A 243,925-nucleotide genomic window follows, 5' to 3' on the forward strand; every position below is an offset into this window, starting at 1 on the left:
GTTGAAGAAGACATAGTAAACCTCACTCCTAAATCCTTCTTGCTACAGATGTGATGTGAGATTTTAAATTTTCTAAATAGTTTTATTCCTTTTAGATTTTATTTTTGGTTGAACACTTACCCAGGAGGTGTTTATATTTCTTTTGGTTGGGTTTTAAAAACTAACATATTGTTAGATCTATTTTTGTTATGTTTGGCCAGAGAATGCAGCCTGGACTATATACACCTCTGGAGTGTCGAGTGATCCGCTTCTGCGGATTCTAGGCAAGGGGCAGCCAGCCTGTCCTGGGCGTGCCAGTGTTGTGGGCACCAGTGGAGGCCCGTACACTTGTGATGTCTGGCATTCCTTTTGCTCCTGCTATCTAAAAAACCCTTTGGGGACATTCGTTCCTGTCCAAAGTGTCCATGGAGACATTTGGTGTATGCCAAAAGATCCTTGAAATTTGGTGCAGTCAAACACGTCCATGAGCATATTTGGTCCATACCAAACAGTCAGGGACCAAATGTCTCCATGGGTGGGTTAGTACCAAATGTCCGCTAAACCTAAGAACTCCCTGAAAGGGACTCAGCATTGCTCTATTAATTACCAACCCCAGAAGGTATACAGGTGTACATTAAGACAACAATCCAAATGCTAAACTCAACAGGGTTCAGCTCCATTCATTGTATCCAATATGCTATATGTTGAAAAACACCAATTGGAATTCTACAAATAAGGCAGAATATTCTTTAGATGAATTTACTTTTTTTTTTTTTTACTAATAAAAATCCTCAAAAGTAGGTGAAGCAGGGAAATATTTTTTCTAAAATGATGCCAAATGCTCCATCAGAGCTGAAATGACTCTACTCTATGTAATAGGTTTTAATTTTGATCAAGATGAAAGTTAGGCAATTAGAATACTAGGCCAATTGATCGTTTGATTATTTGACTCCAGGTGAATTAACCAAGACGTGAAAGACTGAAAATTAAGCACGAGGAAGAATGCCTAGGTAGCCCCTCCCAGGTACAGTAGCTACAGTGGTGCCGTTCTGCCAGCTTGTGCTTCTGCTGCTTGCACTTAGCGAGGAGTCACTGGTGAATTATGAAACTTTGTCTTTCTGCAGATTGCGCCTCACGTCAGGAGAAATGGACAGCAGCAGTTTTATTCAGTTTGACGTGCCCGAGTACAGCAGCACCGTTCTGAGCCAGCTCAACGAGCTCCGCCTGCAAGGGAAACTATGTGACATCATTGTCCACATTCAGGGTCAGCCATTCCGAGCCCACAAAGCAGTCCTTGCTGCCAGCTCCCCATATTTCCGGGACCATTCAGCATTAAGTACCATGAGTGGCTTGTCAATATCAGTGATTAAAAATCCCAATGTGTTTGAACAGTTGCTTTCATTTTGTTACACTGGAAGAATGTCCTTGCAGCTGAAGGATGTGGTCAGTTTTCTGACGGCAGCTAGCTTTCTTCAGATGCAATGTGTCATCGACAAGTGCACGCAGATCCTAGAGAGCATCCATTCCAAAATCAGTGTTGGAGATGTTGACTCTGTTACCGTCGGTGCTGAGGAGACTCCAGAGAGTCAGAATGGAGTTAAAGACGGCAGCTTCTTCGCCAACCCAGTTGAGATCTCCCCTCCCTATTGCTCTCAGGTACGGCAGCCCACCACGAGCGGCGATCTTCGGGTGGAGGCGATGCCCAGCAAAGCTTTGCGCAGCCGCCTGCAGGAGGAAGGGCACTCGGACCGAGGGAGCAGCGGGAGCGTTTCTGAGTACGAGATTCAGATCGAGGCGGACCATGAGCAAGGGGACCTGCTGGTGAGGGAGAGCCAGATCACGGAGGTGAAGGTGAAGATGGAGAAGTCCGACCGGCCCAGCTGTTCCGACAGCTCCTCCCTGGGAGACGATGGCTACCACACGGAGATGGTGGACGGGGAACAGGTTGTGGCGGTGAATGTGGGTTCCTACGGGTCTGTGCTCCAGCACGCGTATTCCTATTCCCAGGCAGCCTCGCAGCCAACCAGCGTATCAGAAGCTTTTGGAAATTTGAGTAATTCCAGCCCGTCCAGGTCCATGCTGAGCTGTTTCCGAGGAGGGCGTGCCCGCCAAAAGCGGGCTTTGTCTGTCCACCTGCACAGTGATCTACAGGGCTTGGTGCAGGGTTCAGACAGCGAAGCTGTGATGAGTAACCCCGGGTATGAAAGCAGTCCCCGGGAGAGGAGTGCAAGAGGTCACTGGTACCCGTACAACGAGAGGTTGATCTGTATTTACTGTGGAAAGTCCTTCAACCAGAAAGGAAGCCTTGACAGGCATATGCGACTCCATATGGGAATCACCCCCTTTGTGTGCAAGTTCTGCGGGAAGAAGTACACACGGAAGGACCAACTGGAGTACCACATCCGGGGCCATACTGATGATAAACCATTCCGCTGTGAGATCTGCGGGAAGTGCTTTCCATTCCAAGGCACCCTCAACCAGCACCTGCGGAAAAACCACCCGGGTGTAGCTGAAGTCAGGAGTCGCCTTGAGTCCCCTGAGAGAACAGATGTGTATGTAGAACAGAAACTAGAAAATGACGCATCGGCCTCCGAGATGGCCCTAGATTCCCGGATGGAAATTCACACAGTGTCCGATGCTCCTGATTAAGATGGTAAAGATGTGCACCCAGACAAAGCACATAAGTCAATGCATATTTGTGATTTGCTTTGTTGTAATCTTTAGTTTTCCCAACCATCTGGAAATCTCTTGGTCTCTTGGCAGTTTTTCTAAGGTTTCTGGAAGGAACACTTCATTGTGTTTATCCTTTCCCCCACCTTCCCTCCCCCAAAGGAGCTCAAAGCATGAAGGGCATCATATCCAGGGAAAACACAGGCTGACAGTATTCCTCTTTGGCTGAACTCTTAATCCAAAATCTGCCAGTGACTTAGCTATGCCAAGTGGTTGACCCTCTCTATTCTCTGCCAAGAGGCGTAACTCTCGCTGGGGCCACCACGCACTGGCACCAGTGCATTTCTATGGAGAGGGACTGGGATGCCGTCAGCTGGTATAAATGGGTAACCTTTTCTAATTTAAAATTACTTTTACGGAGTAGCTAGACAATTTATATATATATAATAAAGTGATTATTATATATATAGTATATATACATTCTCAAATTTGGTTTTATTCTGGTTGAGGTGAATGTAAGAAGAATATATAATTTAATACAATGTGAACAGAGCTTTTGACTCTGTCTCATCCCTACCTAATGTGTTAGGGTTTTGCCCCTTTATTCCCCTTATGAAAGAATGTTAATAGGTTTTCATATATATTAATCATTGTGTCCAAAAGCAAGCAAAGCAAATCACAGTGTTCATAGCTCTGCTTCGTAACAAATACATAAACCAAATGCCATAAAATGTATTCAACTCTAGTTGGAAACCATTTGGAATTTTTGTTAGTTGTCCAGTGGGTAAGCTGGATGACCCGTGGTGCTGACCTTTTTACATATTGTAGTGTTTTATTAGCCAACCCCAAAGGAGCAGTGGTTTTCAATGTTTTTACTGGCCTCCGAATCTACCTTCATTCCGTACTGTAGCAACATACATACCAGGTAACTAAATCGAATCACTCTACCATGAGTTACTATTCGCACTAAAGGAAAGGGATTTGTAGTTCTGTCTACAATATTTTTCCAAGCAGTGTTGTGAGTTTTTTGTTTTGTTTTTTTCCCTTTTTTCAAACAGCCAGTTCAGGTGCACAGCAACTTTTTCTACATGCAGTTCCCAGGGAAACTGCAGAACTTGGAATTTGTACTTTTGTAAAGATATACTCTATGGGAATTGCAAGCAATATATCTCTCTTAGTATTGTGTGTGCTAACGAGAGCTTCCGAGGCTCCCCCACTCTCAGTGTTTCCTGCTTAAAGAAACCAACAGTTAAAAGCCCTCTAAGATACTCTGTGTGTCACCAAATCTGTGTGTGTCACCTTTTTTTGGTCACGTGGTGCTATCTTTATGTTATATATCTTTTAGGTCAGTATAGTTGTAGAAAATGTGAAATTAAGTGGTAATAGTGAATTACAGTTTTTTTCCTCTCGAGCTTATAGCTTGAAAAGAGACCTCAAAAGCATGTGCTGGCAAACATATTACTGTATAAAAGCATAGTCCTATTTGAATAATGTTTTATTAGTGCTTTAGGAAACGTTTTCAGTTCTATATTTTGTTCTCCCGTGTGCTTCTGGTAAACAAAACGGGCTTTACAAGATTGCTTTGGTACTGTATACTCTGACAGAGAGTAATTTTCTGAGCAATTTGGTGGCAGTGTGTGCTGTAGGGAGGTCAGCACTCCAGACTCTGCTAAAGACCTGGGCTCTGAAGCTCACAACCAGTGCGTGTCTGCAGAGTACGGCACAAACCACCTAAAAGAAAACAAGTGAAAAGATCAACCTCAGAGGCTAGGAGTTAAAGGAACTCAAAAATAGACGTTTGCTGGTTTTCCATGCTTTTTTGGCTCTTAAAATGCCAAGAATCGGGGGGAGGAGTGGGGGGTTATTTTTTGTTTTGTGGGGGGTTATTTTGAGGAAAAACGAGTCATTCAGGCCCTTGTGTGTGATAGTCCCCGGGAGCAGTAACTGTGCAGTGGCATCTCTAGCACACAGGTTGTGTCCACGTGTGAACTGCTGCGCCACACGTCAGTGTTACTGTGTACAGACTACACTCGAATCCTGCTGCTCCCGGGGAGCGGCTCCTGCTAAATCGGGTATACGTATGCCTTCTCCTGTCAGACTGCCTAATGGGGGGCTTGCTCTCTCCTTGAAGCACCTGTTCAACTCCTGTCCCAGCCACGTGCCTCAAGGGGAGGCTGGACCCCAAGTGTTTACCCACTTAAATATGTTCTGGGGTTTCAGGTAAATGTTTGTGATTTTTTTTTTTCCTTACACGAATAAGTTTGGTTTTGATTTTTTTATTTTTAAAGAATCAAATACAAAAATTTGTGTTGTGGTACAAAATTAAGTTTGTGATGAGAAATGCCCAAATTAAGGACATGGGAGGTGAAGCTCCAGGAAGGAACCTCCTTTTCTCTCAGGCTTGGGGCCCTCTGAGAGGTCTTCAGAGCATTCTGTGATACATCAGACAAGGGAGGAGGCGAGAGCACTCGGGGCAGGCCCCTCACATGTCTTGGTTCGTGTCGCCGTGTCTGTCTTAACCTTATTTACATGGAATTTTTTGTATTTGTAAATTTGTTTAACTGGTTTGAGTTTACCAAAGAGTGACTTATCCAAAATTGTCTTTGACAAAAATATACATTGCTTTGATTGTACAGTTCAGGTTCAAACATTGTAATGGGACTGTTAAGGGGCAGAAAATTGATTGAGTTTCTCTCGAGTAACGATTCCACATTTTGCAAGTTCCACTTGCTCCCATTCGTGTTGCTAACTAACACTTGACCCTTTCCACTGCTAGCAGTGTTAAGAAAGAATTCTCAAGCCATAACACAGTACTGTAAGGTTCCACAGGGCTTTGAGGGGGCGCGCGGAGGCCGGCGCACAGCTGCGTAACCTCCCGGGCGGGGGGCGACCCGTCGTGCTTCGCGGTTGCAGGGCGGGTGGGAGATCGCTTCATTCAGATCGGGCAGCAGCAATTACTTGTGCCTTGTCACATGAGGACGTGCCGGGAGGATTAACGTGACCACAGAAACATTCTCTCCCCCAAGTTCACTGCACGTCTCCGCAGACAAAGTACGCTGTGTAACTCCTTAGAACAACTCTTTTTGAAAAGCAAAGTCCCTATTTCTGTACAGTTTTAGATTAGATGTTTCATTTATAACAAATGCAAAAATCAATTAAGATAAAGTGATATGTGAAGAAATCTTTTACAGTAAAATATATCCTGAATTCATATAGGTTTGTTCATAATTGAGTCTCTTCTTGAGCTACCTTCTCCGTACACAGACAATGTGAAGACAGTGACAGCGTCCTTTTCTATAGGGGTTTTACCTGTTATTACAAACTGTGAAAACAAAGAGTTTTATACTTTGCTGTTTGTGGTTCTAAACAGTTATTTTCATTCTAATCAGTTCTCTACCCTCTAATTTCTACTAAAGCTGTAAATACATTTAGAAACTATATTTGTAAATACAGTATATGAAGACAGGTAAATTTTTTGGTCAGTGGAAAACCTCCCAGTTGGCTCTGCCTTGGCAGTTTTTTGTGGGTTTTTCTTTTTTTTTTTCAATAACAGAAAGGATACTGTCAGTTCACTGTTAAGCAGAATATACTGTAGAACTAAATTGATCATTTAAAAATCTTCCAGAGCATGAGTAAATGTCTTTACAAATGACAGCAGTTATAACCAAGTCTTTGTTTTCCCTTAGCCCAGACCATAGGCCTGCATATTTTAGTGTGTGGTTTTGTTTTTACTTTTGTTTTTACAGCCTAGACTCTAGGAAGAATTTGCAGGAACACAAAACAAGGGCTGAGAGGGAGAAATCATTCATGTGAACGAGCTTTACTTTACAGAAATCAGTGTATTTTATTTTAACAACTTTTTCTGTTAGTTACTGTGATTTTTGTTGTTGTCCTCGTTGTTATTGTTAAATTCTGTAATGGTTTCCTGTGAAGCCTCCACTGAAAGGGACTCAAATATGCAACACCTAAACTATTTTCCAAGGGCACAAGCCCCTTGAATGGTGCTTCTAGACTGGTCAGGGTTATTTATTAAATTTTATATATGAAAGTATTGGGGAATTGTGTAAATTCTTTATATGAAACTATCTAGTTCATAAATCATAGATTTCATATTACTCAGTGCAACTGAACTAAAAGTTCAGAAGAGTCATTCACATTGTTCTAAATTTGTAATGGTTGTCACACGCCACATACGTCTTTTTTCAGTAAGTGCCAGAGTGTTTCCACTGTTTCTGCCCAGTGCTTGACTTCTCGGCCTGGAAGAGAAGCTGTTTTCTCTGGGTCTGCACAGACAGGGCTGTTGTAGTTCTTGATCAAGTCCTGGAGTGAACCTTGCAGCAGATTCAGTAAACGGACTTCTCGCTGCCCCTCAGTGACAAGTATGCTGTGAATTCAACCTTTGGGCTTGCTGCCTAAGCCTTTGGTTGCTGCCCTGATATAGTAAGAGATAAACTTACCTGCTTTCTTTGAGAATGACCATTTTCCTAATGTGAAAACCATCTCTCTCACCACTTTTATTAGTAGGGCTAACCTTTTTTTCCGTTATAAATGGTTGAGCAATTTGAATGACTTGACAGTGTCATTATCTTGCAATATAAACTGGTAACCTCACAACTCCACACTTCATCGCCATGTGAAGTAAATGAAGCTAGCTAAGCGGATGCTGTATCAACTAGTAACTTGCCATTAAGGATTATTTTATAGCATGACTTTAAGACTATTTATTCAAATGATATTTTACTCTTGTATTCATTTTGTTTTCGATTTGTGACATGACTATTTCAGTGCTGCTTAATTTTGTTCTGAATTCTTGTTTCTTGCTTGTAAATGGCTTTTTTATGGTATAAATAAAGTCAATGGAAATTGCTGTTTGTAAATAAAAATGCTGCTAGAGCAAACGTGTCTCCTTCTGTGTTTGCCCGTTGGGGCCTCTGCGAGTTTCACTGGCTCTAACAAACATCCGCAGTGTCGGTTTCTGTAACCACTGTTTTTGTAAGGTTAGAATTTCATAAAAGCACTTGTGCCACTGTGGTACTGGGAAGAGGAGAAAGAAGCAGGTCTGTTTTTGACCTTATGTGTGGCAAAGACTGGATTTTCAGGACCCCGGTGTGCTCCTAGGCTTCCCGGGACGACCCCCTGGTGAATCCTTTCCCTGCCAGCCTGCAGACCTACCCCTCTAGCGCCCTGGAAGGTGCCTTTTTCTCCTGCCAGAGGCTTTGGAGCTGTGGACGCTTGTTCTGCTGTCTCCAGCTTCTCCCTCTTAGATTTCAGCTCAGTGAGGGAGCCCTGCCCTACCGAAGGCCTTCTAGGTCAGGCCCTTTTAACGGAGACTTTTATTGCTGTGTTCCTGCCCTACAGAGCACTTACTTCAATTGGTAATGGTACTAGTGAGGTTATTCAATTAATGTTTCTCCCTCTAGCCTGTAAGTCCCATGACAAAAGGGATCCTGGACCAGCTCCCTCACCTGTATATCCTTAGCACAGGGCCTGTCCCGGTGGCAGGTACACATTAGGGACTGAATAAATGAGCAAATGCATGTGTTCTGGGACGGTCCAGCAGGGCGGGTGGCTGGGAAGTGGGTGGGGATTAAACCTGGCCCCTACGCTGCTAGAGCCCTCTTGCTCCTTGGTGTAAAACAAGATCTCTTCCTTCTCACGAGGGCTTTTTACAGGCGAGCGGGCAGTGACCTGGTGCACAGTGCAAGAGGTAATGTAGGAACCAGCTTCACTTGCCAGCTGGAGACCTGGGGACTCCTGAGGTATCGAAAGGCATGATGGAGAAAGTGCATTGACTTGCGAGGTCTGGTGTCTAACCATGCCTTTGCCTGGCCGTGACCTTAAGTAGGTTACTCACCCTCTTTAGCCCCAGTTTGTCTAAAAGGATGGAGCTGAACTCCTGTGGCTCAAGTAACTTGTGAGGCAGCGGCATTTTCCTTAAAGCTGAAGAAGCAGCCCAGAGTCAGGGATAAGCGGTGAGCCTCTCCATGAGGGTTTGAGGGACATCCCCAGGGAGTGTGGTTCTGGAAATGGGAGCACCACCCGAAGCGGACCCTGAGCAGATGTGCAGACATATTGAACTGTGTTGCTGGCAAAGGCCATTGGCAGCAGCTGGCCCCTTCCATTTGTCCTGAAGTCGTGACCTGTCTTCACTTTTGTTTCTCCCGATTATAACGCATACAACTGGCCAAGCCCGCCTGGCTTTAGGGATGTGTATGATACCTTTATAATGTCGGAGGACCACCACCAGTCCCTTGGTGCTTGCTGGTCTTCACCTCTGTTTCCTGGACCATTTCCTCATGCCTCAGTGACTTAAACATCTTGTGTGGTGTTTTCCTTTTGTTTTTCACAACAGGCTTAACTTGCATACCTTTTCAGGGCACAAATGGCAAAAAGAGGCCACCTCCAAGGAAACAAAGGTTGCAGAACACATCAGCCTGAGGGAGTGCCGTGGCCCTGTGCGGTGCTGGGCGAACCCTGTGCAATAAAGCTTGTTGATACAGCTTTCATTGGTCTATGTACTGTTACTCTAAATGTGGGCGTGTATACCTGAACAGTGGATTATAATGCAGTCTTCTCCAGGGTAACCTGCCCAAGACGGTAGGTACAGGACTGCCTCCCTTTCCTCTCCAACTCAAACAGCAAGTAGGTCCCCTGCCCCTCATCTTTGAAAGAGGTTGCTTACTCTTCTTTGTGTCTCAACACAAGATCCGCCCCTCTTGTACCCTGGGCCTCACTAGTAGCTGTGCATGGCCCAAGCCTCAGCTAAAATGGGTCCTGCAAGTTTGTACCTTGTTCAGGTGCTGCGTGAGTGTGTGTGCTCTTTAAAATGTGCAAATTGGAAGAAAAGGCATTTTGAATTCTGCCTCCTTCCCCAGAGTGCTCAAGGTGGAAGGGAAAGGCTTACCCTCTCGTAAGAGTAGGAAGGGACCACCCAGGCTCTCTGCCCCCTGACTCCCAGTACTGGGACTGCTAGAGTAGTCTGTGGAAGTAATATCGAGTTTCTACTTGCTTGTGGAAACTGGCTGCCTCCTAAGGGACTCTGTGTTGTTGACAGCTTCCCATGATAGAAAGTCCTTCCTTATCCTTAGCCCCAAATCCGCTTCCCTGGAGTTAGGCCCTTGGTTCTCTGTTCTCCTCCACAGGACCACACCGCGCTTTAACTATTCAATGACAGCAGACCTGTCTCCTTCCAGCCCTGTCTTGGTGCTTTTCTAGGCTAAATGTGACTCTGGGCTATTTTATCTAGAGGCTAAGCCATGGGGACATTCTTCCCCTTTCTGTCTGCCCAGCTGCTTCCACTGCAGGGCTTTAACAAACATGATTAGAGACATGTTTCTGACAGAATTTTGTTGGAATTTGAGGTGGTGGAATCCATAACTTGGAAGAACACTTCTTTGGCAAACAAATTACTTTTGTGTGACTGTTATTTTAACTCGCCTGTTTCTGCCAGATGTTCTATTCATCGCAGGTCCGTCTCCCTGGAGCTGTTTTCACGTTTTTTATTATTTAACTCCTCGGCTTCTTCACTCTCTCCCCTTACATCCCCAAATATTAATGTGCGAATTGAAAGGCACCTTTAATTTGGGAGATCTGGGCTCTGAGAATGGCACTGGCATCTGGATTTCCTCCGAGGCCTCACACATTCCTTCTCCCCATATGAATGATTCACCAGCTCTGCAGGGCCCTCTGCCTGCGCTAACCTCACAGGAACTCAGCTGGGCAAAGAAATTCCTGTCTTGCTGCGTTTCAGCTTTGCAGAGGGCAGGCCCGCGGGTCATTAGCTGGCTTCATATCACTTTCTCTTCCCCCTTTCAACACAACTACCTCCCCACACTCTGGCCTCACCCACCACTTCTTGCCTGCTGGACCCTGGCCAGGCTTCTGGTGAAATGAGAATGCTGTTAGGTGTTCAATAACTAAACTATTAGTTGCCTTCTTTCCCTCCACTGCATGGGCTTCCTTTCCCCAGAATGGGCCTCCAGGGACCTCCTGCCCCCACGCTCTGTTGAAAGGCCCCACTTCCGCCTGTGGTCAGGGATGCCCTGCTGTAGGCACTGAGTGCTGGAGATCTCCCCTCTCAAGGCGGATCCAGCACCTCTCTGCCTACAGTTTTCCTTGTGGAAATGTTTGCCTTCCTAAAGTGCCAGGTGCTGTCTGGATATACATAATGGTCTAAGCCTAGACAGAAAGAATTGGGTGGTTTCTTTGTGGGGGCTCTGATGCTGTCTCTGGGTGGATAGTGTCAGAATTTGATATTAGGATACCCAGCTGGTATGGGGAAAACTATGCCCCTTTTACACACAGTGGAATCAATGATCAGAACCTCTATTTTCCTTTGTCCCTTCAGCCCTTGGAGCAGGAGCTGCTTCCTTCTTTCATTACATGATTCCTCGGGGTATTAAGGTCCTTACGCTACATGTGAAATGATACTATTTGAAGATAAACTAATTAAAGATGTACATTGTGAACCTTAGGCCAACCATTAACATTTTTGAAGCATTTAAGTGGTTTAACATACCGCACTGGATTGTCAGCAGTTTAGCATCATTCCTTCTTCTGTGGTCTCCCATGTATCCCAGGGTCTGGATGCTTAGGAGAACTACATTTCCCAGCATTCCTTGCCAAGAAAGTTTACTAGTTAGAGTCTACCAATGAAAAGTACACTTGCCTCTTTTTATCTGCAGTAGTTATGCCCAATCAAGTCATTGTGAACTCTAATTAAATCAGTGACTACTGAACCATTGTTCCTAGGGGTCATACAAGATTAGGTTCCTGTGAGCCTCCGCACAATATTTTTGTGACCCCATCAAAACATAACATTGTTTTATATGTGGTTCTGTTTAAAGACACGTTAATATATAGTGTTAATTCCTTAACATTGAACTTATGACCAACACCTCTCTAACTCATGCCTGAACCAAGTTTATCTAACACATGAGCTTCCTCTGTAAGACACTTCACAGTCTTCCTGTGCTTAGGAACACTAGTACTTAAGCGCTGTGCCTGGGGATCATTTTAAACAGAAATCACTAACATAAAGCTCAAAAAAAAAAAAAAAGTGGCACTAAATAGGTTTCAAAAAGGACACATTAACAGTACGAGAGTATGAACAAGAAAGCAGAATGTCACCTTGTTTGACCTCTGCTGGGAATGTGTGCATCGGGCCACTCAAATTATTTTTTGCTTGTCTGTGAATGACCTTGAAAGTGCTGTGAGTATTAATTTTTGGATTACAAATAAATCTTAGCAGTAGGCTAATTTGCAAATATGGAAACCATGAATAATGAGGGTCAATTTTATGTCCATTTCAACATGTCCACTTCTTTTAACATCTACCAGGGCAATTCAGGTATTTCTATTTCACTGAGAACTGGCCACTGTTTCTTCCAGGCTTCTAAGAGCTATTGCAGTAGCTGGGGTTCCTTGCTGGGGTGTTAAATCCCATATCCTGAGGAAGTGTCCCCAAGTCAATGAGCTCTTGCTTATTTAGTCTTATGTCCCACTTCCTTGATTAGGTACCCACAAATTTCAGTCCCAGAGTTACTGCCCTGGCCTTTGCTGGTACATGTTAATTCTTGCATTCTTCGGGCATATAGTCCACTTTTTCCATGTCGGTCCCAGAGGTACCCAGCTGGGTTACATTGAGATTTAACACAGATACCACCCTAGCAGCCTGGAGGGAGAGGGGGTGCAGCACTGAAGGCAGGGGTACCTATTGTCGGTGAGAAAGGGCTTCTGTAGCACCTGCCAGCACAGTAGTGGCTCCAGTTCTTAAGAAGGAAAGGTATGCCAGCTTGGCAAGCCTCGAGGGGCCTGGGATGCATGTCACAGAGCCACCAGCCTCAGGAAGACCCATCTAGATAGCTTCATCCCATGTTTTAGGATCCTAGGTTTTTCTCACCAAGGCTCTGTCCTTCACCCCAACAGAATTACCTTGGCGGGGCATTCAGATATCTGGAGCTCTAGATTCTAATAATTAGGTCTTCAGCCTACCACTCAGTGTGTCTGTTCTTCCACTATCATGGGTGCTGAGGCCCTCTCTGCAAGCTACCACCACAGGTCTCTGGCTCTCACACTTAGCCATTAACTGCTCCTCAACAACACGCAGCCTCTCATTATCCTTCTGCAGTACCACTTCGCTGAAACCAACCAGCTAGCTTCCTCTCTCTTTAACAACATTGATTTCCCCATTTGTCCAGACTCTGGCATCAGAGCACATACCACAGTAATCTCCACAGGGGTATTTTAGCAGGTCACCACCAGTAAAACCTTTAGCATTTGAGCCACACCTGTTCCAGGAAGTGTGTTCCACCAGGAGAGTAGCCAGTCTGACTGCTGGGCAGTTGGCGAGCCAGTCCTAATTTCCCTGGCCACTCCTGGTACTTCTGGTGCCAGTTCAGGTTCACTGAGAAGTAGGTGCCAACACAGGATTCAACATTAAGGGAAATAGGCAGGGAACTGAGGAGGGTGGAGAGAGCCACCAGACTGTGATGCAAGTCTGACCCCAAGTGAAGGAGAGAGGGAAGGCAGTGCGTGGAAGCAGCTTATACCACTGTGCCTTATAAGGGAGTTCAGAGGGTTGCTGGGCAGCTTTTGAACTGAAGTTCATTCTCAGAAGAGTCCCATTGTCACCCAGGGACAGGTCCGCCTTAGAATCCCTGCCATTGGGTGCCTCAGTGCAAATGCATTACAGTGGTACATTGGAACTCATTGTTAATTCGTTTTGGAACTCGTGACAGATGTCAAAACTGATGAGCACTGAATGAACGGTGAAGCATTTTCTCTCGCGGGACTGCTTCGTGACTCATACAAGTTCTAGCAAGTGCGATGAGTCCAGAGCAAGCGCTGAGTGCCGAAACGTTTAAAGCAACAAGTACAGGGTTTGACAAGTTCTGAAGCTGATGAGCACTGAGGCGTGACTATTTGGTTTCAAAGATCAGCAGCTGGCCCTTGGTCAAATGAGCTCCCAACAACTGGAGGTCTGCAAGGTGCATTCCCATGGCCACTAGAGGACTAACTCACTTTTCTCAGGAGAACCCTACAAAGCAGGCACTCCGAATGTGACCTTCTTATACCTGAGAAAACTGAGGCTTAGAGAGGTTTGGACACCTGTCTAAGTAAGGCCACGTGGCTGGGAAGTGGCAAAGCCAGCATTATTTCCATGAAGTGACCAAATTGAAAATTTCATTCTCAACTCCTGTTCTTCTCATCTCTACCAGCTGCCCATGTTGATGGTTCGCTTTGGGGACACATCACCATTGCCACTGTTATCTGTGCCCCAGTGACAGTGTCCTTTTGTACATCCTCTCTTCTGTCTCTTGATGCCCCCAGGATCCGGATAGTAAGTTTGCAACTTACTATCTCTTCTCCTTGGGCACTGGGGCAGGGTGGGTTGTGCCTCTGTATTATTCATCTATTGCTCTGTAACAATTCTATCACAAATTTAGCAGATTAAAAGAACACACATTTATTATCTCAGTTTCTGTGGGTCAAGAACCTGGCACAGCTCAGCTGGGCCCTCTGCCTCAGGATCTCACCAGGCTATAATCCAGGTATTGGCCAGGGATGCAGTCTCATCTGAGACTTGATGGGAAACACCCGGGTCTGTGCTCATGGGGTTGTTGGCATCACTCAGATGCTGCAGGCTGCTGCACTGAGGGCCCCAGTTTCCTGCTGGCTGTTGGCCAGAGACTCCTTTCTGAGCGACCTTCTCCGTAGGGCAGCTTGCTTCTTCAAAGCCAATGGGAGAGAGTTTCCTATCAAGATGGGTTACAATCTTATGTAACATACATTCCTAAAACCTTCCACACTCAGGGAAGGGGATCACACAAGGCCACAAGACACCAGGAGGCAGGGATTACGGGGACCAACCTAGAATCCATATACCACAGCTTCCTTGTTGATCAGCATCTCTAATGAAAATAGCTCCTTGAACTGTTCCAAAGCTTGGCTCTCCATGAAATACAAATCTATGTAGAGGCAGCTGACTTGGAGGATCCTTCCTTGGTGACTTTTCCAATTCTCCTCTCCTCCTGTGGTTCAAAAGACCCTTCCCCTCATTGTGAGCGACTCAGACACTTGAAATGCTGAGAGCTGGCCCTCTCCACCGGTATATCACGCTTTAACAGTGTAAGTAATTTCTTTGATGGTTATTCTTTTTTTTAATGTGAAATGGCAGAAATTTCCCTCAGAGATCCCTGAAGACTGAGAAATGGCTTAATTTCCACTGACTATTTCTTTACTTTGTTTCTCTCCCTTCGCCATCCGCTTTGGGAAGCACAGTAACCAAATCTTTCTACATTCAAATGTTATTGCAAAATGAATTTGAAAATCGTCGAAATGACAATTTCTACTTGGCTATGTGTCCAAGAGTCACTCAGAGTATGGCAGGACATAGGGCCTCCCTTCAGTGGGATGCAGAACAGAGACTTTTGTTTGTTTTCGGTTCCTGATTTCCAAGGCTTCACAGACCTGGCTTCGACTGTTTGCAGCTGCCTGTCTCTGCGACTTCAGCTCTCTGTTCGCCTCATTGCACCTGGCACAGAGTAAAGGATCGGGCAGCAGGGGGACGAGGGACAGGCTCATTTCCCAGCTTCGTACCCGTGTTGTCTTGGGTAAGACCCTTCACCTCCTGGGGCCTAATTTTGCCCGGCTGTGAAATAAATGGGTTGGAGTGGAGGCTCTTTGAGGTTTCGTATGATTCTGTATTCCGTGCCTACGTCCCAGTTGTAAAGAATGGGCTAATTAAGGTGATGTCTCTCACAAAACCATTTTTTGGTGAAAATGGTAAATCCTAGGTAGAAATTTTAGGGGAAATTGCATGAGGGCTGGAAGGATAATGAGGAACGAGATGCGATGCTATTTCTAGGAAGGGGATGGGCGTGGCGGGGCGCTGACGGGGTGTGCGGGCGGCTGAGCATCCTTGCAGGCTGACAGCGTCCACCGGCAGGAGCAGCAGAGGCCGAATCCTGGGAGGACCGCGGCCGCAGCGGCTGCGCACTGGCGCGGCCAGCCGGCCGACTGGCGTGTCTCCGCCTTTGCGACAAGCTGATTGGGGAGGCTGGTGGAGAGCTGCGCGCCGATTGGCTGGACGGCCCGCCGCTCAGGCCCAGGAGCGGACGATTTCTACTGCGGCTGGGCATCGGCTCCGCTCCAGCGTCGGCCTGCGCTCCAGCTGCGCCCGGCCCGGCCCCGGCCCGGCTCGGCCCGGCCCTGGCCTCCGAGCGACGGCGCCGCTGCCGCCTGGGTCGCTCCCAGGGCCATGAGGAGGCGGCGGCAGCCACTGCGGCCCGCGTCAAGGTGACCGGCCGGGACTGCGGCGGCAGCGGCGGCGGGAGCGTGCGGTGAGAAAAGCGGCCCGCGGGGCGGGGCGGGGCCCTGAGGGCCGGGCTGGAGGGAGCTGCAGGTGCAGGAGGCGGGACCTGGAGGGGCCGCTGGGCCGGGGAGGGGCCTCGGGGCGGGAGGCGGGCCTGGGTGGGGGGGGGTTCTGTCGTCGGCTTTACGGGCGTAGGGGCTAGACCGGGATCGGGGGCCTTCGTTTTGCTGGTTCGGTGGGGACGTGGAATGAAGGGCAGCGGGTGTTGGGGGTGGAGATGGGGCAAGGCCGCAGATGCGGGCGGCGGGGCTGGCAAGGCAGTTGGGTGGGGCCGAGGGCTGCAGGTGCGTGGGGCGGGGCCAGGTGGGACCACAGGTTTGCCAGTGGGAGGGGTTTGCGAGGTGAGGCCAAAGCGGTCGGAGAGCTTGAGTCTAAGGAAGCCACAGGTGCAAGGGGCGGGGCTCGGTAGCCCGGCAGGCACGAGGGGTGGGGCCCCGACTGGTTGCAGGTCCGGAAGCGGGCTCCAGGTGAGGCGCAAGCAGAGGTGAGTGGGCGCGGGAGAAGGGAATGCTGCCCTCTCTGCTGTCCAGGGGTTTTGGGTGGAAGCAGGAGTTTGGGGTTCTCTCAAGATTCTGGAGCTTTCAGGATTACCACTGGGCCAGAAGTGCCGGCCAGGCCTGCCTGTCTTCTCCTGGGTCGGACTTAGGTCTCAGCTGTCCTGGTTACTAGGCTGGCAACTTCCCCTGTGCCAGGCACTAGGACGTACCATTTTTCACGTCTCAGGGACTTTTCCTGTTGCTGCTGCTGCAGGGACCATGCCTGGATTGGGGGGCGCTTGGCTTTCATTCGATGATCAGCTGGTGAGAAATGTGTGTGTTTGAAGAGTAGCTAGTGTGGAGCTCGAAGGGTCCTGGCTTGCTCGCTCCTGATACAGAAGCTGCTGCAAATCCTAACTGTGATGGTCTCCAAAAGCCCGAAATGGTAGCCTGGTTAGGAGAGGAACAAGAATGAGGGTTCAGAAGCTTTTGCCTCTGCGTTATCTTGGAGACTCTTTCTCCTTCACAAAATGAGCATCATGGTTCCTGCCTGTGTGCCTCTCAGGGGCCTTGTGAGGATAGGATGGGACTATGCTTACTGAGCACATCCTTGTACTGTCTCCCTTGTCTGCATTGATGGGTAGGTTGGATTCGGGAATTGGGGGTCTAAAGAGGAGGGGATTTCTAGACTATTTTCTTGTTTGAGTTTGGGATGAGGCTTGTGGCAAGGAGTTCCCAAAAGACTCATTCCTGTCTCTGCTGGTGACGTCTCCCCACTGTGAGACTCTGAGGGAGCTGTGGCAGGGAGCAGTGGGAGAAGGAAAGCAGAGGAGCATTTAATTGTTTGCTGACCTTTAGAACCCAATCCCAGTAAGGACTCTGACCTGAAGTATGAGGCATAGGTTTGAGCCTTATGGAATTACTCTTCGGGTTCAAGTACAAACCCTGAGCTCACCACACTAAACAGAGGAGAATGCCAGAACTTCATTAAGTTCCTACAGGGCAGAGAGAAGAAAGCAAGATGATGAGTCTCCCTCCTGTTGAGAAAAGTGTCCCATACTTATGTGTGTGACCTTTCACTGTGCAGTGCCTTTACTCCCTCCCTAGTAGACCAACCGGAACTGTAATTCCTCCTGTGTTGCATGGACAGAAGAGAAGACAGGAGAAGGTTTCGCGTGTACTGGTCAGCATTTTCTTCACTTTAGAAGATATGGGACTTTTGGAGACCAACTACCTTGTTGCTGGCCTCTCTCACTATCACCAGTTTTGTGCCGGTGACCCAGTGGCATCATGGGGATGGCATCTCAGGGCTGTGCTCGTATGGCAGGTACCCATAGGGTCTAGAAGCAGCATATGTGAGTTGTCCTATTCTGTCCCAGTAGAAACTGTGTACATGGCTATCAGAGATTGCTGCCCTCGGGATAACCATCACACCCTTGGTTAAAAGCAAAGCCCAAACTTGGTGGCATGCAAGAGCTGGAACATGCATTGGATAATGAGGGGGTAGGCTTTTTGATTGTTGTTATTGCTGTAACAATATCCAGGGTTGAGAGAGAAACTTCATTAATGGAAAATATTGTGTCCGAGCCTCTCTGTGACATAGCCCAGTCTATCTTTTAAAATTGATTTTCCTTTTCAATATGGAGGGTAAGGTCTCTGGCTTGGAAGTCAGGTCTGCATTTGAAATCTCATGCATCAGTTTCATAGCTTCTCACAGCTTTGGTTTCCTATTTTGTAAAACACGGATAATTACGCCCACCCTGAGAGCTCATTATGAAAAACAAATGAAAAAAGATATGTGAAAGTACTCAATATATATTAGGGTCAATTTCTGTCCCTCCCTACCTCCCCTCCTTTCAACACACCAGAGTAGCATGTAGCATATAAGGAGAGCAGAACTGGTGATTCTGAGGCTTTCACTTATGTAACTTGGGTCGCACCCCTTCCCCTCCCAGGCCTCGGTTTTCTTAGCTGACTGAGAATGGCGTTAGACCATGTGAACATCAAGAGTCGTCCTGGCTCTGGCACTGTGATTGGCATGCCCTCATATCTTCTTGCAAGACAGGAGGGAGGACACCAATAACCTCTTCTTTAGTTCTTTTTAAAAATATATCTGTCTCACACTTTGGCACAGAAAAACTATTGCAACATCAGTGAAATTAGCGAACTTCAACTTGAACTACAAAAGGTGTTTAATAGTCCTATTTCATCCCAAATTCAGTTCATCCAATATATGTTCATAAACATACATAGTTTTTCATGTTGACAGTCATATATATGTGTTTATTTGGGAAAGACCTGGCAGTAAGTGGTTTCTTTAAATTACGTTTTTATCTTTTTAAAAATTAAAAAAAAAATCACACATGGAATTTTTTAAAGGCAAGTAGTTCAAAGGGGAACAAATTGTAAAGTACCCCTCTTTCGTCGTGTCGAGCTTCCAGTTCCTAGTCCTTCTCCCTAGAGGCAAGCACTGTTACCATTTCTTATTTATTATATACTCTTACACAAGATAATAACATTCTATACATACTCTTGCTCCTTTATTTATTAACTTGATGTATTTTGGAATTGCCCCAACATTGGAACATGTTCCAGTTGGTACATAGCGTTCCTCCTTAATAAATGTTTTTGGCTGATTTGTAAGCATAATTTTGATCTCCACTCCAGCCGATCCCCCACCCCCACGATGTTTACTCAGTAATGGTTAGCAGTCATTGTTTAGAAGAATAACAGGAGACAGCCTTGTTCTTCTCTAGGAAAGAAATGGCTTTGATCCCTAGACTCGAGGGCAATCCATGTATTTGCATTCAATGCAGAGGACAGAGAAAGGGAAAGGAATGTTTTTCACTGGTAATTGAAAACTGATTTTTCATTCACATATGCTTCCAAGTTCTGCTCTGTCACTTACTGTATTGCTGGGGACAATTTACCTCATCTTTTTGTGTTTTAGTTTTCTTATCTGTAAAATGGAGGATCATAATAGGATCTGCCTTTTGGGGATTTTGTGTAGAGAAATGAGACCATGCAGGCAAAGTACTTGCATCAATAGCAGGTAGAGTAGATTCTCAGGAAGGGGTAGCTGGTGTGTTATTAATAATCTAAAGTTAACTCTTTTATTCTCTGTCAGCAGATATTTACTTGAAGTTGAGAGTGAGCCATGGAGAATGCCCAGGGTCCTTGTCCATGAGATGCTCACATTCTGTGCAGGGATACAAGCATACCAGTCACTGACTACAAAGCAAGACGGTGGGCCTGATGGTGGGGAGGTGAACAGTGTGGGGGCTACGGAGGCAGGAAACACTGACTTCTCTCTGGGTGATGTGAGAATGGCTTCCCAGCTCAAATTCCTCCTCCTCTGGGAGACCTCCTCAATTCTAGGCACAAGTGACTGCTCCCATTGGTGCTTCCTTGACTTCCATTGTGTATACACCTTGATGGGAACATTGTTGCACGCATGACTTTCTGCTTGTTGTCTCCCACCTGCACAGGGAGTCTCCTACTTTCATTGCTGCTGAGTCTCCAGGGCAGGCTTTTCGTGGATATTGTGATGGGCCTCTGCTCAGACAAGTCATGCCACCAAATATTGGCAGGCTCTTATCAATAAGTCATCAGGTCTCTGGTGAAACCCGGACTCTGGACTCTATTACTTCACTCCCCAAGTATTTGAGTGCCAGCTCTGAGACAGGCATGTGCTGTGCCATGTACCAGCTGTAGCCTTTGTGTGTGGCTGATAATGCTTATCCTACTCAGTCTTAGGGATGGGAAGAGGAAAGAAGTATTTGCTTCAGCTGCTCCAGGATAAGATGGGGAAGCAGAAAAAAGGAAAAATCTAAAAATGAACTACTTAGCTTGCTGAATCCCATCACTCCTTGCCTCAGAAGTATGGCTACTCATCCTTCCCTTGGGGTGAGGTTGTGGAGGAGCGGGCCTGAGGGAGACAAGTAGGTGGTTTGTAGATTTTGACCAGGGGTAGGGGATAGTTGGTTGGGTTGGCTTCTGTGAGGGTCATGCTGGTGCATTCCTGGGGCCGCTTTCTTAGAGAGGAGGCATCACTTCCTTCGCATGGACGTTCATTCAGCAGCCTTGCTGGGCTCCTGCTTTGGGCTAAACCCTTTGCGGGATGCCGGGCATATGGAGATGAAGGTGCTCCATCCTGTCTCTGTGGGGCTGACAGTTGGTGGGTGGAGGAGTCACACGCAGACAGAAGGCGATCGGCTGTGATGGAGGACCTCAAGTGGAATGGCCCAGCAGATTGAGACTCTGGAGCCAGGCAGACCTGGATTCAAATCCTAGCTCTTCCATCCATGGCCTCTGTGACCCGGGGCAAGTGTGCTCCCTACTGAGCCGCAGTTTACTGCTATGGAAAACGGGGATGGCAGTGTTACCTAACCTGGGGCTGTTGTTGAAGATCCAGTGAAATAGCGCAGTGGGATGTTTAGCACAGTGCCCGACAGGAAGCTGATGCGTACAGAGAGCTCATTGTCATTTTAATTATCCCCAGTACTATGGGGACACTGGCTGTTTTCTCTGGGTTCTAAGTATAGGGGTGATGTTGCTGTTTGGATGGTGAAAGGGAAGGTGATGGTTAAGGTATCTGAGAAACCAGCTCTGAAGTCACAAAATGCTTGGGAGTCTGTGAAGCATTCCTCAGGGGCCCTGTTGACCAGGGCTATGGGTTTGTCTCCAAGTGTCCCCTCCACCCCGCCTTTTGTACAAGCTCTTCTCAAAGGCGATGCCCACCACCATCGCAAGCAGTCACCCACCCCAGTCAGCGCCAGCACTTTGCCCTGTGGGAGGCGCAAACCAGGCCTGTCTCACCTGCACCTACCGAGGGGCGCAGGGACCATGAAGGCCCAGAACAGCAAGACTGTCCATGGTTTTTCTGCAGACCTTTCAAATCCATTGCACTCTTTTCGGGAGATTTATCTCCTGAGCATCAGAGAGGCAGATGGGCCAGCACTGAAAGCATAGACTCCGGAGTCAGGATGGCGTGGGTTCGCGTCCTGGCTCCTCCACTCCCAAGCCCTGTGCCTGCAGGCAAGTGACTGTTCTGTGTCCTCAAGGGTACAGGGAGTATGATAGTACTTCCCTCTTCATGGTTCTTACAAGGCTTCAAAAAGGTCCTGTGGAACAGGACTTAGCATAGTGCCTGCACAGCATGAGCACCTGGTAAATATGAGCTAGAGTAACGTTCCTTTAACCATCATTGGAGCGCTTACGGGGTGCCCTGTGAAGGGTGGCAGGCAGAGTCAGCCTGCGTTGGGAGTGCAGGTGCAAGCCTACGACAGCGGTAGGGTACCAGTGAGGAAGAAGACCGAGGAACCTGGAGGGCCCTCTTTCAGTCCAGTTCAGGAGCTGAAGGCTGGTGTGCCCAGTTCTTTCTTTTTTATTTTTCTGTGATTCCACATAAATAATGTGTCTTAACTTTTTAAAAGATTTTATTTATTTATTTTTAGAAAGTGGGGAAGGGAGGGAGAAGGAGAGGGAGAGAAACATCAACATGTGGTTGCCTCTCATGTGCCCCCAACTGAGGAACTGGTCCGCAACCCAGGCAAGTGTCCTGACCAGGAATTGAACCAGCAACCCTTTGGTTCACAGGCGGGTACTCAATCCACTGAGCCACAGCAGACAGGGCTAAATAATGGGTCTTTAATACTTTTATTTTTAAAAATGTTTTATTTATTATTTTTTAGAGGGTGAAGTGAGGGAGAAAGAGGGAGAGAAACATCAGTGTGAGATAGAAACATTGATCGGTTGCCCCTTGCACGCCCCCAACTGGTAACTCAGGCCAGCTCAATCCACTGAGCCACATCAGCCAGGGCAAATAATGGGTCTTTAATATGAACTAATGCAACATTATACTTTCCCTCTTTAGGATTTAAATATCTTTTTCATAAGGTTTTATTTTAAGTTTAAGGTGGCTACTTGAGTAATTATAAGAAAAATTAAATGCTTTGCTTCAACAGTCAAAGGTTTTTTTGAAGATCATCTGATTGGAGACAAAAGAAAGAATAATGAACGTAATTAAGTTCATGTTTATTGGATACAATAATTCTCATTCTTGTATAAGCTTGATAACTAGGTCAAGGGAAATCTGTGCTTTTGGTACATTTCTGAGTAATTAAATATTTATGAAAAACAAGTTAATAAATCCAGGAGAATTTGCTCTGCCTCTTTTTGTGGCAGTAAGGTCAATTACATGGAATTAGTGAACTTCACTACTTTAAGTTACTTCTTTGTGTCCTTTTGGCGGCTGTGTTTTGTTGGTTCTTCCTTCTAGGCACCATATCTCCAGCACTTCGTCCACCAGCATTTGCAGATTGTTTCCCTGTTAGGCTCCCACGGCACCTGGCCGTCACATGTACATGATAATGCTGTGTGACCAGCAGTGGCATCCTTGCGACTCCCCTACAAGGCTCTGCAGAGGAATCTGCATTGGTTCCTCCAACCCTGATGCGTACAGCATTTCCTCTGCTTAAGACCCTTCTGTGGCCCCATTGGTGTGGTTCAGTCGGTTGGGCATTGTCTCGCAAACTGAGAGGTGGCCGGTTCTATTACTGGTCAGGCACATGCCTGGCTTGCGGGTTTGGTCCCAGGTTGGGGAGCATATGGAACGCAACAAGGCAACGGATCGATGTTTCTGTGTCATGTTGATGTTTCTCTTCCTGTCTTTCTCCCTCCCTTCTCTTCTCTATAAATAAAACACACAAAAGAAACCCGTCTGTGGTTTCTAATTTCTCTTAGAAAAAAAAGATCAAATTGTTAGCATGGCCTGCAGGGTGGAACTGCTGGCTGTCTGTGTCCTCCGGTGCAGTGTGATGCAGCCCCATCAGGTCAGGGGCTGCGGCTGCTTTCCTCTCCATCGGCTCCTCAGGGCTTGGCAGAGAGCGTCTGGCTCCTCGTAGGTGCTCCAGAGATGTTTGTTGAATGAAAAAATGAAGTGAGTGCCCAGGGACTGATTTGAATCTATAAAATGAGGGGGTTGTTGGATCTGAGGTCCCTTCATTATAAAATATCCTAACACATTATGAAGTCTCTTGACACCCGATTTTCAGCCTCACGTTGATTCCACAGGGTAGGTGGGAGCAGGCTTTGGGGTGCAGAGGAGAAAATAGAAGCTCAGAGAGATCAAACAAACTGTCCAGGGTGTAGCTATGGGAGGAGTCGAGGGCTCCCCATCCTGGGCTGCCTGGAGGTGTGGTTTCTGACACGCAATGGGGGAGTCACAGGTGAGGTAAGGAAACAGGGACTTATGGAGAAAAGGTATTTCACTTGGTTTTAGTTAGCTTAAATTCTTGATCATTGAGTTTGGGGAGTTGAGTTCAATTTGGAGTGATGGGTTTAAGGTCCGGTTTCATTCTGGAGACCAGGAAACCCTGATCTTCCTTATAAGTCACTCAAGTATAGTAATCATTGATGCTGATGCGCTGATAGCTAAGATTAGAATTCGTTCTTGTTGGGAAACTTTTTGAAAAAGTTAGAAGTTACTTTCTGATTGAGATGTAGCATTCTTTTGCTGTTTTTAAAAGATGCTGATTGCTTCAGTTAGCTTATTTCTCCACTTTATCTCTGGGTATACCTGCTACCGGGTTCTTTTGCAGTGAGCACTGCTGTGGCCTTTGTGCTCATCAGATACAGTGGCAGTCCATCCCGAAGGTTAGAGATCACTGAGTCCACTCTCCCTGCTTTCCGGTGAGCGTGGGGACTTGACCTGGATTGTATGCTCAGGCGCCCCGGTTCCCCACCCAGCGAAACCTGTGGGCTGCAGCCAGCACATCCATTAGGATATTGCAGTTTCTCAAGAACTACCTGCTGCTCACGGAACGTGGCTTGTACACCATGTCTGTGAAGAGGCATTTCCCTCTGATGAAACCTCTGCTTCCTGGCACTTTGTTGAATCTGCAGTGGGACCTCACTGGAAGAAGGACAAAGACTTGGCTTAGTGCAGAGCTCCAGTGTTCAGTGATGGTGGCTGGTTGAAAAAAGGCAACGCTTCTGGTGCTGTGTTAGCAACACGTGTACTAATCCTCAGGGGCTGCTGAAGGGCTGAGAGATTCCTGGAGCTCAGTTTGATCAACATAGCCAGTATACTTGTGGGAGAGAGAGGGCAGCCTGGCGTTACAGAGATCGCTGAATATGAAGCCAGGATGCCGGGGTGTCAGTCTGCGCTGACACCTGCTTTCCAAGTCAACAGGAATATCCCCCGCGTGTGTACATCCTTTCTTCAGCTCATAGCCACGGTTTTAAGATGTGAGATTGCTTTGTGAGGGTGGAGTCAGAGTAAAAAGAGCAGGATGATATTAAAGTATTGCACCCATAATCAAAGGCAGCCTTATTTGTTGTTCCTGTCTTCCAGGCCTACCTGCCTGCTGATCCATCTGTCCATCATTCTGTCCATCCTCCCATCCATCCAGTTCTTGTTCAGGGCCAGCTGAGTGCCAGCACTATGCTGACTCTGGGACCACAGTACAGGAAAAAGACAAGTCTGGTCCTTGCTGTCTTTTAGCATACAGTCTGATAGCAAAGTTAAATAACTATAAAAATAATAAGATATAAAAAATTAATTACAGGTCTGACGATGATGGCTACAAAAGAGGAGTACAAGGTGATTAGAGGCGGTGAACAGGATGGTTGTAGCTGGCTAGGAGGGTCAGAGACAGCCTTTCAGAGGAAAGATGGGTTGGACTTGACCAGGTGAAGAGGTGGCAACTGCGTCTGTCCTGATCCCAGCTGGGGCAGAGGTCTGGTGAATTAGAGAAGTGGCAGCGAGCCAGTATGGCTGGGGCACAGTGCGGGGGAGACTATGGCGTTCCCGCCTGGAGGTCACGGCGCTGTTTCCCTGACCTGTGCTGGAGAGGCCGACAAACTCCACAGTTGCTGACTCTTCTTTTTCAGAATCCCATCTATTGCCAAAGCATCATTACTGAAAGATTACCTGCCATGGATTCCAGGAAAGCAGTTGGGCTTATTTTTATTGCTTTAAAGATTGGTTGCTTCCCAGGCTTCTCCAGGGGATGGAAGAACACCGTGATTGCATCAGTGGCTCTCATTCACGAAGTAACCATTTACTGCGCATGTAACCGGGTTGACTCCTTGGCCTCCGGAGCCCACAGATGCGGCAGATCTGAGTCAGTAAATGATGATGATGCTGTGTCAGGGGTGGTAGGTGATGGAAATGGAAGCTGACGGGACCGAATCAGAAGCACAGGGTGTTAAAGGCAGATTTGCAGTTTCCCAGGGGAAGGGGGCACAGGCAGAGGAAACGGACTGTGAGAGACCCCGCAGGAGAGAGCATGCTGTGTCTCAGGAAGGGAGGGGGGCAGGGTTGGAAACGTGCTTTGGGGTCAGTCCTCAGAGGGACTCGTGTGCAGTGAGTGCTTAGGAGTTTGGAAGTTACCCTGTGGGGAGTGGAGAAGGGTCCTGGAATTACAGCAGGTGAGAGACACCGTCAGTCATAATCCTGGTGGGGGTGCATGAGGTGGGGGGGGCCTGGTATTGGGAGACGAGTGAGGGGCCGTGGCACCTGAACCTGGCCAAGGGGCGGAGAGGAGCAGGCAGGTTTGGGGGCAGCCGAGGCAGATGCCTCCCTCCTCGGAGGTTTAGTGAAGGGACGGGAGTGAGGGCACCGGCAGTGCGCCTCTCTGTAGTGAGGGGAGGGGCCGGGCCAGCCACGGAGATAAGGAACGGCGAAGGTGTATGGGATTGGGAGGGGGCTGTTCTGAGTTTGGGGTGCCCGTGGGGCAGCGCTCAGCTGGCCTGCTCGTCTGGACTTCAGAGAGAGGGCTCGCCTAGCGCAGCGTCCTCACCCTTTGGGGCATCAGACCCTCTGTGGTGTTTGGGGGAGAGCGGCCAGCCATCGGTATGGTGACGTTTTCACGGGTGGTTCTGATACCCGCCACGATCTAGACCCCCACTGGTCTAGAGAGAGACTTGGGTAACCCCTGGACAGCTGGCCCCCAAAGTGGTAGGAGGGATATTGGGTTACTCAGGGAGGTCACGTGTAGTGAGCGGAGGGTCCAGCCCCAGCAGAAGCGGGGGATCCAGTGCAAGTCAGAGAAGGAGCAAGAGGAGTGTCCGTGAGGAAGGAGGAAGATGATGGTGTGGATTCTGGGGTATGTGGGGGCCTCCAGCTCTCCGGCACTCCGGCACTTGTATTTTCACGGATGTCAGCCAGTCTCACGTTAGGGGGGTCGTTTTAGTGACCTTTGCTGCTGTGTGTAAAAGCCTCAGAGTGGGGCTCTAAAGCCTTCACCCCCCTTAGAGCCTTCTCAGGCAATCCGCTCATATGTTGGTCATCCTTCGGGCTGGAGTCTCTGGTGCCTGAGGAAGGAAAGGGGGGCCCCATTAACATTCTGGGTCTGCCGCCTTGGTGGGAAGTATGCATGTCTCGATCCTAGGAAAGGCAGGATTGTTGGGGGAAGTTCTGGGCAGATGATGCAACCATTCTGCCTGGACTAATGTAGTGTGGGAGCCCTGTGACTCGGGAGTGCATCCTCGGTCCCCTCGGGATCCTGGGCTTGGGTAGCAGGGAAGGGCCTGCTGTAGAATTTCCGGAACTTACAGGTGCGGTCTCACAGGGATCCACCTAGACTGACAGCGGAAGGCAGATCCTAAGTTAGTAAAAGTGGAAGTCCCCCTGGTAGGTCGGAATGCCTGACTGAGGTCATCTTACAGGGCCTGCGAAGAGCCTTTAAGCTTAGAAAGCCAACGGGGAGCTGGTCTGTGCTCCAGTGTGTTGTGCATCACCCTGAACCCAGAGACCGAGGAGTATAGGGCGGAGGCAGAGACCATGTTGTCACTGACCCTGGTGCTGAAAGCCACAGAGGAGGAGTGCTAGGAAAGAGTCAGGGATAACTCGAGGGAAGTAGCTGTCCTTAATACCAGGGCCAGCCGCCCTGGTGTGTAGCCGTTTGCTCCTCAGGAAAGCAAAAAGAAAAGGGGATTACTGCTTGTGGAGTTGGGAAACTGCAGTGTTTAGGCAAAGAGAAGGGAACAGATGGATAGACAGGAGTGGATGTTCCAGGACAGAATGTAAAATGCTGTTGAGCGCTTGTGGGATGGAACATAAAGAAACGGTTCAGAATGGGGTGCAGACTTAGTTGGGTTCAAGTGCTGCCTTTGCTGAAGGAGTCACTCCCCAAATGGCCTGGGGTAAGGTGGTCAGGACCCTTCATTCTTGGCATACCCAGTAAAACATGTTGGGGAGCCAGAGCCCACAGAGGACTGAGTCTCCTAGCAGGTGGCTGGCAGAATTCAGTGCGATAACGTGTGTAGAGTGCGTGCCACAGTGTGTGCCAATATGGCGCTCCTGTTGACTGTGTCCTCGGATAAGTTATCTAACCTCTTTGGGCCCCAGTTTTCTCACTTTACTGCCCCCCTTAGAGGGTCACTATAAGCACTCTGGTACGTCACTAAGGGTAAGGTGCTGAGCAAAGGGTCTGTCACAGAGTCATGGGTCAGTGGGTGATAGAAATGATGACGATGATGATACCGTCATCGTCTGAGCACCTTTGCAGATGTCACCACTGGACTAAACGCCACTGATATAGCGAAGATGTGAAATAAAGAGGAACTTCAACAGTAGCAGATTCTGCTCTGTGAACATCGACATATGGGAGGGAGCACCGGATCCCCTGGTGAAAAGATTTGAACACCTAGAGGGTGTGTGACAATGGGGACACAGAAAACATTACCTGATAGGAAACGAAGAAGCACCGGGCCCAGGAGCCTCGATCAGAGGGGTTTTATTTGGCTGTGAAGAAAAGAGGCAAGAGGATTCTGAGTCAAAACTGGAGGTGATAAGGACAAAGTAGCACGTTAGCCTCAGCCTTTAGTGACGACATTTCCATCACCTCGTCTATCTCCTGAGTATTTTGGTGGGCACTGGGGGAGGTGGCGCTAGAGATTAGTTATCTAATGTTTGTTTATTAACTCCAACGTCTGGTTATTATGACTAAGCTTGTTACAGAGTAGCCTCTTATTAAATTATGTTTTGAATGGATTGGATGAAAATCAGTCAGTCAATCAAGCACTCCATTTCTGGCTCTTTCCAGGGAAATCTAAACGTAGTAATAGTGACAATACTGTTTCTCCAAATGTTAGTAAAAATTTAATGCAATTTTAATGAGATAATCTATAAAACTTGATAAAGTAAGTGATGTGCATCTGGAAGAATAAATTGGTAAAAAAAATTAAGTTTTTTTTTAAAGTAATGAAATGGTCTTCACTTTTTCCAGATTCCTATTCATTTCAACAAATGTTTGCATTTCCTGCTGTGTGTAGAAACAGTGCTAGACCCTTTGTTGGGGGAAAATAAAAATTGCTCTCTGTTGTGAAAGGTATTCTTCTTTAACCCTTACCACTACCCTTCTGCAGGAGCCATTCCTATAGGTCAGGGTATGGGTGAGAGAAAACTCAAATAAGAAGGAATTAGGGTAGAAGTCTCTCTCTTATGTGTGAGAAGTCAGGAGGTAATCTGCTCAGAGTAGGCACGGAGCCTCCATGGCCAGAGACCTTCCATTTTGTTGTTCCATCGTGAGGTGATCTTGGGAAGGGCCCAGAAATCTGAGCTCATTTCATGGCTAGAAATGGCCGTTGGAGCTCTAGCCTTTGCCCCTGCCTTCTCGCCTTTGCGGGCCACTTTCAGGAAATTGCATGTAACACTTTCCGCATCCCATTGGCCTGATCTTAGTCATATGGCCATACCTAGTGATAAGGGAAGCTGGGAAGTGTAATCTGCATGCAGGGAAGCCATGTGTCTCCCTAAAAACTAGAAGTTCTTTTACTAAAGAAGAAGGGGAGGATGGCTCTTGGAGTCCAGCCTCACCATTACTGGCCCATTTAACAGATGTGGAGCCTCAGAGTACTTGAAATTAGTCCAGGGCTCCATGGCCTTAAAATGGCTGGACCCTCAGAACTTTTTAGAAAGCAGTAATTTATTAATCTCATGTGGCACTTGGGTAAAAGCAGGAACATAGATGAATGGAAAGAAGTGACTCCATTGCCAACTTACAGAGGAGCTTAATGCATGAGACACGACTTATACAGCAGCAAGGGAAGGGATGATCATTACATTGTTGGGGCATTTGGATTTCAACGCTGGAAAGAATTGATATGCTTAACCACATACTACAATGGATTCCAGATGAGTTTGAGTTAAAGGACAAAGAAACGGAGTCAGCTCTGGCTGGTGTGGCTCAGTGGATTGAGCGCCGACCTGTGAACCAAAGGGTCACCGGTTTGATTCCCAGTCAGGGCACATGCCTGGGTTGTGGGCCAGGTCCCCAGTTGGGGGTGCGTGAGAGGCAATCACACCTTGATGTTTCTCTCCCTCTCGTTCTCTCTCCCTTCCTCTCTCTCTGAAAATAAATAAATAAAATCTTTAAAAAAAAAGCAGATCTAAAATAGCAAGATGTACACTGACTTGCTAGCGGGACCTAGGAGGAGTGGGTTACAGGACTGAAGTGTGTGTGTTGGGGGGGGGGGTCCGGAGGGCGAGCTTTCCCTGTCTACTTCATAGCTTTCTGTATGCGTAACTCCCAAGTCAGAGACAAAGGACTTCATCACTAGTATAAGCATTAGCCTGCGTGTCGGTTCCCCTTTCCCCGGGTCCCATGGGGTGACACCATGGCCCAGGTGGATGCTGTGCTTTTGTGTCACAGCTGAGAAACACCGAGCTTGTGGAGCCTGCAGCTTTATAGCAGGCAGTAAGCAAGCCCGCTCCTTGTCCCCCAGGAAGACATTGTCTCCTCCCTCGAGGCTGCTCACTGCCAGCAGAGACCTGACAAATGGCCTGGTTAGGAAAGGTGGTCAGGACCCTGCTTCCTTCCTTCCTTCCTTCCTTCCTTCCTTCCTTCCTTCCTTCCTTCCTTCCTTCCTTCCTTCCTTCCTTCCTTCCTTCCTTCCTTCCTTCCTTTTCTTTCTTTCTTAGTTCCATTTAGTTATTTATTTTTAGAGAGAGGGGAAGGAAGGGCGAGAAACATCGGTCCGTTGCCTCTCACACGCCCCCAGCTAGGGTCCTGGCCCGCAATTCAGGCATGTGCCTTGACCGGGACTCAAACCAGTGACCCCTCAGTTTGCAGGACAACACCCAACCCACTGAGCCACACCAGTTGGGTCAGAACCCTGCAGTCTTGGCATACCCAATAAGACATGATAGGGAGCCAGAGATGATGGAGAACTGAGTCTTCTTTGAGCACGTGGTTGGCAGAATTCAGTAGGGTAACGCATGTAGTGGATGTGCCACAGTGCCAATGGGAAGCTCTCGATCAGTGTTGTCCCTTTGAATGTCTGTGGGCTGTGGAAAGAGTGGCCGTGACGTGGTCAGTTTTTGCACCCTTTCTGCCTGGTTTTCAGTGCTAGGCAAAACTGGATGTCCTGGGTTGACAGGACTCTGGGGAGACTGACAGGGAGAGAAAGCTAATTCTCAGTAGCTTGTGTATAGCTTTCACTTTCTTGCACAGATTTCATACCCCGTATATCCTTGGGGCATGTACTCTGCTAGCTCTTGATAAATTATTTATAATTCTTTTCTTATATATAATGAAATGAAGTTATTTCTTGAGCTTAATATTTGTGGTTCACTTAACTTGAAATAAAATATAGTAAGCCTTAAGAAATAGGGTATTGCTTATTTATACAAATATTTAACACAATTCTTGGTAACTAGTTTCAGACTAGCGAAACTTTAAATCTGTATGATGTATAAGAGTATCATAAAAATGTAGAGCTATAGGATGTGTAGAGATTAGCTCAACTTTCCAGTTCTACACAGAAGAGGAAATTGAGGCCAGAGAAGTGAAGATGTTGATTAAGAGTGGTCACAGTTGGTGAGTGACACATGCAGCACTGGGCCTTAGCCTGGCACCCACCAGTACTCCTGAGCGCCAGCTGGGGCTGTTGGTTAATGCTCGCACGAGGTGAGTCCAGTCCCATATCCCTCTTTACAGGCGGAGAAATTGAAGCTCTGAGGCTCTTGCCAGCTGTCTATAGATGGTGGATGGCAGTGACAGGATTCAAACCCAGAACTGTTGGACTTGCACGTCCCATCTCTGAGGGCGAATGAGGTAGGGGTGACCCTGGTTTAGCAGGGACATGCCCAGAGAAAGCAGTTGTGTGTCATAGTGACAGATGCTGCAGGAGCCTGAATGGAGGGTGCCCAGAGGAAGGCATTTGACCCATATCCAAAGGATGGAGGCGAAGAGAAGTATTGCAGGCAGAGTCCTCGGTGCCATCAGCGTTGCTTCCCTCTCACGTGTGGGGTACGCCTCAGGCTCCCCTGGGCTCTGGCAGGGAGGCACTGGTTCAGTGGTCTGTGCACATGCTCCGGTAGTGATTAATGATTTGAGGGCAAGGGTGTGGCTCCCCATCCCAGCCAGACTCCTAGGACCTGGTCCCCCAGGCACCCTCCTCTTCCAAGCACTCGGTGACAGCACTGAGGTCCTGCCACTCTGCTTTAGGAATGCCCCAGCCTTCTCGGGGACCCGTGCACGTGGCCTGGGTGGCGTCTGTGCTGCACAGCTCTCCCGTCCCTCCGGCGAGCACATGCGGCCGTCCCACAGGACCGCTCCATTGCCTTTACACATGAAGGAATGAAGCGTCATTGTAAGACCGGGAACGACTATCTAAGCTAAATAAACCCCACCATTGCCTGCCACCCCCACAAATCAAACGGTGTTTGCCCGTTTCCCTTCCAGTCCCCGTCCACAGGGCAGGCGGGCTTTCCATACAGTTGTGCGTCTTGCCTCTCGCTTCCCTGTCTGTCGCATTTGGGAACGCGATGTCTCAGGAAATGGCCACCAGGTGGCGCCACAGCACCGGGCATCCAACTCCAGCCCCTCGGTCCGTAATCCCTGGTGGTGAGCCACGTGTTGAAGCGCTGGTCTGTGGAAGTTCATTTTCAATTTTCTCTTTAAATGCTGTGCTACTCATAGATGTCTTTCATAATAATTTTAAAAGAAATTGAACAGAAGTGTACAAACAGTAGAAAGTAAGTGTTATGCAATGACACCTTTATGATGCCACAATATAAACAGTTGAATGGATAGCCTTCTGTACTTTGATGTGTGTTCACGTGTGCATAAATATTTAAAAACATGTCCAAATGTCACTCTCAGTGAGGCCTTTTCAGACTTCCCCCAGTCCTTCAAAACTGTCGCCCTGTCCCCTCCCCACTCTGCCTACCCCCTATTCCTGCTTTGTTTTTGTCTCTACCCCCTACCACCAGCTGACCTACCACGTATTTTCCTGAATGCATTATTTTTATTTATAGTCTGTTTACTCCAGACTGTCCTGGGGGACTTTTGGCTTTTTCTTCACTGCTCTATGCCCAGCACCTAAGCAGTGCTAGACTCAGTAAATACTTGTTGAATGAATGTTAATATGACATGAATTTGTGGACATTTTTCCATCTGTAAATATTGGTATATCCCATTCTTTTAAAGCACTGTTCAGTGTCCCTTGAATGGACATACTCCAACTGCCTATACTGAAACTCATCGGTGTGGTTTTCCAGTGTTTCCTTGCCTTTTGTCGGTGGTATTTCCGTCAGTGACCTTCCAAGATGCTCTCTGGTTGCCTGTCTGATGATTCCCTTGCTTTGCTCAGACTCTGAGCTGAGGGCTTTAAACTCAACATGCATGTAGTCCTCATACCATGCACCTCACACCCGTGAAAGGTGCTTCTCTTAGCTTCTCTCTTTGTTGAGGACAAGCCTCTGCCCAAGGCCACACGTCTGTCCAGGTTGAGCCACAGCTCTCGTGTGTGTGTGTGTGTGGGGGGGTGAATATTCTTTTTATATTAAGGATATTACTTCATCATCTTTCATGTGACATCACAAACACCCTTTCCCTAGTTTGTTGATTGCCTTTCATCTTTTTCATAGTGTCTTTTCCTAATCAGAAGTTTAAATTTTTAATATAGTTAAATATACCAATAGTTTCTTTCCTCTGTTTTCTCACTTTTGTATCACCCCAGAGAGGACCGATTCACCCCAAAATTATGAAAAAATGATTTGTGTTTTTACTAGTATTTTTATGGGAATATTGTTTAAATCTTCAGTCTTTAATCTTTAATTATTCTTCTTCTGACTGGTTTGGCTCAGTGGGTAGGGCATCGTCCCATAGACTGAAAGGTAGCTGGTTTGGTTCCTGGTCAGGGCACAGACCTGAGTTGTGGGCCAGGTCCCTGGTTGGGGGCAGGCAAGAGTTAGCCAGTTGGTGTTTTTCTTGCATATCAGTGTTTCTCCCTCCTTTCTCCCTCTGTTCCCCTCTTTCTAAAAGTAAAATAAATAAAATCTTTTACCAAAAAGTTAGACAAATGTTTCAACATTTTATTCTTTTATATAATATTGGGTAAGTTTTTAAATTAATTCCTCCTCAAGTGAATAGAAAATTGTTTCATGGACATTTGTTGAATAATCCATTTTTTGCCACTTTTTGAAATGCCATCTTGGTCAGCTATTAATTCTCATGTATACCTGATTCCCTTTCCTGGACTGTGTTCTGCCCTGCTGATACACTCATCTCTTCCATGTGGCTTCCTGGCAGGACAGGTTCCTTCTCATTGTATTTCTTTTTTGAAAACATCTTAGCTACTTTTAATTATTCTTCCAGATGAAATTTTAACTCAGTTTGTTGAATTCTAAAATGAATTCCCTTAGGATTTAGAATGAGCTTACATTTTTTATATAGATCAGTTGGGGAGAATTGATGTCTTTACAATATTGTCTCCATTAAGAGAAGTAAAGTCTCTCTCCTTTGATTTTAAACCCTCTTTTTGTCTTTCAGTAAAATTTCATCATCTGCTTCAAATGAATTTTGTACTTTTTTTAAAGCTTATTTCTAGATATAAATGTTTTTGTTGGGAAGCTCTTGTGCCAGTACATTTTCTAGCCACTTTTTGTTTGGATAGAGGGAACAGTGGGTTTTGTGGCTGAATGTCTTAACACTAGGAGAGAGGGATCCCCTGCTCCTTAGGGGAAACTGTCTCCTGCCCCCATCCTCTGCCTGCCACAGACAGTGCGTGTTTGGCCCACACGGCACTGGCATAGAATACCCGAACCTGAACACCCTGAGCTGTAGCTCTGAAATAATGGCAAGCCCCTAGTCACAGGCCTGCTTGTGGAGACTGCCTGTATGTTTGGGGGTGGGGTGGGATGTAAGGGTATAGAATCCCCTTTTAAGTTTTCAAACTTTTTATTTTGAAATAACGTTAGATTTACAGAAAAGTTGCAAAGGAATATGTTATAGAACATTCACGTATACCCTGTACCCAGCTTACATGGTAATAGCTTACATAACATAGATGCACCACTAGGAACCAACTACCGGCCTTCCCTAGATGTCACTGGTGTCCCCTAATGTTCTGTTTCTGATCCAGGATTCAGTCCAGGATTCCTTCCTGCATTTAGTTGTTGGGTCTGGTTAGTCTCCTCCAATCTGTGACAGTTCCCTAGTCTGTTCAGAAGGTCACATCAGATCCCCATTGGATGAAATTTATGGTCTGGTTAGGTGCTTCTGTTTCACATATGTATTGAGTAAAAGCATCTCATACGAGGAACTTCACTGAGCCAGGTATTGTTCTAGGTGCCTGGCTGGCTGGTACTCTTGTGAAAATGAGCCTCTTCTGCCTGCCTGGGCTGCCCTCCTCCAGGGCAGGTCTGAGTGGTGCCGGTTCTTCCTCCAGGGGCAAGGAAGCAGCTCACAGAGCGTGCTGAGCTGCAGGCTGCTGTGCCCCCACCCCTCGCCCCCACCGCCCCCAGGTGTGCTCTGGGTGTGTCCACAGACTGAAGAATAGGCGCTGCAGCCATGCCCTGCTCCCTTCCACATGGGCACAGATACCGCTGTGGTTGTTAAACCACAGATTCACGTAAAAGGTTGGTAATTTATCATAGGTCTTTGTTATCAGGGGTTTCTCTTAACAAGTGTCAAAAAGAGACCTAAATTACTTTCAGTGTTGAAAAGGAAGGTCTCTAAACTGTTTTTCCTGTATACTTATTTATCTGTATACTATTTACATCCATACATATGTGGATGGTGCTTAAATGCTGCCCTGCACTGTGTGAACGGGGTAGCCTTGGGCACAGGGACCAGGGGCTGTGGGGGGAGGAGACGTTCCTATTTTGTACCTTTTTGCAGTTTAAATAATTTTAACTTGTACATGTATCACTTTTATATAAAAAGTTCAGAAAGTCCCCTTACATGAAAAGGTTGGGCACCCCAGGCAGAACTGAGGGTCCCGAGGATGAGATGGGCCCGCTCACCCCCGCTTCTCGGGCTTCAGCACACACTGTGAGGCTGTGGGGCTCGGTCCGCGCCCGCCCGTGGGTGTGCGGCTCGCTGCCTGATTGCGCCAGCGCTGCCTCGGCTCCATGAGTGCAGGTGCCCCCCTGCCCGAGAAGAAACCCATGCCGGCCCTTTCCTCCAGGTTTGCTCAGCTTCACGTTGTAGCCCCTCTTCGCGGTGCCTGCACACAGACCCCCAGTCTCTAAGCCCGGCTCCCCCTCTCCTTCGCGCTGCTGCTTCTCTGCTCCACGGAGGAATGGCGGCCTGTGGGCCTCCCCAGCCCCGCCCCCCCCAGAGAGGCGGTGAGGTGTCGGGTGTTCTGAAGGAGTCGGGGAGGGTGCGGGCGAGCCCCGCCGTGAGTGGCGACATCGCAGGTCCCACGTGCTTACCTGGCCAGGCCTCTCTGAAAGCCACCAGGCGCTGCTGCGGGCCAGGAGAAGAGGTTTGGCCAGTTTGGGGAGGGCCAGGAGGAGGCCGAGAACAGCAGCGCCAGCCGGCTCTGGCCGGCCTTCCTGAGCTCCCGGCCAGTGGTCCAGCCTCAGAGTGATGGGTGCCCTGGGGGAAACCTTTGGGCAGTACAGAGCTCGGTCCTGTGTCTGTGGCTCAGCGTGTGTGCGTGCACGTGTCTGTGTGTGTGTGGTTCAGGGTGCATGCATGCGTGTGTGCGTGCTGGTGTGTGTGTGTGTGTATGCGCACTCACTGCCCCTGAAGTGGACCAAAAGTTGGTGGGGGGGTTGTGGGCAGAAACCCTTTGTCACAGCTTCTGTTGGACACAAGAAGCGGGAAGCTCCGACCACGTTTGTGGAGCGCAGCACGCCCCACGCCAGGGACGCGGGCTCTGAACCGGGCGTGGCATCCATTTCCATACTTGTCTGAGCATTTGGAAGAGATCACGCTCTTATAATTGAATACTCCTGGATGTGTGTATTTTCTTTGAAATAACCTCCATAAGCTTAGGAAAAAGTGGTTATTCTGCCTTCTCAACAGTGGTGTGCACCAGACTGTCTCATGTTATTTTCTTGGTTTCCTGAACCTGAAACACTGAAGCAGAATTCTGAGTTTGGAAGCAAACCAACCACTGCATATGGGATTTTCCTTCCCCTCCTCAGGAGCCCACACACACCAGACCAGACTCTGTCATACAGAAACAAGAGACGTGGGATTGTTCTGCGGTCCTTATACGACTGCCACGTGCTTGCAAAGTTACATCATGAGAATTGCTTTTCCTCCTGCAGTGTTTTGGTTTCCAAGGAGGCGTTAGCAGCCCAGAGAGAGAGAGAGAGGGAGGGGGAGAGAGAGAGAGGGAGAGGGAGAAAGAGGTGGGAGAGGCAGAGGCAGGGTGGAAAGATAGGGTTTGGTGTGCGCAGATGAATATGACCAAACTGAAAAAGCTGGTGCCCTTAGGCTTAGGCTAGACTGCGTCTGGGGTAGCCGGGAATACAGTCAATGTGGTCACGTGAAAATGTATCCCCGAGTTACAGTGTGGTTCCCCTCTGAGCGCCAGTTTGCTGATTTGTTAAGAAATAAATTTAATGCATATAAACCCTTAGCCAGAGCCTGCAACAAAGTGTCTGCTAACTTGTCAGGATGACTGTGATGATCAGGCCACATGTGACCCTTCGGGGCCAGGGGCCGGCCTGTCTCCTCTGCACAGCTCAGGGCTTAGGGAAAGTTCTGCCATGTTTACCGAGCAGGTGAGGGAGTCACCCGGAGGCAGGGCGTCGCCGTGATTGTGGTGTCAGGGCCGTCTGTGAAACCTGCCTCTCTGCCTGGCTTCTCTGCTGCTGTGTCCCTGGTGCCCGTTTAGTCTGAGATGGACAGAGGCTGGGGTAAGGCGAGAAGGGGAAGTCCACTCCCCTGTGCTCCCGGCACACTGGCGTCTCAGGTGTCTTTTCACACCTCCGCGCTCCCGCTCATGCTCAGACTGCCCTCCCCGTTCTCTTCCCTTTCCGTGAAACTCATCCTTGAAGACCCAGCTCGACAGCTCTTCTCAGTGATGTCTTCTTTGACCCCGCTTCCCCCCAAGGAGAACCTGTGATTTGCGACAGCACATGTCCTTACTGGACTTGCTTCCCCACCGCACTGCAGGACCCTGGAGGGCAGGGCGGCCTTGGACTCCGGATCCCCAGAACTGGTCTGCCAGCTGTCTCGGAGGATGGGTGCTGCGCGAACGAATGGATGAACTGCTCGGCAGCATGTGGCTGTCAGGTCAACACCTACCCAGTCCTCACAGCCTCAGGTCACCCTGTTTTCCTTTCCCCTCCCAAGCAGTCCATCAGCAAGTCTCCTCTGTCTCACCCGCTGCCCCTCCCAGACCACCCCTCTTCCCCATGGCCAGCAGTGCAGCTCATGCCCACCCCTGGCTCCCCCCTCCTGTTTTTGTGGCCCTGCAACCTGGTTCTCCGCACGGTAGCCACAGTGATCTTCAAAAACAGATCGGATCGTGTCACTCCCGTGCTCAGAACCCTCTAGTGCACTCCAGAGAAAACCCAACTCCCCACCGTGGCCTGCACAGCCCTTCCTGCCCTGGCCCCAGCCTGTCTGTCCGTCGCCTCCCGCTTCCTAAGCTCCAGCCATGAGCGTCTGCCCCCGTCACAAAGCTCCTGGGCCCGCGTGCACCTCAGGACCCTTGTTCCTGCGCTGCCCTTCCTCTGTGGTTCACTCCTTCCTCAGGCTCAGTTCAGATAGCACATCTGCGGAGTCCTCCTGTGACCACCCTGGCAAATATTGCACTGCACTCTTATTTTATTTCTTCAAGACATTTCTCATCCCCTGAAGTTATCCTCTTGGTTCACGTGTATTTTCTGACTCCCGCTCTGGAACGTCAATGCTGTGGGACCAGGGCCTGCTCACTGCTTGTCCTCAGTGCCTGGGGAGGGGGCTCTTGACCAGGCATCTCTGGATCTGAATGGGAAAAAAATGACATCTTTATTTTCGCAAACTTCTAACTGAAATACAGCATTTCTCTCAGTTACTAATACAGACAATGCACCACAGTAATAGTAACAGTATCTGGGACTTCGTCACCAGTAAAAATCACAGATATTTCATATCACATCATAGCGATGCGCCTCTCCGAATGTCTCTGCACATAACTGCTTTGGAATCGTGGTATGTAGTTTTCAGACCCACCAACAGATCTTGTTATTTAATGCAATAATAAATATATATATTCCCTTGCATGAAGTACATATAGTACTGCATTACAAATTGTTTTAAAAATAATTTAATGACTGTACTTTAATATATTTGGTTTCCTGAGTAATCCTGTGTAATTTTATTTTATGTATTTGAAAACATTCTGTGAGGAAGGGCCCAGAGGCTTCACCAGGTTGCCAAATGGGTCCAAGGCACCAAATGGTTGAGAACCGGCTGGAACGTGCCGACATGATGTGGGAGCTCAATGGATGACGGATGGGTGGATGGATGGATGGAGGATGGCACACATCTTCCCCCATTCAGATGAGCCCCTGTATTTTCAGGGTCAGGTTTCTGGTGGCTTGGCACGAACTTGGTGTTTAGGAACTAGCCTTGGTCAGGGTCTTCTGGAAATCTAACTCTCTGACACCAAAAGAGAGGCATTTAACACAAAGTAGTGGGAACCAGGCCCCGTCTTTCCTTCTCTTTCAGACCCGGCTCTCCCTTCGGCTTCTCTCTGCATCGCCTTCTGACCTGTGCCCTTGTGCCCAGCAGCACCTGGCCGGCCTCTCCTCCTGAGGGTGCAGCGCCTCCGTTTGGTTAACCAGCAGAGATTGGTATCTCAGGGTCCGGAGTTCCCAGGAGGGTGAGGTGGTCACTGTGGTCCAATCAGTCCAGCCTGGGAGGCTTGGTTCCCGTCTTCAGGGGCCCTCCCGTGGCGTTGGGAAGGGCTTCGTACGAGGAGCTGGGGCTTGGCCAGGCCTCAGGGACTGAAGGTGCTTGGGTGGGGCTTTCTCTGGGCCCTGGAAGGGAGCTCCCATCCCGCTTGGGTCTGCCTCTTCTAAGCATGTGAAATATCACTTGTCTGAGAATTGCTGCCCATAAATTAGACTGTTTTCGTCAGTGGCGAGACAGGCAGGATTCAGATCGGAAACAAGCACTCTATTTGTCTTTCTAGCCCAGGCTGCCCATAGGAAGCATAGTGGGTATACAGACAGAGTCAAGGTCAGACTGAGACTTTCTTCCCTTTCATCTACCTCCAGACCATCTTTCCCAGTGACCTTTGGGCTTACCTTGCTCTCCAGGGTCGACTTTCTCATGAGCACCATACACAGACCCAGCATGTCCCACTTTCAATTCATCATCTTTCCCTACCCCTGCTACAGCCTCTCTGTCCCTCGCCATCGTTCTGGTGCCTCCAGCCAGAAGCCATTCATCCTCAGCTTGTCCTTCCTCGGCTCTCATCCATCGCTAGTGGATTTCCGTCCTTATTGTCTTCCAGTCTGTCTCTTTTCTCTCTGACTTAACTGCTGTCGCCTTAGCCCCGAGGGCCCGCCTCATCTATGGCCTGGATTACTGCAGCTGGCTTCCGACTGGGACCTTTGCCTTCCCGTTGCCTTCCCCCGTTACATTCTGCCTACTCCCCCATCGCATTCCTGCTGCAGAGTCGGCGTGGCTGCCGTTCTGTGATGCTCAGCAATGTGATAAGTGCTCTGCTAGAATTGTGTACCCACGGGCATGAGAGCAACTGGTCTTGCTTTGGGTGGTCCAGGCATGCTAGCCAGAGGAAATGACATTCGAGCAGGGTCTTGAATGATGATGGGATGGTGGGACTGCATGAGCAAAGGCACCAGAGCATGAGCTACCTTGACTCTCTGTCCTTCAGCTTCCTGGTGTGTGCAATGCGGGTGTAGCACTAGGACCTGCCTGAGGCCTGCTGTGGGGGTTCAGTGAGCTGAGGTGTGTAAAATGCACAGCATGGGGCGAGTACTGTACAAATATTAGCTGTTATCCACATTTTTAAAAAAGATTTATTTATTTTTAGAGAGAAGGGAAGGGATGGAGAAATAGAGGGAGAGAATCATCAATGTGTGGTTGCCTCTCACGAGGCCCCCAACTGGGGACCTGGCCCACAACCCAGTCATGTGCCCTGACTGGGAATCGAACCAATGACCTTTTGGTTCGCAGGCTGGCACTCAATCCACTGAGTCACACCAGCCAGGGCTATCCATATTGTTATTGATTAAATGGTCTGGTGCACAGGGAGACACAGTAGAATTGGTTTGTCTTCTTCACCTGCCTTCATTTTAAAGCAAAGGTCACAAAGTCTAGTGCCTGCTCGGGCCAGGCGCATAGTAAAATGGTCGCCCAGGACAGGTGGGGAGCTCTGCTCAGCCCCGCCGGTGGTCGCCATGCAGACACGTGGGCCCAGTCCTGCCAGGGACTCCTATTTTCAGCAAGTCAGAGATCCAGAATTCTGTGTGATACCTTTTCATTTTTAAACACTGGTGACTAATTTAAAAAAAAAAATTAAAACCTGTACATGTCCAACAAACGACACCCGTGGGCCATATTTGGCCCAAAGGTTACCAGCTTATCACCTTTCATGAAAGGTCTCCCCTAGGGTCATCTGCTCAAGGCTCGCACAACTTTTCCCAGGGGTGGGATCTAGTTGGCACTCAGGGCTGGTTTTGATGACCTCCTTTGCCTTGCAGGGCTTCTTCAGACAGGTTATGTCACCGACGGAGGCTGCCCTGAAGCTCGCTGTGGCCTGGAGACTATGTACAAGAGGAATGGTCTGATGGCTAGCGTGTTGGTCACCTCTGCCACTCCACAGGTACAGAGATGCGAGGGTCTGGGCAGTGGCGGCAGGCGGGGGGAGCGGTTCTTCTCAGTGGGGCCGGGCTCCAGCGGTCATGGACAGCAAGCCTGCAGGGTTCTATGAATACCACCATTCTTAGCGCTCCCGAGGCCCCTGGCCGCGCCAGGCGTGAGATTTGGGAGGCCGGCAGTCCTGAGGATCAGCATGTTTTCTGAAGTCGTTCTCTTCAAAGAAAAACAAATACCTGCCCAGTCCAGTCTTAGCAAGTGCCACATTCCATTTTGGTCGCAAGAAGAGATCAGACCTTTCCCAAGAAAAGCCGCTGCTGATTATAAATAAGTCACACATTCCGGAATGAAGTCAGACAGAAGTGATTCCAACTGGCCCTGTGTTCCTATTTACCTTGCTCAGTAGGAAATGGCTGTAAGGACTGGTGGTCGGAGAGTGGCCTGGGCTACGGCCTTTTCCCTGGGGCTTTGGGAGTTTGTTTTCCAAGTTGGGTCACGGAACAGAGGCATGCGGCGGGAGTGGGTGTCATCTGACGCCCAGGGATGCCACCATGTCCTGTGTGTACTGTCTGGTCCTGTGTCAGACTGGCAGCGCTCAGTGTTCCGAGCTCACAGGGCCCTCCCAGCTGAGCTGAGCTTTTGAAATGACCCTGTGTCATCAGCTAGAAATTCACAGGAACTAATTCATTTCATATAAATCTTTCAAAAGTCTCCTCATTTTGATCTCTGGTTCTGAAAAGCTGACTGTGGGTACCTTTTAAAATTCCCTGATGACGCCAATATAGGTTACTGCATCACGCCCCCACCCCGGCCCTCCCTGCTACCACCACCACCAATAAATGTATTTGGGGCAATTTTTGATTAAACAAGGACCCTTGTATGAATGTGTGTTTGAGGCAGATGCAATGGGCATTACAGCAAAGTTATAAAACCTGAAATCCCAGGACCGGACTCTGGTAACTAGAGGAATCAGGTGTCTGTTTCTGTTTACAATTTATGCTCCATCTAGAGTAGAAGTTTTTTCTTCTCCACTCTCTGTGTATAGATACACATGCATATGCATACACACACATACCTGAATATGCAAATCTGGAACATGGTAAGTACTTGATAAATATGTATTGAGTGAGTGAATGAATACTTGTCTAATTGAAATGCTCAATAAATTGTGATGATTGGATGACACGTTTACACACAGGTACACACCCATGACTAGTGCTGACTGCACACCGGGCACCTTTTTTAGCACGCTCACAGGCATTATCTCACTTAGTCCTCACAATAACCCTATGCAGGACGGATTGTTGCTCTACCTCCAGTTTATAGATGAGAAAACTAAGGCAGGGAGAGTTGGATAAACTGGCTTCCAGTCATGTAGCCGGTCAAGGCCAGGCCTCTGTGACTCTTGAGCAGTTTGCTCCTGACTATGAGGACACCGCACCGTGCTGAAGAGACTCTGCCCTGTCACCTGGTTCAGCCTGCTTCCTGGGGGGTGGGTGCGGAAGGGCAGCTGCTGGTCTGCCCAGGGTGTGCGTGAGGCTAAGGGGCAAGAGAGAGGGCCAGTTCCAGAGGCGTCTGGGTTAGTCGATAGAACTTTTCAGAAGTTTGACACAGATTTCCCTCAGGGAAGATGGTCTCATTACCCATACAACTTTTAAAGTCGCTTCACCTGAGCCCACCCAGGCCCGGAGGACCCGAGAACCAGAACCTCCCAGTGGGGAGGGAGAGGCTTCTGCCAGTTGCTGTGGGAACTTCATTTTGTAGAACCCACACTGCAGCCCCGGGGGGTAGGTTCCCACAGAGCCCGTGTCCAGATGACAACTGAGGCTCAGTGAGATGAAGTCACTCGCCTGAGGCCAGACAGCAGCTAGTGTGGGCTGGCATTTTAACCAGGCCTGTCTGGCTTCCGCGCTCTTAACCACCACGCTACGCTGTTTCTTAAGATCATCTTAGAGTTTTGGTAGCGTAGACTCATTTGTAAAACCTTTAAATGACACAGTCCTATTAAAATCTACAGGTTTAAGTGTCTGCTCCTCCTTCTAACCTCACGTTTTCAGTTGTTGACTGTTGGTTTCCCTCATGACCCAAACACACTAGTTTCCAGTAAGACTGCAAAGTTTTTCCAGATATAGCCATTTTGGAAAGAGTGAAATAAAGAGGAATTAATAAAAGCATATTCTCTAAATCCCAATCCAAGCTGTTGAGGGTAATGGAAACCACAAAATCCCTCTTCATGGATCAAGACGAATAAAACCAAGTATGAACGGGGCAAAGTTTTTGGGTGGTAAGTGGGATTGGTTCCCCAAAGTAGAATTTGATGACATTAAATAAAATCGAAGAGAAGGTATGTTCACAGTCCGGGATCCCTGCAGTGCTGGGTTTCGTGCACCTGGCCACGTTCGGGAGCTTTAACTCGCTCTTTCACGGGAGACCCTTTCTGCACTTGCAGGACTCGCAGTGTTCTCCATAAAAAGGGGCTCTTACGGAATACAGCCCTCACGCCCACCTCCAGTGCCAGCTGGTTACCTCTCACCTCCTCAGCTAACGGGCTTTGAAGTCCGCATGGCCCATGTATGCAGTAACCCTCGCAAGCCAGTGTAACGTTTGTGGGACGATTTCCTGCAGTGGCTTCAAGGAGGAAAAAAAAGGTGAAACTAGGTAATGGTTGGAAGATGTAACAAAACAGGCGGTCTCAGGCCTCCTCAGATGGGAAGGCGTGTCCTCTCTCAAGACGGAGGGGGCTGTACTCCCGACCTCCCACCACGCAGCCGGTCGGAGCAGGTGGGGTAACTGTTCCCGTGGTTCACTTTCCTGGCTGAGATGTCTTGGGGAAGTAACAGTGCCTCTACTTCCTTAGCTGTAGAGTGGGAGGAGTGGCAGTGTGTTCGCAGAGCTGTTAGGAGAATTAAATGAGATTATGCATATGAAGTGCCTGGCACCGTGCCGGGAACAGAGGAGAGCCCTGAACGAGAGGCTTTGATCATGATACAGTCCTGTCGCTCTCGCTGCCTCAGTTCTGAAGGGTGGCAGGCAGTGGCTCTGGAGTCAGCCAGGCTGCTCAGGTGGCATGTCTCTCCCCGTCCCCCACAGGGCAGCAGCAGCTCAGACTCTCTGGAGGGCCAGAGCTGCGACTATGCCAGCAAGAGCTACGACGCCGTGGTCTTCGATGTCTTGAAAGTGACTCCCGAGGAGTTTGCTGTAAGTAAGAGGACTGACGTGGGAGCCGGGCGCACAGCTGGGCGCTGGGCCGGGCCACTGCTCGGGGCCTTCTGCTCGGCTTGGAGGCAAGCCGTGTCCCCAGCAACAGGGGATCGTTGAACGAGGTGTTCTTGTTGAAACGCCACACAGTGTCATGCAGGATGCTCTCAGGCTAGAAATGAACCACCGTGGGAGGTGTGCACAGTCCATATGAATAGTGACAGGAGCCCGTTACAGCACAATTTATAGAGAATACTGCCATTTTCAAAAAGCATGTATAATACATATTTGCATAAGAAAAGATTTAGATTTGCTGTTTATATAGTTTAAATATTGGGGTATATATTGCCAAACTTGTGATTTACTTTACTTTCTAGTTATAGGATTCTAGGTAATTGGAATTTAATTTTTCTTATTTTTACTTATCTGTACATTTTTATAATGACCATTTTTTAAAATTGTTTTTCTATTACAGTTGTCCCACTTTTTCCCTCATTGCTCCCCCTTTATAATGACCTTTTTTTTTTTTTTACAGTGATAGACAATATTATTTGGGCAATTTTTGTAATGATAAATTTTTAAAAATTTGTTTTCTCTTCAACCAGTGTGTTACGGCTGGTCTGACCAGGGAGAGTTCTTGTGGTGGAGGGGCAGAGTCGGTTCCTTGCTTTGCTATGACTTGGCTTCTTCCTTTTGCACTTAATGGGTAGAGAGAGCATCTTGGCTCTGGGGACCTTGGGCCTGATGGGGAGTACTGTCCCAGGGCTGCATTTCTCTGCAGAACCACGGAGTGTTTCCCACCAGGCCCACTTCTTCCCTGTCCGCCAGGCTCTAACAGGTGTCATGCCCTGCGGGGCATTGTGGGAGCTCAGTGGGCCCCCTCTCATTGCCCTGCCACCATTGACTCCCATATTTACTCTGCTCAGGCCACCCTGAGCCTGGCACATGCATCTGCTCCTTCACTGTGCCTGACAGATCCGTTTAAAACCTGTGTAAAACTCTTTAGTGGGTCCCTCGTCCTAGAATGAGACCCAGAGTTGCTGCCAGGCCTCCAGTGCCCATTGTGGTCTGGCCAAGCCGACTCTCCTGCCCCGATCTGCTTGCTCTCCAGCTGTGCGGTGGCCGCCTTTCTCCCCCAGACTAGCCCGGTATCCCTTTGCCTCCGGGGCCTGTGCTTATTCTTCCCTCAGCCCTCACGGCTCTCCTCCACATGTGTCAGCCTCCGTTCCAATGTCAGTCCTTGGAGAGGGCTTGCACGGGCTACATCAGTGGCATCTTTCCATTATGCTCTCTTCCTTGGCCCTGCTTTATTTTCTTCATGTCTCTGATTACCAGCCAACATTACATTATTTAATAATATTTTATGGTATATATTTTTTCTGCTGGAATATACACTCTTAAGGACAGACTTTATCTGGCTTGTTCGTTGCTCTATCCCTAGTGCCCAGAATGGTGCCTGGCTCAGAGTACATGCTCCATAGACCCATGCTGACTGATAGAATTTAGTCCTCAGAACAACTGATGAGGCAGATTATAGCTCCCGATTTTCTAATAAAGAACCTAAGGATCTAGGAGATTAATTTTTTTGCCTGGGTCAGGTGTGGACAGAAAGTCTGGAACCTTCATCTACTCATTAGGCACTTAATGCTGGATGGAAATATAAGGACAGCTCCCATTTTTGAATTATGTCTAGGTCTTATGCTAAACGTTTTACATGCATTTTCTAATTTACTTTTCACAACAGCCTTATAAATCAGGTATATCCATTATTCTCAATATACTAATGAGCAAGTCAGTTCTTAGGAAAGTCACCTCTTCAAACAGTAAGCGTCACTGTCTATCTGGGCTCTAAAGCCAGGGCTGTCTGACATTCTGGACCAGCATAATCCAACAGATGTATAATCTGGGCCACATGTGTGATTTTAAATTTTCTAGTAGTCACATAAAAAAGAGGTGAAATTACTTTAAAAAATATATTTTATTTAACTTAGTATATTTAAAATATCATTTCAACATGTACGCAACATAAAATTATTGAAATACTTTGTACTCTTTTTTTTCAAAGTAAATCTTCCAAACTCAATGTGTATTTTAAACTTAAAGTGCTAGTGACATTTCAAAGAGCCACATGGGGCTAGGGGCCACCATTTCGGGCATTGCGATGTCAGTCTGTGCTCTTAGCCACAAAGCTGTCCTGCCTCTCCTTTAGAAGACTTCGCGGACCTTGCTGGCTGATGGCTGAGCTTCTATATTCTATTTGCTTTTGCTTGCTTGTTGTATTTTTCAGTTGTATTTTTTACCTTCATGAAAGGAACGAAGCAATAATGAGGCTTAAAATCCCTTTCCAGTTGTTCCTTGTGAGGACGGGCAGAGAATTAGGCTGCACCTAGAAGAGCGTTGTCCAGCAGGACTCTTTGGTGCGACTTTGGGCCCCATTTTCTAGTCTGAGCCCCGAGTGTTGCTCGGCCGGTCCCTGGCCAGTTGGCTGAGGCTGGAGAACTGCAGGGAGGGTGGTGAATACTTGGACCTTGCAGTGCTAACACTCGGGCTGCCCCTGCCGGAGCCAGTGTGTCTTTAGCTTAGATGTGAAGCCAGGTCCCCTGGAGCCTTTGGTCTCTGGGGAAGCATTGGAGTTGCCAGGTGTTGGAACTGAACCAGACCACCTGGTATTTTTGAAAGAAAAAAGCGAGATACAAAAGTCCATTAAAAACCATGTAAGTGATTTTGGGAAGGTGGTGTTGACAAGAGCATAGATTTTTATTTTTTCTCAACCCCCACATAGCAAACTCTGAAACCCATTAACACTGTTTACAATAAAACTAGGTGAAAAGTTATCCCTATCAGACTCCAAGCACAAGTGGCCGGGGTACACCATCTACAAAACCTGCAGAGTATCAGCATCTGTACAGGAGAGAGCAGAAGTAAGCGTGGGGGCACCTGGCTAACCTGGGAACAGGAGATCTCCAGAGTTTTCAACAGGAGTTCACTGGAAAGTTTGGCAGGTTAATGCGAGAACAGCAGCTGAAATTGAGGAGGATTTTGTGCACTTAGTTAATGGGTGAAGGAGATCTGTGGCCTGGTCCCTCGACGCTCTTGAAACCGACCCACCAGGGCTTAGTTCCAGGGCAAGGCTCCGTGCCAGAGAGGAATTCAGTGTGGGGGCGGGGTCAGAATGATCAGAACAGGGGAAGTTATGGTTAAGGAAAAATAAATAAAATGAATAAATAAATAAAATATGTGTGTGTGTGTGTGAGAGAGAGAGAGGGAGAGAAATCTCAAAAAGCAACCGCATGTTTTTGAACACTACATGAAAGCAACCAAAAGGAGAGCTATATGAAGTTTGAAGAGCTACCCTGAGCCATGTTGTTCTCTAAAGAGTTCAGGAAAACTAATTTACATAAAAATAAAAAAGCAGAAATTATTTTTGTCAAATCTTTAAGTTATCATTTAAAGAAAGAGTAAGGAGAGGATCCCTTTAGATAGTGAAAGAATGCCAGAAAGACATGTCACAAAGCAAATGAAAATGGAAATCCTCTATTTCAAAATGAGCTCAGAGACATTAAGATTATGCTGTAAGCCTTAAACAGCGTAAATCTGAAGTAGAAAAATTTCAGGAATGAGATGACACAATTTAGGAAAGAAGTGAAAATAAAGAAATGATTTTGGAAATGGAAGTTGAACTAGAAGGAACACAAGAATACATAAACATAACAGAAATGCTTTAAGGCAGGAAAAGTATTAATATCAAAATAAATGAAGAAAGAAATAATAAGACTGGGAAGAGCAACAAACATTGATGATAGGCAAAGAAGATCAAACACACAGATAATAGAAATAAATACCTGAAAGGGGAGAATAAAAAGGCAGTGGAACTGAACAGATACTTAACCTATAATTTAAAAAAACTTCTACGAAATAAAAATAAGATTTGAAATTACATATTGAAAGAGCACATGATAAAGCTGTCAATGTTGACAGAGGATGGTCAATACCATGGACATATTCTTGGTAAACTACTGGATAGTAAAATGAAAGAAAACCCTTTGGGCATCTAGACAAAACAGCAAATGGCTTATAAGAGAAATAAAATTAGATTACCATTAGTCTTTTTGACAGAAACACTTTTTTGCCAAAAGAAAGTAGAATAACAAATAAATCAAAGAAAGAAAAAATAAGTGAGCCAAAGATTTTATATCCAGCAACACCTTCAAGTATAAAGGACCCTGATAAACTATGATGAACAAGCAAGGCCTCAGAGAATATTATTCCTGTGAGCCCTTCCTGAAGAATCTTCTAGGGAACAAGCTTCAGACAGTGAAAATGGTGAGAGAAACATCACTCTAAAGACTGGTGGAGAGCAATAAACATTTACTTACAAGAGAGTTAAGGCTAAATGAGAGTTAAAGGGAGAGGGTATAGTATGTAATGGCTGTATGCCCATGTGATAGACATGCATGACTGTTATATTTAGTATAAACTATAAAAATGGAAGAGAATGGAGAGAACATATGCAAAATTTTGTAACTTTTCTCAGTAATTATACTGATAGTGTTAGCCTTAGTACTGTTATTCTGATACCATTGTGTGTATAATATAGGATAAAGTAAGTGAGTAGTTATGGGATACTGGAATCCTATATGCCCTGTGTCCTTGAGACTGAGATTTTTGATATGGAAGAAAGGAGCTACAGATGTAATACAGAAGAAGTAAGATAGCAGGGAAAAAAGTGTTCTGAATTTGATTTTGAAATATCAGTATGAATTCCAGATTGTGGTCTCGAAATATTATTTGTCACTCAAAGACTCCATGGCTTCCCAGATAACTGGTTGATTCCAAGTCTGGGACAGCAAATGTTCAAGATAACCTGGTATGTCTTTCCAGTACCAGCAAGGAAGCTATTAAGGACAACTAGGGCCATGTCAGAAGGACTCAGGAGCTAGCTAGAGGAAGCTTCCACTGCCCAGGGATGGGACAATGTGAGCTTGAAAAGGATAATAATTGCAGTTGATTGAAACCCATTGAACAATAGGTCATCATCATTGGATGATGATAGAGAGACAATTTATTTGCTTAGAAACTGAGAAATATAAGGAAAGGACCCAGTATTTGTCCTGCCTTTTACTTTTCAACTATACTGGGTAACCAAATAGATGAGAGAAAGTTTCTCTATTATTTCAGTTAATAAATGGGAGAGAAATGATAGAATTGGAATATCATCACTTTATGACCTCAGTGTATGAATAGATCTAAGCATTGAACATCAACAGCTGGGAACATCACAAAAAGAGAGGAATTACATGCCTCTCAATGAAACAACGCAGCACCGCTCCAGTCCTGCCGAGGGGTCAAACCTGTGTCTGATGAAGTCTCTGGCCCCAGCTGCCAACTTTTGGGAAATACCAAGGACAGGAATGCGTTGACCTGCGCCATGAGTGTGGAGAACTGTGTAGGTCAAATGGCTTGGATTCATCAGCAGATACGTTGTAAGGAAAAAAAAAAGTGGAGAGAATACCTATAGATTAAAAGAAACTTAAAAATATACATGAAATTAAAAAAAAACAAAACAGGCAAGATGACACTGTGATGCTTTGGTTTACACACTTGGCTGATAAAATTATAGAGACTTGAGGAAAGAAAGTCAGGATGGTGGTTACTTTTGACAGGAGGAAGGGACTTGTGACTGGGACCGAGCACTTAGAGGAACACTGAGGTGACTTATGTTACATGTAACATAAAATTTACCATCCTAACTATATATTTTTAAATCCTTACCTGAGGATATGTTTATTGATTTGAGGGAGGGAGGGAGGGAGAAAGGGGGAGAGAGAGAGAGAGAGAGAGAGAGAGAGAGAGAGAGAGAGAGAGAGAGAAACATCAATGTGAGAGAGAAATATAGATCAGTTGCCTCCCATACGCACCGTGACCATGGATCGAACTTTAAACCTAGGTATGTGCCCTGACTGGGAATCAAACCTTCAGCCTTTTGGTGTACAAGATGATGTTCCAATCAACTGAACCACCCAGCCCAGGCTACCATTTTAACTATTTTTAAATGTACAGATCAGTAGTGTTAAGTATGTTCACATTATTGTGCAGCCAATCTCTAGAACTGTGTTCGTCTTGCAAACCCAGAGCTCTGTACCCATGGAACAAGTCTCCAATTCCCCACTACCCTCAGCATCATTCTACTTTCTGTCTCTATGCATTTGACTACTCTGGGTACTTCATATGAGTAGAATCACACAGTATCTGTCTTTTTGTGAGTGGCCTATTTCACTTAGTTCAATGTCCTTGAGGTTCATTCATCCTGGGGCAGGTATCAGGATTTCCTTCCTTTTTAAGGCTGAATAATACCCCATTGTGCATGTATATCACACTTTTTTTTTGCCCATTCATCTATTGATTGGGGCGGCTATTTCTGGACCTGGGTGGTGGTTACAAGGTGTTCATCCATAATACTATAATAAGTCATCAAACCATGCATTCGTTTAATGTGGTTATCTATAAATATGTGTTACTGCATAATAAAAAGGGTTAAAATTATTTAAAAGGTTCTCATTTTTTACTGGGGGTGCTCTACAAATTGATCTCAGTCCTTTTATCCCCCAGTGGCTGAAGGCAGAGCAAAAAGCATTGCTGGAATCTGTCTTCCTCATCAGTTGATCCTGGACATCTTTCTGGGTCAACCTATATAGACCTAATTCTCTATTTTTAATAGTTGCATGATATTTCAGAATCTGGATATACCATGATTTCTTTTTTTCACCAAGTCCCTTTTGATGACCTTTTAGATTGTTTCCAGATTTTTGCTACTAAAAATAATGGCGCAGTAAACATCTATATTTATATCTGTATCTAAATGTAGACTTCTATATAAAATCTGTTTCTATATTAGTGCTTTTTTGTCTATAGGTATAGGGATTATTATGTCAACAAGTATGCTAATTTCACTTTTTAAGAGATAATATCTAAATGCAGTGAATGGTTCTGGTTCAAGACAAAATTACTGTGCAAAACGGTATTGAGATAATTAGCAGATTTTGAATGTGGACTGTTTATTAGGTAATACTGTTGTACTAATGATAAATTTCCTGACTGTAATAGTTTAACATTATGTAAGATGGTCGTCTTATTCTTGGGAAATACCACGATGAAGGATTTACGGGTGAAGAGTCATAGTATTTGCACTTTACTCTCAAATGGTTCAGAAAAATGTGCATGTATAGTTATATACACAGACATAAAGCAGACGAGGGAAAATGTTAATAATTAGTTAAGCTATGTGAAAGGTGGTAGGAGTACATCATATTATTCTGGCAACTTTATTTTAAGTTTGAAATTAAAAAAAAAACTAAAAAGTTACAAACTTTATGAGTTACTGCCAGATTACTTTCCAAAAAGAACAAACAGAGCAGTTCATGGTCCAGGCAGATCTGATGTCACCGATGGATGACAGATAGTATCTTCCTGTTTAATTTGCATTTACTTGACTCCAGTTCTAAAATGGCCAGACACGTGCTTCCTGTGGCTCTGGGAGTAGAAGCAGGAATGTGTCTTTGGAGCTGATTACTTTTTGTTCTGTGAACCCTCTGGGTTATGCACTGACAGAGTGATCTAAATGCACACTTGAAGAGATAGTCCAGAGGTCTTCTGGTCAAGATGGAGGCTAGGTAGACACACTTTGCCTCCTTATGCAGCCATAGAAAGAATTACAACCAGATCTCAAAACAAATGATACCCAGAACCATCAGAAAACCAAGCAGTATAAAAGTCCAGCAACCATAGATTTAAAGAAGCCACATTTATCTGGACAGGTAGGAGGGGAGGAGTCATGGAGATGGGTGGAGAGGAGGTGGAGCGCGGAGGCAGCAGTGGTGGGGGCAGAAAGGACGGTTCCACCTTTCTTCACGTGTGGCAGGTAAAAATCAGGAGGGCTGGACACGAGCAATCCCAGCCCCAGGCCAGACTGCACAGCCCAGGGTTCCAGCACTGGGAAGCTAAATCCCCATTACCTCTGGCTGTAAAAACCAGTGGGGGATGGGGCTGTGGAAGAAACTGCCAGATTTTCATTGCTTAAAGGGTCCACACAGACTTAGAACATATGCAAACCCACCCAATCTGGGTTTTACCACCAGGGAAGCAGCTGGCAGGGTGCAAGTTGCATATGGGAAGTGGGTGAAGTGACTGGAAATTGGGCGAGTGCCAGGCAAACCTCCAGAAACCAGGCAGCAGCATTGTCCCCTCTTTGAGCCCTCTCCCTACACAGAGCCACACAGCAGTGAAGCAGGTTGCCCTGCCCTGGCAATTTCCTGAGGCTCCACCCCACACAATTTACAGGTGGCTTTTCTACAAAGGCCATGCTACAAAGACAGGGAGTAAAAGCAGCTCTACCTCATACACAGAAACAAACACAGGGAGGCTGCCAAATTGAGGAGGCAAAGAAATATGGCCCAAGTGAAAGAACAGAACAAAACCCCAGAAAAAAAACTAAAGGAAACGGAGATAGCCAACCTCTCAGATACAGAGTTCAAAACACTGGTGATCAGGTTGCTCAGAGAACTCACTGAGTACGGCAACAACAAAAAGGAAGAAATGAAGGTTACACCAAGTGAAATAAAGAAAAAGCCACAGGAAACCAAGAGAGAAGGGAAGGAAGCCAGATTCAAATCAATGGTTTGGAACATAAGAAAGAAATAAACATTCAACCAGAACAGAAAGGAGAAAAAAGAATTAAAAAAAAACGAGGATAGGCTTAGGAACCTCTGGGACAACTTTAAATGTACCAGCATCTGAATCATAGGGGTGCCAGAAGGAGAAGAGGAAGAGCAAGAAATGGAAAACTTATTTGAAAAAAGAATGAAAGAAAACTTTCCTAATTTGGTGAAGGAAATAGACATGTAAGTCCAGGAAGCACAGAGCATATCAAACAAGTTGGATCCAAAGAGGACCACACCAAAACACATCATAATTCACATGCAAAAGGTGAAAGATAAAGAGAGAATCATAAAAGCACCAAGAGAGATACCTACAAAGGGGTGCCTATAAGACTCTCAGCTGATTTCTCAAGAGAAACTGTGCAGGCAAGTAGGGATTGGCAAGAAGTATTCAATGTGATGAAAAGCAAGGACCTATAACCTAGATTACTCTATCCAGCAAAGCTATCATTTAGAATGGAAGGGCAGATGAAGTGTTTCCCAGACAGGGTAAAGCTGAAGGAGTTCATCATCACCAGGCCCTTATTATATGAAATGTTAAAGGGACACATTTAAGAAAAAGATTAAAACCATGAATATTAAAAAGGCAACAAATTCACAACTATCAACAACTGAATCTAAAAGACAAAACAACAACAAAAACTAAGCAAACACCCAGAACAGGAACAGAATCATACATATGGAGGCCAAATGAAGGGTTATCAACTGGGAGAGGGAAGAGGGAAAATGGGGGAAATGGTGCAGGAACTAAGAAGCGTAACTGGTAGGTACAAAATAGATGGGTAGGTTAAGAATATTATAGGAAATGGAGGAGCCAAAGAACTTACACGCATGACCCATGGACATTGAACTAATGGAGGGGCATTGCAGGTGGAGGGTGGCAAAGAGGGGGAAATCGGGGTCCCTATAATAGCATAAGCAATAAAATACACTTTAAAAAAGAGGTCTGCCATTATAAGGCATACCGCTGATCTGCCAAGACTTTTTGTTCTTTTTATTAGTTTATTGGGGGGCTGGCAGGGCCTTAAACTAAGGTTGTAGCTGGGAGGGGAGGACTCAGCCAGCCACTGTTGGAGGGAAGAACTCTATATTTAACATACGCGAGATGTTTTATCCCTTCCGGCTCATTGCTCTCGTTCACCCACATAATACCGTCTTTCTCTTTAGGGCCACATCGTGAAGTGGCCCTGTAGATCTCTTCGTTCTGAAGGCTTCACATCTACAGAAATGTTTTGAGATATGTGGAGACTGGCCATCTCCCTAAAAGGCTGGACTTTTAGGAGGAAGGAGGAGATGGAAGAAGGGGTCAGGATTAAAGAAAGCATTGCCAGTGACTAGCTTAATTGAACATCCTGTGTTGAGGCTTTATTTCCAAAAATAAGGAGAAGCCATTAAGATGCTTGTCCGTGAGTGTGCGCATCAGTCCAGGCATGTGCTTCCCTCTGTTTCGGGTTTGCACTTGGACGTGGGAGTCTCGTTGTCTTGTGTTCTGTGGAGGCTGAGCCGCACCCCTAGGGGATGCCGTTACTCTCCAGGAAGCTGGGGCCTCTCCCAGGGGGTGCTGAGAGCTTGCTGTGGAGAGGGACAGGACTTGACCTCCCCCCCCTGAAGCTCCCACCCCTACCCACACCCTCCCTTTTTGGTAAAACTGCCTGCCTTGGGGTTCCCTGACTTCCCGGGAAGGACATCTCGCCAGCAACCTTTTCCACAGGTGTTTGGCTTTGTAGTAAAGTGATACGAGATTTGTAAATGGATGACTTTACCTGTGTGGTGATGTATCCGTGCTCTGGACACTGCATCTTTTCTGGCTGGAGTTGAGAGGATAGAATGGAATCTTCTGAAAACCCTCAGATGATTTGTTTGGGACCAGCCAGTCTATTTTAAGCCTGGTGACCTCTGTTGATCTTGTTTGTTTAGAATAAAATACTTGAACACATTTTCTGATTTACAGTTAGCAGGGATATGAATATTCGAAACTTGGACCGTCCAAAAAATATATGAAACATAAAGTCACTATTTTAATAAATCACTTGGAAATTCAGTAGCAAACCCTAGAACTGACGGCAGGATGGAAAGGAAGTTTTCTCATTTTCACATTAGCAGACTTTTGGTTCTTTTCCTAAATGACATTGCAAACATCCTGCTGCTCTCCCGGATAGGGAGTTAACGCGTACTGTGGGAGAGACTTCCAAGGCCCTCTGAGCTCTCAGCTCAGCTCTGTTTTCACAAGGCCTTTCTGTTCCTAGGATGGCAGAATTAATCCAGAAGTCAGAGCACTTGGCCAGTGTCTCCATGGGCCTGGCAGGAGCAATGTCAGCCCATTTGTACCGCCTCGGCCAGACACACAGGCCTGTCGACCTCAGGGCTTAGTAGTCACCTGACACCCAGATTATGAGGCCAGATCCGCATGTGCTGATGTCCAGTGCCCCCTTGCCACTGGTGGGTGGACCAGGAGGTGGAAGAGGGCGGATTCCCAAGTGCTGCAGTCCCGGTGCTGTCCGCTGTCTCTGCCGAGCTCCCGTAGGCAGCAGCATCTCGCCTCTGTGTCCAGGAAGTGCCCTAGCCTTTTGGAGGAGACAGAGAGGCTCTCCACTGAAGCTACCTGCCTATTTGCCTCTCCTGCTCAGAGATGCGCTCTCTCTCTCTCTCTCTCTCTCTCTCTCTCTCTCTCTCTCTCTCTCTCCCTCTCTTTCTCTCTCTCTCTCCCCTATACATGTAGATTCTCTATGCACACACACATGCACACACATACCCACTTTCCCACACATATGTATATAGAGAGCATCTGTCAGGTGCCAGACATTCTGCACCTTTTGTCTTGAACATTCACAAAGATCCTATAAGAGAGAGATTATTGTTTTCTAGATGTGGCACCTGAGACTGGGAGAATTGTCAGATGCCAAATAGAATATTGCTGTTAAGCTGTGGTGTCCAGACACATACCCCGGCCCTGCTGATTGCAGAGCCCGTGTTCGTTCCTCGGTGCCACGTCCTCCCAGATGACTTGTGTTTGGTGGACAGGGTGTCTTCTTGCATTAGGAGGCATCCGAAGGCCATCAGCTCCCCTTTCCCTGGGCTGTCACAGAGGCGTCTGTTATCTGACACCTGGCATCCCATGTGACATATGGAGCTAGGTAGGTCATGTGAAGTCAGCTCCGGCCATGCCTTGGCCTGAAAAATTGTTGGCAGCAGTGACTCTTAACTGTTGCTCAATAAGCTTCTAATGATGGGAATAGCCTTTTAACCAGATGCGTGTGTTCTGTATCGACAGCATTAGTGCTTCTCAAGTTCGTTGTGGTGAAGGGTGAAGGATCAATTTTTTTTTTCATTTCCAATCTATAGGAGACCAATACTTAAAAAGAAAATAGAATAAGTGGCCCTGGCTGGTGTGGCTCAGTGGGTTGAGTCCTGGCCTGCAAACCAAATGGTCGCTGGTTGGATTCCCAGTCAGGGCACATGCCTGGGTTGTGAGCTAGGTCCCCAGTTGGGGGTGGGCGAGAGGCAACCGATCCAGGTATCTCTCACACATGGATGTTTCTCTCCCTCTTTTCTCCTTCCCTTCCCTTCTCTCTAAATAGTAAATAAATAAAATCTTTAAAAATATATAATAAGAGAATCATGGCAAATTGGTATAAAAGCTTCCAAATGCTTGCTCTCAAATTCTGTACTTACCTCATGTACTGCGGCTGTGGAATAACCAGTTTGTGGTCCGACACTGGTCTGCAGAGGCATCTTGAATGCTACTCTACCATGTAATTTTGAGGAGGCTTGGACTTCAGAAGAAATGGACAGTTTCCATAAGCCACAATTTTAAAAAATTATACATGTAGAGTAATAGTATCTCTGTTTAGCTTTATAATTTGTAACATTGTCAACTTTTTAAAATTACAAAAGTAATTCATGCTTGAAAAAAGACTTAATTTGTACAAAAATATCCAAACTACAAAACATTCCCCTTCTTAGTCCCACACTCCAAACTACCAATTCTAAGTTGGACGTTCGTCTCACATTCAAGAAAGAGGGTGTGGATCAAGATTTATGATGAGGGAAGGGGTGGGAGAGGCATTTTAGAAATTTGCCTGTTTTTTCCTCTATTCTATCTTGATTTTTAGTCAAGGGGGAAAGTATAGCTTTTACGAATGTGTTGTTACTCTCTAGAGTCAAACCGACACAGCAGCTGCCTTTGTGGTCCCTAACCCCTCTCCTCTCTCGTTGCAGAGCCAGATCACACTGATGGACATCCCCGTGTTCAAAGCCATCCAGCCGGAGGTCTGTACCTTGTCCTTTATGCTGAGCCCACAGCCACATTAGTGTGACTTGGTTTCTCGGTTTCTCTCTGGAAGTCTCTGAAAATGCACGTGGTCGATTTAAGCCCCGTTAAAGAGGGCACCCAGGAGCTCTCCATTCTCGACGCTGCTCATGCTTTGAGCCGGGCGTTTGGATTCTCCAGGGAATGTCACAACCGCTGGTCCACTCTGGCGGGGCTGTGGCATTTGGTGCCCACAGCCTCCATGCCTGAGTCAGGTTCTGCCACACTAATTACTGTCCCAAGCTCCTCCTGCTGAACACGGTCACTGTCAGGAAGGGGGTGTGAGGGAACGTTTTTCTAGATGGCTTTTTTTGTTGATTCCAAATTCTCGTGATTGCCTTGTGTCTGATTTTGAAACCAGTTGCTAAAGCAAAACACGTCCATATTTACGTTAAATTCTAATGTACATTTGTAGAAATAGCATATTCAATAAAGAAGAAAATGTTGACTTAAAAAAGTTCATTTGAAAATTTCTGGAAATGCTTAGCAGTTGATAACAAGGCTTTATAGTTATTTCAGTCAGGGTTGTTTTTGTTGTTGTTTTAATTAGCAAGTGATAGAAATACATTTCAAAGTAGCTCTGATAGACAGAAGAGGAATGGATTACAGGAGTAAGAGGGGCATTTTACAGAACCCATGAGCATGGAGTTCAGGCAGCCTGGAGAACCAAACAGAGATACGCCGTCTCTGCTTCTCGCCTCTGCTTTTCCCTCTCTCCTTCTCTCTTCTGCCTTCACTCCTGTCTGTCTACATGGTTAGCATGACCTCCCGACAGGACCCACACCTACATGACCCCCATTTAAGCCCTGTGTACACTGAGACCGGCGACTCTCAGCCCAGCCCAGCTGAGTCACGTGTCTAGTGTGGGTTCAGTGACTGAGGTCAGGAGTACCTGGCCAGGACGAGCACGCACAGCTGAGGGACCCGGCCTGGTGAGTGGGTGCGGATTTTGGAGAGGAGGCGTATAGAGATATGTCAGAGGGGTCTGCTGTGAGTTCCGGAACACGCTTTACATGCCCTTCTTACAGTATGGTAGCTGTTAAGGCCAAGAAACGCAGCACTTAGACCAAGTCAGACAAAGGATCCAGGCCTTCTGGGAGCTGGCATCTAGTCTCTGTGAGGTTGGGAGGGAGCTCGTGCTGTTGGCTGCAACCAGCATTTACGCGAGGACGCGGCAATGATTTGTGTTACTTGTGTGTGCGCGTGTGTGCACGCGTGTGCACGTGCATGTTGTGTTCGGTTTGGGGAGCAGAGCGATGTTTGCTTTTTTGAATTGGCTGACTTCCAGTCTTTTTCTGTTTTATCTTACCTGGAGTTATCTATTCTTTCTCATTTAAAAAAACAAACAAACTGGAACAACTCACTACTTCTCGGAGCCTTTTGGGGGAGTAGTTGTTTGATGGACCTTTAGTTCTCAGCTGAAGCTATTGCTGATCATGTTCCCTGCTTAGCTCTGACCTGGAGTTGTTTAGACACGTGGGTCTGTATTCTCGGACCTGAGCGTCGAGGAGGGCAGCCCAGCCTGCTGTGGGCCCCGAGCCCTGACCCCGGTGTGCCCAGGAGGAATGGGATCGATGTCAGGCTGATTGTAGGAGGGAAGGGGCGGGGAGTCCTTCAGAGCCACAAGTAGGGGCAAACCAATACTGTCCCCCAGGGCACTGCAGTTTGGAAGGCACCTCATCCAAAGCATATCTGGTTTCAAGTTGTGACAAGACATTAAGGTGGAGATGCTTCGCTTTCAAGACTGTATTAGCTTGGAGCTGTGCTTCTCAACTGTGGCCGCGCATCAGAGTCACCTGGGCAGCCTCTGAAACCTGGGGTGCCAGACCCCACCCAGGCCACTGAGTCTGTGTCTCTGGGTCGGAGTGCAGAACCCAGTCAACCCTGTTTTGTAAACGCTCACCAGATAATTCTGGTGCAGAGTAGAGATTAGAACTAATTGCTTTGAGGTATCTGGAGAAACCCCAGACTTCAATGTCTTGGATCTCTGATGTATTAGCTAAAAATAAAAGCGTTTGTTCCTCATTGTCACTGTCAACATTGTCGTTAAAAGGAGTCCTCTAGGAGCTACCCCAGCTTTTTGCTGTTTTTATTTTTGTTAGCAGACTGGAAACTAGACTTTTTTTCCCTTGAAGATGCCTGCCACATTGTGGCTGGACCACCCCAGAGCTGGAAGCACACGAATAGGGGGCAGATCTAAGGTTGCTGTAGGCAAGACTTCCAGGAAGCGGAGGCCAGCATCTGAGAGCAAGGTGGGCCCTGAGAGTAGCCTGGCCTCCCAGTGGCTGCGCGTCCGAATCAGCTGGGGACCTCTGTCAAAGCATGCAGATGCCTAGGCTCCGTCCCTGGGGATCCTGATTCCTTAGGGTTCGAGTGTGCTGGGAACCTGCGTTTCAGTCAGCGACGGTCACTATTCCCTTTGGTGCCTGAATGTCCTGTCTTTAACTAACGGGAGCCCTTGCACATCGTCTCCTGTGTCAACACGAGCCCAACGTTTTGATAACTTCCGTGCTCTCGGCGCAGCGAGGTAGACCAGTGCGGTGCCGTACCGTCCCTACTGGAGACCCGAGCGCAGGCGTTCGCTCCTTCAGCGGTGCTGGCTTCTTTTAGTGGAGAGTGATATTCAGAAACCACGTGTGGGTGAGAGGATACTCATTGCTACTGAGCTGCTAGGTCCTTTCTGTGGACAGAGCTAGGAAATGCCTATTTTTTGAAAGGAAAACTCATGAGGTTATAATTGGCGCAGGTGGTGTTACTTCTCCACAGTTCTTACCTCCTCATCCGGGTCATAATTCCCCGTGGGTGGTGTCTGTTTCCCCCTCGTGCAGATTTTGGGCTGGGCCCTGTGACTTGGGCACAGGTGGTCGTATGCAGGTGGTGAGCTGAGGCGGTAAGAGGCATGACACGCTCTCACCCATCTTCTTGGAGTTCCCACCCTCCGGGTGTACCAGCAGCTGTTGCTCGTTTAGCCTGAACCCCAAACCCAAAGCCTGAATTGCAGCCCAACGTGGCCCAGCCCAAGGGAGCCCAGCAGAGGCCCGCTGAACCGCAGTCAGCACAGGTCTGCAAGCGCAGAGTGAATGTTGCTGCTGTGAGCCTCTGAGGGTTGAGGGTTGGGTGCTGTGCCACACTGTCATGTAGAAACCTGGCCGGTGCAGTGTTGGCCTTTCCAGTCCCAGCCTAACATTGCAGGGCTGTTAGCTTACTTCCCTTGATTTTTTTAAAAAAGATTTTATTTATTTTCAGAGAGGGGGAAAGAGAGAGATATCAATGTGGTTGCCTCTCGCACGCCCCCAACTGGGGGCCTAGCCCATTCCAGGCATGTGCCCTGACTGGGAATCGAACCAGTGATCTTTCAGTTCGCAGGCCGGTGCTCAAGCCACTGAGCCACACCAGCCAGGGCACTTCCCTTGATTTTTACGTGTTGTCTTCTACATTGACAATTTTGGTTCCTAACAACATTAAATAATTCCTTTTTTGTATTACCCCATCGTATATAAAAATAGTTTTAAAATAACAATATCAATGTTACTATTAGCCAGCAGACTACTTTTAAAGCTTAACATTTCTTTGCGATTCTGTTTGTCTTTAGTTACTTTTCTTCTTCTTTTCTCTCCCTCCATTCCCAGCACTGCCACATCCAGGGGGGGCTCCCTCCTTCACTTCCCCCAAAGGCCTTTGGAAGCACCAGGGCAGAAAAGGCAGCACTCGCTTGGTTCTGGAGATCTGCTTCCTGAGAGACCTGTTGTAATCCCAGTGCCTGGAGCATAGTAGACACTTGGTACCTATTTGTTGAGTGAGTGGGGAATGAATGATTGATTGAACGAGAGAAGTGCCCCAGCAGAGCACTCTCTCGCTGCGTGTAGGCACACTGCCAGAGGGAGGTGTACCAATCAAGGGGACACTATTACCAGGGTGCCTGTTTCGCAGTGTCACCACTTTCCCTGAAGCAAGGGTTTTGCCTGGTGAGCTCAGCCTTTGAAGACTCTGATTTCCAAATGCTGTTGATAACAGGGTAGAACTGTGGCTCGTGTTCCCTTCTGCGAGGGGGGCTGTAGGAGCATCATCCCGGGGCTGAGAGGAAGCCAGGCAGACGGTGAGTTAAGGACTGGCAGGGAGCAAGGAAAATGGAAGTTAGCAAGTACGGAACCATGACTGCCCTGTTCCCCGGTGACTCTAACAAGTGAAAATTTTTATCAAAAATTGGCGTGTTAATGCAGATACAGCTCTGCAGTATAATGGCTCACAGCTGTGTTTAACTTACGAGCGGTGGCCTGGAACCCTGTCACCACGCTGGTGGATCCCGCCCCGCCAGGGCCGGGGTGAGAGCCGCATTGTAAAGGACGTCTTTCTGAGGGGTCGCGGGGGCTGCAGACTTGAGAGAAGGGACATTTTCGGGGTGGCGTTTTGTTTCCACCGGCGTTCCCAACCGAATAAATCTGTCATGATGCCCAGTTCTCAGTCTATGGACTTGAAGGTCCAAGAGTTTCTCAGAAGCCAGTTTAAATGTCAGCACTGTTTTTGTCATTAGTTTCCATGTGGAGCAGCATCACGGGGGAACTGCTGTTCTTAGAATGTGCTGAAAACGAGCCCCGTGTGTGTGTTCCTCAGCCCGGGGTCCCGGCCCAGCCAGGCTGCCGGGTCCGCTCCCCCTGCACAGGGCGCTGCTGAAGAGCATGGGCTCGAGCTGGCGAAGCTGGGGTCTGCTCCCCGCTCCACCCTTCCCAGCTCGGACTCTGTACAAGGTCCCGCTCCCACTTTGTGCCTCCGTAGCCTCGTGTGTAAGGTGGGGGAGGTCACAGTGTTACCTTACAGGGTGCGTAGGAGCTGAGCTCAGTGCCTGCGTGCAGGAACCTGTGGCTGCCCTTTCTCAGCAGCACAGATGCAAGTAGGCTCTGTGTGTCATGGCATCAGGTCGTGTGCAACAGAATGTCCAGCGCTGCCTGTGTGGGAGCCGGCGGCCCAGCGGGTGAGGGCACTGTGCCGGGTTCACGTGCCACTCGGCCCCCCCACCCCCCACGCAGGCTTGCACCGCGGGGCGCCGGGGGCCCTGCGGACACTGACGGTGGAGACTTGCTCTGCCCTGGGGCTGGGGCGTTGGCATGGAGCCTCGAAGGCTGAGAGGGATTCCATCTTGTGGGTGGTCTGGGGAGTGGCATGGGAGGTGGGAAGGGCATTTCGGGAAGAACGAATGACGCACTGGAAAGGCAGACAATCTACTGAGCAAAACTAAACACTACCTTTGGGGCTGGTGCCTAGGGAGAAGGAAGGCGGAGCCTGCCGTTCTCTTGATTCTCTGATGCCGGGATGTCGGCATGTCCAAGGCTTGCCTGAAGTCAGTGTGTCATTCTCTTCCAACTAGCACCGGCACGGGGGCACACAGGGTCACAGGGACACGCGGGGGGGGGTGTCTAGTGGGCCCGAGTGTGATGCAGGTGAACCGCAGTGGGTAGCAAATTCAGTAAGGTGGGAAGTTTTTCTACGTGCCTTCATCTTCTCCAGTCTCCTTGCTGCCCCTGCCTGCACTGCTCCGTCCCTGCTGCCCGATATCCCAGTGGTTGGACCGACCTTCACGCCTTTACTTGTTCATCAGTCTGCTGTGCTACCTGCCGGAGGGACAAAGACAAGGGGGACACTGGTGCAATCCAGCGAGGGCAGGATGGAAACAAGCAGTAGACAAGACATGTTTGGGCATCAAGGATGGGTGGGGGCAGAGCTTTATCTTGTTGGCTTTGGGGATTCACTGAAGGACTTCAAAAGGGGACTGATAGGACAGATTTGTATTTTAGGACGTTCATTCTAACCACCTGAGGCAGAACCGACTGGAGTCAGGGAGACTGCTTAGCAGGCTTTGCCATAGCCCATGTGAAGCAAGGTTGGTAGTAACAGGAGGGGAGGAGGGCCTGGTGCCAGATGGTTGTGAGGCTGCCGTGAGAGCCGGGACCAGGAGAGATGGGAGGGAGGGCAGTGGACTGTGTATTTGGGGAGCAGAAGAGCAGAGATCAAGAAAGAGGCAGAGAACATGGCCCTAGGGATAGGAGGCGGCCCAGGGAAGTGTCCTGGAGGTCTCGCTGGGTGGTCCGCAATGTTTTGTCCAGAGGGGAGGGAGGCCAGAAGGGCTGGAGAGTGCTGATGGTCTGGAAGAGTCATAAAGGGTCGAGGGACCAAAAGTCAAACAGCAGACAAAGCAGAGGTTTGGTTAGGAGCAGGGGAATGAGAGGGAGGCCAGGAGGCCATGGTGGGAGGAGGAGCTCAGAGTTCGCGGTCTTAGGGTCTTGGAGGCGGGGTCTTGGTGACTGTGCTTGAAGGAATAGTGGCTGTGCCTTTTTGGTGGCTGAAGTGGAGGGGAGAGAAGAGAAGGTCTTTCTGGGAGGAGGTTGAGGTACTCTGTGCCCCAGGGGTGAGAAGTCACACCACCCAGTTTAGTGACACCCCTGGAGACGACAGCAGAAGGGGAGAAGAGAAGACCGTGAGCCAGAGCTAAAGGCATAAGGACGTCCTAGGGGGAGAGCGGGCGGCGACATGGGGGAGATGGAGGTGCCAGGACCTGGTTTGAGCTCCCCCGGAAGAAAGCTGTGGGCCAGGACGGGGGGCCTCATGAAGGGAGGAGCCAGAGCATCCCCAGTGCCTGCCATTTGGGCTGAGGCACAGGCCGGGCACTCAGTGTTAGCAGAAGGCCGGCGAGGGGTGGTCTGGGTGGGCGTGCCGTCCTCAGCTCTCCTCCTGCTGTGGCCCTGGAGGGGGCCTGGTAGTTAAAAGAAAAGGCAGAACCTAGAATGCAGCAGTAGGAGCAGCAGTAACAAATGTCTTGGGACATTATCCAGAAAGAACTTGATATCCCTGTGGGGCACTGGCTCTAGAGACATTTGGTCGCACACTTCCCCTCATCGGAACTGGCCCCGGAGTGTGACTTGACCAGCATCTGCTGGTTAGCGGCAGGGCTGGCCTGCGGGGTGAAGCCTCCCCGCCGAGGTACACAGTTTCTTCTGGGCCACGTGACATGGTGCAGTTCAGGAAAACACTGCCTGTGGGGTCAGGAACCTGACCCTGTGGCCTTTTGTCTGGATGCTGTGTGCCTGCTCTGAAGAGGCGGGCATTCCAGAAGGCCGAGGTCAGTGTTGGATGTTGGACAAACCCTGTGTGTCTTTACTGCTCCTTGGAATCACAGCCCTGGGCCCTGGGAGAAGGGAAGAGCTTTGTCAGCAGGCAGTTATTTGTAAAGAGGAGATCGGTTTCACTGACATCATTAAAACCCCTCTCTCAGGTCACATGCTGGGCCGTTTTCTTAGGCCATTTCCCTCCACTGCCCCAGCCTGGCCAGAGTTACTGCCACCTCTTCAATCACGTCTTCCCACGGGCAGGTCTGCCCCCGGCCTCCTCTGCATCCAGAGACATCTTTCTAAAGCCAGAGTCTAACCACTTCCCGGCCCCGTCTAGCACCCTCTGAGGCTCCCACTGCTCTGAGTATGCAGACCCCCCCGCCAGACACCCGGTGGGCCGGCGACAGCCCTCCTGGCCTCCAGCGCCCAAGCTGCCCACGCCTCCTGGTTTCCTCCCACCATGGAGCCTTCCCCCAGGCTGCGTGTGCCCTGGGCCTGGGCGCTCCTCGCTCCCCTCTCCCAGCCCATGGGCTCTTGGACTCGTCCTCTCCTCCCCAGTCTCCCGGTCTCCTGGGGCGAGTGAGCAGCTCAGAGCCGCAGCGGAGTGCGGGTCCCCCTCGTGTCCGCTCCCAGCACACGAGCCGCCGCCTCTCCCGTTCAGCGCTTTTCAGCGCTTTTCACCATTGTGCTGGAATGTCCTGACTTTTAAAATTTTGAGTAATTACTTTGTGTCAAGTCTGTCTCCCCACTCGATTATAAACTCCATCTACACAGGGATCATGACAGTTCCGTTCCTCCCGTGTCCTGTGACCCCGCACAGTGCCCGATGTCGCTGCTTCAGCACAGTTAGGATGTAGCTGCGGTAGTGCTAACAGTCACCGTCATACTGAGTCCTCCTGACTTCTGTGCTGGGCGGCTCCCCTCTGTTCCCAACACTGAAGTGGGCAGGAAGGGCACAGCCCCGGCGCCCCCCACGGCAGGGCCGTGGCCGGGGTGGGTGCTGGCTCCCAGCCTGACGCTCCTCAGCGCTGAGGTTAGCGCCGGAAGGCCGAGCAGCTGTCTCTTTCATCTGTTGTTTTTCTGAGTTTGCGTTTGTTATTTGCTGCTCATTTCCTAGTAACTGCTGTATCCATTATGACAATTTCTTGTGACAATGGAGGCAAAGTGGGAAAGGGCTTCCCCTAGCTCCATCTGTGCTGGAGACGGAGGTTGGAGTCCCTCTCTGGGCAGAGGGTGGGGAGAGCCGGCCGGGGCTGCAGACAGAGGCCAGCAGCGTGTTCCATCCAATGGAACCAACTTTGCAACTTCCAGACTCATTTTTCCTCCCTTCTTGAGTGGATATGACATTAGTTCTGGTTTGAAACCAGATTTCCTTTTAAATGAATTAATAACATAAAACAGAACTTTTGGTAAACAGCTTTTTATCCACGAGGACTTGGCACCTGGTTGTGATTTTTCTCTGCAAGGAAAACAGGAGCAACTGCATGATTCCAGGCAGTTTGGAGCGAAGGGAGGGTCCTGGGCTTCGGAGGCAGGAAGGTCTGCATCGGCAGCCTGGCTCTGCTGCTCTCCAGCCCTGTGATCCTGGCAAGGGCCTTCCCCTCGCAGGGCCTCCCTTTCCTTGTCTGTCAGATGGACATGATACCCATCTCATGTGCTACGATGCTCGAGGGAGATGGCGCAGGCAGATGGCCTGGCCCCCGGCAGAAACTCACATGTTTCTTCTCTTTCGAGAGAAGTCAGGGATGTAATAGGAGGAAGGCAAGGACAGTGCTATTAAGTCAAGCGTAGAAGGGCCCTGGGGAAGACGTATCCTGTCACTACTGCATCTCTTACTCCAGTCACAGAGTCTGGCACATTATAAGGTCAATACTTGTTGAAGGAATGAGAGGCAGATAGAAAGCATTTCTTTCTGTAGGGCCTCAAACGTGAGAGCTTGGACTCTGGAGTGAGAAGGCCCTACGTTTGTATCTATGTGATCATGCTTGAGTTTCTCACTCTCTCAAGGCCTCAGTTTCCATATATGTCCAAGGGAGATGATAATGTGACTGCTTCCAAAAATGGGACATGAGGACCGAGTGGGGTTTTTTTTCCAGCTTTTTTTGAGGTATAATTGACATGTAATGAACCACATGTGAATAAAGCCAACCATTTGGTGAGTCTGGCTGTATGTATATACCCATGAAACCATCATCAGATCAAGATACTAAACACACTGGTCACTCAGAAAATATTCTTATGCTCTTTGCAGTCCCTCCTCTCTACGTCCTGAAATCAGGTAGTCCGTTAAATGTGTTCTTCTAGTTCCATATTGTTTGGGCCGTTCCTTCACATTTCCATATGAATTTTAAAATCAGCTTGTTAAGTTTATGAAAAACCTGATAGGCTGTTGATTGTAATTGCATTGAATCTGTAGATCAGTTTGGGGAGAATTGCCCTCTTGACAATATTGAGTCACTTCAGCCATGAACACAGTATGTATCTTCATGTATTTAGGTCTCCTTTACCTTGTTTCAATAATGTTATAGTTTTCAGTGAATAGGTCTTACTCATCTTTTGTCAGATTTATTCCTAAGTATTTTATTTTCTATGCTGTTACAAATGTTGCTTTATTTAAGTTAAATTCCAGTTTCTCATCACTAGTTAATAGAAGTATGACCTATATTTTTAATTGACCTTGTGTTTTACAACTTTGCTAAACTCACTCTAGTAGATTTATTGTAGATTCTATAGGATTTTCTACACAGATGTGAATAATAACAGTCTTCTTTCTTTCTTTTTTTCCTGATCAGTCTGGCTAACTTTATTGATTTTATTTATCTCAAAAAATGTTTTTGGTTTCATTAATTTTTTCCTATTGATTTTCTGTCTTCTAATCCTTTGATTTCTGTTCATATTTTTAATATTATTCTTTCTCCTGCTCACTTTGAGTTTAATTTGCTCTTCTTGTTTTTTAAAGTAGAAGCTGGGTTCAATAATTTGAGACCTTTCTTCATTTCCCACGTAGGCATCTAGTGCTACAAATTGCCTTCCAAGCATTGCTTTAGTTTTTCCCCATACGTTTGATGTTTTTGGAATTTCATTTCCTTTCAGTTCAAATGCTTCCTAACTTTCCATTTGATTTCTTTTTTACCCATGAATTATGTAGAAATGTGTCATTTAGTTTCCAAATATTTGGAGACTTTCTAGGTATTTTATGCTATTGATTTAGTTTCTTTCTTTCTTTTTTACTGTATTGCTTTCTAATTCTGTAATGGTTAGAGAACATTTATAATTTGAATTATTTTAAATTTATTGAGATTTATATTATAGCACAGAACATGGTTGATCTTGGTTAAGTTCTGAGTGAACCTGAAAAAACTGTGTATTCTGCTGTTTTTCACAGTGTTCTATAAATGTAATTGAGGCCAAGCTGGTTAACAGTGTTATCAAAGTCATCTATATCTTAACCGATTTTCTCTTATTTGTTCTATTTACTGTTGAGAGAAGAGTATTGAAATCTCTCGCTATAATTGTAGATTTGTTGATTTTTCCTTTAAGTTCTATCAGTTTTTGCTTCATGAATTCTGAAATCCTATTATTAGCTGCATAGACATTTATAATTGTTATGTCCTCCTATTGAATTTACCCTTCATCATTATGAAATGACCTGCCTTATCCCTGCTAATATTCTTCGCTCTGAAATTTACTTTACTGGAGAATATAGCCATCTTTCTTTTCATCAGTGTTAGCATGTGCTATGATCCGAGTGTTTGTGTCCCTCCTACATTCATATGTTGAAATCCTAATTCCCACGACAATGGCATTAAGACATGGGGCCTTCAGGTGGTTAGGACATGTGGCTTCTGGGCAGAGCCCTCGTGATTGGGATTAGAGACCTTAGAAAAGAGACCCCAGAACACTGGCTCATTCCTTTCACCGTGTGAGGACACAATGAAAAGATACTGTCGACAAACCAGGAATTTGACCCTTAGCAGCCGCTGAATCTACCAGCATCTTGATCTTGGACTTCCCAGCCTCTGGGGCTGTGAGAAGTAAATTTCTGTTCTTTATAAATCACTGCTTTCATGGAATTTTGGTTACAGCATCTGAATGGCCTAAGATAGAATGATACATATTTTTCATCCTTTTACTTTCAGCCTATTTGTATCTTTATATTTAAAGCGTGTTTGTTGTAGGCAGAATATAGTTGATTCCTGAATTTTTATCCAGTCTACCAATTTCTGCCTTTTAATTGGGGTGCTTAGACTATATTTAATGTGATTATTGATCTGGTTGGGTTTAAATCTATTCTTTGTTTCCCTTTTTCTCTTCTTCTGACTTCTTTTAAAGTAAATGAGCACATTTCATGATTTTATTTTATCTCTTTTATTGGCTAACTAGTTGTATTTATTTTAATGGTTGGTTTAGGGTTTACAGTATACATCTGTAATATATCACAGGCTACTTTCAAGTGGTAATACAGCATTTTCAGGTATCAGAACGTTACAACAGTGTATTCCTGTTTAACCTCTCTCCTGTTCGTTGTAGTACCGTGTTCCCTCACTTACCGCGGATGTTACGTTCTAGACCACCCACGCGATAGGTAAAAGTCTGCGAAGTAGGAACCTTACGTTTATTTTAGTATTTGTAAATATTTTAAGGCTTTATAAACCCTTCCCACATGCTTATAAACCGTTCCACTCCCTTATTAACCTTTTCCACACTTTTATAAACACCACTTATGTTCTTAAACATATTCTACGCTCTTAAACCTACATAACTTTAACAACATACGTGTATAGAACCACAAAATCCCGCGATATAGCGAAAAATCCGCGATAAATAATTAAATATAATATTTTTTTTAATTGCGCAATACAGTGAGGCCACGATAAGTGAGCCGTGATATAGAGAGGGACTATTGTATTATTATTATACATTTCACTTCCACAAGACATTGTTTATTGCAATTGCACAAAATAATTATCTGTTAAAGTCAATGATCTTTTTAAGAGATTTTTTAAAGTACATATAACAGTAAAGTACACAAACCTTAAGGGTACAACTCAATGCCTTTTTACAAAGTAAACCAACCCTGTAACTACCCCTGGATCAGGATGCAGAATATACCAACACCCCGGAAACCTGCTACATGTCCCCTCCAAGTCATTAACTGCCCACAAGCACAGTCACTATTCTAACTTCTGTCACTAACGGTAGTTTTGTCTGTTTTTGAACTTTATATAAATGGAATCATGTTATGTATACTTTTTGTCTGTTTTTAAATTTTTTAAATTAAACTTACTGGGGTGACATCAGTTAATAATTGTCTGACTATTTTCACTTAACATTATAGGCATGAGGTTTATAATGTTTCTGTGTGTAGCAGGAGTTTTATCCTTTTTCATTTTGGCACAGCATTCCACTCCTTGTATGAGTAGACCATATTTTATTTATCTTTTCCAATGCTCATGGATATTTTGGTTGTTTCCAGTTTAATGCTAATATGAATAATGCTGCTACAGACATCCTTGGACATTTTCTTGGATATAAACACTCATTTCTCTTGAGTATAATATCCAGCAATGAAATTGCTTGGTCGTAAAGAATGTGTATGTTCAGCTTAATAGATACTACCAAACTGTTTTCAAAAGTGGTTGTGCCAATTTACATCCTTATCAGCAGTGTGTGAGAGTTTCAGTTGTTCCTCGTCTTTGTCAACACTTGGTATTGTCAGAGGACAAAACAGTGGTGACCATAAAGCTCACCTAGTGCATTTCCTATCTTTCTGGGGTCTTGGGGCCTCAAATCCTGCTGCTTTGGTTGCTCTCTGATATCATCAAAGAGCCAGGTTTTTGTTGTTGTTACTTTATCAGTTTTTATAGTTAATTTGATACTAGTTACTTTGTCATAGACAGAATCCAAAGCCTCTTTCTTTCTTTTGAAAACTGTCTTCTGTGGAAAAAATCTGTTTTTCTCTAATTATATTAAGGCTCCATTGTACTCTGAAAGTGTGCAGGATGGCACCAGATGCTAGCACATGCATCTGGGTAATGCCAGTGTCGTCGTCACTGTGTTCTGTTGTCTAATACTTTCCCTTTGAAAGGAATTTATGAAAGTGTGCCTTGGCTTTGTCCTTATGTGCGTCTGTTTGTGTTTACCCTGGTCCTAGCTTAAGTCGGGAAGTGTCAACGAAAAGAGTGCAATGAAGCTTACATAATCTTTGGTCTTCCTGTTGTTTTTGTTTCTGTTTCTTATTTTTTAATTACCACATGTTTTATATCCATCTTTCTTCTTTTTTTAAAATTAAGTTTATTGGGATAACATTACTTAATAAAATTATATAGGCTTCATGGTCCAGTGATAGGACCCTTAGTCAATGACCCCATGACACCTGAGAGGGGGAGGGACACGTAGCTCCCGAAGATTCGTAGGGGAGAAGAGAACTTACTGGGAAGGAGAAGGCTACACTTGGAAATGCTGGAGATTTTCCAAAATATGGACTTACCGCAACACAAAAGCCTTATTTTGAAATCCCCTTCAAAACTGCTTAGTGCAATGCTTTGTAAAAGAAGTCTCTCTGGCAGGAGAGAACTCGGTGAAGCCACATAACTTGGACCTGACTGAGCCAAGCTGTGGCTTGGAGCAGAGGAAGGAGATGAAAATCAGTTCCCGTGTCAAATGATGTCATTTCTAGAACAGGTGACTCATCTTCTGTGTCTTGAAGTAGGTCATGGAAAGAATGGGCAGCTGGGCCAATGCTTTTGAGGTTCACTGCACAAGCTGCTCGCGGTGGCCCCAGTGCTCGCAGCTCCTGGTGGTATCTGCTGCCGGCATGCTGTCGGTGTTCAAGAACAAGGCTCATATTTCAGCCCCCTTTGGGACACTTTCAAGTCTTCAAAATGGCAAACAGCTTCTTTGCCAAGCTAAATTTTGACTGAAAGGAATGTCAAGGCTATCTGGGTACAGATGAAACATCTGCTTTGTCTGGCAACACATCTGGTTTGGGTGAAGCAAGAGGACCTGCCTGCCACTTGGGCTGGGCTTCTCTGTGCCAGTGTGCATTGCCGTCAAATACTGCAGTGGTCCCCAAAGCTTGCAGCTTCACTGGGGCTGGGCCCTCGATGACCGCCTTCTCCAGAGGCTTTGCTAGGAAATGGAGCAGAACATGAAGCTGCTTCAACTATCCAAGAGTTCACTGGCTTTCCGAAGAAGTCTTGAAGTACCTGCCTAAACTTCATACTGAAGTTCTACTTTTTTTCTTTGAAAGTAAAGCAAAACATGCAGAACAGAAAGAGGAATTCATTCATGACCTGGCTCACTTACAAGACATTTTTGGCCACTTAAATGAGGTAAATCTTTCAATTCACCATTATAGATGGTTCTGAAAAATGGGATGTTTTGGCCATACTGCCTCCTAAGAGGAGACTGCATTGGATGAGGCTGTAAACTTTGTACTGCTGGAAGAAATGTTTGTACAGCCTGGGAGCGACAGAGTCGTGCGAAGTCTCAGCAACAGGAATCTGGAGATACCTAGAAGCACTGCCCTTCTCTTTGGAAGGCTGCTTCCGCTCAGCGAAGCATGCAGAGGGAGCCTGGATTCAGTCTTTCTGTGGGGAAAACCCACCAGTGATGGAGACCTTGGCGTTGCTTTCCTGATTGGCTTGTGAGAAAAGAAGATGGCGTGGAGTGGAAGATGCTGCTGGTCCCTGACATCTAACACTCATTGACTCTCAAGAGTGGGCTTTCGGAGTGATGATCTGGTGGGCCACTTCCTTCCTTTGGGAGTCAGTGTTTTCAGCGTCCGTTGGTAAACCACAAAGTCAAGTTGACTGGGTGTCAAGGTGTTATGTGTCAAGGAGCATCAGCATGTTGGATGTCAGGAGTGTTTCAGATTCAACTTTATATTCAACAACAATAATGATTATAACTGTGTTTATTGAATGCTTTTGTGTCGGTCACTGTTCTAATAATTTTACATGAACCGAAACATTGGATATTCATAACAGTCATATAAGGAAGGCATTTTTATTATCCTTATTTTCAAATGAGAGACTGAGGCCAGAGAGGTTAATCAGTCCGCTCAGGGCTGGTCAGTGGCAGAGCCAGATTTGAACTCTGGTTGTCTGGCTTGAGGGTCCTCGTCAGGCCCTGGTACCTGCCTCTCACGTCGTACGGCAGCGGGACCCTCACTACAGCTCATGTGTGCTTTGATCGGCACAGTTTGGATTTCTTTTGATTCTTTTCAGGAAGTTGGAATTAATGTTTTTTTGCTTAAAAAAATAGGAGAGAGAGCAGTAATCTCTGAAAAGATTTTTTAATTTAAGTTTAATGTTAAGATAAATTGTGTACAAAATTTCACATAATTTTTAACACACTTTACTGGGAAGGGAGCCTATAGTTTCCATTAGATTCTAAAGGACCCTGAAACTTAAGGGCAGCGATCACATCTGGTGTGAAGTCTCAAATGCTTGGTGTGGTGCTGGGCACATGGTATTTGCTCAGTAAATTTTCATTGACTCGCTGAATAAAAAGTTACTGTGCTTAAAGAATTGAACTTCCACTATCTGGTAAACTCACTTTTTCAAATTGCTTTACTTCCTGCTAATTAATATAGGTTGCCACTCATTCATCAAGAGTTAGTTATTCAACATGAGCTATAGCCAGGTACTTAGGAGCTGGTCATACACAGGCAAACAGATTAGATTCTTAGGTACTATTCTGTAGTCTAGAGAGTGAAGACAGACAATTCAACAAGCACTGCAGTAAAGAGTAGCAAGGGGAGTTACACAGCATAGAAACATCCGTGTGGCGGGGTTCGGGAGAGCTTGTCTGGTGTGTAAGCCAAGACCTGAGGACAGAGGTAGCGTTGGTCAGGTGAAGGGGAAGAGAAGGAATATTTCTAGCAGGGGGAATAACACGTACTAAGGCCTTAGGTGACGGCACAAGACAGGTAGGACAAAGGAATGACCGAAACGTTCCACATGGCTGGGTCACGCACGAAGAGGCCAGGCAGCTGGGTGGCTGGTGGAGGAACGCAGATGACGTAGAGTGGGGTGTGGCCCTTGGAGAACCTGGTTTTGTGTGGATTGAACTTGAGGTGCCTGCGAGACATACACATGAGATGCCCCGTGCCACAAGCATGGCTGCAAATCGAGTAGTTCTTTCTCAGATGCTGTGGGCATTACCTGTGTGTCCTGCAGCAGAGCGCTAGGTTCTTAGGAGCTGCTGATGCCGGCTCTGTCTATAGGGGGACCCCTGGGCTTACAAAGGGATCCTGGGGACAGATTTGCCACTGGAGACTCATTAGTGGCCAAAGTGTTGGGATATTAATGGGATCGGGGCGGGAGGGAATAACTGAAGGGGCAGTCTTATGAGAAATGACCTCAGTGAAAACCAGAGCAGCCAGAGTGAGGTGACATTGAGAGGAGAGGAGCATCTTGGGTAGGGTCCTGGTTGTCTAGAACCCTCCAGAAAGGAAGCGTCAGGGCTCAAACACCTAACCTTTGGGGAGATTGTGTGGCCTATCGGTTAGTACGTGAGTTTGGACAGAGCTGAGTTTGAGACCCTGCTCCGCACAAAGTAGCTGAGTGAATTTGGGCAGGTCCCTTAACATCCCTATATCTTTGTTATCTCATCTGTGACGTAGTGATGACACCAGTACCTGCTTCCTAGGGCTACTGGGAAGATTCGTGTGATAATGCATTTAAATCCCCACCGAACATTCTGGCTGGAACACCACATAGGTGGTCGCTTCTGCCATTCCTTCCCTTTCTCTTTTCTCCTTCCCTTAGTTGTTGCTGTTCGCACCACCCAGAAGTCTCTCTGAGGTGGATGTAACCGAGTCTTGAGTCTTGAATCCCAGTCCGTATGCAGTTAGGAAGGGCAGGGCTTTCGCTCCAGACCTGCTATCACGAATACGCAGACCATGGGACATGGCAGCACCCTTGCAGGATCCTCCTAAAGACTCCATCATACTCAGTGCAAGGAAGCCAGAGACTTCGTGGAAAGGAAACCTTGGGAACCACGTTAACAGCTCTTTAAAAGATAAAAACCTCACCCAAGGATATGTTTATTGATTTTTTTTTTTTTAGAGGAAGTGAAAGGGAGAGAAAGAAACATTGATCGGTTGCCTCCTATACACACTCCGACCGGGGATCAAACCCGCAACTCTTTGATGTATGGGACAATGCTCCAACCAGCTGAGCTACCCAGCCAGGACCACATTAAGTAGCTTTGATAGGCACTGTAGGCCTCCCTGTTTCTAAAATGCCCGTTAGCTACACCATCAGTGTGGGCTCCTTAGCGGATCCCAGCCCCTTTAGCTTTCCCAGCTCTTCGTTCCCCTCTCAGGGCCACCCACCTCCCTGCTCCGGGCAGAACAGTTCATATCCCCTGGCGCCTGCAGCCTAACGTGCGTCTCAAATCCGTGAAGGTACCAGAGGGACGGAGCACCCCCCACCCAACAGGACCTCCTGTGGTTGTAAATAGCCCCTTTGGTGGTGGAGTGGCGGAGAGGTTTGATTTCATTATTATTTTTATTGATGGTCACAAGTACTTCTTTGCTCTAGGACCCAGGGAAAGAAGAGTCGGCAGGTGAACTCTACTGAAAGGGTTGGGAAGAGAGCACGGATGTTGGTGCGTGGCCAGAGTCTGCCTGGGTCGGAACCTTGGCCTGGCCCCTTGTTGCCCTGTGGCCTCCTGCAGTCCGCGTCACTTCTCTGAGTCTCTGTGCCTCGGAGTCCGGCTGGCTTTCCCGTCCTGAAAGCTCCATGCCCTGGAACAACTGTCTGAATCTTTCCCCACTCCCCCCACTTCCTGGAAGGATTAGCGCCCCCAGCCTTGATTTTGTTGAAATTAAATCGCTAGCCCCTCTGAGGGAAGCAGGAAAACAAAGCTGCACATTGGGAATGTCAACAGATTCTAGAATCTCTCAGAGTTGGAAGCCATGTCCCTGGTCTCTCGTTCCTGGCTCCTGACTTCCGAGGAGGCTCTGGGTTCCTGTTTGATTGGTTTCGCTGAGAGAGGTGCTTTCCAAACTCGGCCTGCACCAGATGGTGCCTTCCCTTCCCTTTGCCTGGTACTTTCCTTCACTGAGGCCACCCAGGCTGGCCTGCTGTGAGAACAGAATGCGGGAAACCAGGTGAGTCAGGATGCTTTTAGTTTCAAGTAACAGAAACAGCTCAAGTCAGCTTGATAAGAGGGGAATCTGCCAACAGAAAGGGGAATTCACGCTACCCTCAAGGGGTGTCTCATGGAAGCGAGCAGTGGAGAGAAGCTGGAATCCCAGGCCCGGAAGCCTGGCCAGACACTAGTCTTTCATCTCTGTCCTCTGATCTTCCTCACGTCTCCTTCCCGGGCTTCCACGCCAGCCTCCTCGGACTCCCTGGGAGGCAAGAAGGCCACGACCCCGCTGCCTGGAGGCTGAGTCTCTTTCCCTCCATCTAGATTCCAGCCTTGCACACAAGGAATCATTAATGGCCCAGTGGGGGTCAGGTTCACGTGGTTCAAGGTGACTTCCCCTGTGATGAGGTTTAGGGAAAGGTGTAACTCCCAGAGAGGCCGAATGGTCCAAAGCTGGGCAGACACTCTCAAAATGCCAGTGATGGAGAGCCAGTGTCCTCAGTGTTCCCTTGTCCTAACATGTCATTTGCCTCTTGGGGACCTCTGACTCTGAGACCCCGGTCTGCTCCAGCCAGTGCCTTTCGTGTTCATACTGTGCAGGCTCCTGAGCAGAGCCCACGAAGGTGTGTGTCGGGGCTGCCTGGGAGGGCCTGGCTGAATGAGTGATGCTGCCTAAAAATTAGCGCACAGCTTAGGTCAGATGTGGGCCCCCTTGGGCATTGGACAGTGGGCTTTAAGTATTTGTTTAGGATGAAGAAAGATTCCCTTAGGTAGGGGCTCATTCTGCACATTAGAAACTCTCCCTGCAGTCTCTGATGTGCAACTTCTTGAGGGATGCGAGTCGGCCTCTGGAGGGCCGCAGACAGCCGGTGGCCGTCTGGGTTCCTGCAGAACTCCTCTGGGGTGGAAGGCGTCCCAGGGCCACCTCGATTCCATCCCCTGGCAGCATGGCCAGGAAGAGGCTCTGCCTTGGCTGGGCAAGGAGGGGGTCTGCCCCGGTAGCTGGTGATATGTGTGGAAGTTCCCTTCCTCTAGACACTTAGAATTCAAGTGGGTGAATTAGACAAACTGTCTTTAATTGGAAAAGAAATCCAACTTCATTTAAAACCTTTTATTTATAGCTGGCTGATACTTCAGAAGCCATTTTGATTAGGTTTGTACCTGTCTGCAGTTGAGGCAGTTAAGTTGACTCTCCCTCCTACCCCAAGATGTCAAAAAAAATAAATACTGTTTAACATGACTTTGCCTGCCAAGATTTAGTCTGAATGTCAGAGCGTAAGAATGGGTTTGTATGCAATGGAAGATCAGCAGGCAGTCCCGCCACCCCGGGCCTCCTTCACAGAGTGGTCCTGGCAGCCCCTTCTTGCCTGTAAATACTTGGGGTTGCCTCATTGGCATGTTAGCAAAAGGGAGGAGAAGCCAGAGGATTTTATGACCCATAAATGCAAGCACCAGACGTGCTCCGAAATTCATTAGTGTTTGCTTGTCATTACAAATAGCCTGTGCTGTTTGCCTTCCGACTAGACTGGCGGACAGGCAGGCCCGGCCAGGGCGCACACGGCTCCGACGCCCTGACGCTCTTGGCAAACGAGAGTTTAAAGCAAACTTTTAATTTATGTCTGAGGATTGTTTCTTTCTCTCAAGTGTAGGTCTTCAAAGTTCAAATCTTTAGGTGTAGGTCAGCTTTTCCTTCAGTGAAAAATAGGAGGTTCTTGGAGAAAACCTACTCAGAAAAAGGGTTGTGATCCCCCCCCCACCCCCCTGCATTGTGGATGAACTTTTTGGAGAGGGCAAGCCTCCCAGAATGTCGTTCGCAGACACTGCCCTGTGCAGCCTGACCCTACTTTGCAGAGCTCGGCCCCACTCCTCGCCCTGGAGCTCTCAGGGCTGACCCTGCGGCCAGCGCCTGCCTGCATCCCCACATGGCCCATCTCGGACGCCAGATGACCCTGCGAGGTGAGGGTGAGGCTGTGGGTGGCTCGGAGCCACTGCCCTCTGATGTGGGGGCGGTCAGAGTGGGGCTAAGCAGCCTCAGCTGCGTGTGTGCTGAGGTCAGGGTTCAGGTAGCCCTTGAAGTCTGAGTGGCACCTGGAGGGAGATTGGTGAGTGGGGGCCAGATGGCTGCGGTCTCTTGAGTAGTGGGGTTACAGATTGGGGTGTAATTAGAGGGGTTATTCTTCCCAGTGGTCTTCATATGCCTTGCTTAAGCATCCCTGGGCCTGCTTGGGATGGTGGCTTTTGTGCTTAATATTCAGGTGTCTCAGACATATTGACTATGTGAGAGGCTCCCTGTCTGGTGTTCCAGGGACTCAAGGGTGAATGAGAAATCCCTGGTCTAATGGGAAAGGTAAGAAATTTATGTGAATAATTACAAGGGCCACACTGAAGAGGACAGACTAAGTACTGTACAGGAGGGAGGGAAGCCAGTACTTCTAGCCAGGGGCAATGGGCAAAGTGTCCTGTTTGCTTGTGGCCTGGAAAGATTGGTATGATTTGGGCACAAGAAAGGGTATTCCAGGTAGAAGGAACAGCTTGAGCACAGGCAAGGCAGTTGGGAAGAACATGGCCATGTACAGGGACCAGTGAGCAGAGTAGTTTGGCTAGAGCAAAGGAGGGGTGAAGGGCACTGTGGAGAATTAGACAAGAAAACAGAATGTCCCGTCGCAGAGGTCTAGAATGCCATGCCCATTACGCACGGGACTTGGTTCTCTGGGCGCTGGCAGAGCTGTGCTTCATTCAGGAAGCTGAACAGGCAGCAGCCAAAGTCCCGCAGGCCCCACGGCCACAGCAGGCCCCAAACTAAATGGTGATTCTTTCCCCAGAGCCCTGCTGTGTCTCCCCCCTGGAGTGGCACCTCTGCCCACCCAGTCGGGGGAAAAACTAGGCCTGCCATGAGTGACTCCTCCCTTCCCCGCATTCTCGACTCCTCGTTGGCCCCTGCACCCTGTCTCTCCTTCTTCCATTTCTCTGTGTCTCCAGTGCCACCTCCCCGCTCAGGCTGCCCTCGTACGTCCTGCTCAGCGCATATGCTTATCTCCCAGCAGCCACCGCTGCAGCCACTTCTGCCCGATCCTACTCTGTCGCCCGCCCTGCAGTTTTCAAATCCCTGTCCACATCCCCGAGCTTCAGCGTGCCCACTGGCTTCTCCCGTGCCCATAGGGTCAGTTCCAAGTCTTTTAAGATGGGCAAGCAGGTCTCATGCGACCTGGCGCCTCCCTTCTTCTGGCCCTCCCCACTCTCTGCTCTGCTTCACCTACTCGGCTTCCTCGTGGGTCCTTGGGTCAGCCTCCAGGCCGTCTGGCATGTTTGCCCTCTGGGCCTCTCCTCTCTGCCTTATCTGGCCCCCCTCTATCCCCCTGATCCTTAGCTAAACCAGCCCCCGTTACACTCTCTCTTTGCACTCTGAACTTGGCCTTAGGCACTTAGTAACATGTTCTTATTTCACGTGTTCTTCCTCCACTGGAAGGCAAATGCCCTTTCACTGCTCCGTTCCCCAGGCCTTGCACAGTGCCCGGCACAGAGGTCGCGCTGGCACAGGCTGGCTGGGGGTTACTGATTAGATGGGCTGGCGGCAGTGCGCAGGAGCTGGCTGGGCCTGAGGCTGGGCTCGAAGCCATGGTCTCACAAGGTGGTTTCACACCATCAAAGGCTAGTGGCTCCAGTGTCTGAAAGGTTTCCTCACACTTTTAATTTAAATAAGTATCCCTATATAGATCAAACATTTGAAAGGTTGGTTTTTCCTTTTAGCCTTTCAGGAGAGGAAACACCTTTTCAGAGAGAGTCATTCCTCCTGGTCTGCTTGTGCACCAGCCGTCTGTGGTCACCATCAGGCACTTCAAATGTCAAAACAGCCAGCACTCCTGTAACATGTCCCGCTGTGCAGCCGTTACTGGAATTTAGCAGAAGTTTGGCTTTTTTTCTGGACCTCTCGCTCTTTCCAGGGCTTCAAGCTGCTTGTGATCAAAAACCAAGTTACTGGGGATGGGGGAGGACTCTTTCAGGGTGATCCGTTGAATGAAACTATGATTTGATGAATAAAGACTTACCCTGTGGCTCCCTCCTGCAGCTCGGCCGTGCTCCATACTACGGTCAGGCCTGACTGCAGGGAGGGGCCGGGATGTCCTTAGGGCCGGGGCATCCTTGAGACCTCGTGCAACCTCCAGGCTCATCAGTTTCACCAGACCCCACCTCCCATCACGCCTCTAGCCTTTTGTGAGTGAAGGCTGTCTACATCTGGTCCCCTGTGTGGTTTCCATATGTAGTACCGCAGTTGCCCTCTGGGATCTTTTATATTAAAATCTCAGGCTCTGCTGTCTGCCACTTAGTACGTAGATGAACTTGCATAAATCATTTCATCTCAGCGAGCCTCCATTTTGCCATCTGTAACACAGGATAGTATAATCTATTTCATGGTCTGGCTTTGAGCTTAAGCAAAGTAGATAACAGCACATTGTATGGTACTTAGAATGTGGGAAACATGCAAGAACTTGTAGTTCTCTTCCTTCCCTGTCTTTTTGTTCATTTAGCAACCCCTATAGCACCATCTGCTTTGTAGCTACTGAATCAACATTATTCAAAATGTTGGTGGAAAACTGTGGTAATAATGCTTGGCCAGGCTGAGAGCACAGTGGTTAAAAGCCTGGCTTTTGCAGTTATGGAAACCTGGATCTGCATCCCAGTTTTGTCACTTACTTGCTCTGTGACCTTGAGCGAGTTACTTATCCTCTCTGAAACTCAGTTTTACTTAATGTATAAACTGGAGGCAATAATAGCCCTTCGTGATAGATGTCATCCTTAAAAGATTACGTGGCATAATGTAAGAAAAGTATTTAGCCTAGTGCCTGGCACATAGTAAGCATGCTGTTAGCTGCTGCTGCTGTTTGTTATTATTATTATTGTTATTACTATTTTATTATCATCGTCATCCTCATCATCCTCCTCAGCCTGGACACAGGACTGAGCTTGTTTGAAGGCCGCTGCTCACCTCTCAGTGAGAAGGAACACAGGCCAAGGGCTTGGTTATCCCACTGTGTTCTTCTCTTCCTGTCTGGGGATATTTGGGGCCACGTGTTTTGGGTCTCAGCCTCCCTAGATGGGTCCCAGGTTTCAGGTGACTAATGCTGCCTCTTGGGTGTCCGTCCAGCCTTTTGTGCCTGCTCCTGCTGTGCCTTTTGTTGGGATAGCAGTTGTCCTGTGTGCTGCCCGTTTGTTCCTCTCTCCCAGTCCTCCTGCCCTGGGCCGCTTGCTGTCCACAGCGGGGCCCTCAAGCCCGTCCCTCCCGCCCTCCTCCGCCTGGAGGTGCCTCTCTGCGGCATTCACACCTCAGAAGACAGGCTGATCCCCCCTGGAATGTGACCCTTCCGCCCTCGAGCACCTTTCTCTTTCACCCTCTCTCTCGCTTTTCTTTGCTTCCCCCTCTCCTCCCTCCCCGCCCTTCCTCCTGTCCCCTTTCTCCTGCTCCCTCCCCTTCTCCCTTTCGGAACCTGAGTTTTCAATAGTCATGGCCATCTGTGTTGCTCCGTTTACCAGACCCTGTGTGACTCCTGCCTCACCAGATCGTCACGTCCCCTCCATCCCTGTGGAGCGACACAGTGCCCCGAAGCCCCAGCCCTTCCTGCCTGTCGCTCAGCCTCAGCCTCTCCGTGCCTCCTCAGAACACGCGGAGAAAGAAAATGACTTCCGTCTCCAGGGACAGGACTTACTTACTAGTGTTTCTATAAAAAGCCAGACACGTGACCTCTGCTTCTCTTTGGCTCATAGAATGATAGAACTGGGGTGATCTTAAAGACCATTCAGTGCCGCTGTATTTTACAGACAGGGAAGCTGAACCCCCAAAGTGGGAAAGACTGACCCAAAGTTCAAAGGGGGTTTAGGGCACAGCTGAGATTAAAGCCCAGGGCTTCTGACGTAGGTTGTCCCCCGTAAAAGTATAACATTGCCCATGTGAGTTGCATGTGTTTTTCTCGATCTTTTCAAAATCTTTTCATTCCATCTGTAACCTAAGTCCTTCTAACAGCTTCAGCTGGATCTACCTAACCCATCGGTGACCAGCTGTACCTCTCTTGGAGGGGGCAGGGGAGTGGAGGTTGGGGCAGACCTTAAGTGATAAAGAACCCAGGTCAGTCACATGCGGGTCATCCCCAGTTTAGTCTTCCTGCATGTCCTGGGCAGACCATCCTCTCTGGTTCTTAGCTGTCTGCCACCTCCCCCTGGCCCTGCTCATGGGGCTTCTTGACTTGTCTTTGGTTCTACCTGATCCCTCCTTTTCAATAAGTATATCTTATATTTCAGTAAATCACAGAAGAGAAAGTGATATAATCCCTCAAAGTCATGCTTTGTACATTGGGTAGAGCTGTGTTTTCCAATTTGGTGGCCACATGTGGCTGTGGGCACTCGAAATGTGGCTGTCCCAAACTGAGATGCTCTTTAAGGGTCAAAGACAGATCGGATTCCAATGGCTTAGTACAAAATAGAATGTAAACTATTTAAAAGATAGTATTTTGGGTATATTGAGTTAAATAAATTGTTAAATTAATTTTCTCTTTTAAAAAATTTTAATCTAGCTATTAGAAAATTTAAAATACGTGTCTTGCATTATATTTCTGGGTTATAACGTCTAGGTCAACACTGGGTTATAGCTTCTAGGCCTTTCTCCACCATGGATTCCTGAGAAAATTAAGCCTAATGCGCAAAGGGCCATTGTGTGTAACGAATGAACGTACCACTCTCAGGAGAGCTGGGGAAGTGCGTCATTTTCTGCTCTGGGGCTCAGATAAGGAACCTAGCTGAAAATGGATGTGCATCCTGTTGCTTCTAATTTTAATCCAAATTCCTGTAGTGTTTCTCTTTGTTGTATAATGATGGCTGTTGGTTTGAGATAGACGTTACTTCTAAGTTCTTTTTTCTTTTTAAAATCTAAATGAATGTTGCATTTTACTGATTGCCTTCTAAGCGAGAGGATTGTATCACTTTTCTGTAATTTACGGATGTGCTGCTATTATGTTAAAATTTTCATAATATTATCTTATTCTCATATTTCTTTGCCAGACCTGCGAGGTCATGTAGGGTGATTGTGTGATTGTGTGTGTGTGTGTATGTGTAGGAAGTTACTGGAGACTGATCAATAGCTGTGAATGAGCAAAGGAAGCAGGACAGAGCTGAATGAGCAGTTGAATCGTGAGGCGGTTGTACTACAGGGCTCATCCACGTACGATGATTCTTTCCCCCGTGTTCTGCATTTGTTAGGTGTTAGGGTTTGGGGCTTTTTCCATCACTTTTTGTGCTCTGGAATAAATTATTTAGTGTAAGAAGTAGGTGTTCTTTCAACGTGTGAGAGGACTCACTGGTAAAATCATATGGCCCTGGAACCTTTGAGTTAACTTTTCCGTTTTCTGGTGTGGTGTTTAGCATACTCACCAGACATAGGAAAGTTTATTTGGCCAAAAAATGGAAAGCGGTATGAAGAGTAGGTCGGTGCCTGCATCTTCAAGCAGGTACTTCCAGAAATTTCATTTTGTGTTCTCAGCAGTGTTCAGGGTGACCCTGTAACATGTAAAGATCAAGATTAAGAAGGGTTGAATTGTGCTGGAAAATGTGATTTCCAAATTTCAACGGCAGTGGAAGCAGGGAGCTGCAGATGAGAGACTGCAAAACCAAAGTAGAGTTAAAAGACAAGCTAAAATTTTCTCCTAGGACTCAGAGGCAAAACAACAGGACACAGGCAGGATGAATTACTTCTAGGAGATGTCATGTGTATATCATAGGAATTCTACAAAAGGGGGGGGCAGATGTGAGAAGATGTTGGAAACAGGAAGGACAGCAGCAGGTTCTAAAGCCACAGCTACAGAATGAGCTCAGTTCTGAGAGAGTGAGTGTGGATGCACACGCGTGCATGCCCTTCCCGTGGGAGTGGGGAGTGGCCACTGTCCTGGACACAGAGGTGCTCTGTGGCCAAGGGCCCAGGCTCCTGACTCCGACGGGCTTGCCTAAGTTTGGATCTTGGCTCTCATATTGACCCTATCTGAGGATTTGAGCACATTGTGTAACTTTTCCAACTAAGCTTTCATTTCTTCATCTGTAATATGGGGCAATAATTGTACCTATCGGGTAGGGTTGTGAAAATCCATTGAACAATGGATAAATGTATGTAAAACTGATGACTTTGTGCCTGGCACTTAGTAAGTACTCAGTAAATTTAGCTATTGTTGTTACTGACCAAAATGTAAGCTCTGGTTTTCTCTGGGTATTGGGCTAATGGCGATTTAAATTTTATTCTGTGGGTTTTCTGTATTACCCAAGTTGTCTGTAATGAACATGTACTAGGGCCTTAATTTTTAAAAAAAATTTTTTTTAAAGAGAACATCTGAATGATGTTATTTGGAGAGGAAAAAACGAGGACATTTCCCAATAATATGGAGAAAGGGAATTGAGCTGTGTCCCCGGTGTAAGCGTGGAAAAGGAAGGGGCGGCCCTGCGGGACTTGCTTGGGCTTGGGAATCCGGGCAGGCCGGTGTGCTGACGGCGGCTCTCCGTCCCGCTCCCGGGCCCTTTCTCCATCACATGGCCAGGAGGCTGTGCACCCGGACGCACTTGGCTGCTGCCCTGCGCTGACAGCTGGTTCTCATTGTGCAGGGCTGCACAGCACTGGGGCTGGAAAGGGAATGTTTGGGGAAATTTGTATCATCTTCATGATCCCAAATCAGTGTGTTTTCTGAGCAGACAGTAGTTTGGGGATTTGATGAAACAGTAGTGGCTGTAATCAAGTTGCTTTTCTGTAGACACTATGACTGAAAGCGGAGAGAGATGAATTACTTCTGTTCATTCAGTGATCTCCCCCTGACTCCACAGAAGGTGCCTGCTTGTCCCCTCTGGTGGTTTGTCTAGTCAGGGGCGCTGAGGCCCGACGGAGGCCCTCAGGTTCATGCCTCCCTGGGCCCTGCCTCCTTTCTTTCTCCACGCACACAGCCCCTAGCAGGTGTTTCTTTCAAATTACGAAAGTGAATTGCTCTCACATGAGAAAATTATAATGCCCCACACATGAGATTCTAGTACAGACTAGACCATGGCACAGCAGAGGCGCACTTCATGGGTTTGGGCCTGTCTGCCACTTGCTTCTCATGTTATCAGGGCAGTAAAACATGCACAGTGATGCTTTGGGGCTTCCTCTTCTCAGTCCCTTCCTGTCCTTCTCAGAATAAAATCCAGTCCTTACCCACCCTCAAGGCCTGGCTATGACCTGCTTCCCCTCCCCCACTCCTCCCTCCCAGTCTCCCTGCACTGTCCCCGAGGCTCATTCAGCTTTAACCACACTGGCCACCTTGCTGTGCTCAGAGATTCCATGGCAGCCCGGCTCAGGGTCTTTGCGCTGTGCGTCCTTCTGCCCGGAAGCCCCCCCGCTGGCACTTGCAGAACCTGCTGCCTCCCCTCGCTGATGGCCCCACTCCAGCGTCAGCTCATCCGCGGGGCCTCCAAACATTCCATCCCTCCCTCCTGGCTAATATTTTTTCATAGGATTTTTCATCATCTGAGTTATTAAACATTCATCATCTCTCTCCCCTCCTGTAGAACACAAGCTCCGTGAAAGCAACAGCGTGTTTGTCTCGTTCATGGCCGTGTTTCCTAAAACACGTTAACTCCTGTAAAGAAATGAGTGTAGGCATGCTTTATAAACTCAATTACTGCTGTTCCTTCCTCATCATCATCCGAGAAAGAGCTAAAGACACCTCTGTCCACTGGCAGCCACTCAGAAGGCTTGGCCCTAGGAGATGTCTTCTAGGACTCTGGCCTTGGGAAACAAAGCAGGAAAGTGCAGCTGTCCTCTGCTGCCCTGAGTCATGCCCGTCTCCCCCACTGGACGGACACCGATCCCCCACGGCCTCGTCTGATTGTCCTGGAACTGCTCCAGCACAGTGCGGGCACTCAGCTGGCCCTGCCTTCCCTCACTTCTTTTCTCCCCTCCTCCCCGCCTCCCTTTCTGCTTTTCACTTTTCCTCCTTCCCTTCTCCTCCTTCCCTTCCCTTTTCCTTCCATTTTTTTATTACAGCTGGTTTCGTTCCAGGGAGGGTTTAGGTAGCTGCTGCCATGAGCCCTCCAGGAAGCTGTCCCGACTCCCTAGTCAGCTGCTGCCTCCTTTGCACATCACTTGATTAAAGCCCTAACGTCTCTCTGTAGGACAGGCATGTTTCCCGAAGGTCCAGCTGTCGTGATTTTCACATGAGTACTCCATCGAAAGGTACAGAAGCATCTAGTGGTCATGTGAAAACTATCTGTTATTTACAACTGTTGACACTGCAGGTTATAAGCTGGTTATAATTTTATAAAACTTTGTATATTTCTGAGTACTTACTCAACTGTTAGGATTTAATTTTAGAAGGGTTACAGTATGTAATATATTACATTGATCAATGTGTCATCTATTAAAATTTGTTCAAAGTTATCCTGTACATGCAAATCAAATAGTACAGAAGAACTTATAAAAAAAAGGCTTGATCCCTTTCCCTGGACCTCACCCCCACCCCCGCAGAAGCGCACTCTTTAAACTGCTTTTTCTTCTGTTGGTGACTTTTGGAACTTCATTTGGTACACTGAAACCTCAGTTTCTAATTTCATCAGCTTTATATAGTGTTTCTTGACTGCTCACTTCCTATGCTTTCTTCCCCTCTCCACCTGCCACCTTCTGCCAGCTGTACTATTTCATTGTCAAATTAATTTAATTAACATTTGACATTCTGCAGCTACAACCAAGCCCATCACACTTTTCCTTACATCGACTCTAAAAGTTGAAAACCAACAAACAGCATTCATTACTATTGCGGCTATGTAAATATTATTCAGTACCACGCTAAGTAGTGTGCCAGGATTGTATTTCATTCTCCAGTGACCCTGGCCATTCAAGGGAGAGTGTGCCTCGCATCAGGGACCCACAGAGTCACTCTTCTTTCAGTCCACCAAGTCCCTACTGTTGGGATGTACATACATATATAACATTTAAATGACTACAACTATTAAAACATATTAAATATATTACTATTTAAATGTACATATATCTAAATACATACATAACATTTAAATTCCTATAAATAGGAATTTTTGTTTTTTGTTATTCTTAGAGATTATAATTGCTTTTTTTCTATTATCATTTGCCTTCATCATGTCCTCAAACCTTTTCAAACTGTCTATTATATTTCCATTTTTACCCTATTTTTAATCTCATTAATTTCCCCTCAGAGCCCTCCCTTCAGGGCCCTTTGTTCTTCAGTCTTTTTGCACAGCTGTTACTAAGGAATGTCCCTTCACAGCCCTGTATGGTTGGACTATTTCCCTCTCATTTTTTTGAAGTTATATTCATTGAGGTTTAATTTCATCCAGTAAAATTCACCCATTTTAGTGAGCAGTTTGGTGGGTTTTGATAAGTGTATACTCTCATGTAACCACCATGATCCAGAGAGAGAACACCTGTCGCAGGAAAACTTCTCCGCGCCCCATTGCAGGCAAAGTGCCTCCTGTCTCCGAGTCCCTGGCAGCCAGTGATCTCATTTCTGTCCCTGTAGTTTTTACTCTTCCCAGAATGTTAGATGGATAGAATCATATAATGCTTTTGTGTCTGGTTTCTTTCACTTAACATAAAGCTTCTGACATTCATCTGTGCTGAGGCAGCTCATTCCTTCTTTATTACTGAGTAGCATTTGATTATATGGCTCCATTATGGTTTGTTTATCTCCGCATTGACTGATGGAAATCTGCGTTGTTTTTAGTTTGGAGAAATTGAAAACGAAGCTGCCAGAAACATGCATATATGTTTTTTTGTGTGTAGACAAGTGTTTGCATTAGTGAGATTGCTGGTCATTTGTTAAGTGTGTGTTTAATGTTATGAGAAACTGCCAAACTCCTTTCCCAGATTGTTGTGCCATTTTGTGTGCACAGCAATGAGGTAAGAGAGCCCTGAGGTGCCTAACTCCTCAGTCAGACCCCACCCCAACCCCGAAACTGTCATGGTCTCCCCCACTGCCTCGGTGGGTCACCCCTTCCCTGGGGTGTTTTTAGAGCTCCTATGACTAAGTGTGTGATTGTTCCACCAGTTCTGAAGATTGTTCCAGAGGATAGATGGGAGGCATGGGGAGAACACAGAGCCAGGAGGAAGAACAAAACTTGTCATTGAGCAAAGTGGTAATGTAGTGTTGCTGGCTGCCAGCCTGGTGGTTGTCCCTGAGGTCGACTTGGTGACCTCGCCTTGGGCTGGTGCATTTTCCACATGGCCATGTCTTAGGAATGTGATTTGGAGAAGGCTGTGGTCAGAACTAAGCACGTGGATGGAAGCGCTATGTGTGGGCACCAGCCTCCTGTGGCCCGGCAGCCTAGATCCTGTGGGGGTCTTTAGGGAGGACTTGTCCTGCTCCCCAGGTCTCCTCTTCCAGGGTGTCGCCTCCCTGACCCCAGATGTGGTCTGGGGCAGGCCTTTCTTGGGCCACTTCAGGACATCCGACTCCCAGACACCTAGGCACAAAGCTGGCAGCTAGAGGGGATGCCCCTGGCAGTGTGGTCCAGGGAGCTTTGCAGGGTGAGGTAAAGCCGCTGTTGACTCTTGCTGTCACCCAGGAATGCTTGCAGATGGGTATTAAAACAAAGTTGTTTTTACATCAGTTAGGGATTTTTTTCCATGGACGGTTTCTTTGTAATAAACATTCTCCCTTGATGTCAGAACAGATGTCTAAATGAGTCTCACATTGTTGTGTTTTTTATGTAAGGCAGCTGGTCAGATACCCTTTCGGTCTGGGCCTGCTGATTTTGAGGTGCCTGTGGGATGCCAAGGAAGGGGTGGCCAGGAGGGAGCTGAACACCCTTGTCTGGTGCTCAGCAGAGAAACTTGGGCAGAACAGAGACATGTGGTTGAAGCCAAGCAGTACATGTGACCCTCTGCGGGGAACACAGACACAGAGGAATAGAGAAGGTGACCCTGGACAGATTTAGGTGGCGTGGGAGGCATGTGTCAGAAAAGAGAAAAGCAACTGGAAAATAAGACTCAGAATGGGGCCTGAGAGGTGAGCAGACAATTAGAAGAACACAGGACTGAAGGGCAAGGACCCAGTGAAAACTATGGCAGAGGGGTTGCCTAGCCAGGACGACATCGCTGGTAGAGAAAAGGGCCGTTTTGGTGGGACCGGCAGCAGAGAGGGTGGAGGGGGAAGCCGGGCTGAAACTGTGAGAACTGAAGACCCTTTCAGGAAATTCATCGGTAAGGAAAAGAAAGAGTGAGCAGGAGCTGGAGGAGGTGGAAGGTCTAGAAAACATGTCTTATTATTCCTATCATTGTTATTATTAGGATCATCACCATTATTATTATTAGTGGAAGGGCTCATGCACATTAAAATGCTAGTGGGAAGAAGAAATTGGACAAGAAGAGGGTGAAGGTACAGGAACGGAAGAGGACGTCAGATCCTCTGAGCCGGGGAGGGGCGGGGGGCCCAGAGTCAAGGAGGAGACTGCGTCCCATTGAAGCCAGAGGGGAGGGACACTTGTATGTTTAGTGGCAGGAAGTTTTCTTCTGACATCTTTTTACTCCCTGACGAACCCAGGGAACATGCACACAGAGGAGGAGAGGTCCCAGAAGAAGCTGGCAAAGGCCTCTGTGTACAGGCCCTGCTCTCCTTTCCCATCCCGTTGACCTCAGCAGAGAACTCAGAGTCAGAGTCAAGGCCAGCCTGGGGAGATCAGCTGCCCTCATCCCCTGCAGCCCAGGGGCAGCTGAGTGGCTCCTCAGTGACGCAGGGTGACCAGGGCCTTAGCAGCTTCAGCCCAGACCCTGTCTCCCTTCTAGAACCAGCCCTGTCTCCTCTGGTCAATTTTAACTTAATTCCACTCAAAGCAATTCCATAGCATGGACCTTTTTTAGGCATTAGTGACTGGAAGAGTTTTGTTCTATTACCTCACATTTTCCAAACCCACTTCACACAGATGGAATCTCTTGTAATCCTATAAGGCCAAACACAGAAGAGGAGCAGTGCCAAGGAGGCTGGGCTGAGGGCTTGTTCTAGTGGATAGAGTGGCCTGATTTCTTTTGACATCTTGATACATTTCTGCACTGGACTTGGGAGATTTCAGCACCGAGGGAGGCTCGTACTCCATTCATTCAGCAGACACCGCCTGGCCTCTGCTTCGAGCCAGGCCCCCGCCCTGCATGGCACCTCTCTGGTCAGGCTCCCTCTTGGCCTCTGCCGTGACTCTGCGGGGTTAGTGTCAGCATCCCTGTTTTCATCAGCGATGAAGCTGATGCCGAGAGGGGTTCACTTACCTGAGCTTGCCCAGGAAATACGTGACGGGGCTGGGACATGGAGCGGGCTCTTTGGCTCTGAGTCCTTGCCTCCTTGTATTTTGTCAAGCAACCTCTTCAGCAACGTCTTATACTCGGCTGGGGTTTTAAATTTTAAATGTTACGTGTCTTCCAGTTCAAAAGGTTCCTTAGAGAGTTGTCAAAACCCAAGGCCTGCACATACGGTTTTTGAGTCAGGGTCTTAGAAACGTTCAAATCAAATAAATTCAGGGCAGATGTATTAACTATACGCTTTGATTTCTGCCTGCATGATATCAGCAAAATGAAAGAGAAATAATAACAGACTTTTAAATAATTCAAGACAGCAACGAGGACAGTGGGAGAAAGCAGGGGTGTTTGGAGTCAGAGCTGATCCTGATGGCAGCATGACCCTGGGAAGGGTGGGAGATAACGTTGCTCACGTACTGTCACGCACCTGTCATATGCTGGGCTCTCTGTGTGTTTGAATCACATTTCGTTGTCATGATGAAGAAACTGAGGCTCTGAAAAGATACGCCCCATGCAGGCGGTGTGTGTGTGGGGGGGCCAGAGTCTCACCCGGCTCTGTCTAACTGGAAGGCCCACGCCGCTCCGTTTCAGGACGCCTTCCTAAGTTACTTAAGATGTGGAATGAGGTTTCAGACTCAAGGAAATGTACACCCCTCCCCCCCTACACATGCACACAGACATATATATGTATATAATTTTGGCTGTTTATTAAAGAATTCAGGGGTGGAAAAAAACAAAGGGAACAACCATCAGCCAGAAATTAGGCCACAACCAGGCCTCAGTCCTTGAAAGTCAATTTTACGAATTCTCTTTTATATCTAATTATGACCTATACCTGTCTGGGACTGGCTGTGGGATTTACAGGGGAGAAAGGCTCTGTCCTCACAATTAAACTATGAAAGGGCAATAATATACATTTACAAAACGGTTAAAATAGGTGAAAAGGTGGAGCAGGGTGGGAGAAGTAGATGTAACTCTGGTAAGTCAAATATATATTTGAAAAGAGATTCAAATGTACATTTTCAGAACAAGGAGAATCCTCGTGCCCAGGTAAATTCTACATCTCAAAGAAATTCACGTGTCCTTTTGAAAAAGAGTAGAGTCAAAGTATTGATTCCAGAGGAGGAATGGTCGTGAGCGCTTTTCCTCTGTGAAAACGGACTTGCTGAGAGGTAGATGGGGTAACACGGGGAGTGCCTTGTTCAGCGCTGGCACGGGGGGATTCTTGATAAGTGGTACACTAGTTAATATCCTTGCCATTCCTATTACTTGAGGGTGTGAAGGACGTGACAGGGTCAAGGATGGCTGTTTCCTCACGTGGGTGACTGGGAGGGCAGGAACGCCATTTACAGAAATGCATGGCCAGGAAGAGGAGCTGGGTTTCTTAGCTCTTGGTTGCTTCTAAGCCGTTCTCAAGGCCAGGCAGGCCATTTACCTTTTATCCACAGCCGTCCATTGCCTTCCGCCAGGCTTCCCAGAAGTGCCCGTAGTTTATAGTTGGGTCCTGAGATGCATTTGAAGGGCACAGCACTTTAGGCGTAACTGCTCAGCCAACAGGTTTTATCTTGGGTCATCCCTCCTGGCCCTCCCTGACCTCCTACTAGACCCTGATCTGCATCTGCTCCAGCTGGTGGGCAGCTGGCTCTCACGCAAGGTCTTATAAAAATTTCAGTTGTGTGGCAAAAGAATGTTATTAATAATACTGAGGCCTGATACGAATTAAAGGAGGTCTTGTAGTTTAGGGTGGAGAACTTTAGAATCTACCCTTGTCCTCCGTTCTCTGCCAGGGCTCCCCAGGCACAAGCTGAGAACGCTAGGCATTTGGATCGTGGCTTTTCCTTGATCCTTTTTGTGTAATCCCTAAGTAATCCCATTAGATTGCTCCTGTTATCTCCCCTGGATAGGAGCCAGCCTCACTGATAGGTAAAATTTAGGTAATTTGATTAAATTATCATGCTAAACCTGCTGGAAAAGAAGAGACATGGCCCTTGCAGGAGATTAAAGGGAGCCTCTCCTCTGTCCCCTGGTGGTTATATGAGAGATGGGAGGGTCCAGCTTCAGAAAGGAGTCTGAGATCATCCCCAAAGCTTCTCTGATTGCAGTGGGCTTGGATCAGGCTTTCCTTGACTATAGGAATGCAGGATGTCATGTAGCTGTTGAAATCTGAGATTCTCCAGGTGGATCTTAATTTTAATTTTGCCTGTGGGGGATGAGTCCTACTAGTTAAAATATTACCTCCTCATCCTGGCTGATGTGCCCCAGTTGGTTGGAGTGTTGTCCTGTAGCCAAAAGGTTGCGGGTTTGATTCCGGTCAGGGCATGTGCCTGGGTTACAGGTTTGGTCCCTGGTCTGGGCATGTATGATCCCCAGCCCGGATGCATACAATCCCCTCTTTGGGCACATGCGATTCCTGGTTTGGGTATGCAAGGGAAGCCATTGATTGATGCTTCTCTCTTGCATTGATGTTTCTCTCTCTTCCTTCCTCTCTCTCTAAAAGCAATGAAAAAATGTCCTCAAGTGAGGGTAATAAATAAATAAATAAATACTACATCCTCTGTCAGACAATTTGTATCAAGAAGGGATTTCTGGTTCCAGAGAAACTAACAGAGTGGCAGTGGTGAATTCCGACTATTTTGGCACAGAATCCCTGGGAAATGTGGCTGGCCACTGCTCATCTCTGGGGGGGTCCCAGGAAACTCCTCTACCTAGCCTTCCTCTCCAGAGGATCTTCTCACCCTGGGGAAGATATGAATGGCCAAGGCTTAGCTCTTTCCCACCTTCATGTCCATGTTCCAATTAGATGCCCCTGATGTGTTTGCATCCTGGTTAGAATCACTATTGAAATTGACTCTTTGCTTCCTAGGAACTAGCCAGCTGTGGATGGAGTAAGAAGGAGAAACACAGTCTTGCCCCAAACGTCGTGGCCTTTACCCGGAGGTTTAACCAGGTAAGCAACCCCTTGCATGTGCCTGTCCAGGTAGCAAGGTTGTGCCCTGTAGGCTGGGAGCCCCGCCAGGGTTCAATCCCAGGCACCTGGCCCCAGGTCCAGACCCCTCTTCCTGAACCCCGCCCCCCACCTTCATCCATTCTTGGGCCATCACAAGCCTTTATTAGCCACAGCAGATGGAATTGTACACATCTTTCCTGTGTTTAAATTGCTTCAGTGGCTTCCAGTTCCACATAAGCTAAGGTTCAAGCACCTTAATGGCCCTGTAAGGTCCTGCATGGTGGGTCTGGCCTCTATCTACCCTCCAGCTCTGCAGGCTACGGCTGCCTTGGCCTGCCTTCTCTTTCCGGATGCACCGTATCTCTGTCTGTCAGGCTTCCAAGCGTGCTGTCTTCTCAGCTCAGAAGTCTTCCTCCCTGTTCAGTCCTCAGACACATCTCAGCCTGAGTGGCATTTCCTCGGGGAGTCTTCTGTGAGTCCCCGTCTGTATCAGATCGCCCCATCACGCAGCCCTTTGCTTCACCAGTGCTTCTCTGTGTAGCCCTTTACTTATCCGTCCTCATTTTGGGTGACTCTAGTCTCCATCTTCCTTGCCATCCTGTGGGCTCCGTGAGGGCAGGAACCATGCCTACCTTGCTCGTCATTGCATCCCCCACCACTTCACCAGTGTCAGGCATATAGTAGACCCTCAGTAAATATATGTGGAATGAATGAATGAGCTGCTTAGGAAATATTCCTTGAATTGAATTTCTTTGGATTCCTAATAGCCTGGTCACTGGCCTCATACGTACTACTACAAACTGACTTGGTCCAAGCAAAACCTTTGTTCCATGTACGAAGATCTGCATCCCTACTTAGGGAGTGATGATGGAGACTTGGGCTAGCTAAAGGGGGTGGACTTCTGATTGCTCAGTCAGATCTCCCAGAACATGATCTTCAGTGGAAAGCACCCTGCAAGACTCCATTTGGGTAGATCAAACCCCGAAATGGTGCTGTTGACACTTTTATTCTTTTCTGCTGCTTTTCTGGTTTCAGTGAGGGCAGTGGCCTAGAGGTTGCATAGTGTGCATGACTGGACCTCTGGGTGAGTGGCCTGGGTCTCTCCTTTGGTCCTTCCCTCCAGCGGGGAGTTTCCTCTCCGCAGTGCCGGGCCCTGTGCATCGCCATTACGCAGTCCTCTCCAGCCTCAGCTACCACCCCACCCCCACCCCCGCGAGTACAGCAGGAGCCTCAGGGAGGCACCAGCCTATAGTCCTAAGATCAAGGCTGGAGTTAACATTAGTGTTGTTTTATAAGATATAATAGGAACTAAGAAAGGCCTGGATACATCTGCGGTAGGGATTGCACACATTTGTTTTGAGAAGGGAAGTTCTAAAGCCTTTTGTTGCTTTTTTCTGTTTTCTAAATCTTTTCCTTTTCAACTGAGCTTAGTCTTAAAAAACAAAACAAAACAGATGTGCACATACTATCAGGGGATTCATAGTTTCCTTAGCCAGCCCCGTCCCACCTCTGACCGGCCGCGAGCTCCCGGAGGGGGCCCCTGGGGGCTTATGATGTAATCTGCTGCGCATGCAGAGGCCAAGTCAGCTTGGCAGAGGGCAGTGTGGCTCGTTCCGCGAACAACTGCATCGTGTCCAGCTCAGACCAATAAAAAGGGCCACAGTAAAGTCGCGTTTTCCCAAACGGTGCCCTGAGAAATGGTCTTCGACCTGCCTGTCAGCCACTCAGAGTGAGCAGCTCTTGGACATAGTCCTGGCACCTCCGGTTTGAACACTGGCTAGCGGCCCGGTCTGGTCAGCCCGCAGGGCTGCTTTCTCTGAGATAAACTGATTGGCATCCCTTCCTGGCAGACTTCCATATGTGAGAACAAGCCTCGCCATCAGACTCCAGATAAAGGAAGGCAGGTCACTCGCTGTTCTGAGCCTCAGTTTCCTTATCTAGGAATGAGCATAGTAACAGTACTTGCCTTGCCCAGTTGTTAGAAACATGAAATGAAAAAGCCCCTCCAGGGGAAAGGAGAGGGCTGACGATGGAAATATAGAAAGACTCTTGGGCAGAGACGATAGTGCAGATGGAGAGATTGTGACTGAAAACAGCCACAGTGCATGGAGGTAGACGGCTTTCTGTAGTCGCAGTTCGCAGCCTGGGAGTAAGGACATAGGAAGGGCAAATGCTTGGGTCCACCCACAGCTGGAGGTTTGCTGAGCTGACGTTTTTGAAGGACCAAGGGGCTAGGGGACTTAAAGTGCAGAGAAGAAGGGGAGAAAGACTGCTGGGGCCTCCGGGGCGTGGTGAGAAGGAAGGACGGGTGCAGTCGGGGCTCAGGGAGGAGGCCAGGACTCGGAGGTGGGAAGGTTGTGGCCCAAGAGTGGGATTTAGAGTTTCTGGTGCAGCGTGGTTCTGGGCAATTACAAGGAGGAGGTGACTGAAGTGGTAAGTGGGTGATCGTTGCTGAAGTAGCCAAGTGACCTTTAGGCCATGGTCATTCACAGGAATACTGAAGTCGCCCAAGGAAGAAGGCAGGGTTTGGTATGGGGAGGAAGACAGTGGACCAGATCCTGAGCTGTTTCCCATTCCATATCCTCGCCCTTTTCAGATCTCAGAAAAGGGGGGAGGGGTCACATGTGAAGAGCCTTCTCAGACCGGCTCTCTCACTTAGCAATCTGTGTTTGCGATTCATCCATGTCTTTCTATGGCTTGAAATCTTTTTTTAATGAATACTGTTCCATTGTATGGATATACCAGTTTGTCTGTCTATTCACCTATTGAAGGATATCTTATTTACTTCCAGCTTTTGATGATTCTGAATAAAACTGCTGTAAACAAATGGATGCTTTGTGTGTGTGTGTGTGTGTGTGTGTGTGTGTGTGAGATTTCAGATGAGCTGGGTAAACACCTAGGAGTACAGTTACTGGATTGCGTCAGTACTATTTTCGCATTACTACCAGCAATGAATGAGAGTTTGTGTCGTTTCCAGTCTTTACCAACAACTAGTATTGTCGGAGTTTTAAATTTCTATTTATTTATTTATGTAATCCATTCTAATGGTGTGTGGGAATCCCACTTTCCTTTGCTTTATCCAGCCACTCCCGGGTACCTCACATGAGGAGCAGGGGGGACTGTCACACAGGAGTGGCATGTCAGTGTCACAGTGGCCTGTGGGTAAAGGGAAAGAAGGCATGCTATAGAAGGATCAGGTGAAGGCTCGAGGACTGAGAACACTCAGGGATGAGATAATCAAGGTTTTTCAAGTAACTGAGGGGATCTTATGGGGAAGCTGAGTAAGCATGAGCTATGGGGCCTAAACAGTAAGCATGAGGACCAGGGAATCGGAGCGGGAGGCAGTTTCTTCATCCGAGTACAGGGTCGCTCCCTACCCACGGCAGCTCAGGCAGAGCCGAGCAGGGCTTTATCACAGTGACTGTAGAACATCACGGCGGGTGGGGTTGGGGAACAGGGTAGGGCCTTAATGTCCCTTCTAAGTCCGGGTTTCTAAGGAAACTGTGAATGGATTTATGAGAAATTTATGGCGAAGTAGATTTCTCATAGGAAAAGACAGTTTTTTTAACCTGAATTTTTCTTTACTTTATGCTTTGTTTTATATGTGGTTGATTAAAATTCTTTCTGTTCATAACTAGTCTGCTTTATTCACCTATAATAGTGTTGTGAAATTTCCCAGGGGATACCTTAGTCTTTAGTGGCGAAACTCTAGTTCTAATTATACCACTGGAATAATAATAAAGCTTATGTGTTTTAAAGCTTATTAGTGTCATGACCAAGTGGCATTTATTCTAGGTATGCATGACTGGTTCAACAGTTGAAAATCAACTAATGTAACCCATTGTATTCATAAGCTAAAGAAGAAACGTCATGTTATCATACCAATTGATTTAAAAAAGCATTTGACAAAATTCAATATCCATTCATGACTAAAAGAAAATCTCAGCAAATTAGGAATTGAGGGGAACTTTTCAACCTGATAAAGGGAATCTACAAAAATTTTGCAGCCAACATCATACTGAATGGTGAGACACTGGATGCTCTCCCCCAAAGATTGGGAACAAGACAAGGATGTGCTCTGTTACCACTTCCTTTCCTTTTTATATTTTTAAATAATTTATTTATTTATTTTTAGAGAGGGGAAAGGGAGGGAGAAAGACAGGGAGAGAAACATCAATGTGTGGTTGCCTCTCACACGCCCCCAACTGGGGACCTGGCCTGCAACCCAGTCCTGTGCCCTGATTGGGAATCAAACTGGAGACCCTTTGGTTCACAGGCCAGTGCTCAATCCACTGAGCCACACCAGCCAGGGCCTATTACCCCTTTCATTCAATATCATATTAGAAGTCCTGACCAGTGCAGTAAGACAAGAAAAAAAAAAGATATACTGATTGAAAAGAAAGAAATAAAACTGTCTTTATTCACAGATGACATGATAGTCTGTGTAGAAAATCTCAAAGAAATCTATTAAAAAACAAAACAAAAAACTCCTGGAACTAAAAAGTGAGTATAGTATAGCAAGATTGCAGTTTACAAGATAAATATACAAAAGCTTTCTTATACCAGCAATGAAGAATTGGAATTAGAAATTTTAAAACATTTGTAATAGCACACACGCACATACACACAAAGCAATACTTAGGTATAAAACTAACAAGTATGTACAGGTTCTACACACATGCAGAAAACTTCAAAACAGTGATGCGAAAAGTCATAGTAGATGGAAATAGAGTTATATTCTGTCTTAATGGAATAGAAGATTCATTTTTAAGATGTCAGCTAATCTCAGCAGGCTATTTTATAAATATCAATAAACTGACTAAAGTTTATATGGATAGGCTGAAGACTTAGAATAACCAAAATAATACTGAAAAAGAACAAAGTCGGAGGACTTACTCTACTCGCTTTTAGACTGACAGTAAAGCTACAGTAACCAAGACAGCATGATATTGACCAGGCATCTAGAATGATGGAACAGAATAGACCCACACAAATTTGGTCACCTGTTGTTTTTTTAAGATTTATTTATTTTTAGAGAGAGGGGAAGGGAGGGAGGGAGAGAGGGAGAGAAACATTGATGTGAGAGAAACGTCCATCAGTTGCCTCTCTCATGCCCCAAGCCGGGGACCTGGCCTGCAACCCAGGCATGTGCCCTGACTAGGAATCAAACTGGCAACCTGTCGCTTTGCAGAATGATGCTGAACCCACTAAGACATGCTAATCATGGCTAGTCACCTGATCTTTGACAAATGCATGAGGATATTCAATGGAGAAAGGGCAATTTCTCAACAAATGGTGCTGGAATTATTAATCGGAAATTTTTGCATATATAAAAAATTAACCTAGACACAGACTTTAGACCTTTCATAAAAATTAACTCAAAGTGGATCATAGACATAAATGTAGAAGTCAAAGCTATAAAACTTTTAGGAACAAAACACGGAAGAAAATCTACATGACTTTTGGCGATGAGTTATTAGATATCACACTGTAAGTACAATCAATGAAAGAAAAACTCGAAAACTTGGATTTTATTAAAATTAAAATTTTCCACTCTACAAAAGACATTGCTAAGAGAATAAAAAGACTAAGCATAGACTGTGAAAAGTATTTGCAAAACACATATCTGATAAAAGACCTGTATCCAAAATATACTCTGAAAACTCAACAATAAGAAAACAGGTAATTCACAAGGCGAATTGTATAAGTGGCCTATAAATATTTGTAACACAAAAACTGAGGAAAAAGTGCAAAAAATGTTAAGTGAGTAGTCATGAAAGAAATGCAAAGAAGAAACAATAAGACATTATTCTGTGCAATAGTTTAGTAAAGAATAAAAGAGTAGTAGTAACTGGTATATTTGTGTGTGGGAACATGGATCTGCTCAAACTTGTTGATAGGTAAACAAATAGACCTATGAAAGGCCAAGTTTTTTATATATACTTTTGAAAAAAAGGTACACATACTTTTATTTACTCTGTCTTACAGGAATTTATACTAAGACCTTAAGTAAAACTATGTGAAGATACACATATAAATATTTTCACCACAGCAACAAAATAAATAGTAACCCAACAATATGGGGTTACTCAATGATGATATATCCCTAAGATGAAATACTCTGCAACCGCTAAAAATTATAGAATACTTATTCACTTATAAAAATTCTTGTGACAATATGATTAATATGTACCAATTTATCGCTGGTTCGATCTTCCAGTCAGGGCACATCAGAGAAGGAAAACTCTGACTCCAAAAAACCTCCGCTGCCTTGCGGCATACCTCTTCAGGGGAAAGGCTAAGGGAGTAAACCCCGACAGAAAATCCGGAGCCGGAGTCCCTAAGGCGGTTTGACGTTGTAGTCAACACCGGCAACTCCTGCGGCGCACCTGAAGCCAAGCTGTATTGACTCCGTCTTTCCCTTGGGCCCTTCAGCTGCGAAGAGAGGGGGGTTCTGCTGCATGGGCAACAGCAGACCCTCCATATCACCCTGCCCAGGCTCTGTAGCTTCAGCTTCACTGGAGAGGACACTCCAGCGTCATCGCAAGATGTCGATTCAACACGGGAGGAGACAGATACCGTGTCACTCCCGAGTCGGACTGCACGGCCATTCTCGGCGGTGCAGATAGACTCTTAAGAAGCTACACCATCGTCTCTCGAGTTGAAAAATACAAACGTATGCTCTCTGTATGGAAAAAAGACTGGAAGGACACGGGGCACAGTGTTTACCACGGTGGTCTGCGTGTGAGAGTGAGGGTGCAAATAGTCATTTGTGCTTATCTGTTTCCCTTGTTTTCTGGATTAAGCTTCTCTTAACTTTTTTTATTTACTTTTTTAAAAGATTTTATTTATTTATTTTTAGAGGGAAGGGAAAGGAGGGAGAAAGAGAGAGAGAGAAACATCAATGTGTGAGAGAAACATCGATTGGCTGCCTCTTGCGCACCCCCAGCTGGGGAGACCTGGCCCACACCCCAGGCAGGTGCCCTGACAGGGAATTGAACCAGCAACCTTTCGGTTCATAGGCTGGCGCTCAATCCACTGAGCCACTCCAGCCGAGGCAGCTTCTCTTCAATTTTATAGTTAGAAAAGAGAATAAAAATGCCTAAAACTCCTCATCCTATCTTTGCAGCGTCTTTCTTACCTGCCGCTTCTCTCCATCTGCTTCAGCATGGCCCTAGTTCAGCCCTCCCACCTCTCATTTAGCTTTCTGTTGGATGTCCCTTGTCCCTTACAAAGGGATTTAGCTCGTCTTTTGCCTCAGAAGCCGCAGACTCTCCCCGTGTATATTTGTCTTAGGTCTTTCTTAGCACTTGGCTGCCCCAGGCCCCTGCAGTCTGGCTCTCACTTCCCTTTTTAGTGGCAGTCCCCTTCACTGTCCCCACCGCACCGAGTACCTACCACAGCAGTCCTGTCGGCCCATTCAGCTCTCCCTGTTCCTGTGCAGACAGCCACCTCAGTGCTATCTTTACCTGCTCCAAGTCTACTCGTCTTTCAAGGCCTGCCTCCTCTAAGAAGCCCTCCTCTGTCATGACCTCCCTCATACTCCAGTTCAGGCCACAGTCACCAGCTGCCTTTTAATACAGTAATTTCTGGAGGGTCCTGCCTCCTCCTTTGGTCACCTCCATATCAGGCAAGCACTGAGAAGGTCTGGACTTGCAGGGCCTACAGCCTGCACACAGTAAGAGCTTTGTGAAAGTCTGTTGGATTGAACTGACCCAGAGTTGCCTCTGCATACCGTGTGCTATTGATCAGAGTCAGCTCTGCCGTGTTCCATAATTATGCCTTTAATATGTGTGATTTTTTGGCATGCGGGAATCTATTAAATTATATACCACACATAAATGATCACACTTGAGATTATGTGGCATAAAAATGTGTGTGTATTAAAATATAAGGTTTATGGGCATATCACTGGGTATCCAGAATATCTTTCTTCCATAACTACCCATTAAATATTTGAGTCTGAAAATTTAATTTTAGGCAGTTCCTTGGAAAAAATGATTCTGTGGAAACTGGGGCATATCCTGGAGGCAACCACAGATAATTATGCAGAGAAAACTTTTCTGTAATATTCCTGCTTCATATGAAAAGCAGTTTTGATTCTTGGTTACTCTTTCCTTGTTTCGTCATTGAAAAGTGACGGTACTTGAGCGAAGAGAATACATCTGGTTACAGCAGTAAACGTGCTTTGTAAACTCTAGAATACCCTTCACTATTTTCTCCTTTGTAGCATTCAGAGGTTTTCCACACCTCGCCTCCCTTTTAATCCCGCATCACCTCCCTGCTGGGCCCGCTCTCCAGCCTTGCCTGCAGCGGGGTCATGGCACCTGTGAGGTGTCAGCGAGAAGGCTGACCCCTCGCCAGCATTTCTTGGCGTGAAGCCCCATCTGTGTCCATTGAGGTGTCATGCGAGTCAACCACACACTGGTCGATGACTTTCTTGGTCCCACCCAAGGACTCAGGGACTTGACGGTGTTGACTTATGTGAGAAGTTCTGAACCAAAAGTACCACTGTGTTCTTTTGGCATCTGCGGTCTCCAGAAGGACATGCCCTTAACCTGCATTGCTTTCTGGAACTTTGAAGCAATTAAATTTAAGATTTTCTTTATTTATTTTAGAGAGAGGGGAAGGGAGGAGGAGAGAGAGGGAGGGAAACATCGATGTGTGGTTGCCTCTTGCGTGCCCCCAACTGGGGACCTGGCTGGCATCCCAGGCATGTGCCCTGGCTAGGAATCGAACCGGCGACACTTTGGTTTGCAAGCCAGCGTTCAATCCACTGATCCACACCAGCCAGGGCATGAAGCAATTAAATTAAAATTAGTATTTGGGTGACCCTATCCTAGAAAATTAAACATGTTATAATTGTGCGAACATTGGTAAATTCATGTCTGGTGTCTGGCTTGGGATATGGATATCGTGGGTGGTACTGCCACTCTGCATATCTCTGTGGCCACTTGTCCATCTGTCTATCCATCCATCCACCCATCCACCCATGGACTCCACAACTGGAATCCTTCTGAGTAGGAATTCTGTCTGATTCATCTCAAAATTCCCTGCAGTACTTTTAGAGAGGATCATATGACATGGGGGTGCAGTAACTCCCCTGGAGGGTGATAAAAGCACTTATTTCTCTCAGCGCCACTGTGGGGGGTGGGAGGAGAGGTGGTGCTGAGCATATGGGACACACTGGCCAGGCCGATGTCATAACCCCACACAGCCCAAGACTGTGCGCTCCCAGCTTCCCAGCCTCTTGGAAATCCCATTAACAGCGGTGGGCAGTGTTGACATGGGATGCCTGGCATTTAACAACTTTTCTGGTGTGTGTGTGTCTCTGTGTGTATTTGACTCCACAGGTCAGTTTTTGGGTTGTACGAGAAATTCTAACAGCACAGACTTTAAAAATAAGGGCAGAAATCCTGAGCCATTTTGTGAAAATAGCCAAGGTAAGCTGTTTTTTTTTTCTTTTTTCTTTCTACCCTCTCCTTCCTTTCTTTGTTTCAAAAATGTGTTTCCTCAATAATTTGGGAGCTGCTTTGCTCTGGGCCTGCTGGGCAGGGTTCAGACAGGGGGCTGTGACCTTGATTTGCATAGACGGAGGCAGCCATAAGACTAGCCCGGCTGTCCACTTGGGCTCGCAGCCCCACGCAGGCATTGGCGGCAAGCCCCTCCACCTCAAGGTGTAACCCAGCTATGCCCTTTGTCCTTTCACACTCTCCGTGAGGCCTCAGGGGCTCTCCATGGGGCCCACCCATCCCCTTCAGATTTAGCCACTGTGGGGGTTGATGGGTTTTAGTTAGCATTGATGTTTGTGGTGCCGTCACATCCTGCACAGTTTTGTCCCCACTTGGCAAAGCTCACCCTACCCATTCTGCACTGAAGGCGTGGGCCAGATGACCCTGTGGCCCCCACTCCCAGCTTCCGCCCCCTGGCTGGGTGGGTTCTGTCCTCGTCAGTTGTTGGGTACCAGGCTCATGTCCGCATCCCGCCTTCGCCCTCCTCGTCCCTCCTCTCTGCCAGCCCCGGCTGTGATCCCAGGGGCCTTCCCGGACCACTCTCCTCGGTTCCACGGCCCTGCCAACTCCTCCCACTTGCTGCTCCCATCCCCCAGGCCCCCTGACTCGGCAGAGCACTGCTCTGTCTGGTTCATGCCTTGCTGCATGTGCGCACCTTGTCTTCCCGCCCAGAGCCTAGGCCAGCTAACCTTTGCTGAGGCCCCCACGAGCCAGGCACAATAGCAGGCGCTTTGCTATAATGATCGTCCCCGATGCTTGCATTGATGCAATCCCATTTCCAGAGGATGGCAAGGAGGCTCAGAGAGGTGAGTGTCCGTGCCCAGGGCCCCCCTGAGTAAGTGGGAGCATGCCTCTCCGCCTTCAGGGGAGCTGCCCTTCTGCCCCTTGTGGGACAGTTAAGTGCATTTCTCTATACAGTATGTGTGTTACGGGCAACAGACACTTTTATGTCCCGTGCCTTCTGAAGTCCTGGGCTTAATGATACTTGTTGCTGTTAGTGAGTTTGTGCTGGGCCACATACAAATTGGGATTATGTCACAGCCCACCTGGTGCCTTCAGTTTGGAAACGAGTTCATGGTCCCCACCCACAGGATCTAAAATGATCCCTTTCTAACCTCTGCCATCTTCCGACGGTGGATTACCACACTGCACTGTGCCCTAAAATGTCCTTGTGCAAGCCCCTCCTTTTTCTGGGCCTTCGTTTCCCATGTATCCAACAAAAGGACTGGATTAGGTCATTTCCCAGCGGACCTTCAGCTCTGAAGAAATTCTGTGACAGGTATAGCAACTCGGATACATGGGGTGAAACTCCGTTCACGCCGGGAAGTCTGTTATTGCGTGGCAGGAAACAATTAGAGAGCGTTCTGAGATGTGTGAAGTGAAGCATGAACTGTGTGGTAAGGGAGAAATGTCCAAATAGGAACAGAGCCACGAAGACCCGGCATAAGGGCTTTTCATTTATCCGTTCATTTTACTGGGCCCTACTGTGTGCTGTAGGAGGTTCTGGGGCACACAATGGCAGACACCACTTTGTTCCTGCTCTCAGGGAACACACAGTCCAGGGTGATTGAGAGGCAGGTAAAAGCAAGTACAGTCCAGCGTTTTAAGGAGATGTGCAGACTGCTGTGGGATCAGATGGGGGGCGGTCCCCAGCCGGCCTAGACTTGGGAACATGGTCAGAAAAGATGTAGTAGAGGGAGTAGCGTCTGAGCTTGGAAGTACCCAAGATGAGTGGTGGGGGGTCATGGGGGACAAATCTTCCCAACAAGGAATGAGCAACCCACATCCCCTTGAGTGCCCACCTTAGTGCCAGGCATGGGTCTAGGTAGCTTATGTGGGCTGTGCTAGGTAGCAGAGGGACCGTGATCACCTTCCTCATTTTACGTATGGAGATGCCAAGGCTCAGAAGTAGTGCTCGGAAGCAGTGGCCTGTGCCAAAGGACACGCAAGTCCTGGGAGCCAGGGCTGGAACCAGGCCTCTTGGTCCCATAGAGCCTGCTGGCTTACCTGCCCAGACTGCACTGACTCCCAGGAGTGAGAAATGGACCCCCAGTCCAGTTAGCAGGTTTCCTTCGGCATGAAACCAAGAACAGAGCAGTTACATTTTTCTGCACTCACTCCCGACTGAGTCTCCTTCTGTTGCCCTCCATGGCAAGGAGCTCGTCTGAGACTGAATTGAATCCAAATGTTCTCACTAATTCGGGGTCTGGTTCAACTGAGCGTGGTCAAGCGATTAGGAAGCCAGAGCCCTGTCCTCCCAGCTGGGGGGTTACAGAGATTGATAACATCTTTCTTAGCCCCTCTCATTCCGGTGTTAAGCTAATCACAGAAGATCCTCGTCGGAATCGTTGATGCAGCTGAGGTTTCAGTTTACAAAAGCCTGTCGGGACAGTTCAGATTTGTCTGAAACAAGAACATAAAGGACATTAGCAAACCTTACCCTGAGCCACATTTCTGTCCAGCAACCAGACTAGTCAGCCTATGAAATTTTGCAAATGTAGATGCAGACTCACCTTCTGACAATCTGAAAGACAGAGAACATATGGTTTCTATGAACTTCCTAGAACTATATTTTCTACATGAGATATTTTAAGTGTAATTGAATTTCATAAATATGACAACATTTGGTAACACTTGAGTGTGTTTTTGTTCTGTTGTTTATAGCAGCAAAGTAATCTATTCCATATCTTTTTTCAGAAACTTCTAGAACTCAACAACCTTCACTCTCTCATGTCTGTGGTGTCAGCATTACAAAGTGCACCCATCTTCAGGCTGACAAAAACCTGGGCTGTAAGTTAATCTTCCTAAGTCTGTCCCTTTGATTTTGGCTTTCATTCCACGGGTGAAGTTCTTCATTCCTTCAGCCCCACGAGGCTTTCTCTGACTGCCTGCCCCTTGGACGCCTGCGGGTGACGACATGCAGCTCTCTCCTTCGGTGACCTCGGCCCCGTTTTGGGATACGGAAGTTGTGAGGACATGGATGTGGAGAGGCTTGGAAGCCCCCTAGAGTGGACTTTCCCGTACCCTCCAGCATCCTGTGCGACATGGTTTCTGCCCTCCACTTGGCTGCTCATCTTCCCCGGCCGGCTCTAAGCTGCTCTCAGGAAGGGCTCTGGGCCGATGGTTTGCAGCTGCCCTGCATTGCCAGCCACAGCTAGGAGTTTCTCTGGAGAAACCTGTGACCCTCAATGTAGAGGAAAATGATTTTTTTTCTGAAGGCCATGGGTGTTTTCAGCCCAGAGGTGGAGTCTGATAGTTACATAAATGAGCCTCTAGGAAAGTGTTCTGCTGTAAAAATACTTGAAAACTATCTCAGACCTCTTTATCCTCCTTAGCCTGGGACAGCGCCTGCCGCGGGGAAAGCAATTGCTCTCTCCATGGCGCATGAGCGTTCATCCCCTGGCCTGCCTGGACAAGGGTCTCTCACAGCCGCACGGCCCACGCCTCTCGGGACCTGTTTATGTCCCCCGGAGCTGAGGGGGCTGTATGGAATTGTCAGCTGTGCTTCTGCAGCTCGTTTCCAAGCTTCTTTCTGCCAGTCTGTGGCTCTGGGCTCTGTTTCATACTTGGCAGGTTCAGGAGCTTTTAAACTTCTTGGGGATTATGCTGTAGGTGATCAGATTTGGGCCTTGTCTCTTCAAAGGGCAATTTCCCATAGATCTAGCTCTAGCAAAGTCGAGTGAGAAGTGTTAGCTTGGACTCAGAAAACGGGGTGTGCGTTCAGGTGCAGTTCCGGGCGTGACTTCTGTAGGACCCGTTTCCCACATCTACTCAGAGAGGTTGGCCTAGATCAGCAGTTTTCCATCAGCGCGTTTGGAGCTGCTCTGGGGGCCACGAGGGCTGGGGGAGAAGAGGGAGGTGCCGAGCAGGCAGCTTGGGCGCTGTTTCCGCCGGAGCGGCTCTGTTCATAGCAGTTTCATGTACCAGGCTTCTGGGTGAGCTGCAGCTGAGCAGTGACTTCGGAGGGAGAAAGCAAGTTCGGAAGCCACCGGTCTCTGCAGTCGCTGCCAGCCCTGTGATTCCCCGACTCTATCTGAGCTGTGAGGCTTTTTTCAAAAGTTGCTTGGAGATTCTTTTTCAAATGAATTTTCTATCATTTAGATGCTGTTGTTATTTCTTGGACTGCTGGGGGCTATGTGTGGGCCCAGAGGAATAATTCAGAATCTCATGGTGCACAGTGAATGGTATTGTGACTCTTAACGACCCCCATAAGTGTATAGTTGGTGAGGGGCCATAGGGGCCCCCTCTCACCCGCCTGTCCTGCTAGTCCAAGGGTACTGGTCTGCACAGAGCATTTGGGAAATGGAGGGGGCTAAACACATCAGCTTTTCCCTTCATCCTAATCACCCCAGCCCAGTGGGACCGATGGCTGCATCGTATCCCTGACGCTTTCTGCACACCTGTCCACATGCAGCACATCAGCTTTGCGGTTGTGCTTACAGGTCTGCCGCCCCCTTCTGACTGCTTTTCTTTGTGATGAGGTCTGATTTTCCCCTGTATTCCTGGTGCCCAGCTGAGTATACACTTGTTCAAATTGTATATGTTTATTGTGCTAAATTGAATCCTTCTCTTGCTATTGATTTCTGCTAATAAGACTAGGTATAGAAATGTTGCCAAAAAAGAGCTCTTTCTCCTCTCCCTACGAGTCCCTTGATCTGGTTCTGGTGAGAGTTCCCGGGCCCACAGAGCAGGGAGGAGAGGAACGCTGGGGGCACTGCTGTAACCTTTATGGCTGTCATTTATCCGAAAATGAAACTGAGGTGCCAAGAGGTACAGAGAGTGACCTGTGCAAGCTCACAGAGCTAGTGGGTGCCAGAGCCGACGTGATGCAGCCCTGCCTTGTGGACCCCACGGTCCATGTTCTCGGCCAGTGCGCCGGATGACTGGCCAATGATGCAGCCTGGTGTTGGGACCAGGCTGAGCACAGGGCATGGAGAAGCAGGCACACGTGCTGCTTGGGCAGTGGGTCTGGAGGAGTGAGGCTGGTATATGGCCCTGCAACAGGGCAGGACTGGCTCCGTGGGGTGGTCCTGAAACCCTGGATATCTGGGAAACTTGGACAGCACCGAGTTACAGGTGTGGGAGGAGACCTGCCACTGGGTTGCACCATGGGTGACCCGTACTGAGGGCCAGTTGGTCATTAGCTGTAGGACAGGGTCCCTGGCTGGCTGCTGAGTGCCAGCAACGGAGTGAGCTGGGACAGAACCGAGACTGGCACCAAGCATAGGCCCGCACGTAGCAGGCCCTTAGTGAATACTGGCTAGGTGCACAGACAGGAAGGGAACCACCTTCTGCTAGCCTGGAAAAATATAGGCAGGGTCTGATGTGTCGCAGCACCAGGGCCACTTTGGAATATTGGCTGCCTCAAAGCCATGAGACCTTAGGCGCTGTATCAGCCAATTCTGATTTCCTGAGTATACACATTATCGTGTGTACTTATTCATTCTGCAAATCAAATATTTATTGAATGCCTCTTCCATGCCAGGCCCTAAGGCTATGCTGAAGGCCCCTGTCTTCATGAGCTTTTTAATGTTATTCAGAGGAGACAGACATGTTATTGAGGGAGAATAAACATATGCCGAGTCTGCTGGCACAAGAAGTAATTGATGTTTGTTGAATGCATGAAGTAATGGACAAAGAACTGTCAGATGGGAACAAAATGATGCAGAAGAGTGAAACAAGAGGATGTGCTAGAAATGACGGGATGTTCAGGCAAGGCCTGTGTGACCCCTGAGTAACAAAAGGAGCCCGCTGTGCCAAGACGAGGGCGCCAGCATTCCAGGCAGAGGGCACAGCCAGGTTAAAGGCCAGTGGGGTGGGAACACCGTGGGCCAGGAGGAGGAGGGGGGTACCAGGTGCTGTGGGTGGGAAGCGGAACCAATCGTGAAGGGCTCGTGGCCTGGGAGAAGAGCTGGGTTCTATTCTAAGTGCAGGAAGGGGGTTTAACCAGGAGACCAACGTGATCTGCTTTACAGCTGGTTTTGTTTTTTTTTAATTACTGTTGCTACTGTGTGGAAATCAAATTGAGTGGGGGATTCTGGAAGGGGCCAGCAGTGGGCACGGCGCCTAGTTAGGAGGTTAGGGCCGAATCCAGAAGAGGGGCGACGCTGACTGGGATGGAGGAAGTGGCGGTGGACAAGGGGGAAGTTGCACCGATAGGGAAGGCATTCTGAAGATGGAGTCGGCAGGGTTTGCGATGCCTGAGGTGTTGGAGATGAGGAAAAGAAAGGAAGGAAGGATAATTCCTAGGTTTTGTGCCCGAGCAACTGGGAAATGGTGAAACCTGGTCCCAAGAGGAGGCTGACTTATTCCTGAGTGACCCCGGGGGTATGGAATTGCTGGAGAGTGGGTGAGTCACTCATTATGGTAATTACAGCCATGTGCTGCACATCATACACACGCACGCATGCACACCCATGCGCACACATGCACTCACACACGCATAGCTCGCTCTGTGCGCGTTCCTGTTGTGATTCACTCTTTCCTACTGAATTGATCCAGAGATTTTGACTCATCTGCAGCAAAGCGAAAACTGAAGTTTCTGGCTGGGAGGACATCTCAGCCGAGGGGCCAGGAGGCCTGGCCTGGAAGGGGCGCTTTCTGCGCTGGGGGCTCTCACTCCCAGACCCCTGGGGGCACAGGGTCCGCGCGCTGCAGGCCTGAGAATGGCTGCTTCGCAGACACCCGAAGCAGGCAGCTGTGTTCGCATTTTGGATTTTAGCATCTTTCGTCCAAGGAAGGGTCCCAGTGAGGCCCCTCTGGTGTTGGTGGTGACAGGCGCGGGTTGCCTGTTTCGGGCCTCCCTGGGCCTTGGGTGGGGGGATGAGGAGATGGGAGGCAGAGGGCACCAGCGTTTGCACCCCCCAGTTACTGCTTCCCCAGACGCCCCTCCCAGGTTCCCATCCGCGAATGCTGCTGGCATTGGCGCCCTCGTGGTCCTTGACGCCGTCCCAGCGTCGGACACTGTTCCTCACCCTCTCCCTGCAACAGCTCCTTCCCTGGTTCCCTTCGCCTGACTGCTGCCGTTCGCCCCGCCCCGTGGGCGTCAGTGTTCTGGAGGCTCTGACCCCGGTTCCCACCCTCCCAGTCCCCTTCTGTCCCTGGGGGGTGTCACGGGCTTGGAGGGCTTCGGCCGTCACCTCTGCGCCCCAGTGGTGCCTGCCTCCTCGGCTCTCACCCCGGCCTCTCTCCGGAGCCCGGGACCCGCGCTCCCACGCCTGCCCCAGGGCCCTCTGCTCACGTGTGCCTCTGACAGCTCACAGCTTGGCATGTCTGAAATCCAACTGGGGTTTCCAGGAAGTGACAGCCAGTGCCAGAAGCCTCTCAGCAGACTGTGTTTTGGACTTGGAGGCAATATGGCAGACCGAGCTGATGAGGAAAAGCCCTGCCCTCCCCACTGCTCGCTCCAAACACAGAAACACAAATAAATGCTGGATAAAATATGACCAAATTAAAAACCGAGGAACAAACTGAGCCAGAAGCTCAGGAGTCACTGTGTGCTGGAAATAAAGAATGCTCTCAGAGCCAGCGCAGGGAGCAGCGTTACGGGAACCTGCTAAGGCCTCTGCGGCCGGGGGCTTGGCTTCTCCTGTGTGCGTGGGGGGCAAGGGGGAGTCCAGGCTGCAGACCCCATGTCCCTGGGGGGCTGGAGGGCAGCTCCCCACAGAAATCAGATAGCCACCAGGTGACACTGAGCGTAGGTGAAAGAGAGGGTCAGCGTGTCTCGATGGGTGTTTTGAGTGAAACTTCTGTGGGGCAATGTGGCGCTGGCTGACAGCTTGCAGGTAGTGAGCATCTTGTAGAGTCAGAGGACATAGTAGAGGCATTTTGGCAATGGCAGCAGATACCAAAAGGTTTCATACCTATTTCACACCTACTTCCTGATCCTAAAAAGTGAACCACAAATCTCTCAGCTGTGACCGGGAGAGCAGCTGCTACTGCCAGCAACACAGCCACCCAGGGCCTCCAGTCACGTGTGGAAGGAACGCAGGACTTGGCCAGAGGAAGTCCCTCTTCCATCATGGCCACAGTCCCCTCATTCTTTCCCCTTTGATGAGTATCTGCTGGTCATGCTTAGCTGCTTGTGATGGGCACCCTGTTTGCAAGTGGAGTTGACATGTCCGGAAAAGTAGAATAAGCACATGTCCCCAGTATCCAAATGGCCACCTCCAAAACATACTTTGCCAAGTGATGAATGTCCATCTCTCTTACCTTTCCAGTCTTGTCCAAAGCAACACTTGCCTACACTTCTGCTCAGCTGCTGCTCCCGTGAGCAACTCTGTGGTCCTGCCTCCAGGCCACTGCTTGTGCAGCCTTCGGCCTCTAGCTCCTCTCCAGCCCCACCTGTGCTGGTTGAAACCCTTCAAGACTCGTTTCCAGGACTGCCCCGTCCTGAGGTTCCTTCTTCCCAAGATGGAGCATGATGGAGTATTTCTCTCCTTCTAGCGCCATCTTCCAGTGCTTGGTGCTTGACTCCTCACCCCCTTGGACCAGCTCTGAGCTCGCGATGGGCCTTTGGCAAACTGCTTCCCAGCGACCAGCCTCAACCTCCTGGCTCTGCTCTTGGGACTTTGAGGGAATGTCTCCCAGGGTTGACATGAGTGGAGTTTTTAAAAATTACCAATTTTTGTTGGAAACACCTGATAACTGTCATATAGGAGTATAAATTCTGTATGTATGTATGTATGCATTTGCATATATGTGTATGTGCATATAATCGTTAAAGGGTACTTTTAAAAGGTAAAAATTATGATTCATACAAATATAAAATGAATAGTTGTCAAAGATTTTATTTAACTCATTAATTAGAGAGAGAACCAGTAAGATATTAGAACCGTATGGAAAGAGAACCCAGAGTACTTATAGTCAGGTAAGGAATACTGAAATAATTTTTTAAATGGATACAAAACTTGTCAGTATTCGCAGGGTGATAATCAGTGGCATTCTGTGTGGCATAATTTGCCTTTCTATGGACAGGAATTATTTGCATTATAATATTTTCTACAAGTTAACTTCTGCAAGTACAGAATTTAGAACAACCTTAGGCAAAGACAAATATAGACAGCTAGACAGGATACTGACTAAATTGCAAAGTCACAATTTTTTCTAATGTTATTTATGACAACCCCCATTGCATCTAATATTTTACATTAGACATATGACTTTGCAACTTATTTTTCAGAAACTGATCATTTGTATCTAAAGAAGTGGAAATTACTTTTTTAAGTGCCCTCGTTTCATTCCTTACTCCTTCCACACTCAGTCTGTTGAATCCATTGGTCCATAGATCAGCCACAGCACTAAAAATTCTTTCCATACCAACAGTAGACACTGGAATTAAAGTAGGATTTTGAGCCAGTTTTACATATTTGAAGCAGCAGGCTCTTTGTTGAAAAACATTTCCACGTATCAGGAAATGTTACTCTCTCAAGGCAGTGGGACAAGATATCAGAGTCCTCATAAAGAGGATTTGGAGAGACTTTTTTTTCCCCTCCGTGCAGACAGATTTGAACTGTTTACCAGAAAGGGGCAGGACAGGGGGGTGGCGTTCATTGTTAGTCACATGCAAGGGCCACATATGAGCTCTCAGGGTGTGATAAGGGGAGTTTCCAAAAGCAGCACGCTTCCTCCAGTATTTGACCAAGATTTGTGGGCTTCCTGGCTGTCGGCCCTATGGTTTATGAGTCCCATTTATCCCTCGCAGCTGAAATTTGGCGGCGTAAAAGTTACTTAAAATCAATGTTCAAGTATTGATTATTTTCCTTGTAATTTTAGTTCACTTTGCATATGTGGTCATGGCCTCTTTCTCAATCCTAATATTGTCTATTTTTGCTTGACTTATAGAGGTTTTACCTGTTCTATTGATATTTTATAAAAACTAGTTCTTGGGTTTAGTTATCATTTCTGTAGGTTTGGAATTTAGTTTTTTAACATACCAATTTCCAATCTTACCTGTTAATAAATTTCTTACTGCTCCCCCCTCCATTTTTCTAGCTCCTTGAGTTGAATGGTTAGTTGATTTTTGTTCTTAGTTGTTTAATTATAAAAGAGTTTACAACCGTGTACAGTTTTGGCCTCATCACATAGTTTAACATATAGTGTTTTTATCATTTGTGGTTTGTAAATAGTTCATAATCTTAGCTTTTCCCCCTTTTACCTAAAAATTATATGAGTGTTCAAAATTTTCCATGGAATTGGATTTTTAAGTTATCATTGTTAGTTTTGTCATTCTTTTATCCAACAATTATCCAGACAGTGCTTCCTCTGTCAGGAACCATAGCAGATGCAGGGGGGAGTGGGGTGAGGACAGCCACAGGGCCACTGCCTGCCTGGGGGGTCGTCAGCTGAGTGAGACACAGAGGGAACCACACAGCTGTCCCTGTCGGAGTAAATCCTGTGGAAGAGCACCGCAGGTGCCCTCGGACTGCGCAGCTTGGCTGCAGGTGGGGTTGCTTGTTGTATTTAGGAACTTCTCAGTCTTACTTCCTTACCCCTTTCCCTGAGCATGAATGCTGCCAGTACCTGTTTGCCTCAGGGAGGCAAATAATTTATACTCTTAGATGTATAGTATTTTTAATGGTTTCTTCCTGTAAACTCTATAATCTAAAGGACCCTCAGCTCATAGGAGGTTTTTAAGTTTATGGCTCTACTTGTGATAAAACTTTAAAACATGTATAAGTAAATGCTGTTATTTTCTTTTTTTGAATAAACACACTCTATATTTGAAAATTAACTCTTAAAAGCATTTTTCAGTATAATACACGCACATTAATTTTAAAAATCACTACGTGCTGAAAGGCGTAGTGAAACAAGAAGCACTCATCTCTCCAAACCCCGTTCTTCCCCAGAGGCAACCACTCACCCGTTAATGAGCTCACTCTGCTGGCAATTCCTGCCACATTCCCACCGGTGTGCGTTTGCTAACATTTCTTGATCCGTTTACTTTAGACAGTATCTGGTGACTTCTTTGTATGATGTTGGTTTAGTTTTCTTCAGCTTCCCTCCTTCTTCAAACACACTCATGTTACTGTGGTTAAATCATTTGTTAAGTGAGTATTTAGCGTTTTAATTATTAGGAATGTGTAAATATGGTTTTCTATAGTCAAGTAGTAAACTCTGAATGACGTGTCCTTTACTGAACACGTTTTTGTCTCCCTGGAATTTCTAAGGCCCTTTAAAAAAATTCTTACTCTGCCTTCCATCTACTAGGTATTAACACACATACACACACACAGCTGACTCTTGAACAAAGCAGGTTTGAATTGTGCAGGCCTACTGATACACAGATTTTTAAAAATTGACTCACAGTTTAATTGACCTGCGAAGTTCAAACCTGCATTGTCCAAGGGTCAACTGTGTGTGTGTGTGTGTGTGTGTGTATACATATAAAATATTTTATATATTATATACTATATTATTTTACATTATACATTTTAATATGTTTTAAAATTGTATGTTTTATTAGATTTTTATATTATATATAAGCTCTTAAAGTAATTTATTTTTAAATGGTATATATAATAAATATATCTCCTTCCAAGAAATGTGTGGTCCTGTCAGGTTTTCTGTGGTGACTTCTCTTTCTCTGGACACATCTTCTGGGATGTGGAACAGTCATTCTCCAGGCCTGCTGTTCATCTGCCATCCCAGAAACTCCCTTTACTGCTCCTGGACTCGATCCTGTGTTCCCTGTACCCTGTATCTCCCTGTATTTGGTTTATTCCTTTATTTTACTAGAGGAAGTTCTTAAGGAGTTTGCAAATACATGATTGGGAAATAGATGTCCTGAGTTCCCATGTCGTCTATCATCCTATGTATTATTATTAAGAAAGCTGATGCGACCCTGAAGTTCATTTGTGGGCACAGAATGGAGCAGATGAGTGAAGTTAACCAGACCCAGCCCTTCTGAGTGTGTGTGTGAGTGTGTGTAGGGCATGGGAGGTTGGTTGGGAATGTGTGTACAGAGGCACGTTTCCCAGAGGTGCATGTGAACCGGAAGACCTTGGTTTTCAACTTAGGGAGCATGCAAATGTGACTGCCTTTGATTGTCCCTCTCTGCCAGAGAGCCCCAGTTATTGATTTGAGGTCAAATCTGCAGAGCGATTTTCAGGAACATCCTCAAGGACTCCAGCCTCATATTGGCCTGGTCATATCTGTGTCAGGACACAGATGACATGGTGCCATGCTTAGAGGCACTTGCCAAGCTAGGCGGATAGGCTGAATGTGGATGGGGACATGGGCAGCTTCCCAGCTGGGTCCAGAGAGCCAGTGGTGCGAACGTGGAGCGCCAGCATGGCTCAGCTGCGGCGAGCGGGAGGATAGCACAGAGGTTGGCGTGGCTGCCGGATGAATGTGGGTGACTGCAGAGAATTCAGTGGGGTTCTACCTTGCATTCATGAAGAGGTGACCTCCCTCGCAGCCAAGGGCATGAGGGGCTTGCTCAGCTTTACAGTGGGGCAGTTCATAAGTAGAGCGTTTCATTCCGATCTAGTGTATATTGGTCATCGAGTGACTTCCTCATCCTTTGTTCGTTTCAGTTGTCTCTCTCTATAGCTTCCCGTGACGCTTCCCTCCCCTATAATTTACTTACTATTTGTCGGGGCTCTTGGTCTCTATTTACTTACCATTTGGCTGTAACAGACACCTCTCTCCTCTGTGAACTGAGTTCCCCAAGGACACTCACACAAGTGATTATGAACTTGAAATAGAGGCAGGAGTGCTGGCTCCATTTTTGTCACTGGGCTTCGTAAAGAGCAGATGAGTTGTGATATTATGGTGCTTTAGGAACAGCAAATAGGGACAGTGTTATTTCTTGTCCACTTGTTAATGTGATGAATAACAGCCTCAAATTAGCAAGCCAGTGAAGCAGCCGTTGTCACTGTCGTCCCTAGCCTCTGTGTGGCATTCCCACCTTGATATGTCTTTAACTTCTAAATTGGAAAAAAAAAGCTTGCTATTTACTCTCTTAACTTCTTCAGGACTGCGACCTTCCTTTTAGCTTAGTCTTTTCCCTCTTCTCCTGGAAGTAACTGTCACGGCTCAGCTGGGCAGTCACGCAGCTGAATCCTCTGGGGCTCCAGAGACTGAGGAACCAGGAATTGGGCAGGGCCTGCCCATGGCAACCCAGGCTCCCTGATGCACCGTACATGGCCTGAGTCTGGGACATGCAGACCCAGGTCTCGGGAACTGCACTGCATTTGCACTAAAGTCACCTAAAGGGGTTACTTCAGGGCGGAAAGCCTGCTTCCTCTGGTGCTAGACTTCCCCTGGCACTGTTCCACTTCTCTCTGCTGTTTGGTGGCGGCTGTTGAACACCGGCCTCCCTTAGTCTGACGAATGTGCCAGCTCTTCTGGTCCAGGTCCTTGCACAGACCACTGGGGTCTCAATACCAGACTTGACCAAGGGCGCTCCAGGGCTAAGGTCTGTCTCCATTTATACTCCTCGGCTCAGCCATTGATCTAAAATCCCAGAGGCACTGGGTCCTGGAAGCTCAACTGGGGGGAGCCATGTGCTGGGCCAAAGCCACTCCTCTCCGAGAGACCCACCCCCCCAATGCTCTTTTTAAGCCCCTTCTCCCAGCGTAGACTCCTCTCCTCAAAACCATTTTATTCAAGGAGACTTACTGCCATTTCCTGGCACTGGGCCTTGACCTGGGACACGCAGGATGACCACAACATTCAGGTTTCTATTCCTGCCTTTCAAAAAGCCTCCGATGCACAATGAGCCCTCTTTTCCTGGCGACCGCCTTTACGCCCCAGAAATCTCAGTCATGAAGGATCTTGCTACTCCAATCTCTGGGCTGTGGATACCCGCTCCTCCTGTATTTTCTTACCCAAATCCTCACTTAGGTGACTGCCTATGGATAAAAGCTCGGCTTCTTTTGATGAAAATACCATAGCCGGGAATCTGGAGGGGGTAATCTAGGCTGGAGAGACAACCCGGCCCTGTGCACAGCGCACACACTGAACCGTGTGGCATTTCCGGCAGCTCCCAGCCGTGGCAGAGGCGTTGAGGAGCAAGCGAGTAGCCGCGGGTGCAGGGAAAGAGGCTGCTGTGGCTGTGAATTCCTCTGGGACTCTGCACCACCGGCTCTGTTTGCTCTCTGAGCTCCTTGCTGCTGTGGCGTCTGTGCGTCATGGAGGCAGGCGCCATGCAGAGGGACTCTGGCGTCGTTTAGAGCAGTGGACAAGGCGGCTTGAGAGGATATCTTCCAAGTGTGAGCCTCTGTGAGAAATGACACATCGAGGCCATGAAACCTCCCATCTCTGCATGAAACTGCCTCTTGAGCTCTTCAGCCGTACTCGGGGTTTGGTGCGTTGTAGACTCACCATTTGGGTGTTTCCCTTTAGTCTTCGCCCACGGGTGTTATCCTTCCTCTAGCTCCTCTGATTTATTTCTCTTCTTCCTCATACTCCATGTGTTCTTCTCACCCCAGCTTTTGAATCGGAAAGACAAGACCACCTTTGAGAAATTGGACTACCTGATGTCTAAAGAAGATAATTACAAGCGGACTCGAGAATATATCCGAAGCCTGAAGATGGTTCCCAGTATTCCTTATCTAGGTAGGAGTCTGAATTGACTTATTATTTTTAAGAAAACTGCTCAGTGCCAAATCAGATGTTTTTATAGTTTCTAGTTGAGAGATTCCCAGGAAGCAGCATGGGCCAAGGATAAAGAGGTAATTAATTGGTTGGCTCCTTGAATTGAAACAGGCTGTTGATACTTCCCAAGGACGGGAACCTTGATGAGGGCCCTGAAAGAGAGGGTATTCTGCTTCTCACACAAGGGACCTGTGAATCCCGAGCCCCCCAACCTGCAGCCGAGAAGGGTCACAAGACTCTTGCTCAATCACATCCTCCCAGACTGAGGGAACTCAGGCCCAAACCCCTCTGTTCTGGTTCTCTGGGCATTATCAACATATTTTAGAAGATTTGTGCCAACAAAATTATAATAATGATTACTGATTCTTCTGATTAGAAAATAATACACACTTACTGTAAATAATTAGGAAGGAAACAAAGTTAATATAATTTGTTATCTCACCTAGAGATAATCCTATTTTGCGTCATATCTTTTCATTCATTTAGGTGCACTTAAAATATATATGTTTATTCTGTCATGAACATTTAGGGTTATTACTTACATTTCTATACTATGACTCATTCCCAGCGAACTTGAACTGCTCTCTTATATTGACATATAAGTTATTTCTATATTTTTGCTATTAAAATTTTGCACTGAACATCCTTGTTGCAAAACCTTCCTGCACATAGTTATGATTATTACCGTACAATAAATTCCTAGAATTGTTATTATTGGGTCAAAATGTAAGCAAAATTTTATGCCTTTTCATGTATATTTTTAAAACACTCTCTATAGAGGTGGTAACAGCTTATACTTTTATTGGAAGGGGATGAAATTAACTATTTTTTCCTACTTGCACAAATACTTTGGATTTTCATGTGCTTTTTCCCCCTCTTTTCCTTTCTCTTTTTTAAATCTTTGCCAATTTGCTAGGTGAAAAATGCTTCTTGTAGTTTGGGTTTCAGGGTTATGCTAATTTTATGAAAATATACTTCTGTCTTTTTATGATCTAAAATAGTATTCATAGCAAAGGAAATTAAAGTCTTATAGAAGTGACCTCTAATCTTTTCAGGAATCTAGGGTAATTTATTGAGACACTTTTTTGACAACTTTGAAATTTCTTCCACGAGCACTGTTTATTTTGATTTTCTAATTCTCTTAAAGCCAATTTGGAAATTTTATTTTTAGTAGAAAATTGTTCATTTGATTCAAGTTTTAAAAATGATTAGCATAGATATTTTCCTCATTCAGTTTTTTGACCATAGAGTTTTATATGATAATCCCCTTATAACTTTTAAACTGTATGTGGTCCTATTTGTTTTGCTCCCCTAATAGTTTCATTCCCCTTCTCTCCTTCTTGAATTTGCTTTGCCAGAGGTGTGCCGCTTGGTCCTTCCAGAGAATTAGACTTTGCGTTTCTTTGTCGGTCACGTTGTCTGTCTGCTGTCTGATTCTGTGTTCCGCCAGCCTCGCATGTGCTTCTTCGCTCCACGTTTTAACACCTCTGAAATCAGGACGCGTCTTTTAATTGATGGTGACAAAGCATTGTGGCATTGCTCAGTTGACAGCAGTTTTTCTCAGTGACACATAAAATAATAGTGCATCTTATAACAGATGGCATCCTAAATTTGATGAAAGTTCCACTTTTGCCTTATAATTCATTTCTCCTGCTTTCCTTAAATTGTTTTGTTTTTTTCTATTACTTACTCAGTTGAATTATTGGTTCATTTGTGTACATATTATTTTTCCACTTTAGTTTGAAAAACATTGGGTATACATTGTCCTCTAATTGGTGCTTTTGTTATATCCTACATGTTTTAATGTATAGTGTTCTCACTGATAGTCTTTAATTGTTCTGTAATTATGGTTTCAATTTTTCTTTTATCCAAGTATTATTTAAAGTAGTGGTTTTTTAAAAAAAATTTCCAAGGGCGTGGTTTTTTTCAAGTGGCCTTACTGAGATATAATTCATATATTGTCCATGTAGAATGTACTAGTCAGTGGTTTTTAGTATTTTCCTGTCTCCACAGATTTGCCTATTCTGGACATTTCATATAAATCAGATCTACAGTATGTGGTAATTTAGGACTGGCTTTATTCCTTTAGCGTCATCATCTTTTAAATGTTCATCCATATTGAAGCATGATCGGTGCTTCGTTCCGTCTTATTGCCAAATAATATTCCGTTGTACGAGTATGCCACATTTTATTTATCCATTCGTCATTTGACAGGCATACGGGTGCTTTCACTTTTTGGCTATTATGCATGACACCGCTATGAACAACTTTGATTTTTAAAAGCATAATCTTTTCTCTTAACCTTTTTACATTGACTTAGAATATGTGACATATGCTTTCGGGGTTTTTTAAAATGAGATTTGTCTTGCAGGTTAATATAAGATCTATTTTTGTAAATGTTTCCTGGGTGCTAGAAATAGAAGGTATAACTTTTTTCAAATTACTCATATAATTATTAAATTATAATATTCAAATTATTAATTTTTGACAACTTCATCTGACAGGAATATATTTTGGACTCTCCTTGCCTTATATTATTTAGTATATGGAAGTTTATAAAATTGTTGATTCATTTCAAAGTATCCCCTACAAAATGATCTTGCTTATATTTATTATTTTCGTTTCCTTCTTTGAAATGTTTAAGTCTGTGAAGTGTTTTATTTTTCCTTTACATTCATCTTGTAAATTTTGGCTCTGTTTTGGATTTTAATATTTTACACTGATTTGTCTATGAGTGATCCTTGAAAACAGAGTTTAGTTGCACCCAGCATGAGAGAGCTTGCCTTTTAGTAGAGGAGTAAAAGCCTCACATTTGTTTAGTCTTAAGCCGTATTATTGGATTGAATATCATCCTGTGCTTTCTCTTCTCATGCTTTCCCACCCTTTCCTCATCTCATCTTATGGCTGGCATACACTGACCAGTCTTGCACCTGGTGACTGGCAAGTCCCCTTCTCCGATCCACAGACGGAGGGCGGGCGTACTGATGTGCAGAGCTCCCACACCCGTCCCCACTTTGCCTGAGCATAATCAGTTGAGGGATGAGACTGATGGCATTAGGGTGAGGGCAACCTAATATAGCCCCCTGGTGCCATTAGCAGGTGCTCCAGGATCATAAAGGACAGCCTCTCCTCTCTCATAAAAATGATCACGAGCGCTGCCATGTCCGGGCTGCTTTCTCTGTGCCTGGCCCTTCCCTAGGCATTTAGTGCGTTTCAGTGAATACTCGCGGTAGCCTAGTGAATAAGCAGGTGCTGAGAGGTTGCCTAGGGTCACATAACTGAAAAGCGGCAGAGCCAGGGCTCAGCCCAGATGGTCTGGCTTTAAGCCCTAAGCTTTGGACGTTGTCCTCTCCTGACTCCCCACCTCCAGTGTCCAGGTCATTGTCTCCCTGCTCCTCCCTTGCAGTTGCCACCTGTGCGTCCTCTGCCATCTATGACTTGTGGATGGCCTGCTTCGGGCTCTGTGTGAGGTGGGAAGAACAGTGATACTCTATTCTTGGACCGCAAAGCAGTGCTGTCCTGGGTGTCTGAGGGCATTAGTCCATGGATCTCAGCCAAGGGCAGACTGGACCAATACCGTCTCCCCGTTCTGACCCATGTCCCTGGTCATCTGACCAAGCATGTGCACCCGAAGTCCTCCCACTACAGTTAAGTCCTGCCCTGAGGCCACTGGCCAGGGGCCTCTTGTACATCACCACAGAAGCTCCTGTCAGACGTGCTGTGGACAGGCAGCCTGTGCCGCCTGAGGCCCTTTGCCACTGAGTACTGGGACAATCTCAGTCCTCCTTGTCCTTGATCACCTCATCTCACCTGCCTCTTCCTGGCATCTGCTTCCCAAGAGACTCTGTGTAGGCCTTATTCTCCTGCAAGGCCCTCTTGCTTCTGCCTCTCAGCCAGCCCAGCTGAACTGTCCTCTGCTGTCCCTTGAGCCTCACAGCGATTTCCCTGTCCCCTCAGGCCAGCTGGACTGCATTTCTCATACATCAGAATGGATCCTGACGTAGGAGTTGTAGCTGCCAAAACTTCATTAAAAAGAATGAAGCCCAGTCCCATTCGGAGTCTCAGGGGAGCCAGCCATCCCGGGGGCAGCTCAGGGCCCTGCCTGCACAGACACTGCCCACGTCCACGCTGTGGTTTCAGTACTGGGGTCCTCCAGAAGACCCGGCCTGTCCCGGGGACGAATTTGTTTATCCAACGGGGATTGTTACGTAATTCCCGGGAAGGACAAAAGAGGGGAAAGATGTCTGAAACCATTACTTCCCCGGGCAGAGTCCTCACTGAAGGCCTCTCCCTGGGACTGAGGGGGTTCTTCTGGAGCAGCTTGAGTCCAGTCCCTGGTGTTTCCCGGTGTGAGTGAGGACCTTGAAGGCTGCCCTAGCTGTCATCTGCCTCTAGTAGCAAGGGTGGGCTTTACTTTGTGATGGTTCTTCTCAACTGCTGTGAGCAGCTCTGTGCTAACGGGTGTCCTGGGACTCTTCCCAGTGTGTCTCTTTGTGTGTCCAGGTCCTTCCCGTGCAAATTTTGTGCACTGAAAGCTTTGGTACTCTGACTTTCTCTTGAAATACAATTTAAAAAACACTGAGGGGAAAGACTATATTTTAAACATAAGACCTTCTTTTCAGTTACTTCAAAGTGTAAAAATGGTGGTGGGGAAATAGTCATGTCAGTTATTTGAAGCTTAATTTTATCTGATGGCGACTTGTAAATGCCTAGTTCAGATTGAAATGATAACAAAAGCCGGCAAAGAGCTGTGAAGAGTGGCTACCTCATTTATTTCTAAGTAGCTTTATTGACTTTAGAGAGTGCTCAGTTTTCACTGCCTATAATTCCCTCCAGGAAATAGCTAAATAAAATTAGGAAGGTAATGGATTTTAAAAGGTTTAGAGCTGATTCTAAAAGTAACTATAGGCGGTGTGGAAAATTGTGATCTGTCAAGGAACAAAAATTAGGCATTCTGACAGTTCTGAGTAGTAAGAGAACATTTAGACATTCTTGGTAAATTTACTCAGATGTCTAATATGTGAAGTAAATTTCTAGAACCTAAGCTGTTTCTTCAAATAAGCAAACCCTTCCTTTCAAAGATGAACTCTGAAGTTTAAAACGAAGGCAAGTCATTTCTGAGTATAAAATAAACAGACCTAAACTGTTGCATTTCTAAAAGGACTTTAATAAAGAAGTGTCATTGGTCACAAAGAAGTGTTTACATGGATGCCTCTAAGCCCTCAGAGCAGCAAGGTGAGTGAGGGGCTCCTACTCTGAGCCTGAGTGCAGCAGGCCCGCTGCAAGGTGGTGGGGGGTGGTCTTCACGGCTGATCAGGAGGCACTTCTGTCTGGTGACAGACCCCCCAGACACCATTTTTACTCTGGTAGAGCTCAGATGCCAGGTCCGATCACAGGCAGTGAACAAGAAACCAAAAGTGAGCTGAGCACTCTGAAGGGAAAGGCAAAGGAGTAAATAAGGGGGGACCCGACCCAGTCTTGGGGACCAAGGAAGGCTTTCTGGAGGGAAGCCCTAAAAGATGAACAAGCAGGGTGAAGGGTAGGAGGTCAGCATGCCAGACAAAGAGAGCAGCTGTGCAAGAACAAGAACCCTCAAGTGGGGAAAACATGTTTGTTGGGAAAACTGGCTGGAGAATGAGAGTGAGGGGGAGAGCGTCATGGGAAGCAGCTGGAATGGGAGGGCGGGGTGAGGTCACCTGGGGCCTAGACAGAGCTCAGGCTCCGACTCCCCTGCCAAGAGCAATTGGGAACCACGGAGCAAGGGCAGTACCAGAGTGGATTTGCATTTAAACAAGTCACTTTGCCTGCAGTGAATGGTTTTGAGGACGTCAGGCTGGAGGAGGGAAGACCAGGTGGGGGGCCATGCAGAGGCCTGTGGTACGTCAGTGTACTTCAGAAATGGTTAGCAGGGGAAGGAAAGCCCTTTAAAAACAGTTCGTTTTAAGCAGAGCCTTGGGAAGACATAAAACAGCTGTCAGAGAGCAGGTAGGTCCCTTATGCCTGATGGAGACACATGACATTTCCATGTATTTGGCTTTGAGAATCAATGTGTGCATTTGAGCGGTGGGTCCCCTGAAAGCAGAGATGAAAGGGCCTGCACAGGTGCTCCTGACCTGCCCCCAGAAGGCCAGAGGGACTGGGCACTTCCGCTTCCCAGAACGCGGGTCAGAGTGGCTGTTGCCTCTTTGGCGGGGGCCGCAAGTACCCAAGACCCAGTCCAACGGCTCCCATGTCAGGGCTCGCACATATTATCCAGCTGTCCCCAAGTTTGCCAGCATTAAGGATAATCCTTTCCTTTAATACCCAACTGAAAAAATTCCATTCTACATGCCGTAAATCCAGCCCCTTCCCCCGTTCCGTTCCCTACTCCACCTGTTTCCAAGGGTCCCCAAGGAATACTGACTTGTTCCGCAGATCCATCCTGGTCAATGCCTGTGCCTCAGCCAGCTGCCTGGCCCCGAACCTCCGGTCCCTCCCCCTCCTGTCATCTCCTGCCTCTCCTAACCAGTGTCTCCAGGTGGGCCTCACACAGCCGGGGGGGTAGGGGGGGCACAGCCTTGGGATGGATGAGGGGCCATCAGTGCCACAGAGGAAAGCCGGAGCCTGCATTCTGCGATGCCTGCTCTGGAGTCATGGGCCATGCATACCCTTCCTTCTCTCTGCCCAGTGGCCACCTGCTGCAGGGGCCCACCTGTTGCCCGCGCCCCCAGCCCAGGGGAACCTTTGATCATGTTTCTCCTTCTCCACAACGAGGCATCCTCCCTCTCTGGGGCCCAGCAAGTGGGGAGAAACTGCCCTCTGCCTCATGTCAAACATGCTTCCCAATCAACGGAATCATCACAAAAAGACACCCCCCCCACACACACAGCAAATGAAGGAAAGCTTTTCCATTATTCTGTAGAGTGGTCAGCTGTGTATTATCTTACATTTCTCCCTTCCAGACGCAAACTTTGTCTTTACTTCTACAATCTCAGGATTTGTTACCTTAAAAATTTACATTTCTCCGTCTTGCTTCTGAGACTGGGATTTCACAGTCCTGCTCATTTTTTTTTTTAAAGCCAGTAGATTTTACTAAAATCCTCATTTTGTGAATGAAAAAAACCCACAATTTGACTTACGACTTGCCTGATGTCATATACCAGGCGGATACCAAGTTTAACTCAAGATCTCATGCTCTGGCTGGGCTCCCACCCAGCCTTAACTTAGGCATCCTTCGTTGGATATCTCTGTCTCCATGGAGAGAAACAGTGTGGGAGGAAAACAGCGGGGAAGGGTTTGTTTCCTGCGTGCTCTGCTGCCCAGAGCTGAGTACCTTGTCACATTTGTCCCTTCTGGGGAGGTGAGAGCGCAAGCCCCTTTTGTGCAAGAGAGAGAGAAAGTGCGTTTTCCTAGAAGGAACCTGTACTCCCGTCAGGATGACTGCTCTCTCTGACCTTTGGCCTTTGGACTTCTAGGTAGGAGCCAACAGCACTAGCAATGGCAGCAGCAGGCCTTTAGCTTTCACCCCGTGGAAGCTGAGCACTACTCTCGCGGTCTCCTTTAATCCTCCGAACACCCCTTATTTGAGGGAGGCACTATTTGTTAACTTATTTCACAGCTGCCGAAGCTAAACAAGACTCGCGCTCCGACCCAGGTCTGACTGCAGCGCCCGCTGTTCCCTCTGGCACGTCTTTCCCCTCTGGGGCAATCAGGAAGAGTGGGCTGAGAAGAGAAATGTCGCTAGGGACTCTCCTGTGTGGAGCAGGGGCCCTGCCAGGGTCAGCCAGCCCTAGAGAAGAAAAGGGTTGGGGCGGAGGAAGAGCTAGTGAGTTTCTTCATTGTCACGACTCACCGGGGGCCGTCGGGACACTTCCTTGCACTTCCGGACAGGGAGAGGTGAGACAGTGCCCTGAAAAGCTGAAAGCTTTTGTGTGGTAGGTAGCTTGTAAGATGGCCCTTGATGGCCCCTGCCCCCCGGTCCTCATGTCCTCGTGTAATCCCTTCCCCTCGAGTGTGGGCAGAACATATTGACTTGCTTCCAACAAATAAAAAGACAGAAGGGCACATCACTTCTGAGATTGGGCTATAAAAAGACTGTGCCTTCTATGTTGGCTGCTTGCTCTCTCTTGGATCCCACAACCTGGGAGAATCCAGCTGCCAGGCACTTGGCAGTGCTGTGAAGAGGCCCACGAGGCTGGGGACTGAGACCTGCCAACAGCCCCATGAGCGAGCTTAGAAGCAGACCCTGCCTAAGTGGGGCCTTTACCCCACCCGACAGCTTAACCACATCACTGAGACACCTTGAACCAGAGACATCTGGCTGAGATACATGCAAATTCCTGACCCAGAGGAACTACAAGATAATCAATGTTTATTGTTGGAAGCTGCTCAAGGTCGGGGGGAGTCTGTGTCACAGCATTGGAGAGTGAGGACACTGCATAGTCTGCATCACTGCCCCTCATTTATTACTCTGTTGCCCCAACTGCACTGGGACAAACTCAGGTGTAAAACTCAATCCATAAAAGACTATAAGATTGACCTCTAGGGCAGCAGGAAGTGCTAGGTTCCTCTGAGGTGCTAACTTTTTAAAATTATATTTCATTGATTATGCTATTACAGTTGTCCTGATTCTCCCCCCCCCCCCTTTGTCTCCTTCCACCCAGCACACCCAACTCCCTCAGGCCATCCCCACACCATTGTTCACATCCATGGGTCATGCCTATATGTTCTTTGGCTTCTCCGTTTCCTACACTGTACCGTACATCCCCATGGCTGTTCTGTAACTACCTATTTGTGCTTCTTAATCCCCTCCCCTCTTCACCCATCCCCCACACCCCCTCTCATCTGGCACCCATTGAAACGTTCTCTGTATCCATGATTCTCTCTGTTCTTCTTGTTTGCTTAGTTTGTTTTTTAGATTCAATTGTTAACAGATTTGTATTTTTTGCCATTTTATTGTTCATAGTTTTTATCTTTTTCTTAAATAAATCTCTTTAAATTTCATATAATAAGGGCTTAGTGATGATGAACTCCTCTAGTTTTTTCTTGTTTGGGAAGCTCTTTATGTGCCCTTTGATTCTAAATGATTGCTTTGCTGGGTAGAGCGATCTTGGCTGTAGGTCCCTACTTTTCATGACTTTGAATATTTCTAGCCAATCCTTTCTAGCCTGCAAAGTTTCTTTTGAGAAATCAACTCACAGTCTTATGGGAACGCCCCTGTAGGTAACTAACTTCTTCTCTCTTGCTGCTTTTAAGATTCTCTCTTTATCTTTAACCTTTGGCATTTGAATTATTATGTGTCTTGGAGTGGGCCTCTTTGCATCCATCTTGTTTGGGACTCTCTGTGCTTCCTAGATTTGCTTGTCTATTTCCTTCACCAGATTAGGGAAGTTTTCTTTCATTATTTTTTCAGATAGATTTCCAATTTCTTGCTCTTCCTCTTCTCCTTCTGGCACCCCTATGATGTGAATGTTGGACCTCTTGAAGTTGTCCAAGAGGCTGCTTATACTATCTTCAATTTTTTTTATTCTTTTTTCTTCTTCTTGTTCTGATTGGTTGTTTTTTGCTTCCTTATGTTCCAAGTCATTGATTTGATTCTCAGCTTCATCCACTCTACTATTGTGTGGTTGCACTTGGAGAGGTGATGAATTCTTGCTACACTCTGAGGAGGAAAGGTGCCCAAGAAGGGCCTGGAAGTTACCCCAAGAAGGGCTGCAGTTCCCTAGTCAAGTGTATGTTGGCCTCAGAGTGCATCGTGTGCTGACCTGCAGCGGTCCAGCAGCGCCTGTGCCCGGAATGGATTCAGAACCCACTCATTCTCTTAAAAGCGTGTTGAGTTAGAAAGGTAACATTGTTTGTTGTAAAACTCATTCACACTAAAAAGCCTATAAAGTAAAAAGCAAAAATCCCCTTCTCGCTCTCCTACTGCTCAGACGCAATCACTGTACAGAGTTGGCGTGTAGTTTTCCATACGTACGAGGGCTGTGAGAATAATACCGTGCTTTTTAATCTGAATGGGGACATTTTATAGGTGCTGTTTTGCATCTTTTTGTTCCACTCACAGTGTCATTGATACTTAGTGGCAGTAAATACAGAACTTTATTCTTGCCGAGGGCCCTGGCGCGCCCGCAGGTGCACGGTGCTGTGCTGGGCTGTGCCGGGATGCGCTCGTTTGCTTAGCCGTGCCCCACCTGTGGACAGTCTGTCCTTGCTCTTTCGGACAAGCTGTGCAGTGGGGGACATCCTCACACGCCTGTCAGGGTGTTTCTGAATCCTTGAAGGTGGGGAGTGGGATTGCGGGGACCACTGCTTGAATGCCCTCTGTAAGGGTCAGTGTCGTTCCCAGCAACAAGTGTGGGCGAGCCTGTGCTTCACACCCTCTCCAACCCTAGATACTACCAACCATTGTTATTTTACGATAAAATGATAGGTGCAAGAGGACATCTTGTTTTAACACACACTTCTCTCCCCACCAGTTCTTTGTGCTCTTGGACGAGAAGCTGCTTTTTTACTTCAAACGCATGTTTCCTGGGCCTTTCTGGGCCCAGGGTTAGGCAGCCAGGCCTGCAGGCCTCCCACCCAGCTGCTCAGCCGCCCTCTGCTCTTCCTTCTGCATCCTGAGTATCTGTCCTTAACCCCTCTCCCTGCGCCCTGGCATAGCTCGGTGCTGCTCTGATCAATGAGGACAGGCTGCCTGGCTGGTGGTTCCCTCTGAGAGGGGGCTGACAGAAATCCAGTTCCCGCACACACTTGCCTGGGGCTCGGTCAGCATGCTGGGCTCCAAGGAGGCTCCATGCTTCTCCTAATTTTCTCCCCAATTTGAGATGACTGGGGCGTTGGCTTCTGTCATCACAGAGCCTCAGGAGGGAATTCTTATTCTACCCCCTCCACACTAGCTACCCTTCCAGGCTCTGGGCCACTCCCAGCTCTGCTAAGGATTAGGGCAAACTTGGCCTGTCCACCCTTCCCCAAGGGGCTCTCCTCTTTTTTAAGATTTTACTTGTTTTTTAGAGAGGGGGGAAGGGAGGGAGAAAGAGAGGAAGGGAAATATCAATCGGCTCCCTTTCACATGCCCCCTACCAGGGGCCTGGCCTGCAACCCAGGCGTGTGTCCTGACTGGGAATCAAACCCGTATCCTTTCGGTTTGCGGGATGACGCCCAACCCACTGAGCCACACTACTCAGGGCAAGTTCTCTTCTTCTATTGTGAGAGGCCATTCAGCTTCAGGAGGGTTCGTGTGCTGAAGGAGGGGCGAAGGGAGCACCCCTTGACCAGTCTGTTGACTAGCAGGGGATGTAACAGCTAGACGGCCCGCCCACCCCGAGGTGCCCAATGTGGAAGTGCTTTGGGAAGGCTGCGCAGGTGGGAGGGATTATCTCTGTCTGCGTGCCCATGTGTGGGCTGAGCTGGCCCAGGAGGCCCCAGGTCAGGAAAGACGGGACACTTGAATGCCTTGGCGATGGTTGGTATTGTGTCCGTGAGTGGCGAATACCAGGCTGGGGCTGGCCGAGGCCTGACTCTGGGACTTGAGAGGTAAGCAAGTCCCCAGGCCTGAAAGCATGGAGATGGGAGATGAGCCACTACATCAGGGACCCAGTTGCAAGAGCATGTGGACCAGGGCTCGCACCAGGTAGAATTGGTGCACGAGGTAACAGCCAGACCAGCCACCAGTGGGACATTGTGAGTGCCAAAGGGTGGAGCTGGGTGTGTAGGTTGTAGGATAAGTGGCTCTCTTGTTCTGCAGGAGGAAGGGAGAAAGGCAGGGCCCAGCAGCTTCAGTCCTGGCCAAAGACTGGGAGCCCCAAGAAGCTGTGCAATATTCTCCGTCATTGCCCTCTAAACTCTGTGCCCTGCCCACTGCTCTGATATAAACTGGGCCAATAGCCCCGAACTGGCTTTCTGACTGCTGGGGACTACTGTCCATCGCGCTGCTTCTGCACAGCCGGACTGGCCTGCCACCTCTCATACCCACTCCTGTGGGCAGGAGGCTCCATGCCGCTATGATTCCTGCACCTATTGGGGAGTGATAATGGTGACAGGGGAGCCTTAGCTGCTTCATTTTCTCCTTGGGCAGAGTGATCTAGTGCTGCAGAGGCAGAAGCTCAACTCCTGAGTGTCCCAGGCAGCATGTTCTTGGTCAGGTCACTAATACCTCTCAGCCTCAATTTCTGTTCTGTTGAAAGGAGGGTAATTATAGACCCCACGTCACAGGGTTGTTGTGAGACTTTAAAGAGACACACATGGTGTGCCTTAACTGGTAGATGATATGAGTATTATCCAGAGCAAAATGCTTCCAGGAAGACCCCCTCAGTGGGGACCTTTGAGACTAATCCACAGAGGCTGCTGAGAAACAGCGTATCCAGGAAGGGCAGGAAGAGCTCCATCTGGGCACAACCGGTTGTTGGTTAGTGCCCCAGCTGGGTCTAGAAGGGCTGGATGTGCTTTCTGGTGAGGGCTGGGGTCAGCAGCGGAGGGGCTGGGGAATAGGGCAGAGTTTCACCAGTAGTGGGACGAAATTCATCTAACTGGTAAAATATGGTCCCTGGAGAGGTTGGGGACCAACAAGAGCTGGAGTGTAGTCTAGACACTCTTTGGATATAGACCCAGCCCGTGACCCCTCCGCTTCTGGGAACCTGGGAACTCCCCCACCTTTCCCACAGCACTGAACTCCGGCAGCTGTGATCGTTCCGCCCACTCTGCGCTGAGGCAGAGTTGATAGGACCGAGGAGGATACCCAGCCCTGAGGGGCCCGTCACATCGTCTGGCCCGGAGTGTGCGTTGGAATGGAGAGGTGATGGTAAGTCTTTGCTGGCACTCAGACCAGGAGGACATGTGAGCTCAGGAATTCCGTGCTGGGAAAAGCAGATGGGTGCACAGTGAGAGACGGAGAAAGAGGCCTTCAAGCAAGGAAGAGGAAAGGGAAAGGGAGAGAAGGAGGAAGCTGTTGCCTTGCCTCTTGAAGTCCTTCCAGGCAGTTTCTGGTTCCTGGCCCTGGTGAGGCCCAGATGCGTCCCTGCTCATGGACTCTAGGAGATACCTCGTGGCCTTATGTAACCGACTTATTAAATGAGCTGGCCTCAGTCAGGTGTAAGAAGAAACCAACTTTATTTTCTCCCCGGTATCCTTTCCAGCCTACTAGTTTTATTCCCAATCGATGCTGAAAACCTAGCAAGCTCCTCATCTTCCTGCTCGTAGGCATGAAAAACCCTTGTTGCCTCTTGTGTGTGCAGAGGATACAATCTAACAGTCATGTCCTAACAGTCACGCCATTCCAGTCAGCACAGTGTCACCACCGGAGTCTGGGCTCCTAAAGCCACACCAGACTCGGAGGCCTGGGGTGGGGAAGGGCACAGGGCATTGTCCTCACTGGTCCCGCAGTCCTGCTTCCCCCACGCGCTGGCCGGCTGAGTGGGGTGGCCCGTGGGGTTGAGGGACAAGTGAGCAGTAAGGGGCCATCTTTTCTGGCCAGTTGGGTCGTCGTCCAGAACTTGTGCCCATGCTCTTTGTCCCTCTTTGCTGTCTTTGTCCCTTGTTGCTACTGCTCCTTCAGACGTTCCCTTCTGGGCACCACTGACTCAGCAGCTCTGAGGGAATAAAGCTTGTCTCCAACTGGCTACTTACAACTCCCTGGTGGGCTCCTGGGCCCTGCATGGTCCCCAGCGCCCATCCAGGCTGTCCTCTGTGTCCCTGCCTCCACCAGTGGGCTTGCTGTTTGCTTCCAGTGCGGTCAGCTTCTCATTGCCCTCTGCCTGAGGCCTGTAGCCTCGAGGTGTGAGCCAGATGGTAGTGCTCACGCTTGCACACGCTGGCTCTTGGAGTGGTCCCTCCAAGTCCCCCTCACCTGACTTAGGGCGAGGGGGACACCCACCCTCCCTGTGGTGGTGGGTGACAGCTCATTCCCCCTACCCCAGGTTAGTTTTTCTGCACTTCTTTCACAGGCTGCAGGTGGGCAGTGTGCTGATGCTGTAGGGCCAGTCTGGGGCCACCCCCTGCAGAGATGGTTTTGCACCTGCTCTAGAATGGGGGATACCAGCGTTAGGAGTCTAGATAAAACCGAGGCAGAAGGAGAGACCAGTGTTTACACTGAGGCAGAGAAGAGGGCTAGAGTGGAGGGATGGGCTGACCTTGGGGACAGGGAGAGAGAGGTCCTTATTTTTGACCTGAGCAATTGAGTAGATGGTGCAATTTGGTGAAATGGAACCAGATCTGGAGGAAGGGGTTTTTGGTGTTGACACACTGCGTACAAAATGAGGTGTCTCAGGGACGTGCAAGACATGATAGGAATGGAAGGAGGTGGAGCTCCAAAGGACCATCTTGGCCTGAGGTACTATCATGGCACTCCTGGGGCAGAAGGGGAAGCCAAAGACAGGAAGAGTGTGATTTCAATGATTTTGGTGTATGTCCCTGGTGCTGAATCTCCTCCTGGTTTTGCTGAAAGAAGCTCTGATATAAGAGGTCCCAGAAAGGCATTCTAAAACAATAACACCCTGTGTAGATACATCCAAATAGCACTGATGGCTTTTATTGCAGATTTGTGCCATTACAAGGATAATCTGGGAATATATTAAAAAAAACCCTCCCTTTTATATACACAAAACATGCTACATGGTACATTTGTGAGAATGCTGAGGTAATAGGCACACACCCAGACACGGAGAGTTCCAAATGTTCCGACATCTTGCACACCCCGACCCACTCGTCCATTGGGAGGGTCTCCCCTTGACTCCCTGCTTGGCAATAGTTCCCGTAGTACTGAGTCTGACGCTTTGTGGCCAACAGGACTAGGAAAGCTACCTTGCTGTAATGCAATAAACAAGGGGCCCAGTGGCCCCTGGATATTCAGTAACTCACACGAAGTGGCCAGTTCTCATTTTTGTGGCACCTGCATTCTCTGGGGAAGTGTAGTTTGGGGGACGCGATGTAGACTCTAGTCGGCCTGAGAGCATAGGACCTTTGGTCTGTAGCCAGTTAGGGCCCCCCCAGATGATGACTTCTCTTCGATTGAATGTCTCCTGGGCAAGGCAGGTTATGATTTCTGTGAAGGTTAAAATGACATGTAGGCTGAAGCATGAATGGAAAGTACCAAACTGCCAGTACATTATCTATGTGGCTGGTAGTTAGCTGTGGGCCTGGCGCTGCCTTTCTGGCCAGAAACCTGGAGCCCAGGCTGTCTCCTACTCAGAGGCTAAGTATCTTGCCTAGAAAGAAAGGACGGTGTGACAGCAAAGGCAAGGAGTAGGTAGGCACGGAGAAGGGATGAGCCTGGAAGCATAGCGAGTGGCCAAGGACTGACGCACACAAGGCACTTAGTGAGCGGTGTTGAACAAATGAATGAGCGGATGGATGGATGGATGGAGGAAGAGTAGGGAGAGAGCAGGGAAATGGAGATGGAGGGGGATTTTGAAATTTGAGTAGGTGCCCAAAGGGGTTCTTATGTGAGGAAGTTGGAAACCCCTATGTGAGAGAGAGAGTTGCATTGTAGACATTCCTGGAAGAATTCAGGCACATGGACCCCAAGGATTAATCTTCGAATCAGAGCTACGCAGGCTGTGATCTGCTCTTAGACTCAGGTAACACAGCATAATGAAGTGCTTTTCTCCTAAGGGCATTGCTGCTGGTAAGAGCTTGAATATATGTGTCTTTAGGTATATAAGGAAAACCTGCATATGTATCTAGATATATGTGCCATATATCTAAATGCATATATATGTAGTATACACATAAGTGTGCAAGGTCGGCTCATACACATGTATATTATGAGGGTATTTGGAAGTTGTGTTTGTACTGTAGGGGCTTAATTTATTTAAAGAAGGACTGGTCTGCAGTCCTGTCCTGTCTGGAAACATGAGGGGCTGTCTGGTGTGAGGAAAAGTAGTAGGGACAGAGAATACTGTACGATTCAGTTCTGTTATCTGCCGCAGTGACTTGGGAAAACAGAATCCAGCACCCCAGTCCTCCTGGCCCCCCGGTGAAGTGGCGAGGAGCTGCTTTTTGTTCTGGAGCCAACATGGCATGGAGCAGGCTCCTGGCAAGGCCACGAGAGGTCAGGAGGGGCACTGGCTTAGTGGAAGGTGTTGGGATTGGGTCGGATCATCATAACCACTTTCTTGAGTGAGTAGGAGCCTCCTCGGAACTCAGCCCAGTAGACTCCATCCTGGTAGCGGCTCCGGTAATGGCCTCCGCGGTACCAGACCCCGTTGAGGTTGGAGTGGGCGCAAGCGTTATACCACCAGCCTCCCTTCTGGTAATGGGCACAGTTTCCTGCAGGAGAGAAGGGAGTGGGAAGGTCTTAGGAGGTGGTTTTACCCGTGTGCACTGTTTGCTTGGGGACTTCAGCGGGACCCTCTCTGGGAGAGAGGGGCCTTGGGAGCAAGAACAGCTGAGAGGCGGACTGCACTTCAGACCTGTTCAGACCTGTGTTTGAGGCTCGGCCTTCTGACTGATAAGCTGTGTGATCTTGGGCAAGCGGCTTAACCTCGCTGAGCCACCAAGTTCTCATTGTGAAATGCGGATAAACATAATGCCTCCCACCAGGCCTTAGCCCAGGGCTCCGTGCGGAGGAAGCGCTGGGGAGGACTGCGCTCCAGGGGTTTGAACAGAAAATGGGGATGACCTGAGGTGGCTGGGGAGGCCCAAGGCTTTCCTTGGGTTTTTTTTTTTTTTTTTTTTTTTTTTTTTTTTTTGAGTTGAAACTGCTGGATTAGGAGTCTTTATAGAATGACAAAGGAGTGTGTCAAGGAAAATCCTCTTCTCTTCCTCCCCAGCCAGTATTCTGGCCAAATATGTTATTTTTATTTCATAAAAGAAAGATATTTTTATGACACTTTTGGCACTATCCTATCATTCTGGGTTTTTCTGCCAAGGCCAAGCTGCTTGGAAGAGCAGTAAAAGTGTGGGCAAGAGGCAAGTGGTGTGCAGGGGCCCTGCCCTTAACAGGAAGGCGGGGAGAGGAGCCACTGTCTGCTTGGGCTGCTCTTAGTTAGAAGCGGGGGTCCCCAGTTTCCTGATCAGGCCTGGGGAGCAAGCGGCCACTCAGGGGAAGGGCTGCCCCAGTCATGTTTGCAGGCTGGGGGCCTGATGGGACTGGTGACCACGGCCTCGGGATGAGGTGGGGATGGCACAGGCCGGCTGGAGCCGCGGTGGCCCAGGTTTCCCCAGCATGTTTCCCGGGTTCCTCTGGGCCTTAAGTCAAGGCCACAGGGACCAAGGGGCAGTGTTGGGTTCAGAGAGCAGGGAGCCCTTGTCAAACAGCCAGCCTGCCATCTGCCAGCAGAGGCCCCTGCTCAGCCCGCTGCACGCGCCCCCAGGGACCGGGAGCTCGCCTCACCGGCCACTGGCCGTGCTGCTGGACGGGCCTGCCGGCCGGGGCCCACTAACATCTCCTCCACGTGCCTCACTGCCACACGTGGGGACTGAGGCCCAGGCAGACTAAGTGGGTGCCCGAGGACACGTGACTGCTGGGGAGTGGGGCCGGTACTGGGTTCCAGGGCATGTGGCCCCGTGCCCCAGGGCATGTGGGGCCCGGCGCTCGGTGCCTCGGGCAGAGAGGGGACGTGGGTGCGCCCGGGCTGGCCATCGGTGTGTCATTGGTGCGCCTCTTCCCCTTCCCTTTCTGTAAGTGTCACGGACCCAGCCTCGCAAAGGGGATCCACGGGCGGTGGGTGGGGGAGAGGACCTCGGGGCGGGGCCGGGGCCACACAGCCGGCCCGGCTCTGGCCGACCTCCTTTCCTGGCCCCCGCCGGGGCGGGAGCCCGCGGGCCCTACCTGTGTAGACGTCGTGGTCCCGGTCCAGCGTGGTGAACTGCTTGCCGTTGTGCCAGGTGAGGGAGTCGCCCGCGTTGCCGTGGTAGCGCCCCAGCCGCAGCTTGTAGAACTCGCTCTCTGGCTCCAGGCGGAAGCTGGCGTACTCCGCAAAGACCTTGCGGCCAGACCAGTCCTCCATGGTCACCAGCAGCTTGTAGTTGCCTTGGTTCGTCAGCCAGTGAATGTTCTCCAGGCCCAGCCAGTACTCGCCGTCGATGTTCCCGAACCCTTGCTGGGGGGAGCGCGGGAAAGCATCAGTGAGGACCACGCAGCGCCCTCGGCCCCGGACCGAGGGGCCCAGAAACCGGCGGCGCGTGAGCACTCGCAGGGGGCCTGGCTGTCCACGGCCTCCCCTAGAGGGATGGCCAAGCGCTGGCGGCCCTTTGTACTACGAGGGTGAGTACTCGAGCCCCCGTGAGTTGGGGTCCCAGAGAATGGGCTCTGAAACTAGGGCCTGACTGTTCCCGCGGTTCCCTGTGACATGCCCTTGGGAGCCTCGGGACTGGGCCCTTCCGGGCTGTGTGAACGCGTCTCTCTCCAGCGAAGCCCCAGCTGGGAGGGAGCTGCTCCCCACCCCTAGGCTGGAGTGAGGGGGCCACCGCACACCAGGATTTCTAAATCCCCACTCATCTGGGGGGTTTTGTAGCCTGGACTCTGGACACTTGTCTCGCAGCAATTGTGACTGGCAGCCAGGTCCTCGCCTTCCCTGGGGGGTGCAGAATTGGCCCTCTCAGCGACCTTCTGGCCTTAGCTGTTTACAGTTTGGGGTGGCACAGGCCCTACCAGGTCCACACGCACCTCCCCCCCGAGTGGCCCTTTCACTAGTCAGCCGGGCTCTCAGGGACAGCCAGTCGTTTCGTGGGCAGCACAGAGAGGTCCTGTGGTCCTCACCTTGTACGTCTCCCAGTTCCTGAAGAAGTTGACAGAGCCGTCCAGGCGCCTCTGGATGACGGTCCAGCCCCCGGGGTCGTGGCGCTGGTCGCACCACACCTGCATGAGGCGGTTGGCGTTATCCGGCCTCACCAGGTAGATGGAGCTGGTGTCGTGGCCATCCTCCAGGGCCTGCAGGCAGTCTCTCCACGGGCCTGGGGACACAGATGTGCACATGTCACAGCCCTCCCTGTTGCTTGTCACTAGGACACTGAGTCACATTCGCGCACACACACACACACACACACGCGTGCGCGTGCACACACCCAGCTGCACCCTAAGCAGGCGCAACCTCTGTGGCAGCAGTGTCCCTCATCCACGGATTCACTTTCTACAGTTCCAGTTACCCACGGTCAGCCATGTCTGAAAATATTAGATGGAAAATTCTAGAAATAAACAATTCACGTGTTTTAAATTACACGCCATTCTGAGCAGCATGATGAAATCCCACACTCTTCCACGCTCTCCCGCCTGGGGTGTGCGCCATCCCTTTGTCCAGAGGGTCCACGCTGTGCACGCTCCCTGCCCATCAGTCCCTAGTAGCTGGCCCAGTGATCAGATCAACAGTCAGGGTCACAGCGCTTGTGGTTAAGTATCTCTTACACTACTCAGTAATGGCTCCAAAGCACAAGAATAGTGACGCTGGCAATTCGGACATGCCAAAGAGAAGCTGTCCAGCGCTTCCTTGAAGTGAAAAGGTGAAAGCTCTCAACTAATTAAGGAAAGGAAAAAAAATGTATGCTGAGCTGCTAAGATCTATGATAATGAATATTCTCTGTGAAACTGTAAAAAATGGAAAAGAAATTTGTGCCGCTTTGCTGAGAAAGAGAGAGAGCACTCACACAGCTTATAGTATGCTGTTACGGCTTTTATTTTTCGTTATTGTTAATCTCTTACGTGTCTGACTTATAAATTAAACTTTTATCGTAGGTAGGTATATATAGGAAAAAGTATTATATATATATATATATGGGTTGGTACTATCTGTGGTTTCAGGTATCCACTGGGGGTCTTGGAAAGTACCCCCAAGAATAAGGGGGGCCACTGTGATGTGATACAAAGACAGCAGCTCAGGGCTAGGGGTCAGGATGCCTGGACTCCAAGCCCGCTTCCCCCACGCACAACCCCCACGGTGTGATTTGGGCAAGCTCCCTTACCTCTGCAAGCCCTCTGTTGCCCTTGTTTCTAGAAGGGGGATCATCTCTCCCTCATTCAAGGTTGTAAGGATGACGAGATCGTCTGTGTGGGGTTCCTGGGGTGGTTTTTCCTTTAATGTTGGCTGTCGTGGCAAAGCGAGACGCGCGCTGCTGAAGGGCACAGGCTCACGAGCCAGGGCGGCGGGCTCCCGCTGCTCCTGAGCTCTGCGGGCTGAGGCTGGCTGGCGGCACCTCGGTTCTGAATCCGCGGTCGCCTTCTCGCTGACAGTGCTCGGTGGACATTTTGCTGCCGTTTTCAGTAAGTGAATTTCTATGTAGTCACAGGGGCCCAAGCAGTGCCCCAAATTTGGCCACACAGCCAGGATTTCAGGATACTTCTGGGATCAGACACTGGTCCAAACATGTTTTGGGGGACCAAGTTCCCATCTAGCTCAGCCTGTTTATTTTCCACGCAAAGCTCACTCAGCACCAAATGCTTGGAGTCTCCACGCTCTGAGGTTGTTCCACAGGCAGGTCTCTGAGCGTAAGGGATGGTGTCCAGGACACACCCCAGTCCATGGCTCTCTTCTGACACTGAGACCAGACACGTGACGAGGCTTTCTGTGATGTCACTAAGCTTGAGCGGCTCCGTCGGAAGGTCTTTCCCTGTTCCTACTCCCATCTCCCCCAGCGGTTTCTGGTGTCTGGTCGTCCGTCTTACCAGCCAGGAGGTACAAACTTGAGTGGCCAACGTCCAGATAAGCTGGGTTCTTCCTTATTCATCGGAAGAACCTTGAGAAGATTTTCAGGACCTAGCCATTAAACTACATATTTATTTTATTAATTGTATACTTTAAAATAAAATCACCACACTTTGCTTCAGCTTCTCTTCCAAATAGTCCCCAAACCGAGATACTTAACACATTGTGTACGGGTGGCGAGAATTCTCGTCATTTCTAAAAGGCATTTAAATTCCCTGGTACACAACGTGTTAAGATCAAAACTGCTAGGAAAATTCCATCTTGTTCTTTCTATTAATGTGCATAGTTATTCAACAACTATTTATCGAGTCGCAGGCCTGGCGGTTACTGTGCTGGCAGTGGAAGCCCGGAGCAGTGTGGGGCCACCCTCATGTCCTCCCCTTGATGTCAGTCCCTGGAAAACCTTGTCCTTCCCTCTCTGAGCATGTGGATGAGAGGTGACTCCGGTGGCAGGTGTGCTCGGCTTCACCAGGTAGATCCTTGCAGCTGTGTTTGAGCAGCCTGCCTGCACCTGATGGACGGCAGGGGCTGGCCTGCCTCGCCACTCCATTCGCAGGGCCCGATACAGTACTGAGAAGCAAGGTTAGTGCAGATGCTGACCACTGACAGTGAACCCGGTGCGCCGCCCTTCGTCCTTCAGGCCACGCTTCGCCCCCATTTACCTGCTCTCCAGCCTCCTGTTCCCTCCAAAGGGCAGGCAGTACTCCACGCACTGCCTGGCAGCGGGTGTGGCACAGGCGGCTGCTTCCTTCTTCCCCCTCTGCCTTCCTGGGAAGGGGAGGCCAGCCCCCAACAGGAGCATTCATGAAGGAGAAAAAGGTTTTGGTTGTGTTCGGCCCACAGCCCCAGGGGCCAGGGCAGAGAATGGGAGTCTGTCCGTGACAGATGGAGCAGAGCGTGCAGCGGGCGCAGGAGGCCTCCCAGCCTGTGCCGTGTCAGAAGCACGGGAGAGACCGCTGGAGCGAGGGCCGGTGCCAGAGCCCCACAGACGCCCGTGGAACAGCGGCCCCCGGAAACGGGCCGCCCGGCCTCTCACTGCAGGGCTCAGTGGGGTTCTCGGAGGAGAGGCGGCTTTGAAGAAGGTGCCATGTGGGGCGAGGCCTCGGTGTCCCCCGGAGAGGGCAGGCCGGCCTCAGGACCCCCAGCCCAGGCAACGTTTGTGGGCGCCATCGGGGGTTTTAGCTTACTTCTGGCATTTCTGCAAAGAGCTGTCGTGAAGAGGCAAAGGTTTTCACATGTTTGGGGGTCCCTAGTCCCTTTAAGAAGTTGGGAAAAGCTCTAGACCCTCTATTCAGAAGAATACAAGCTCACACAATTTTTCTCATAATCTCAGAAGGTAAATGGACCTCCGAGCCCCAGGTTATGCACCCCGAGCTTGGAGGTCCTGCCCGGATTTGTACCAATAACACGATACTCCACCCAGCCGGCACGCAGTGAGCATTTACCGTGAGCCCCGTCCACGTATTTACACCCCCATCCTCCCAACACACCTGTGAGGGAGGTGGTAGTCTCCCCATTCTGCAGAGGGGGAAGTGGGAGCATGGGGGCGCTAGGTGACACCCCTGAGGTCACCTGGCCAGTGAGGGGCATATCCAGTCCCTGACCCCACGTGGCCTGCGTGGCCCAGAGCCCACACTCTAGCTCTTCTTCTCCGACCAGAGTGACCACCAGCGGGGGGTGGGGGAGTGCAGGCTGGCTTGTCTCTGTGTCCCTGAGACTGTGTTTAATCTTCGCTAGTCAGCCAGGTAAAAAAAATTTACACTTCTTCTTGGTCAAGGTGTTATGCCCTTAAAAATAGTCTTAACCGATGACTTGTTTTTCTTCTGCGCTTACCTTTTGGTGTTCTTTGTCCATTTTTAAACTATTTTCGTATCTTTTTATGATGTAGAAGAAGTTTTCTCTTCCTTATATACATATATATTTTTTTTTTAAGGCAAATCTGGCAATTCTTCCCTTTAAGGCTTTTAGGCATGGCATGCCTTCTGAAATCATGGAGTAGGTATGAAACAAGCAAACAAAAAAGGCCTCCATGTGTCCCTGCACCCGGCACCTCCCATCACACTCGGGACCCGTTAGCTTCCATCAGGGACCACATTTCCAAACCCATGCAGAGCTCTAGCAGATCGCCTACATTCAAACAGATTCCCTTTTCCTTCAGCAAAGGTCAGAAAATTAAGTGACGGGTTAAAATTAGTCAGGAAAAAATTGGCAAACGATCAAGTAGCAGAAAATGGCCGCAGTAAGGTTGTCATGTGGCTCCATTAAAATAATGGCTGATTCAGAACATCCTACTTCGGTGAGAAATCTGTACCTGTTGCATATACACAGTGTCACTGTGGAGGGCGAGACACAGTGTCCAATATAAACTGAGGACACCGTGGAGGAAGTGTGGGGCTGGCTCACAGTGGGACTCTGGACAGGCCCTCAAGCCTCAGTTTCTTGTTCTGCAAACGGGGGAAGGACTCTCCCTCTTCTCACGCGCGAGCGCAGGAGCACCCGGCACAAGGCCAGGCACAAGGCCAGCCAGGGCAGGAGCCAGGGAGGGTTCTCTCTTCCTTTCCTTTGACAGATGAAAGCTGATAGTTTGGGAGTGGTTCACTCCCCTCCACCCCCTACCCCCACACAAACAAGTCACTGTATCTGCTTTTGAATTTCCAAGACTAAATGTAGGATTATTTACTGAGAGATGTTTTCCACAAAGGCATATTTTAAAAGCCAGGGCTTGGGCGGAGAGGGCCACAAAGATACATTGAAACGAGGAATGGAAATCTTTTTTGTCAATGAAGCTGCGTTTGCAGCGCGCACGGGCAGGGCGCTCCCTGTGGAACAGCGCAGAAGGCCCGGGCGGTATTTCCCTTGGCTCCCCTTCTGAAAGGGCAGCTGTGCCCGAAGCGCCAGGCCAACACTAACTCAGCAGCACCAGGGCCCCGAGTGGAGAGAGCGCCCCGACCGCGTCTCTATAAAGGCCATATTTAAACGCTCGGTGGAGCTGCAGCCGGCACGCTCCAAGTGAGGGGAGTGCAGCCGCCATGGCCACCCTGCGTCTGCGTGGTCCCTTAGAGGAGCGCCACAGGGTGTGGAAAGCGCAAGGACTCGGAGTCAGGGGGCCTCGGGGAGAAGGACAGTGGCAATGGGAACACAAGGCATACAGGTCCTGGGCCCCCAAATCCCAGTGTCAAACCTGGGAAGTGTGGAGGTGATCAGGTTTGGGTGCCAAAGTCCCCTCCCTGCTTTCTTCCTCCTGTCTGGGGTTCTGGACAGAAGAGAGGGATCAGGCGCACAAGGGACACAGCCTCCGAGGAAGCCAGGCAGCACCTGCGGATGGCTGACCCCGGGCACGCTGTTCCCAGCGCGGGGCCTTGCTGGCAGAGCAGAGTTGGAGCCTGCAGCCAGGCCAGACCTACGTGTTCCTTCATAGTCCCACTTGCCTCCCTGGCTCTGGGCAGACCTACGTCAGCCCAACTTGCCCACCCAGGCCCCAGTGGAGAAGCGGAGTCTCCAACCGCATCCACTTTCCAGTGCAGCCACCCCTCCTACTGCGGACCCGTGGCCCCATGACTCTCTGACCAGGTTGACTAGAAGCACCCCCTGGGGCTGGCAGCTAAGAAGTGGGCAGATAGTGGATATACACCAGGTGGGAAGGGACACCTCTTCTCCCTGGCTGTGCCTAGGGCAAGGGGGGAGGGGCAGAGTCCTTTCCAGACCTCCTGGCTGGCTGGCAGCTTGACAGGCTTCTTTACCCCCTGTGCCCAACCAAGTCTCTGGACTTGACCGAATGAGGCAGTGCAGAGGCTCCCGTGGCCTGTGGGAAACATTCTAGGGGCATGTTAGTTCCTGTGTGGGCACAGGGAGAGGCTGCTGTGATGTCACCGAGACGCACAGCTTTTGCATGAGAACTGGATGCTGTTTTCAGTTATTGCCAGTGATGGTCTCTCTCCAGAAAGGCTTTTCGCCGCTCCCTGAAATGGTTCTCTTAACAGGAGAAGCGACTGCTGAAATTAGATCTGGAATTTTTTAGCCAAATTACCCTATCTGAGAGCTGGGGCATGTGGAACGCTTAGGTGTGAGTCCCGGGCTGGCCCGTGACAGGGGTCCTGGGCGTCGCATGCGAGGGCAGGAGAGCAGACACCTGGGAAGGGGTGGACAGGATCAGATATAGGTACTGCTCGTGTCTCATTCATCCAGCAGGCTTAGGGAAATAGTATTTTGGTTATGAAAGGCACATTCTGTGTCAATCACCACTTTTCAGTGAACCAGAGCACAGAACAATAACCTCAACACTGGGATAGCCAGTGCGTTCCCTGAGGCATCTCAGTTCCTGCAGGGCCTCAGCATTGACTTTAAGATATTGTTCCTGGTCCTTCTGGGGAAAGGGTCCACCCGCTGGTACCTGCTGTCCAGGCCACTTACATGCCCTCAGGCCATGTGCCTGGGGCCGACAAGCTTTTCAGGAGTTTATGAAAGTATTCAGGGCCTGAGGAAATGTTTTGGCTCTAAAATATGAAAAGAGAACTACAAAATGAAAACGTATAAGCATGTAATTAAACTTCCACAAAGTATAACATCTTGTCAAATGCGTTGTTAAATTTAGTTTTCATTAAAATGTTACTACTTTTGAAAACAATTTGTAGGTAGGTTTTTCTCACCAATAATTCCTGAACATGCCTGAGAAATCAGAGCCATCCATAAAATAATTGTGCTACTCTTGGCCAAATAATTTCAAAAGCAAAATTATCATAATCCTTTTTGAATTCTTACAGTAAAAGTTATAGCAGATGTGTGAGGTGGGTGTATTTCAGTGCATTTGCTACACTCTGCGACCTCCTGACTAAGAACTCCAGGGGCCCATGCAGAGCTTACAGCGATCCTGTTCCTGCCTCTTTGACCTGAGGATAAAGAGACATTTCAGTATTGTTTCCCAGAGGACACTTCGGAGAACCTTGTGCTCACTCCTTGGTCTCGGTTAATACCTTGGGCAGGAGGGAAAACATGGACTTTAAAGCAATTTTAAAAAGAAGAGGTTAGACTAGGAGGGGCTGTGGTGGGCTCCTGTGTGCGGAGGTGAGCAAACCACTGTGCCTCCCCAGGGCTGGTGGGAGCCGAGCCCCGAGGCTCCCCGGGTGCAGGGCCCAGCAGTGCCGGGGGCTGCTTGGGGAGGGCGGTCACCGCCTGGGTGTAGTGATGAGGGTGACCAAGGTTCTCTCGGCCTGGACAGGCGTGGTGCTGTTCTGCAGGCACATCTTAAAAGCCTACCAGGCCCGTGATTACAGCTCACCGTACTGGACAGGCGGCGGTCCTGCGGTCTGCCAGCCCCTCAGCCTTTTCCAAGAAAGGGAATCAGCCTAGGGCCTTGTTCTTAGGAAACTCACGTTGGCTTTCATCGATCACTTTTTAATTTTCCAAATGCTCACAAGCCCCTCTTTATAATCTTTTCCATATTTTTTCTGGAGCTTGACCACCAGCCAATTGGTATATATTTCTAGTAATTTGTCCTTGCCCAGCACAAAGCCTGGTCTTCGTGATTTCTTGGTGATTGCTGGCAGCAGTTCTGAGACTATATCTGCAAGGCCCTTAGCCCTCCTCATCCCCTCCTCCAAGGAGTCTTCCCCAACCCCAGAGGAGCTACGTATCTTCCTTGGGGCTCCCATAGCACCTTACATATTTACCTCTACTGAAATACAGTAAGGACGGTGATTACCATGTATCTGGAGCCTTTACACGCTCTTTCATCTCATCTCACGAGTCCCTGCAACAGTGATGAAAGTCGGGCTCAGAGAGATCACACAGCCGCAAAGTGGACGGCCTGGGATTTGAACTCAGCTCTGCGCCTGGAGCCCTGGGGCCTGTGGCTATCACACCACATTAGGATTTCTGCGGGTCTGTCTCCCTGCCAGCCTGTGGGCTCCTTCGGGGTAAGAGCCTTCTCAGGGCAGTGATTCTGTGTTGGCCTTCCCAGTCTAGCCTCCTACGTGCCTTCCTCTGTCTCCCGTCTCCTCACCACCATCAGCTGCAATCGCTTTGCCATCTTCATTCTGTTCTTCTCAGTTTGAGAACCAATAATAATGAACCCATCTGGAAACAGGGACCGCACAATAGGGGATGATCAGAATGCAGACCAAACCGTGGGAAAGGAAACCCGTGCTATGGGGAAGTCTGGACAGCGGCAGCAGAAAGTGGGCACGCTATGAATTTGCTGTTCCTTTGAATGCACCTCTAGCCTGCCACTTAATTTCAACAGTTGGAAATTTAATAAACTATTATATTTGTCACTTAAACTAAAAATTTTTAGTGAAATTATTCTCTCTATATAAAGTAATTGTAACTTAAATTATTGTATCCAAAAACAAATCTATTAAGGGAAAATCATTTATTCATTACAAAAAAAGCATGCTACAGAACTACTCTGGGCCCTGTAGCTGCATTGGCTTATCTTGAGGGCCAGGACCAGAATCATCAGGCTTATTCACACACTCCGCCTCCAGAGTCATCACAGGGAGCTGAAGCCGAGGCATCTCTGCTGCAGGGATCGTAGGAGGGACTGTCTCCAGGGTCCCTGTAAGCAGCCTCTGCTGCCTGCGTCCTTCCTTGGTCCTGACAGAGGCCACTGGGGCGTACACAGCGTTACTTTTACAGCAGTGCTCTGCCCATTGCACTCAACAAACCTGACCAGCTCTGCCTGGACACCGTAGTAGGATGCTAACTCAGTTCTGCTTTCTTTATCGTTTTTCCTGGGGGAGCATCTCAGGCTTACGATACGGCCACGGCAGTGCCTTTGTGCGACTAGTGAGCAGCTGCAGATGCCTGAGCTCCAGGGTTTTCCAGATAGCTTCCAGTTAGCCAAGCGCCAAACTGTTGGGGCTTCCCGGCCACAGGATGCCAGGTCACCAACTTTTAACCATAACAAGTTGGTAGCTTATCTCCTGGGGCTGTAAATAGCCTGAGCATTCAGCTGGATAGCTTCCTTAGAAAATGCCTGCGTCATAGAGGAAGAGCCTGCCGTTGCCCTACAAGTTTCTCTGCCACCTGGTCCCAGTGGGTACCCCACGAGGGGAAGAGAGAAAGCAAAGCCAGAAGGAAAATGACCCAGCTCCAACTGGAGCGACTTTTGTTTGGGAAGAAGCTAGCAAAGAATGCTCTTTGAAACATCACTGGATTACGTAGTTCGTAATGAATCTGGGAATCTTATTTTGTTCAACAATAACATTTTAGAAACAAGACAAGCACAGTGCAATGAACAGCACAAGCTCTGGAAGCAAGAGAGCTGGGTTGGGTTTTCCCTGAGCCCCTGGGACGTGAAAGGCCCTGTCAGCAGTGGCCAGTGTCACCCTCACCATCCTCGCGGTTCCCAGATGCTTCCCCAGCCCCCCACCGCCGCTCAGGCTTAGAAGCCCAGTTGGCTGGAGCTGGTCTGCCCCTCTGACCAATGTCTGTTCTCCTGGATTGACAATCGCTTGACTACCAGAAGGAATGGAAGCCGCAGCTTGATATGTCTCCTTCTCTATTTAAAACGCACCACTGTGCCAGGGAACCACACCCTAATGTACATATTTCCCACCGCACGGGAGGAAGTAAAGTCACAGGAAAATCCATGTAGGAAAACAGTCGTTCAGGTCGCCCATGCCTCCTCGGCCTTAGGCTGTCTGCTGTGAGGATGGGCTGTTCCTGTGTTATCACTGGGGCAACATGGTTGCCACCTAATGTGGCCCCACAAGCAGAGCAGAGCTACTGATTTTTATGGATTTAGAGTTAATATATTTAAAGAAATGAGGACTTCAGACTTAGCCACTTGTTGAAATGCTAAGAAGTAAACCTAGGGAATTTGTCCAGATTTGACACAAATTAAAAATCAGATTTATCTACAGCCTCAGTTGGGTCCATTTACTAGAAGTCGGGTGCATATTAGGTTTTCTGTGGGAGAGCTCAATTGGTTTAGACGCTCTGCAGTATGATGCTAACTTAATCCTGCTTTCTTTCTTTTTCTTTTTTTTTTTTTTTTTTTTTTGCAGCATCTCAGGGTTATGATACAGTCTACTATATAAATTTGCCATGACAGTTCCTTTGCGTGACTAGCAAGGGGCCACAGAGGGTTGGTTCAGTTGGTTCCCCACAGGCCCGAGCGAGGAGGCAGCGTTGTGTCAGTGGGTTTGCAGTGACAGTGTCCTGTGTTGTTAGAAACATGAAGGTTCCAACAGCAGGTCCTCCAACTCTGTTTCCAGAGCTCTTTTACGAGGAGTTGCTTGGAACCTGGTACATGAAATAGTGATAGAGGGTCAGGTCCCAGGCAGCTGGCACCTGGGGCCAAGTCAAGCATTTATAGAGTGATTTTCACAGCAGTTCCCCTCCAGCCTTTCCACGGAAATGTGCAGTATCCCAGAGTGCTCAAGGCAGACTTGGTTTGGAGCCTTGGCTGAGCTCCTTAACTGGCTGTGTAATCTTGGCTAAGTTACTTAACCTCTGAACCTCAATATCCTAGATGTTAGAAGTCCGCGGACTGATCTTGGCTCTGCCACTGACAGGCTCTGGGACGGGCAGGCTGTGCCAGGGGACCGGAGAGGCCCTTAACAAGCTCTAATAACTTAGGATTTTACGGCTCCTTCTGATTCCATTGAGAAACAAACTGAGCTGGTTATGTTCTCTTTTTCAAGAGAGAAAAACAGTTAGAAATGGCTACTCCTTTTGGTTTCTAAAAGATTTGTTTCAGGCAAGGCCTCACTGTGACAGCTAGTGGTCATACTGCCTTTCCTTTCCTATCAGTGCCTAGGGTGGGTGCTGTGGCAGGAGGGCTGGCAAGTACCTGGTCAAGGAAAGGTGTCTCAGGTTTCCCAGAACCATCTGGAGAGAAGGCCAGAGCTGAGGCTCCTTCCTATCCTTTCCTTCGCTCTCAGAGAGTGAGCCCTGCAGCTTTCCTCCCTAACAGAGGACAGAGGAGGTGTGAGTATGGGAAGACTGAAGAGGAAGAAAGGAAGGAAGGGCAGTAGCAGCAGGACCCAAGGAGAGAGGGCCACTGGCAGGGCCTCTGGGCCCAAGGCCTTATCACAAGCATCATCCTAACCAGAATGCCCCCAGGTCTGGCCACACCTGAGAGCAACAGGACAAAACGCAAGTGAGATGCCAGGGGAGCTGGAAGCTGCCTGGGTCTCCCTCGCTCAGGCTCAGAGGCCTGGGCCTGGCCTGCGGCCAGCCTGTCACTGTCTGGCTGGGAACAAGCTGGTGAGTGCCGCTTTCAGATAAGCGGCCGTGGCCCCCTCAGTCCCCTGGGGGAGGGCGTGCCGTGGGCTGAGCAGCCTATTCAATGAGGAAGAGAGTGGATGGCTCTGAGATTGCGGAATGAAAGATTTAGAAGCTGCCAAAGCTCGAGTGCTAAAGTGTTTAATTGCAAAGGTGTTTCTGGCAGAGCGATGTCTTCGGGAACAAAGAATCTGTTGGGCAAGAGCATAGAAGAGGTTTTGTTTTCCAGGACCAGAACCTGCCCCGAGCTCTCAGAACAGGCCTGATAAGAGCTCTTTGCTCTTTGGCTGAGAGAGACCATCTGTGTTTTCCTCTCAGTTAAGTCCAACTCCAGGAGAGGGAAGGGCCCCCAGGCACGCTCTTATGGCTCTGTCTGCCCCTTCAACTTCCACAGCCAGGTGCTCAGTCTCAGCTGGTAACGCCTGGTGTGGGAGCTCAGTTGGCAGATGGGTCATAAGGAATCTGTTACTAACGATCGGTACCAACATTTGGGAGGGCTTTGCTTTAAAAAAAGTTACATTATAGTGCATTTGAGTTATCACCATAATAAAACCACTGCCTTTCCCACTCATGCAGGTATGCTCTCTGAAGCAGGAGAGAAAAGGGTTGGGTGAAGGCGGCTGTGAACGTGCAGTAGCTGGGGATCCGGCCACCTGAGGTGTCAGGAGCAGGGCCATGCCCCTGGGTCTTTGCACGGACTCTTCTGCATCAGGGACCCACTAGTAATTCAGCTTCCCAGTGCCCAAGTCCACCTGGTAAACTCTTACACAAATCCTCAAAAATGCAACACTGAAGTCCCTACCTCTGTCCAACTTTCCCTTTCTGTTCCAGGCCCTCAGTCATGCCACCTACAATCCGGTAGCACTCGTGTGCCCCACTAAAGGACACGCAGCACACTGTGGTATGATCACAGGGACCACCCAGCCCACGATTTTCACTGTTGCTGATTTCAGGTGCTTTGTTATGTTGGTCCCATAAATTCTCACAGTGTTCTGGAAATTGTGACCGTGACAGATGCTTCCTCTCAGAGAGATCCTTGGTTGGACCTGATGTGCTGATTGCACAGCATTCCTGCGTCCACCACCTCCCCCAGACTGAGTTTCCGGAGGTCAGGGACCGTAGTTTTCACCTGCTCCCCTAGTCTAGCTCTGTGACCAGCGCAGAGGAGGGGCTCTGCCGTTGTTGGCCGCCCCATATGACATGATATGATATGCCTGACTGCACTGAGTTTCCACAACAAGCCTGACTCTTGTCCCCATTTTACAGAGGAGAAAATTGAGGCTCAGAGTTAAGTAACTTTCTCGTGAGCAACAGCTAACTGGTGGACGTAAACCTAGGTCTTTATTCCTACACTGTATCTGTCAGCTCAGTTCAAGCTCAGTAATGTCCTGAAATTGTTGAGTCAGAAACCAGAGATGCTTAGACGAGAGGAGATCTATGTGTTAGCTATGAAGTTGACCTGACTCCCATCAGGATTATATTTGGAGCCCACAGGGCATGTTTTACCCCCTGGGTATTCTATAAAGATGTAGTAGCACACTCTGCCCTCTCTTTTGGAGCTTCTGACGTAAAATAGACCCATGCACAGTGGAACATGTGTCTGTAGACTGTACATCAGCTATAGAACGCCATAGCTAAAGAGGGAACATTTATTTATTTCAATCTCCTTGTTATAAGATGAAGAGACCAAGACCAAAGAGACTCATAGCTACTGTGTACTGAGGCTTAACCATGGGCCCAGGACTGTGCTAGACACTTTTTTTTTTCTTTTTTCTTTTGGCAGTGTTTCATTTAATCCTTAGGTAGGCCCTATTTTAATCTACCCCCATTGACAGATTAAGGAACTGAGGCTCTGTGGGTGAAGTGAATTGCTTACTGTCCCAGAGCTAATCAGTGTGGGGACCAGCGTTTGAATCCAGGTCAGTCTGCTCCAAAGCATATGCTCACCCTGGAGAGGGCTTTCCTGCGAGGTGCTGCGGGCATATGCTCTGCCCTGCACCCCCGTAGAGCTGCAAACAATGCCACCCTTATTTTTGGCATAGGCCACCCTCTTGGACTCAGGTTCAGCCCCTCTCTGGAATTAGCAAGAAGCTGCTTTTCCCAGTCGTGGTGGTTATTTTCAGAAGTGTGAAATAAGTGCAAATAGGATAGTTTTAGTAAAAATAGCTTCCTACTTAGTGAAAGTGATACCACGGTCACTGACTTTGCAAAGGTATGCGGTTAGTTTTTGCAAAGGTGAATCTAGTTCTCACATGACAGCCATTTGGAAGGTTTGCAGGCCCCTGTATGAATGAGAGACTGAGCTTCAGGGGGCTAGGCTTATGTCCCCACCTCCGCCCCTCCAGAGGGAGGGTTCCTAGAATCCTAGAGCACAGAGGAGTCAGCCCTAGATTTAAAGTGAAAAGGCCAGAAATCAAATCCAGTCTGCGGGTCCTAACCCTATGAGCAGGTTACTTATCCTCTCAGTTAATCTTCCCTCAGGGGCTGCAGGGGTTAATCGTGTAATATACATGAAAGTGCCCAGCGCCAAGATCTTGGTCAACCTTCAAAACTTACCAACAACGCCATTCCTCCCCCATAATGATAGCCTGAGAATTACCATATTTCAAGATGGAATGTGTGTTTAAGAGGCTCTGGAACCATCATTGAGAACTGTAGACAGCAGCAGACTCTCGGAAACGTGCGGACTTTAGAAAGTAATCCTTCCTTCCCCTCAGCGCCTACAATGTATTTCTCATACTTTCAGCATGAACGTGCTTTTTCCTATGGCCTGCGTTTCTTCAGTGGATGTTTACCAAATGCCCATTCTGTGCCAAGCACAGTACAAGAGCTTGCAGGCGAGACATCCTACTTGCCAACACAGGGCATCTAATGTAGAGCCCAGAAAACTGCGGGTCTGGGATTCCTTCCTACCAGAAGCCAGAAAGCCCTTGCTCTCTTCTGAGACTCCCCATGTCTTCTGGTTCTACCTTGGAGCTCCCACCGGCTCCAGCAGCTTGACCCAAGGGATTGCCTGGGGACTGTGCAAGTCTTTTGGCCCAGGCTCAAGTTGTGTGGCTTTTCCCCAACTTGTGGCCGCGGCCAAGGGGAGCCTCGCACCCAGCTCTGAGGCCCAGATGGAGCAGGCTCCTGGAAGGAACTTACCCGAAGGCTTGTCTGTGGAGGACGGGAGGTTGGTGAGGGTGGGCATGGTGGGCAGAGGCGGCGGCAGCACCTTCAGGTTCTGGTCACTCTGGATCTCGTTGGTGGAGAACTGATTGGTGATGCGGTTGTAGGGGGACGGCTGGTAGACCTGGGGCGGGGTGGCGGGGGGCGGCTGGGGCATGGGTCTGGCCGCGGGCACCCGCTGGCAGTGCTCCTCCAGCTGCGCGATGATCTCCGACTGGTTGTGGGCCAGCGTGGCCAGGTGCTGGTACTTGTGCTCCAGGTCCTTGTACTTGCTGGCCAGCTGCAGCATGTCGGCCGTCTGGTTCAGGATCCGGTTCTCCAGCTGGGAGAGCTCCAGCGCGTTGTCCCGCTTGCGGATGATCTCGTGCAGCAGCTGCATGTAGAGCTGCGTGACGCGCGAGTTCATGTTGCGGCTCTCCTTGCGCAGCAGCTTCACCTCGCTCACGATGCCGCCGTCCACCTCCACCAGCTGCTGCAGCGTCTCGATCTGCCGCTTCTGCTTGAGCAGCTCGCTGTTGAGCAGCTCCAGCTCCTGCCTGTGCACGCGGTTCTCCAGGAGCACCTCAGGCTCCTTGGAGTTGACGCAGATGGCGCCCGTGACCCGCTGCTGGGGCACAATGAAGGTGTAGGTGCACTTGTCCGGGGACTCACCAGCCCGCTTGTACCTGTTCAGGTAAATGAACTCGCTTGGCGAGCCTTCCTCAGTGCCTTCTAAACCGTCCTTCTGGCTGGCAGCAGCTCCCAGGGCAGCCAGCAGTCCCAGCCACCAGCACGTCACACACAGTGGCCTCATGGTCCTTGCAAAAGGGTGGTGTGTCTTTGCAAACAGAGCCTATAACAACCTGAAAGTAAACAGAAGGGGAGACTCAGTAACGATCCTATCACTGCCAGCGGCCTGTGCCATGAATGAGCTCAGCCCTCTCACCAGGCAGATCTTTCCAAACACGCAACTTCAGGAGGCAGCCCTTCTGGAAGCAACAGGAGGAGACAGGCAGGCCCCAGCAGAGACAGAGAGGGAAAGGGAGGAGAACGGGGCCTCAGCTCCAGGGCCACGGCCCGAGAGCCTCAGGAGGGCGGCTTGAAGCTCGGAGGGGAGGCAGAGCAGGGGTCGTCCAGTCTGCCTCCTCCTCAGCCTCACGCTCCTCAGACCACTCGGTCTCCCCATTCTACATGTTCACAACCCCCTGGACTTTCCCTTTGTAACAGCCGTCACGTTTCGATGGGTCAGAATTCTTTGTGATTCCTTCTGCTGGACTCCGCGTTCCATGAGGGCAGGCATTGAGTCTGATGCTATTCTGTAGCCCAAGGGTGCTGCACTAGGCAAGCTTTCAGCAAATATTGGTTAAATGAACTAACTGTATGGGACGTGTTCAGTTTCTAGCGGGCAGTGTCAGTGAAAAGATGTGTCCAGTCCCGTGGCTTTGGTCCGTGTGTTAGCCAAGTTGCGGAACCCAAAGAAGAACAGCTGAGCTCTTAGAAATCAGAATATTTGCCACAGCCACAAACGTCACAGTTCCAAACATTGCAACGTGATCGAACCAGGCGGGAGCAGAAAACAGACACGTGTCTTTGGAGTCGTTTGAGGTCTGTTCTTGGACCATTCATACCTTCCCTAGATGTTCCTCGAGCATCTGCCGTGTGCCGGGCCGTGTGCCGGCGGCGCTGCTGCGAACAGGACAGAGCCCTGCCCCCGCCGTCACGGGGCTTACCCGTCGTTACACAGTCGCCGAGTGTCGTGAAGGGGAAGCAGCACATGCAGTGACAGAGTGTAACAGCGAACTGACCTTATCGGAGAGGTCAGGAAAGCTTCCCTGAGAAAATGACCTGTCCCCTGACCCCTGAAGGGTGACCTAGGAGTTAGGCCAAGAGGAAGGGACGGACGTGCCCAGATCCCTCCTCTCACCTACTTAAGGACGTTGCCCCGGCAGTCCTCCCCCATCTCTCCCATGTGATCATGTCTCCCTATGATCACGCTGTTATTCCTCTCAACTTAAAGATTACCCTCTCTTGACCTCACATCCCCTTTCCAGCTACTGCTCCATTTCCCTGCCCCCCTTTTTAGCAGAACCCTTCATAGAGTTTCCTCTACTTGGTCTTTCCAGAAAGCCCCTCTCTTCCTGTTCTCTCTTGAACTCGCTCCCACCAGGCCTGCTCCCTCCCCTTCACTCCTCATGCTCTAGACAGGCTCGCCAACGGCCTCGTTTGCCAGACCGGATGTCCCGTTCTTGGTCCTCATTCATACTTTGCCTCTCAGCACAATGGGACATGACCCACACTCCCTCCTTGGACTGCCTTCCCTAAGCAGCACCCTCTCCCCCGTCTCGCTGGCTGCTGCTTCTCAGTCTTCTCTGCTGGTTCGTTCTCCTGTCTCTGTCCTGGGGGCCCAGAGCTCAGTCCCCCTTTCTGCCTTGGCGATCTCATCCAGTCCTGTGGCTTTGCTTACCTTCAAGCATTGATGACTTTTATTTCTCTAACCTAGACCTCGCCCTTTGACTCCAGACTCTGACATTTAGCTCCCTCTTTGACATTTCCATTCAGCTGTCTGCTGGGCACCTGCAACTTAACTTATCCAGAAATGAGCTCCTGGCTGGCCCCCTGCCTACAGCTCACCCTGTCCCTCCCAGTTTTTCCTATGTCAGTCAGTGGCAACTTCTTTCTTCTGGTTGCTCAGACCAGCAACCTTGAAATCCTCCTTTCTTTCTTTCGTACCCACATCTAATTCACCACCAAATGACAACAGCAACATCCTAGAGATGTTCCCAGAATCCTACTGCTTCTCCCTCCTCCCCTACACCCTGGTACAACCCACCCTCCTCACCTCTTGCCGGGACCTAACTGGTCTCCCTGCCCTTGCGCGGGCCCACAGCAGTCTGTTCTCATCCCAGCAGCCAGAGAGATCCTTTTTTAAAAAGTCAAATTGGGTCACTTTTGACTCAAAAGCCTCTCGTGGCTGCTCATCTTGGAGAAGAAGCTAACTGGTCTGTAAGGCCCCCTGATCTGGCCCTGCGTCCTCCCTGGCCTCACCTCTGACTCAGGCCTTTGCACCTGCTATTTTCTGTCTACAGCACTTTCTTCATTGCTCACTGCCTTGCTTCGTTCAGGTCTTTGCTGAGATACCGCCTTCCCAGTGAGGCCCTCTCTGCTTACTTAAAATTATGATCTCACCACCCTGCCCCTCCAGTGTCTTCATCACCATTAGACACAGTGTCTCCCTACCCTACCCTACTCCTGTGATTGTGAGCTCCATGAGAGTGGAGGGGTGCAGGTGTCTGTTTTGATCACTGCTCTGTTCACAGTGCCAAGCATGTGGCCTGGAATACTAGGAGCTCAGTGAGTATTTGTGGACTGAAAGAAAGACATGCTCACCAACAGCTGCAGGCGGTGGGGGTGCTATAGGGACAGAGCAGGCAGGCAGGGAAGCGACTGCCAGGGGTGGGGGTTGCACAGGAGGCCATTTATTATATTTATTCATAACTTTCATAACATCCATTTACCGAGTGTCCTCTAGGTATCTGACCGCACTAGATATTTGCACGTGTTTTCCACTTTATTGAATTTTCGCAATGTATTTTTAAGGTAGATATTGTGACATTCATTTTACAGATGAGGAAACAGACTCAGAGAGGCTCAGTAATTTGCCGAAGATCACACAGTCCTGGCAGGACCAGGACTCAGCCCTGGTCTGATGTACTCAAAACTGTTGACATAAGAAACATCCAAACCTGTAGAGAATTTTTATAAGTTGCCAAACTGACGACAATTGCTGGAAAACAAAATCTTAGCAGATTGAGAAAATACTCTGGAGAGTAGTATTTTTGTAGCTTATTTTATACGTTAGAATAAAAGGAGGAGATATAAGGAGAGTTACATGAAATGCGTGGGTGAGAGATTAAGGGGGAGGGGGAAAGAAAGGGGGGATATCTAGGATGGGATAAAAAAGGCAAAATAGAGAGACACCTACTGGTTTTATACTGGTGGAGACAGGATACTTAATAAACATTTACAGCAATAGAGACGGTGTGTGGGGAACGGGATAACAACCGGGAGTTCGGTGGTGTTGCCCGGGCTTGTGCTTTGGGGGTCTAGAAGGGAAGAGTACTCTGACATTTCAAAGGTATGTTATCCTCGATGCAAAAAGACAATAGACAGGCTCACTTAAGGTAAAGACTGACCCTAGTCAAGGAAGCTACAGGCCTGGGACACGCCTACCTGCCATCACTGGCTTTTAGTTAGGAGTTTTTGTGTTCAGACCATCCTGTGTGGTTCCTTTGGTCTCTGAGTGTGTAAGGCGGCCATGCAGGCCTCTCCTGAGCTTGTCAGGTTTACTCTGTGGCCCCTTTTTCATCCACACACCTTCAAATGCCTAATGACTACACAGAAATGTACTTCATCTGGCTTTTAGTAGTAAAACAAACATTAACATCATTCCTCTCTGATTGCACATTAATTTACGCTAAAATAACCACAGCATAAGACCTGAAGGTTCTATCTTCCCGGGGCCCCTTTGGGGGCTTCTCCGGCGAGCAGCCTGGGTCCAGGCTCCACCTGTGACAGCCAGTGGCAGCTGCAGACAGACCCCGTGCTCTCCAGGGCGCACTGAGCTGCTCTGCACTGGGATGACAGAGCCCGAGCACAGTTCCAATGGCTAGCTCAGGCCTTCCAGGCCAGGCAGAGAAAGGTGCCTGGGAGCCTCTGATTTGGGTTGGGCTACGAGGTAGGGCTGCAGTGACGTTAGTGGAAACCGGGCTGAGTTTGTGAGTGTTTGCCTGGTTTCCAACACGTTTTGGCTGGTCTCGTGCCAGCAGCCACGCCTGGCCCAGAACAATGGGGAGGAGCCGCCCTCCCATCTAGGGCGGGCCTGCCCTGCCTTCCAGGGCCGCTCACCTGCCGCAGCGGGTGACAAACACCTCTCTGTACCGGTGCCCATGGCAGCAGGGGCCTCTGCCATGGCCAAGAAACTGCCAGAGGCCCAGGGAAGCAACCTGACTCCAGGAAAGAGTTGACTTCCAAACCTTCCCAGGCTGGCCTCAAGACCAGGCAGAGACGCACTGTTTATTATTGACTTCTGTTCCCTCCCAGGTGTGGGCTCCCATGGCCGCCTGGGACCCGACATCCTGAAGGCTGAGCCTCTTCTGTGAGATGAGGTGTTCCAGCCCACCTCGTACACTGGGTCGGGGACGTGGAAGGGCTTCTGAGCTAGAGACGGAATAACGTGATTGCGGTGTTGTAACAGGGAGTACAAAACCGGGCTCCCAGTGTGAAGGGCTGGCCCCGCGCAGGCAGTGGGTCCAGCGCTTTTACCATCTCTTTGAACCTGTCCCCTCGCTCCCTGAGGAGAGACCAGAGTTCATTACCCCATCGCACAGAGGAGGACCTGGTTCCATCAGCTGGCTCAGACCTGGCGGTCTGTGCGGCCTCACCTCCCAGCCCTGAAGCAGCCCGCCGGATGGACCGAGTCCTGGCTCTCTCGGTGTCCCCAGCATGTCACACAGCACTGGGCACAGGGTCGGGGGGGAATGCCGTCAAGCTGTCCATAAAGAGCTCTTCCTGAGATTGTCCAAGTCAAAAGGGAGCCGAATTTGACACTTAACACTTGTACAGGTTTTCTGGTTCACATGGCCCTTTGCATACACATTTATCTCATTTAATCATGACAACGTTCAGGGCTAGATAGTAGTAGTGTGCCGTTTTGAGGGCAAGGAAACAGAAGCTCAGAAAGGTATCTCCCTGCTCAAAGTCACATTGGGAGTGGTGGGACCAGCCGAGAGACTGCCGGTTCTGGGCCTTCCCGTTACATTTCCATGGAGTCTGGGTTTGGCGGGAGTGAGCTGGAGCCACTTGGGTTATAAGAAGGAAGGGAAGGCGCAGGGCACTGGGCTGGGTGCCTGACATGTATTGTTTCAGGTAATCCAGTGGGTTATGAATGGGGACACAGAAACTCAGACAGGCTAAGGGACAGTCCCAGGGGCACATGGCAAATAAGCGCCAGCGCGGAGCCAGCCCAGAGCTTCGGTCAGCCCGACACCGAGGGCTGTGCTCTCTGCGCTGCCCTTGGCTTCAGAGTTCTTTATTTTTCATAAAGATTCCAATACCACCGCCCCCTCAGCTTCTTGCTAGTTTGGCAGTTTTTAATGGGAAGTAATGAGTTTGTGTCCTTTTTCTCTCTTGATATTTACTCGACTAATTGCATCCCAAGAGAAATAACTCCCCAGCATTCCAGCCATCTTAGACCTGGGGAAGAACTCAATTCTAATCAAAGCCGCGCTCCTCCATTCCTTCCTATGACCAACAAAGAAAAGCAAATCCAGCTATTTTCCTTGGCTTCGATATGAAAATAAAAACGATTCTTGAAATGGCTTTTCCACATTGTATTGTGAGGAGTTTCCATTATGCACGGGTTTCCCTCCCCACAAGTGGGGCTGATGTGACCAAGCCATGTGACGGCCTCTGCACACCAGGAGGTGGCCTCCCCGGTCTCTGGTGCATGGCCCGGTGTGGTGGGGACACACGCCACGCACACATGTCCTTCTGTACTGCACGGCAGCCCTGGCGAGGGCCTCTTTGTGGGAAGAATTGTCTTGGTAAGACAGAGCTGTGTGTCCTGCTCTGTGACAGAAGCTGCTGGCCTGGGGCACTCTGGAGAGCTCTCACCCCAAAGGTTAGGAATGAGAGAAGGGCAAATACTAGAAATAGTAACACAGCCAATTATCATCCAAGCTCTTGCAAACAGGGGTGGGCAAACGTAGGCTTACAGCAGTTCATATGGAGAAAGGCGTGCAGGTCATGGTTACTGCAGTAGCTTCACTAACTCTGTCTTTCATGTACTCACAGCTGGAGACCTACTTTTGCCCGCGTGCCCAGGGCCTTGATCCCCCAGGGCCCGGAGGGAAGCCCCCTTCGTTCAGGGTTGCCGCGCGTGGTGACCCACGTTGTGCACTAGGCAGCTCTAGGGCGCACAGCTCACAGTCATCACCTTTGTAGGTGTGTGTATTTATATTACAGCAGTGTTCTAATTCGCACAAAAATGCAGGTGAGTAAACTATTGAGGTTCAAAGACCATGAGTCACTTTGCCCAGTCATCAAGCAAAGTGCTACCAAGTGGCAGAGCCGGTAACAGACCCCCCTCCCTCCCCAGTGTTCTGTGATCGCAGGAAGGCCGGGATGAGCCCGGGCCCAGGCACTGCAGGAGGCCTGAGAGTAGGGCTGTGCCAGGGCAGAGAGGGCATCTGCAGCTGGTCCCTGGCCCCTGACATCTGGGTTCTGGGCAGCCGGGAACCTGAGCTGTGAGTCAGCCTGACAGATCTGAGCACCAAGCAGGATTGTTGACCCAACGTCAGGACAGACAAGAGAAAATCACAACTTCAAAGTTGACTGTTTTTCCTACTAAAGCTAGTTGAGATGATGGCAAGCCCGTGGGGTGGTACCCAAACCAATCGGTCATCCAGGATGTGGGAGGGGTCCAGACAAAGGAAAACTGCAGAAGCTAAGGCTCTGGAGGGCCCAGCTGACCGCCGGTATAGATAATAACAGCAGTCGGTCACTTGTTTGTTGTAAACTTGCTGTGTGCCTGGCTGCACTCTTATCTCACTGGCGCTTACAACCATACGAATAGGGGATCATGCAGCCTGGTGGGCCTGGCTGAGGTGTGCTGTCTTATGTGGTTATTAATAGCACCCCCATTACTTTCAGAAGCACCCTGATTGGGTAACAAATTATATGGTCTCCTTACCTGGGAGAAAGGTATTTTCTGCATTTTATAGTAGAGGAAACCCACAGCCAGAAAGGTTAGGTCACTTGCCTGAGGTCACTTGAGTAAACATCAGGACTGGGGTTCAGCTGTCAACTGCAAGGTCCATGCCCTCACTTCCATTGACATTATCTCCCTCATCAGCATGTCTGTTTGTCTATGGCCAGGCTGCAGATTGCTTCTTGGTCACTGTTGACTGAGTGGAAATGGCGTTCAGGTCAGCACAAGGGTGAGTTTTGTTAGATATTAGAAAGAGCTTCTTGATCATCCAAGTGGTGAGACCCCAAAATGGGCATCCTGGATGAGCAGCGGTGTCCTTACCTTAGAAAACCCGGAGCAGGGACTGTGCATCATTGTCCTAGGTGATTCACTGCCAGCCTGGAGGCCAGGGCGGGAGCAGCCACATCTCCAGCTGCCATCCCTCCCTGCCTGGGCTCCCTGTGAATCATTCGCCACCAACAGACACAGACCATGTGGGCACCCAGGGCGTCTGGAGCCAATTCCCAGACCCCGCCAGCTCAGATCTCATAGACCCTCAGCAAACCACATGTCCGTCCACCCAGCCTTCCATTGCCCATCCATGTAGCTCCCCCAGCCATTGTGCAAGGCTGCAGCCTGGGGCCAGCCCTGTCACAGGGGATGGGAACACAGGCATGAGCCCCAGAAGCAGGTAGTGTAGGAGCAGGCTGATTGGCCTAGAAGAGGGGCTCTGGAGGAGTGACTCTGCCTGATGCCCTGGGCTCTAGTGCTCCTGCCACTGGGGAGCTGCTAGCCCTAGGCAAGGGCTGAGTTCACGGAGGAGGCGGGTTGTGGTCACGCTGTGAGATCACAGGGTAAGAGGGGATGTGGTCAGGCAGTGGGGGAGCTGGTTTCTTCTGCCAGGGGACAAGGATGCTGCTGTTACTTTTTTGTGGTACATTATTTGGGAACCATTTTGAGATTCCCCCAAAGCCGGTACAACGTGCGCTCGGTGCCAGGAGCCTCAGCCAGCAGAGCAGAGGCGGGGAGTCTGCAGAAGCCATTTCAGATGCCGGCTTCTGAGTTGGCTGCTACATTTCCGGCAGGACCTGATGTGCGCCGGAGCTCTGGCACTGGGGAGCCTTAGATGAGAGGGAAAAGCCTGGGACTGGATGGACGGTACCACCCCCCGTGGCCTCCCAGGAAAACCGGACCTGGCCTGGAGCTGTTCTTCTGGGCCAGGCCGGGAGGTTGGCACCAGGGCCACCCCAGCCTGTTGGCATGAGCTTATCCTTTGAGCACTGGGACAAGCGCGTCATGTGCCTGCTTCACTGATCCCAGCAGCTCTGTAAGGCAAGGGCTATGCTTGTCCCCGTTTCCCAGCTCAGGAAACAGGTAATGAATGATTCCCTTGCCCAGGGCCACAGTTCTTCCAAGCGGTGGAGCTGGGCTTGGAACCAGGTTTGTTTACTCCCGAGCCAGGCTGCCTCTGCATGCAGTCCGAACAGGCCTCCCTGCCTTTGGGACGACACAGCGCCTGGCCTGTCCTTCTAAAACTTAAAGCTGGTCTCATCAGGGTCCTCCTTAAAACCTGTGTTGTCACACCTCCCTGCCTCTGCACACGCACACGGCTCCTTTGGCCTCAGCACCGCCCCCATGCCCTGCCTGCCCGCTGCCTCTCTAAGTTGACCTCACACATCCACTTCTCTGTGAAGCCACCCATTCGTCCATTCCATTCGCAGGGAGGGCCCCTCCCTCCTCCAGCTCCCAGGAGCCTCGGCGGCTCCTTCCATCACAGCACGCGGGACACAGCTGGTCGCATCTGGCCATCTACCCCCAGACTGTGAACTTCTTAAAAGCAAGGTCAGGATGGTACCCCTTCTGACTACCCAACAGCCAGGATGGTACCTGGGTTACTAAATAGGAATTCACAAATTTTCTTCACTGAACATATTTCCTGAGCATTTTCCCTGTGCCAGCCACAGCGCTGGGGGCTGGAGAGAGCAAGAACAAGGAAGGCCCCTGCCCTCCAGAGACCCCCAGCAGCCGGGGAAACAGAGAGCAGATGTTTGTAATGCAGAGGGATCAGTGTCCTGGCAGGACGGCTCAGGGGGCTGTTGTGGCACTGAATCTCACTGGGGTGGGGGGTGGGGGAGCACAAGGTGGGAGAGGAGGCACCCTAAAATGGACGTTCCCTGGACAACAGAGAATGGAATGGGGCAGCTCCCAGGCTTGAGAGGTTTGTTTGCCTGGGGCTGAGGCTTGCTTCCTTCATTCACTCACTCATTCATTCACTCACTCACTCATTCCGTAGATACCTGTCTCTGCCTGGCCCTGGGCCGTATTGGAGGTTCAGCAGTAACTAAGAGATACTATCTTTCCTTCGAGAAGGTTGGAGTGGGACCACCTCCGGCAGGGGTTTGGGCATTCCTGGGGCTGGGCGAGTACTCAGGCTTCTCTCAGAGATAAGACAGTGTTCATTCCAGTCTTTTCGGAGGTGATTTGGGCCTGTGTTCCCGGAGGGATGAGGCAGCAGGGGAAGGCCAGGGCTCTGGGGCTGCTGGCCCCCAGACAGGCTGGCTTCACCAGAGAATAGACCTAACACAATAGCTCGATTGTAAGAGGCCCGCCGCCTGAGCCCTTTCTCCCGCGATCCCCACACACATGTGAACATTTCTGTGATCAGAATGTCTTACAATGATGTATACATGTAACGGGACATGGTAATGTTTTACAATGTTTACCATTTTATAATGTTTTACAACATTACAATGTAATGTTTACAGTGCCCCCCGCCCCCAAGCTGGAAAGCTGTTATTAAATTAGTCATATGGCTTACAGTCAGAGTGAGAGAATTAGGGTTTTGTCATAGAAACTACCATCAGAATGAGGTTCTGATGTGACCTATCCCACAAGCTCCAAGCTGCCAGTGGCTGAATAACCCTTCTATTTGGGGCGTTTTATATAAATTTACAGAAAAGAAATACTATTCAATGAATTGATTCATTCTTGAGATTTCCACAGTGTGTTTGTCCAGGATGGCAGCGGATGGGGTAGAATGTGCCCAGAGCTGGGTTTGGATCCCCGCTGTTTGGCCCACTAGTGGCGTGGCCTGGGCAGAGGTGCTGCATGCACACCCTGAGCCTCAGTTGCCTCTTCTGTAAAGTGGGGACTGCACCACCCATCCCGCCGGACCCTCTTAGCGCCACGGGTCTTTATAAGTGTCCTGCTGTTTTGTGTTTGTGTGATTATCAGCTTCACCTCCCACTTCCTCCCGCTGGGCTGTGGGCGCAAGAAGCAGAGCCCGCCCCCCGTCTGATTGCTGCCCGCTGAGACCGTGTCAGACGGGAGGAGTGTGATTAAGAGGCCAGAGCCGAGTGTACCTGCCTAGGGCGGGGCTGCGTCTGTCCTGTTTGTTCTACTGTAGCTACCAGTGCCTCCTCTCCTGGCTTCCAAGGACCCGCTCAGGTGTGGCCCCGTGCAGACCAGGAGGACCCACGCTCCAAGTCAGCAGCCCACGGAGTCTCCAAGTGGGAGTGCAGGAAGCACCAGGAGGCTCTGCTCCCCTGAGCTGGGGGCCAGAGTCCCGTGGTGCTGACGGGGGTGGGGGTGGGGGGACAGCAGCACAGAGCACCAGGTGCGTGGGTTTCTGAAGTCAGACAGCAGGGCTGGGAATCCAGTTCCATCTCCCTCTGACCGCGTGACCACAGGCACGCTGTGTGGCGCTGCTGAGGCTCATCTGTAAGAGGGGTGGCAATAATGCCTGTTCTGTCTCAGAGGCAGGCTTCTGTGACAAGCAAGTCATGCGTCCCAGTCGGGTAAGCATGTGGTTTTCAGATGGGGCTGTGCAGCATTCTGCAGGACAGCAACCGAAACCGATGTGGCTGCTGGGAGCCTTGGGCAGGGACCCAGTGACAAGGTCAGGGAAAAAGAAGTCGGGATGCCTTGGGCAGGGCAGAAGAGTGGGGAGAGGTATGAACTTTGAAGCGAGACTGAGCAAGGATCAAGTTCTACATAATCATCATCTGTGTGACCTTGGGCAAGTTACTTACCCTTTCTAAGCCTTAGTTTTCTCATCTGTAAAATGGGACGCTGAAACTAGAGCCTGCCTCCTAGGGCTCTGGTGACGATGGGATTAGATACTGCCTGTGCCTTTCTTAGCCTAGCGGGTACCTGATAAGTCCTTGTGATGGAGTGCTGGCTTAGTTCTGCTCGTGAGTTTGTGGTAATACCATGCGATATGCCCCTCTCCTCAGGCCATGTGCCTCACACATTTTTGTCTGTTCCACCACATTATTGAGTAATAATTCTATTTTTGTTTGCCATCCCTGTGAAGTCAGTCAGAGCCTCTGCTTAGCCTGGGCTGCCCAGAGAGCAGAGTGAGCCACCCTGGTTCCAGGCTGGAGCTTCTGCAGCCCCAGAGCCCTTGTGCTAGAGAAGCAAATATTTAACCTCAGCTTTTCAAAATGCCTCCAGGAGTTCAGGGACCCGCCGAGACCTCTGGGGTCATGGGAGAGAAGCTGCTGTCTTGGGCTAAGATGTGTCAGTGTTGGCTGGTGTCAGAGCCACCAGACTTGGCCACCATGTGACCAGACTTGATGATAGATAGGAGTGGGGTTTGGGGCAGAGGTCTTTGCCCCTCCTTACGCAGCCCCAGGACAGGCCTGGCACTGGGCCTCCTGTTCTGTGGGCCTCCTGCGGCACGGAGCTAGCTCACTTTCCTCGCCCACGACAGCTCCGGCGGGGAGGCCAGCAGGCAGACAGGTAGTGCCCATGTGGGTATGGGATGCCATGCTTAGGGCTAGTGTCGGGTACGCTGAGCTTCTGTCATTGCACCTGCACTCACCGTTAGTGTGGACATCTAGGACCCGGACATGCTGTAGGTCACCCCAGACATAAAGCCCCCTCAGGCCTTGTGGATTTTCTGACACCCTAGCAGTATGTGTCAGGACAGAGAGAGAATGTGGGTCTCTGCTCTTTCCCCTCTGGGATTCTGATTGTTATGGTTCATAACATGCAGTGACTAACATTTTCTGAGGGTTTGCCGCATACCAGGCACTGGTCCTGAGGCCTTCCTTAGCGTGGCCACGGGTGGCCCTCCTAGAAAGCAGTAGAATGTGGTTCAGAATGCTGGGTTCAAGTCCTGGGGCTGCCACTTACTAAACATGTACCCTCTGTGCCTCAGTTTCCTACCTGTAAAATGGCGATGACTAGCAGGACTTAGGTTACAGGGTGGCTGTGAGGGTTCTTTCTGCAAGTTGGTGAGTGCGGGGGTCAGGGTAAGTGCAATGTGCGTGTCAGCTGTTACTGAGAGATGGGCGCCATTATCATCCCATTTTACGGAAAAGAAAACTGAGGCTTAGGGAGAAGAACTAGGATTTGAACCTAGCTGGTGAGCACTACCTTTCTGTGCCTCAGTTTGGAAAAGCACATGTGGGGAGCACTGGGTCAGCTTCGGAAGTGGTGTTCTCAGCTTTCCTCAGAGCCGTGATGAAAGGGGATCCTTTTCTGAGTAACCGAGCTGGCCTCTGGGAGCTCTCAGAATCCCCCGGCGGAGCAGTAGCTGACCCGTGACATGCATATCACAGAAGGAGAAGGGAGGGGTCAGGGAAGAATTTGTTTCGAAATGTTATCTAACGCTGCGCGCTTTCAAGGGACTCAGACTGTGGAGCCTGTGCCGTCCCCCTGCCGGGGCCAGTCCTCCCCGGTTTCCCAGCCACGTCCAGCCTGCCGAGCGCAGGGCACCTGGGACGCTGCCCAGTGTGAGGAGGCATCGCGCATCCTTGGGCGTGCGGAGAAAGCCACGCAGCGCTTTGCCCCGAGTCCCAGATCTCTGGGCGGACACGTCCCTCCCGCACCGCAGCCCCGCGCCTTCTGCTCCCCGGCTGAGGGTGTGGGCACTGGCTGCTCGGCTCCAGGGAACTTTCTGAACAAGGGCTCCGCTCCCGCAGGGCAGCGTTTGCTTTTGCTTTTCTGCCTGGGTAGCGCCCCTAGCCAGGGTGCAGAGGACCCTCAAACTTAAAACCAGCTTCCCGGGTGCTCAGCTGCCCTGATGCCCGCGACTCCTCCGGTCTGGTGGCCCCTTGGGCACACACCTACGCAGAGCACACGCGTGCACATGCCTCAGAGCTCAGGGGCCACCGCCGTCGCCCAAAGGCTCTTTGTCTGTGGAGGAGAGTGGGCTGACGGATGAAGCCTCGGAACCCCAGCCCGCGACCGCACGCCCAGAACACCACCCTCTGCCCCGGCATCCACTGGTCCTGCCCCTGCACGTGCCTTGTTTGGCTCCAAGTGAAAGCAGGAGTGACCCCCCTCTGGGATCCAGCTGCAGACGCACCCCAACCGGAGAGGTTAGGGTCTAGAGCCCCAAGACACAAAGCCAGCTGCTGCCTCTCGCCTCCTGTCCCTCAGTGCCACTGAGCCAGCCTCTTACCTCTTCCCTCCTGCTGGGCGCCCGGGCAGCTCCTCACATGCTTCCCTCTGGCCGTCAGCGGGGCAGCCTGTCCATGGCCGCCAGCAGCGGTTCTCAGGTCGCAGGCTTGCCTGGCCACCCAGCAGCCCTGCCTCACTAGCCTCTGCTGGCTCTGCTCCGCCTGCACAGTGGCGCTCGGCCGGCCAGGGGTCCTGCGGGGCTGCTCACACCCTGCCTCTTCTTGTGGTGGGAGCCGGCGGCTGCCTGCGGGCCATGCTCTGCAGGGCTGGGCTCAGGCAGCACCGCTCAGGGCTCAGTCCGTCCTCTGGCTGGCTGCTGCAGCCTCATTTGAACTCCCAACTCCTTTGTGGAGCCTTTACATGCCGCCCGGAGGAAACTGTGAGCACAGCCTGACCCTGGTTGGCTGCAGGCACTTCTCTCCACCCACCAATGCAAGAGGATCCCCCAGGCCCCAGAAAGGCTCCGGGCCTCCCCTCAGCCCCAGACAGAGGCGGGCCGCCCGGTGATGTCACACTAGCTCCAGCCCCAGCTGGCTTGGCCCCTCCCGCCCCAGCCCGCTTTGGCGGCTTCCGCGGCCCCCTCCTTCCTTGGCACGAGGAGCCTGACCAGCTCTGCTCCCTGGCCTGCCCACTCCCAAAAGCCCAGGCAGCTCCTGGTTCGCTCTGCAAGGCAAAAAGCTTCCCCTCTGACTCAGGTAATGGGTTGAGATCTGCTCCAGCTGTGCAGGCACCAGTGTGCAAGCTGCAGGGAGCAGGGTCCTTCCCCAGCACTGCCCCATAGAGCCAGGTGGGCAGGCAGGGCAGCCCCGTGCAGATGGCTTTCCTAGAGGCCTCATTCCCGTCTCTGAACCCTGGGGAAGGGAGCTTGAGGCTGTCTGCACAGAAGCCAGGGGCATCTGTGCTGTGACAGAGCAGGAGGCAGGATCCTAGGACAGTGGAAATACCACAGCTGGGGGGCTGAGGGCAGCACTGGAGAGACACTGTCACTTCCCACTGGTGGTTTTGATGAAGTCACCTCTCTGGGCATCCCATTCATGCACCAGCAAATGAGCAAATACTAGTAGTCTGCCTCCAAGGACCACGGCGAGGATTCTGGGAAGTCACTCAGGAAAGGGCTTGGCATGGGACTCGGATGCCTCAGTGGGCTGAACTCAGACACTGGAGTCAGGTGGGCCAAGGGTTGCTCTGACCCCAGCCCTCCTCGGGTTCTTCAAGGAAGAAATGATGGGTGACCCTCAGAGTCCTCAGCACAGTCTGTCATCAAGGGGGAACTTGAGAATGCTTAAGAGTCAAAGCAAGAGGGGAGAAGACGGCACTGAACCCCCAAAGTAAGTGATCCCACATGCGGCAGGAGGGCAAGTTCTGGGAAGGGAGCGACCAGGCACTATGTGTCCCTCTGCCTGGACAACAGCCACGTGACATAGTGGTGGTGACTCTTCTTTCCTTTAAAATATATTTTTTAAAAAATGCTGCTGGTGGCAGTGGTGCTATGTTTGGGTACAAACTGAGAGAGGAATTTTAATGGGGGTTCGCCCCACCCCCAGCACAGTTATCACGTTCTTCGTCCCTGGGCAAGTGGGCCCATCATGGCCCTCACCTCCTAAGGGCTGCCACTTCTATCTTCACAGGGAGCACATTTTTCTTCTTGCCTCACCTTCTCCCAGTGTGCGGAGACCTCCTATTTCCCTGTGTCAGTCTCATCCCTTTTTAGAAGGTGTGTCCGCCAAAAGACCCCGGTATGTATAGGTCCCATCAGCCAGGCAGCTGGATTGGACAGGAGCCCTCCCTGCATCCACCACGGGGGTGAAGATGCCCAGGCATCCTGTGGACTCTCTAAAAGGCCTGGAGGGGCCATTGGGGGTGGAGCCATGGCAGGCTGGGGGCTCAGGATAGGCAGAGGCACAGGGCATGGGGCTGGATTCTCTCCGATCTATACCTTTGATAGCCTGGAGGCTGGCATATACCCTCCTCTTTCTCCTCATCTCCAGGATGTAGGGACCTGCTCTGAGCCAACACCAGGAAGCCAAAGTCCCTGTCCTTGCAGAGCTCACCGTCAGGAGGGGAGGTAGGCAGACAGACTGGGGTGCATGAGAGGTTTTGGGTGCTAAGGGAGTATCTAAGCCTGAGGCCTGATGAAGCCTGGGCAGGGCAGTCAAGGCAGGCTCCCCGACAAAGTAGTGCTTCAGCTAAAACCTGAACTCTGAGAATTAGCAGGTGCTGAGGTTGGAGAGAAGATGGTGGCCTGAGCAGAGAAAATAGTACGTAAAGACCACGTGATGGATTGCCTTTTCGAAGAGATGGCCCCAACAATATCTCCTGGTCCACAGAGCGACCTCAACCCTCCTCCCATTGAAGGGTGGAGCCTCTGCCCCCTGCCCTTGAATCCAGGTGGGTTGGTGACTTGCTTGTAACCAACAGAATGCAGTGGAAGCGGCATTACCGGAGTTCCAGGGCTGGGTGAGATCAGGCAGTGCAGCTTCCGCCTCGTGGGCTGATACACTGTCTTTTGAAGCTCTGAGGCAGGCCAGAGCCTGAGACGTCCAGCTACCCAGGGGCCGCCATGCAGAGGCCATCTGACACATAGGTCCCGGCTGACAGCCAGCATCAACCCCAGACATGTGGGGAATGATGCCTCTCCATGATTCCCGCCCCTAGCCATGGAGTTACCCCCAGCTAGAGAGTCTGCCTGCTGAGACCTCAGGCATTGGGAGCAAAGATAAGCCATTCCACTGTTCCACATCTGAATTCCCGACCACAGAATCCTTGAGGACAAGGAAATGGTGGTTTTAGGCCTCTGAGTTTGGGCGATAATTCGTTGCACAGCATTAGTAACTGGAGCAGACCCCGAGGCAAGAGCAGGTGCAGGGAGATCTTTTGAGGAGCTGAGAAGCGCATTTGGCTGAGGCCTTGGGAGAGGTGGGGCTTTATCCCAAGGATGGTTGGAAGCCACTGAAAGGTCTCAGGCATGGCAGTGTTCCAACTTGCTTTTACTTTGAAAGCCCCCATTAATTGTTGCATGCGGCCTGATTGATGGGAGCTTCAGACAAGTGATCCCGAGCTTGTGGGAGATGGTTGCGGCCATCCTGGTAAGAGAGGCAGTTGGACTAGGTCAGTGGGGAAGGGGGCGTTCCTTGGACTTCCCCTTCCTCTGGAACAGCTACGGCCCAAGTCCCTTGAAAACAGATTTCTTTTCACTATTCAAACTTCCTAGGACCTCATTAAGTCGGGGGTGGGGGAAGCACAGGAGGCCTTGCTCTGCCCATCTTTGTATAACCCTTGCCCCTTTGGTGGCCTTGGACAGTTGAGTATGCTGCTGGGGACCTTGGGCCATAGAGTCAAGTTCTAGCTCTAGCTCTGAGCCTCACTTTGCTCACCTGTAAAATGGAGATGATACAAGGATTTACCTCACAGAGCTGTTGTGAAAATTAATTAAGATGTGACACATTAAGTGCGACACGCAGTGGCTAGTACATAGTAAGTGCTCAGTGAACTCTGGCTATCGTCATTCGTAGTACCTCCTTGGCTGTGCGTCCCTGAGCTCCGGGGCACATGTGGGCGCGGCCACGCGTGGGTGCAGCCACGCAGAGCCCTTGTTTGGGCCCGCCCCGTGCAGTGGCTACTGGGGAAGGGTGAAGAGCTGTGGCTTAGAGTCTGACTGAGCTGAACTCAAGTCCCAAAGCTGTCACTAGCCTGGGCCATTTTCTGATTCTTTTTCAAACTTAGTTTTCTCATTTTTAGAAAATGACTGATAATATTCCTCAGGGTTAGTATGAGGATTAAGATAATGCCCCTGAAGCGCTCAGCACAATGCCTGGCGTTCAACATTCCGCAATTGCCCAGACGCATGTGCTGCTGCCGCTCTCCCCTGGCCCCACGCTGTTCCCCGCTCTTACCCAGAACATCTTTGTCACGTTTCTACCTTGACTGCTAATGGATCTTGGAATCCCCCTTGACCTTCTGTAGGAGCACCGTTCCCACATTTCCACCAGCCTGTGGGACCAAAGTGTCCTGTGACTAAAGCATTTAAGAAGGAGAGAACCTTCATTGTTCTTATTCGACTTTTTATCAGGATGAAAAGTGTGTGATGTTTACATGGTGGCAGAATACAAAGAATCCTAATGTCTGACAGTTTGCATAAATGATTTCATGTATTTTCGTGTCTTATCACCTTCCTGACAGTTACAGTATTTCTGTTGTTGTTGGGGTGGTGAACTCGCTGTGTACATGGTAGGAGTGTGGGGGTGGGGGCATGGGTAATGTGTGCTATAAGGGAGTCCGTGGGAGGGGAGGGATGGCATTTCACGCTTCGTATATCCCAAATTGACTTTTTTTTTTTCCTCCTAGAACTTTTTAAATGCCTTTCCATTGTCTTCTGGCCTACACTATTTCCAATCAGAAGTCAGTTCTCTTCCTTATTTTTGTTGCTGTGTTCATGGTAGATCTTTTCCTCTCTGACTTCCTTTAAGATTTCTCTTTGTCTTTGATTTTTAGTAATTTGACTACAGTGTAAGTAGATGTGGTTTTCTTGGTATTTATTCTACATAGGCTTCACTGAGCTTCTTAGATCTATGTATAGGTTGATGTTTTTCACTGACTTTGGGAATGTAGGGGGACTTAATGGTCATTATTTCTTGAAATATTTTTTCTGCCCAATTCTCTCTTCCCTTCCCTTCTGGAATTCCATTTACACACTAGGTGTTGTCCCACTAGTCACTGTATTTATTTATTTTATCTTTCTTCACTCTGTTCTTCAGTTTGTATCATTCCTATTACCTATCTTCAAGTTTGATGAGTTTCTTTTCTACAGTATCTGATCTGCTGTTAATTTCATCCAAAATGTGTGTTATGTAAGGTATTTTATTTCTTGGTCCTAGAATTTACCTAGGTTTATTTTTATAGGTCCATTTCTCTTCTGAGATTCTCAATCCATTTATTTATTCTAGTGTTCATTTCTTGAAAATCCTGTGTATATTTATAATAGCCATTTTAAAATCCTTGTTTGCTAATTGCAACGTCTAGTTCATCAGTGGGTCTGATTTTATTGACCATTATTTCTCTTGATTGTGTGTCACATTTTGCTGCTTCTTCATGTCTATATATTTTAATTGTATATTTGACATTTTGGATAATACATTAGAAAGACTGTATTTTCCTCCAAAGAATGTTCTGTTGTATTCTAGCAGGCAGTCAAATTACTGTCATATCCACTTGAGATTGTGAAGGCTTGGTTTTCAGGTTTTATTCAGGTAGGTTTATTTTGGTTTTGCCCATAGCCCTAGGGTATAACCTTTAGTACTAGGCTTATTTGACAAGGCATGGTTTTTCTGGAATTAAATCAAAAGCTACGAGTGTTTGTTCAGCCCCTTTAATTTGGCAGGACTTATCCAAATTCTATCTTCCAGGCAGCTGTTGAACTCTCTGCCTCCCTGCTACTGCTTTTTTGGGGGAGCTTTGGGGCTCCTTGGACAACTTAGGGGTTAACTAAGGATTTGGGTGGGGGGATTTATACAGGAATTTTGGAGCTTTTCCTCTGTGGCCCTCTCCCTTATAGCATTTTCCTCTTCAATTTTCAGTCTCAATGTCTAACCTCTTTCCCTTCTTCCCAGCCAAGAACATTGCTACATTCTGTTTTAGTTCTGTTTTCCGTGTATCACTATAAACTGGGAAGTGCTCTGGTGTGCTTCCGACCTTTCAAGGGCCATGTCTCTTGGGTTTCTGTTGCTTCGAGTTGTTTTCAAGTGCTTTCAAGTAGTTTGTTTTTATTTAGTGTCCAAATTTTATCATTGTTATTGACCAGAGAGTTACTTCAATACAATCACTCCTCCATTTCAGAAACAGGAATTCCCTATATCCCAATTGAATGTGTCTTCTCACCCAGACCTCCTGTACTCACTGCTGCTGTTGCCCTACCATAAACCTTCTTAATTTCGTATCTCTTCCCTCCCTGCTGTAGGTCATATCTGGGGAAATACCAGTCCCAGTAATTCATAGATTGGCTCAGCTCAGTGTACCCACCTGGGAACCAGGAGATGACAAAACATGTTATCCCCACAAGCCTTGTGATTACTAGACATCAAGCTCAGCATTCTATAAGTATCTCTTTATTGTCTCCTCTCAAAACCTATAAGGGAAGTATTATTATTCTGTTCTATTAACAAGAAGACAGAGCCTTAGCCAAGTAAAGTCCCTTGCACCAAGCCACACAGGTAACAAGCAATGGGACTGGGATTAAGGCCTACCTCAAAGCTAGCAGGAACACAGTGGTCCTGAAAACAGATTGCCTCTCCTTCAGTTCTGACACTTTGTCTTGTTTTAAGATCTTGGAAATCAGGATACCTCTTAAGGATAATAGCATGTCAGGGTTTAATTGGCAGTGGTTTCTGTTTTTTGTTAGAATAAGATGCATTTATTAGCTGATGACTTCTTAGATTCGAGGAGGTTTGGCAGTTTTAGTGACCAAGGTTCCAGCGAAGCTGACCCACAGTTAAGGACCAAAAAAGGCAGGGCCCATCTTCTCCTGGTCTGCTGGTCTTGGAAGGGCCTAGGGGAGGGTCCAAGCATCAGGAAGCTGGCAGAACTGCCAGATTTAATAAAACAGCTGCCTATAAGCTAAGAGTGAGCCACCTGGTCCTCTCCTCTCCTGGAGGTATTGTGGTTATTCCCTGTGACTTGCTTCCCTGGGCCTGGCAGGGAACCACGTGTTTCCTGGCCCTGCTGCGAAGTTAGGAGACTTGCATTTATGGGAGGATTCTACAGCAGTGCTACTGGTTATCCTGTCCTGCCCAGGGTCACAGAGGACGTCCAGGCTGTGCAGAAAGCCCTATGAAGCCACTGTTACATGCTTGCCAGACAAATGTCAACACGGCGCATGCTCAGTCACAAAGCAGCTTTGAGAACCTGTTTTTAGCTTGTGTGTGTTCGATGTCATCCATGACTTCTCAACCCCCTGCCTGGGGACAGTCCAGGCAGCGTTTCTCCTCAAGTCTGGACGTCACCTGACAGTCAGACACATTTGCTAGTCAATCAACAAATATTTATTAAGCCCATCTGAGCACCAGAGTTTGGGCTCCAGGTCAGCTTACTCAGCCAGTTTGCTGAGCCTTGTAGTTGCCTGGTTTTCGTTTTGTCATCACAGCAGTATCTGAAGGAATGCTCATTTGGTCTGTCCCTGCTCTCTCATGCTGCAGCTGATGCAGGGGACAGTGCCCAGGAAGGGGGGCTGGGGAACAGGGAGGAGAGGTTTTGTTTTAGTCTGCTGCTCTTCTTTGTAGCCTCATAATAAAAAAATTCACTGGAAATTTTCAAAGCTGTTTTAAATCATCCCCGTTCTATATAAAATGTTTAAAAATTGTTACTTCTGGAGCATTGCCTGTGTCAGACAAGACCCTTGTCCCAAACAGGAGATGAGGGGCTGAGGACGTTGTATGGTCAGTGCGGGAGGACCCCAGCTCCCCCACAGACACCTGCTGGAACTCTTGTCCCAGGAGCAGGGAGCAGTTCATGGCCTTACTTAGCTCTCCTGGGGCCCGCGGAGGCAGCCGGGCTGATAGACCAAGGCTCTGGCAGGACACTGATGGAGCAGCCTTCCTAGGCACGAGGCCAGGGTGAAATCACCAGGCAGAGACGCTTCCAACACCTCGAAATCCACCCTGGGGGGACCCTCCCCACCCCCTTGAACATGGAACCCAGACTGTCCTGGTTTCTATGTGTGCAGAGCATTTGGTAAACAGAATGCTTGAGCCCTGACTTGCTGGAAGGGGCAAATCCCAGCTGACTCCCCAGACACTCAGCCTATTTTGGGCCTGGTCTCTTCATCCCCCACTCTCTACCCCCCTGCCGAGGTCTGTGGTCTGAGCGTTCATCTGTCCCCCCCTCCCCCAGCACCCACCACAGGGGGTCAGAGAGTCATTGCGGTAGGAGCTGGTTTCACGTTCCTTTCCTGCTAGAGCCAGGTCTCCCGCCCCCTGCCCCAGCTGATGCCTGGTATCCACGTAGTAAATGCTCTTGTCCCCGCTCCCCCCGTGAATGCTGTGATTCAGCACACACAGAGAGGAGCTTCACTCAAGAAAGAAAGTATTCACGGCCGCCATCCAGCTCCAGCAGGCGCCGGGAGACAGCTGCCGGCTCCTGCCCGGCCAGGATGGGAGGGCTGCCCACCCTCCGTACACAGAGGGGTCTCTCCTCCTCATTTTTTTTAAGATCCACAGTCTGTCTTGGTTGCTGGACCAAATGCAGCTTAAACCTGTGTTCAGAACACCTCATTAATAAGTAGCAGATTAATAGTCTCTCGGAATTAAGAGAACAAAGTATGTGTTTCAGGCCTGCACGTGCCTGGCACTGTGCTAGGCTCTTCGCCGGGGCTGGAGCACCCTTGAGGACACCGAGCTGGTGGCTCGTGATCCTTCCCCCCAAGACCCCCTTCGTGCCTCTTCTTAACTCTGGGATTTGAAAATGCCTATGAAAATGCCTATGAATAATAGCCACCATGTCTGCTGTGAAGTTTATGGTTACTGTGTGCCAGGTACAACGTGAGGCTCTTTATTATCTCAAAGAGCTCACAGTTTCTTGTTGTGGGTATGATGATTCTAATCTCCACTGTGTAGATGAGGAAACTGAGCCATAGAAGAGTCAAATATCTTGTCCAAGGTCACTCAAAGCGAGGTCTGGCCCCCAGAACTTACTCAGCTCTTTTTTCTTTATTGTTGAAATGTTGTATGTATTAAGTAAAAGTAAACACCTTACCCCCTCATTGTTAATAAATCGGAGCTTCTGAACAGCTGAGAGTAACTATATAATCTACATACAATTTTCCTGCCCCCACTTCCAGTGCTCAGCTCCTCCCCACACCCACTCCTGTAAATCCAGCATGGGTGCTATGAGGAAGAAGAAGGTCCTGGACTTGAAACAAGTGTAGTTTTGAGATGAGGCAGCTGTTTGTCCTCCCCAAGGCCAACTGAGGAGGCTCTGAGAGAGTCCTTCCAAGGACCGGGCCTGTGATGAACTGCAGAACCCTTAAACCCTCTGTGGAGCATGGGAGGGCCCCCAGGAGCTAAGGGCAGGGGGCCGTGTGCTTTCCAGTCCCCCTCCTTCTCTAGGGAAGAAGAAGATGAGGGTGGTGACATCATCCTCCAAAGTCTGGGTCATATTGAGCAAAGAAACTGGTGCAGAGGTCTCCGAAGGTGGGACTCTGTGGAATCACCAGGACTTAAAGGGACTTTGGTATCAGGAAGAACTAGGTCCCACCCTCCCATTTCAGTTCCCTGTGGCCTTCACAGAATGTCAGAACTACCCCAGATGTTACTGGGTCTCCATGTGAGGAGGACAGAGGCTGGCAGCAGGGCAGGAGCTGTGGCTGCCCAGGTGGTACGCCAGCGTAGAGAAGGGGTTGGAACGTGTGCTCTGGTGGCAGAGAAGGGCTGGCTGGCTGCTCTTCAGCGATGGAAGGGCCAGGACACAGATGAACAGGTCCCTGGGAAACCCAGGTCACCACCCGTGTGGAGACCACCTGCATCTGGGGGGACCAGACCAGACCAGGTCCCTCCCACCATGGACAGGGGAGTCCTGCCTGAGCAGACCTCACTTGCCCAGAGAGGGCGGGCCCAGGGAGGTCTGCTGGAGTCTGAAAGCAGTTAGGGAGGAGGTTCACAGGGAGAAGGAAAGGGACTTGGTAAGGAGCAGAACACCCTCCATCCCCCTCCTCCAAGCCCCCAGGACGAGGGGAGGACGGGAAGGCAGAAAAGAAATGAGCTTCAAATCAAGTCTTCAAATGAACAGAACCAAATCTCAAATCTTGAAATGCGACTATGCTGATAACGAAAAGTGACAGCAAAGTTACAGAATCTGGGCCAGGTTTCATTGAGGGACCAGCCGCCCCAAACCAGAAAGCAGAGTCAGCGCAGCCTGGGTGGGGAGTGGGTGCTGGAGAGAGTTAAGCACTTCCCACTTAGCTCCCAGCTGACTCAAACTCCTCAATAAGGCAGTGATGACCTCAGTCATCTAACGACCCCAGGTTGGCCACCAGATGCCCAGAAGGACCCAGACTGCCCGAGGAGCCTCTACTCCATGAGAGAGGTGTGACAGAGAGGCCCTGCTGAGCTGTGGCTGGCTGCGGCACCTAAACCGATGAGACCCACTGGCACTGCCTGCCGGGGAAGCCATGGCAGTGACGGCAATTCGGTGAAGCAGGAGAAAAAGAAAGAAGAATGGCGGAGAAATGCTGGCCTTAGTCCCGGCCCCCAGAAGCATGACAGCCCGTGAGCTCTCGACACACTCACCTGCATCATCTCTGTAGGAAGGTGTGCTCATCCCATTCCTAGGGGTGAGATGCCTTTGTCCTCATGGCCAAGGGTCAGGAATGATTTACTCTCCTCCACACCTAAGATCTTTCCTGCAGCTCACCAGGCCAAGGCCGTGGGTGTCAGCGCTACCACCAGCCTTTCACCTAGCAGGCCTCACGGGGCCCCCGAAGGGCTCAGGGAGATGTGATGTGGAGCCAGCAGACAGCCCTCAGAGAATGGAAGCCGCTTTTCGGTACAGACTGATCATTAAGGAGGAAAAGCCCGAGGCAGGCCCAGGGGTGCTGTGAGCCAGCCGGCAGTGTGGGCAGGGCTGTGAAATGGGCATAAAACTAGCTCCCTCGGGGATGTGTGAGGACTCCACAGAGCTCGCTGATGATCGAGCCCAGTGCCTGACATCCACTGGGCGTCCCGCTAGTGGCACTTACTAGATTACCGTTAATCTGCTAGGGTCACAGTTACTGGTGGATAGGCAGCACTTTCACTGGTCAGAAGCTTTAGTTCCAACTTAATCTGAGTTCTTCATGCTCTTGTTCTGGTCCTGGCAGAGATGAGGATCCCACGTTTGGGTCCTACGGGCCCCCACAGGGTCACTCTGTCTCTCCCTATGCTCTGCTCCGTGGCTCAGCCCCTACATCTCAGGTGTCTGTCCTTACAAGGGCTGGAAGATGATCCTTCCGTGAGAGACACGTCCAGACCTCAGGGAAATGGTGCCTTGTCTGGGCTTGTCCTGCCTCAGAGGAAGGTTTGTCCAGAAGGTGGGTCATGCTGTGCTGTGCTAACATGCAACAGGCCTGGCAAGGCAAGATTTGACCAGCCACCCTGTGCCCTTGTCCCCAAGAGGCTGCTGGTGTGGCCTGTGGCTGGGAGAAATTTCCAGACCTGCCACTCTGGGTCAGTCGGACTTTAGGGAGGCCCCAGGAAGTTGTGACTGCTGGGGCCACCGGAGGCTTGCCTGCCCACATCGCCCAGTCCCCAGTCCCGTCCTTCTCAGGAAGGGGGCACCCTGCTCAGTAGCCGCAAAAATGCTCCTGAACCCAGCCCACTGTGCCTGGCTGGGCTGGCTGCAGATGCCTCAGTGGGCATGACCAGTAATAGAGACCTGTAGGGCTCTTCCTGTTGGTGCCAGGGTGGCACGTGGTCCACTCAGAGTGGCACAGACTCCCCAGCTGCGCTCTCAGGATGACCTGAGTGGAAGATGGCTGCATCTGCAGTATCAGAGACCCCCAGCATCAGCTCTTGGGGACGTGGCATACTGGTGATGGACAGACCAGTGATGTTTCCTTGCAGGATCACATTGTGGTGAAGAGGAAATATGCCAAGTACCTGCCCCACAGTGCAGGGCACTATGTGGCCAAGCACTTCCTCCAGGCGTCCTGCCCCGTGTGGAGCACTTCACCAGCTCAGTGGGGATGCACAGCCATGCCAATGGCCAGACACTCATGGCTACGCACGTTGTCAGGCATACCTCTGAGACCATCCATCTGCTCACAGGCAAGAGCCCCTTGTGGGTCCTGGTGCCATCACCAGCAGTGGCTCCTGGGAGGACTCGGTCCCTGGTTGGACTGCCTGCGACCTTTGTGACCATCTTCACTATTTGTACTATCTTCCTTACTTTTTCTCTTTAAATCTATTTTATTCATATCTGTAATATTAAGGGTTTGATATGCTATAGTTTTTCTAATACATGCTAAAATGAATACAAATATCTATCCCTGGACCACCTACGACCCACTCAGTGAAGTGTGTCCATACTTTGAGGGAAACAGAAATGACAGGTGTTGTTGAACTTGACATGGTGCGCTCCCAGCATGGTCAGCTTTTATATTACTAGGATTATTATTATTGTTAGCCCTGGCTGGTTTAGCTCAGTGGATTGAGCATCGGCCTGCGAGCTAAGTGTCGCTGGTTCGATCTTCCAGTCAGGGTACATCAGAGAAGGAAAACTCTGACTCCAAAAAACCTCCGCTGCCTTGCGGCATACCTCTTCAGGGGAAAGGCTAAGGGAGTAAACCCCGACAGAAAATCCGGAGCCGGAGTCCCTAATGCAGTTTGACGTTGTAGTCAACACCGGCAACTCCTGCGGCGAACCTGAAGCCAAGCTGTATCGACTCCGTCTTTCCCTTGGATCCTTCAGCTGCGAAGAGAGGGGGGGTCTGCTGCATGGGCAACAGCAGACCCTCCAGATCACCCTGCCCAGGCTCTGTAGCTTCAGCGTCATCGCAAGATGTTGATTCAACACGGGAGGAGACAGATACCATGTCACTCCCGAGTCGGACTGCACAGCCATTCCCGGCGGTGCAGATAGACTCTTAAGAAGCTACACCATCGTCTCTCGAGACGGACGGCTGCCGACGGATTATTATTGTTGCCATTATCATGGCTTTGAGTACGTAGGAGGAAAGGAGAGGGCGCTTGGGCTGTCTTGTCACTGCCAGCCCCTCCCTTCCCGCTTTTCTCCCCACCTTGAGAGTTGACTCTAGGGTGCTGCAGAAGTCGTGTGCCTGACTGAGAGTCAGATGTGTGGGCTGCGGCCATTCACTGCCAGACCCTGGGGCCATCTGGGCACCTGTAGAACGAGGTAGCTGATTAGGTGCAGTCAGAAAGGGCCTGCAGCGTCCCCTGCCCACTTCCAGGGTCCTTCTCAGAAGGTACCTGGGGTGTCCGGCCTCAGTCCCTAACTTGGGTTGAGACCCTTTCCACTTTCCCTGAAGAATGAGACCCTTGGGGCTTCCCACCAACGGAACAGTGCACCAGAACCACGCATCAGCGTGCGGTCGGCTTGTCCCACGAGTGTGTTTATGTGAAGGACACCCCTCAGTCCTGAGAGCGCTTATTTCACGGCCATGGGATTACAGGCAGTTATTTTTCTCATTATGCTTTTATCTATTTTCCAGGATGAACATAAATTCCCTTTTTAATCGGAAAAGACATGTTCTTTTAAACATTAAAAAATAAGAGAGTGTAGATAGGGAGACACTAAAGAACCCCAGATAAACACGGGGTCACCCAGGGAGTCCCTGCTAGAGGAGATGGAGTGACGGTGGCGGCCCGGGGGGGAAAGGTGGGTGGAGGTAGGTGAGGGAGCAGAGCAGGAAGCCGAGGTCACTCATTTAGGAGGCAGGGAGCCCACAGGGAGGGACAGCTGGGGGTGGGGGCGATGGGCAGCTGTCGGGGAAAACCAGCCACCAGCGGGAATAGGGAAGGCACCAAGGAGGGGCAGGACTGTGGAGGGGCCGGGAGCCTTGCCTCGGCTGGAAATCAGGGGCTTGTGACGTGGGTGGGTGCGTGCTTCCAGCAGCACTTGGTAGCCTGGGCAGAGGCTGGGAGATGCCTCCTGAGACAGATGTAGAGACGGGGCTGTGATGGCCTGCGCCTGGCCAGTGAGAGGTGTCGGGGACTGGGGGTACGAGTGAGATTGGGGTCCCGGCGATCAGCCCCACAGTGATACAGAAGCTCTGACAGAAAAAAAAAGGGAAGAGGTGAACTCAAGCTTGAGATTTTTGTGCCAAACTGCAATTCCTGCTTACTCAATCTTCGAGTATTTTGTAAGTTTCAGGCAGCCTGCAGCCACACAGAGCGGCCTCCCTGCCTGGCCCTCTCACCCTCCTTGCTCAGAAGCCACCCTTGGGGTTTCCAGCTGTGGCCCACTCCATGCCAACCAACACGCCGACCGCGCCAGAGAACCTCGTATGATCTCAGGCTCGTGGGTCCCAGACTTCGATTTCATGGGCAAAGGGAACTTCAGAAAGGAAGTTTGGAGACTCTCACAGGCTCCCAACTTGTTAAAATGGAGAATGGAGAAAATATAAACTATCATCCTTATTTCCTAGAAGAAGGAATTAACACCAACAATGTAAGCAAAGGATATTTTTTTCCCAAGTAAGGATAATTGGCAGCCTTTTGCTAATACCGTTTCTTAAAGTTTTAAAAAATGTAACTTTTACTTAAAAATGTTTGAATATAGAAAATTACAACATAAAATTTTATCACATTTTACTTTATTTGTAAGTGAATCTTTGGTACGGATCTGTCATTTTGGAGCACGTGTTCAGTGGCCCATTCCGGGACTTGGTGTTTTTCACAGCTGTTTGTAAAAGTCCAGCCTCACTTAGGTCTGTTGGTGAAAATGGGCGTAACGCTCTGAATGTCAGATGCTTCATTTGGAACATTCTGGGAGGAGATGCTTCCTGCCTCTTCTTCTGCCTTCTCCCCAGGTGCTGGGAAGAAAGTCGAGGTGGCTGGCAGGCCAGATTTTCTCCTGCGCAGCGGCAATGAATGCCCAGGGCTCCGTGTCGGAGGGCTGGTCACCTCACAGGGAGCAGGGGACCCATCCATGGAGGGCTTGGGGCCAGTGCGTCTTTCCTTACTGACCCGCCATGTGTACGTTAGGAGAAGCCCTAGTCTCGGGCTCTGAGAGTCGGGATAGTGTCCGGTGCATGAGTGTGTGGCCACACCACGGAGGGCCCGGGATGCCGGCCTGAGTGGGCTGGCCTAATTTTGTGGGTGAAGGCTGATGGGGCAGGGACTCTGGAGGCCACGGGAGGGCAGGCGTGTCTAGAGGGAAGCAGGAGTGGGAGCTCAGGAGCTCATAGAGATGTTGCAGGGAGCCACGGGGCCGGTCCAGTGAGGTCAGCGAAGCCCGGACTCTGTCTGCGTAGTCCCTGAGAGCTGCCAAGTGCCGTTCTCCTGGCTGTAAATAAGACCCCTGAGCCACGGGGGCGTGCCTGCGTTTCATGCCCTGCACAGTGGGCAGCTGATGAAGTACCATCATCCCCCTCTATATTGCAGTTCACTTATCGCGGCCTCACTGTATTGCAAGATTTTTAAAAATATTATATTTATCACGGATTTTTCGCTATATTGCGGGATTTTGCGGTACTGTTACGTATGTTAAAGTGACGTAGGTTTAAGAGTGTAGAATATGTTTAAGAACATAAGTAGTGTTTATAAAAGTGTGGAAAAGGTTAATAAGGGAGTGGGAAAGGTTAATAAGGGACTGGGAACGGTTTATAAGTGTGTGGGAAGGGTTTCTAAAACCTTAAAATATATATAAATACTAAAATAAATGTAAGGTTCCTACTTCGTGGATTTTCCCCTATCACGGTGGAGGTCTAGAACATAATACCCGCGATAAGTGAGGGAATACTGTAACTGGGAAGAGGAGAGACATGAGGTTTACTGGTGTTTGGGGAGGAAACCACTCTTCTTTTGGGGCTTTTTTTTAATAAGTGTGTAAATATATTTATGTACATATTTACATAATATATGACATATTCGCTGCTACTTTGGTGAGAAACTTAAATCTGACAGTTAATATTAATGATTAGAATAAAGTTTATCTTGCTTAAAGATTAATATGTTCTCTTTCAAAAATGCACGAACAGCTGCATAACACTACTGTAAATTTTTTAAGCACTTAAAATCCCACCAGTTCAGCACGTAATGTTTCCGTACATTTATTCCCATATTTTTGTCATATAGTTTATTTTATTAACTTCCTTAGCTATTACCCCCTTGTTTGACATTCAGATGTTTTTAGTTTTTGTTGTTTTGTTTTATTTCTAACCACTGTAGATTTCCTTCAACACACAATGTTTTCCTTTCTTTTCAAATTATTTTCTCAGAATAAGTTCCTAGGAGTGGGATTAGCAGGAGTTTTCTGACTTTGGAGTCCCTAATGCTTTCCAAAAAGGTTGCACGAACGTACCCTGCTGCCAGCAACGCATGGGCCCTGTCACCACAGCCTTGCTAGCTTTCAGCATCGGTCTTATGGTCTTATTTTAAATTTAATGATGTAATGGATTTTAAATGAGAGCTTTTATTTATTAATTTACATTTCTCCGTCCACTCCATTTCTCTGCCCACGCCCCTATACCCTTTCTCCATTCCCCATGCATGATTTCATTGCTCTCTACCCAGACATTAAGCCCAGACGAATGAATGAATGATTGTTGGGGCTGAACATTCTACCTTGTTTGTGTGGGAACTACCTCAAGAGGTTTTAAAGGAAAGACAGTGGAAAGATGTGTAAACTATAAATAGATTTGGTGATCCCTCTTATTTGTCCAAGGTGGTCCTGGTAATGAATGCAGACTCTGTGCTTCTGGGGGTATGTTTATGTCTCATTTGAATTCTAGAAGCCATCAGAGTTAGAACGTTAGTGCATGATGTATAATTTAAGTCAGAGATGAAAAAGTCCCCTTCTTTCTAGGCGTCCCAAAATTACCAAGGCAGAGAGGTCTCCGAGTCGGGACAGGACTCCCAGTTGGAGAATGTCTGAAGGAAACTTGAGGGCCAGCCTTGCCCTCTCCTCCTGGCACCTAGGGAGTCAGTCTCAAGAGCAGCACGAGGTGGGACAGCCTGGGCTGGCCCAGACCCCTCCTGGTGTCATCTCTGATGTCGGCTGAAGTCCTGGGCCCACCGCCTCGCTGCTTCCATGCCAAAGCTGAGGCTCAGAGGGACTGAGGGACCTTCTGAGGCCACTGAGAACAGGTTAGTGGCAGAGTTGGTCCTCCTCACAGACCGCCTTGCTCCGGAGCCCCCACCCTAATGGCACCAGTGGGACTCGCTCACAGGCTGTCCTCTAGAGGGCTTAATCCTGGGGCAGCTGTCGCTCCAGCAGGCAGCCATCCTCCCGCTTCCGAGCCCAGCCCATCCACACTGGTCGACACTGGTGTCTTATTGTTAAAGCTGAGAAATCTCAGAGGGCCGTGTCCTGAGGTTCACGGCTGGGACAGTGCTAGCACCAGAGTGGACGCCTCTACTGCAGGAAGCATTTGGCTCTGAAGGCCTCAGCCCAGGGATGTGGCTGAGCCAGGGCCCGTGAGCCAGTTGGAGTGAGATTTGGTGAGGCTTAAATTGGACTCCGTCTGAGCTCTTGGTAATCCACTTGGAACTAAATCCTGTTCTGTCCCAAAGCTGTTTCCACTCTTCAGAAGGACATCTGTCCTCTCTGAGGCCAGGGTTTATGACTCAGCCCTCCAGGCCCAAACTGAGGATCTCAAAGGGCAGGGACCACAGGACTCAGTTTGTGGCATGAAACAAAACGGAGAGATTCACGACCGAAAGGTGATCACTACGGCCCACCCAGCCATGTCATCTGTTCTTGACTTCTCAATCTACTGGCCAGGGGACCTTTGGAAAATCACCCTACTTTTTTGAGTCTCGGTTTCCCCACCTGGATGATAGGGTAATGATGCTTTCCTTGAGGCCCTGGTGGCAGATGAGCTGAGAAGATGGTTCTAAGGCCCAGAGCAGATGGTCTGGCTGAGGGTCACCCCACAAACACTGGTACCCCACCCCAGCTCCGCAGGCTTCGCACACTTGTACACTGTCCTGCAGGACCAGGACGAGGAAGGGTGAGGCAGGGGTACACGTGGGTCAGAGCCCAGGCTCCAGAGTGAGATGGGGGCGCAGTCAGGGCTCGGCCACGCCCTCGCCGTGTGCTCCTAGACAAAACCCTTGCCTCTCGGAGACTCACTTTCCTCTTCTGTAAAATGAGGACTTTATGAGGACTTTATGTGATTGTGCAGGTGCAGCACTTAGCCCAGAGCCTGGCGCATGGTAGGAGCTCAAGGGCCATGGCCTCAGATACCAGCATTCACCTGCCCGAGGCTCCCTCTCTCACCCCTCTGCCCAGAGCCTCATTTGAGCCCCTCCCTCCGTGCTCCATCCCTGGGTATGGAGGTCTTGGTGAGGGTGAGATTCAGGCCGGATCACAGTCAGGAAACCCTGATCGAGGGAGAGGAGCAGCCTTGGCCCCGAGCAGTACCCACTGCAGCCAGAGAAGTAGGACATTTGCAAATTATTCTTCCTCCTCTGGTGCCCTGAGGCAGGACTTTCCCCTTTAGCTGAGATGAACTTTTCAACTTCCAAAGGGACCTTCTTACTGGGGTCCCCAGGCTCCCTCACTCCCACCCGGCCCACCCTCACTGTTGTCAGCTGCACTCGGTGCGGCCCCTCTGTGGCCGAGCACAGTGCTCAAGGAGTTCGCAGGGAGCACCCACACCCCGCACTGGGCTTGACAGCAATGGCTGTCCTGTGCCGTCCCAGCCGGTCACCCCATGCCTCTTCCGCTGGGCCCCACGGGAAGGCGTTCACCCTCGGAGCTTGCCGGCATCATCCGGATCCTATCCTGCCGTAAGAGCCCCCGCGTGCTTGCCCTCTGACCCAGCCGCTGGGGCAGCATCTGCAGGATGGCTCCGGCTTTACGAATGCTGGTGGGGGCGTGTGGCTAGAACACAAGTCAGCTGTTCAGAGTGCGTCCAGAAGCTGGTGTCCTCTGCGGCCTTTGGTCTGCGATGGGGCAACTACCCCATACATTTATATGGAAAAACAAAAGCGCATTGACTAAACTTTATGGCGTCCAAAATCACATATCAGGTCTTTTGGGGTTTTTATACTTAAGCACCATAATTACTAGGGGACAATATTTTTCTTGTTAAAAAAACCAAAGCAATTGACAAGCGGCCAGATGTCCACTAACATTTCAAGAGTAAACAGTTCTTCCTGCCTTGGAGAAGCCCCTCCTCCCGCAGGAAAGCTGCCGGACAGGCAGGCAGCGGCTGTCATCGCCGCCGTAGGTCTGCTGGGGCGTCAGGCGCAGGGCAGAGGCGCAGTGGCTCCTACAGCTCCTTCGAGGGGCGCGGTCACTTTCGAGTTCTGTGGGATGTTTTACTCTTTATTTTTTGCCTGGATCTTTGCAAGGTTAAAAATAATAATAATAATTCAAACATTTGTCCAGGATCTGTCTATACGGATGGGCTTCTTCCCGGGGACCTGGTACACAGTCCTTGGGTCGGCCCTTCCCTGGGTCCGCCCTCTGTTCCCGGGCCCCCGCGCCCCTATGTGCTTTCTTCCCTCGCCCTGCCCTGTGGCATCGGGGGAGACGCGGCCGTGTTGGCCCTCACATCAGCGGCGTGAGTTTCCAGGGTACCCGCTTCATTCGTTGCTGCCTCTGGTGCTAATTCTTTTTATTCTTCTGCCATGTTTTTTACTTTCCTTTCATTCTTTTCTTACATTATGCATCTCTATCTTTTCTTGCAGTTTCACCGCTGACGCTTCTCCCTTACCACAGCCTCATCTTCTTGTACTGATCAAAGTGTCCTGAAACTTTCTTCCAGACTCTGGACTAGACTGAGGAGACCTCGTGTCTCGGCCGCTTCCGTGTGTAGCCCGGGCCCCGTTACTGGACAGTGGTTCCCCACGTGCGGCCCGGGCCCCGTTACCGGACAGTGGTTTTCTTGAACAAGGTCAAATCTATCACCCTTGGGGTTTCTCAACAGGCAGAGCATTTGGGTTTCCCTCTGGACACACTCTTTCGTGGGAGTAGCAGTCTGCACGTGGATGTGAGGGGATGGAGGGAGGGAGCCGGCGGGAGCATCCCAGAGCCCCTCCAACCAGCCCCTGTGAGGCCTGGGTCCTTGAGTCTGGGGACAGGGCTGGGAGGGACAAACGGTCTCCACTTCGAAAGACAAGGTCTAAGTCTGCTCAGCTTCTGTCGTCTCCGTCTGCCCACAGTAATTTCCGTTTCTTCTGAGATTGTGGCAATAAGGCTGTCTGTCAGTCTTAGTTGGTGAGTTGTGTTTCACCTTTTCTCTAGCCACAAAAACGTCAGTGATAAGTTAGGGGAAGCTTTATGAGGGCTGTCTAGTCTCTTCTGAAAGGTTTCCAGGAACAGACAAGTACCCCCATCATTTCGTAACGTGTTTTCCTCGAGTAACTTCATCGAGTGCCCGCTGTATCCAGGTGCTTGTGCCAGTTCCCTCCCTGGATGAGAAAGTTACAGCTGCTGCCTCTGTTTCCCAGCTGAGGAAAGCTGGTGAAGAGCTCACCCAGGATCACACTGAACAAAACAGTGCCAGCGCCCGAATTTGAACACGAATGTCTCAAGTGTTAATATCATTTCTCTTCTGTATACATTGAGCTGTAAATATTGCTTATAACATGATAGGAAAGAGTGTGGTCCCAAAAGCCAGACAACCTGAGCTCAGATCCTGCCTCTCCCAGGTATGCGCTCAGTGGCCTTGGGCAGCTACTTCACATCTCTGAAGCTGAGTAGCTAAGGCAGGGAGAGCAGATTGAGGAACCCCATGAGCACTGAAGACGTGACTGACCCATTTCTGTCTTACAAGCCACTGGTTCCTCTGGGGTCTCCCATTGGCATCTGAGGATAATTCTCCAAAGTGAGTATGTGCGAGAGGATTATTTTTTAGCAGCTGTGTGCCCTTAACTGTGTAGTGAATGCCTCTGCTGGCCTGGACGCCTTGAGAGGTCAGCCTCTCCTCTGCACCCCTGTGTCTGGAGCACAGGAGGCACTTAGCGAGCATTTGTAGCACTGATGTCCTTTCACAATGACATGGACATCACTGAGTGGGCTGGCTCCTAAGCATGTTACCCTGGGCTCTTGCAGCTTCATTCTCCCCACGGTGACCTGCCACCTTTCTCTGGCTCCTCGCCACTTCTGATTGGTCAGCAGACATGTTTGCCTGCCCCTTGGCCTTCTCCCTTCCTTGGAAAGCATCCCATGGTGGTATAACCAGGAGCGTCAGCCCCAAAGCCTGCTGGGGTGATAGTGAACTGGGAAGAAGGGGAGGAGCCAGGACGGAGTAAGGTTGGAGCTGGAGAACCAACCAGAGTAGAAGTTGCATGTCAAGGAGCTGACCAGGAGCCCAGAGGTCAAGTTTCTTGAGTCATTTCTCAAGGGAGTTGAGTCTGGTGGGCAGGGGAGAGGCAGCACAAGTGTAGGTGTGAGTGGGCCTTCCAGTCTGAAGCATGACCCGAGCCAGTGACCTGGCTCCCCCTTTCCTCCTCCATCCCAGGCACAGGCACCATCCCCCAGCCAGCAAGTGCCCCCTGCTGGTGGGGTGAGTGCTCTCCTGCCCTGTGACGTTGGTTCACAGGCTCGGTGGGAGCAGCCCACGCCAGAGCCCCCAGACCATGGAGCAGGGCTGGAAAAGGGCGGGCCGGCCCTGGGCTAGTGGGATCGGACTGGGCTGAAGGCGTCCTGTACACAGTGTGTCCTGGAGAAGGGCAGAGCCACAGATATGGCCCCCATTCTGGAGCAAGAGGAGCCCCTGGTTCCTGAAAGCAGGTTTCTAGGACAGTCCCGCAGGGACTTGCATCCTGGCATCTCCGTTGAGCAAGGCAAAGAGAGATCGAAACACCTGCCCTAAAACTGCAAATGAATTAGTAGTCAGATGGCTTCTTCCCCCACAGGGGTCCAAAAGGAGCCTTTCAGTATTTCATTTCAGCAAGATCAAAGAAGAATTTGCTTTCAGAAAGTAAACAGTTAGGATCTAGCTAACTCCCCGAAAATCTGTTGCTCGTTTTCCAGAGAATGCAGGGTTTGGTGATTGAGGTTTAGAATGTCGTGTTTTGTTACACGGTTTCCATTGAGTAAGGACCGAATCTGACCGTTTTGCCTTTGCCTCCATTATCTTTTTGTTCTACTTAAAGACTAGGTGCAGTATGGTAGCAGACACATGAGTGCATTTGTGGAAGTGGAAAATGCTTTGGTGATTGAAGCGGCCGGCCATGAGCTCACTCTCTGGCCGGGATCCTGGTGGCCTCGGACGTCCAGGGAGCCTTTCTGTGCACAGTAGCGAATCTGTGAGCCAGGGCTGGAAAGACAAGCTCAGAGTGTTTTCCTTGGCACGTGGGCAGCCTCAGTGCTACCCAGTGTGAGGCAGGTTTCCGAAGCTTTCACTGGGGGAATCGTCTTGCATTTCCTTTCAGTGACGTCAGCTGCTCTGGAAGCCCTTTATAGCACTCAGAGAGACGTGGGTATTTAGCTTGGAGATAGCAGAGCGCAGGGCTGACTATCAGGGGTGGAGGAGTGAGGTGCCTGGCAGCTCCAGGTACTCTCTCCCACTGAGCAGGAGACTTTCAGAGGCCAGATTGAAGAGTCATGTGTGTGCAAGTCCAGACTCCATGCCTGGTGCAGCCATCCCCCAACATTGATTTTCTGAGCCCCCCCTGTGTGCTAGGCTCAGTGCTCAGCCCTGAGAACCCAGAGAGGGACGAGATGCAGCACTCGTCCTCGAGGGGTGTGTGATAAACGCTGCCATCGGGGAAAGGGCACCTGCCGTAAGCGCCCAGGAGGGAGGGCCCAGCTGACAGGTGGAGGAGGAGGAGGAGGTCGAGGAGGGAAGGGGATGAAATGCCTCTGCTAAGCTCAGAGCCCCAAAGCACAGGGCTCTTCCAGGGAACTGCAAGGGGCCCACACGGCTGGAGCATCTTGTAAGAAAGAGGAAGGAGAGGCCAGAGATGTTGGCATGAGCAGAACCCAGGGGGCCAGAAACCCTTCCCTGCTGGGATGGAAAGTCGTGGGGTAGTCGTAAATCGGGGAAGGGTACAGTCTAATTGGGTTTTAGAAAGAACACGGGGTGCAGGATGGATTGGAAGTGGAGACCAAAGACAAGGTGACGAGTCAGGAGATAATGGAGGGTTAACAGCGGCCTGCAGACTCTTGCGGCCTGTAGGCAGTTGGTAAAACTTTGTGGCCTTTACATGGAAACCTAAAGACCAGGTCTTCAGCTGGAGCTAAGAATGTTTGGAAGATCACTTGCATGAAATATTACCTCCTTTTCCTGCCCCCAAAGTGTTTGCTTCTTCAATAGTAAGAAGAAAGGAAAGGAAGGGAAGAGGGCAGGGAAGGAAGCTTTTGCTAAAAGTAATACATATTTGTACCTAAAGGCTGAAAAGATATAAAATCCTATAAAGCAGAAAATAAGCCTAAAATTCTATCCCTACAGATGGTTACCACTAACAGATTGGACAATATACTCTCTTTCTTTCATGTGTATAAAATCATCCCTGATTTTTTTCCTTAAAAACAACAAATCATGGGTATTTTTTCATGTTGGTTCTTAGAAATGTATTTTAGCCTTTTAATGGCTGCATCATATTCCTCTGTAAAAAAATCATTTATTCAAACTACATAATTTTTCACAATTATAAATTACAAACAATGGTGCGATGAACATTTCTTGTTTATGTTGCAAATTTGTAGGAATATTGTACAGAATAAATTTCTAGAAGTGGAATTGCTGGACCCTGGAGAATACGTGTTAGATCTCGTTGGTAGATAGTGCCAGATTCTGCCCCCGGGAACCTCTGTCACTCTGTACTACAGTGGCCTTGTGTACAGCCACGGTTGCCAAGCGCTCACATCAGCACCAGCTATTACCAACCTTTTTGACCTTTGCCAGTGTAAATGGCCAAAAACAAACTTGTTTTAATTTGTACTTTTTGATTATTAGTGAGGCTTGGGCATCTTTGACATCTTTATTAACCATCTTCTGTGACGTTATTTGCTTTTATTAAAGGAGATCTTTACATATTAGAACGATTGACTGTGTTTAAATTGCAAATATTTTTCCCATTTGGCATTTGTGTTTCAACTTGGTGTAAGGTATTTCCTTTGATCTTGCAGGATTGTGCGAGTCTTCTTTCATGGCTTGAGTTTCATGTTATGCTGAAGCCTTTGTGTACCCCATGGTTATAAAAATATTTTCTTCTATTTTATTCTCTGCTCTTCTTACCATTGAGATTTCAGTCCTGAATCCATCTGGAGTTTATTCTGTTTTAAGGAATGAAGTAGACATCCAGCTTTATATTTTTCCTAAACAGATCACCATTTGTCCCAATACTACTTATTGAAGGACCCATCCTTTTCCTATTGACTTAAAATACCCTCTGTCTTTCACTAAATCTTCACGTCTGCACTTCTCACTCTGTGCCACGGGCTCCTCGGTCTGGTTTTGCAGCAGTGCTACACGGCTTAACGACTGTAATTTCGTGGCACGTTTTTCCAAGTCCCTTTGTTCATTCTTCTTTTCAAAAATGTTCTATTTCATGTATTTACTCCTCTAGGTGAACTCCGAAATCAATTTTGGAATTATTTGAATTTCGTACATTAATTAGGAAAGCCCCCTTTGTCATTTTTCTTTTCAAAAAATGTTCTCTTTTCATCCCAGGAGAACTTTGGAATCAGCTTGGAATCATATGAAATTCACATATTAATTGGGCAATAATCGACATCCTTATATTGTTGAGTCTTCCCACCTACAAATATCATATATTTCCTCATTTCCTTCTTTCATATGTATCCTTAATTTATTTTTATTTTATGGGTTCTTATCTTAATTATTGAAGTGTTACATTTTCATTGTGACAATTAAAATATAGAGTTATTGAGGAAAGGTTTATATTTGTATGAATTATGACTTTATTTTATTAAAGTAGATTCTTCAAAGACAAGCTCAGAATATGTGCTTATTTAATTTTAATAAATGTTATATAATTTTTCTATCAAGTAAGTTTTATTCATATAGATCATACACATTTCTTTTTAAGTTTACTCCCAGGGATTTTATACTTTTGTTTTTATTGTACATGACCTCCTTTTTTTCTTTTTCATTTTTCTGGTTGGTAATTGTTGGTATATAAGAATGCTATTGATTTATACATATTTACTTTGAACTTAACTCTGTTGTTTGGTACTGAGAGTTTTTCAGTTGACTATCTTAGATTATTTAATTATATAACTGATGTTATAACTAATTCTATCACTTGAAAATAATAGTACTATTTGTGTATCTTTAATATTCATAACACATTTTTTTCTTGTCTTATAGTGTTAAATGATAGTGGTATGGCAGGTGTTCTTGACTTCTTCCTAGTAACATGATTTCTTACTAAGAATATTGTTTTAATTATTCTGATATGCATCCCTTATCACATTAAGAAAGTCTGTTTCTAGCTCAGTGTTTTATCAGGAATTGATATTAAATTTATCAGTGACTTCAGCATCTCCCTTAAGATCATTTGTTGAAGTATCATTGCACTCCTATAATATATGTGTTTGCTTTATTAATCTTCAACATACTACTAATTTGATTTGCTAATATTATTTTAAAACACTGGGTTCCATAAAACCATTTGGATATTGTACTTTTTAATTATAATGTCTTTCTCAGTGTTGTTAATATTTCCCTCTTTATTGGTAACTTGAAGGGTTTTTTGCCTCTTCTTGAGACAATTTTGGGAAGGTGAATTTCCCCAGTAAGCACCGTTTCAGCTAGATTTTCAAATATGTTGACATAAAAAGTACACACACCACCATTGTCACATCTCCCTCGTATTTGCGATCATAGTCTCTCTCTCATCCCTAACATCGTACATCTGTTTTTCTTCTTTTTTCTTCATCATACATACCAAAGGAATTGTCTGCTTCATTGACTTTTCAAAGAACCAACTTTCAACTTAATTTATCACTTCATTGTTTCTGCTTTTATATTTCATTTGTTTTCTTTAACTTTGTTTTATTTATTTTTTCTGGTTCTCTGTAATGAATACTGAGTTCATTTCTTTTTTGTATCTCTTGGTTATTAATATAAGCATTTGAGGCTATGGATTTTCCTGAGTAGTTATATGACTTTGACTGCACCCTGTATGTATATAGTTTGTTATTTTAACTTTAATTTCTTCTTTCATCTCTGAATTATTTGGAGTGCTTTTTCCTTCCCAGATGGTTCACTTTTAAAATTTGTTTTTACCTCTGGGGCAGGGGAGGAAGTGGAATTTCTCTAGACCTACCAACACCACATGCATTATGGGTATGGGAGATAAAATTTGCCCCAAAGGAAAAATGAGGGCTGTTTCCAAAAGAATTGGGGGCGGATGTGAAGCTGATGGAAGTGTCAGTTCCTTCCTACTGTCAATAGAGTTGTGGAAGGATTAAATGAGGTGGCACATGTCCTTTACTGAGCACAGCCTTCAGCACAGAACAAGCCAAATAATCATGGCCAGGTTCATGCCATCTCCTCATGCCCTTTCTTAGTGCTGATCAGAATACCAGACGTGCTACATGGTCCCACCGCTCCCTAGGAGGACATCTGCAAACAGCAGGTTACCCCATTGCGCCTGCAGATGACCAGGTGGTCCGCGTGGCATGTGGGGATCTGTGGTCGTGTCCTCATTTCGCCTTGGGGAGCCAGGAGGAGGCTTGACTCCCTTGGACCCTAGGTTCTGGGCAGGCTGTGGGACTTTGCCCACGTGCCTTTGTGATTCATGGGACTCCACACGATGAAATAAGTGAGGCCATGTGCTTGTCCAAGAAACATGGTCTCTGACCACCAGACATGTGACTGCCTGGGCCTGCCCCCTTTCTGCAGACGTGGGAGACATTTGTCCTGGTGTTGGTCAGCTTGCAGCACATTTCATGTGAGGAATATTCTTTAAATGAGGGTTTTCTTTTCCGCAGTCCGTTTTCTGCATGACTAATTAATACAGTCTTTGCATCTTGACAGGGAGCCCGAGCCACCCGCCAAGACCTCCTCCTGCAGTAGATGCGATTGCTTTGTGCTCTATTAAAAAACAAACAAACAAACACAGCGCTAAAGAGCTGCTGCTCTGTTATTTCACTTGGAATTTATCAGGACAGTTTATGTGATCAAACCACACAAGTACGGTTCTGAGTGCCAGCACTCCTTGCTTCTGAAGTTTGAGAGTGATCCTTCCAAGGCAGAGCAGGCGAACACGGGACAAAGTCTTTTATCTCAAACTTTAAAAAGAGAGAGCGGGGAGAATGGAAAGCATAAGATGAAAATATGGCCCGTTTTTGTGCTGTGGAGGGGATTTTCCCCTCGATGCAGCAGAATTTTCCTTATTAAATAGATAGCTGTGTGAGGGAAACCAAAACCAGAGTCGGGACGGAAGTGAGACGGGCGGAGATGGAGAAACAAGAGAGCAGTGAGTTTCTGGGCTTGTGGTGGAGCCGGTGCCGGCCACGGGCTTTGGCTCTGGCAGGCTGAGAGCGCCCAGCTTCAAGGGGGCTTTGCTCCATGGAGCATGGTGTCCCCCAGCCTAAGAGAAGGTGTCTGTTCAGGAGAGCACCTCCTTTGTCAGCCTGGCACTCCGTCCTCGGGGTCGGAGGGTCTTGTGGACAAACCCTGGTGGGGTGCCTAGATGCACTGTCAGGAAAAGGGTTTGGCCACATGCCCCTGGGGTTGGACCAGCCCCAGCTGTGGAGGGCATCTGCAGCAGAGCGAGCTGAGGGCTGCTCACTGCTGTCTGCCCCCCACGGCCGTCTGATTGGCACTTCTGTTGCAGCCACAGCAATGACACCAGGCCCTGTGTGGGGCATGGAAGCGGGGTGCAGAGCAGAAGCATGTGTGAGTAGCTGTCCATCTCAGAGGAGGTCTGCTCTGCAGGCAAGCAAGCCACGGCCTGCCAGTAGCATCACTGGGGGCGGGGGGACGGGGAAGCAGGACATAGCGGGGGTCCTCAGCCCTCATCTCTGTGGCTGGGACCCTGGACCCTGAGTCAACCAATGTCTCCCAGCCTCCAGCACTCAGAATTGGTCTCTGTCCCAAATCTTTGAAGTCAGGCAAGCCTGAATTCAAATCCTGACTCCCCCATTTGCAAGCTGCGTGACCTTGGACAAGTCACCTTACGTCTCCAAACTCTCGTTTCCTAGTCTGTGAAATGGGGAAATGAGAGAACCTAAATGCCATGAGACAAGCAAGGCCAGCCCTTCCTGTCACAGAGAGTGGATGTTACTATTATTGTCTTTTTTTCTTTACCATGCCTGCACCTCCCAGTGTAGCCCCAGTGCAGCCCCAGTCCCTGGTGCCGCTCAGCCCCGCAGCAGCCAGGGCCAGAGGCTGATCCAATTACTCTGCATCTTAACAAAACCAATAACAGTTTCATTTGCTGCAATAGCTGTGTAAGTAGGAAGGGAGCTGAGATGTCCCAGCTCTGCTGTCCCAACCCAGATGGAGGCTCCTAGCCCTGGTCTGAGGTGGGTTGCCACCACATGGTCTGCATCTGGGCCCCGTCCATGGTTGTGGCAACCCAGCCAGGGCATCCCTCCCATGGACCTCGCCACGGAGCCAGGCTCGAGGGTAGCTTAGCCTCTTGGGCATCTCAGTGGCCCCAGTCCTGGGCCAGCAGACTCCTCCCGATCACAGTCAAGGAAACTGAGGCCCTGGGAGGTGAAAAGGCTTGCCTGAGGCCACCCAGCTTGGCAGAACCAGGGTTCCAAACATCCTGGTTCCAAGCCCCACATTCTCCCACTCACACCACATCTGCCTATCACGTGGCAGAGTTGGCAGTACCCCCAGGCCTGGGTGGGCCCACTGACGACGGGACCTGGACAGATATACCATGACGGGTGCCAGGGAGGCAGTGGGAGGAAGTGGAAGATGGGGGGGGGGGAGCGGCCACAGTACAGGCATGAGCCTCTTGGAGTGCGTTGACTCTAAAGGAGAAAGCGGGCAGGGGAGCCATCATCTGGAAACCTCTGGGCTCAGCTTGCCTCGCCAGCTGCCAGGCACCAGAGGACTGGACAGACCTGTGTTCGAATCCTGCCTCTGTCACATCCCAGCTGTGTGGCCTCAGATAAGTGAAGTGACTCTCGCAGCTTCAGTTCCCCCTCTGTGAGGGAGAGATAAAGCCTCCCTGACCACGCGGTGCCGTTAGGAGTCAGTAATCGGGGCAACGCTCTGAGCTTGGGATGTGGCACAGAGTGCCCAGGCTCATTACCGCCGCCCACCTCCGTCCCTCTCCTCAGCTGCAGAAGGAGGGTGATAACGTGCTGCACTAGGTCGTCATGTGGGTTCAATAAAACATGGCCTCCTTCGTGCTTCTCTTCCTTCAGCTACTGTTTGTCGAGCTGCTGCGGTGTGCTCTGTCCCAGCCGCGGGGGTTGGGCTCGCGGAGCAAGACGCGCTCCGTACCTCAGAGGGGCTTTGGGTCTGATGGGGAAATCAGACATGAAATGCATGAGTGATTCAAATAAGGATATAATTAGGGTTGTGGTCAGCGCTAACTGTATGCAGGGCTTAGCGCCGCCCTGGCACGGTACAAGTGGGAGGTGGCTATTTTTATGACTTCATTATGGTTTAGGCTTTTAACTATTTCCAGTTATGGGCTAATAATACTGAAAAGCTTTCCCTGGATTTGTGCGGTATTAACTGTGGAAGATTTGCTGCTTTTAGAGCTTTTGTTATGGGACTGAAAGACTTTATATGGCGGTTCTGGCCAGCCACTGCCGCAGATCAAGGTCTCTCCAGGTCACTGGGGCCAGGAAGCCTCCTTTGCAAGGTCCCCTCGGTCCTCAGCACATTGTGGCCTTGACCTGTACTCTCTCTGGTCCTGGGGAGCAGACAGGTGTTGGAGTCTAGACATTCTGTGGAGGTGGGTGATAAACACTCCGACAGTGGAGTTTGCTCTTATGAAGCAGTGAGCTCCCCATGCTCCCAGGGTGCAAGTAGGGACTGGGTGGTGGGAATGGTGCTGGCCCCTTCAAAGGCGAGCTGCTCCTGGCCTCCATTTGCAGAGCCAGGGACCCGAGAGGAAGCAGAGGGGCCAGCACCTGTCCTCACAGGACGGAGCAGGACAAGGCTTCCATGATGGGGGTGTTATGTGAGAAAGGGTGATTCCTGATGTGTTTCTGATGGCCAGTGAGTGAGTGGGAGCATAGGTGCTGGAGCCAAACAGACCTGGGTTCAAATCCCACTCACTCGCTATGAGGCCTCAGGCAGGTTTCTTCGTTTCTCTGAGCTTTAGTTTTCCTTTTAATCCTCATGGGGTTGGTGGGAGGAACACAGGAGGTATGGAGGGTAAGTTTCCAGCTTGTAGTAAATCCCTAGGAAGCATCAGGTCTCTCCCTTTCCTTTGTCCTGCTCTTCGGTGTCTCTGCTCCTGGGCCGAGCGTTCACTCTGCTACTCAGGCAGCTGGGTTCGTCTGCACCACGCTGCCACCTGGAACAGAGCTGCCGCATGTCCCTATCCCGTTAGCTCCTGCTCAGCGCGAGAGGATACTCTCTGTTGTGGTTGAAGCAATAATGGGATTTTCAGGATTGCCACTGCTGAATCCTTGGGGAGGGAGTTACATTTTTAAAACAAGAGAGGATAAAACAAGGTCAAGAGAAAGAATAAATCTGTGGATCCGAACCTACCGAACCTGGAGCTTCTATACAGCGAAAATTATTTCTAATTATTAAAATTTTGAAAACATGATGCTACCAGAAAGAATGGATGTGGAAATGGTTCCTGTGAGAAGTATCAGCATATGTTTCTGTGATTTAACGGTTTCCTGTAACAGTGTGTAGCTATTTTAAAAGCAGATGAGTAACTCATGGCATCCAGCAGCAGCAGCCTACTGGGACAGCAGGCGTGTCCTGTGGGGAGGCAGGCTTGGGCTCCGCTCCCGTCGCGTTGACCAGCTGTGTGACCTCGGCGTTTCCTTTTCCTCCTCTGTAAAGTGGGGTGTTGGAAGGGTAACACAATGAATGTATAAGGCGGCACAGTGCTCATTTATCCAAGCAAAAAATCCACAGCTTTTAGTTACCTGATTAATTATATTTGTAATAACTATTAGTAGTTTACCAGTCAACTTTAAGGCTATAAGTTTTCCTCTGATTACCACTTTAGCCTGATGCCATAAATTTTTGACATGTAGTGTTCTTATTGTCATTGTTTTTAAATAGGCTTTTTATTATAGATTTTTTGTTTTTATTTGACCTGAGAGTTTCTTGTGAGTATGTGTATATATGTATGTGTGTGTGTGTGCATGTGTGTGTTTTTCAAATGGTTAGACATTTTTCTATCTTTATTGTTAAATCCTACATGTAGTATAAGGTCAAAGAATGTGGATAATTTACTTTTTGAAACTTATTAAACTTTTCTTTGAAGTCTAGTACATAATCAGTTTTCATAAGCATTCCATGGGTATTAGAAAAGAATTAATTTTCATTTAATAAAAACACTAAGCTTGTTAATTTTGTTACTCAAATATATATTCATATGTGCACAAATACATACATATATCTGTATATGTATGTATGTGTTTATTTTTGTACACACACTCACACACATTCTGGAAGGAACATACCTAAACGTCCCTGTATGGTTATATCTTGGTTGAATTTGCTTTTTATTTCTGACAGCGTTTTGCTTTGTATACTTTAATGTAATGTTGCTTTGTGCATTGAAATTTGTAGTTACTAGATCCTCTCAATCAATGTGCTTTTCATATCAATCACTCTCTTTTGCCTTGTTCAATGTTTTCTGCCTTGGAATTCCGCTTTACACCGCTCCTTCTGGTCAACCCCACCAGTGTTGTGGGTATAGCGGCAGGACTCACGGAGGGCTGGCGTCCCCAGAGAGTCTGCAGCACGGCCCCCTGGCAGCTGATCAGCTGGGAGCCACGTAGTGCCTCACTGCAGAGCCAGTCCTCCTCTCCCACCCCCAGCCAGGTGGCTTGTTCTGAATTCCCCTTGGGGTGACGCCATGAGGCCAGGCCGAGGCTCCGCACTGGCCTGTCCTAGCTATGTTTTTATATCACATGTTATTTCCTTATTAAGCATCCTTAGAAGAATTCCCTGTCTAGTTTTAGCTTCTTATACTGAGGACTGTTGCTTTTAAAATTTCTTCTTTGTCCCGTAGTTAATTTATGATTTTGGGGTGTGTGTGTGTGTGTGTACATAGACACATAGACATATAGCCAAGTGAATAAATGAAAAACTGAATTCAATCCAAATAGTGTTCTTCTGGATATGATGCCTTAGACCTATTCAACTTAAACAGTTGGGGAGAAACACGAGTATCCTTTCATCTCTTTTACGTCCTGTTATTTTCCATGTGGGTTACAAGAAAAAAAATCCTTACTGCTAAAAAGTGTAGGAACCAGAAATACTGAAATCTAGCCAGCATTCACTTTGGTTGTCACTCAGATGTCTGATTTACAGTCGAACGACCTGTGTGAAAACTTAGTGCTCAGGATTGGAATTGAAGTCCAGATAGCACCTCGGTTTTCCATAAGTCACCCTTTATATCCCCTGTGAGAGCGATTCCGCTGGTGCTGTTTGGTCCGAGTAATGGCGACCACCTACCATCGCTAAAATTCTTCTTTCCTTCTAGGCATCTATCTCCTGGATTTAATCTACATCGATTCTGCGTATCCTGCCTCCGGCAGCATCATGGAAAACGAACAAAGATCCAACCAGATGAACAATATTCTCCGAATAATTGCTGATTTACAAGTTTCCTGCAGCTATGGTTAGTACCCCGGATTGTTGGAATTGTGAAATGCTACGTCAGTGAAATTTGGGTCCTGCCCCTCATCAGTGAGAAAGCTCTATCTTGAGCATCGGACATGTGCTAGGTATTTTCCATACATGTTTGATCTTCACAGACTGTGCAACTAGATGTTACCATCTTTGTATTATAGGTGAGGAAACTGAGGCTGGAGACAGGTTAGTCACTTGTCTAAGATCACACGTTTAGTGAGTGGCAGAGCCCAGGTCTGTCTGGCTCCTAGGCCATGTGGGCAGCTCTTGGGCAGCTCTCCTGCAGGCAGATTCAGGGGCCCTGGCTCCTCCATCTTGTGGCTCTGCCATGTGCCCTGGCCCCTCCAGAGTCCCCCACTGAACTCTACATCATGATGCAGGAATAGAGAGAATCACATAAGACTAGATTTTATGGGCCAGGCTTGCATGTGGCACTCATTACCTCTGCTGAGGAAGGCTAGGAAAGGTAATCTAGCTGTGAGTCTAGAAGGAAAAGGGAAATGACATGTCAACAACTTAGCCAGGCTCTGCCACACATGACCAGGTCCACAGTGGGACCGTGATGGGGAAGTCTGAAATAGACAGAGGAGATGGTTGTTGGAGATTGGACCAAGGAGCTAAAAAGTGAGATGCATATGAGCCATCCATGTGGGCGTTAATTTCACCCAAAGTGATGGTGGACTTTGGGGTGTGGAGGTCAGCTGTGAGCCAGGTGCCCAGGTTCTCCAAAAATTGACATGAATGGCCAGGGGCCAGGTGGGAGGTGTCAGCAGCAAAGAGGAGAATGGGCGGTAGAGTTGTAGCAATGTGTCTCCGTGGAATAGGGTTGTCACAGAAGGGCAGAGGAGTAAAAGTCTAGAAGCAGGAAAGGGGACAAGACGGAAGCAAACCCTTCACAAGGTGTGAGCAAACCTACGGCACACTGGGTGTGAGCAAACCTACAGGACACTGGGTGTGAGCAAACCTATGGGACACTGAGTGTGAGCAAACCTACGGGACACTGGGTGTGAGCAAACCTACGGGACGCTGGGTGTGAGCAAACCTACGGGATGCTGGGAGTGAGCAAACCTAGTGCAGTCATTGCCCACCAAGGCCCTGTCCACTGACAAGTACACCGACACTCACCATTCTGCTGGCCAGCAGAGCAATTTCAGATACAGCTTTGGGGTCAGATAGACGGGTTCAGATCTCGGCTCTGCCTCTTGAAAAGTCACTTTCTCATCTCTTCCACTGAGGTTTTCTCATCAGTAAACCTGTGGCCATAATGTGAGTGAAGCCCTTGGCATACCCAGAAATTTCATGAGAGCTCAGCAAACATTCACCTTTAGTGCCATTACCTGCACCTGCATCCTCCGCGTCATCAGCTTCGGGAAGCAGGTGTCATCTGCATTACAGAGACTAGAACATCTGGGACTCTGGAGAAATAAATGGTCTGTTTGAAACCTCACAGTTAAGGGACAGAGCCATCAGGTGCTCCTCACATTACCTGCATGCACCCCGCAAAGCCAGGGCCCTTCTCTACCCTCTTTCTGCTGTAATTCACAGCCTCCTCCACTGCCTCCACCTGTTCCCTTAGCTTGTTCTGTCCCACCCTGTCAGGGACCGGTAAGAGGATCTTGAAGGGTGTTAGGCACCCTCAGGAGTGCAGTGACATGAAAGTCTGCGGAGAGCAGCTGATGTCAGTGACTCCAGGAAATAGGGGCAGTGCGGTGTGGCAGGTGACCTGACACCAGAACTCAGCTCTGCCACTTCTTAGTGGCATGAGCTTTGCAAGTTACCATGGCTTCTTCCTCTGTGAAATGGACATAATATGTCTCCCAAATGAGGCAGCTGGGAGGTTAGAGCAAATGACTCCTAGGAATCTCTCGGTACAGAGCCTGGCCCAGAGCAGGTGCTCACGCATCTAGGCCCATCCCTGCCTTCCCAGGATGCAGCAGCTCCAGCCCATGGGCCAGAGGCCCCAGCTGGGCCAGGACCTGGGTGGGGCCTCCACACCAGGCTGACGGTTTTCTCATTCACTCTTGCTTTCTTGTCAAACAGGGGTGTGCGAGCACGGGAGGCTTGACAAACTAACCCCGTGGAAACCTGTCCTAGGACACAGACACCTGGCTACAGTCTGTGCTGGAGGCCAACTTTCCCCAAAGATCTCTCTTTCCCTGACCTAAGAACTACAGTGGCTTTGGGCTGCGGTGTCTATGGCCCCGCCACCTGGGGGCACTCCTTGAGGGCAGAACACAGGCCTGGTGACCCCTCTGTGCCCAGCGCCCCGCACCTTGTGCCAAACTCAGCAACTGCGACATTTCTCATTTGGGACCTGGGGCTGGAAAGCACTGAAACCTCTAGGTTCTCTCTGCCTTTCGCAGATCACCTCACCACCCTGCCCCACGTGCAGAAGTACCTGAAGTCTGTGCGCTACATCGAAGAGCTCCAGAAGTTCGTGGAAGACGACAACTACAAGTGAGTGCCCACCCTCGCTCCTGGCCCGGCACACCCAGCACGTGCCCAGAACGCGACCTCGGGCCCCACCGAGCCCGCGGTGGTGCTGTCTGCCCCAGGCCCACAGGCCCCGTAGTTCTGAGGAAGGTGTTTCATGAGCTTCTCAGCTGGGCTTTCCCAGTGGCACGGGTACTGCGAACTTGGACTTGACGGCTGTGCAGGGTGCAGGCTTGGTGCTCCAGGTCTCGTGCGTGACTCAGTGCTGGATGGAAGGACAGCTTTCTGCCCATATCTCCTGGCTGGCAAATAGAGTTCTCCACAGGTCTGTTTCATGGACAGGACAGCTCCCTGCGGGCCCAGCTTCCTGCAGGGCACGCGCTGCTTGGCTCTGGCTGAGGCCCGTCTCCGTCCCATGCGGCCCTTATGGAGTAGAGCCGGTTCCCATGAAGACCCCTGAGGTCCCCTGGCCTCATCTTCCACTCACCCTGCTCTGGCTTTCGGGTCTTTCTTCATCTATGCAGCATTTCTATGTATTTAGAAGAAGACAGAGGATTTTTCATGTCAACCCTGCCATATTGATTGGACATCCTCTTGGCTCATTTTGAACTTGAGGTCAACCGTGAGCCTTAGTACATTTTCATACAACCTGGTATATCAAGACAAGTCTCAACCATCTAGTAATTGATCATTTACCCCCAAATGTCAACTTCACTTGTATTCTTTTAAATCCCATCTTATTCATTACGTACATCTGGTATACCATAATTCCTTTGTATCCTGTTAGCCAATATATTTGTTTTAATTTCTTCCAGTCTTGAATCTGAAAATTTGATCAGCTTGATTACTCTTCATCTAGGTCACCGAAAGCTGTAGAGAATGGTGATCATTAGAGACACTCCCCCATCCCCACCTCCACCCCCACCCCCGCAGGTTACCCACAACTTACTCCCCAGGACCTTAGGAATGACTGTTACACAGCTCCACCCCTGCTAGCGCTGTATCAGTGGTCCTCAGCCTCGGCTGCGAGTCAGTCACCTGGGAAGACTGGGTACCACCCAGACGTCTGGGGTGGGGCCTGAAGCTTTGTCAGTTTTCAAAGTTCCGTAGGTAGTTCTAATGATTGGTTATAACCTTGGGAACAAAACATAAAATATCTTTAGTTGTTTTGTATAAAACTTTGTTAAAATAAAATATAACATGAAATTTTGATATATTATGTAATAGTAACAACAATAGATGAAAGCCAGAGAATATCATTAAAATTATGTTTGCCATAAATTGATCTCATTCTACTTACAAAGCATTTGCTGTGCTTAAAAATGTATCCTGGAGTGTGAAATTATTCCCACTTAGGTCCTGGGATAATATTTTCCATTCCTGTGCCAGTAGCACTATTAAAAGAGACAGTAGTTTTTCATTAACACTAATATCCCTTAAGGAGAAAAACGGTCTGTAAATACTTGTGACCATGAGATAATCCTTGGACAAGCTGCAGGTTGTGAGTAATCCCTCGGTCCCTTCTGAAGGGCTTTGGGCACCCGCAGCCTCTCATGCTAAACAACAGCCAGCCTGGACTTCACAAAGGCCCTTTGTTGTTGGGGAGTGGACAAACCCAGGGAGGAAGCCTGCATTCTCACTCCCAGGTGCAGACCACTGAGGGGGTCCCTCCCCAGGGAGTGGGTCCCTTCCCTGGCTCTGAGTGGCAGAGAGGTCAGGGCTTGGGATTCGGCTTGAGGAACCCACACTCCACAACCCAGCTGGAGACTTGTCACCTGCCCCAGAGGACACAGCTGCCCAGCTCATACCTACATGGCTGCATTTCTAATGCCCTGTTCCCTTTGCCTTGGAGGTGCTGTGCCAAGGGACCCGCCCAGAGCTTTGTTTCTCTCAGCCTTTATTTTATTGTATTTAATTTAAGAAAAATTAACTCCAATTCCCATTAGCATTAAGAGAACACAATTTTCTACGTTTTTCTCTGCATAGAAAGCGCACAGATACACACGGAGAAGGGGGGCCAGATGGATGGACGCAAGGCTAGAATCTATTAACGTCGAATCGCGCTGCACTTGCTAATTTTAATTAACAGTATTAACTTTTAATTTAACCAGAAAAAAAGGAACTGAAATAAAACATAAGGAATTACTACTCTTCAAATAAATATTTCCCCACCACTAAAGGTATTATTTCCTAAAAGAGCCATCTAAGATTATTAAAAGAGGCCAGGAAAACATTAAGAGGATTGAGTCCATCAGTGCTGTTCCAACCAGGTCTCCCTTGTGAGCGCGGGCAGATCCCTCAGGCTGTGAAAGGCGAGAACATGGGCGCTCTCCCCTCTGTCACCTCCGCTCCCCACCTTCCAGTGTTTTGTTAGTTGTGCTATCACCCCTGCATAGGCCAAGTGTATAACACACACATCATGTTCAGGAATTATAAATCCTCCTGTTCAGTGTTTTTAAACAGATTCAGTTCGTAGCACCTCTTGTGTCTCCACAGCTTCTCCATCCCAGGGGCCTTTATTTTAAGTCAGTCCCTCCTTTGGATGATTTCAGTAGGTTTTACTGAGTCCTGCACTCTCTGACTTCTTTCATGAACATGTCTGCTTCTGACTTGCTGGGGTGATCACGTCTCTCCCCCAGGCCGTGCAGACCCTGCTCCCTTGCCTTCCGCCTTGTATGTTGCTGTAGAGAAGCCTCAAGCCAGTGCGACTTTTTTCTCTTGCTAAGGGTCTTGTTTTGTCTGCCTTGTGGGTGAAGAGTTCCTTGAAATTCAAGAGCTTAACAAGGGGAATGCCTAGAGAGGAGGGTTTTGTATCAAATTTCCCTGGAGCATGGGGTGACCTTTCTTCATTTCAGAGGAATCCTTTTGGTTAATATCTTTGACTCCTTCTTCTGTGCCATTTCTTGGTGTTTCTCTTCCAGGGATTCTCAGAATCCACATGTTGGACTCTGCCTCCCATAGCCATTAGCTGCTTTCTCGTGGCTCTAAGCTCCATCTTTGTCATCGCAGTCACTCGGGTGATCTGTTTCTACTTAGGTATTCACTCAGTCCTCGATGTCTTCCCCTCGGTCTCCAGTCCCCCTTTTCTTCTTACTCCTCGGTTACCTCATTTCTCAGGTCTTGTGTTTGTGTCTGCATGAGTGGTTCTGCTGCTCAAAACAATGGGGGGATTTCCTTGTACCCCGGGGGCTGCCGCCTGGGCTGCACGACTTGCTCTCTTCCTCTCTCTCTTTTTCCTGTGGGAGGGTGCTGGCTGGGTTGCTGTGCCCTTCCTTTTCATCGTTGTCCCACCTGAGAAGCCCCGTCTGGATATTCTGTGGCCACAATAGGATAGAGGGAGGGACATCCGGCCCTGCTCCCATGTGTTCGAAGTGTGTTGGTTCTCCTGCTGTGCAGTGAAGTCCTGGGTCCTTAGTCTTTCCCTCCTGGTACCTGGGGAGTGCGGGGCTTGGGCTCTGTGAGGAAGGGAGCACGCAGTCTGCGTTAGGTATGGGGGCTCAGTTTAAAGACCTAACTCGGAGTTTCCTCCCCGTTGTTGGAGGCGATCTCCCATTCCAGAGGGGGTACCCTCGAGTGTGTAATTCCCCCCAGTGGAGTCTTCATTTCCATGCTCTTCCCCCATCGTAGTCATTTTTCCCAGCACCTGGGGGCCCCGCTCAGCTCGACAGAGAAGTCTCAGAGGGCAGGACAGGAGCTGTGCCGCGTTGCAGCTCTTGGTCAGACCTCACCATCCTTTTCCTTTCCTGGCTGCAAGTTTCTGCAGTTCATGGTTGTAGTTCATGCCCCTTGCCTTGTCGAGTAGCATCTGATGAGTTTGTTTACTCCCAGGCTTTCGTTAATTGTTTATTGGGGGAGGGAAGGTCTGGCATCTGGCCTCACTCTGTCGTTGTCGTCCAGGAGTTCTTAATTAATGCTTTTTTAAAAGAGTTTATTTATTTATTTGTTTGTTTATTTATTTATTTATAGAAAGAGGGGAAAGGGAGAAAGAGGCAGAGAAACATCAATGTGACAGAGAAACATCTGTCAGTTACCTCTGCCATGCCCCCAATTACCTAGCCTGCAACCCAGGCATATGCCCTGACTAGGAATCGAACCAGCAACCTTTCAGTTTGCAGGACAACAACCAACCCACTGAGCCACACCAGTCAGGGTTTAGTTAATGCTTTTGATGATAATAATAATACTGAGGTGCCAGTCCTCATAACGTGCCTATTATCTCCTGCTTCTCTGGGGGCAGCTGAGAGGGAGTGCCATGTGATGATTAAAATCCCTGGTTTGGGCCCTGGCCAGTGTGACTCGATTGGAGCATCATTCCATAAACCAAAAGGTTGCGGGTTCGGTTCCCAGTCAGAGCACATACCTAGATTGCAGGTTTGATCCTGAGTTTGGGTGCATATGAGAGGCAACCGATCATTGTTGCTCTCGCATCCATGTTTCTCTCCTTCTCTGTCTCTCCATTCCCCGCTCTCCAAAATCAATAAGCATGTCCTCAGGTGAGGATTAAAAAAAAAAAAAAAAAACATTTTGGGTTCAGACACTCTGGGGTTTGAGCCCCTGCTCCACCACTGCGGCCCTAGGAATTTGGAGCACGGCTTCAGCTCGCTACTCCTCAGCTTCCTCATGTGTAAGATGGGGATAATGTGCCTCCCTAGCTCACAGGGTTGTCTTGAGAGTGAACACATTGGTGCCCAGCCGATGATGGGCCACGGTTACTCCTTTTGCTCTGTCATCCGTAACCATTATTTCTTGCTCATGCAAGTCCCCTGGGGACTCAGAAGGAAGTGGCTGTGGTGTGATATGGAGCAGACCTCAAAGTATTCCTGGGTTTCATGACCATAATTGTCCTTAACAGCAGCCTAGTCTACCGATTACACAGTCATGCTCAGTCCCCCTGATACACGAGGGCCCATCTGATCTTGTGAAAAATCTTTGTTTTCAGACTGTCGCTCAGAATTGAACCAGGAAGCAGCTCTCCAAGACTCGTCTCTTCCAAGGAAGACCTTGCAGGTATCGTAGCCACACCACACTGAGTCGGGGCAAACCCGCTACTAGCCCAAATATGGCTGCCAGGGTTGGTCCTGACTATGGAGCCAGGGGTACAGTTCAGTTTGCAGGTTGGCAGCCTTAGCTGTCCCTGCTCATGGCCCCCCCACACCAACCTGCCTAGGCTCCTGACCCCGGGGAACTCCTGGGGACACTTCTGGGCTGGGGATCCCTGGAGGAGCCTGGGACCTAAAAGCCCCAAGAGAGGCAAGACCAGAACCTCATGCACAGCAGAGGCAGAGAAAACCCCAGGATCATCTCTGGGTCCCCTGCACCCTTATCAGGCCCACTGCCCTGCAGCTGACATGCCCTGGAGGGGTGCACAGCATGCTGGGGTGTCTGGTGCCACCAGACACAGATAGCTCACCTCCCTGGAGCATCAGTTCTGTTCCCATATTTGGGACACCCACACGCAGTGTCCGCTAGTGACTAAGGGCCCAGGCTTTGAAGTCAGCCCGAGCTTTGTTATCTTACTTGTCTGACCTCCAGTGGCCCCAGCCACACAACGGAGGTAATCCTAGCGCTCGCCTTGCAGGGTTGTTGGGTTGCCTGGGCGGGTTCACGCCGTGAAGCGCTCTGCCCACGTGGCCATATTGTGAAAGTGCTTCATCACTATCGCTGTGACGGTTTCCTTTCATCGGTGTTCCAACCAGCTCTTCCTGCCTGGGGCTGAGCTCTGCTGCTGCCCAGGGAGCGACCAGGCTGGGGTCGGGGGCCCACTGCGCCTCCTCCTCTGGTCTGAGTTTGGGTCATACCAGTCTGGGTTCTAGGCAACTGTGGTGTTGGGTAAGCAACGCCACCCCTCTGGGCCTCAGTTTCCTTACCTATAAAATAGAGATAACGAAACCTCCATCCCAGGATCATTGAGAGGTCAGAATGCAAATGGTATTTAGAAGGCACTCAGTGTCATCTGACGTGCGGTGGGTGTTTGGGGAGGGGGTGGCGGTCGTAAGCTGCTGCCCAGTGTTGTGACTGCCAAGCCTGTTGACCTGCTCAAGCCACATGCTCCACTGTCTGGAGCCAGACCAGTGTAGCGGTTACATCTGCTGCTGCGCCTGGGACCACAGAGGCTGCAGGAGGCAGTTATAGCCTCAGGAACATTAGCAAGTTAGGCCTCCGCCCTGACTCCCAGGGTTTTCCAGGCTCCTTTCCTCCTCCAGCCTCTCCTGGCTCCGGCATGCAGGCTGGACCCTGCCCCTGGCACCCGTGGGGCCCATAGTGACTGAGCAGAGGGAGACACTGGTTGGCCCACAGAGCCTTGGGAGGTGCTGCCGTCCACACAGGAGGCAGAGTCCCGGCCTCAGCTTGATTACCAACGGGTTCCATGAGCCCAGTGTTGAGACCACACAAGAGATGGCCCGCTAGCCAGGGGACCAGGAGTGAGCCCCCGGTGCTAGCCTTGTCCCTGCCTCCTTGGCTCTGTCCCCGTTCTGAAGCATCTTCCCCTCTCATTCAGCAGTGTTTGCTCCTCATGCTCAGTCGCCTACACCTGACCTGTGGGGGACAGCGGCAGGGCTCCCATCAGGGGAGTGTCAGAAATAGCAGCAGGACCCTACACAGTTGTTTGGGGCCACGGAAGGAACAATAGGAGACACTAGCCGTTCCAGACTGTTGCTTCAGAGGATAATGCCAGAATTCTGGAGCAGAGAGTGGAATCCAATACAGAAGTGTTCTGCCCTTCTGAGTCTCCCCGAAACGAGTTTGAGTAAGCCTCTGCAGCCTTACATGGTCAATGTGCATCAGTCAGCAGAAGAAGCCTCATCTCTGGGCTCCTCCGGTCAAGTCCTTATGGCCATCCGTCCTTTGTACCCTCCTGACAGCACTAGAGGATTCATGGCCCAGGGCCCCTTCCTGTCTCCAGCCCAGGTCAGCACCCCCATCTCCTGCTGCTTGCTGGAGGGTTGTAGACCAGCAGCGAGCCTCAGAAAACTAACACTGCTCATTGGGAGCCTCAAGGACTGGGACACTCACCAAGCTCTGGGCCAGAAAGGTGGAGTTGCATTGACTTTGACCCCTACCTGGGATGGAAACCAGTGCCTGGAGCCAGGACCCGCCCCTGACCTGGCTCCTCCAGGGCAGCCAGAGTCTTCTTCCACCCCATCCACCACCACCTCCACCTGGCTCTGCTGTTCATGTGCGACCCAGAGCCCAGCAAGGTAAGGGGCCTCCAGCATCAGTCGGAATCCTGGCAGGAAACAGAATTGCCCCCGATGGCTCACAGGAAGAGACCAGTGAAGGTGAAGTGGGAGCAGGGATAAATACTTCACAAAAGGAGTGGCGTGGTGCCCAGCACCTCAGGGCTGAAGGGCACAAGGAAGAAGCAGGGTTACCACCTCCAGTGATTGCTGAGTCACAGACTCAGCACCTGAGGGGTCAAACACAATACTCAGCACCCGCCGAGGCCCAGTTTCTCCATCTGTCAAGTGGGCACACTAATGCCTCCCTCCCTGGCTTGTTGTGGGACTTCCCTGAGATCCCACGTGTAAAACCCTGAGCACCGAGCCTGGCACACAGAACACATTCATCAAGTGTAACGTCCGATATTAGGATGTTATTATTGTCCATATTATGATTCCGCTTTGCGTGGAATCACCCTTGAGGTTTTAGCAAGACGTCACTGCCTTGGGGAAGCCTTTCCTCCCACCCTGTCCCCCTCGCCCAGACCAGGTCAGGCCCCCTGTCTCACCAGGGGTTGACAAACGAAGGGCCAAATCCGCTGTCCCTGTGTGTATGGGGCACAGCTACACTTTCACGCTCCAATGGCAGAGTTGAATGGTTGGGACAAAGACACCCCCGCCCCCGCCCCCACAAAGCCTAACATAGTCACTAGCTGGCCTTGCACAGAGCCTCCCCTCTTACAGCTCCCTGTACCCCTCCGTAGCACTTCTGTCCTGCGAGTCAGACAGTTATCTGTGCTTGTTGGTCCCAGGTCTGCCTTCCCCCCAAGACCAAAGCCCCCGAGGTAAGAGTCCCGGCTCCTGCCCTCGTCCCTTCAGCCCTGGCCTTGAGCTGCTTGCTGGGCCCTGTGGGCACCTGGTTCTGGAAGGAGCTCCCGAGCCGGACTGCTGACTGCGCACTCCCTCCCGGAGAAGTGCTGACGCCAGCAGTTTTCACGCAGTGGAGCGAGCCCGACTCACAGGGGTGTTTTCCACCAGTTCTCCAAATCCCTGGCTGCCGCCCTGGAAGCAGGGTGTTAGGGCTTTCATTGATCACCAGAGGCCTTGGGTCTGGAAATCCTCAGGCTCACTCAGTGGTCCCGGCCCCCACCCCCACCCCTGCAGCCTCAGGGAGGTGGTGCCACTGCAGCCCTGGGGCAGCCAGGGGTCCGTGGAGGGTGGGACCGGAGGGGCAGCTCCACAGAAGCCTGCCCTGCTCTGGCAGTTAGACTGGGCTTCGTGGCAGGAGCCCGACCAGACCAGGGACAGGAATGTGCCTCTCGCAGTCCCAGGAATGGCAGGAACGCAGCCTCCCTCAGCTCCGCAGGATGGGGTTTCAGCGACAGCTCTGGCTCTCCTTCCAGCAGTCAGGCACCCCCCACACCTGCCAAGGAGAGGCCCCGAGATGTGTTCATTCGTTCCTTCCTCCAAGCCCTCCAGGCCAAGGCCTGCTGGGAACCAGCACTTGCCGTGGCGGCATACCCAGGAGCGAGGCACAGACACCCCCCCCCCCCCCGCATGGAGCTGACACGGCAGTGGGGGAGACAGGTGGCAGAAGCCCCGAGGGGCAGGGCGGCACGTCGAGGAGCCAAGAGGAGGCCAGCTCCCCGACCCCTCTTTGCAGCTGCGCCCACTTCTCTAACCAGCTTGCCTGCCTGGGGCATGGGGAACACAGACTCTGGCGTTCAGAGCAGCCCTAGTCTGGGGTCCCTCTGAGGCCTTGGTTAATGCCAGGGTGGTCCCAGCGGAGGCTGTGCCCTCAGTCTCTGCAATGGTCCCTACACCCACCCCACCGAGAGCTGCCCCCACTCTGCACCCTGGGGAGCGATCATGCCAGCAGCTCCGTACTGACAAGTAGACAGACTGTGAGAAAGGAAACAGGGAAGCCTTCTCAGTTTCTGGTTCGTGGAGAAAAACAGGCCAGGAATGCCACGTTTTCAGTTTTCCCCCATATGTAATGTTTCGTTTATATAAATGAACTAATATTTTCCTGGAGAGCAAATATCATAAAGAACGCTGCCCCCCACCCCACCCCCAAGAAGGCAAGTCATGTTTGTGTGTGCCTTGGAACTGGTGAAGACATTCCCAGCTTTTGTTGGCCCCGCCTTCACGCGGCTGAACCAGCCGACAGGTTTTCTCTGAAGAGGCCCTGGCAGCAAAGCGAGTCCATGGAAAATCTCGGACTGAGCCTCGGGCTTCTGTCCTTGTACCTTCAGGACTGCTCTCCCACACACCTTTTCGTCTTCCTTGCTGTATCGCCTACTGGAGTCAGGCAGACCAGGTTCAAAGCCAGGCTCTGGCACTTGGCCGTGGGACCGCGGGCAGTTGGCTGAACCCCTCTGAGCCTTGGGTTTCTTATTGGTGAAATGGGACTAGGAATAAATAATTTACGTTGGCTTCTTCCACGGGGCTGAGGCCGTGCCAGGAAAGCCCTTTGCACAGGGCCAGGTGCACGCTCACTGATCAAGAACATTAGCTCTGATGTGCCTGATGGAGGGACCGTGTGAAGCAGCTGACAGAACCTAGTGGCACAGAACAGCCGTTTATTACACGCATAGATGCTGTGAGTCCAGAAGTCGGATAGGACGCAGCCGGACAGCTGGTCTCTGCTCCGCTGTGTGCGGGGCCTCCGCCGGAAAGACTGGAAGACTGGGAGGGACCCGATGCCCAGGGGCTGGAATCACAGACATGCTTGGTGCTGGCTGTTGGCCGGAGCTGCAGCTGGGGCGGAGCACGTACGTACGTACACGCGGCCTCCCATGCGACCTGGGCCCCCTCGCGGTATGGCAGCCTCAGGGTCCTTGGTCTCGCATGGCAGCGATTCTCCAGACAGGATGTCCCGAGAGCAGGGTGGAAGCTGCCTCACGGTGTCTGCATGACCCACCTCAGAAGTCACCCAGCCTCACCTTTGCCACACTGTGCCCAGGTCCGGGGGGGGGGACGTAGGCAGTGTCACAGAATTTGCGTACGTGTGTTCAAACCACCACAGAGCTGGTTCTCAGTGGGGAAACAGAGGCTCAGAAATATCAGTAATGATGATGATAACTAACATGTATTGAGCGCATACTCCCTTCTAAGCACTTCCCATGTGGTCACTCAGGAACCGTCACACCTGTCCTATGAGCTGGGGGCCGAAATCCTCATTCTCCAGGTGAAGGGGCCGCACCTCATGCGTGGAGGAAGGGGCGGAGCCCCCTGCTGAGCCCAGGGGTCTGGACTGGTCACAGCTGTACCCAGCGCTCTGGGCCCGCTGCCCACTGCCCCTTGCGTCTGCAGTGCTGCACACACCCTGCCGCAGAGGACACCCTTGGCACGCCCGTGACTTTCCTGCAGACACTTTGAGTCCCACACTGTTCCAGCTCAGTCCTTCGAAGGCTGGCTCTGGGCAAGAATCAGAGGTCCAAGCTCAATTCGGCCTAAAATGTCCTTCCCGTGCCCCGGCGGGGGGCTTCAGGCTGCCCGCGTCTGGTGGGAGAGCGTTTCTCTGCCTCTCTGAGCTTGCTGACCGCAGGCCACTAGGGGGAAGGACACAGCCTTAGCAGTGGGTGCTATGGTCTTGGGACATGGTGACAACCCTGGATGGCAGCTGGGAACACTGATGCTTCCTCTTACGTGGGTTTTTCGGAGAACCCAGAGGTTCTGGGCAGATGTAAACCATCCTGGGGGCCACTGCAGCCCCTTCCATGGCCCTCAGAGCCTGCCCTCGCCCCGCCCCTTGCTGCTCGGGTCCTCCCAGCTCCATGGCAGCAAGCCTCCCAGGGGGCCACCTTGATCCTTGGAAGGCCACACCTCCCTTGTCCCTGCAGATCTGCGAGTGTAGCCAAGCTTCGTGTGGTACCCACTGTCCTCTGGCCGTGGCCATGTGGGCTTCTCAGGCCAGAGTAAGACACTAGCTGTCTCCTGGGTCTCCCAACTGCTGGGACATATTTCAAGCACCCCGAGTGCTCTGTGGAGAACCTCACGCTATGATTAAGTAGAAGAAATCACCCTATGGGCGAGGGGTGGGAACTGCCCTTCCACTCTTCTTTCCTCCCTTTTATAATTTCGGAATGGGTGAGGGGCCCCTGGGTGAAGGGCTCAGGCCTGGGACACCAGTTTTCACCCCATCCCCCTGGAAGTACACATCCGCTTTGTCTGGAAGCCGCCCATGTTGCAGCCTGGTTCAAGGTCAGGCCGAGGGGCCGAGACTCAAGCCTGGTTCTGTCCACCTCTGCCACCCCGCTGTGGCCCAGCTCCTCATGTGGCACCAGTGGTGTCCCCAGCATTCCTTGTTCCCTGTGGCCTGGGAATCTGGGCCCTCTGACACCAAGGGGGACGTCTGGGCCTCACAACAGTTGAAGGGTGATCTTGGCTCACAATAGGGACCCATGAGAGCTGCATGTATAAGAAACAAAGAATGTGTGTGACTGTAAAAGGGATCAGCTCCCAGGCTTGACCATGAAACCTGGCCAGAGGAAGGTTTCAACACAAACAGGCTTTCTGTGCAGAGGGGCTCGTGTGTCCCAGCATGCCACAGGGCTCTGGCAGACCCCGGGCAGGGCCAGTCCCTGGTCTGGGAACGGGGCTCTGAGCAGGCGCAGGAAAGACCCCCCTTGAGATTGGATGAAAGTACTCCCTGTGCCTCACACACTCAAAGAGGGTGGCGCTTTCAAGAGCTCCAGGTCATGGCAGGTAGCACTGCCCTGCCCCAACGAGGGGCCGGACCGTGAGCTCCAGCTCTGCCCTGGGCGGAGGCTAGACCCGAACACAAGGCTTATGACTCCAAGTTGAGTTGTTCCCTCTCTGCCACAGCTGCCTCTCATTAATCTGCGATGTGTGAGACTTGGAAAGCACCCCTGAAGGCAGCGGTGGGGCTGCCAGACTCCTTAAACCGAACAGTGCTGACCCAGGGCAGGGCCGCTCGGACGCTGCTGGAAACGCGTGGGAACAAGGCTCCCCAGCCCAGGCCCATGTCCTTCTGGGCAGAGCTGCTGCCTCTGCAGCTGTGAGCGCTGTGCCCGGCCACTCGGCCCACTCGGCCGTGCTCCAGCTGCTCGCCGGGCCCTGCACTGTGCGTGGGGACGCAGCCCCTGCCTCCCGGTGTCTGGTGGGAGAGCCAGGCAGTCGCAGGAAGTCACACACAATCCTTAGTTGCAAGGGGCAGGCGCTGTGAAGGCAAGGCACAGGCCGTCAGAGAGCAAGGAGCAGGAGCCTGAACCCAGGAGGAAGGGCTGCCGCCCTCCTTGTGAGGACTCAGGGACAGACACTGTAAAGCGCGGGCTTGGATCTCAAGGACATCCCTCACTGTTGTCTAGTTTAACCCCTGAAGGCAAGAGAAACTTCCAGAATGAACAGCAGGTTATTCCTGGGGCATTGTCTGCGGTGGTCCACAGGCTCCAGGCCGTGTTCTGGCCCTGCCCAGCTGAGCCAGGTGGCAGGCTAGGCCCCTCCAGTTGGCTCTCTGGAGACCCAGATCGGAGGAAAGGGAGCTGCTGCTGTGCATTCCAGCCCCACAGATGGGTGCTGCCCGCACAGGCCGCTTCTGGGAGGGAAGACGTGGGCACTGAGGCCAGGGGCTGCTGGGGTCTGGAGAAGAGTGCTTTGCTTCGGGGACCCCTTCCTTCAGAATTACAAAGGAAGTAAGATCACGTTCCCCGTGCACCTAAAACGATGCTTCCCCTAATAGTCGTTCTTAGGGACCCTGATTTTGCACAAAGTCCTTACAGCCTTTGTCTTCTCCTCATCCCACAGACGCTCCTCCTGGCCTTCTGTCCCAGGCCCTCCCTCTTCTTCCTAAGGCTACAGCCCTGGGTAATCTCACCCCCTCCTGGGGCTCCATACACTCCTGTGCCGACACCTCATACGCATCTGTCCCCAGCTGCCATCTGTCCCCTGAGCATCACACTCATCTGTCCAAGGGCCTCCTGACATCAGTCCCAAACTGAACTTCTCATCGGCTCCCTAAGTGAATGGACCAGCCTCCGCTGAGGGTTACCCCCTCTCCCCTCTCCACCACACCCCCTCTGGTCCACCTCCTAGACATCGCTCACCCATGTCTCTCCCTCCCAGCCTGTGGTCTTGGCCCCATCCGCATGCTTTTCGGCCAGAGTGAACTTTCTAGGGTGCAAATCTAAACACTTTACTGCCCCTCCTAAAAGTCTCCACATCTTTTCCTCATTAAACACCCCCCAGCTCCATCCCTTTCCTCCTAACACACACACACACACACACACACACACACACACACGCTACCCTCAGATCTTCAGCTAGTTTCTCTGCAGTTTCTCTAGTAGGTTCGGCTGTCTCTTGTCTCAGGTCTTTGTATGTGCCGCTCCTTCAGCATGTGCCGCCGCTCTCCTGGAACTCGGCCAACCTGGGCGTGAGACCCTCAGGTCCTCCACGACCCTCCCGTGTTCTCAGACACACGGCTCGGGGCTCCACTGCTCACCAGCCACTCTCCCGGGAGGCTCCTAGCCCCTTCCAGCCTCAGGGCCCACAACGCAGCGCCGAGTCAGTGGCAGTGCCTGTGTGCAAGCGGGGCGCACCATTCCTGGCGCTTTGTGGGTGCTCGGTGAATGTCGCCCGTTGGCTTTACCACGTCACCATTCCCATGGCAGTTATGGTGTAGTTATGGCGAGTACCAGATTCATTACTGTGATTCTCCGGTCAAAGCGTGTGTGCTGCTGTGATTCCCTGGTTACTGGCTCTCTGCCCCACGAGACTGTAAACTCCGTAAAGGCAGGGCGTCAGCTGTCCAGTTCAGCCTGGCAGTGCAGCACCTGGCCCGGGGGTGGCCCAGCCAGGAAACACTGGTCACAGGAAGGAGGGAGGGATATGAATCCTTCCTTCCTCACAGGGAGTCTGCTAGGTCAGATCACTGTTCCTGCTCTGTAGACATACAGTTCAGGCTCAGAGGTGCCAAATGGCTTTCCCAAGTTCACTCAGCCTGCAAGTGGCAGATACCAGTGGGAGCCCAGGCCTGTCTGCCTCTGGATCCCACGTTCTTCGCCATTGCTGCCCACCATCCTTAATCTTATCCACTCCAAAGGCGTGATTAGGAGGACTGGGCTGTTTTCTCTCCCAGTCAACGAGTGGTGTGTCAGGCAGCATGTTGATTTCTTGAGAAAAATGTAATGAAACCAGATTTTTTTTCCAACATGATATCTCATTCCCCACAGACCGTCGGTTCTCATATATTCCAATAAAACTGCTAAAGAAACAGCCACTTAAAGAGCTTTAAAGATTATTCATGGAAAAATTATGCTGAGGAAAAATAGAGCAATCCTTTGAGATAGTCAAGCCACATGGTCAGTTTTTCCAGCTGTTCGTGCCATATCAGGCGAGGCAGCGGGGACCGCACTCTGCTGAGCGAGGCCAGGGCCCCGGCTCATTATCACCACCCCACCCCCACCCCTGCCTACAGGACGTGGGGAAAACAACACTCGCCAGCCACCCAGCTCAGACCCTGCCCCGGAAGACACGTGTCCCTGGTGCAGTCACATGGTGGCCATCCCAGGCTCAGCGGGGCAGGAACGTGAGGCCTTTCAGTAGCAGAGAGTGTCACTGCCAAAGAGGCCGCCCCCATTCCTAGGTCCCAGCTGAATGGAAATTCTTCTGCTTCAGCATCAGATCCAGGCTGTCTGTCAACAATGCAGGGGACGGGAGTGGCCGAGACCCAGGGCACCCAGGGCAGAATTAATCTGACACGGGGCCCGGGGAGGTCACAACCGCTTTTGCTTGGGCCTCACACCCTTCCCTCAGCTGCACTGAGGGGCATCTGGGGCCAGGCTTGCCTCCTGAGGCCTCCAAAGCCGCAAGAAGAGGGGGCAGACCCAGGGCCTGTCCTGGAGGGAGAGTCGAGAGCTGAATGGAAGAGACAGAGGGCCAGTCGGAGGCCTGAGAGAGCTGGAAGGTGGAGATCAGAGCCAGAAGCAGGAGCCCCAGGGAGACAGATGGGAAAGGGGGTCCATCAGGAGTGAGCAGGAAGGCCAGGGACGTTACCAACAGAGCCGTGAGTGTCCGGTTCCTGCTGCACTCACAGCTGGGGGAGGGCACACACCCAGCACCCCTCCAGCATGTGGCCAGGTGTGCTCTGAGCGTCCCTTTAAAATGGCGATAGTCGAAGTACCCACTGCATTGGACTCCGTGAAGTAGGACGGGGCAGTGTTCAGACAAGCCTGGCACACAGTTGGAGCACAGTATGTTCACCTGCCCTTACTCATAAGTCGCACCTGGACCTTATTCATCACACATTGCCTGGAGGAAGTGCTTTCTGGTATTCAGGTTGCCTCAGATATGTCACTGTTCCTTCTTCCTCTGGTTTTACTAATGCCTGACCTTTGAACCGTAGAGCTCCTCCCCCACCATGCGGCACCCCTGTGTTCAAGTCCTGCATGTAGGAGGCACATAAGCCCTGCCTTTCTTACCTGACATTACAGGCCTACTAAGTGTACCCGCTTCATGAACTGCAGCCCATCACGCAACGTGGTGCCAGGTGCTGGATGTCCCGCCGTAATTATCACTGTCATTGTTGCTGCGACAGCACCAGAGTTGAATTCCAGTTCAGACCACAGGAGGAGGAGCCATGCGATTTGACCTTTACTAAATATTTTCTGAACCCAGGGTAGGAGCCAGAGTGACTCAGGCAGAGAGGCCATCATCTCACTGATAAACAAGGCGGATTCCACCCTCTGCACGGATTCATTTATTGAGCAATATGTGCAAAACAAAAACAGAGCAGAGTAGCTCTCATCCTTCCTTTTCCTCCCTGGAGCAGCTACAGGAGCCATTTCCTCCGGGACAGAGCTTGCTTTCGCTCCAAGGTTGTGAGCAGGGGTCCTGCCCTGGGGTGTACACCAGAACGTCTGAGACAGCCGTGCCCAGTGCCCCCCCACCCCCCCGCAAGGCACTGCAGCCAGAACCTCCATTCCCACACATTCCTGAAGACGCTGGTACCTGCCCCGGTGAGAATTACAGCCTCAAAGAAGCTGGCGGGCCGTGTGGAGCCCCTCGCCAGGGAAGTGCGCACGCTCACCTTTGTTTTTTAGGTACAGTTTCAGTACCTCCACGCCGGACGCCACAGCCATCCTGCCGTCACAGCGCAGCGCGTTACCCACGTGTTCGTGGTAGTGCTGGTGTAAACAAATGCACTGCGCCTCCGGGTGTGTGGAAATGTAGCACGTGCAGCCATGTGGAGTGCGTAAGACTTAGTAATGACAGTATGTGACTGTGTTACTGGTTTGTGTATTTACGACACTTATAATTTTAGAGTGTAGTCTTTCTACTTGTTGGGAAAAGGCCGCTGAAAACCAGAGTGCTATATCCTCTCGTGCTTGATTTAGCCGCGTGTTTGCACAGCGGTGCGCCGTAGAGGCTTGTAGCCTGAGCACCGTGGCCGAGGGGCAGACCCACGCAGTCCAGGTGTGCGGCGGGCTGGGCCACCCAGGCTTGTGTCCAGCGCACTTTCAGAACACATCCCGTCATTAAGCAGCGCAGGACGGCCTTACGGACTGGTCTGTCAGAGCCCTGTGCTTGACACGCTGTCTGCAGGCTGAGATTGCTACCCCAGACAGTGTGCCCTGTCTCCTGCCACCAGGCCAGGCCGCCCAGGGAGCTGTGCCCAGAAACAGTGCGGGGTGGTGGGCTCCTCGGTAAGGTTCCTTGGGTCACGAATGGTTGCATTCCTTGCATGCCAAGGGCTCTGATGAGACCGGTGAGTGTTTGTTGGTTTGGTAAAAACGAGATCAATGGTAATGTCATTAGATTTTAGTGACTTGAGCAGTGAGGGAGAGGGACAGAAGCAGAGCAACGAGGAGCGCAGACCTCTGTTTGGGGGAGCATGACTGACAGGGAGGAAGCTCTGGGGCCACGGACCTCATTTTACAGAAAATGGGAGACTGGGTTGTGTTTATAGAAAGGGGTACGGGGCCAGAGCGAGAAGGGGAAAGTGATGGAGTGGATTCTCCGAGGACATGGAGAGGACTGGAGAGGGGAGGCTGGCCTTGGATGGCAGAGGTCCCCCTTCCCCAGGCCCGACGGGAAGGCAGTGTGGCCGGGGCGCACGAGGCAACTGCAGGGCTGGGTGGGAGAGATGAAGACCGACAGCCACGGGGTTCTCACGCAAGTCGGGGGCGCCGCCATTTGAAAGTGAGGGGTCTATGAGCTGTGCAGGGGGCTTCAGGAGAGACGTGATGCTTGGGAATAGTTGTTGAGGAGAATGATGGAGAAAGTTGGCCATGGCCTCGTGAAGGGATTGGTGGTGGGGCCCTGGGGACATGCAGGAGAGTGGGGTGTGCAGGGGAGAACAGGGACACAGCTTGGGGCACAGAGAGTTGCCCTGCCTTGTGAACCTTCCCAAGTGCCAGAAGGGAGCTAGACTGTCTGCTGTGGACAGTCTGTGACATTAAAGGAATGGTGGGCCAAGCGTGCTGGAGGAACCTTCGGTCCCTGGTGGCTCTACAGCAGCTGGTGGTGGAGGATCCGGAGCCCTGGCTGCACCACAGGCCACTCAGCCCTCCGGGAAAGCCCCCCAGCACGGCCAGGCAGCAGCCCCTCGATTGGCCGGGTGCGATGTGCTCTACAGAAAGTGCGCAGGCCTGGCCCCCCCTGCCGGTGCCTTATCCCTGGTAGCTAGGGCTTAACACCGTGGGGTCCCCTCCCGAAAAGACCTCCTTCCCGAGCTGCGGAGTGCAGTACTAAAGAGAACAGCACTGGTCAGGACTGTGCCCTGCCCCCTTGGCTGGGGGTGTGGCCAGCAAGAATACAGAGCCTCCTGACCCTGAGGACCGCCCGTGGGCCCCATACTGGGGCTGGAGAATGTGGTGGTAGTGATGATAAAACAATTATGAGTGCTAACTATGAAACTCTGCATACTTTCACTTTTCAGCTGAGGAAACTGAGGCTCAAGGGAATGAGTTAAGAAACCTGTGCAAGGTCCCCCAGGCAGTACCTGACGGGCCTGGGGTCCGAGCTCCTGCCCGCCCAGCTGTGCTCTCATGCAGGAAATCCTCTGCCCCCCGGGTCAGCTCTCCGTCCCTTTTGTTGAACAAGTGGATGGAGAAGAGACAGTGGCCGTACGAGGGCACAGAGGTGCGGGCACCGGCCTTAGGTTCAGAAGGCCTACTGTTAAGTCCCAACTCACACCCAGCTGGGTGGCCTTGGATACGTTATGCCCAGTCAGGGGCGCCGTGCGCAGCAGGACACTGGCCATCCTGACTGACGTCATCCCCGGGCGTTAGTTATACTGGGAGCGAGGGCTCAGTCTCATGAGCAGAAAGCCACGGGGCTTGGGGAACCTTGCTCCGTCTACGACAGCTGTGCCAGGGGCCTTACCCCGAACCCGGGCCCGTGGCCACTGAGCCCCCACAGCCGCCATCATCGCGTGCTCTCTGCTCTGTTCACAGGCCCCTCTGCCGCCTCCGGCTCTGCGAGGTTCAGCCGGCGGCCCACCTGTCCTGACACATCTGTGGCTGGAAGCCTCCCCACACCCCCGGTCCCGCGACACAGGAAGAGCCACAGCCTGGGCAACAAGTGGGTAACGGAGCAAGCCCCACCCGGGCTGTGGGTGGGCTGAGCGTGGGCCGTGGACTACAGGGCTGCTGGGGGTGCTTGCCCACCGGAGTGCTCCTGCCCCATCTGGCGGTTGCTGACGAGTGCTCTTGCTACCGCTGGCTGGTGCCCACTCCTCACACCGGCACAGGGTCAGGAAGAACTGGGGTGGTACTGGTGACAGGTGTCACCGGCTCAGCAGCCAATGGAGGAAGCACACATAAGGAAGGACAGGGAAGCAGTGTTGGTCCCAAGCCCCTTAGTGCCTCCCTCGTGTCTACCCAGAGTCCAGTGGGCGCTGTGACTGTCACCCAGGCAGCTCTGGGTGTCTCACAGAGCCTGCCAGTCTCAGGGCTGAGTCTCTGCTTGCTAATTGCTAGAGAGAGCCTGCAGAACAGTGAACCTTTGCTGGCTCACGCAGCCCTATGGGGTTGACAGCTAGGGGACATGAGTGGTCCTCGGCATGGCCATGCCTGTGTCCCCAAGGTGTTGGGCACAGGCTCCTGAACAGTGGGGTCCATCCCTTCCTCCCGCCCTTTGTTCCTTCCTGCCTGCCTTTCTTCTTCCCGTCTTCCCTTTCCCTTCCTTCCTTCCTTTCACCTCTAAGACATAAGCCTCAGCCAGCCCAGGCTGGTGCTGGAGTCACTCATAGTCTGGAGGAGAAAACGGTTGCTCTCGGAGCGTTCAGGGCTTGCTCTGCACTGGATACCCCGCTCTGTGCCTGTCAGGCAGGATCTCATTGAGCCCCTGCAGGCCTCCGAGGTCGGTGCTGTGTAATGTGCATTATTGCGTGGGGCTCGGCGGGGTGAAGCACCTCGCAATGGTAAGGTTGGAGCAGGGAGATGCACCACGCTTGTGTGACTCCAGAACCAGACATGACGACCGCACCTGTGTGCCCCATCACGCACAAGCACTGCCCACTCACGAGAGCCTCGTCGTCACCCTGGGAGACAGGCAGGGCAGGTACTGTTAGTCCCCGTCTGACAGATGGAGAAACTGAGGCCCAGGTGAAGGCTGTGACTTGCCCAAGGTCACGTCGTGGGATAGGGCAGAGCCTGGACTTACGCCCTGGTTCTGGGTGGAGGTCTTTGTCCTGCAGGCGCGCCATCTGCTCAGGAGCCCAGGGCAGGCGTAACCGCTGCCGCTCCACAGATGCGGGGCTTTGCCTTCTTTCTCCTTTCCATTTTCCAGTGCGATGTGTCAGTTGGGTGTAGTTGAGAGTAAAAGTGCAACCTTCCCATCGGAGAAAGCGAGGCACCTGCTGGACGACAGCGTCCTAGAGTCCCGCAGCCCCCGCAGGGGCCTCGCCCTCACCTCCTCCTCTGCCATCACCAATGGACTCTCCCTAGGTAAGCGGCTCTGGCCTGCACACAGCAGCGGCGGCCATAGCCCGGCGTGTGCTCGTGTCTGTCTGTCATGTGCAGTGCCCGGTGGCCCCTCAACCCCACAGAAAGGGCTCCCTGCAGGAGTCACCAGAGTCAGGGGGGCCTTTGCTTCCTGGCCTCTGGGGGTCACAAAGTGCCCTGGGTGTGTCCTCATCTTGCGGGTGGCCCTGAGTGTGGCAAGTAGGTGGGAGGAGCAGCCGGACACATACCTGAGACCCGCCGTCATTGCTTGGCAGCTGTCAGCGCTGGGCTGCTGCCTCATTTGGGCTTCTGCCCCTGGGGCAGCCACAGGCCCCATAATGCAGGGCAGAGTTGGGGAAGCTGCCTGAGGGCAGCTGCTGATGGGCCATCGGGTTCTCATGTGTGTGCTTGTCTTCACACCGAAACGTCAGAGTTAGGGAGGATGAAAGATGATTTTCAGGGGTGAAATTGTGTGTCTGAGCTTTGGCTGGAAATGGTGTCTGTGTCAACAGAAGGACTGAACTGCTCAGGCCTGGATGGGATGGGCTCGCAGTCAGAGCTGAGGATAGCGTTCAGCTCTGGTCGCGGGTCCGTCCCCCTGCGGTGCCCAGGTCACCTCTCATGCCTGCCATCAGACAAGTGCGCTCTCTGCTGGCTGTGCCCTTTCGGCGTGCCTGTGCTTCTGTAGTCCCTGTGTCCGTGTGTCTGTCTGCTTTCCTTAACAAGCAGCCCTCCCAGTGCTGGCGGCGGTTTAGACAGTTGCCCGCCTAGCGGTTGGATCTGGTGAGGACTGCAGGGTGGAGGGCCCATCACATGGGGAGGAAGGGTGTGTGGGGACAGGAAAAATGGTCAGGAACCTCATGTCTGCCATGTCTGTGACATGAGGTCAGTGTCTGAGGCAATATCATTCCAGGGGACAGCCGTCTCCCACCACCAGAAGGTGTGACAGGCAAGGTTTCTGTCTGCCGTCTGTCTTGGGAGGAGGTCATCCTATTGGAACCTAGTCAGCAGTGGGCAGCAGAGTGGGCTCAGAGGCACACAGACCTTAGAAAAGAGTCCAGGGGGCACTATGTTGGGGAAAGGCTGGTTAAACCAGGCGAGCGGGTCTCCCTAAGAGGCTGAGGGCATTGTGGGTCACCCAGAGGCAGCAGAGTCTGCAGGTTCCCATTATCTGGTCGGGGAACCCTTCCCTCGGAGTGTCCTGGGGCACTGGGTCCGGCCCAGGCTGGGACGCAGCAGCCCAAGAGCATTCGGCTGGGCTGCGCTACAGCTGTTGGGTATCCGGAACCTTGAGCTGTGCCGGGGCCCACGCCCTGTTCTTCCTGAACAGGAAGCTGAGTCGGACGCAGTGCCGCTCGACACCCAGGCGGGAGGTGAGCGGGTGCTTCGGTCCTCAGCGCCCGTGTTTGGGAAACTCGGACGTTTGCTGATGGGAGCTGAGACCCGGGAGCAGGATGCCATGTGCCTGTTCCCTCTCTGGAGCCAGACTGGTCTTCTCTGTCCTGTAACTCCCGCCGGGCCTGAGACTCCTCCCTCCCCTTTGCCCACCGCCGGCCTTGGTGCCAGCAGGTAGCCCAGGCAGAGAGCACTGAGCACAGGAGCCTCGAGAGCTGAGGGGCAGTACAAAGGTCAGCGAAGTGACAGAAGAACACCCCTCTGCTGTCCTTGTGGCTGGAGACCGGCCTTGGAGAGCCCCTAAGCAGTAGCTCGTCTGAGTCAGCCCCAGGGAAGCAGGCCGGGGGGGAGGGGCCGGGGGGGGGGGGTTGAGCCCCTCTCTGGGTGGATACTGGCCAGGCGTCTATGGGACCCGCCCTTGAGGCTTCTGTCTAATGCTGGGCGGTGCTCTGTGACTGGACCGATGTCTAGTCAAGCCCTGACCCTTGCGGGAAGAAGTGTTTATTTGGCCTCTGTCCTCACCAGGTGAGGCCTGTCCTCACACTGGTTTTCTTTAGGCCAACGTGAATGCAATGGCGAGCTGGGCCCGGCCAAAACAGAGGCCTAAGGACCCAGACCCCAGGGGTCTGGCCCAGGCTGCGGCACCCTCCCCCGCCCCGCCACTGGACATGGGAAGGAGTGCAGGATCGTTCTTTTGAGCCTCCCCAGGCAGAGCGACAGAAATAGAAGCAGCAAAATCCCCAGTTGCCGTGATGCCCGTAGGGCCAGGCAGCCGTTTTCCAGCACTTTCCTGGAGCTCAAGGGCCTGGGCCCAGTGAGCCCGGAGAACAGGCCCCTCTGGGTTGGCCCCTCTTGGGTGAGGCTGCCTTGCTCACTGATCTGTGTTCCTTTTCCAGGCAGTAGTGAGAGCTCAGAGTTTAGTGAAGAGATGTCTTCAGGGCTGGAAAGGTGAGTGTGGCCTCAGCTCGGCCTCCCTGATCCCTGAGCCCACCTCTTCACCGCCGTGCAGGCCTCGTCCAGGGGGCCGCTGCGACAGCTGCAGGCACTGGCCCCAGGTCCGTCAGTCAGTCAGTCTGGCCCTGTGAAACCCCAGGTGGAGTGCAGGAAGGGAGGAGCAACCGTGCCACGCTCCCTCCAGGCCCCTCCCTCTGTCCCTGCTCTAGGGCTCCGGGAGGGACCTGGGCCGTGCTCTCATTCTCTCTGGCAGGTGGCCCCACTGCCCGCACTCTGGGGCCACCTCAGCAGTGGGGTGAGCAGCGGCAGGCCCTGGGAGCGGGCTCCAGGTCTGCTGAGCCAAAGCTTGGCTTTTCTCAGCACCAGTCAGAGGACTCTGGGAGACCCTGGGGAGGAGACTCACAGGCGAGCCAGCATCTTCCCTGGCCACGGGCCAGCAAAGGCACATGGAGCGGGAAACAGGCGCGGTGCCAAGATCCTGAACCTCATCCAGACCGGCTTCTCCTTCCTTCCTTCCTTCCTTCCTTCCTCCCTTCCTTCCTTCCTTCCTTCCTCCCTTCCTTCCTTCCTTCCTCCCTTCCTTCCTTCCTCCCTTCCTTCCTTCCTTCCTTCCTCCCTTCCTTCCTTCCTCCCTTCCTTCCTTCCTTCCTCCCTTCCTTCCTGCCTTCCTTCCTTCCTTCCCTCATTCATTCACTTGTTCATTAATCCAATACACATTTTTTAAGCAACTGCTCCCTGTCAGACACTACCCTGAGGGTAGCAGAAACAGTACCTGCTAAGCACCCACAGCTGAGGTGAGAGCTGCCAGGAAGGAAGAGGGAGCAAGAACTTCTGACCCAGAGAGACAGCGCTGCACCCAATTCAGTGGGGGAACACCGTGGGATAGCATTTCTCTTTTCTCTCCTTCACTCAGAAAGTAGCATTAGAGTTACCATCCACCCACATGCCTATGATAGGTGCCTTAAGGTGGGATCTCCTGCAAGCACTGTTCTCCTGGTGAGCTCACCTGTGCAGGTGTCCCGCAGCCTTCGGGACAGTCCTGCAGGGATAGTGTCCTGCTGCTCACTCTCTTGGGACCCAGCACCTGGTCCAGCCCTTGCTTGCTGAGGGGATAGGAAACCACCTGTTCTGAGAGGTGCCAGTGGGGCTAGGATGTTCCCTCCAGTCCCTTCCAAGACCCCCAGCTGTCCTGCCCCCCAGATGCCACCTGCCTCCTGGCCTCCAGCTCCTGTGGCCCAGCCCCAGTCTCCTTTTCCACCTGCACTGGCCTCTTTCCCTGTCCGCCAGAAAGAATTCACTCCCTCAGAAGCATGTGAGCACCCTAGACTGTCCTAGAGGGCAGGATTTCCTTCACACACTTTGAAATCTTGGGGAAATATTCTTCCGCAGTTCGGTGACCACTGTTCATGTTGCCACCTGGGCCTCTCCTGTTCCTAACCATCACCCATCTGGGTCCTCCTTCCACCCCGGCCTCCCCCAGAGCACCTGCTCCTGCTCTGTAAAGGGGAGCAGATTCCCTCCCCCAACTCGCACGTGCTGGGGTGTCACCCTGCCTGGGCCCAGCAGCAGCATCTGCCCAGAAAGGGCCTCCAAAGCACTTGACAGCCAAGCAAGCCACCCACCTCAGGGCCCCTGCCACCTGATCCCAGCAGGCGCTAGAAGCACACAGCTCTAGCTGCATCTTCACACTTGCCTGGGCGGGCAGTGGCCCCAAACCAGAGCCGAGGATGCCGGGGAGGGCTGGGAATGAGGTGTGAGAGAGGAAGAGGCAGGCTGGGGTGGGCACAATGCCTTGCCCTGCAGCCCCGAAGCTGAGGGGCCACAACCATGACCTGAGTTGCCCATCAACCCCCCAGCTCTGGCAACAGGCCTGGCCCAGGCCAGGGAGAGAAGTAGGGCCAGATACCAGCATGAAGGGCAGGGAGGTCTCAGCCCAGTGACCCCCGGCCCACCCCGCTGTTGGCTCCAGGGCACGTCTTAATCACCCTTTTGGCTCCCCACTGTCCCCCCAAAACTGGGACCACCCAGGCTTGTGTGGCAAGTTTGCCTTCCCCAAGTTTATACACATGGACGTTTCATCCTGGTAGCCCAAAGGCAGCCCCGGTGGCAGCCAGTGCTCAGGCTGTGCCCGCTGCTTCCTGGAGGTGGCCAGCCTTAAAGGGATCCATCCCACAGAGCCCCGGGGACCCGCTGCACTGCTCTCTGGGGAGTGGGCCAGGCCACCAGCCCTTGTTCTTGCTTGGGGTGTGCAGTGAGGGCTCCGGGAGCGAAGGGGACCCTCTGCTGCTGCTCTCATCCTCCCCCCTCCCGTCCCCTCTTCCATTTCAGCCTCAGCAAGGCCACAGGACCTGTGGGCTGGGGAGGAGGCATGGGTCACTTCGCAGCCCGAGGGGGGCCCTAAAGACCCTCCCCTATCTTCAGAGCCCACAGTGAGGGCAGAGTGGTGGTCCCCAGTTGGGGCCTCCAAGAGCCAGAGGCTGGAATCACTGGGGAGGGAGAGAAAGGGGCCCCTTCTCCCCTAAGGTGCTTCTCAGGTTTCCAGTTGTCTTGCCCCAGTGTCCTGGGTGTGGGGGCCAAGGCAGAAGCAGAGCCCTGCGTGACACCCAGAGGAGGGGCAGGTGGCCCTTCCCATTGTCCCCGTGGACTTAACTGGAAGTTGGGATGGTGGCTATTATACCAGGCTGACCTCGAGCAAACCCCAGGCTTCTCGGAAATTAAAGATGTAAAGGGGTATTTCAGTCAGGGACACCAGTAAAGGCAACAGGTGCTTCTTTATGGCTGCTTTGCCACTAAAAGCGCGAACAAGACCATCAGCCTAAAAGTTACAATTTTTAAATGTGGTTATAAATGGGAACAAAATGGATCCTAGAGATAAACATATGTGTAGGTATGAAAATACATGATATCATTCATCTTGGTTATCTCTGAGCTGCAGGGTTATTGAGTGAGTTTCTTTCCTTTCCCCTTTCGTCTGTATTCTCCAAATTTTCCATAATGGGTAAAGGTTTCTCTTAAACCCAGAAAAATTCACACTTAACTTTTTAAAGAAGATATCAGAAATGTTTCCTGATCCATTTTTAAGAGGTGAAATATGAAAGTACGTCACAGAGTTCACTACAAACCCTCAGCCAGCTATCTGTGCTGAACGGGCATAAGGGGGCGAGAGACGGACCCGAGTACGGGTAGACGGGTGGCGGAAAGGGGAGGAAGCCGAGGGGCCCTCGGAGGAAGGCGGAGAGGGAGACGAAAGTTCGTCACCCTCCTGGGAGCACAGCTGGTTCTTGCTCCTTCCCAGGACAGATCAGGGGCTGGTCCCAGCTCACAGTCCCCTTGCGAGACGGATCAGCAACGGGAGTGTCCAGCCGGGGACCCAGTCAGACGGCAGGGTCAGGCGTGGCCCCTGCAGAGATGGTTAAGCAGAAGCCCAAGGGCGTTTGGTGATGAGGGACCGCAGTGGGCCCTCGAGGGGGTCCTGGGACCTGAGGAGGCTGCAGGCCTGGGTTGTGTGCCGGCATGGGAGAGGTGCCCCGGAGTCCTGGTGTCACTAAGAGTCGCTGCAGGAGCATGGGCTCCAGGATGTCCTGGTCTCTGAAGTTAGCGTACTCGCAGTGAAAGGGGGCAGTCTGGCCGCCTGACGCTGCCCGCGGCGCTGGGAGGGGCCTGCAGCGGGACTGCTTACTGTCTCAGCGGCCTCAGGCCTGTCTGGAAACCTCTCTCAGCCTCAGGTCCCTGGGCTCTGCAGGGAGGGTGCTCACAGGAAGTAGCTCATAAGTGGAGTTGCTACATTTGGGAAACTAACTGGGATCTTTGTGAATTTCACTCAGTAGGTACCTCTTGTTAGCAAGAGTCCCAGGTGTCTAAGGCTGGGTGGGGTGAAGAGAAGATTCCCCAAATGGCAGTTCAGTCATTTCAAATGGATGGACTGTAATGAAGGCGAGCGTCCACCAGCCCTGGCTGGGCGCCAGGGTGCCCTGGCCAGTGGGAAGGGCCCGCCTAGGAGGGCGCTGGCTGCAGTTGGCCGCACACGTGCCCTAGGGTGTTGAGGAGATTGGGTGTTGCCGTTTCTGCCGTGTGTGTGGTTCTCTTGCTCTTAGCTGGTGGGATCTCCCCACATCCTCAGGGAGACCCAGGAAAGTGGGGTTGTGGCCGTAGAGCCCCAAGCCTGACACCCTCCTTCCTGGTGTGCCAGGGTACAAGGGAGCCTCTTGAGCCCCCAACTCTGCAGCATTGGGAGAGGGAGGTGAAGCTCTGGAGGCAAGGGTCCGTTTCAACTGAAGTGCACCCATGAGAGTGGCTGTGTTCAGGGGTGAGACCCCTGCCCCCCGGGGCTGAGGGCCATCAACGGTCACCCTTCAGTCTGGTTTCCCAGCTCCACCCTAGGCCTCCATTCTGCCACTCTGCCTCGGGAGGCAGCCCAGGTGAGTGAGGAGCAGAACTTCTGGTAATTGTTTCTCTCAAAGATGCCATCTCTTGCCTTGTTCTCAGCAGCAGACACTGAAGTCTGGCAACTGAGGCTCCACCCGGGAGCTTAGGCCCCCTCTGAGAGAGAGCCGCGGGCAGCGAGCGGGAGCTGGGCCTCTCTCTTGACCTGTCCTTGGGCCCACAAGCTGCTGTGGCTTCTTAGGGAGCCGAGAAAGCTGCCACAACCTCTCTGTCCAATACCTACAGTCCCCAGAGTCGGGTCCTAGGACGCGGGCAGGACTGGCCTTCTGCCTCATGTCACTCCTCCTCTGTGTTTACCTGCTCTATCCCCTCTCTCTCTGCAGACCAGGCTTCTAGACCTTTCAGCTCACAGAGGGGAAAATGGACACCTCACAGCTCCCAAGTTTACATGTTTTAGCTTTGCCCAGCCACAGGGCCTGACTTCCAGTCTCTCAAACATGGTTCCTAGTGGCCAGGAGAGGAAATCTGATAGACTTGGCTTGGATCCACTCAGCTAAACTTCCAGTGCAAATCTGGCTCCTAGGGACCTGCTCGGTGGATCAGAGTCATTGCACAGAGGTCAGTGAGTGCCTCACAGGCAGTGAAAGTCCTTTAACAAGGACTGCTGGAGAGACACCCCAGGGCCCAGCAGAACTCGGGGTGGCAGCTTCTCGCCTGCAGATGAGGGTGAATCACCAGGAAGTGGCCACAGCCAAGCCCTGGCCCATGCAGGGTTTGCCGGTGCAGGTGGACACTGTTGAGGGACAGCCTGGCCTGTCCCTCCCACAGGCACACTCCTGCCGGGCTCTGTGTACTTGAGATAGAAGAAAGGGGCAGCCTAGTTCTGCTACGATAAGATTACTGGGACCTCAGTGTGATTATTATCCAAGACATCTCCCTGCACCCCAACCTCCTAGACCGGTAATAAGGACTCAGGGTTAAATTGTGACATTTACCCCCCCCCCCCCCCAAGAGACCTACTCCCTAATGTGTACCTAGAAAGCTGTCCAGGGGCAGATGTTTTCCCGAGCTGTCTCGGCCAGTCTGAACCCTAATGGTGCCGTTGGCCCAAGCGGGACTCTGGCTGCCTCCCCTCAACAGCACCACCCACTCTTCCTATTTCTAGCGTTGTGACCTTGGGCAAGTTCCCCCACCTCTCCAAGCCTCAGACCCCGTGTCTATAAAGTGGAAATAAGAATAGTACCTGCCTCACATGGGTGTTCGCATAAACAAGGTAGTGAATGAACACTGCTTAGCACATTAGCTGGTACCCATCACCCCCTTCATCACCATCACCCACCATCCCACCACCCCGCCACCATCACCAGCACCACCTTGCACACCCCGTGGGACTCAGGTGTTGTTTTCCTTGGTTGTCAGCCGACGTCTGCCCCAGACCAGACACCCCCGAGGAGCATTGCCTCCTGCAGCCCTCCTCCCTGCCACCCCCCGAGATCCATCCCTCGTGGGGGAACAGGAAAATGGCCTTCCTGGGAGACATTCTGTGCAGCCACGGGTTCCCAGAGTGGCAACCGTGGTTCCGGAGCGGGAGCCCCTGTGCCAGGCAGAGAAATTCCGTGACTTCTGGGGCTCATCAGACACCACTGCTCACTCACTTGCATTTTGGGGCCCTGAACGTTCAGATAACAAATCTCAAAGCAGGGACGTGGTCAGGTGTGCCTGGCTGCTCTGTGCGGACTGATGCTAGGTTGCCTGGGCCCATCCAGAGCTGCCCCACCCATTACACCCTCGTGCAGCCCTGCGGAGCTCCCTGTGGAGGGAAGGCTGGCCCCAGGGAAGTCCCCGTCACACTGCCCTTCACGACCCGTCACTCCCCGAGGCTCGAGGGGGAGCAGACTCACACCTTCCCTGCTGAAGCAGCTTGACTGACAAGAGCCCGCCACTCACACAGGAAAGCCAGCCTCCCTTCCTAAGCACTGTGTCTCTGTCCCTGAGGACAGGCCGGTGGGTGGGGACAAGGGGCTTCACTCCTTGAGCCTCAGTCTCCTCTTCTAAGACTGGGAGGACCGGGCTGTGAAAGCCCTTTGTTGTCCCATAGACAGCAGTCAGCAAACAGCAGCTGATCTTCCGTGCCAGGAAGCCAAAGCCACCAGGAAAACACTCCCCTGGGGAGGCCTGGAGACCGGGACCGGGGTCCGAGAGGTGGCCCTGCCCCAGGAGATCCAGGGCCTAAGAACTGTGTGGCCACCCAGTCTCACAGACACCAACAGAGCCACCCAGGGGGAGCCGCTGCGGAACCCTACAAGAAGTGGTGGCTGCGGGGAAGAGCGCCAGGAACCCGCCCCTCAGCGCTGGCTTCATGCCTGGGGCCTGGCCCCGTGGCCGACGGCACCACTTGTGCCACCTCAGCCTGTCCCCACCCTCAGAGGGTGGGAGGAGCTTGGGCTCTGGAGTCAGTCAGACCTGGGTTCAAGCTCATGCCTTTGGCAAGTGCCCTCACGTCCCCGAGGAGGATAATAGCGCTCAAACAAAGCTCCGGTGAGCATGAGGGCATGGCCTGGCACGTGGGAACTCTCACCGACTGGTGCCCCAGCCCAGTGACCCTGGCGTCCCTGCACTCCCCTACCAGCCCAGAGAGAACGCGGGGAAGATAAAGCTCTTCATCAACACATGTCAGTCCTGCCAAACATCTGTTAAGGATGCAGCCACGGACTGTCTCAAAAAAGGGGACAATAATGGAGAGAAGGTGGCAGACCCACCAAATCGCCCCGCCTGAGGAACTGCTGGTAATCGCAGACAGTCCACTATCGTCGCACATTTTCCTGGGGTACCAGGGAAAGAAGACTCCTGAGAAGGAAGGTTGAGAGAAGGGGCCAGAGGACCCAGCTCTGGGCAGGGAGGGTCCACCTCTGGCTCCGCACCAGCTGCGGCTCAGCAGGAATTCAGATCAAATGAGGAGACTCCCCTGCACGGGCGCACGAGGGACCTCACCAGGGCAAAGTTCGCTGTCAGACCCTGCCCCGACTCCGGAAGTCCCTGGGGATGGCTGGGAGGAAAACAGCCCTGGAGGGGCCGTGGCTGGTCCTGGTGTCTCACCCCACTGTGAGGTCCTCAGCAGTGTTGCCAGTCATGGTTGACATACCAAAGCTTTTCAGAAATTAGAGTTGATTCACTGTTTTCTGTAGAGCATCCTGTTCACTCTCTGCATTGCAAGTCTCTTGAGAAAATAATTACCTGGAGTCCTGGGGACTTGTCTGGATGGAGGCTCTGGTGTTGTCTGTTCACTGACCCCGCAGCCCAGATGTGCCCAGACGGGCTTGAAGCGTGACCGAGGAGGCTGGGGGAAGAGTGGGGTTGGGGCTGCCTGAGCTAATGACCACAGTCTGAGATGCTCGCAAGAGTATCCGGTCTTCCCAGCCTGTTGCTAAAACTCAGCCTTTTCCCTCTGAAGCAGGGGACGTCTCTACGCCACACTGGGCCCCAACTGGCGGGTTCCTGTCGGGAACTCCCCCAGAACCCGGACCTGCGTCTACAGGTATTTATTTACTCATGGGTTCGTCTACTCAGCAGAGAGCTAGAGGGTGCCTGTTGGATGCCGAGTACTGTGCTAGAGGCTGTGGACGAGATGGGCGCAGCCCCTGCTCCAGCCCAGGGGGCAGAAGCGCAACAGAAAATCACAAGAGCCACGGCGCAGAGCTGAGGGATGCTCGGGGCGGGGAGAACGGGGAAGGCCTCCCTGGAGCAAAGACTGGAAGAGTGACAGGGGTCATTCTGATTAAACAAAGGGAGGGGCAGCAGAGGGGTTATAAGAGTGCTCCCCCCCCCCCCCCCCCGGCTAAGGGACAGTCCATGGGGCCTTGAGGCAGGAAGAGGAGGGCGATTTGGAATAAAGGAAAGTCAGTGCTGTCAGAAATGAGAGGGGAGATGAGGCTGGAAAGGTGCGTGGAGCCACGTCTGGGCAGGGGGTGCAGGCGGTGGTCTCCAAGGCAGTGGAGGTGTTGGGTGGGGGAGGGAGGTGGGAGGAGCAGGCCATCCTGGCTGCCTGTGGAGAGCACCAGGCGGGCAGGGGGCCGGGGGCAGGCAAGAGTGGATGCTGGGAGGCCAGGGTTGAGCATGGGCAGTTGGTCAAAGGAAGACCAGGTTCTGCCCTAGGTCGGGGGCAGTGGGGTGGCTGAGATAGATGCTCGGTCAGGCATTGCAGGGGTGGGGGGGTAAGAGAAGAGCGCCCGTAGGTTTCTGGCTCAAGCTGCCCAGTGGGTGGTGGTGCTGTTCACTGGGTGCAGCGGAAGGGCAGCCTGGGGAAGGCGCTGGGCTGAGGGGGGTGCCTGTCCAGGGAGCTGAAGTTCCTGCTTTCTGAGATGCAGCGCAGGACAGAGGTCTGGGCTGGTGCTGCACTTGAACGTCTTCACCTGTAGGTGGCGCCTGGAGCCCCATGGCAGAGGGTGAGAGGGAAGGAGCCCGAAGGAAGAGGTGCAGGGCATGGCGGTGTGCGGGTCCTCTGTGCCCCCTTCTCACTTCACCGTCACCTCTTCCACTTCCTTGGTGCTCCTCCCAGGCTCCTGCCAACACAAAATGGAGGGGCTGCCTCACCCCCAAGCTCCCCAAGTGGAGAGGAAGCCCACAGGTGTGAGCCCAGCAGGAAGCCACCACAGAGGTCAGGTGTGGGTGCTGCTGGGGGCCTAGGTTACAGGGAGCTTGGTCCCCAAGCACAGGGCTTTGCAGTGCTCATATAGATGAGGGGGTGAGAGTTCCCAGACACGGGTGAGCCCAGGGCCACCTGCCTTCATGTGCTCTGTGGCCTCAGGCTCCCCGTCCCTGGCCTTGGCCCAGCACTGCTGAGTCCTCTGGCCCGTGGCAGCATCGTGGACCCCAGTGAGTGAGAGGCTGCCTGACCGCGGCCCCTCCAGGCGGTGTCTGACCGGTGGTCTCCCCTCAGCCCCACCGGCCCGTGCATCTGTGCGCTGGGGAGCTCGGCAGCAGTGCCCACCATGGAGGGGCCTTTGAGAAGGAAAACGCTGCTCAAGGAAGGACGGAAGCCCGCGGTGAGTGCGGGCACGCCTTGGCCCGGAGACAGCACCAGCCCCAGCGCGGGGCCTGGCTGTGCCGCTGATGGGCACGGAACCCCGTTTCTGCGTCTGTACATTGGGACAAAATAGTGCCTGACCCTCCAGGACCTCACAGGAAGGCCGCGTGCACAGCAGTGGGCGCAGTGTGCATGCTGTGAACAGGAGCTGGGCAATTATCTTGAGGACGAGTGGAAGCCTGGAGACCCAGGGACTTAGTGGGGGGTGCTGCCCCTGAGAAGGCAGCACAGCCTGGGCTATTCCCAGATCCAGTCCCCTCTCCCTCCGGCAGCATCATAAAACAAGTCACAACAAACAGGGACGAGGAATCAGGAGGCCTTTCAGGCTCCACCACTAGCCCCTAGGTCACACATGCTGGACCCAGATGTCACTAGCCCATGACCCCCACCCATGGCAGGGCCGTAGCCCCTTGCAAGGCCTCTGTGATTTTCACCCACGGCAAGCTGCTTGCACACCCATCTGTGTGCTGCATCTCCAGGCAGCGTCTGCTTGTATCTGCTCTGTCCACTGCCCACGGAGCCCCTTGGAGACACCCACGAATGTGCCAGGGCCCTAGTCCAGCTGCCGCCTCCACGCTTACCCCCGTCTTCAGGTGCCAGATGGTTCCTGAGTGAGGCGGAACCTTCACCGCAGCCCTGGGCCACACTCTGTCCTTGGACCCAGGGCGTCACAGAGCGTCCTGTGACACGGGGCCCTACATCTAGCCTGTTACATCGCCCTGCCTGCCTCTCTCCCGTACCCAGAGTTCAGGCCCTGGCCACTGTGAGGCCAGGGCAGGGCAGATCCTAAAAGCAGTGTTTTCCCAAGTACTGGGCAGGGAGTGGTGCCCTCAGTTCAGGAGGTCATGACCTGCGTTCTTGAGTAGAATAGAAAAAACGTGATGGAGTTCCTTACGCTGAGTAAAGGTGAGTGCTGTTTTATGAAGCTTCTTTCAGTTTGACATACATGTACATGCGTGTATATGCACCTGTGGGCATCCTCAGAAAGGTCTGGAAGCCACTGCTTTCTCATTTGTGGCAACTCAGCGCCACCCAATATGGGGAGGGTGCCTTGTGCGTTGTGATGTGCTCCTGTCCGCTCCACCCCTCTTCTTCCAGGGGGGGTACTTGCTTCGCCTTTGCAGAACCAGAAGGCCCACTGAAGTGACTGTCCCCAAAGGGCGGAGCCCCTGCACAGCCAGTCCCAGCCTTCCCGCCTGGAGGAACAGGCCCAGGCCGCGGCTCGGCCCTGCCGGGCTCCCGCTCCGAGCCGTTCAGTCTCCGCCAGGGCACCCCGTCACAGACACTCTGGTCCTTCCAGGCTCTGGTTTACCACGTCTGTGTTTTTGCCCAGGACATTCTTGGGCCCAGGTCACCTGAACACTTAGAAACTAAGCCTTGGCACTGCCCTAGACAGGGTGAAAAAGGAAGGGCCCTGAGGGAAGGAGCAGAGAGGGGAGCTGGGGCTCAGGGCTGACGTGCTCGGAGCGCCCATGGGGACGGCCCGCCTCCTCTAGGTCCCGGGTGGAGGTTGCCTTGTGGCGGGCGGGGGGGGGGGGGGGATGTTGATTAGGAGGAGGGGCTCTGCCCCACCACTCGCAGCGTTGTCACTGGGCCTCCCCTTCCTGTGTAGCTGTCCTCGTGGACCAGGTACTGGGTCATACTCTCAGGATCCACCCTCCTGTACTATGGAGCCAAGTCCTTGCGGGGCACAGACAGAAAACACGTAAGTCCCAGAAAGGACTCTTCCTGCTGTGAGCTGTAGGGAGTGGGCGAGGGTGGGGAAGGCTATGCGGCGGGAGGTCAGCCTTCCTCACGGAGGGGAGGGTGTGAGCCTCCTGGCTATGCTGCGGTTCCTCTCCAGTATAAATCCACACCTGGCAAAAAGGTCTCCGTCGTGGGCTGGATGGTGCAGCTGCCCGACGACCCCGAGCACCCGGACATCTTCCAGCTGAATAACCCCGATAAAGGTAGGCCGCAGGCCCGGGGCTGGGCGCGCCTGCCTCTCCTCTCGGCCCCGTTTCCTCTTCTGCTAAATGTGCATTTTGAAATAATAGGAAATTTTGAGGTTGCTGCTGTCCCTTTGCTTTAGGTTCTAATGGTCACAGGGTCCTCTCACTAGTCCTCAAAAGCTGCTTAGATGGTGGTCAGGGTGTCCACTGAGCAGTGCACATAGCGTGTGGCTCCAGGAGTTCTTGTTGTGGCCCCACCTGTGGCTACTGGGGCCTGTGACCCCTGGAGCTGTAGCCTCAGGCTCTTGGAATAACTAATATAATGCTGGATGAGGCAGCGGCCATATGGCTGGATGGGTCTTGGGTCTCAGGTCACGGGAGATTTCACAGACACCCCAGACATTACCTGTGCCATGTCCTGAGAAGAACCCTTTTACAAAAGCTCCAGCTTGAACTTTTCAGTTGTCTCCTAGTTCCTCTTGGTTCTGTCCTGACCCCATGACCGTGCTGGGAGGAAGGGAAAGTTCCGGGCACCATCTTGTCCAGGAGCCCTGTCTGTATTGTCAGGCAGAAAAGGTCATGTTAGTCTCCTTGGTAGCGCATGTCACATGACAAGACCCCAAATGCCCAGGCCTTGGATTCTAAACTACTAGAATAATCACAATACCTGTGGTTTTGTCTCCAAGAGGAACGGCCGTGGTTTCCATGGCACGTACTGTTGCAGCTTCTCAGACACCATTTATGCTCACCTCTTTGAAAGTACAGCGCGGCTCCGGGCCTGCTCCTGCGTCCTGTGTGCACGCGTTCCTAAAGAAGCACGTGCAGAACTCAGTCTCCCGTTTGTGGTTCAGCAGTTAGCTCACTGTGTTTCAGTGCTGATTTCCTTTCTGTTTTTTTTTTTACGCTTTTGAAACCATTACTCTTGAGAAGGGTCCACAGGCTTCACCAGAGCAGAGGCACCATGGGCGGAAAAGTGGCTAAGGACCCTGGTCCGGAGAGACAGCTGGGAAGCACAGCAGGGGCGGGGAGCTCCTCCTCAGCAAGCCCCAGGCTTGCCTTGGGCTGCCCCTGACCTTTCCTAGTTTAGTTACTCACGCCCACGTTTATCTTCAGGTCACCGTCCCAGGCAGACCCTCCTCTGTGATCCTCTTCTTACCAATGCTTTCTCTGCCCAACAGGCAATGTTTACAAGTTCCAGACTGGTTCCCGGTTTCATGCAATACTGTGGCACAAGCATTTGGATGATGCATGTAAAAGCAACAGGCCTCAGGTAAAGTCACCGAAATCCTGCTTGTCACCTGAAATGCCCTCTCCCACCCTTGGGACTAAAGGTCCCTGGGAAACAGGGCTCCCTCCTTCCCTTGGGGCCTATCAGCCAGGCTGTCAGCATCCATCCATGAGACAGGGCAGCCCCTGCTCAGTTCACAACAAGGCCTGGCTTAAGACCAGAACTCTGAATCTAGTCCCTGTGTTCCGCCCACTAGAGGAAATACACAGAACTAGCCATCAGGGACAGTTAGGTGGCAGGTGCTGCATTGCCCCAGGGTTCAGACCATAGCATCTGTTTAAATCATCCTCCTAAAAGTTGATTTGTGGGGATACTCCCAACTGACTAACCGGCTTCCTGGTCCCCGCAATCCTCAGGAATAATGACAGTAACAGCTACTGTTTTGAGAGCCAGCCATGGCTACTGGGGATTGGGACCCTGGTCTGCTGGGCCTGGTGTGTGGCCCAGCTCCCTCCCCACCACACCCCCACCCCAGGACCAGGCACTACTTGAAATGCTTCACAGGCAGGCATCGGCCCAGTCCTCCCAGTATCCCTGTGAGGTAGGTCCTCTCACTGTCTGTTTTACACCGAGGACACTGGGGCTCAGAAAGTGGCAGACACTAACTGGGGGACCTCCCCAGATCTGCCCCACACCAAAGTCTCCACTTGCCGCCCCGGAGCTCTCCCGCCTCACCCCTCCCAGGGGGCCCCTGGCTGGTGAGAGGGATGTCTGCCCCAGCCCTCAGCACCGGACGGGGCGGGCCGGAGCCTCCTGACCCTGGGATAGGTGGCCAGGCAGCTCTGGGCTGGTGGGGCCAGGACTGGCGCTCATGTCCCTGAGCCACCCTGTGTTCCCCACGGATCCACCAGAAGAGGGAGCTGGGGCGTTGGCTTCCTCTCAGCTTCCAGGACGAAGGTGGGCGCAGCCGAGAGGCAGCAGTCCCGGGCTGAGGGCGGCGCAGCAAAGGCCAATCCCCACCAGCCCCAGACATGTGGGTCTGGGAGGGGAGGGACTTCTGTTGTGCAGGTCACCGCACAGTGACTGACTTCTTGGCCCCTCAAAGCTCTTCTCATAAGCAGCAGGAAGGTCCCTAGTGACATGTCCCCTCATTCGGGGCTCAGTTTGGTCCTATTCAGGATTTGCTTCTGTAACGTGGATAAGGACACATCTCATCATCAAATTGTAGATGATAAACTAGAAAGCAGAATTAGCAGAAGGTCTTTTACAAAGTCAACAGAGGACAAGGGATAAACTGGAGGTACCACCAGGAAGCTCAAAATAAATTGTATCCAAGTCTGTTGACTCCCCTACCCACCTGCTAGGAATTTGCCCGAGGGGCATGTTGCGCATGCACACGGGGTGTGTGGCCAGGAGCGCACGCCCCCGCATTGTCCTGATGGAGGGAGCCTGGACTCCTCGGCGACCCTGTCCGTCCCAGTTTTGCGGCCCCTGAGAGCGCTTAGGGAGATGGAGGCAGGGCCGTGTGTGATCACCTGAGCGCTCGGAGATAAGAGTGCAGCAGCCACACGCCAAAACATGCATAAGGGCGACCTCATGTGTGCTAAGATACATCGCGTCTTTATCATTTGTATGCTTGTGCATGTAACATTTTTAAATGCTATATAAGAAACTATACCTCTGGTTTCTAGAGCACTTACATGTATTTTTTCACGTTAAAAAAAATGCAATTGCCTGTCTACACGATGGGGACTGGGGTTTTGGTTTTGGGTGGCCAGTCACCTCAAGATGATTGATGCCAAATGAACTAGACATTAGGGCTTGAATGGGGCTGGTGCCACCTCAGGTCACATTAAGAGAGGACAGATGTCCTGACTTCCCCCACACTGGTTACGCCGTGTGTGTCTGGGGCCCCCCCTTAGTGCTGAGTGACCTATGAGCAGGAGGTTGCGGCGGCTCCTGGTCTGACAGGGGCTGGTGGCCCTGAGGTGGGGAAGGGGAGAGAACAGGGCCTTGCTGTCTGCCCGTGGTGGCACCGCGGGCCCCAGCCGGGAGCACCGACGGCCGCTCTGAGGGGGAGCCTGTTGTCCCTCTAGGGAGGGCAGCCAAGCCTGGCAGCAGGGGCACAGCGGGTGGCAGGGAACTGGGTCAGGCCTGCGCAGCAGAGCTGCCGTTTGGTCAGAGGACCAGTGGGCTGAATTTTGTGTTTGGCCGTGGCCAGGTTTTGCTACTTTTGTGTGTGTGTGTCCAATTTTTAGACCTAGGGGAAGGGGACCTTTTATTTTTCAGCTCTTCCCTTTTTATTTCTAATTTATTTTCAGCTCAGTATTCCCACTGTATGCTGTATGTATGTAGTCATAAAACGTTAGCAATAATCGAATATCCCACAGCAGGGGAATTTACAGCGATCCCTCACTTATCGCGGGTGTTACGTTCTAGGCCCCCCGCGATAGGGGAAAGTCCACGAGTAGGGACCTTACATTTGTTTTAGTGCTTATATATATATATTAAGGCTTTATAAACCCTCCCCACACACTTATAAACCGTTCCCAGTCCCTTATTAACCTTTCCCACTCCCTTAACCTTTTCCACACTTTTATAAACACTACTTATGTTCTTAAACATATTCTACACTCTTAAACCTACGTCACTTTAACAACATATATATACAGTACCACAAAATCCCGCAATATAGCGAAAAATCCACGATTAATAATTAAATATAATATTTTTAAAAATCCCGCAATACAGTGAGGCCGCGATAAGTGAACCATGATATAGAGAGGGACTGCTGTATTTCAGTAATTTCAGCAAGCAGGGAACAGGAACAGGAGGTGCTGAAATACATCCATTCCCAGGGATGTCCCAATGACTAAGATTAGTTTTCTTTTGGAGAAAATTGAATTCCTTAAAATTGCTTGTGCTAACCTTTAAATTTCATAACTCTGTGACTCCTGATTTGCTTGTTTACCATTTCTGTGAAATGTTATCCATGTTTATTCCTTACTCTATTGTCTGGGGTCCATTTTTTAAAACTTTTTTTTATAAATAGAACCATAACTATATATTTTCTTCTGTGACTGGCTTTTCTCCTGCAGTGTGCTCCTACAATTCCTCTGCATCACTGTGTATGGCTTTCATTCATTTACTTGTGCTGATTTTTTTAAATCAGTTCTTCTGTCCATGACCCCAGAAGGATTTCCTGCTTTTTGCTGTTTCGAGCAGTGCTGCTGTCACCATTCTTATAACTATCCCCTGGTGCAAGGAGACGCACGTTTCCCAGTTCATCGCTTTGACCACAGTGACACCAAGATGGATTTGTTTTTGATAAAATTGCTTCCCATCAAACCTCCTGGAACCCCACCCCCTACCCCGCAGTGCCAGGGGAGGAGGCCCAGGGCAGGGGGCATGTTAGCAGCTTTAAGGGAGGGAGCAACACCCTTACCTTGGGGCTGGTGATCCCCCAGTGAAGGGAGCTGGGATCTTGTCCTGGGGACATAACTATGGGAAGGTTTCGGGGTTCCTGATCTCCCCAAACTGACTCCTTGTGCTTCCACCTGCCCATCTTGCTGCCCCTATCCCCTATTCCTACAGGATCTGTGTCCTCTCAGTTTTATCTGGACCCAGGGTTGGTGGCTGAGAGCATGGGCTCTGGTGTCTTAGTCCTGCACTTCCTGGCAGTGTTATGTCACCTCTCTAAGCCTCAGTGTCCTCATCTCTGTAATGGGGACACTTCTAGCACCTGCCGCATGGGGTTGCTGTGAGGACTCAACACAACACACGTGAAGCCTTCAGAACAGTGCCTGGCCCACAGCAGTCACTGAACAAGTGGGGGCGGCCATCACTGCGGTGCCCTCCCCATACCTGGCCTGTCATTCACAGGCTAACTGGGCAAGGCCTGGTCGTATCCATAGGAACCACCGCTTGTCCCCATCTGAAAGGTTGGAACTTTGACAAAAGGCTGAGCTTTCTCTTCTAGGTACCTGCAAACCTCATGTCATTTGAGTAAAGCTCTGCAGAACTTGGTGTGACTTCTGGGAGCCCCGCCTGGGACTGGTGGTGAACGCAAGTCCTGGGCACAGGCCATCGGCCAGGGTGCTGGGAGACTTACAGCTGGACTCTGGGGGCCGTGGCCTGTGGCCTCACAGTCCGGGGGTCCTGCTGGTGCACGGTCTGCCGCCAGTCCCCAGTGACTCTCATGACACTCATTCAGCAGCTCACTCCGCGCTCCCTCTCTGGGCCCTCGTCTGTCCACCAGCTGCTGCTACGACTAGAGAGCATTTGGCCCATGTTGGGTCCCCAGGGCTTTCTCCTGCACAAGAGAGTGGACAGTGTTAACCTGCGTCAGGGACCAGAGAGAAGGGACAGGCTGTGGAACTGGCTTTTGACACCCCAAGTGCACGGGGTTGCTTGCCACAGGGCTCCCTCAGATTTTGTACAACACCGAAGCGCCCTCTGCGTCTGCGTGCCATATACGTGTGCGTGCAAGCGAGTGTGAACTCTTCAAGAAACATGCATTTTGGCACAAGACTCGTGACATCGCACATTCATTGGCTTGGAGGCCCTGCTTTCACCTTAAGTGAGAGCCTTGTCCACCAAGAGAGGTCAGAGTGGGAGCCCAGATCCCTCCTGTGTTAAGGGACCCTTGCATTCTTTTACTGTAAACAAACAATGCCTTAAACCGTGTCTCATCTTCTGTTCCTATGGGTGCTATTCATCTGGAAGGCCTGCTTCCTGGGCCCGGGTCTCTTCCAGGTCTTGTGGTGTCAGCTCTTCTGAGACAGGACCTGGCTTCAGGACTGTGGACTGGGCCACTGGCCTGCTTGCTTCCTCCTGTCCCCTCTCCTGCAGGGTCTGAAGGCCCTTCTCTTCCCACCCCTGCCGCCCCCCGCCCCCCACGGAAAGTTGTGACAGTTCTCCCCACTTCTCAGCGGCAGCTCGGAGGCCGCCTTGCTCCCTACAGCCAAGGCTTCTGCTCCCGTCATCTCTCCCCTTCACCTCCACTGCCAGGGCGGGGCCCGCCGGGCCCCCTGATTACACCGGGGAGCTGAGTGACACTGAGGCCTTACGCTTCTCCAGCATTGCCCCCAACCCAGTCACCAGCAAGTTCTCCATCATCCAAGTTCAAGGGCACAATTGTTGATGATCATGGTGACAAGAGAGCAAAGCCCTGGGGAGTGAACGGCCTAGCTCTGCGTTCAGTTAAGAGCTCTTCACATGAACGATATCCTCTATCTGTCACTGTCATAGTTTTAAGTGACTTTTATTTTGCACAAATACATTTTTATTCAAAATAATGAATAAAAATTATTTATGGTAGCTTTATCACCATAGCTCCCCTCTTCTTCTCTCTCTCTCTCTCTCTTCCTCTCTGCCTCTCCCTACCCCCACCTCTCTTCTCTAATCTGGGCATCCTAATTCTGAGAAGGAAACTCTACAATGATATTTTGAAAGAAACAATTTCTGAGTCCTTGTGGCTATCATAGTTTCATAGCTCACACTGATGAGACATCAAACCGACCCCTAACAGTTTCTGGGCAAGATGCTTCAAAACAGCATCTTAACCAGTAAGCTGTAATAGGTCAATTTCAAAACAACCAAAGGACCCACCAGTGTGTTTTGATCAAATGGTGACAACTTTTTGGAAAATCTGATTGAGTTAGTGAGGAAAGGTCTTGTCATCAGGATCTCATTCTGTGGCCGAGCCGTACCAGGTTCCATAACTAACCCTCCTTTGGAGCAAAGTCTAGATGGCTCTCATGCCGAGAGAAATGGCAGGGGGTCCAGGTGAGGCCATCACACCTTGGCCATCGGGGCCTTGCACCCCGCCCCCCCCCCTCGCAGCTGGGGGCCGGACGCACGTACCTACTTCACAGTGACCGCTCTTCAGTTAGCATGTAGAGGCTCCGGGATGAAGACACCAAACACTCCAGGCATCCCTCACGAGAGCCATTCAGTGTTAGCTCTAACCTACATTCAGTCTGCTTCTGCCTGGTAATTTTTCAAAAGTCTGAAGTTTGGATGAACATGTAATACTGGAACAGCAGCAACTTATTTTCCTTGATTTCTTCAGTCGTCCTGGGCTCTCTCACATGATATATTATAGATGTCAATCCAAAAACCTCGGAATTTCAGGCTCCACTAAATCAGATCATTTTCTGCCCTTTACAGATTTTACTTCTCTTTCACAAATGTTTTCTTCCAAGCCTATTTTGAAATAGCATAACCGCAGTTCTTTTCAAAATGTTCATTAGACATTTCACTCATTGGGATGGATCCCACATACCCTCCTAGGAATACTCTTGGGCCAGATTCTTGAAGAATTTTTAAAGGCCTCATTGGCAAAGTCCCTGTAGAACTGGTACAAACCTTGACCTACCAGAAGAGTCCTGGAGACAAGCTGAGAGACCCTGGGTTCCGCCAGGAGGGGCTCGCACCCAGCATGTGAGGGAGTGCAGACTGTCTTCCCGGCTGCAGTTTGTCCCTCAGGCTGCAGGCGGGGAGGCCCACCAGGCTGGGACGGAAGGGGCCTGGTGCAGAGCTCAAAGGGGCCAAGTCAGTGGCTGGGTTCTCACTCCAGAGGGAAGCATTTCTGGTTTTTGCTCTTTGTCCATAGCGCACAGATGTTTGCGAAGCCACTGAAGATGGTCTGTCTTGCGTGCATGTGCTGTATCTTTTTTTAAAGCAAACAGATCACGACATCCCAAAAGGAAAGTAACAGAATGCTGTCTACAAACTGGAGCAGGTCGGTAGCTGGTGTCATTCATTACAATGCCCAAGAGCAGCGTCCTCACCTCTTCCTAGGAGTACTTTTCACCCCTTCCCAATGAACGCGGTTTGTAACTCCAGGTCAGCCAAGTGAGTTCTGACAACTGAGATACTTCCTGGAGGATGGATTTGAAGGACAGCAGTAGAAATACCATGCTGAGTGTGCCCGGTGAGAAAGCGTGTTGTCTGCTTCCCTGAAGAAGCCCATTCGCCACCCTGTCCCCTTGTGGAACCTAAAGAGGAAGACACTTGAAGGGATTCTGTTTGCGAAAGAACCCACTCTCTCTTGCCAACTGAATTTATAAAGCATTTCTTTTCTTGCCAAGATGGCCAGTATTTCTTTCATCATCTTCTTCCCAGCTCCAAAGCCCAAGACGTGTACCTTTTGGGATGCTGATTCACAGATGGGAAAACGGTCCGTGAAAATGGGAAGCCACTTGCAAGCAGGGTCCGCTTTCATTTCACAGGTGGAGTCTAGAGCTCCTCCCCACATCACTGATGCGTATCATCAGGTGAACATTGCCAAGAACACATCCTAACTTATTTTTAGTGACTTCATAAATGACTTGAATCAGCCCCACATCATACTGACATGTTGGGTGATTTCATGTTTAAAACAGAAAAAAATAACGAGTCCCTTTGAAAGAACAGATTCCCTGCGCAACACCGCCCACCCATTCCTTTGTTCAAGTCTCTAGAGAGTGCTTCCTGTGTGCCAGGCTCTACCCGGGATAAATGGCAGAAAGCGAGACAGACCGATCCTGCCCTCGAGGAGCTGACCCCTCAACGAACAAACCATCCTCACACTGTACCTCCTCCAGCAAGACCCTGCCTGTCTCTCAGCACTGAGTACAAACCCTGTGCAGATCCCCCCACAAAGGCTTCAAGAGGCTGCGCAGACTGAACAGCCTGTTGATCTGAGATTTCAGTTGCAATGAGGATGAGCCGGGTCTGCTGCCCTAGAGGCTGCTGGTGCAGAACAGGCCGGCACAGCGCTGTGCGTGGGCACGCAGAGGACTCTGCGGTGGAATGAGCGCTGGGTCAGCACGTGGACGGTATCGGCTTGAAAGGTGTTTTAGTTTTAATTTCACGTCAAAGGCAAGCACAGTGTGAGCGAGAGCTGCATTTCTTGAGCGTTGAGGACTCGCACTGTGGACCACCTCGCAGGCTGCACAAGTGAGTGTCCGCCAGAGGCAGCCCGAAGTCCCTGGTCGCAGCAGCAGCGCCGTGGAGCATCTGTTTGTTCTATAGCCACTCATCTCTTTACCCATTTCTGAACAACTGTGACCATTCGGTAATGAGACAGTAGTACTTTATTGTATGGTATAATCTTTAAACAAATTTTGTGCCAAAATGCATGGTTTTTCACTTAGCATTCAAAATGTTGCATAGAGAGTATTTTAAGTATCAATTTCTTATGTATTCTTCAAAGTAAGTTGAAAATCAGTTTCTACATTTTAATCCTTTCCTTGTTAAATCTGTTGCCGTCTCCTGGGCTGCCTTTCTCCCAGCGGACTCCCTGCATGCAGTTGTGTGAGGACTTTCTTTAACGCCCGTGAAGCGTCTCACCCGCAATAGCACTGACCGTCAGCTCTCCGGGATTCTTTAGATTTTTGGTGAAGTATTTTGTTACCTCAGTCTTGTACCAAGTTGCTGTATTTTTCAGCTCGTTACACTGATAATAATTGTTTCACTAATTAAATAATGTACAAACATCTTTGTTTACTTTGAAATTAAATGTGTTTTCCAACGACTATTGCTCAATTTATTAGTCACATGGCATTTCACTTAGAAAACAGTTGCTGTGTCAGACACAGGCGTGAAGGAGCTGTGAGGCGGCCAGCGCCCAGTTAAGAGATTATTAGAACATAAATGACATAGAGAAAGGACGGGATCAGTGCTGTGGATCCCAGGGAGGGAGGAGGGGGATCTGGGGAGCCTTTAGAGGACAGTGGACATTTCGGAGAGTCATTTCTGAGATCTCTGAGCACATGGAGGGCATAGAAGGCAGAGACTGAAAGGAAGAGAAGCAGGATGAGGTCGGGAACAGCAGCCAACCCCGTCTCACTGAGTAAAGGATTTGGGAGAGTAATGGGATCCAAGTCTGAAAAGATATGTTGAGGTGAACTCATGATGTTAAGCAAAAGCCAGGAACCCACTCTAGCTTGCTGAAGAGAACACGGGAGACTGTTCTGCCCAGTAGGGAGGCTGTTTTACAAGGGTTGTCTCATGGAAACCTGAGGGGAGGACCAAAGTGGAGTCTCAAGGCCAGAAGGAGAAATGGAAGGCCCCCCCACATCTTTCTCTCCCCTTCATCCTCTCTCCAGACTGGCTTATTTGCTGGAAGTTGCAGCAAGCAAAAGAGTCCTGGGAAAGCAAGTTATTGAGGCAGTGTGCGCCAGGGAGGGACGTGATCCGGGCTGATCGTGGGAGCCCCCGGCCCTGCCTGCGTCAGTTTCCCAGCTAGTGCCTTTCCACGCTGCAGTGGCCGAGTCTCCAAGCGCAATACTCGCCCCCACCCCAGACACACACACACACACACACACACTCCTCAGGCTCTACTGAGGGACCCTAGTGCACCTCCTCCTCACAATTTAGATGGCACAGTCCAGCTTCATCCGGATGGGGTCGCTGCCCTTGGCCCCAGTGTAGCATCCAAGAGCTCTGAGAGCAAAGCATTTGACTTGGGGAGGAGGTGAAGACGGTGGGGTGTGGTGGTTGTCACACGGCTGGAAAGTGATGCAGTCATGACTTGGTAGCCTGCAAAGCTCCAGCCCCTAGGCTCACTGCGACAGGCGCCACAAACGACCACCAGGAGACTGCAGTAT

The 243,925-nt window shown here is 50.2% G+C and overlaps 3 protein-coding genes across 5 annotated transcripts; 2 read left to right on the plus strand and 1 right to left on the minus strand.

Annotated features, from left to right (window-relative positions):
* The first annotated feature begins 1,103 nt into the window (after nucleotides 1-1,103).
* On the plus strand, nucleotides 1,104-7,536 carry ZBTB34 (zinc finger and BTB domain containing 34). The gene has a single exon (XM_090274740.1). It carries the CDS (start codon nucleotides 1,126-1,128, stop codon nucleotides 2,626-2,628), a length of 1,503 nt encoding a protein of 500 aa, XP_090130866.1. The 5' UTR covers nucleotides 1,104-1,125; the 3' UTR covers nucleotides 2,629-7,536.
* Nucleotides 7,537-15,877: 8,341 nt separating this feature from the next.
* Nucleotides 15,878-238,364, plus strand: RALGPS1 (Ral GEF with PH domain and SH3 binding motif 1). Of its 3 annotated transcripts, none has more exons than XM_090274741.1 (20): nucleotides 15,878-15,992; nucleotides 41,417-41,538; nucleotides 44,622-44,729; nucleotides 57,662-57,712; nucleotides 93,136-93,219; nucleotides 102,573-102,662; nucleotides 105,429-105,521; nucleotides 117,167-117,293; nucleotides 196,703-196,840; nucleotides 199,215-199,308; nucleotides 204,224-204,291; nucleotides 217,865-217,991; nucleotides 219,201-219,358; nucleotides 221,647-221,698; nucleotides 229,539-229,622; nucleotides 231,024-231,129; nucleotides 232,783-232,875; nucleotides 233,014-233,119; nucleotides 234,280-234,371; nucleotides 238,309-238,364. In XM_090274741.1, the coding sequence occupies exons 2-20, from the start codon at nucleotides 41,482-41,484 to the stop codon at nucleotides 238,336-238,338; spliced, it is 1,758 nt and encodes a 585-aa protein (XP_090130867.1). In that variant the 5' UTR covers nucleotides 15,878-15,992; nucleotides 41,417-41,481; the 3' UTR covers nucleotides 238,339-238,364. The 3 variants fall into 3 exon arrangements, with proteins under 3 accessions (XP_090130867.1, XP_090130869.1, XP_090130868.1); XM_090274742.1 differs by lacking the exon at nucleotides 15,878-15,992 and adding an exon at nucleotides 16,458-16,508; XM_090274743.1 differs by lacking the exons at nucleotides 219,201-219,358; nucleotides 221,647-221,698.
* ANGPTL2 (angiopoietin like 2) lies at nucleotides 131,817-164,658 on the minus strand. The gene is made up of 5 exons (XM_090274739.1): nucleotides 164,476-164,658; nucleotides 150,314-151,179; nucleotides 136,006-136,199; nucleotides 135,076-135,346; nucleotides 131,817-133,571 (listed from the first exon to the last, which is right to left on the minus strand). Exons 2-5 carry the CDS (start codon nucleotides 151,128-151,130, stop codon nucleotides 133,372-133,374), a joined length of 1,482 nt encoding a protein of 493 aa, XP_090130865.1. The 5' UTR covers nucleotides 151,131-151,179; nucleotides 164,476-164,658; the 3' UTR covers nucleotides 131,817-133,371.
* Nucleotides 238,365-243,925: the final 5,561 nt, after the last annotated feature.

The sequence above is a fragment of the Furipterus horrens genome, unplaced genomic scaffold, assembly GCF_987537825.1.
Source record: "Furipterus horrens unplaced genomic scaffold, mFurHor1.1.pri manual_scaffold_4, whole genome shotgun sequence".
Classification (NCBI taxonomy): domain Eukaryota; kingdom Metazoa; phylum Chordata; class Mammalia; order Chiroptera; family Furipteridae; genus Furipterus; species Furipterus horrens.

What these genes read in the sequence shown, in the direction of transcription:
- RALGPS1 (XM_090274741.1), top strand. Translation starts at nt 41,482, where the DNA reads ATGTACAAGAGGAATGGTCTGATGGCTAGCGTGTTGGTCACCTCTGCC. An exon ending in ATTTTGTGAAAATAGCCAAG is followed by an intron (nt 102,663 to 105,428) that starts GTAAGCTGTTTT and finishes ATCTTTTTTCAG; the next exon opens with AAACTTCTAGAACTCAACAA. An exon ending in TTCCAAGGAAGACCTTGCAG is followed by an intron (nt 204,292 to 217,864) that starts GTATCGTAGCCA and finishes CTCTGTTCACAG; the next exon opens with GCCCCTCTGCCGCCTCCGGC.
- ANGPTL2 (XM_090274739.1), bottom strand. Translation starts at nt 151,130, where the DNA reads ATGAGGCCACTGTGTGTGACGTGCTGGTGGCTGGGACTGCTGGCTGCC. An exon ending in CTCCACAGACAAGCCTTCGG is followed by an intron (nt 136,200 to 150,313) that starts GTAAGTTCCTTC and finishes CTGTGTCCCCAG; the next exon opens with GCCCGTGGAGAGACTGCCTG. An exon ending in GGAACTGGGAGACGTACAAG is followed by an intron (nt 135,347 to 136,005) that starts GTGAGGACCACA and finishes CGCTCCCCCCAG; the next exon opens with CAAGGGTTCGGGAACATCGA.
- ZBTB34 (XM_090274740.1), top strand. Translation starts at nt 1,126, where the DNA reads ATGGACAGCAGCAGTTTTATTCAGTTTGACGTGCCCGAGTACAGCAGC.